The 262,782-nt window shown below is 38.9% G+C and overlaps 3 protein-coding genes across 10 annotated transcripts; 2 read left to right on the top strand and 1 right to left on the bottom strand.

Moving 5' to 3' along the window:
• The first annotated feature begins 8,911 nt into the window (after nt 1-8,911).
• ZYG11A (zyg-11 family member A, cell cycle regulator) lies at nt 8,912-72,714 on the top strand. The gene is made up of 14 exons (XM_082372115.1): nt 8,912-9,266; nt 22,624-22,789; nt 34,876-35,627; nt 49,572-49,712; nt 51,724-51,900; nt 54,141-54,205; nt 55,538-55,637; nt 55,736-55,789; nt 59,236-59,397; nt 59,731-59,775; nt 63,565-63,759; nt 66,250-66,311; nt 66,714-66,811; nt 70,495-72,714. Exons 1-14 carry the CDS (start codon nt 9,177-9,179, stop codon nt 70,656-70,658), a joined length of 2,271 nt encoding a protein of 756 aa, XP_082228241.1. The 5' UTR covers nt 8,912-9,176; the 3' UTR covers nt 70,659-72,714.
• A 98-nt stretch (nt 72,715-72,812) lies between these two features.
• ECHDC2 (enoyl-CoA hydratase domain containing 2) lies at nt 72,813-99,386 on the bottom strand. Of its 5 annotated transcripts, none has more exons than XM_082371597.1 (11): nt 98,890-99,386; nt 86,202-86,269; nt 86,044-86,131; nt 85,400-85,453; nt 83,470-83,556; nt 82,549-82,638; nt 81,057-81,116; nt 80,654-80,841; nt 75,777-75,827; nt 74,301-74,348; nt 72,813-73,450 (listed from the first exon to the last, which is right to left on the bottom strand). In XM_082371597.1, exons 1-11 carry the CDS (start codon nt 99,020-99,022, stop codon nt 73,373-73,375), a joined length of 945 nt encoding a protein of 314 aa, XP_082227723.1. In that variant the 5' UTR covers nt 99,023-99,386; the 3' UTR covers nt 72,813-73,372. The 5 variants fall into 5 exon arrangements, with proteins under 5 accessions (XP_082227723.1, XP_082227721.1, XP_082227722.1 ...); XM_082371595.1 differs by having other exon boundaries at nt 82,549-82,641; nt 98,890-99,355; XM_082371596.1 differs by having other exon boundaries at nt 81,057-81,113; nt 82,549-82,641; nt 98,890-99,341.
• Nucleotides 99,387-104,665: 5,279 nt separating this feature from the next.
• On the top strand, nt 104,666-253,337 carry SCP2 (sterol carrier protein 2). Of its 4 annotated transcripts, XM_082371266.1 has the most exons (17): nt 104,698-104,838; nt 105,153-105,272; nt 110,874-110,931; nt 113,436-113,507; nt 115,841-115,972; nt 117,249-117,313; nt 134,098-134,224; nt 152,285-152,348; nt 157,072-157,158; nt 158,326-158,476; nt 159,570-159,717; nt 174,125-174,232; nt 199,723-199,876; nt 218,837-218,939; nt 232,500-232,629; nt 248,603-248,682; nt 252,185-253,337. In XM_082371266.1, the coding sequence occupies exons 2-17, from the start codon at nt 105,219-105,221 to the stop codon at nt 252,278-252,280; spliced, it is 1,629 nt and encodes a 542-aa protein (XP_082227392.1). In that variant the 5' UTR covers nt 104,698-104,838; nt 105,153-105,218; the 3' UTR covers nt 252,281-253,337. The 4 variants fall into 4 exon arrangements, with proteins under 4 accessions (XP_082227394.1, XP_082227393.1, XP_082227391.1 ...); XM_082371267.1 differs by lacking the exons at nt 105,153-105,272; nt 252,185-253,337 and adding an exon at nt 250,418-252,178 and having other exon boundaries at nt 104,671-104,838; XM_082371265.1 differs by lacking the exon at nt 105,153-105,272 and having other exon boundaries at nt 104,672-104,838.
• Nucleotides 253,338-262,782: the final 9,445 nt, after the last annotated feature.

The raw sequence follows: 262,782 nt of genomic DNA, 5'->3' as shown, positions 1-262,782 counted from the left end.
ACAGTCATTCACACAACTATTGAGATAATTAACTGATATAATATATATTGTATAAGTGCATTTAGTGAGGGAGATTACCAAAAAGCAAAGTATAAGAACCCCATGACCAGGAAGAATTCTTAGTGACTTTAGTTTCAGAAACGTCATTTTATAGTTGAAGAAACTAAGTCTTAGGTAAAATGACCTTGCCCAAATCACACAGCAAGTCAGTAACAGACTCTGCATTACAATTCTTATTTCCAAATTTACAATCCAATGGGTCCCCTCTCCGCCTATTATTGCATAATCGCATGAGATTGCTTAGCTCTTAGGCAGTATGTGATTAAACATCAAATGAATGGTACAGAAAAGAATGTGCACCAGATGGTCAGAAGTGGAGGTTGACCATCCTTACAGATGGTGTAGGGCAGCATTAGTGTTTAGATGCTATAGAATTGTTAATGAATGGTCACTACAAATACTACTGCTTCACTAATACACAGACATGAGATTAGATGTGTTAGAGTGATAGGGTTTTTAATAGTTTTATTATAATTTTTATAATAATTATTAGCTTTTCTTAACCTTTTATTGTCTCCAATAATTCACTCAATACTAACATGGTATTACTATGGGCCATACATACTGAGGAAGATAAATACCTTTGGCCAATATTTAACCAAACAAGTTGTTGAGCTGTGTTGTCTATAGCCTATCTTCAAAAAGAAAAAATCAAACCTTCCTCCATTCTTCCCCTCCCCCACCCTTTCTCACAGTTTTTATTATGTAGATCAACCCAGTCTCTTGGCTAAATTTAAATTTCTTCCTTTCCTCCTGATTATCTTTCCACCTCCTATTCCCCATTCTTAATCTGCATCATAAGACTCCAGTGCACAGCTCTGAGTAACTGCATAACTCCTCAAACTGAGAGGAGTAGGTGAATGGCAGAAACCATGAGCACTCACATTAATCATTTTTGTCTTTTTATAATTTAAGATTCTAATGCAGTCTGAAAATTCAGCCTATAAAAGAGCAAGTCATAGGGTGGGCATATTGACACTGAGCTCTTGGCTTCCAGAAGCCAGACTTCACAGCAGGTTTGGGAAGATGACACCAGTGGCCAGATGTTGCAGATGAATGGCTTACTCCTGTGCATTCAGTATGACAGCTGTTTAAAATCATCTTGCAATGACTCAGTCAAGGACTGTCACTAAAGAGTGTCTCTCCTAGACTGTGATGAGGCAATAAGAGCTAAGAACAAAAAAACAAACAAAAAAAACCCCTCAGCTCTCCTGTTACTTTACATCAAAACACATTATAAAAGGAACAATTTTCAATGACATACCTAGAGTGTGATTGTCATATTTGAATGTGGAGATTAAGGAGTTACCAAACACATTTTCTACCTAATTCTTGGTCTCATCAATTCAGTCTTAAATAAAGCCCTTCGAAACTGGATATATTATGAGTAATGAGCCAAGTGCTGTATTTAACCCTCAAACATCTTGTAAGGGAAGATAATTATCCCCTATTTTACAAATGAGGGGAAGCCTAGTGAGGTCAAATGACTTGCCTCACATCACACAGATAGTAGAGGAATTTGTAGATTAAACCTAGATACTGTTTTAACACCAGCATCCCCACTCAGAAGAATCTTTGCTGCTTTGTACAATCTCAGTAGTGATGTCTTTGAATTAAAAGACAAATGTATAATCAAAAGCCCTCTGAAGCTGGTTCATGAAATAAACCACATTATTGTTTGTGAGTACTAGCAATGGATTTAGAGTCTTCTCTTCTAAAGACCTATAGGAACAGATCAACTATAGTTTAGGATTTGGGGTCAATTACCACTATGAGCCAAATTCTATTGTAAGGGGTCTATAATTTCAAATAGCATTAGTTATTCAGTACATTCCAATGCAGTCAGAAAATACATCGAGGCAAGCACTATGCTAAGCATTTTTTTTTTAATGTATATTTTTTCAACTAAGCCTTGCAACAGCCTTGTAAAGAAGATAATCATTACATTTTATGGATAAGGAAATTGTGAGGTATTAAATAACTTTGTCAAAGTCACAAGTTATTAGGTTTCAGAGTCACACATGAGACTTAGGTCTGTTAGACTCTGAAATCTGTGCTCTTAATCACTGTGCTATAAAGAGGAAAAACCAATTTTACCATTAAGGACAATCCCAAATCCAATTTAACCATTAAGGCCATTCCCATGCACACTTTTGGCCTGTCTCAAAGAATGGAGACCATTGACAGCTTTCCAAGTTTATGATTTTCAATCTCACTGGCCCTCAGTGTCATTATTGTAGTGGCTCCTAAAATAAAACATAAGATTTTACAAATTTGGGGAGAAGACTTCCTCCCCAAAATAATGGGGCTAACGAGACCAACAACCCATGAAACTGATATAGATAGAGATTACTTCAATGTGAAAACATCTGAACATGGCTTATCTAACTAGTATAGAGCTTTAGGAGAGTCAGCTGCCACAAACCCCATTTCTAGGGAGGTCTCCAATCAGAGAGGCACTGACCTTGGGCATCAGGACATTTCCAAATAATTGTTCAAACAACACTCATAACTTTCCATCCTTTGAAGCCCTAAACCAACTCCCCTGTCTTACTAAGCCAGTATGTAAACCTTTCCCCATAGCTGTTCGAGGAGTTACTTTCTATGTAGGATATTCCACTGTGTGTAATAAATTTTTCTCCGGTTTATCTGTTGTCCGTTAATTTACAGGTCTCCTTCCACTTCCAACAATCGGACCTAAGTTGGTAGAGGAGTTTTTCCTCCCAACAGGGTTCACAGTAAGTTCATTAAAAAAAAAAAAAAAAAAATCGTTAAAACCAATAAATAGGAAGACATAATGTCAGACTAAAGGACAGTACTTTAAATGGAGGCATGTAGTTTTATATGTATCACTTGTCCTTATTTTACTCATTTTTCTGCCCACCTGTGATAAAGACAACAAGAGTCTTTGGATCAGCCTTAGGGAACCATTTCCTAAATTAATCTGGCTCCCCAGGAGTGGTTTCTCTTTCTTCAAGTTCACTACTTCAGTGTGTTACCTTTTACTAATTAAGTTAGTAAAGAAGGAGACTAGTCAAGAGGGAGCTCTCTGAACTCTAGGCTGCCCCTCCCTAAATAGAGGCAACCTTTTCTTTAGGGCCATTGATTTGTACTCCTCTGTGGTTCCAGTTTCTTTATTTCCTAAGCAGTCTCTTTCTATGATAATACAGGTTTTACTGCTGATCACTACAGCAGGAGAAATAAACCAAAGCTACAGACACAGATAAGACAAAGACTTAGTAGCTAGTCTTTGTGTTTCTGATGCCCAGAAAGAGACAAAGACTTGCTCAAAGTCACAGAGCTTCAAATGACCCTTAGAAATCATCCTGTCTACTTGAGAACACAAAAATAACACATGGGGTGTTAGAAAATCTCTTAGTTTTTGAAATTCTGCAAGTTTGGTATTATTCTTTATTTACCTCACTTTCCAGAAGAGGAAACTGAGGCTCATAGGTTAAGTAACTACCCAAAGGTAAGGTGGAGATGGAATCTGAATTCAGGCTTTTTTGACATCAGAGCTCATGATCTTTCCCCTATACTTCATGCCAACAGAGCGAAAGAAATTTTACAAAGTTCTTAAAGAAATCCAACCATGATTTAAAGAAATCTTGACTATGGTTTTCTTTTTTTTTTTTTTTTTTTTAATTTACTTATTTATTTATTTATTTTTGGCTGTGTTGGGTCTTCTTTTCTGTGCGAGGGCTTTCTCTAGTTGTGGTGAGCGGGGGCCACTCTTCATCGCGGTGCGCGGGCCTCTCACTATCGCGGCCTCTCTTGTTGCGGAGCACAGGCTCCAGACGCGCAGGCTCAGCAGTTGTGGCTCACGGGCCCAGTTGCTCCGCGGCATGTGGGATCTTCCCAGACCAGGGCTCGAACCCGTGTCCGCTGCATTGGCAGGCAGATTCTCAACCACTGCACCACCAGGGAAGCCCATTGACTATGGTTTTCTAATTTCATTTCAGAAGTTTAATTTCTTGAAACTTCCCAATTTCTATGTTTCTGCACTATCCTTCCCCTACCTATTCTTCAGAGTTTTCAGGAAAAGGGTGGGGCATGTCAGTGAAGGCTCTCTAAAGGAAGTGACATCTCAGTGAGATCTGAAGGATTAATAGGAATTACTTATTAGGGGGAGGTGGCATGGACAACAATGAATGTGCAAAGGTACATTTCTAGAACTGAAACAATTTCAGTACCTACTTTTTTTTTTTAATTTATTTTTGGCTGCATTGGGTCTTTGTTGCTGTGTGCGGGCTTTCTTTAGTTGTAGCGAGTGGGGGCTACTCTTTGTTGTGGTGTGCGGGCTTCTCATTGCGGTGGCTTCTCTTTGGTGCAGAGCACAGGCTCTAGGCGCGTGGGCTCAGTAGTTGTGGCTCACGGGCTCTAGAGCGCAGGCTCAGTAGTTGTGGCGCATGGGCTTAGTTGCTCCATGGCATGTGGGATCTTCCCGGACCAGGGATTGAGCCCGTGTCCCCTGCAATGGCAGGCGGATTCTCAACCACTGCTCCACCAGGGAAGCCCAGTACATAATTTTTTTTAAAAATTATTTATTTATTTATTTTGGCTGCACCAGGTCTTAGTTGCGGCATGCGGAATCTTTAGTTGCGGCATGTGGACTTCTTAGTTGGGCATGCATGCAGGATCTAGTTCCCCAACCAGGGATCAAACCCAGGCCCCCTGCATTGGGAGTGAGGAGTCTTACCCACTGGACCACCAGGCAAGTTCCAGTACATAATGTTATAATGAGAATACTGCGGGTTTAAACTAGAGATGCAACCAGGAGCCAGATCATGAAGGACCATCTAAAACCATCCTAAGACGTTTGGATTTTATTCTGAGGAAAATGGGGATCCATGGAAGTGTTTCAAACTGGGGAGAAATGTGATCAGATTTGTGTTTTAGGTAGAATACTCATTTTAGGTGGGTAAAAGACTGGAAGGGATGAGTCTGGTAATGGGTCAATTAGGAGCATGAACTAAATCCTCAGAAACTGTTAAATTGAACTGGGAAACTGGAGAATAAGTAGCGGATGGGCATAGAGGAGTTAGGGGAAGAAGAGGTGGAGGCAAAGTTTGTCACAAAAATTTGCCCTTCTCTGAATAGCTGCAACCTTGCCTCTGATTTTGGAGACAAACTTCCTTTTACAACTACAATTCATTTTTTGCAGGTAGCCATTTCATGTATTTTTTTCAACAAATATTATTGACCACCTTCTATAAGGTAGGCACTGTTTTAGGCCTGGGGATAACAAAGTCCTTGCCCTCATGTAGCTTATATTTTTTTCCTAGTGGGAGGGAGCAGAAGATAAACAGAAACAAAATAAATGTATAGCATGACAACGTTAAATATAAAAGCAGAACAAAAGGGGCAAGAAGTATGGGGAGGGTGTGGTGATGGTGGTGAGGATTGCTGTTTAATGTAAGTCCTGAGCAAAAACTTGGCAACATTTGAGCAAAAACTTGAAGGAAGTAAGAGAGACATCCATGAGGGTAACAGGGAGTCCAATAGTGCTGGAGTAGAATAAACAAAGGAGAGAGTGGCAGAAGATGAGGTGAGAGAAGGGCGTGGAAAGAATAGATTATGTAGAACCTCGTAGAGCACCATCCTTACGAATTTTTAAATTCTGCCTGAGATGGGAAGCTATTGGAGATAGCTTTTGGGTAGAAGGGTGACATGATTGTTTAAAGTGATCACTCTAGCTGCTATGTTGAGAATAGATTTTAATGAAACAAGGCTGGAAGCTGGGAAACCAGAGAGGAGGATATCGTAAGAATCCAAGTGGGTTATGACAGGGGCTTGGACCAGGGTAGCAGTAGAAGAGATAAGACATAGAGAGTCTCTGGATATATTTTGAAGACACAGTCAATAGGATTTCCTAAGAGATAGGATATGGGATATAAGAATAAAAGAGGAGTTAAAAATTATTTCCAATGTTTTTGTCACGCGCAACTGAAAGGAAGGAGTTGCCATATACTGAAAAAGGAAAGACTGGAAGGAAAAGCAGGTTAGGGGGAGGACAACAGGAGTTTACTTTTGGACACATGAAGGCTATTTTGATAACCAGATGAATATGTTGAATAGACAGCTGGATGTATCAGTCTGAAGTTCAAAAGCAAGGTACAGGATAGACATATAAAATAGGGATATATCAGCATATAGATTTCTTTTAGTTATGAAACTAGATGAAATTACCACAAGTAAGAGAGAATGGATAGAGAAGAGGTATATAAGTACTGCGTCTTGGGGGTACACAAAGATTTAGAACTCTGGGTGATGAGAAATCAAGAGGATGAGAAGGAGCAGACAATGAGGTAGGAGGAGAAGAGAAAGAAAGAAGAAGAAAGAAGGCAAGGAGGAGGAGGAGGCGGAGAAGATGCATCCTGGAAGCCAAATGAAGGAAGTATTTTGGGGAAGAAGAAATGATCACTTGGGTCAAATGCTGCTGAACAAATAAGATGAGAGAGGAGTGACAACTGAATTTAGCAACTTTGAAGTTGACAAGAACGGTTAGTAGAGTGGCAGAGGTGAAAGAAAATGGTAAGAGAAAAACTGGAGAGAGCAAGTGCAGACCACATTTTGGATAAGTTTTGCTCTAAAGGATGGAAGAGATGTGAGGGCAATACCTGAATAGGGAAATTAGGTCAAAAGAAGTGTTTTTTGTTTTTTTTTAATTATGGGGAAAATATCAGCTGGTGGCAATGATCCAAGAAGGAGGGGGAAAAAATGATAATTCAGGAGAAAGAAAGGATGTTGCTGGATGATGTCTTTGACTAAGCAAGAGGAGATGAGATCTATTGCACAAGTCCAGAGTTGGCCTTAGATAAGGGTATAAATAGTTCATAGTAATAGGAGGGAATGCAAAGACAGAGAGTCTATACTGGTAGGTGGGTAGATGTGATGGTGGGAGCTTGGAATGTTCTTTTTGATTCTTTTCTTTTTTCAGTGAAAGAGGAAACTGACAGTATGGTTGGGGGGAGAGGTGTTGGAGAGTTGAGGATAGAAGTTAGGAAATAGTCCATTTAATGTACTCTAATATAAAATAAAAATTAAGTTTAAAAAAGTATACCTGAAACTAACACAACATTGTAAATCAACTATAGTCCAAACTAAAATAAAAATTAAATTAAAAAAAGAATATTGATTGGATTTGGATTTAGAAAACTCAATTTTGATTCCCAGGTTTTCCACTCATCAGGTAGGTAAAATTTAACTTGTCTGTTCAATCCCTCAGGTTTCTCTGTGGGTAAAATGGAGATACCGAAGGCCTGGGATTTCTGTTTGTATGAGGATTAAATAAAAGAATAAATGTGAAAGGAAAGCATTTTGCAGTTATTTGAACTTGAAAAATAACTTTAACATTTGAATCCACTTATCAAGGACTTGTTCCATTACTCATTTTCATGTGTTTTACATAATCTTTTTTTTTCTATTTTTATTTTTTTTTGCCATGCAGCTGAGGGATCTCAGTTCCCCTACCAGGGATTGAACCTGGACCATGGCAGTGAAAGCGTGGAATCCTAACCACTAGACCACCAGGGAACTCCCTACATACATTATCTTATTTAATCCTTATATTAACCCTGTGAGATAAGGCATTCTCATCCCATTTTACCAATGGGTAAGTTGAGCTTCAGAGAAATTAAAAACCTTGTCCAAGGTTCACAAGTTAGTAGGTGGCTGAGCAGGCATTCCAAAGCAGGATTCCAATCCAAGCCTCCTACTCTTAATAACCATCCTTTTCCAAGACATATTTTCTCTTAAATTAGCTAAAGTGTACTAATTCACTGCTCTCTCTCAGGGTTTCTTTCTTGGAGCAGGTTAGAAGGGTCTTCTCCATACTTTTTAGGTCACAAGAAAGCTGAGTAGTTCAGTTGTATACTTACTAGATCAGAAGTGGTTTTGACATTTGATTCATCCAATGTCAGTAGAAGTTGAAACAGAGGTCTGATATAAGAGAGGTGCTGTTGCCAGATTTGTAGGAGAAAGGACTTTAAAAAATATATTTCAAAATGTAGGGGCTTCCCTGGTGGTGCAGTGGTTAAGAATCTGCCTGCGCTGCCAATGCAGGGGACACAGGTTCCATTCCTGGACTGGGAGGATACCTCGTGCCGCGGAGCAACTAAGCCCGTGCGCCACAACTACTGAGACTGTGCTCTAGAGCCTGTGAGCCACAACTACTGAGCCCGTGTGCCACAACTACTGAAGCCCGTGCGCCTAGAGCCGGTGCTCCGCAACAAGAGAAGCCACCGCAGTGAGAAGCCCGCGCACTGCAACGAAGAGTAGCCCCCGCTCGCCGCAACTAGCGAAAGCCCGTGCCCAGCAACGAGGACCCAACGCAGCCGTAAATAAATAAATAATTTTAAAAAAAATGTATACAGTCATCCCTCCTTATCCACGGGCTCTCCATCCCTGGATTCAACCTCTATGGAAGATGTTCAGGAAAAAAATTCCATAAAATTTAAAAAAGCAAAAGTTGAATTTGCCAGTACCAGCAGCTATTTACACAGCATTTACATTGTATTAGTTAGTATAAGCACTCTAGAGGTGATTTGAAGTATAGGGGACAAGGTGCCTAGGTTATATGCAAATGCTACACCATTTTATATCAGGTACTTAAGTTTCAGAGGATTTGCGTATGGTGGATCCTGAAACCGATGTCCCTGGGGACACGGAGGGCCCACCATATTCGATTTCCCAACTCCACAGAGCTGGTCGGTGGCCGTGTCTTTGAACGGCGACAGGAATGTGGTACCTAGCCCTATGGTGTCGGTTGGAGGGAGACGGTCTCAGAGCGGTGTGTAGGAGTTGGGTGAGTGGTTCGGGAGGCCTAAGGTTGGTCTCTGGGGCGTCATGAAGGCGAAAGGAGGGCGGTTGGGCCCTCAAGGCATGGAATGGTGGTCGGCCCCCGTGTGGGTGGGGAAGGCCGTCCTGGGGGCGGGGTCTGCGGCGGGCGAGTGCGCGTCGCCACGCCGAGCGTTTCAAAAGCCCAAACCTTCCGCAGGGGCAGCTGAGGGGCGCTGTTCAGCTGCTTTCCGGTACCGGTCGAGACCACCTCTCGCGGGATCCGGGCCCCGCTCGACGGCCGCTCTCCTCTCGACGCGTAGCCGGCGGGGGTCGCCATGGTTCACTTCTTGCACCCAGGCCTCTCGCCCCGCACCATCGTCCCTCCGAATGCTCAGAAGGACGTCCTGGGCTGCGGCGTGGTGCAGGTGAGCACCGGGGAGGGGGAGGGGGGAACGCGAGCCTAGGCGGGACGCCAGGCCCCAGGCGAGCGCGGCGAGTCGTCGGGGACTGTGCTGAGGCACTTGTTGACTCGTTTGACCGACGCGGGGGTAAAGTCTGAAGAGGCTGAGCCCCTGCCAGGCTTCTGTCTTTTATGAGAAGTGCATGTCGGAGAGGAATTTTCCCCCCAGGGCGTCCCAGCCTTTGAGCCGAGCGAGCAGACCCTGCGCGGCTGAGAGGAGGAGCGGCGGGATGAGTCCCCCCTCCCGCGTGACCCTGGGCGAGTCCCCTGCTCAGGTCTCTGATGCTCACCTGTGCCTGCGAGGGCGGCAGCTATTTTGCAGGGTGGTGTAAATTTAGACGTAAGTGCTGGGCATGGCTTTAGGCTTTGCCCGTAGTAGACGGTGGCGCTTTTTGTCATGATGCACCCAAATGCCTCAAACTTCGACCGTTCCCCCACGTGTGTTGGGGACCTGTTGCTTCCCAGAGGCTGTGACCTGTCGGTCCCGGGGTCGTTAACAGGAAGACCTTCTGAGCCCGGCGGGGGGAACTGGAACCCCGAAGACTGAAATTCCTTAAATTCCACGTGTTTGTTTCCCCCTCTTTTCCCTCGGAATGCCTGTTAGACTAAATTGAGCAAAATGCAAACCAAAAGAGTTTGTATTTGGCGCCTACTGTGTGTCAGGTATTGCATTTCTAGAGTAATCTCGGATTTTTTGGTAGGCATTTTACTGGTGTATAGGGAAATTGAGAACCCTTCCTTGACTTGCTCATGATCTGGAACCTGACATCAGTTGTTCTGATGTCAGACTCCATGTTCTACAACATCCCAAGGGCTACCGCTCTTAAAACTCAAAATCTAATGAACGCTCAACCCACAATTAGTATGGGGGGGTAAGGAAATATCCTGATTGAGGTTGTACTTTACACGCTGACGCCGTGTTGGCTTTTGTGCCCTTCAAAGATCTAGCCTGTATTCCTGTAGACCCTTTTGGACTCACTTTTAAAAGCTACCTAAATAATTTGTAAATTTGTTTGTAGCTAATGGAAAAGCTGCGTTTTTAATGTATGTACTAGCACAGTGTGTCAAGCACATTTTTTGTTGGCGCTGACTGGAATTGAAAAACAAGGTTTTCTTTAGAAAAGTGATCAGACTAATCCATTTTCTGTCTGGTTCCATACTGTACTATGTACACTCGTTTTTTTGGTTAAGATTTTATTCTTAATTAATTTTAAAAGTTGTACAGTGCATGAATACTTTTCCTTTAGATATATTTCTCTATGCTGGTTTTAATTTTATTTAGCAGTGTTTTGTAGTTTTTGGTGGAAAGGTCTTTTACATATTTTGTTAAATTTATCCCTGTTTTTGATAGTACTGTAAATATTTTTTAAAAGTTTATAATTTGGGGGGGGTATATTGATCTTGTATCCTACAACTTTGCTAAAGCCACCTATTTTCTCCAGTTTTTTTAAGATTTCTTAAGATTTTCTTTACAATCTGTCATCTGCAAATAAAGACAGCTTTACTTATTCCCTTCCAGTCTGTTCTTTTTCTTTTCTTTTTTTTAAAATGCATTTTCTAGGACCTTTTGTAGAATGTAGAAGTGGTGAGAATAGACATCTTTGTATTGTTCTAGATCTTTCACCTCCTAGTATGATACTGGCTACAGGTTTTTCCGTTAGATGCCCTTTGTCAAATTAAGGAATTTTTCTTCTATTCCTAGTTTGCTGAGTTTTTTGTTTTTGTTTTTTTAAATCATGAATGTGTGTTGAATTTTGTTAAATGCTTTTTCAGCATTTAATAAGATGTTTTTGTTCTTTATTGTGTTAATGTGGTGAATTTTATTGATTGTGAATTTAACTTTACATTCTAGGAATAAACACCACCTGGTCATGATGTATTATTTTTATATATTGAAGAATTCTGTTGCTAATATTTTTGAAATATTATTTATGTCCATGTTTATGAGGGAAATTGCTCTTTAGAAATATTTTATCTGGGAATTCCCTGGTGGTCCAGTGGTTAGGACTCTGTGCTTTCACTGCTGTGGGCCCGGGTTTGATCCCTGGTCGAGGAACTAAGATCCCACAAGCCACGCGGCACGGGCAAAAAAAAAAAAAAATGTATCTGTTTAGTATCTAGATAATGTTGGCCTTAAAATATGAGTTGGGAAGTGTTCCCCATTCAGTTTTTTGAGTTTGTGGGATATTGGTATTATTTATTCCTTAGATGTTTAACAGAATTCACCAGTGAAGCCGTTGAGACTTTAATTTCTTTGGGGGATTTTTTTTTAAATTTTTATTTTATATTGGACTATAGTTGATTTACAATGTTGTGTTAGTTTCAGGTGTACAGCAAAGTGATTCAATTATACATATACATGTATCTATTCTTTTTCAAATTCTTTTCCCCTTTAGGTTATTACAGAATATATTGAGCAGAGTTTCCTGTGCTATACAGTAGGTCCTTGTTGGTTATCTATTTTAAATATAGTAGTGTGTTATGTCAATCCTAAACTCCCAATTTATCCCTCCCCCCTGAGGGAAGGTTTTAAACTATATCTACTTCATGGGGGAAATGCTCATAAATTTTGATATATTGTTAAAAATATTTTATAATTACTGTTAAGAGTCCTTCTTTGACCCATGGGATATTTAGAAGTGTACTGCCTAATTCCCAAATAGTTGGGGATATTCCACATATCTTTTTGTTTAATGCAAATACATTGTTGTCAGAAAACATGCTCTATGATTTCAGTCCATTTATATTTACTGAGATTTGTTTTATGGCTCAGATATGATCTATCTTGGTGTATGTTCATGTGCACTTAAAAGGAGTATGTGTTCTGTAGTTGGGTATAGTATTCTATGAATGTCAGGTCAAGTTGATTGAGAATGTTAATCTATATTCTTTTTTTTTTTTTTTTGGCCACGCAGTGTGTCATGCAGGATCTTAGTTCCCCTACCAGGGATCCAACCTGTGCCCCCTGCAGTGGAAGCGCAGAGTCCTAACCACTGGACTGCCAGGGATTTCCCAGTGTTAATCTATATTCTTATTCATTTTCCGTCTACTTGTTTTTATCAGTTGCTGAAGACAAGTGTTAATTTCCAACTATAATTGTCGATTTTTCTTTTTATTCTTTCAGTTTTTACTTTATGAATTTTGAAGTTGTTAGTAAGTGCATATACATTAGGAATTATGTCTTCTTGATGAAGTGATCCTTTTATCATTATGAAATGTCCATCTTGATTTCTGATAATATTCTTTTCCTGAAATTAACATAGTTACTCCAGTGTCCTTATGATTAGTGTTTGTTAAACAACCCTGTGTTGTTTAAAGCCCATCTCTTGTAAACAGCAGGCTTGCTTTTTTAATCCCGTTTGACAATCTGTGCCTTTTAAATTAGAGTAAATATAATTATCAAAATTGTTGTGTTTAAGTTGCTGTTTGTGTTCTATTTGTCCTATGTGTTTGTTGTTGTGTTTCTCCTTTGCCTGGCTTCTTTTCAATTGAGTATATACATATATTTTTTTTGGCCGTGCTGCGCAGCTTGCGGGACCTTAGTTCTGCGACCAGGGATTGAATTTGCACCCTCAGAAATGAAAGCACGGAGTCCTAACCACTGGACTGCCAGGGAATTCCCTCAGTTGAGTATTTTTAAAGTTTCATTTTATCTCTTCTGTTGACTTACTAGTTCTGTTCCTCTCCTTTCCCACCCCCCCACACTCTCTTTAATGGTCACTCAGATAGCAGTTTTTTAAATGTGGACTCAAGACTTCTGGGGTCTCTAAGACTGCATTCTCTTTCATTAAGCCACACATTAATGAAATTTGCAAAAATGTAAAACAGTGCTGCCGTTGTCACTAAACTTTTAAAAATTCTTTTTGAAAATATAGCTGTTTTAAAAAAATGTTCTTTCTTGGGAATTCCCTGGACGTCCAGTGGTTAGGACTTGGTTCTTTCACTGCTGAGGCCAGGGTTCAATCCCTGGTCTGGGAACTAAGATCCTGCAAGCCACGCGATGTGGCCAAAAAAAAAAAAATGTTCTTTGTGTCAACATTTGATTTTTTTTTAACTTTTATTATTTCTAAATGAATTAATACATATTTTAAAGATTTCTTAGTTTTAATGCAGTAAATGTTGATAGATGTAATACAATTTTTAAGAGTATAAAGGGGTCCTAAGTTTGAGAGTCACAGCTCCAGGTTTTAAAATATACACGTTTGACTTACCACAGTCTACTTTTAAATATATCGCTTCACCTTACAACAGTATTCTTTCATTTTCTCCCCTCTTTCCTGTACTTTGCACTTTTGAAATAATACATTTTACTTCTCCATGTTAGAAATTGCACAATATATTGTTTTTACTTTTTCTTTGATCAATCAGTTATTTCTTAAAAGAATTAGGAAATAAGAAAAAAAGTCTGAAAATATCTTTATTTTACCTTTATTTCTGAAAGATATTTTCATTGCGCTTAGTTTTTCTTTTTTTTTTGATATTTATTTATTTATTTGGCTACACTGGGTCTTAGTTGTGGTATGCAGGATCTTTGTTGTGGCGTGCGAGATCTTTAGTTGTGGCATTCGAACTCTTAGTTGCGGCACGTGGAATCTAGTTCCCTGACCAAGGATCAAACCTGGACCCCCTGCATTGGGAGCCTGGAGTCTTAACTGCTGGCCCACCAGGGAAGTCCCTAAAAATGTTATTTCATTGTCTTCTGGCTAGTATTGCTTCTGATGAAAATTCAGTGGTCATACTTCTTTTTTTTAAAAAACTGTGTCCACATTACCTCTGGTTCCACCCCTCCCCAAGTCTTAAGGTTTTTCTCTTTATTGTTGGTTTCTAGACATTTATTATATTGTGGTATCTTTTGTTTATTTCACTTTGGGTCCATTTTTGCTTCTGGGATCAGTGGGTTTATATTTTGTATCTAACGTCAATATTTTTTGACTTTTTAAAAAAGAAAGCTATTAAGTTTATTGTTCTTTGTACCTGGTGAATTAACTGTGTAATTCAATAAATATTAAACTGTAAAATAATTTCATAGATTCCAAGTGTAGGACATTGTCCTCCTTGACCATTATTTCTTAAAATATTTTTTCTTCCCCAGTAACTCCTCTCTTCTAGAGTTTCAATTATACATTTGTATTAAACTGCTTAAGATTGTCCCTTGGGGTTCTGTGCTTCTCCGCTTTTTTTCCCCCCAGACTTTTTCTGTTTCAGTTTAGATAGTTTCTATTGCACTACCTTCAACTTCACTTATCTTTAATTTTGTAGTATCTAATCTGTTGATAATATCATCTAATGTGTTGTTTACATTAAATAATGTATTTTTCAACTCTGGAAGTTCCATTTGGGTCTTTTTCAGATCTTGCACTTCTCTGTTGAGATTGCATATTTATTCCCTCATTATATTCATATTCTCCTCTATATCCATGAATTATAATATCTGTTTTAAAGTTTTTGTCTGCTAATTATGTTATTTCGGGTTTCCTTCCTCCTTCCCTCCCTTCCTGGCATTGCGCAGCTTGTGGGATCTCAGTTCCCTGACCAGGGATTGAACCCGCACCCTAGGCAGTGAAAGTGAAAGCATGGACTCCTAACCACTGGACCTCCAGGGAATTCCCTGGGTCTGTTTCTGTTGACTAATTTTATTTTCTCTCCTGATTCTTACCATATTTTATTGTAAGCTAAACTTTATGGATACTATCGTGTTTAGATTTTTGTTGTCTTCCTGAGTCAGGCCTATATGTGAGGTTTTTAAAACAGATTTTTTTTTTAGGGGGGACCATGCCTTGTGGCATGTGGGTCCTTAGTTCCCTGATCAGGGATTGTATTCATGCTCCCAGCAGTGGAAGTACATGCTCCTAATCACTGGACCACCAGGGAATTCCCTGAGGTTTTAATTTTTTAATTTTTGTTCATTTATTTTTTTAAAGATTTATTATTTATTTATTTTTGGCTGCATTGGGTCTTAGTTGCAGCACACACGATCTTCATTGAGTCATGCGGGATCTTTCATTGCGGTGCACGGGCTTCTTTCTAGTTGTGGCACGCAGGTTTTCTCTCTCTAGTTGTGGCACGAAGACTCCAGGGCATGTGGGCTCTGTAGTTTGGGGCACGCGGGCTCTCTTGTTGAGACGCTCGAGCTCAGTAGTTGTGGCATGCGGGCTTAGTTGCCCCTCGGCAGGTGGGATCCTAGTTCCCTGACCAGGGATCGAACCCTGGTCCCCTGCATTAGAAGGCAGATTCTTTACCACTGGATCGCCAGGGAAGTCCCCCCTGAGGTTTTTAAAGTGCTATTGTAGGGACTACCCTGGCAGTCCAGCAGTTAAGACCCTGCGCTCCCAAGCACAGGGGGCACGGGCTTGATCCGTGTTCGGGGAACTAAGATCTCGCATGCCACATGGTGTGGCCAAAAATCAAATCAAAACAAAACAAAAATGCTATTGTAAATTTTTTAAATTTAATTTTCCAATTAATTGTTGGTTGTATATAAAATGCAGCTTTTTGTTTGTTTTGTTTTTTTACCTTGTACCCATTAAAACATGTTCATTAGGAGAGTTATATAGTACTGTTTATATTTTAGAAATGATGAGTCTAAACTCTAGGTAGAGGTGGATTGGAAAAGGATTAAGAGTGAAAGTAGAGAAACTAATTTGGAGTTTTTTAGTATTCTAGGAAAGATATGGTAGTGACTTGGATTAGAAATTAGTAGTGGAGCTAGAAAGAAGGGGATGAACTAGAAATTTATTTGGGAGGTTTAACAGTCATACTCACAGCAGGAAATAGATGACACACTCAGAATAGGGGTAATTTAATGAGAGTTTAATTAAGGGACTACTTCCAAAGATAAGGGACAGGTATGGAAAACGACAATAATATAGTACTCAATGTCCAGTAACAGTAGCTATTGCCACCCCTAGGCCCAAAGGACCTCTCAGAAGGAATATCTTAGTTCATTTGGGCCGCTATAACTAAAATACTGTAGACTGGGTGACTTATAAACAACATAAATTTATTTCTCACTGTTCTGGAAGCTAGGAAGTCCAAGATCAAGGTGCTGGGGGATTTTGTGTCTGGTGAGAGCCCAATTCCTGGTTCGTATACATCTTTTTGCTGTGTTCTCACATGGCAGAAGGGACAAGGGAACTCTCTGGGGTCTCTCTTACAGGGGCACTAATTCCATTCAGTGAGGGCTTCACCCTTGTGACCTAATGACTTCCTGAGGTTCCTCCCTCCAAACATCATCAAATTAGAGGTTAGATTTCAACATAAGAATTTTGGGGGGACTTTCCTGATGGTGCAGTGGTTAAGACTCCACGCTCCCAATGCAGGAGGCCTGGGTTCAATTCCTGGTCAGGGAACTAGATCCCGCATGCTGCAACTAAGAGCCTGCATGCCGCAAGTGAAGATCCCACTGGCCTCAACTGAAGATCTCACATGCGGAACTAAAGATCCCGCATGCTGTAATGAAGATCTTGCAGGCGGCAATGAAGATCCTGCATGCCATAAGTAAGACCTGTTGCAGCCAAATAAATAAATAAATATTTAAAAAAAAGAACTTCAGAAGAATGCAAACCTTTAGTCAGTAGCAAGGAGAGAGGACTGATTTTAGAGGAGTGATGAGGGAGACATAGCCAGCCCAGGGTACTTTAAAAGAGGAAGAGCTGGGGAAATTATCTGTAGTGATTCCACACAAGTCACCTCAGTAGAGGTAGAGAAGATTAAGGACTGGGTCTGGGGGTGAGGTAGGTAGCAAATGGAAGATGTCTGGCACAAGTAGAACCAACAGGATTTGCTAACTTATTGGATGTCTGTCTTGTGTGGGATGTTGTTTAAGGATAAGGAAATGTCAGTAAAGATTAAGCAGCTGAATAGATGTGATGCTGTTTACTGAGTAGGGAAAGACCGGGGAAGTTCAGTTTCATACATGGTGAGTTTGAAGTATTTGTGGCACAGTTAAGTAGCTATGTCAAGGAGACAACTGGTTATCTAACACTGTGGCTTAAAGAGAGATCTGACCTGGAGGAAGTAATCTAGAATTCATTGGATTTATAGATAATATTTAGAATCATGTGATCAGTAGTTAGATATTATAGAGGCAGAGTCATTAGTCATTAGTGGTCTTGGTGGGAAATCGATCTCTAAAACATGCTACTGATTTATAAAACAAAAACAAGTAACAGAATACTGTAGTATAATTCTATTTATATAAAGTTCAAAAACATGCAGAGCTAAACAGTATTCAGGATAATGATTACCTCTGGGTGAAGGGATGAGAAGTAGCATCAGGGAAGGGTGTATAAGGAACTTCAAAACTTTGGTATATTCTATTTAAGCTATGTGGTGAATACAAGAATGTTTTAAAAATATTTATATATATATATTTTTTACTGTGTTCAAGTTCTTTTTATTTTTTATTATTTATTTATTTTTAACATCTTTATTGGAGTATAATTGCTTTACAATGGTGTGTTAGTTTCTGCTTTATAACAAAGTGGATCAGCTATACATATACATATATCCCCATATCTAAAAATATTTATATTGTTTTATATTTTATATTATTTAAATATTTTACATATGTTCTAAACATCTTTTATATGGATTTAATCTTTACTGTATTTAAAAAATATATTCATTTGGTTGTGCTGAGTCTTTAGTTGCAGCACATGGGCTCCTTAGTTGTGGCATGTGAACTCTTAGTTGCAGCATGCATGTGCGATCTAGTTCCCTGACAGGGATTGAACCCGGGCCCCCTGCATTGGGAGCATGGAGTCTTAACCACTGGGCCACCAGGGAAGTCCCCTTTACTGCATTTTAAAAATGAGGCTGCCATGTCCAATAATATGGCAAATAATGTCATAAAGTGTTAAAAGGAAATATTCTGGATAAAATGTAACAAACACTTTCCAATGCAAACTAAGGAAAATCCCCAACATCCCCACCCAATTCAAAGAAGCTGGAAATCACCACTGTAAGCAGGCCCTAAAATAACCAAAGATTAGAGACTAGACCTTTGCCAAAAGCTGGCGGGAAGTTTGAATGGAGACTGTGAACTGTAATATATACATATATATATATATGTGTATATGTAAACATGGGTTAACAAAGGCTGGTCATACTTCAGAGAAATGGTAGGTCTAAAAAAATCTGCTTATGGGAAAGGGAAACAGGGAAGCTTGTCAGTTTTGGCTTGGATTTTGAGTGAGAAAAATATGTCCTAAAAATTTGCTATCACAGGTCTGTCCTCATACAGACTAAGGGTTTTAACTGACATTTCTAGCTTGGTTCAAGAAATGTGTAGCTGAGAAATTATCAAAATGGCCCCTGGTGATGCCCCTAAGTAAGTAGCATTTAGCATAATCTCTCTGATGTGACGTATCTTCTACCCAGGCCTCACAGGAGTCTACAGTAAACTCTCACTAGAGATTAGCTCATGGACTTCCCTGGCAGTCCAGTGGTTAAGACTGTGCGCTCCCAATGCAGGGGGCATGGGTTCGATCCCTGGTTGGGGAACTAAGATCCTGTATGCCGTGATGCGTGGCCTAAAAAAAAAAAAAAAAAAAAATTAGCTCACAATCTTAAATTATAAAACATGAACCTCTATGATTGAGAATCAACAGAGGGACTTCCCTGGCGGTCCAGTGGTTAAGACTTAGCCTTCCAATGCAGGGGGTGCAGGTTCAATCCCTGGTCAGGGAGCTAAGATCCCACATGCCTCACAGCCAAAAAACCAAAGCGTAAAGCAGAAGCAATATTGTAACAAATTTAATAAAGACTTTAAAAATGGTCCACATTAAAAAAAAAAATCTTAAAAAAAAAAATCAACAGAATCAATAACTAACAGAATTAGATTCCCAGAGACTTCAGAAAATGGTATTATTGAAACAGTATAAAATAAGTGTATATAAAATTTATTAAAGAAATAAAAGATGAAATAAAAATGAAAGAAGAACAATATACAATTAGACAGTGAAGAACTAAATGCCACAGAATAAAGAAATAGTAACCTGGAAGATAGATCTACAGAAATTACCCACATGAAGCATAATTTTCATTTTCACATGGGCATATGAACCAATTCTGGGTATGAGACCCAAGTAAAAGTCTGCTGAGACTGTTTCAGGGAATTTTTTTGCTTCCTTGTCTCCTTTCTGACAAGAATTCTGACATGGCGAGGATTTGGAGCAGTTGAAACTCTCATATGTTCTTTTGGGAATGCAAAATAGTACAGCCACATTGTAAGAACGGGTTAGCACTTTCTTATGTAAAGTTAAATACATGGTTAACACGTAGGAAGTGTTGAATTCTAGGGACCCAGGAATCCCATTTTTAGGTAACTACCCAAGAAAAATGAAAACTATGTTCCCACAAAACTTTGTGAATAGTTATAGCAGCTTTATTCAAAATTGTCAAAAACTTCAAGTAATCCAAATGCCCTTCAGTTGGTGAATAAAGAAATTGTGGTATATTCATTGCAGTGGAATTCTTCTCAGCAATAAAAAGGAACAAATTACAAAAACATGCAGCAACACAGATGAATCTGTGTTAAATGCATTATGCAAAATGAAAGATGTCAGATTCAAAAGGCCCAATTACTTAATGATTCTATTTATATGACATTTTGGAGAAGGCAGAACACTGGGGACAGAATGAAGATAAGTGGTTGCTTGGGGTTGGTGGGAGGGATTGTCTGCAAAGGGACACTAGAGAATTTTTTGGGTCATGGAACTGTTCTATATCTTTATTATGGTACATGACTATATGCATCAGTCAAAACTCGTTGAACTAACTGTACACCAAAAAGTAATTTTTTTGCTATATGTAAGTTATACCGCAGTTAAAAGAAAAACAAAAATGAATAACAGGATAGTGATTACAGCGTGCAGAGTAAGCTTACTGAAGAAATGTGGTTGAAGAGGATGTGGGGGTCAACAGAAGGCTTTTGTTTTTAAGGCAAATAATAGAGCATAAATTGTATGTTAAGAGTGATCCAGAGGCTTCCCTGGTGGCACAGTGGTTAAGAATCCGCCTGCCAATGCCTGGGACACGGGTTCGAGCCCTGGTCTGGGAAGATCCCACATGCTGCAGAGAAACTAAGTCCGTGCGCCACAACTGCTGAGCCTGTGCTCTAGAACCCATGAGCCACAACTACTGAACCCACGTGCCACAACTGCTGAAGCCCGCGTGCCACAACTACTGAGGCCCGTGTGCCTAGAGCCTGTGCTCCGCAACAAGAGAAACCACCGCAATGAGAAGCCCGCACACCACAATGAAGAGAAACCCCCGCTCACCGCAACTAGAGAAAGCCCACCACAGCAATGAAGACCCAATGTAGCCAAAAATAAATAAATAAATAAATTTATTTTTAAAAAAAAAAAGGGTGATCCATTTGATGGGGATTTCCTGGTGGTCCAGAGGTTAGGACTTTGTGCTTTCACTGCCTGGGCTCAGGTTCAGTCCCTGCTCAGGGAACTAAGATCCCACAAGCTGTGTGGTCTGGCCAAAAAAGAAAAAGAATGATCCATTTGAGAAGGAGAGTTTGAAGATGTGCATGAATGAAGAAATAACAGGAGGGGCCAAGGCAGGAGGGATGAAATCCAGCCAGCACACGTGGAAGTGTTGGTCTTTGCAAGGAGGTACATGTTTTCCATATAAGAGGAGACCAAGGAAAAGATGCATGCAGTTCCAAACTAAATTTGATGGTGAGGTGTCTTCATTTTTCTCACTGAAGTGAGTCAGATTCTGTTACCAGCATGAAATGGGTTTGAGGAACAAGTAGAAGGCATGAAATAATTCTTGCCCCATGGTGAGAAAGTGCCCTGTCTAAAGAGACCTTGAAGGATTTCCAGCTACTGAGGGCTCATTTGAAGTTAATGTTTATGAATTTTCCATGACATACTATGTTGTGTGACTCTTCCCCTCTTCTTTTTTTAAAAAAATATTTATTTATTTATTTTTGGCTGTGTCGAGTCTTAGTTGCGGCACGCAGGGTCTTCATTGAGGCATGTGGGATCTTTCATTGTGGTGCACGGGCTTCTATCTAGTTGTGGCCCGCAGGCTCCAGGGTGCGTGGGCTCTGTAGTTTGGGGCACGTGAGCTCTGTAGTTTGGGATACGTGGGCTCTAGTTGAGGTGTGCGAGCTCAGTAGTTGTGGCGCGTGGGCTTAATTGCCCCGTGGCATGTGGGATCTTAGTTCCCTGACCAGGGATCGAACCCAGGTCTCCTGCATTGTAAGGTGGATTCTTTACCACTGGACCACCAGGGAAGTCCCCTCTTCCCCTCTTCATAGATGATGAGCTGCTGAGTGTTGCCATGAAAAAGGTGAATAGTAAAGTTCTTCCAGGAGAATGTCTTAGAGTGTGATGGAGGAGAGGGAACAAGGAGTTGAGGATATTTGTAAAGGAGTAATTTATACTTCGGACTGTGGAGGGAATTTAAGCAGTTAAAAGTGAGGTGGAGGTCAGTGAATGTATTGCATGTTGAAACCTTTGACAAAAATGCAATCTCTGGCTTATCACTCTCTCTTCGTGTCTGAGTGCCATACCTTTCAAATACATATTTTTAAAAGTTATTTATTTATTTATTTATTTGGCTGCACTGGGTCGTAGTTGCGGCATGTGGGATCTGTAGTTGCAACATGCGAACTCTTAGTTGAGGCATGTGGGATCTAGTTCCCTGACCAGGGATCGAACCCAGGGCCCCTGCATTGGGAGCATGGAGTCCTAGCCACTGGACCACCAGGAAGTCCCTCAAATATTTTTAGAATGAACAAATGCCCGTGTCTTAGAGAAGATGTCTTACATCTGTCATTTCTAATTCTTCTACAGCCTCCTGGGTATAGCAACCTTTTACAGTGTGAACACTTATGAGGGTGGGAATAGGCAGGCATTCTTATCCTCTGGCATGTAGTAATCATTCAATAAATTCTGTTGAATGAATGGCCATGTGATTTCTGCTTGATTAGTCCCTTATGTTGTATGAAATTGTCAGATTTATTGGATGTATTCCACACTAAACTGTTAGCTCCAAAAGGATTAGAACTATATCTTACTCATCCCTGTATTTTCAGTGGCTGGCACAGAACAGGAGATAAGTGAAGGGTTGAGAGAACTTAATTTTTTTTAAACATACAACAGAAGCTACAACAGATAAAAGTCTTCCATTCAGTTAATAGTTGGAATAAGGTAGTTTCATTACATATAAATCATTAGAGTGAGGAAAATGTATCTTAAGATATCCTCATTAAGTAGTTTGATGTATGGCATGACCACTCCTATGTTGTATTTTTATAGATGTGTTCTAACAAATTTGTTTGGGGGTTTGTTTTCTAGGAGGAGGCATCTCCCTACTCTTTGGTCAACATCTGCCTGAACGTCCTGGTTGCTAACCTGGAGAAATTGTGTTCTGAAAGATCTGATGGAACACTTTGTCTTCCGGAGCATTGGAGTTTCCCTCAGGAGTTAGCTGATCAATTCGTTGGGGTCATGACTTGGCAAGGTAATGATAAGGCTCCTTTATAGTGTACTTTTATAGCACTTTACTATTTGAAAAGCACTTTCACATATAATTCCTGTTTTGCTCCTCACAACAACCTGGTGAGAAATATAGAAGTTATTCCCATTTTATTTGTGTGGAGGTTGGTTCTCCAAATCTTTCTGGGATCCCTTGATGGAAATTGTCTTGCGTCTAGGCTTGCCCTGCTGTTGCTATAGTCTCATCTCCCATTCTTTTCTTTGTGAATATGAACCTTTAAATTTTTTTCCTTTACCTCCTGTTGTAGTGGGGCTTTCAAAGAGCTATGTTTAATTTGTGATGTTAGTTTTTTCTTAATGAAAATTTTTTGGGGGTAACACATTATTGAGATAAAATTCACACTGTATAATTCATCCATTTAAAGTATACAATTCAGTTATTTTTTTTAGTATATTCACAGATTCGTGCAGCCATCATCACAGTCAATTTTCATCACCTTAAAAAAAATCTCCTTATCCATCCCACCTTAATTTTAAGCAGTCATAATCTACTTTCTACCTGTATGGATTTGCCTTTTCTGAACATTTAATATAAATGGAATCATTCAACATGTGGCCTCTTGTGTCTGGCTTCTTTCACTCAACATAGTATTGTCAAGGTTCATCCATGTTGTAACATCAATCACTACTGAATTTTTATGGCTGCATAATATTCCACTGTATTGATATACCCCTTTTTGTTCATTTCTCAGTTGAACATTGGGTTGTTTTTACATTTTGGCTATTATAAATAATGCTACTATAAACATTAGTGTACACATTTGTGTGTGGGCATATGTTTTTATTTCTTTTGGGTGTATACCCAGGAGTGGAATTGCTGGATTAAATGGTAGCTCTGTGTTTAACTTTTTGAGAAACTTCCAAACTCTTTTCCAAAGTGGCTGCACCATTTTATGTTCCCACCAGCAGTGTTACAAGAGTTTAAATTTCTCCACATCCTCACCAAAACTTGTTATCTGACTTTCTGATAGCCATCCTGGTGGATGTGAAGTGGCATCTATTGTGATTTTGATTTGCATTTCCCTAGTGGCTAATCATATTGAGCATTTTTTCATGTCCTTGATGGCCATTTGTTTATTCTCTTTGGAGAAGGCTCTATTCAGATTTTTTGCCTATTTCTTATTAGGTTGTCTTTTATTATTGAGTTGTAAGATATGTCCCTCATCAAACATGGTTTTCAGTTATTTTCTCCCATTCTATAGATTGTCTTTTCACTTTGTTGATAGTGTCCTTTTACTCACAAAAGTTTTTAATTTTGATGAAGTCCAATTTATCTTTTGTTGCTTATGCTTTTGGTATCATATCTAAGAATCCATTGCCAAAGCCATTGCGAAGTCCTAAAGATTTTACACCTATATTTTCTTTTAAGAGTTTCATTGCTTTCACTCTTATGTTTAGTACTTTGGTCCATTTGGAAATAATTTTTGGCATGAGGTGTAAGGGTCCAGCTTCATTATTTTGCATGTGGCTATACAGTTGTCCCAGCACTATTTGTTAAAAAGACTGTTCTTTTTGTGTTCAATAGTCTTGGCATCCTTGTTGAAAATCAGTTGACCACAGATGTATGGGTTTATTTTTGTACTCTCAATTCTATTCCATTGATCGATGTGTCTATCCTTATGTCAGTACCAAGTAGCTTGATTACTGTTTGCTTTGTAGTGAGTTTTGAGATTGGTAAGTGTGAGTCTTCCAACTTTGTTCACCTTTTTCAGGATTGTTTTGGTTATTCTGGGTTTCTGATATTTCCATGTGAATTTGAGAATTGACTTGTCAATTTCTACAAACAGTTCAGCTGGGATTTGAATAGGAATTGCATCAAATATGTATAATCAATTTGGGGATTATTGCCATCCTAACAGCATTAAGTCTTTTGATCCATGAATATGATGTCTTTCTATTTATTTAGATTATCTTTAGTGATTTTCACCAATGTTTTACCATCTTAACAATCTGAAATCCTTAAAACATGAGCATGGGAGAGCTTTCTATTTATTTAAAATAGATCTTTAATTTATTTCAACAATGTTTTCTAATTTATGGGTATAAGTTTACATCTTTGTTAAATTTATTTCTAAGTATTTTATTCTTGATGCAGTTACACAATTGCTTTCTTAATTTCATTTTTGGATTGTTCATTTTTAGTGTACAGAAATACAATTGATTTTTTTAAATTATTTTAAAAATTTTTATTAGGCTGTGCTGTGCAGCATGTAGGATCTTAGTTCCCCAGCCAGGGATCAAACCCGTGCCCCCTGCATTGAAAGCATGGAGTCTTAACCTCTGGACCACCAGGGAAGTCCCTACAATTAATTTTTTATGTTAATCATATACCCTGGAAACTTGCTGAATTAATTTATGCGTTCTAATTGTTTAAAGAATTTCTTAGAATTTTCTGTATACAAGATCATGTCATCTGCAAATGGAAATAGTTTTACTTCTTCCTTTCCAATCTGGATGCCTTTTATTTGATTTTCTTGTCCAACTTCCCTAGCTAGAACCTCCAGTACAAAGTTGAAGTACTGAAACATTCACCCTTTTCTTTTCCTGATCTTAGGGGGAAAGCATCTAGTCTTTTACCATTAAGAATGATGTTAGCTTTGGGTTTTTTGTAATTGCCCTTAACAGGCTGAGGAGGTTCCCTTCTATTTTAGTTTGTTGAATGTATTCATCAGGAAGAGAGTGTTAGCTTTTTCTGCATTTGTTGAAATGTTCACGTGGGTTTTGTTTTTTATTCTTTTAATGTGGTATATTACATTAATTTGCTTTTGGATGTTAATCAATCCATGCTTTTCTGGGATAAATCCCACTTGGTCACATTGTATAAATCTTTTTGTATATTACTAGATTCAGTTTGCTGGTAATTTGATGAAGATTTTTGCATCCATAATTTTAAAGGATTTTGGTCTGTGATATTCTGTTCTTGTGATCTCTTTATATGGATTTTTGGCATCAGGATAAAACTGGCCTCAATGAATTGGGAGGTGTTCTCTCTTTTTTGTTAGAGGAGTTTGTGAAGAATTGGTATGTATTCTTCTTTAAATGTTTGGTAGAATTAAACAGTGAGGCCCTCTTGGCCTCTTTCTGTGGATAGGTTTTTGATGATGAATTCAATCTATTTACTTGTTATAGGTCTATTCATATTGTCTGTTTCTTCTTCAGTAGCTTTGGTAGTTTGTGTTATTCTGTGAACTTACCCATTTAATTTAAATTATCTGATTTATCAGCATACAGTCTGTTCATGATATTTTTTTACAATTCATTTTATTTTTGCAAGGTCAGTAGTTCTGTCCCTTTCAATTCTCATTCTAGAAATTTGACTTCTGTTTTTTTCTTGGTCAGTTGAGCTAACTTTTGTCAATTTTGTTGATCTTTTCAAAAGCCATCTTTTGATTTCATTGATTTTTTTATTTTACTTTATTTTCTTTTCTGTCCTCCATTTCATTAATTCTCATTATAATTTTTATTATTTTCTTCCTCCTGCTCATTTTCTGTTTGGTTTGCTTTTCTTTTTCCTGTGTCTTAAGGTAGAAATTTAGGTTATTGATTTGAGAGCTTCTTTTTTAAATATATGCAATTAGAGCTATAAATTTCCTTCAAGCACTGCTTTAGCTGCATCCTGTAAGTTTTTGTATGTTGTCTTTATTTTTCATTCATCTCAAATTATTTTCTAATTTTTCCCTTTTGATTTCTTCTTTGACCCACTGGGTTTTGAGGAATATATTGTTTAATTTCCAAATACTTCTGAATTTCAGATTTCTTTGTTATTGATTTTTAAATTCATTTAACTGTACTTTGAGAACATACTTTGTTTTACTTCAGTTTTAAAAAAATTATTGAGATTTGTTTTTTGGCCCAATATATGCTCTATTTTGGAGAATGTTCCAAGTGCATTTGAGAAGACTATATATTCTGCCATTATTGGGTGAGCTGTTCTGTGGATTTGTGTTAGATCTAGTTGGTTTATAATTGTTTTAATCTCCTATTTCATCATCAATCTTTTGTAGTTTTTCTGTATAGAAAATAGTTTTTTAATCCTTTTTGTTATTTATGCTAAATGGTATATACATGTACTTTTTTTTTTTTTTTTTTTTTAACATGTACTTTTAAAATACATTGTTGGGACTTCCCTGGTGGCATGGTGGTTAAGAATCTGCCTGCCAATGCAGGGGACACGGGTTCAAGCCCTGGTCTGGGAAGATCCCACATGCTGCGGAACAACTAAGCCCATGAGCCACAACTACTTAGCCCGCATGCCACAACTACTGAAGCCTGCATGCCTAGAGCCTGTGCTCCACAACAAGAGAAGCCACTGCAATGAGAAGCCTGCACACCGCAACGAAGAGCAGCCCCTGGTCGCTGCAACTAGAGAAAGCCCGTGTACAGCAACGAAGACCCAATGCAGCCCCCCCCACCCCAAGAAAAAATGCATTGTTGGATTTGATATGCTAATATTTTGTTGAGGTTTTTTTGTTGTTGTTGAGGATTTTTGCATCTGTGTTCATGAGAGATATTGGTCTATAGTTTTCTTTTGTTGAGGATTTTTGCATCTGTGTTCATGAGAGATATTGGTCTATAGTTTTCTTTCATAGTAGCTCTGTGGTTTGTTTTTTATTTTTTATTTATTTTTATTTATTTGGTTGCACCAGGTCTTAGTTGCGGCAGGCAGGCTCCTTAGTTGTGGGTTGCAAACTCTTAGTTGCGGCATGCATGTGGGATCTAGTCCCCTGACCAGGGATTGAACCTGGGCCCCCTGCATTGGGAGTGTGGAGTCTTATCCACTGCTCCACCAGGAAAGTCCCAGGTGCTCTGTGGTTCTGGTGTTAGGGTAATGCTGGCCTCAAAGAATGAGTTAGGAGGTATCCCCTGTGCTACTATGCTCTGAAAGAAATTGTAGAGAACTGGTACAATTTCTTCCTTAAATGTTTGGTAGAATTCACCAGTGAACCCATCCAGGTGCTTTTTGTTTTGGAAGGTTATTAATTATTGATTCAATTTCTTTAATAGATATAGACCCATTCACATTGTCTATTTCTTTTGTGTGAGTTTTGGTAGATTGTGCCTTTCAAGGATTTGGTCCATTTAATTTAGGTTATCAAACTTGTGGGCATAGAGCTGTTCATAGTATTCCTTTCATATCCTTTTTTTAAAAAATTTATTTATTTTTGGCTGCATTGGGTCTTCGTTGCAGTGCATGGGTTTCTCATTGTGGTGGCTTCTCTTGCTGTGGAGCATGGGCTCCAAGAGCACGGGCTTCAGTAGCTGTGGCATGCGGGCTCAGTAGTTGTGGCTCATGGGCTCTAGAGTGCAGGCTCAGTAGTTGTGGCACACGGGCTCAGTAGTTGAGGTACACGGGCCCTAGAGTGCAGGCTCAGTAGTTGTGGTGCACAGGCTTAGCTGCTCCGCGGCATGTGGGATCTTCCCAGACCAGGACTTGAACCCATGTCCCCTGCATTTGCAGGCGGCTTCTCAACCACTGCACCACCAGGGAAGCCCATCATATCCTTTTAATGTCCATGAGATCTGTAGTGATGTCCTCTCTCTCATTTCTGATATTAGTAATTTGTCTCTTTATTTTAGTCTGGCTAGAGTCTTACTGATTTTTTTAAAAATTAATTAATTAATTAATTAATTTATTTATGGCTGTGTTGGGTCTTCGTTTCTGTGCGAGGGCTTTCTCCAGTTGCGGCAAGTGGGGGCCACTCTTCATCGCGGTGCGCGGGCCTCTCACTATCGCAGCCTCTCCTGTTGCGGAGCACGGGCTCCAGACGCGCAGGCTCAGTAGCTGTGGCTCACAGGCCCAGCTACTCCGCGGCATGTGGGATCCTCCCAGACCAGGGCTCGAACCTGTGTCCCCTGCATTGGCAGGCAGATTCTCAACCACTGCGCCACCAGGGAAGCCCGAGTCTTACTGATTTTATTGGTCTTGTCAAAGAACCAGCTTATGGTTTTGTTGATTTTCCTTTATTGATCTGAGGTAACATTGGTTTATAACATTATCAGTTTCACATGTACAGAATATATTTCTACTTCTGTGTAGAAATACGGTGTACCCACCACTAAAAATTTAGTTTCCTCTGTCACCATACAGTTGATCCCCTTTACCTGTTTTGCCCTCTCCCCCCAACTTCTTCCTGTCTGATAAACACTACTCTGTTTTTTCTATCTACATGTTTCTTTCTGTTTGGTTTAGTCTTCATATTTTGTTTGTTTATATTCCACATAAGAGTGAAATCATACAGTATTTGTCTTTCTCTCTCTGACTTATTTCACTGAGCATAATACCGTCAAGGTCCATCCATGTTGTCAGAAATGCTAAGATTTCAGTTTTTTTAATGGCTGAGTAGTATTCCATTGTATATATTCCACATCTTCTTTATCCATTCATCTGTTGATGGGCACTTAGGTTGTTTCCATATCTTTGTTATTGTAAACAGTGCTGCAATGACCATAGGGGTACATGTATCTTTTTGAATTAATGTTTTTGTATTCTTTGGATAACTACCCAGAAGTGGGATAACTAGATTATATAGCAGTTCTATTTGTAATTTTGTGGGACTCTCCATACTGTTTTCCATAGTGACTGCACCAATCTACATTCCCACTAACAGTGTATGAGGGTTCCCACATCCTTGCCAGTACTTATTTCTTGCCATTTTGATAATAGGGTTTTTTTGGTCCATCATTCATCCTCTTTATTTATTTATTTTTTTAATTTTCAAATTTGTATACAAGTTTTAAAGGTTATAGTCCATTTACAGTTATTACAGAATATTGGCTATATTTACTGTGTTGTACAGTACATCTTGGTAGCCTTTTTTACACCAGTAGTTTGTACTTCCCAGTCCCTTACCTCTGTTATTGCCCACATACACACACTGGTAATCACTAGTTTGTTCTCTATATCTGTGTGTCTTTTTCTTTTCTGTTATATTCACTAGTTTGTTGTATTTTTTTTAGGTTCCACATATAAGTGATATCATACAGTATTTGTCTTTCTTTGTCTGACTGATTTCACTTAGCATCATGCTTTCTGAATCCATCCATGTTGCTGCAAATGGGCAAATTTTGTTCTCTTTTATGGCTGAGTAGTATTCCATTTTATATAAATATAAATATATAAAATATATAAATATAAAAATTATATATAAAAATGTAATATATAAATATAAATGTTATATATATATATATATATACACACACACACACACATACATATACACACCTTCTTTATCCATTCATCTTTACGTATGTTCCTGTTGCCATTTTCTTAATTATTTTGGGTTTGTTTTTGTAGGTCTTTTTTCTCTTGTGTTTCCCGCCTAGAGAAGTTCCTTTAACATTTGTTGTAAGGCTGGTATCCATTCATCTGTTGATGGACACTTCGGTTGCTTCCATATCTTTTTTTTTATTTTTAATTTTATTTATTTATTTTTGGCTGCATTGGGTGTTTGTTGCTGCGCACGGGCTTTCTCTGGTTGCGTAGAGCAGGAGCTACTCTTTGTTGCAGTGCACGGGCTTCCCACTGTGGTGGCTTCTCTTGTTGCGGAGCACAGGCTCTAGGCGTGTGGGCTTCAGTAGTTGTGGCTCGTGAGCTCTAGAGTGCAGGCTCAGTCGTTGTGGTGCACGGGCTTAGTTGCTCCACAGCATGTGAGATCTTCCCGGACCAGACCTCGAACCCCTGTCCCCTGCATTGGCAGGCGGATTCTTCACCACTGCGCCACCAGGGAAGCCCTGCTTCTGTGTCTTGATAGTTGTAAATAATGCTGCTGTGAACACTGGGATGTATGTATCTTTTCAGATTAGTGTTTTCATTTTTTCTTCGGATATATACCCGCGAGTGGAATTGCTGGTCATATGGTAGTTCAGTTTTTTTGAGAAACATCCATGATGTTTTCCACAGTAGCTGTACCAATTTACATTCCCACCCAACAGCGTATGAGGGTTCCCTTTTCTCCACATTCTCGCCAACATTTGTTATTTGTGTTCTTTTTGATGATAGCCATTCTGACAGGTATGAAGTGACATCTCATTGTGGTTTTGATTTGCATTTCCCTGGTGATTAGGGATGTTGAGCATCTTTTCATGTGCCTGTTGGGCATATGCATGTCTTTGGAGAAATGTCTTTTCAGGTCTTTGCCCATTTTTAAATTGAGTTGTTTGTTTTTTTGATATTGAGTTGTATGAGCTGTTTATATGTGCATTGTGGATGGATGTTTTATTGGTTGTAGATTGAAGGGGAGAGACCATGGTAGTGTTCCACTATGCCATGTTGCTGATGTTACTCCCTCTGCTCTAATTCTTATTTCTTTTCTTCTGCTTACTTTGAATTTAATTTGTTCTTCTTTTTCTAGTTTCCTAAAATGGGAACTTAGATTATTGATTTTAGATCTTTCTTTTCTAATATATGCATTCAGGGCTATAACTTTCCCTCTAAGCACTGCCTTTGCTGCATCCCATAGATTTTGATAAGTTGTGTTTTCATTTTCATTTAATTCAAAATATTTTTCAGTTTCTCTTCAGATTTTTTCTTTGACTCATGTTATTTAGAAGTGTGTTGTTTAATCTCCATGCGTTTTGGGATTTTCCAGTTATTTTCTTTTTTCTTAAAGAAACTGGTCATTTGTTTTGTAAAGTGTCCTACAATCTGGACTTTACCATTGTTTGACTGCAGTGATTTGACATGTTTCTCTGATCCTTGTAATTCCTATAAATTGGAAATTAGAGGTAGAGGCTTGATCAGATTCAGGTTTGATGTTTGGTAGTGCCCTATACTTCTTAAGGGTGTTAATAAAGTCTGATTGCCTGGTTAGTTTTCACTTTTGGTGGCCATAGATGATTGTTACCTTCCTAGATTTATTAAATCATCAGGGGTTCTTGTATGTATGACTTAATGTTTATTACTCTCAACTTTCCTGGTTTAGAGTACTTTGTTTTTCTGTTTTTTTATTTTATCCTTGATTACTATTCCACAATTTCATTTGTATGCCTCTGTTTCTCTGAATATACATTAAATGTTTTATGTTCCTCAAGTTTCTGTCTTGGGTACCCTTCTCACTTTGTACACTACCTGGGTAATTTTGTTTGGTTTAGCTACCACTTCTACTTGAATTTCCCAGAGTTTCCAGTGCAGGTCTTTATTCTAAGCTCCAGACCACATATCCAGGATGCCTCTTACATATCTTATAACTCTTCTCTGGGCTGCTGAATCATCATATTCTTTTAGTTTTCTTCTACCTCAGTGGCTGCTGCTTATCTGTCTGCTCGTCTAGTTTCCCTTGAAGGGTAGTACAGAAAGGGTAAGAGTTCTGGCTTTGGTGCCAGACTATTTGGGTTTGCCACCATTTCCATGGCCCAGTTACTTAAGTTCCTTATGCCTCGTCTCATCTGTAAAGTATGACTAATAATAATACATACTTCGTTGGGTTTTATGAGGATTCAGGGAGTTAGTATATCTAAAATGTTCAGAACATTCAAAAACTGTTAGTTATTATCATGGCTATTATTCCTCATTCTGCTATTTGATCTTAAATATAGATGCTTTTTGGTACTTGATCCTTGTTCCTTTTCTTCTTACATTCTCATGTCATCCATTCCCATGGTTTTAAATACTGTCTCTATGCTGATTAATTCCAAATGTTTATGCTTCAGTCTTTTAGATTTAAAATATGTAGAACTGAGAAGACATCAGCTGATCTTATGGGAAGTCCTGAAGGTGGAATAACTACTCAGATCTGTGTTGCATTAGGGCATGAGGGCTGGATCTTTATACCTCCCAACACAGTCTTGGGCTATGGGTTTCCATGGGAAAGTGGTATGACCATGGGTGAAGCAGTTCTTTTCAGCTGATGCAGTCCCCATAGATGAGGGCTGTCAGTTGGTGGCTTTCCCAGCAGTTCAGGTAGTAAGTCCTTTATCTCTAAATGTGATCTGGTGTCACATCACAGCATCTGCTACACTGCCATTTCCTCCCATCTCAAAATCTTCCTAGTTGTTCAGTGACTTAGGAGTCATTTTTCATTCCTCCTCCCTCTACCCTTGATTCTGTTGACACATTTTCTGTCTTCAAAATACATATATCAAACGTTCTTTTCCTCCTAGCCCCTGTCATTGACACCTTTCTCTTACTTCTCCCCTGGTCTCCCAAGTGGTTTCCTTACCTCCAATTCTGCCCCTCGCCAAGCTTTGCCACACAGCAGAGAGCAGTCCTCTCATACCTTAATCAGATCTGTCTACACCTTTGCCACTCTTTAAAGGCTTCTCCTTGTACTTAGGATAAAATGCCAATTATTTACCCTGGCCTGCAAGGTCTGACTCTTGCCTCTGTCTCTGACCTGTCAGATGCTGGTATCCCCTTCACCAGCTGTGCTTCAGCCACACTGGTTTTCTCTCATTTCACAGAAAAAGCCAAGCTGTTTCCCATATCCGGTCTTTAGCTCCTCGTGTCTGGAATGACAGCTGCCTTTGCTTTTCATATCCTTTTGGTCTCAGCTTAAATGTCGCCTCCTCATACCTCACCAAGAGACAGAAAATTCTTGTCCTCCTCCTCCTTTTCCCCACCCCTATATTATATTCTTGTTTGTTTCCTTTAGAACACTTAATACATTTTTAATGTTAGTAGTATTCTGCTTGTTTTATATTCTTTTGTATCTGTGTTCTCCTTCTAGGATGTACATAAACCCCAAGATGGCAGGAGCTATGTCTGTCTCATTCACCATTCTCAGCATGTAGCATAGCACTTTGCATACCTTGAGCACTTGATATTTGTTGAATAAATGTAATAAGTTCCTTCTCAAAGCCTTGAATATTGGGGTTTCCTTTTTCCTATCTTAGTAGCATAGCCCAACTCAAACTGGGAACTTGTGAATCATCTTATACACCTTTTTCCTCAGTTCTTTCCCCTAGTCCATTCAGCTACCATGTTCTGTCAGTTTAAACTTTCATTTCTCATCATTAAAATCATTAATAATCTCTTGCCCCATCTCACTCCCATCAAATACCATCCTAATTCTTTTACATTATCACATAATTGGTCTTTCTAAAAATATAATTATGACCATTCATTTTTTTTTTTGCTTAAAAATTTTGAGTTGTTCATTATTGTTTATAGGGTAAATGTCTGAGTTTCCTAGCTTTGTTTACAGGCCCCCTCTGCCTTTTACCTCCCTCTCCACTTTCATTTCCAGCCATGCTTCCCCTTGTACGCTATGGGCCAGTAGCACTGATCTACTTAGGGTCAGTCTGAAAAATCTGTTGTTCTGTGCCTCCATGTCTTTGGCATGTTTTTCCACCCTTCACCTTCACCCTGGGAAACTGATATTCCGTCTTAAAAACCTTCCCCGATGTTAATCTCATTTGTATTAATTCAATACGTGGTATGAATCACCATTGGATATAATACATTATTATAATAATTTATTTGCCTGACATGCTTCCTAGACTGAATTCTTTATGGTCACAGGTGTCTAATTACCTTGTGTGCCTATTACTTAACATGGGATCTCACACATAGAAGATGCTTAGTAAATCGTTTCTAAATGAAATCTAGTATAACCCACTCATTTTACAGTTGAGGAAAATGAGGCCTAGATAGGTAAGTGACTTACCAAAGGCCACGCACTAATTTGGTTAAAAGTAATCATTAGTGCTATTTTCATATTATATACCCTATACTTACCTACCTCTTTTATTTTGTTCTTTTTTTCTGTGCACAAGGTTGCTGTGGTTAAAACTGTGGGCTCTGGAGTCACACTGGTTTTGATTCTTGATTCTGCCACACATTTTGACCTTGAGCAAGTTACTTAACCTCTTTAAGCTTGAGTTTCCTCGGCTATAAGATGGTAATAATCATAGTTCCTTTATGGTGTTATTGTAAGAGTAAATGAGATAATTTGAGTGAAGGGTTTAGAACAGTGCTTGGCACAGAGTAAGCAGTGAATGTAGGTCATTATTGTTGTTATTATTAGCATCTGTCAAAGTTCTTTGGCCACAACACCTCCTGGAAAAGGCATGAGATTTAGTTGTTATTACAAGCTGGTTCTGGTTCTCTTATAGGCAAGCTGACTGATAGAACAGCAAGCATTTTCCGAGGCAACCAAATGAAACTGAAGCTGGTCAATATTCAAAAAGCTAAAATATCTACAGCTGCATTCATAAAAGCCTTCTGCCATCACAAACTCATTGAACTGGATGCTACTGCAGTACACACTGACCTCTCAATTCCAGACATCCTAAGTGGACTCTGCAGCAATAGCTGGATCCAGCAAAACCTCCGATGTCTCCTGTTGGACTCAACAAGCATCCCTCAAGATTCAAGACTGTTGTTCTTTGGTCAGCTCACTGGTCTTCGCATCTTAAGTGTTTTCAGTGTTTGTTTTCATAGTGAAGACCTGGCTAATGTTTCTCAGTTACCCAGACTGGAAAGCTTGGATATCTCTAATACTCTGGTCACTAACATCTCTGCACTCCTTACCTGTAAGGATCGACTCAGATCTCTCACAATGCACTATCTAAAATGCCTGACCATGACCAAACCACAGATTCTCGCAGTCATTAGAGAACTTAAATGTCTGCTTCACCTTGATATTTCTGATCACAGGCAATTCAAGTCAGATCTAGCTTTTCATTTGCTACAGCAGAAGGATATTCTGCCTAACATTGTGTCACTGGACATTTCTGGGGGCAGTTGCATCACTGATGAAGCTGTAGAACTGTTTATACAGCAGCGGCCTGCGATGCAATTTGTGGGACTGTTGGCTACGGATGCTGGTTATTCTGAATTCTTTTCTACAACGCAAGACTTGAGGGTTTGTTCTTTACTGAAATAAGTTTGTTTCATTTGTTCAAAACATTTTTAAGTTTTTGGTTGTATATCAGAATCTGTACTAGGCATTAGGGTTACAAAGACAGATTAAAAAATTCTTAAGGAGCTTAATTAAGAATTATTGCGTAGCTACTGTGTGGTAGGTTGTGAAAATATAACCTTAAACAAGATACAGTCCTAGCCTCCACGTCTTCTAGTCTGGTTTGATAATGATAAGCAGAGCCATTTATACATTACCTCTTATGTGCCAGATGTCATGCACATTGTTTTCTACTTTAACCCTCCCGTTTTACGGATGAGGAAATGGAAGCTCAGGGAGGTTAAACTACTTGTCCACAGTCATAGAAGTATTAAATGATAGAGCTGGGACTTGTATCCTGGTCTTTGTGACTCTAAAACTAGTGTTTTCACCTCTAGTAACAGCTAAATATAATGAATAAGGCAGGTGATCAATATGCCTAACACCATTTTTGGTGAAGGTATGACAAAAAGCAATTTTTAGAAGAGTCTTAAGAAAAAAGTATTGAATACTGCTGGAATATGTTTATAGCCTCTCATGGTGCTGTTTGTAAAGCAGCATATATTTAAATATTTATGTCCTAGAATATTTCTCTTTTAAAACAGTGGCTTTCTACCTCAGTTGTACATTGTAAACACTTTGGAAGCTTTAAAATACACTGATGCTTGTGTCCCATTCCCCAGAGATTCTGATTTAATTGGTCTGGGACTTGTTCTGGGCATCAAGATTTTGAAAGCTTGCACGTAATTCTAGTGTGCAGCCAAGGTTCAGAACCACCACTTTAAAAGAACCCTTTTAAAAAAATAATTATACCTTATGTAATTTTTCCTAGGGTGAGAGAGAAAAGTGATTCACAGTCATTAGCTTTCACAATTTTATTCTTTTGATTTGAAAATAGCAATTGTTGTATTTTAAAGTCCTTTTAATTTTCTGGCTTGTTAATGAAGGTGGAAGCCATCAGTTACATCATTAGGCTACAAAGAGAGAGATAATTTGAACTTTCAGATTAAATGTGTATAGTAGAGAATTGTTTACCATGAATGAACACTTAGGCCAGTTTCAGATTAATGGCATTTAGTGTCACAATGATCAAAAGACCACAGTGATTAAAAAAAAAAGATTTTAACACATCAACTCCTGATATATACAGTAATATTGGACAAGTGCTAGAATATTCTGTAGACAGATTATGCATGTAGTTAAGATACTGTCAAAGTGGGTACACCAAAAGAAAATGAGAGAAGTTTTCTTTCAGTAAACTTTATCTGGTATACATGTAAGTTTAGTTTATTTTGAAAATTTTAAATTATGCATTATATACAGTGTTGGATATTGTGGGGATGGAGAGGAGAGACCATAATCTTCCTAGTACTAAGAAACTCTAAAGATCTTAATCTAGACTTACGTGGAGTGTAAGGTATGGTAAGTTTAAAAGGTGTGTTTCAGAAAATCTTATATTTAAGAGAAATATGTATTGCTCGAATCAGATGCAAAACATACTAAGTATTTTTGTTGTTTGGGTTAATCAAAAGTTTGCTTAAATTAAAATGGATAAAATTAAGTGTTAGTGAAAACTAACAGAACAAGTATGTGTTATTTCCTGCACCCAATGTTAGAGTGGGCAACGTGTACTTAATTGCTTTAAAATGGGTGGAAAGGGCACCCGCCATTAGTATTAAAAGCCATGTAACATTTTCATTTGCTAAGAAATCCTTGTTGATCCACGGGTGGGGCGTAGCAAGAATCCCTTTTGAGGATTGTTGTTTTTGTTTTTTTTTTTTTTTTTAAGATTTCTTCTCTATTCTTTTTTTTTTATTTTAATTTTATTTATTTATTTATTTATGGCTGTGTTGGGTCTTCGTTTCTGTGCGAGGGTTTTCTCCAGTTGCGGCAAGCGGGGGCCACTCTTCATCGCGCTACGCGGGCCTCTCACTATCGCGACCTCTCTTGTTGCGGAGCACAGGCTCCAGATGCGCAGGCTCAGTAATTGTGGCTCACGGGCCTAGTTGCTCCGCGGCATGTGGGATCTTCCCAGACCAGGGCTCGAACCCGTGTCCCCTGCATTGGCAGGCAGATACTCAACCACTGCGCCACCAGGGAAGCCCTTGAGGATTGTTTTGTAATGACATCTATAAGAAGCCCTGGAGAGAGAGGGTGATGCAACAGCTATCTGGTCTTCTGCTTAGCCTTACTATGGCTTATCCTTTGTTTCTCTTTCAGTTCTTACATCTGGATGATCACAAAACTTTAAAAAATTTTAGAATATATCCAGTGTTTAGATTCTTAATAATGTATAGGTCGTTGAGCAGTTGATCTATGTATAGTACTTGCAAAATTATTTTGAAATAATTTTTAACTTTGCAGATCACTAACTTTAAACATTTTTCCAAATTTTTTTTTCATATTTTATCTCTACATGCACGTGTACACACATGTGCACACACACACACACAGTGTTTTTCTTGAGGGTAGGTTGCATACATCATGCCCCTCTGCCCCTTAACATACTTTAGTTTGTATATCCTAGAGTAAGGATAGTCTCTTGGTCTCTTCCGAGAGCAAGGATAGTCTCAAGGATGACCACAGTGCAGCTATCAAATTTCAGGAAATTTAGCATTGATGCAATACTTTTATATAGTCTACTATATATATTATCCCAGTAATGCCCTTTATAAAATATTTTTCCTTTTAGTCCAGGATTATTTTTGCATACAGTTGTCATATTTCTTTATAATTTAAACTAGAAGAGTTCCTTAGTCCTTCCTGTCCTTTGTTACATTGATATTTTTGAAGAATACAGACGAGCACTGATTTGTTGGCTTTTTTGAAGAATACTCCTCATTTTGGGTTAGTCTGATGCTTCCTCATAATTATATTCAGGTTCTTCCATCTCTGCCCGGAATGCCACATAAGGGATGTTGTGTCCTTCTCAAGTGTATTACAACGTGAAGCACACAGTGCCCCTCATTAGTGAAGTTACTTTTCATCACTTGGTCAAAGTATTGTTCAGGTACTAGGTAAAATATCCAGGTGCAGATAAAATATTATCTATATACTGTTGTATTGTTTCTACACTACATAGATAATACTATTCCTCTTGAAACTAATAAGCAATTTATAAGATATTAGAAGACTATGCCAATATCCTGGTCCTCATCAAACTTTCTGATCTAGATATAGCATCATTGATGTTTCTTACCTGAACCAATCTTCACTGCAGTGGTTGCAAAGTGGTGATTTTCCAACTCCAGCTCTCCTTTCTACATTTAGCAAGTCTAACGTATCCTCAGTGTGGACTCATTGATTCCTGATGTTTTCAATGATTTATAATTCATTACTCTTCTTAATTATTTTGATGCTCAATTTGTCACAGGTTGGCCAATGAGAGCTCCCGTGTCAGTTTTTACATGCCCCCATTTTTGTTGTTGTTATTATTTTGAGTACTTCTTTACTTTCTGGCAAACTAAGATGTTCTAGGCTTCTTATACTTCTGTGTTTTTGGCCTTGGAATTAGACATTTCTCCCAGAAGCCCTGGTTCCTTTTAGGAGGAAACCAATATCTGAGTACTAGATGTGTTTTTAAGCCCTTTCAGCAAACAGAGCCAAGAAATAGATGAAGTAAGTTTAAAAGTGATATTTCCAAATGACCATCCTCATACTGTTCTTTGTCCTTCCACATTCTGTATTTGTATCTCTCTTTTCCACAGTGAGAACTTTGGCTCTCAAAAGCGTCAGCACATTTGCTTAATCCTACAACACATATAAAATAGTTTCAGAGTTGCTACACCTATACTACTTGTTTTTTTCTTTTACATTATTTATTTATTTATTTGGTTGTGCCGGGTCTTAGTTGCAGCAGGAGGGCTCCTTAGTTGCGGGTCTTCAGCTCCTTAGTTGTGGCATGCGAACTCTTAGTTGTGGCATGCATGTGGGATCTAGTTCCCTGGCCAGGGATTGAACCCGGGCCCCCTGCATTGGAGCGCGGAGTCTTAAACACTGCACCACCAGGGAAGTCCCACACCTATACTACTTTGAAACACAAACCTACTAAAAAAAGTTGAAGATATGTTTGCAGTTCTTTCTTTTCCCTCTTGACTGAGAGTATAGTCAAAGTACTAAGCACATATATTTAGGTTTTTAAATTTCCTCTTCTTACACAATAGGTAGCATAGTATATGTACTCTGCACTTTGCTTTTTTTACTAAGCAGTATGTCTTGGAAATCACCCTGTGTCAGTTCATGTTCCCATTTTTTGGGAGGGGATGGTAAAATACATATAACAAAATTTATCATTTTAATCTTTTTTAAGTGTATAGTTCAGTGGTTTTACATACATTCATAATTTTGTTCAACCGTCACCACCATTCATCTTCATAGCTCTTTTCATCTTGTAAGGATGAAATTCTATACCCATTAAACACTAACTCCCATTACCCCTTCTCCCGGGACCCTGGCAACTCCCATTCTACTTTTTGTCTCTGTGATTTTGACTATTCTAACTACCTCACGTAAGTGGAATCATACAGTACTTGTCTTTTTGTGACTGGCTCGTTTCACTTTGCATAGTGTCCTCAGGGTTCATCCATGTTGTGGCATACTGCCTTTTTCAGGTTGAATAACATCCATTATGTGTATACCACATTTTGCTTGTCTGTTTATCATCGATGTACACTTGGGTTGCTTCCATGTTTTGGCTGTGTTGGTAATCGTGAATAATGTTGTTACAAGCATGGGTATACAAATATCTCTTCGAGACCCTGCCTTTCTTTTTTTTTGCCGTGCCACACAGCTTGAGGGATCTCAGTTCCAGGGATTGAACCTGGGCCACAGCAGTGAAAGCCCGGAATCCTAACCACTAGGCCACCAGGGAACTCCCAAGACCCTGCTTTTAATTCTTTTGGTATATACCCTGAAGTGGAATTGCTAGATCTTATGGTAATTCTATTAATTTTTTGAGGAACTGCCATACTGTTTTCTACAGCAGCTGTACAATTTTACATTGCCACTAACAGTGCACAAATGTTCCATTTTCTTCACATACTTACCAACATATTATTTTCTGTTTTTTAATTTTAAATTTTTTATTTTTTAAAGGTCAGCAGAGACATTAAAAAAATTTTTTTAAACATCTTTATTGGAGTATAATTGCTTTACAATGATGTGTTAGTTTCTGCTGTGTAACAAAGTGAATCAGCTATACGTATACATATATCCCCATATCCTCTTCCTCTTGCATCTCCCTCCCACCCTCCCTATCCCACCCCTCTAGGTGGACACAAAGTACCGAGCTGATCTCCCTGTGCTATGCGGCTGCTTCCCACTAGCTATCTATTTTACATTTGGTAGTATATATATGTCCATGCCACTCTCTCACTTCGTCCCAGCGTACCCTTCCCCCTCCCTGTGTCCTCAAGTCCATTCTCTACATCTGTGTCTTTATTCCTGTCCTGCCCCTAGGTTCTCCAGAACCTTTTTTTTTTTTTTTTTTAGATTCCATATATATGTGTTAGCATACAGTATTTGTTTTTCTCTTTCTGACTTACCTCACTCAGTATGACAGACTTTGGTCCATCCACCTCACTACAAATAACTCAATTTTGTTTCTTTTTATGGCTGAGTAATATTGCATTGTATATATGTGCCACATCTTTTTTATCCATTCATCTGTCGATGGACACTTAGATTGCTTCCATGTCCTGGCTATTGTAAGTAGCAGCAGAGACTTTAAAAAAATTTTTTTTTAATTTATTTTTGGCTGGGTTGGGTCTTTGTTGCTGCACACGGGCTTTCTCTCTATTTGTGGCAAGCGGGGGGCTACTGTTTGTTGCAGTGCACAGGCTTCTCATTGCGGTGGCTTCTCTTGTTGCGGAGCACGGGCTCTAGACGTGTGGGCTTCAGTATTTGCAGCACGCGGGCTCAGTAGTTGTGGCACGTGGTCCCTAGAGTGTGTGGGCTTCAGTAGTTGTGGCACAACTACTCAGTAGTGTGGGCTCTAGGGCACACAGGCTTCAGTAGTTGTGGCTCACGGGCTCTAGAGCGCAGGCTCAGTAGTTTTGGCGCACCGGCTTAGTTGCTCCATGGCTCGTGGGATCTTCTGAGACCAGGGATCAAACCCATGTCCCCTGCATTGGCAGGTGGATTCTTAACCACTGGGCCACCAGGGAAATCCCTGATTTAAAATTTTTTAGTAGTAGCCATACTAATGGATGTGAGGTCGTATCTCATTAAAGTTTTTTTTTTCTTTTTACAGGGATAACCCTTTTAATTTTTATTTTATTTATTTTTTTGGCTGTACTGTGCGGCATGTGGCATTTTAATTCCCTGACCAGGGATCGAACCGACACTCCTTGCATTGGAAGCACGGAGTCTTAACCACTGGGCCGCCAGAGAAATCCCTTGAAGTTTTGATTTGCATTTCCATACTGATCAGTGATATTGGGCATCTTTTATAAGGAGCTTATTGACCACTGGTATGTCTTTGAAGAAACGTCTGATGAAGTCCTTTGCCAACTTTTAAATCAGGTTGCTTGGGGTTTTTGTTGTTGTTGAGTTATAGGAGTTCTCTGTGTAGTCTGGATATTAATTCCTTATGATATATGATTTTCAAATATTTTCTCCCATTCTCTGGGTTGTTTTTTTTCATGAAGTTCAGTTTGTCTGCATTTCTTTTGTTGCTTGTTCCTTTGGTGTCATATCCAAGAAATCACTGCCAAGCCTAATATTGTGAAGATTTTGCCCCATGTTTCCTTGTAAGAGTTTTATAGTTTTAGGTCATAAATTTAAGTCTTTGATCCATTTTGAGTTGATTTTTTTTATTGTAAGATTTTTAAAAATTATAAATTTAAAAAAATTTTTTTGGCTGCATTGGGTCTTTGTTGCTGCATGTGGGCTTTCTCTAGTTGCGGCGAGCGGAGGCTACTCTTCATTGCGGTGCATGGGCTTCTCATTGAGGTGACTTCTCTTGTTGCGGAGCATGGGCTCTAGGTGTGCGGGCTTCAATAGTTGTGGCACGTGGGCTCAGTAGTTGTGGCTTGCGGGCTCTAGAGCACAGGCTCAGTAGTTGTGGTGCATGGGCTTAGTTGCTCCACGACACGTGGGATCTTCCTGGACCAGGGCTCGAACCCATGTCCCCTGCATTGGCAGGCAGATTTTTAACCACTGGGCCACCAGGGAAGTCCCTGAGTTAATTTTTTTAATATGGTGTTAAGTAAGGTTTCACAACTTCATTCTTTTACATGTGGATATTTAATTTTCTCAGCACAATTTCTTGAAAAGACTGTCCTTTCCCCCACTGAACTGTCTTAGCACCCTTGTGAAAAATCATCTGACCATGTATGCAAGGGATTACTTTAGGGCTTTCTACTTTATTCTTTTGGTCTCTATGTCTGTCTTTATGCCAGTGCCACACTGTTTTGATTATTGTAGCTTTGTAGTAAGTTTTGAAATCAGGATGTGTGACTCCCTTGGGATTCAATATAAATTTAGGAGGTGTTTTTGTATTTCTGCAAAAAAGATCGTTGGGAGTTTGGTAGGGATTACATGAATGTGTAGATCACTTTGGGTAGTACATCTTTTTTTTTTTAATATATAAATTTATTTTATTTTTGGCTGTGTTGGGTCTTCATTGCTGCGAGCAGGCTTTCTCTAGTTGTGGTGAGTGGGCTTCTCGTTGCAGTGGCTTCTCTTGTTGCGGAGCATGGGCTCTAGAGTGCAGGCTCAGTAATTGTGGCGCACGGGCTTAGTTGCTCGCGGCATGTGGGATCTTCCTGGACCATGGCTCAAACCCATGTCCCCTGCGTTGGCAGGTGGATTCTTAACCACTGTGCCACCAGGGAAACCCGGTAGTACATCTTAAGTCTTCTAATCCATGATCATGGGATGTGTTTCTATTATTTATGTCCTCTTTAATTTCTCTCAGCAGTGTTTTGTAGTTTTCAATTATACAAGTCTTTCATTTCCTTGGTAATTCCGAAGCACTTTATTGTATTATTGTAAATAGAATTGTTTTCATAATTTCCTTTTCAGATTGTTCATTACTATTGTATAGAAGTGCAACTGATTTTTGTGTGTATCCTGCAACTTTGCTGGATTCATTTATTAGCTCTAACAGGTAGGGTTTTTGTTTTTTGTTTTTTGTTGGAATCTTCAGGGTTTTCTACATATAAGATCATACAGTCTGCAAATAGGTTATTTTACTTCTTCCTTTTCAATTCGGATGCCTTTTATTTCTTTTTTTTTTTTTTTTTTTGCCTAATTGCTCTGCCTAGAACTTCCAGTACTATGTTCAGTAGAAGTTCTGTAAGTGGGCATCCTTATCTTGTTCCTGGTCTTAAAAGCTTTCAGTCTCTCACCATTGAGTATGATGTTCACTGTAGGTTTTTTTATATATGGCTTTTATTAAGTTGAGGTAACTTCCTTTTCTTCTATTCCCAGTTTGTTGAGTGTTTTTGCCATGAAAGGGTGTTGAATTTTGTCAAATGCTTTTTCTGCATTAAATAAGATGATCATGTGGTTTTTACCCCTTCATTCTGTTAATGTGGTATATTACATTGATTTTTAATATACCATGGTATGTTAAACCATCCTTGCATTCTGGGAATAAATCCCACTTGGTCATGATTTATAATTCTTTTATTATGCTGCTGAATTTAGTTTGGCTGTATTTTGCTGAGGATTTTTGAATCTCTGTTCATAACGAGTATTAATCTCTAGTTTCCTTTTCTTGTAGCATCTTTGGCTTTGATATCAGGGTAATGCTGGCCTCGTAGAATGAGTTAGGAAGTGTTCCCTCTCCAGTTGTTTGTTTGTTTAATACATATTTATTTACTTATTTTGGCTGTGTCGGGTCTTAGTTACAGCACGTGGGATCTTCTTTGTGGCATGTGTAGTTGCGGCATGCGGACTCTTAGTTGTGACGTGAGGACTTCTTAGTTGCGGCATGTGAACTCTTAGTTGCAGCATGCATGTGGGATCTAGTTCCCTGACCAGGGTCAAACCCGGGCCCCCTGCATTGGGAGCATGGAGCCTTACCCACTGGACCACCAGGGAAGTCCCTCCAGTTGTTAAACTTTGAAAAGGATTGGCATTATTCTTCCTTAGGTACTTGGTAGAATTTACTAGTGAACCCATCAGACTAGGGCTTTTCTTTGTTGGGAGATTTTTGATTATTGATCCAATTTCCTATTTAAGTTTTCTGTACTTCATGATTTAATCTTGTTAGGTCTTGTGTATCTAGAAATTTGCCCATTTCATCTAGATTATTCAGTTTATTGGGGTGTAATTGTTCATAATACTCTTCTTATAATTCTGTTTTTTTTTCTGTTGAATTGAATTGAATTTTTCTGTCTTCATTTTCATTTCAGGTTTAGTATTTTGAGTCCTTTCTTTTTTTCTTAGTCTCTGTTTTTTTCCTAGTCCATCCATTTGTCAATTTTGTTGATCTGTTCAAAGAACCAACTTTTGGTTTCATCAATTTTCTTACTATTTTTCTATTCTCTGTTTCGTTGCTCTCTGTTTTAATAATTATTATTTCCAGCCTTCTGCCAGCTTTGGGTTTAGTTTGTTTGATCCATTTACATTTGAAGTAATTACTGATTAGGAGTGACTTCGGTTATTTTGCTCTTTGGTTTCTATATGCTTTATAGCTTTTTTGTCCCTTATTTCCTACATACTGTTTTCTTTGTTCAACTGACTTTTTTTCGTTTTCTTTTTTTTTGGTGGTTTAAACATTTCTGACATTTCCTTTTTTGTATATTCCATAGCTGTTTTCTTTGTGGTTACCATGGGGGTTATAGTTAACATACTAAAGTTAAAACACTCTAATTTGAATTTATACCAGCTTAATTTCAATTAAATACAAGAACTCTGTTCCTTTACATCTGTCCCCACCCCTTTTAATTGATGATGTTCCCAAATTACATCATTATACATTGTCTGCCCCAAAGCACAAAATAATAATTCTTTTTAATGTAGTCATCTCTTATGTAGAAAACAAAATTTGGAGTTATAAACCAAAGTTATAATAACACTAGCTTTTAGATTAATAATTGTTTTTTAAAAGATGTATTGGGCTTCCCTGGTGGCGCAGTGGTTGAGAGCCTGCCTGCTAATGCAGGGGACACGGGTTCGAGCCGTGGTCTGGGAAGATCCCACATGCCGCGGAGTGGCTGGGCCCGTGAGCCACAATTACTGAGCCTGCGCGTCTGGAGCCTGTGCTCCGCAACGAGAGGCCGTGATAGTGAGAGGCCCGCGCACCGCGATGAAGAGTGGCCCCCGCTTGTCACAACTAGAGAAAGCCCTCGCACAGAAACGAAGACCCAACACAGCCATAAATAAATAAATAAATTAAAAAAAAAAAAGATGTATTAGTTTCTTAAATCATGTAGAAAACAAAAAAGTGTAGTTACAGACCATTTAAGAAATATCTCTAGCTTTTGTAATTGCCCATGTATTTACCTTTATTGAGATTTTATTTCTTCATATGGCTTCTTGTTACTGTCTGGTGTTCCTTCATTTCACCCTGCAGGACTTCCTTGAGCATTTTTCATTGGGCAAGTTTAGTGGTAATGAATTTCCTCAGCTTTTCTTTATATGGAAATGTCTTGGCTTCATCCTCACTTTTGAAGCACAGTTTTGCTGGGTATAGGATTCTTGGTTGACAATTTTTTTTCTTTTAACACCTTGAACATACCAGCCTACTGTCTTCTGGCTTCCAAAGTTTCTGATGAGAAATCTGCAGAAAATCTTACTGAGGATCCTTCGTATGTGATGATTTGCTTCTCTCTTGCTGCTTCTAAGATTCTTTGTCTTTGGCCTTTGAAAGTTTGATTATAATGTGTCTTACTGTGAGTCTTCTTGAGTTCATCTTGCTTGGAGTTCCTTGAGTTTCTTGGATGTTTATATTCATGTCTTTCATCAAATTTGGGAAGTTTGCAGCCATATTTTTCCAAATATTCTCTGCTACTTTAACTCTCTTCTTCTAAGACTCCTGCAGTGTGTATGTTGATCTGCTTAATGGTATCCCACAGGTTCTTTAGGCTCTGTTCCCTTGTTTTCAGTCTTTTTGCTTTCTGTTCCTCTAACACAATTTCCATTGTCCTGTCTGCAAGTTTGTTGATTCTTTCATCTGCCTTGACTCCCTCTAGGGAATTTTTATTTCAGTTATTGTACTTTTCAGCTCCAGAATTCTTCTGATTCCTTGTAGGTTTTTTACCTCTGCTGAGTTTTCTCTTTCGTTCTTTTTCTTGACTTTATCTACATTTTCCTTTAGTTCTTTGAATATCTTTAAGTTGGTTGTTTTGAAGTCTTGCTTGAGTAGCGCTGCTGTCAGTTCTTTTACAGGGACAGTGTCTTTTCTTTTTAATTAATTAAATTTTATTTTATTTTTGGCTGTGTTGGGTCTTTGTTGCTGTGCGCGGGCTTTCTCTAGTTGCGGCGAGTGGGGGCTATTCTTTGTTGCAGTGTGCGTGCTTCTCATTGTGGTGGCTTCTTGTTGTGGAGCACAGGCTCTAGGCTTGTGGGCTTCAGTAGTTGTGGCACATGGGCTTATTTGCTCCACGGCATGTGGGATCTTCCCGGACCAGGGATCGAACCCGTGTCCCCTGCATTGGCAGGTGGATTCTTAACCACTGCGCCACCAGGGAAGCCCCAGGGACTGTGTCTTTTGATTTTTCTTCTTTTTCCTTTTGAATGGACTATGCTTTCCTATTTTTTAATATGCTTTATGATTTGTTTTTGTTGTTGTTGAAAACTGGACATTTGAAACTAATAATATGGCAACTCTGGAAATCAGGTTTTTTTCCTTTCCTGGTGTTTGATGCTTTTGTTATTGCTTTTGTATTTTGGGTCTGTGTTGAGGATCAGTCTGAAGTATAAACTTTAAGGTCTTTTTAGGTCTTTTTTGAGCCTTTTCCTGGGCATGTGCAGTCACTTTGGAATTTTCTCTGTATATGCAGTTGTTTTGAATGTCATAGTCATTAACGTCTCCTAAAAGGAGAAAAAGAAAACAATGAAGGGGCAGCCCTTTAAATCCCCTGGAAGTCACTTTAGCTGGTGGGAGAGGGGCTTTGAACAATTGGTGGGGCGGGGGTGCAACAACAGTGGCTGCCCACCTCTTTGTACCTGTTATCAGAAGCAGCAAGCAGTGATCAGAGCACAGATCCCTGATATTTGGAGGGCAGGGTCCTTTTTCCCACATGGGCTCTCACAAGCTAAGTGCAGGGAGCTCTAGGAGCATGTGCTGGTGGCTGGGGGGTGGGTTGGGGCATGGACAGCTGTTATTGTGGTAAGAGCTGAAATTGATGGAATTGAACCACAATTTACTGTCCAGACTTCCTCTAGAAGTTGCAAGCATGGATATAAACTCTTTTGTTTACCTTTTTTTTTTCCTTATTTCTTGAAAATGCTTGTCCACTGTTACATTGCTTTGTGTGTTGCTTGTTAAGTCTGATGACAATCTAATTCTCTAATTTGTTTGATCTTTTTATGTGAAGGCCCTGAAGATTTTTTTCTTTATCTTTAAATTCAATCCTTATATTTTGCTATGTTTCAGACTTGATCTGGGTCAGTTTTCCCCGGTAGCTGGTGGATTATTTCAGTGTATTGATTTAGGTCTTTTTTTTATTTCTGGGAAGTTTTTCTTGGTAGTAGTTTTAAATATTAGTTCATTTCTTCCCCAGGAACTTCAAGTATATGTGTGTTGGATCTTCTTTATTTTTTTCTATATAAGCACTCAATCTTAGATTCCTTTTTACTTCTTCTTTCTTAAAATTTCTTTCTCTTGTTTATTTCTTGCATTTCTTCTCCTTACTAAATATTTATTCAACTCTACTCTTCCTTGGGTACTTTGTAACTTAATTTTTATGTTTGATATGATTTTGTCTTTTTCCTGAGTTGAATCATCCCTTGTTTCATCTTTCTGTTGAAGGTATTTTTTCACATCCTAACATGCTGATTAAGAAGATTTAACTCAGTTTAAAGTGCTGTGTTACAGTTTTCTTCTGATTTGTTGTTGGTTTATGGGAAGAATTTTTCTCAGCTGAAATGTGTAGATTTGCTTTTTTAAAAATTTCTTACAGTAGCTTTTTATGGAATTGGTTTGAATCTTTTTATTTATTGGCATTCAATTGACAGGGTTCCTAATTCAAAAGCACTCTGCTGTCAGTTTAATGATGTAATGTTTCTTCAATGGGTGATGCGACTACTGGTCATGGTGGAGTGGAGAAGAGGTTGTTTTTCTTTTCATTTTGTAGGATCCTGAATTTTACCCCTTTATTTTCTTCTTTTTCTTCACCACCCAGGAATGCTGAAAACTGCATAATATCTAGTTTTATCTACATTCTTTGTTGATTTGATGGTTTGGATATGGAGGATACCATTATCCTCCAGACCCAAAGTCTATATATAGACTTTCTGAAATTATTACTTCAGTGGTAGCAAGGAAGAATTATATTAATATTAATTAATTCTATAACCGGTCAACTCCTTTTTCATCTTAGTTATTTTACGTGGTCTTTTCCCTGTCTTTTATTGTCTAATTCATTCTATATGAGTACTTAGAAGACGTACATTCATGGTTATTTATTGGTTGTTTAAGAATTTACATGCTAGCTAGTATTCAGTTGCGGTCTCAACTGTAATGTAGTTGTAGGGAGATGGTATTTGAATCTGGCCCCACCACTTAACTGATTTGTTACATTTAACAATGTACTTCACCTCTCTGGACCCACCATGTAGAGGTGAGGTTGAGGAGAACTTCTACCTACTAGAATTATGATTGAATGAGATCAAGATTGTAAAGCTCTTAAAACATTTAAGTGAAAATCTGTTGTTTCAAACACTTGACACGCTCTAAAAGCCTGTGCTTGAAGGTGAATGGTGAAACCTATTGGTAACATCCTTGTTTTCCAGGTTGCCGGAGGAGCCAATATGAGTCAGATTTCAGAAGCACTGAGCCGATACAGGAATAGGTCATGTTTTATGAAGGAAGCCCTCTACAGGCTCTTCACAGAGACATTTTCAATGCAAGTAGCCATGCCTGCTATTTTAAAGGTAACTGCACCTCAGAAATGTAGTTTTTATTGCTACTTATTATTTGGTTCAATTAAAGTTGTTCATCAAACACAATGAATACGGTTAAGTTACATGCCTTATTCTATTGTGAGTCAAAGTGCCCTCACAGATAGAGGAGAATGGTGTTAGGCTTAAACTGCTAGAGCATCTCTTGTTTTGAGCATCTGAATCAATTTGAATCATTTAAATTTTTGAATTTGGTCTGAGCAGGGGATTCCAGAAGCATTGAACTATTTTGCCTAAAACAGGACTTAATCTTTAAACATGAATTCACTTTGCCTAAACATTGTTTTATTTGTTTACCCTTTAAAATCTAAGATACGGTTTTCTGAAAGAGAACAACAACAGTATCCCCAATAAGAACAGAACAAAATAACAATAATTGAAGGTAACCAAGTGTACCATTTAAAGTTATTTTGTGAATAAAGTAAAGTTACCAGTATCGATCAAGCCAACTTTGCTTTGGTTTACGGAAGAATGAATTTATTTTAAATGTAATTGGAAGTTTTAAGTGGTTTGGGAAGGAAAACTGCAACCATTTAAAATTAAATGTAACATAAAAATGAAGAGTCTTAAAGTCACCTTGTTTTTATCATTTGTAATTTTTTGTAGTTCCGTAAAACTAGGGCTATTTCTGTACCATGGGAGATGAGATTTATTCATAACTTAAAAATGGTACTGTATAAAGGAAAAAACTGTGGATCTTTGTTTCCCATCTGTAAGGAGGAGGTTGAATTAGATGTTCGAAAAGTGCTTTTTGTATCTAAGACTGTGTGATTTTTGTTTTTGAAAATCATGTTTGTTTTACTTCATACATGTTTATATTGCCAATGATGGCAATCCAGTGAAATCCTAAGAGCAGTTTAGCAATATAGAAAAAAGACATTTTCCATAGGAGAAGTGTATCCCAGGTCTGAGTTCATGTAGATGTCAAAGTAAGGGGCTCTGCTCTCTTAACAGTTCATAAAATCATGGTTCATGCGTGTATCAGCAAACTGGTCTCTGAGGTGGGTAAGGATGGTTATCCCTATTCGATAGACAAAGCAGACCATTGTCCCTGAATGTTAAGAGCAGGTGTGGTCTAAGCTTAGTAGAACACCTTCATTTTACCTTTGTTTCTAGGTCTTACGCAGTCTGTCTTCTAGTTGCCTTTCTAATGTTAAGGTGTTTTTGTTGTTTGTGGCTGCGTTGCGTGGCTTGTGGGATCCCAGATCCCCGACCAGGGATTGTGAACCCGGGTCACAGCAGTGAAAGTGCCAAATCCTAACCACTGGGCCACCAGGGAACTCCCTAATGTTAGGTTTTACCACTTTTCAGATTATTTCAAATTCAGATTTCTTCCCCTTCTCTTGGTGGATTCATCCCATCTTTTTGTCCGCTTTATGTTTTTCCTTATCACATTTCCCTTCCCTAGTAATTCCTCTCCATTCCACCCCTACCTCCATCTCCTATCCAGAGCCCATCTGAGACCCTGCCTAAATGCGTTTTCTGAATGAAGCTTTTGACTTCCATACCAGAAATGATCGTTCCCTGCATAACCACCTTAGGCAGCACTTTACACCTCTTTTTTGGTGCTTTTTTTCAGCTTCATGTTTTGAACTCCCTTACAATGTTATTTGTTTACATACCTTATTTCTTTCATAAGGCTTTATGCTCAGGAGTAGGGTATAAGTGATTGATGTTGTGTCCCCTGTAGTGCTTATCATAATGTCTTGGGTGGATTGAGGCTCAATAAATGACTGTGAAGTCACAGATGACGAAACAGAGGTCCAGAGAAAGGAAGTGAGTTACCTAAAGTCACACAGCTAGTTAATGGCTACATTTGGATTGAAAGGTATTGCTGGTGTCCTAAAAAATAAATGCCAAGGAAGGGGAAAATCTGTTACTTTTTGTCCCAATGAGCAAATATTTTTGACAACTAACACAAAAATAAGACTGTGTAAAGAATGCTAATGTTGTCACATGCCACTAAAAACAAGTTCATCTTCAGCTTGTGGCTATAGGAATGAGGAATCATCCATTGGATTTGCCAGTGCAGTTCACAGCCAGTGCTTGTACCCTCAACTTAACACGCCAGGACCTGGCCAGGGGGATGCCTGTTCGTCTGTTGTCAGAGGTTACCTGTCTACTTTTCAAGGCTCTGAAAAATTTCCCCCATTACCAGCAGGTAATTTGGTTTGAATATTTGACTGTGCTTCTTACTTGAGGACAAATATATGAAAAATATTTTTTATTTAGTTCTGATTTTTCATCCTGAGAGAGAGAGGAGGGAGTAAGGGAGGGAGAGAGAGAAATAGGTAAGGAATTCATGTTTGTTATAGAAAAAATAAGAAATATAAATAAGTAATAGGGTTTAAAATTTTTAAATTGATCAGAAACCAGTTACCCAGAAACATCTACTATTAACAGTTTAGCACATCCTATAGGCTTAACATCATGTATGAAATTAAACTGAATTGAATCATAGATCTAAATATAAAAGCTAAATTATAGGTCTAAATAATATAAAAGCTAAAACCATAAAACTTCTAGAAGAAAACGTGATGTCAGAGTAGGCAAAGTTTTCTTAGGATACAAAAAGCACACATCATAGAAGAAAAATAATAAATTGGAATTCATCAAAATTAGAAGCTTCTGCTCAAACACACACAGACATTAAAAAATGAAAAGGTAATCCAGGGCTGGGGAAAATGTTCATCTTATGTATATGACAGAGGACTTTTATCCAGAATGTGAAGAACTGTTTGTCTTGTAACACAAGACAAACAAACCAATTTTTTAAGAAGGCAAAAGATTTGAACAGATACTTCACCAAAGAAGATAGGCAGATGGTAAATGAGCACATGAAAAGATGCTCAGTATCTTTAGCCATCAGGGAAATGCAAATTAAAAGCACATTTGGATACCACTGCACACCTAGATACCACTACACACCCCCTAGATTGATTGAAATAAAAAAACTGACAATACCAAGTGTTGACAAGAGTGTAGAGAAACTGAAATTCTCATATATTGATGTTAAGAAGGTAAAATGATAAAACCACCAGTTCAACAGTCTGGTAATTTCTTTGAAAGTTAGACATGAAAGTCCTCTTTCACGCTACACAGTCATTTCACTCCTAGAGAAATGAAATCATATACCCATATAATGACTTATACACAAATGCTCATAATATCTTTATTCATAATCCCCCCCAAACTGAAAACTTAATGTCCAGCAGCAGGTGAGTAGATAAACATATTGTGATATATTCATATGAGGAAATACTACTTGGTGATACAAAGGAATGAAGGTACTGATACATATACAACATGGATGAATCTCAAAAACATTATATGCTGAGCAAAATAAGCCAGACGCAAAAGAGTAGATACCGTATGATTTTACTTATGTGAAATCTTAGTAAAAGCTAATCTGTAATGACAGTATAATTTTCTGGGGCTGGAATTTGCAGGGTTGGGATTGAGTGGAAGGGGGCACAGTGGAACTCTTTGGGGTGATGGAAATATTTTTTGTGTTGCTTGTGGTGGTGGTGGGTGGTATTAGTTACACATCTTTATAAATTTGTCAAATCTAATTGAAGTGTGTACTTAAAATGGGAATCGATTTATTAAAAATACAACAAGGAAGGTGGTCTTTCCTTGTTCAAAAAAAAATCTGTATTTCCACTTTCTCTTGAAAAGTTGGATGATCCTTCTCAATTCAGTCTTAATTCCAGCAGTCATCAGTTGGAGCTGAGTAACAACTGCCCCTATAGAAGGGTATGAATTCTCCAGTTTGCCATAATTCCTACCACTGCCCTATTGTTTCGTACTCTGCTTTCTTCACTTGTTTATGTTACTGCCTAGTTCCTGCTGGCATTTTAGGTTTGCTATCCCTGCCTCATACACTGCTGTCATGGCAGTGCATGTCACTGGCCTACTCATGACCTTTCAAAGAGATGTTATATTTTTCTATTCCTAAAGCTTTCCTAGAAGGCCCTTTCTCTTTCTTTCCTATCTTTAAAGGCATAGTTCAATCCCTACCAGTCATAGGTAGAAAGTAGAAGCTCTATCACAGAATTAGTTATGAGATCTGGTAAGGACATTTATCATTCAGTAGATGGGCCAGACTTCTGGTAATTGATTTGGACTGACACACAGGCAGGCAACTCTCCACATAGATCCTTCTAGGGTTCAGGGAGAAGGGAGACTGCCTCTTTGCCAAAAAAGGGATTGTTCTTTAGGCAAAGATGAATGTTACAGAGTTTAATAGTAAGATTAAATCAAGAACTTGGAGAGGACCAGGTACACAATGAGCTCTCAATAAGAAAAGCTTATTAGTAGCACCTTCCAAATGTTTAATTAGAACCTTTATTTAGAATGAGTATACATTTGCTCAGAATTACTTTTCTTTATTCCGTTAAGTTACAGAAGAATTGCCTTCTCTCCTTAACCAATTCCAGGATTCTTGTGGATGTTCCATTTGACAGGCAAGTATAAAATTGGATTATCTGATTTTGGGATGTTGACCAGTGTTACTCTGAGCACTGTTGGCTTTTGGTTATTAGCCTAGCAAGGGTCCGATTAAGGCTGGGATAAAGTGTTTGGGGAGAATGTTCTGTTGAGATTTTTCCACAGAGGTGTTCGGAAGTACTATACTTGCAAATGTTGTCTCCCAAAGTGTGATTCCAGTTTAGGGAAGTGGGTAGTAAGAACATGGGCGCCAGAGAGTAAAACATCGAATCAAGTTCTAGCCCTTTCATTATCTTTGTGTGTAAGTTTCCTCATTTGTAAAATAGTGACTCTTATGAGGATTAGATATATGATGTTTGTAAGGTACTTATCACAGTGCCTAGCATAAGAGTGCAGGCTGTTCTAAATATTAACCATTCTTTTTGTTATTATTTTATTGATAATGCTTTTTTTTAAAAAAAACAAACACAAAACATCATTGTAGACTCCAGAGGGGTTCCTCTTGAGGCCATTGTAATCTCTCAGTTTCATGAGTTCCAAAACATTAATAATAGTTGCTGCCAACAGGAAAATTAGCCACAGTCTGATATGAAGAAAGCCCATGATTTATGCATGCAAGGTTGTAGGCTAAGCCATTCTCAAATCTAATTAAAGTGTGTACTTAACATGAGAGTTGACTTTTAAAAGTACAGTAGGGAAGGTGGTTTTCCTCATTAAAAAAAAAAAATCTGTATTTTCACTTTCTTTTGACAAGTTGGAACCTCTTTTTCAACAGGTCTTCATTCCTATATAGCAATCATCTATTGGAGCTGAGTAAAAGCCGTGAATAAAGGGCCATGAATTCTGTCTAGCTAAGTGATTTGCTAAATGCTGTGGCATTTTAGCACTGTCTGCAAGTCAGATTATAAATTACTACCTCTTGGGGAATTTATTTCCTTTTTCAGACCCATCATAGTTGAAACTGAGTGCTAAAAATAAGTCTTTTTTAGGTCTGTCCATCTTTGAATCTTGTGCATTTTGCTCACGTTCTTCTTTTTTCGCCATGCCTCGTGGCTTGTGGGATCTTAGTTCCTGACAAGGGATCGAACCTGGGCCCTTGGCAGTGAAAATGCATAGTCCTAACCACTGGACTGCTGTGGAATTCCCACTCACATTCTTTTTTGCATGCTCTCCTTTTCCTCTTCTGATTTTCTCTTCTTTTTGCCAAATGCTCTTTGCTTTCATAGCTGAGGCTTTATAAGTCCAAGACTATTTTTGTTAAACAAGATTTGTTGGGGAGGCTAACTGATTTCTTCACTTCTCATGTACAGTTTCACAAACTTTATTGTGAGAAAAATACTGTTTTTTAGGTTCGATGCTGCCAAATTTGTTATGAGATGGCTCTGTAAGCATGAAAACCCCAAGATGCAAACAATGGCAGTGAGCATAACCTCTATTCTAGCCCTGCAGGTATGTGGTTGCTAGATGCAAAATTTCTCTCTCCCTAGTCTTGGTGGAGCTTTGATGGAGGTCTAACATTTCACTTTCGGCTTTTTGTTTGTTTATAGCTCTCACCTGAGCAAACTGCACAACTTAAAGAAGAGCTCTTCATGGCAGTTAAGGTAGGTTAATTGTCACTTGTATAACTTTTTTTTCAATAAAAGTAATTTGTGAACATAGTTTAAAAAATTAAATCATTTTAAAAAGCTTATAAAATGAACAATCTGTAAGACCTGCTACCCAGAAGAAACTATTCTGTACTTATATAGCTATTTCTTCTCCATATCTCTAAATAAAATGCTTATAATTGCGGTTTCAGTCTGTCATACAGAGCGAAGTAAGTCAGAAGGAGAAAAACAAATATCGTATATTAAAGCATATATGTGGAATCTAGAAAAATGGTACAGATGGACCTATTTCCAGGGCAGGAATAGAGACACAGACATAGAGAACAGATATGTGGACATGAGGGGACGGGGATGGTGGGGCGAATTGGGAGATTAGGATTGACATAAATACACTACCATGTGTAAAATAGATAGCTAGTGGGAACCTGCTGTGTAGCACAGGGAGCTGTCAGCTTGGTGCTCTGTGATGACCTAGATGGGTGGGATGGCGGGGGTGGGGGGTGGGAGGGAGGTCCAAGAGGGAGGGGATATATGTATACATATAGCTGATTCACTTCGTTGTACAGCAGAAACTAACACAAAATTGTAAAGCAACTATGCTGCAATTAAAAAAAAAGAGAAAAAAAGATTTATCAGTTTTAGATGTTATCTCGTGATTCTGCTGGTATGGTAAATAAGAATTTGGCTCTCCTACATATATCTCTACAAATTACCTCCTTTCCCAACCCTCAATAAATTTATATTACAAGTTTTAATAAATCAGTATCTACATTATGATTGTGCTAACATTGGTCATGAAAAAATGTACATCATTGTTTTATTTGCACTTCTCTTATTCTGAGGTGAGACTTGAGCCATCTTTTTTTTTGGAAGAGTCATTTATAATTTCTGTGAATTGTCTGTTCATGGCCTTTAGTTTTTCTTTAGGGTTGCTGGCTTTTTTCTAATTTATAGAATTCCTTTATGTTTATAAGATGCATGTAATTTTTCCCCAGTTGGCTGTTAGTCTGTTTTTACTTTATTTATGGCATGATTTGGTACACGATAATTTTTTTAAAATTTTTATATTGTTGAATTTATTCTTTTTTTTTAAAGGAGAAGTTTTTGTCATTGGGTTTTTAAAAAATATTTATTTATTTATGTATTTTGGCTACAAAGGGTCTTAGTTGCGGCATGCTGGATCTTTGTGTGGCACGTGGACTTCTTAGTTGCGACATGCACGCAGGATCTAGTTCCCTAACCAGGGATCGAACCTGGGCCCCCTGCATGGGGAGCGCGGAGTTTTAGCCACTGGACCACCAGGAAAGTCCCAGATGCTGGCTTTAGATTGGAGCAGAAAAGGAAGGCAGAGTACACTGATGCAAGGGCAAGCAGGTGGTTAGATTTTGTTAAGAAGAATAGCTATGGTTCCCAGTGAAAACTTAGATGAATTGATCAAATGAGAGGAACAAGAAGATGACAGTTAAAGTTCGGGGAGTGAGAATTATGAAATAGTAGTCTTTGGAGTGAATTCATTGAGAAATATAGTAGGATTGCCAGGTACAGTTAGTTGAATGCCCTTTTGAAATTTTGGGGCAGATATTAAGAGTAAGACTCGAGCACAGTCTTTTTCAATATTCAGATTTTGGAGGTGGGGCATGAAGTAGGGTTTAACTAAGGTAGGAGTTTTGCCAAGATGATGTGGTGGAAGAACACTGAAGTTACTGGGAATGCTAACAGTAATAGATAGAGGTAGAGAGAGATAGATATTGATATGGAGAGCAAGTACTTAAAGTAACACGGAGGGAAGTGTAGCCCTGTAGTTCTTGGAGAAACCATTTTAGGTAGTGGTACCAAAAGATCAGGCTTTAATGTAGATGGACCTAGAGACTGTCATACAGAGTGAAGTAAGTCAGGAAGAGAAAAACAAATATCGTATATTAACGCATATATGTGGAACCTAGAAAAATGGCACAGATGAACCGGTTTGCAGGGCAGAAATTGAGACACAGATGTAGAGAACAAACGTAAGGACACCAAGGGGGGAAAGCGGTGGGGGGGTGGTGGTGGGAGTGTGATGAATTGGGTGATTGGGATTGACATGTATACACTGATGTGTATAAAATGGATGACAATAAGAACCTGCTGTATAAAAAAATAAATAAAATAAAATTCAAAAATTCAAAAAAAAAAAAGTTCAGGCTTTAGATTAAAACAAACTAGGTTCAGCCACTAACTAGCCATAGCCCTTAGGTAATTTACTTATCTCCTCTGCGCCTCAGATTCTTTATCTGAAAAACTGGCATTGGACATGGGAGTAATATTTTGCAGTTATTTTGAGTATTATTAAGATAAAATATGTTAAGCATCTAACCATGGGCCTGACCACAGCTGTCATTACTTTCCAGGTCAGCCTCACTTTCTGCTCCCTCCCTTGCTGCCACTCACCCTATTGGCTGTCTAGGTGATTGCTACCAGTGTGGTGTGCACTCATATTCTTCTTTTGGCTCTAACAGCTTTATTTTTGTGAATTCTCTTGATATGTTCTCTCCTGGTTGGGTAAAATATTTGAGATGGTCTCATTCCTCCTGAAAACAGACATAATCTGGTTTGTTTAGCGTTGTTATATTTTATGTATCTTTTCACTAGCTGGTTAAGTGGAAATGGCTGTCTTTTTCCTTTCACATGACAGTCTAGTATGTTTGAAAGAAAGCATGAATACTAGCTTAACTTTTGTCTAGAAAAATTCTGATTTGAAATGGTATATTGGAATCTCTGTTAAATAAGTCAGTGGTTTCTTCAAGCTATTAGGACATATTATACTACAAACTAGTGTTATCCTGTAGCCATACTGACCTGCTCAGTGGTGTAGAACAGCAAACTTTTTTTTTTTGCCTGGAATATCTGCCCCCCTCCCCATTTTATGTCCTCATTCCTTGCTTAGCTGCCTTGTCCTTTTTTTCTTTTGGTCTCTTTTACGTATTACCTTTGTATGGAATCTTCCCTCTCCCACTTTTTATAAAGAAAATTCTTAGGCTTTTATGTGTTTCCTTCAGAGCATTTACCAAAGCTAAAAATTATTTTATTTAGTTGAGATATACTGTTTTTTTTAATCTGTCACTCTTATCTGAATATGTGCCTGACTTCCAAAAGGTGTTGACTAAACATTCTCAATATGTGAATAATGGAATAGCCGATATGTACTTGACTATGAGGTTTATTAACAAGCACCAAGAACTAGATTAAGTGCTTGATAAACTTTAGTATTTTTCCTCACAAAAACCCTAAAAAATAGTTGTAAGTCATTTTATAGAGAGAAAGTGGGTCACAAAGCTATTAAGTGGTAGAACTTGGGTTTAGAACCGAGGTTTGATTCTAAAGCTTTTCTTAACCATTGCTTTCCTTATACTGGAATTGAGTCAGTCACTAGGGCATCTTACTCCCTGTCTCTTGTTTTTTAGGAACTTCTAGCAATAGTAAAACAAAAGACTACTGAGAATTTAGATGATGTCACCTTCTTGTTTACTTTGAAAGCACTTTGGAATCTTACAGATGAATCTCCAGCTGCCTGCAAGCACTTTATTGAAAATCAAGGATTGGCGATCTTCATTCAAGTCTTGGAGGTGGGAAGACAGGATTGAGTTTATGTGTAAAGTCCTTTTTAAAAATATTTATTTATTTATTTAATTTATTTATTTTGGCTGCTCCTGGTCTTAGTTGTGGCATGCGGACTTCTTAGTTGCAGCATGCAGACTCTTAGTTGCGGCATGAGGGCTTCTTAGTTGTGGCATGCAGACTCTTAGTTGTGACATGCATGTGGGATCTAGTTCCCCGACCAGGGATTGAACCTGGGCCCTCTGCACTGGGAGTGCAGAGTCTCACCCACTGGAACACCAGGGAAGTCCCTGTAAAGTTCTTTTCTTCATGATAAAGTAACCTGTGTATTCTTTTCACAGACTTTTTCAGAGTCAACAATACAAAGGAAAGTACTTGGTCTTTTGGTAAGGTGAATTGTTTTGAGTTAATTCTAATTACTTAAAAAAATAAGAAAGCTCACACTCATGTAGTACCTACTATGTGCTAGGCACTTTTGTAAGCAGTTTACATGCATTAACTCGTTTAATCTTCACACTATCCCTATAAAGTAAATACCATTGTATATGAGTCATCTATTGCTGTAAACAAACTACAGCTTAAAACAGCATCCATTTTATTCACTTATGAATCTGTGGGTCAAGAGTTTGAACTCAGCTCAGCTGTACAGGTCTTCTGCTGGTCTCTGTGGAGTTACTCATGTCGCTGCAGTCATCTGGTGGCTCAGCTAGGCCTAGATGCTCTAGGATGGCCTGACTCTGAACTCTGACCATTGGTGCAGGTTGTTAGCTGGGCCTTGTGTCTCCATGAGCTTCTTCACTTGGCAGTTTCTGGGCAGCAATAGAAGGCAAGTGCACTGTACAAGTGCTTCTTAAACCTCTGCTTATATCAGATTTTCTAATGTCTCACAGGTCAAAGTAGGTTACGAGACCCGGGGTGTTTTCCAACAACCACTTTGCCACTTGTTTGACACCAACTGGGTGTCCTACAGTTCGATTCAGTTCAATTCTGCCACTAGCTATCCAGAGTTAGCATCAGATCCCACAAGTTAAAAAGCTCAGTCCCACAAGTCTGCCTCCACTTTAGTTGCCAACTGTTAAGCCCAGGCCACCCCTACTTCTGACTGACTGACTTTAAATTGGGGGTTTCCACGACCCCCTCCTCAGGTTGATAATTTGCTAGAATGGCTCACAGAACTGGGGAAGGCACTTTATTTGCTATTTTCAATTTATTGTAGGGTACAACTCAGAAACAGTCACATAGAAGAGATGTGTAGGGCAAGGAAGGAGAGAGGTGTGCAGAGCTTCCATGCCCTCTCTGGGTACACCACCTTCCCAGCACCTTGATGTGTTCACCAACCCAGAAATTCTCCAAACCCCAGTATTTAGGGGTATTTATGTGGGGGTGGGGGGTCTCATCACCCAGGCATGATTGATTATTAATTCAATCTTTAGCCTCTCTCCTCTCCCGCTGAGGTTGGGGGCATGGGGTTGAAAGTTCCAGGCTTCTAATCAAGGTTTCGTCTTTCTGGCATCCAGCCCCCATCCAGAAGCTATCTAGGTCCCTGCCAAGAGTCACCTCATTAGAACAAAGATGCTCCAATCACTCCAGAAATTCCAAGGGATTTGAGAGCTCTGAGTCAGGAACTAGGGACAAAGACCAGGTATTTCTTATGCCTATGGATAAGCCCAGATTAAAGGAGGTGGCCATCCCTTGATGGGAAGAGCAGCAGTCACATTGTTAAAGGGCATATACACAGGGATAGGGAAATTGCGTTATGTTCTGTACTCTCCCATACATCGTTGTCTACATTTTATAGATATTCAGTCTGAGGCACAGAAGTGCCATTTACCCTATGTTACCTAGATAGTAAGAGGCAGAGTCAGAACTCAAGCTCAGGCAGTCTGGCTCCAGACCCTCTGATATTAGCCACTTTACTATACTTCCTCTTTAACAATTGAATTAATTTTTTAGAAATATCTTTGTTTATACTTTTATACTACCTCCCAATCAGGATATTTGTTATTGAGAGATTTCTTTGTTTCCTAAAGATAAAGGTGAAGATTTACAAAAAGTAACGAAGACATACTACTGTATGCCCCTGCAGTTTGCTGTGCTGGTGCTTCGGAAGACACAGATACATGAAACATAGCAAGCTGGTAGTACTAATAATGTTGGGGGTTGGTGTCAGACACGTATGCAAATACCTCTCTAATTCATGATTGACTGTGGTTAAGTGCTGGAAAAGAGGCACAAAGTCCAGTGGGAGCCTTTGATTCTAGATCATGAACTCATTGAAAGCAGGGACTGTGTCTTTCCCTTTGTATCCCTAACACATACAGGACTTGGGACAGAGCAGATGTGAAAGGCTTCATAGAGAGGAATACATGATTAGTATTGGAAACCTGGAAGGTACAGAAAAGTAGAAGAAAGGAACAAAGGTCATTTTGGGCTAGGAAAGGATGAGAAAATGTAATCATTTGAGGGACACTGTAATATAGAGTATCTGGAATTTTGGGAGAAGGTGGGAAGAAGAAAAACAATGGGAAATCAGGCCAGAAGGGTGGATTGAAGCCTCATAGATCTATACAATGCAAAGTATCCTACTTTTTATCCTTTTGAGAGCCTCTCAGAATACTGAGGGTTAGGGAGGTTGTTCCTTTTCCTTCCTTTTTCTGTATGAGGAAGACCCACATTCTCCTGTAGCTTCCATTCAGTATTTTATTCCATAGACTCTTGGGAAGAAAAGGCTAATATAAAAGCCTCTGCCAAGATTACAAGAGGAACTTGGGACTCAACTGAGGTGTCCCTCTCAGTTTTGCTAAGGATCCTATCTATCATCTTGTCTCTTCTTGTTTGGGGCTGCCATCTGATAGACTCAATGCGGAAGTCATGCTGTTGACGAATTGTGTAGCTGGCCCAGGGAAGAAGGGCAGGGGGTCTAAAAACAGTGCAATTTCTGTTGAAATCATGCTGTTGACAAGAGGGGTATAGCTAGTCTTGGGAAAAGGGGGCAGGGTGGGTCTCAGAACAGTACAATTTTCTGCAGAGTGCCTTATGCCTTTTTCAACATACTAAGTCTATAAGGTATACTTTTCTGAAAGCTGCTTTAGAAGGAGCAGTGACTGCTGTGGTCGCTTTGACTGTGTGTTTATCCTCTAAACCTTTGTTTTTTCATTTGTGTAGTGGACAGACCCTAAGTGACCAACCGCCAGTGATTATAGTTTTTTTGGTGTTCATGTCTTTGTGTAACCCCCTTCCCTAGAGTCTGGGCAGGACCTGTGACTTGCTTCTAACTAATAGAATATGGCAAAGATAATAGGATATCACTCCTGTGATTATATTACAATATGTATAAAATCCTTCTTCCTAGCAGACACTCTAGAGAAGTGAGTGGTTGGAGAAGGGAGAAGCCCACATAGCAAAAAAAAACTATGGGCAGCTTCTGGGAGCTGAGGGTGGCCTCCAGCAAGAAACCCTCCTTCCTGCAGCCACAGGGGAATGAATTCTGCCAACGGTCTGAGTGAGCTTGGAAGTATTCTCCCCACCCACACCTCACCCATTGGAGCCTCCAGATGAGAATGCAGCCCAGCCAGCCCTTTGATTGCAGGCTTGTGAGACCCAGCTAAGCGAGGCCCACAGAAACTGGGAGAGGAAAAATGTATGTTGTTTTAAGCCACCAAGTTTGTGTTAATTTGTTACACACATAGAAAACTAACACAGTACATAAAATAACGAAAATACTGCCTGCCTTTCATTGTTACTGTTAAACTTAAAGCTAATGTAACGTATAGTGGGCCCCCAGGAATGTTAAGTTTTTTAGTCAGACCTGGATTTGTATTCTAGTCCAACCAGTTATTAGCAGCGTGAACCTGACAAATCAGTCTTGCTGAGTGTCGAATTTCTTTGTAGGACTATTAAAGATTAAATGAGATAAGGCAGATAAAAAGACATTTCAGTCTCTCTAGCTCAGTGCCTGGCACTTAGTAAGTGCTTACTCAGTGATTTGTTATTACTGATCATCCTCATCATCAAGGGGGTGGGATTGTAGGTGTTAGGCTAAATCTGAGGGAGGAGGATGGGGCTAAGTGTTCTTGTATGTATATGAGCTGAGCAGTCAGAGAGGGAGAGGAACCAATTCCTGATTCTCCCCTCCTTTCCTGTCCCTGATATTCTCTGCTCCATCTGACCCATAGAACAACATAGCTGAAGTCAGAGAACTCTCTTCCAAGCTGATGACTGAAGATGTGGTAAAGCATGTCAGCAGCTTGCTGCATAGTAAGGAATTGGAAGTCAGCTATTTAGCTGCAGGCATCATAGCCCACCTGACATCTGACAAACAGCCCTGGATATCCCATGACCTCCAGAGGAGAGCACTTCTGCAGGATCTGGTATGAGAACCATTGCTCTTTACAAAATCCAGAGTCATCTCTTCTTGCAGAAAACTTATTTTTCTAGGTCATAAGAATTTTTGAAATATGTGTTCATTGTAGAAAATGGGAAAGATAGAGAAAAATATAAAGAAAACATTATAAATCACCCACACCTTACCACCCGAAGCTAATAATCTCTATTAACGTTTTGTTGCATTCCTTCTGATAACTTTCCTTCTATAAAAGTTATACATGCAAACCGTTTATATGGCTTATTCTAATTCTCTTTCCCACTCTCAGCTCTTTTTAAAGCTATATCTTTTGGTGTTTACCTCCATATCTCTAACATATGTTGTTATTTCTTGACTCTGTAGTTTTAGACATTATCAATTTATTTTCCCACTTTGGAAAATGAAGATTCTTTTTCTCTTTGTCCCAATGCACACCCTTTCCTATACTCCAAGTATACATCTCCTTTCAATACATTCAAGCACATTCTGTCTACTTCAGCTTCTTGGAGACTACTTTCCCAAGCCTTCTGTTTTTTTTCCATCTGATTTGCTTTTTTGTATATCTGTTAGACCACTGTCATCCCAGGATATTCATTTACTGTCATTCTGGAGATTCTCTTTGCTCTCTTGTGTTGGATTCCCTGTTTCCTGGATTGTGTACCTTCCTATTTTTTGGTGTACTCCCTCATTCTCTTGGGTCATATCCTCCAGTAGCTTCCTAAGAGATGTATGAAAAAGAAAATCTGAAACCTTTTATGTTTGAAAAGGCCTTTATTTTACATTCACATTTAGTTGATCAAACGGCTAGGTATAAAAGTTAAGTTTTGAAATATTTTCACAATTTCTAAGTCATTGCTCCATTGTCTTTTATTTCTCTGTATCACTGTTGAGAAGTCCTGTGCCATTTTTCTTTGGAAGCTTTAAGACCTTTGTCTTCAGTGTTTGGAAATCACAGTGATGTGCCTTGATGTGGGTTCATTTTCATCTGTTCTGTTGACTACTTACTGCTCTGGAAGCTCATTTCCTTCAATTCTGGGAAATTTCTTTCTCTCCCTCTCGCCCCTCCATCCCTCCTTCTTCTTTCCTCTTTTTTCTCCCTGCTTCCTTCCCTTCCCTTTTTTTTTGGCTGCATTGGGTCTTTGTTGCTGCACATGGGCTTTCTCAAATTGCAGCGAGCCGGGGCTACTCTTTGTTGCAGTGCACGGATTTCTCATTGCAGTGGCTTCTCTTGTTGTGGAGCACGGGCTCTAGGCATGTGGGCTTCAGTAGTTGCAGCACACGGGCTCAGTAGTTGTGGCTCGCGGGCTCTAGAGCGCAGGCTCAGTAGTTGTGGTGCATGGGCTTAGTTGCTCTGCGGCATGTGGGATCTTCCCGGACCAGGGCTTAAACCCGTGTCCCCTGCATTGGCAGGCGGATTCTTAACCACTGCACCACCAGGGAAGTCCCGTCCCTCCCTTCCTTAATTTCTATTCTTCTGATTGAAGATTATAAGGTCGGCTTCCAACAGGCTAAACACCCACTAGAGGAAGAGAGTTGGGGGTAAAGAAGACTCAGCATTTAGTATTTAGATTTTTCACTTTAGCCCCCTGTTTTTAGCATGGTACTCCCAACCTCAGTTGTTCATGGGATTGCCCAGTCCAGAAATTTTTGTAAGGGGTGGTAGAGGAGATCTTGAAATCTTGATTCTTTGGTACTTTCAACCAATCCTCCTATTTTCAACCCAACCTCTAATCTCACTTCCTGAAGTAATACTTTTGCCAAATTTTTAAGTCTCTTGGGTGTTCTGTTCAAAATGGATTGTTTTTTTAACCTTACCCAGTGCTAGATCTATTAAATTAGTTACCATTTTTCTTCTGCTTTCTTCTGTGTGTATTTGTCTTCTTTTTTTTTTTTTTCCTAAAGAATGTCACTTTTTTTTTTATTATTAATTTATTTATTTTTGGCTGTGTTGGGTCTTCGTTTCTGTGCGAGGGCTTTCTCCAGTTGCGGCAAGCGGGGGCCACTCTTCATCTCGGTGCGCGGGCCTCTCACTATCGTGGCCTCTCTTGTTGCAGAGCACAGGCTCCAGACGCGCAGGCTCAGTAGTTGTGGCTCACGGGCTTAGTTGCTCCGTGGCATGTGGGATCTTCCCAGACCAGGGCTCGAACCCGTGTCCCCTGCATTAGCAGGCAGATTCTCAACCACTGCACCACCAGGGAAGCCCTATTTGTCTTCTTTTAAACCGTTTGTATCATTCTGTTCATAGGATTTAGGGGAGGAGTGGGTGCATCCTCAATCTTCCATCATTAAACAGGAGCCCCTTTTTATTGCATTGTTTTCCACGTGACTTTGTTTATATTCTACATATATAATGCTTTACCTAATTGATAGTTGGCAGGTTAGGTATCCTAAATTTGAGTAATCAACCCCATATTTTGAAAACTTATGTTGTTTCATATATATGTAGTTATAAATGACATGAAACAATACTAGAATCTTGATTTGTCTTTTTGTACAGTATACAACCATCCAGAATTGGCCAAGTTCAAGTTGTAAGATGACAGCATTGGTGACCTACAGGTAATTTCATGATGGTGTAGTGCCTTTCTTAAAGCTTGTCCTCAGTCTACTCACTATGTAGAGGCCATGGTACAGTGATAAAATATTAGAATAAAATAGCCTGTGTTCAAATCCTGTTTCTTTGTGATATTGGGAAAATCACTTTTAGAAAATCTCTGAGACTCAGTTTTCGTCCTCTGTAAAATGAGGCTGGCAGTGTGCAAGATTGAGGGTGGAATCAGATATTGAATGTATAATGTCTCACACAGAGTATAATTTCTTAAATGCTAGTTCTGATTATATGCTCAGCAGTACATCTGTCTTGGTGAGGAATTGACCCTGGGAGGAAGATGTTGAAAATTATTATTATATCCCTGATGTTAGCTTGAGTTCTGAAGAAACGTCTTCTTTGTACTTATTTAGATCCTTCAAGGCATTTTTCCCACTCCTTGGCAACGTCTCTCAACCAGAGGTTCAGCTCTGGGCGCTATGGGCCATGTATCATGTCTGCAGTAAAAACCGTATGTAATTAAAAAGAACAGTTTTCCAGCTATTATTCTGTATAAGGATTAAGTTCAAGATGGAATTTTGAAAAATTGTTCACCTATGTCCTGATTTTAACACTTTTAAAAAAGAAACTGAAAAGCATTTGTATTAGTATAAAAAATGCTACAGAATTATAATTGGGGGTGGTTGTCAGGCAATATAGAAGGTGAAAGTTTGCTCCCCCTCCTATTCCCCATAGGCAAGCACTGTCCATAAGTTGATAACTATAACTATACTTCCAGATACTTTTCTGTATACATGCTATAGTTAGTATATACTATATGTGAATAGGATAATGTTTTTAGACAAAATGGGCTCATTCTGTGCATACTATCCTATAGCTTGCTGTTTTTCACTCAGTAGTTTATCATGAATACTATTCTTCCTATAGTAATACATAGATTTGCCTCTTTGTAATGGTTTGAGGGGGGCTGGGGGGCCAGATGTCAGGAGTTGGTCCCAGGCAGATTAAATGTTTTTCCATGTTTTGCTGTTTTAAATTCCCCTTGGGAATTCTTGGCTTTTATTCTTTTTTTTTTTTTTTTAATATTTATTTATTTATTTGGTTGCACCAGGTCTTAGTTATGACTTGTGGGCTCCTTAGTTGCAGCACATGGGATCCTTAGTTGTGGCAGGTGGGCTCTTTAGTTGTGGCTCCAGGGCTCCTTAGTTGTGCCTCACCAGCTCCTTAGTTGTGGCATGCATGTGGGATCTAGTTCCCTGACCAGGGATCGAACCCAGGCCCCCTGCATTGGGAGCGTGGAGTCTTATCCACTGCACCACCAGGGAAGTCCCTTGGCTTTTATTCTTTGTTAAGCATTATTATTAAAACTTTTGCTTTTATTATAAAAGAAATATAGGCTATAATTTTATACTAAAAAACCTAAGATATAACTTTTAGAATTAATTAAAGGTTTAACTGTCAAAAGCATAAGCTATCTTAAAATGGCTTTAACAAGTATTGAGGCCTATATGCAAAAAATACTATAGGAAATAATTTAAAAGCCTGAAATAATTGTGAGACATACTATACTCAATTCTTTTCAATTCACGGATATAATACAATTCAAGTGAATGAGTAAGAGTTGAGGAATCTGAAAATTATTTTAAAGTTAAAGTGGCAGGATAAACAGGAAAGAACTGACTGAGAAAAATGGTTTTTAGGAGCTTGCCCTAATACTTCTCTTTATTTATTTATTTATTTTTGGCTGTGCCTGTGGCGTGCAGAATCTTAATTCCCAGACCAGGGATCAAACCCTGGCACCCCTTGCAGTGGAAGCGTGGGGTCCTAACCACTGGACCACCAGAGAAGTCTCTAACACTTCTCCTTAAATGGTACTGGCATATGAATAGATAGAGGCAGATCAATCAGTTTGAATGGCACTGAAATAGACTCTAGTATATTCAGTTACAACAGTAGTAACTGTAACATCAACTAGAATTTAGTTGAGTATTTATATTTACCATGTGCCAAGCAGTGTTGTAAGCTATTTTTGTGTAACTTATTTAATTTTCACAACAGATAGAAGGGGTAGCATTTTATTGTATATCTGTTACAGATGAGAAAACGAGGCATAGAGAAGTAAAGTAACTTGCCCAAAGTTAAAACAGCCTGCACCAGCAGAGATAGGCTTCTAACCTAGTGATCTGACTCCAGATCACCACTATTAATTAGATTGCTCTGTGTTTCTTTGCTATATGATGTAACAATTTATTTAACATTGTTTCCAGTCTTTTCTATTACAATACAAACACTGGTTCAATGAATAATGACATCCTCTCTCTCACTCTCACTCACACACATACTATATATTTAGGAAAGATGAACATGTGTGCTAATTAAGAAGACAGACCCCAGAATCAGACTATTTGTACTTTGCTCCCATTTACTAACTGTGGGAGCTTGAGCAAGTTACTGAACCCCTCTGTGCTCCAGTTTCCTCATCTGTAAAATGGGGATTAAAATACCTATTTCATAGGGCTGTTATGAGAATTAAATGAGGTAACATTTGCAAAGCATTTAAACATTGCTTGGCTCATAGTATGAGCATTTGTACATAGCACAGTATTAGTACAAGCGTAGTGCATACCATTTGTTAAAATAAAAGACATCACTTTGCAAGCATAATCTGCAGAATACTTTTAGAATTACTGAGTCAAAGTGTTATGAATGCTTGTTTTGGTAGGTATTGCTAAACTGTCATCCAGAGAATTGATTACCAGTTTGCATTCTCATCAGCAATATACGAGAGCTTCCAGTTTCCTTTTATTCTTGCAAAAAGGTTTAGTTGAATTTTTTGATCTTTGTCAATCTAAGGTGAAAGAGAGTCTCAGTTGACGTTTATTTTAAGTAAGGTGAACTGTCTTATATTTGAATTGTCTGTTGATTTCCATTGCTCACTTTTTGTTTACTGTTTTTTTTTTTTGTTTTGTTTACTGTTTTTTGGTCTTTTTAATTTGAAGGAACTCTTGCAAATATTCTGTCCCAGTTTATTGTCTTGATTTTATTCATTGTTTTTACAAGTCAGTATTTTGTTATATGGCCTCTGGGTTTCAGGTCATGATTATACCTTACAAAATTGATGAAAATTTTCAGCCATTTTGTTTTAAAATATTACCCTCCACCTATTCTCTCTATTCCTTTCTTGTAACATCTATCAGAAGTATCCTATACCTTCTCTCAATCTGTCCTACATATTTTGTAACCATTAAAAAAAAAAAGTTTCCATGTCTTTGTTTCTTTTTACTGCATTCTTGGTAATTGCCTTAGATGTGTTTTTGGATCATTGTTTCTGTGTCTAATAGACTCTTGGACTGATTAAGAGAATCCTTTCAGACTGAGTTGTGGACATGTCCCTTCAGTACAGCTTTGTATTTGCTTCTGTCAAGTGTTCTAGAGGTTTCCCTGGGATTGGACTAATTCTTATATTAATTTCTCAGCTCAAGGGTTCCCAGAACATTTAGGGTAATATATATTCAAACCCTAGACCAACTTGGGACTGGTTATAAATTCTCAGGAAAGACTTCTCCCCAGGAGCCCAGGCTAAGATGCAGATGTTTCATTGTCTTATCCGTTGTCTTGTCTAGCCCTTTGAGGGGCCAGCTTTCTGCATTGATTTTGCTTCTGACTTCCTAAGTTAAAATCTAAATTCCTAGATTACTGAAACTGACAGTCCCTTTCTGCCCCACGATAGTTACAGGTTAGGTTACACGAGGTTTAGGTGCTTTTTGCTCTTTGTGTCTGACTCCTGGACAATTCCTTTACTTTGTACACTCAACTATGAATTAAAAATTTTTTTGATTATAGTGTATCCAGCTCTGGGGTTTTTAGGTTGTCTAGCTCAACATATTGCCTGAACCTGAAATTTTTACTATTTTTGTAATAAAAGATGTTCTTATCCTTTTAGCTAGGATTAGAGACATTTGAAGCATAGAGTTGTCCAGAAGTAAACATAATAAAATAATCATCCATTATCTCATTACACAAACCAAGCATTAACTGGCATATTTCTTCTGAATTGACACAGTTTATCTGTTAATTCCTGTGTCAAAGGGCTTAAAACTTTGTACTGTTTCTTCAGAATGGTGAATGTGGTAATTTGGGAATATTTAAGATGCCAACTTGTCCATCAGGTTTCTTTGCTTGATTTTCTTTCAGCCAGCAAATACTGCAAAATGTTAGTCGAAGAAGGAGGACTGCAGCTTTTGTGGGACATCCAGAAGCACAGTGAGGCAGACCCCCAAGCACAGCACGTTGCAGCCTCCATTCTAGGTGACTTCAGAATGCATTTCATGAATTATCAGAGACTCCCTCTCTGTTGAATGCCCTTCTTATCCTCAGGGGCTTCAGAGGTGCTCTGTTGCTCAGTGTCAGGTCTTCTGCCCTGTCACCAATTGAATGTTGAATTGAATTGAAACAAGTTGTCATTGGAGTTTGTGAGTTGACTGCCTTCTTGGCCTTTTTTTTTTTTTTTGGTTGATTTTCTATAAGTTATAAGAAGGTTGGGTTTGTATGATAGCCATGATCCCAAATCAAGTTGGAATCATTCTGGGAATACCCTTTCAGCAGTTTTGAAAAATCAAGCCCTGGACTCTGTGTGAAGACCTGTGAGCTTGTGTTGGAACAGCTATGCCAGTTACTTTTCTCTAGCCCCGGCCAATTTCTTAACTCTGAGTGTTTGTCAGAGGAAAGGAAAAAGAAAGACCTACGGGGAAACTTTGATATTTATGTTAAATTTCATGTTTGAAAGAATCTCCTAAGTTGTTATTCCTGGTTATATGAAGCCACTGGAAAAGAAGTACATGAAAAAGTTCTAGGAAACATACGCGTATAAATGTATTGTTTGGAAGGCAGAACCTCTATTGGAGGGGAGGAAAAAAAATTTTTTTTAATAGATACCAGAGTACCTTCCACTTGTTGGATGGAGGGAAGAGAAATATATTTTTATGATTTTGGATAGTCTACCTTTGACCTTTCTTCCTCCAACTTTACACATTAGACTGAGTAAGCATAACATTGTGTGTAATTGGGTGTGCTGGTGGGGCATGGTCAAAGTTAGGACTGAGAATAGAGTGTTCAGATGAAAGATTATATGGGGATTATAAATCTCAATCCCTCAATCCCTCAATCCCTCAAATTTTTAATTCGAGTTAGGACTGTGACCAAGGCTGAGAGGAAAGGGAAGGGCTGTGCCAGAGATGTAAAGAGGTGCTCTTACCTAATATGGAGATGAGAAAAATAGTGCGCTTCTCTGAGAACCAGCCTCAACGACAGTATAAACTATCATAGAAGCTTTGGTTTGTGTCCTCTGCAAACCCGCTCTATGGAATAGAGTATGAAGTCCTTCCTCACCTTATTATTGACAACTAACAAAACATGTTTTACCATTCATCTGTTTAAATTTTTCAAAGAAATAAATTCCTTTCTGAATTAGTAGCTTATTTTAGGACTAGATTTTTGTGCTGTTAGCTGGCCAGACTCTTAACTGGAATGCTATATACCTTCGTTTGGAATCAGATGAGGCTTATTCTTATTCTAAACCATATTTCAAACTATTGCTCACTGGTGACTCGATCAGAGGAATTTGTAACCTGCTTCCTTCTATAGTCCTGCAACTACACAGTATTTTCTCTCATTCACTCTTTTGCATGGTTCAAAAGGCTGTCTTACTTTCCTGACCTGAGTTCCGTATGTTGGAACATGCTGTTACCAGATACTAGCTTAGGCTAATGTGAGGAGGGTGGGTGGGAAATAGTGCCTGTCGAGGTCCAGTTCTATACTGGGCACCTCTCCAAGTTTTGTCTCATTCACAACAATCCTCTGCGATAGTTGAGTTTTATCCTCCCCATTTAACAGATGAGAAAGAGGAAGTTCAGGTTACTTTCCTGGGTAGATAGATACTGCTCATGCGGTTGCGGCTGATTCTAAGACTTGGGCTCTTCTGTGTTACTCTCCCTTTCAGGAGATGAGCACAACTTTGGGGCACATTTGTATTTAGCAGCAAGTCAACAATGTTACTGGTATGTGTCCATGCCCATGGCTTAGTGACTTCTGAGTCTGGCCAGGCATAGGCTCAGAAAGCTCAGATCAGTTAAAGAATGACCACGTGGCTGTCTCTTCCCCTCTTCTACACAGAAGGAGGGCTCCTGAGACTAGTGTGCATATGTGCATATCAGCCACCCTTTATTTCTGAGTGTCGTCATCTTGCTCACTTTTGCTCGTGCTGTTCCCTCAGGCTTCCTCTTTCTTGCCTCAAATGCCTGTTGATCCTTCAGCTTTCAACTCCAGTGTTACCTGCCCATTTCCTGACCTTCCATGTTGTCCATCAGAGTTAATAGTTCCCTTCTCAGTACTCCTGAAAGCTATTTAATGCTCCATCAAAGATTTGCCTGCCACGCTACAGTTTACAAAAGGTTTTCACAGCCATGATTTCATCTGGTTCTTAAAAGAAAACTGTACATGAATAATAACTCACGTTTATTGAACATCAGGTGTTTTATTATTTTTTTAGTCCTCCCAACAGTTTCATTATAGATGAGGAGGCTGAGGCACACAGTGAGTAACCGGCAGAGAGCTGGGCCTATTCAACCACTACCAGGGTTTCCTTATTATCTCTGTTGTACAGAGGAAGAAACAGGGCAGTTGGGGGGTGGTTCTTACAACCTCCTGTCATCTCTGGTGAGCACCTAATAACTGAGATGCAGAGGTCAGGCTTGAGTGCCAGTGATATAAAGGCCCAGAGGGGTCTGTTTTGTCCTTAGTTGATCGTTCTACTAGGGAGAGACAGGTATTCTCCAAAGCCAACCCGACGCCAGTGATTGTCTAGCCTGGGTGAGGAATGACGAAGGTAGCAGTAGGTGGCATAGTCAGCACCTTAGTGCCAGGCACCGTGCCAGTCATTTTATATCGATCATTGTCCTTGTGAGGAAACTGAACCCTAGAGAGGTGAAATGATGAGGGCGGGCACGCTGCACATTTTCCTTCTGGATCCTGCCCTGTAAGGTGCGCATCTCCCATGCTTAAGGTTCAAAGGAAGTCACTCGCCAACAAATCTAGGGGGCCGCTTCTCCCTGAAGGCAGCCATGCCTTCCAGCCGATCCCGGGTCGGGATGTTCTGAAACAACATACAAGGTATTAGTCTGTGGGAGCAGGACCAGACACCAGTACTCGCTCAAGCTTGTTCAACGCATGACAAGGACAGAATCCAAGTCTTTCACTGCCTCTGGACTCCGGTGTTGGGCCACACAACAGTATGGGCCTCGATGGCTCCTTGGTCTCCTGGGGAAGGCAGGCTGCCTCTTCAGCACCCGAGGCCTGTCACACTAGCCTCTCTTTGCACACAGCTTGCATGCCTCCAGAGAGCTCACAGTGTCGTGCAGCAGTCTGAAATGAGGCTACTCAGTAGAGAAGATAGATTAGGCTTTGCGGTAAGAACTCTGGCTTTGAATCCTGATGTGTAGTTGGTTCACACTACGTCCTACAAGTCCCAGGACCCCCTGTTTAGGAGTATTTTCGTTATTTGTTAACCTGGAGATTAATATTTTTGACTCACCCAGGAGTGAGGGGCTAAATAGGTCAGCCCCAGGTTTATTGCCCCACCATCGAACACACACAGCCTACAGGTGAAAACCAAGGCTTTGATGTCCCACTCCAGCCTGGCCTCTACAGTAGCCACTGGTACAGAGATCGCGTAAGCTGCTATTCTTCTCTCTCAAGTTCCTCTGTGATTCTCTGGGCACCCAAGTAGAGCAGGATACACCACCATTAGATGGCTGAGGAAACAGTCCCAGAGAGGAGCAGTGTGGCTCCCCTGGGATCACCCCAGGCTAACTGAGGAAGGAATGGCACAAAGACTGACTCTCTGGGTTGGGAGGAACCTCCTGAATTGGTCATATAGTACTTAAGGGCCCCCACTCTGGCCCGGCCTCTGCTACAAGCATGCAGGACTGGTGGCAGACACATACCTGGGCATAGCATATCCCTTCAATGGCCATCCCTGATGCAATGTCCACCTGCAAGAAAGAAGTTGTGCCTGGATCAGCCTGACCTTGCCCATCTCCATCAGCACTGGGCGCCAGCTTGCCCCTACTTCCTACACCACTTCTTACTGATTATGGATTCTTCCAGCAAAGAATTATTGAGGCTTACTGTATGCCAGCCCATATGAAGAGAGATGAGATGATAAGGAATCCCCTACCTGGAGAGGGAATACCATTCATAACAGTGGTGACACAGTGCTGGGACGAATGCGGGCTGTGAGAACAGTGGAGAGGATTACACATAACCTGTAGAGCTGAGGAGGGTGTGCCTGAGCTGTGCTTGCACAGCCAGTGTTCCCTCCTTGCCATCTGGCTGCCTCCCCATGCCTCCTGTCACCCCTATTAGTGAACTTTGCTGGCTTCCCATTGCCCTGAGGACTAAGGCCTTTATGACTCGGCCCCTGGCAACTTCCCAGCCTGTACTGCCCAGTACTTGCTATTACTACCACTTACAAGCACTATTCTAAGAGAAGTACCTTTCACAACAGGCATTATTTTCCCTACTATACAGCTGAAAAATCTGAGGCATAGAAAGGTGGAATGTTTTGTCTAAGGGCACAACAGTATGTGGAAAAGCAGGTCTTTGAACCCAGATGGTCCAGCACCAGAGCCCATACCCCTAACCTCCATGCTATGTTGTCTCACTCATCCCTTCATCCTGTTCTGTCAAGTTGCTTATTTATACACCTCTGTGTTTTTCCTCACACTTTTCCCTATTTTTTGGAATTCTCATCCACCCTAAGCCCCAATTCTAGAAAACATTCTCCAACTCAGCACTGTCCAATACCGTAGCCAGTAGCCACATGGCCAGTGCAGCTCTAACCTCTCCAGGGTGTCTGCTTGGTACCCTTGACCTTTTATTAGTGATTTGTGTCTGTCCCCCTCCCCACCTTGAGGGCAGTGACCATATTCGACTCATTTCTGTGTCCCAGTTCAGGTCTAGGTTCAGTGTGTGATGAATGAATGAATAAGTTGATGTCTAGGACGGGTTAGCTGCAGCCAAGGCACCACACCTGAGCCCGGTCCACGAGGCCACGTTACTGACACCAACACAAACCCGAGAACGTGGACTGGGAGCCACGCAGACCTGGGCTCTTGCTTTACTCGCTTGTTCTGTGACCCTGGATAAGTCTTACCCTTTCTGAAGCTCAATTTCCTTCTCTCTCCAAGGGACAGAGATGAGGATAAAATGTCATTTGGAATATCACCTGGCCAAACTTCATTTTGTAGGTAGATAAAAGTAAGGCACAAAGAGAGAGGTCAGACTCTAAGTCTGTTAGAAGAGTCCAGCTCCCGAGTTCTTTCCAGCTGTGCTGTCCATCTGTTTGCCATGAAAGCACCACCTCCCAGCCACCCCACTGACTTTAGTGGGACCCAAGTTCCAACCCAAAACCCTCTCACCTCTGTTCCTCGGTCAATGGCTACTTTGCCCAGCTGCACAGCAATGGGGGCCTAGGGAAAAGAAAAAGCTTGGTTGAGGAGGGGATCAGTGCTCATAGTTGGGCACACAGCTCCACGGTGGGGGAAGAGGTCTGCATAGAGATCCAGCTGTTATACTGACAGTGTTAAGTTTCGTTAGTTTTAGTACCTGCTACTTCTCAGCTGATGTTCCTTTTCTGTAATGGAGGAAGCCTAACTGATCCCTGACCCTCCCATTCCTGACCATCTGGGGTTCTTGTCATTTAATCCATCCCTCCAACATGTACGACATTTTCCAAATACTTTCCCACCCACAGACTTCTCTAATGATCAAATGGTGCTATCCATCCTTCCAGGATGGTGCCATGTTTACTTGAGGCTCAGGGTGGTGAAGCACTTGGCCACGTTTGTCCAGTGAGTCAGTGGTGAAGCTTAGATCTGATTCCCAGTCACCTGTCCCACTGCTGCTCCCTTCCTCTACCCCTCTCATCTCAAGCCTCCACTGCAAGCAAGTTTTCCCCCAGTAAGGTGAAGAAAGGTCAAGATTAGGAACTTGGGCTTTGGAGTCTGACAGGCCTGGGTTGAAATCCTGAGGGGGCATTTTGCAAGAGCATCCAAGTGGCCGTCTTTGCCTCACTGGCCTTGCTTCCAGTTAGCTTGTGCCACAGCAGGCCTGGCACTCCATCCCCAGCCCCACTTCCAGGCAAGGAGTGCTTTTGCCTCCTGTATTATTCATATTATTTGAAGTTTTTGTAAGTAAGACTTTATCAGAAAAAGAATGATTTAAAAAGTCTGTTAGCATAGAAGCCATAAATAAAAAAGCTAGCTACATAAAAATGAAGAACTTCAGACTGTGAAAAATACCACAAATAAAAGACAAAAATCAAAAACTGGGAAAATATATTTGTGATACTGTGACAGAAGAATTTCCTTAACAAAAAGCTGGTATAATATTTTTTTAACATTCACAACAGTATGAAAAGTTAGTTCACAGAAAAGAAATACAGGCACAAGGTACGCTCAGCTTTACTTTTAAAGAAATGTAAATCAGAACCGTGAGGTGCTCCTTTTCACCTCAGACTAGGTAAATTGTAAAGTGTTGGTAATGCCCATTATAGCTGAGATTTAGGAAACAGGTATTTGCATACATAATTGATAGGAGAGTAAATTGGTACAATGCTTCGGGAAGGCAGTTTGACAAGAACTGGCAAATTAGATGCACATGCTCTTTCATGTTGTAACTCCATGTAGGCATCTACCCTGCAGGTGCACTTCCAGAAGTACACTAAGATGTACAAAGTTATTCACTCCAGCTATTTTTCAGGAGCATAAAGGTGTAAGCAGCATGATGTTCCTCATTAGAGTACTGGTTAAATGATGGCACATCCATACCATGAATGAAAAAGTGTGCAGCTGTTTAAAAGAATGGGGTTGATAAGTATGTGCTGAAATGGGAAACTCTCCAACGTAGTAGGTAAAAAAGAAAGGTGCATACTGGTGTGTATATTATTCCATTTGTGTAAAAGGTGTTGGTATGATGTGCCTTTGGGGAGAAGGATCAAGAGAATGGAGAACGTCACTTTTTTGTTTTATACTTTTCTATACTGCTTGAATTCTTTTCTATGCATATTTTAATTTCATGTTTTTAAAATGTCTGTTAGAATTGGATTAGCCTGTAAAGGTGTGTTCTTTGTCCCCTAAACCATCCTAAAAAGAATTTAGAGTCATTTAGATATGTGAGTATATGTGCATAATTTATATTGTACATACAATGAATATTTCTGGAAGAGTGTGCAAACTGTTAACAGTGGTCATCTCTGGGGACAGGGATTGGGGAATTGAGCGATGTTTTGGTGACCACCTGTCCCGGTTTGACAGTGACTGAAGGGTTATTAGGACTTGGGACTTTCACGTTGAACCTGGACAGCCCCAGGTAAACAGGGTCACCCTACTTTTGATTTTTACTTTATGTCCTTCTTATTCTTCTGTTCTATTTGATTTGCTTGTCATGAATATGTTATTTAACTACTGATTTCTCATCACAGAAAATTAAAAACTACATAGCTATGTTGTACTGTGTTGAAAACACACATTTATGTTTCTGAGTGTGTGTGTATGTATGTGTGTGTGTATGTGTATATACATATACATATATATAGGTAGTTGACCCTTGAACAGCCCAGAGGTTACGGGTACTGACCATCCATGCAGTGGAAAATCTGCGCATAACTTTACAGCCAGCCTTCCCTATAGAGTTCTGCATCCGCGAACTCAACCAACCTCGGATCGTATAGTACTGTAGTATGTATTTAGCTGAAAAAAATCCACGTATTAAGTGAACCTGCACAGTTCAAACCTGTGTTGTTCAAGGGTGCACTGGGTGTGTGTGTGTGTGTGTATGAATTACTAGAAATATGATCATTTCATATTATTTGGAAATGAGAACAGTCAGTCACACTGGCCACAGTATGTTCCATCCCTTTGTTGTTCAAGTGGAAAACGTAGCCAAATCCATATTCAAAGGATAAGATATGTTTATTATTTAAAGGGAAGATCTGAGTGTTAAGTTGTGGACCTTGTGTTTATTGACAGTTTTTTCTGGGCTCTAATCTCTGCAGCCACTTGACTCCCTAGTTTTAGTAGTTTGTCCGCTAGAGGGCAGCCATCTACCACACCACCCCCTTGTGCTCACCCCATCCAAGAACCCTTTCATCCTTGGCACCCAGTTACTCAGCTGGAAGTTACAGATTCGTTTTTCAGGTTGCATCAAAATGTCCTAGCATTTGCATTAGTGATTTTAGTACTAATTTTTGGTATGCTCGTGTTTTGGTATACAAAGCTGCTTTTAAATACTGAAATACTAGTAATTATATTAGTAGAATACCGTTATTTCAATATATTGAAAAATCTGAAGCCTGAATCATCTTGAGATCAAGCTCAAAGACCCAGTTATTTAGTTTATGCAAAAAGGTAAGCCCTGTAGTCTACAAGTCTTGCTGGATAGGCCCCCTCTGTGGAAGTGTAATTAGCTACTATCCTGAGTCATTCAGAGTTTTGTATTAGTTCAGAGACTTTCTGACCAGCTATAACAGAAACATGACAGCATTAAAATTAACAGCATCAGACTCTCCATTTGTATGTGATGAAACTATCAATAAAAAGAAGAAATGAAGACAAAACAAATGCTTTCTTTTAAACCAAATTCGCTATCAGTTTTTTATAGTCTCTGCCCTCAAAGAAGACCTCAAAGTTATAAAAAGAGGCAGGATTATTTAAGGAAGACAGTATTTTTTTTCCAAAATAAAATACCTCTTTTTTACTTTTCATGATTAATTCAAATACTTTTCTCTGTTAATAATATTAAAATGATAGAGTATGGTTAACATTTTTTTTTTTTTTAGAATTTCTTTTTTTTAATAGTAATCTTTTATTTATTTATTTATTATATTTATTTTTGGCTGTGTTGGGTCTTCGTTTCTGTGCGAGGGCTTCCTCTAGTTGCGGCAAGCGGGGGCCACTCTTCATCGCGGTGCGCGGGCCTCTTCACTATCTCGGCCTCTCTTGTTGCGGAGCACAGGCTCCAGACGCGCAGGCTCAGTAGTTGTGGCTCACGGGCCCAGTTGCTCCGTGGCATGTGGGATCTTCCCAGACCAGGGCTCGAACCCGTGTCCCCTGCATTAGCAGGCAGATTCTCAACCACTGCGCCACCAAGGAAGCCCCTGGTTAACATTTTTATAGTCTTATATTTTAACTTCGTTTTGTAACGTCTGTAATTTTTTGTATTTGAAATGCATTATTTGTTTTTTTAAAAAATCGTACATGTTCTGCACTCTTTAAAATAAAATACCAGTTTTTGTATTATATTCTGCATTATGCAAAATTAATGCCAAAATACCAGTTACTGTTTTTCTTTCTAGTATTGCAGTCACTTTCTTTGACCTTGATGAACAGTCACTTAACCTTTCTGGGTCTGTTATAGCATAGATACAATGGGGATAATCAGCTCAACTGGATTGTTGATTTTGGGACACTATTAAAGTACCTAGGATTGTGTCGGATGGATGAGATGCTCCGTATGGGCTAAGTCAGTATTCTAAATTAGCAAAACCTAGCTCCATTTCAGCTGCTTGCATATCTTTGCGGAAACTTGGGACCTCCCTCTGGGTCCTCTTAGAGGAGTGAGAAGCCAGCAGAGCCTCTCAGGTACTTGGAGATTACATGTAGGCAGGGCCTAAACCTACTCCCTGGGTCTCTAAACCTTTTGGGAGACTATGCTCATAGGCTATTTGAGGATTTTAAAAAATTAATGGATCTTAACACGTCCTACATCACGTATTTCAAGCACTTTTCCACCGTGTAGTATGGTCGGAAAGTTGAGCTTGTAGTTCTTTATCTGCTTTAGAATCTTGCTTTTTCAATTTTGGGACATTTTAATGCAGTACTGTACAATACAGTAGCCAATAGCCACATGTGGCTATTGGCATTTGAAATGTGGCAAGTGTAATTGAGAAACTAAAATTTTAATTTTAATTTAAATAATGTGGCTAGTGGCTGCCTTAGTGGACAGCACAGGTAGAGGATGTTTATATCATCTCAGGAAGTTCTGTTTTACAGTGCTATCCTGAGGATTTTCAAGCCTATTTTGATTCCAGTCCCTCAGAACTTAATTTTCATTTTAACTTAAAATCTGATTTAATTTACTGGATGGCTGAATGGATGCTAAAACTCCAAAGAGGGTTAATTTTATAAATGTGGGTAAATGGATCTTATGTGGCTGCACGAGACACCGTTGCCCCCTGGCCTCTCCACACGTGCATCCCCTATGGCACAGGCCTTCCTGTGCTGGGCAATCACCAAACCTGGGGCAGGATCTCCTGGGCCAGTGCTCGTGCCCGGTGGTAGGCGGCGTTGCCCTCCTCATTCTGGGCCACGGCATGGTTCACCAGCCCCAGAGCCTGGGCCTGTGCCCCGCTCAGTCGTCGGCCTGTGAAGATGAGCTCCTTCGCCAGGGCCACCCCCAGGCATCGAGGCAGCCTCTGAGTCCCTCCTGCCAGGATGGAGTAGGGGTGGTGAATCTGCATGGGAAGTGGGAGGCCAGAGAAGGCCCAGGCTGGGAGTCAGCCAAGACCTCAGAAGAGCAGACTGAGTTAGGCTGGCAGGGCAGAGGCCAGAACATAGGGCAAAAGAGGAAAGTAAGGAATTATGCTGGATAGAGTGGAGTTGAACAGGTAAAGAAGGATGGATGCTGTGGGTTGAAGTTACCTGCTCCTGGGAGGAGTCCTCGGGTGGTCTCAATCAGCCCCATGACAGCTGAGGAAGCTGCTTAAACAAAACAGAATGAAGCCCCCACCCTACCTTCCAGCGCCGATCCCCAAGGAGAAGAGATACAGCCTGTGGGCTCTGCTCACTCCTCCAGCCAGCCACTTCCCTCGTGGTGTGGCCACAGCCAGACTCCTCCAGATGCTGCCTTTGGAAGAGCCCTAGCCTGGAAGTCAGCAGGCCCAGGCACTCATCCTACCTCCCCTACTCACCAGGCAAGTCTCTTACCCTTTCTGAACCTCACGGGTGGGAAAAAGACGAATACCCCTCTTCTGCCTACTTCAGAGAGCTGCTAAGGATTAAGTGAGGTAATGGTGCTTAGAACAAGGAAAGGGTTCCTAGAAGGTGTGCAATACCTATTTGTAAGTTAATGGCTTCTCTGTCTCACGCATGCTTAGCTCAGGTTTGGCCTAGAGTGTCACTGACTCCTGCTTTCACCAGTTATTTTTCCCAGCTTTTTGTCAGCCTGAAATTTTCCTGTATTCCGGTCCACACCCTCTTTCCCCAGTTCTGCTTCCTCTGAGAAGCCCTCCTTGAGGTGTCCCACCACACAGGCTTCTCCTGAATTCCCTCAGCACAGGCCAGCTGAAGCATGCAGTACGGGAGGGAGGAGTTTACGGTCACCCTCCTATCCACCACACCCTGCAAGTTAGTTGCCCTAAACATAGGCAGGTGAGAAGCAGAGTCGGGGCTGTGACCTGACCTGGTATTTTGATGCCTTCTCTTCGATACGCATCTTGTAGATATAAACTCCCTCTATGCCTGGGGTTACACATTTTTAAAAAAATGTTCTTCCTGGGTGGTGGGAGAAAGCAATGAGGGGAAGAGAGTAGCACCGTGATGGCACTCAGACATTCTCTGATTGCCTCCAAGAAGGGCGCACCTAACCACCAAGACAGGAAGGTTAAAAAGTGATCGATTATCTTCATCCTCCCCTCCCTCCACTCTTCAAAGCTCAATTTCTCTGAACTAGTAACGCAAACCTTTTCAGGTGCCAATGAACCAGAGGGCAGTGTTCTTGCCCAGGCGTGTTTGTGATTAGCTGGGCAGGTGACAGACTGCCCCCACGGCTCATCTTTGCCCAAAACGAGATGGAAAAAGCTGGCTTGGACAGAACTGGAAGGTTGAACAGTTAGTCTTTGCCCCCAGCCTTCCCTCTCTATGTTCTTTTTGCTGCCACGTTAGCAGTTGCTCTGGGGTTGGTAGGAGCAGTCCTGAGCTGAGGGCAGCTGACTCTGAGAAGGATGGGTACTGCCGCAGTCGGGCTAGGCCAGGAGGGGAACCAGCTGCTGCCTGAACTCCCTGTCCCCCACCTTGCCTTTAGTTCTGTGGCTGCTTGGAAAGCCAAGAGCAGTGGCTGACTGCAGAATCCCCAGAATTAGCCTGTTTCACTCTTCCTTCCCCACCCTACCCCACCTCTCCCCGTGCCCAGTACCTGCCACTCGGAGGTCACAGGCCAGGGCCAGTTCCAGGCCTCCACCTAAGGCAAACCCATCCATAGCTGCAATGGTGGGCGCAGGGAAGGCTGCTGTGGAGATGAAGAAAGGCTCAGCCTGCGAGGCCCTGGCAGGACCAGGACAGTGTTTCAGGGAGGGGAGGAGCTAACTGGTTGGGACAGAGGGCTTCATTGGTCCCAGGTTTGGGGACCTTACCTGGTACCTCAGCCATGTTATCTTAGAAGTTGGTTTTCCCACTGGGGAGAGTTGTGCGATCAGCTGGCTATCGGGAGTGGGGAGATGGGCAGGGTAATCTCCTGCTGGCCTCCCTGGGACCAGCCTTTTTGCACTCCCTTCTCATTCTGTGTGCCAAGCCCCATACTGAGTGCTGGGAACACAACTGAATCAGACGTGGGGAAGGCAGACCTGTAAACAGGCAGTGATGACCCAGGTAATCAGTGCTCTGATAAAGGAAGCTTGGAGGATGGATCAGGGACAGCTTCCTGGAGGAGGAGGCACTGGTGGTCTTAAAGGATGAGTAGAAAGTTCAGATGGCCAAGGAGGGATATTCCAGGCAAAAGAACAGCCATTGTCAAAGCCTGAAAGCATGCGTGGTGAAACCTGACTCTGAAAAGGCCAGGTTGCACCCTGAGGGCACAGGGGTTGGGGGTCATAACCAGCAGGGCACAAAGGCTGAGAAGCCAGGGCTCCCTCTGGGAGAAATGCCCTCTGAACCCTCGTCACACCCTCCCCCTTGTAGAATTCCTTGTTCCCTGCCCCCAACCCCCCAGAATCATCCGTCTCTCCACAGAGCTCACAACAGAAACTGTTCTGTCTTTAGAGGAGAGTGGTGGGTGGGGTGAGGCTGGGATCAGCAGGACCCCAGAATGCCCTCCTCCTCTGCACTCCAGGACCCTCACCAATCTCATTCATCAGGCCTCGGAGCCGCTGGACGAAGACCCCCACCTCCGCCTCACTCATCTGCTCCCGCTCCTTCAGGTCTGCACCTGCGGATGCAAGGGTGACAGCCCTTGGAAAATGACCAGTTACTGCATCCCAGGCTGTCAAAGGATCCAGCAAAGGAAATCTGAAGAGAAGCAGCCAGAGAGGAAAGAGAAACACCGGGAAAACATGGTTAGGGAAGCCAGGGGAGGGGGGCGGTGGTGGTCAAAAAAAGGAGAGATGCAACAACAACAAAAAGACTGGATTTCATCAAAATTAAAAACTTTTGTGCATCAAAGGACACTATCAGGAGAGCAAAGACAACCCACGAATGGAAGAAAATATTGGCAAATCACATAACTGGTGAGGAATTGATATCTAGGATATATAAAGACTTCCTACAACTAAAAACAAAACCAAAAACAAAACCCACAAAGGACAAAGGACTTGAATAGATATTTCTCCAAAGACGATAAGTAAGTAAGCACAGGAAAAGATGCTCAACATCGTTAGTCATTAGGGAAATGCAAATAAAAACCACAATGAGATACCCCTTTACACCCATTAGGATGGTGATTATAAACAACAACAACAAAAACAAAGTGTTGGCATAGATGTGGAGAACCCTGATGCATTGCTAGTGGGAATGTAAAATGATGCAGCTGTTGTGAAAAATATTTTGGTGGCTCCTCAAAAAGTTAAACATAGGATTACTGTATGGTCCAGCCATTCTATTCCTAAGTGTATACCCCAAAGAATTGAAGGCAAGGACTCACACAGATATTTGCACACCAATGTTCATAGCAGTATTAATCACAATAGCCTAAAGGTATAAACAACCCAGGTCTATCAACAGATGGATAAACAAAATAAATGTGGAAAATAAATAAATAAATATATATATATATAAAATTTATATATATATAAAATGGAATATTCATTTTTTAAAAGGATAGAAATTCTGCAATATGCTACAACATGGATGAACATGAAGGACATTATGCTAAGTGAAATAAGCCAGACATGAAAGGACAAATATATGACTCCACTTGTATGAGGTACCTAGAATAGGCAAATTCGTAAAGATAGAAAGTAGAACAGAGGTTACCGGGGGTTGGGCGAATGGGGAGGAATTGCTTAATGGGTATAAAGTTTATTTGGGATGATGAAAATTTTCTGGAAATGGACAGTGGTAATTGTTGAATAACCTTGTGAATGTACTTAATGCCACTGAATGTTACACTTAAAAATGATTAAAATGTAAATTTTTGTGTAATATATATATTTATGACAATTCAAAAAATATGTTAAATAGTAATAAAATAAAAATTTGTGTTTTTTTCCAGTTTTATTGAGAAATAATTGACATACATCACTGTATAATTATTTTTTTTAACAGAAGGGGTTGGTGGGGTCCAAGGAGGCTGAGAGGTCAAGTTAAGGTGAGAACTGAGAAGTGAGTGCAGGGCTCAGTGGCATGGAGGTGCGCAGGGACCTTGGTGAGAGTAGTGACAATGGAGGCATCATCAAAGGCCAGATGGCAGGGGCCTGAGGCGGGAGTAAGGGGTGAATATAGTCTTCGCAAGTCTTAGATTATCCGAAAGTCAGTTGGGAGAGCCCTTGGAAGTCTTTGATTAGTTCCAGCCCCTCAGTGAGAGATGGGGAAACTGAGGCCCAGAGAGTGACAGGGACTAGCCCAGGATTCCAGAGCAAGTCAGGGGCAGATTCAGACCTCCTGCAGCCCCCCTACTTCCCTGTCCTTAGCTGGGATAGTGAGGAGTGAGGCTAACAGGGGCATGAAGTGACCATGATAGAAGAGGTCAGACAGAGGTGGAACCAGAGGAAGAGGCCAGGGAAGGAGGAGGGCCTCAGCCAGGGCAGCGGGGTCAGGCAGACTGGTCCGCATACTTATCCTGCCATGGCAGACCCCGAGCTGGTCACCGTGATCTGGACAGCTGAGACCTAGGGATTGAGCCAAATCTCCTTGAAAACTCCTAAGCATCACGCTCCTCCCACCCTAGCCTTCCACAGCCTCTTCCCGCCTCCCCAGTGCCCTCTCCACAGCCACCCCAGAGCCAGTTCTTAGCTCAGCTCAGCTCTCATTCATTTGCTTGTTGTGGGCCTGGGATGCGGCATTTCTCATCTTTGAAATGAAGTGCGTGGCGAGGACCAAGTGGTGCAGAGACATTGAAGAGTTTTGTTGATGGACTGAGATCTTGTAGGTGGGCAAAGGGGCACAGAGTCCCATCTTGGCCACAGACCTTGTGAACGTCTTTGGACTCAGCTTCCTCATTTCCTCAGTGAAGGGTCAGACAGTGCGTGGTGCAGCAGGAAGAACAAGGATTTGGGGGTCAGAGAGGCCAAGTTCAACCTGAATTCTTACTATCTGTGTAACCCTAGGCAAGGAATTTTACCGCTGAGTTCACATCTCTAAAATGGGAATAATGAGTCCTGTGCTGGAGCTGACCTAAGGACCCCACACCCCACAAATGCCCTGCAGGCCGGGGGGAGCCCTGCTGAGCCGCGGCGTAGGGGCTGGAAAGGAAACCCACCTGCACAGAATACACCCTTCACTCCACTTCTGAAAATCAGGACACGCACTTGCCGGTCCTCCCGCAGCTGGGCCAGAGCTTCCAGCAGCTGCAGAGGAGACACCATCAGATACCTCCCAACCCAGCCCCAGCCCACCCTCGTGCCCACCCTTTCTCACCTCACTAACGAAGACGTTCCCCAGGGCATTGCGGGCGCTTGGTCTGTTCATCAGAATCTCAGTGATTCCTGCAGGGGACAGGGCAGCCTTGGGTGAGCCAGCTGCCCTGCTCACTCCTGGGCTGGGGCCTGGGATCTGGGCAGCCTCTACTCTCGATGAGCAGTGTAACTTGGGGCAAGTCTCACACACCCAGGCCTCAGTTTTCCCAACCATAAAATGGGGAGAATAACTCTTGCCCTTTCTGCCTCACAGAAGAAGTAGAAGGGCTTGTGAACCTTGGAGCAACATGGGGAGAGGGACAAGAATGACTGCCACAGTGGTTCCTGCCTGCTTCTGCCATTGTGAGACACACACATACCACACACCCCTTCTTCAATTTCACGTATCTCTCCGTTATTCTTTTCTCCATAGCCGGACTTCTTCCTCTTGAGCTGAATGAGTTATAATAATATCACCACCCAGAAACCTCCTCGTGTGCTCTGACTCGTTCATTGTTCCCTCCTCCCCCCAAAAGTAACAACTCTCTTGACTTTTATGGTGATCACTTCCATGCATTTCTTTAGTTTTATCACACAAATGTGCATCTCTAGACTTCACAGTTTAGACTTGCTAATTTTCAAAAATATTGATGTGTCTTTTAAAAAGCTTGTTAAAATCCTCAGGTTCTGCCTCTAGTCCTGTCTTTCCCTCAAAAGTTGTTTGTTGGGACTTCCCTCGTGGTCCAGTGGTAAAGAATCCGCCTTCCAATTCAGGTGACATGGGTTCGATCCCTGGTCGGGGAACTAAGATCCCACATGCCACGGGGCAACTAAGCCAGCACGCCACAACTACTGAGCTTGCGAGCCTCAACCAGAGAGCCTGCGTGCCCCAAACTACAGAGCCCACACGCCCTGGAGCCTTCGCGCCACAACTAGAGAGAAAACCCTCACGCCACAACTAGAGAGAAGTCCGTGCACCACAACGAAGAGCCCGCGCCGCAATGAAGATCCCGGGTGCCACAGCTAAGACCTGATGCAGCCAAAAATAATAATAATAATAATAACAATAAGGAAAAACCCAGAAGTTATTTATTAAAGAACCTGGGGCATTTGACCTGTAAGGTGTCCTGCAGCATGGAATTCACTGATTGGACACTCATGGGGCAAGTGACCAGGTTCCTCTGTCACAGGGATTTAGCAACTAAATCCAGAGGCTTGAGCACACTCACATTCCGTCCTCTTTGGCAAGAGAATAACCTTTGCCCTACCCGTGTGATATTCTTTTACCCGCAACAGTCAAACTTCTTGAAAGGGTTTTCCGTACTCAGTTAATCACTTTCTTGCCTCCATTCACTTAAGCCTTCTCCAATCTAGTTCCCACCCCGTCACTCAGCAGAAACCATTCTCACCAAAGTGACCAATGTAACCACATCACTAACCAAGCGACATGTTTCCATCCTGGTCCCAGGCTCATCAACGGTTAACTCTGCTGACAATACACATGCTCTTCCTTGAACATTTTCTGCCTTGGCTTTTTTTTTTGTTTTTTTTTTAATAGATTTAGTTTTTTCAGAGCAGTTTAGGTTCACAGGAAAATGGAGTGGAAAATGCGGAGACTTCCCGTAAATCCCCTGCCCACTGCACATGCATGGTCTCCCCCACTATTAACATCCCCACCAGAGTGGGATATTTGTTACAAAAGATTAATCTACATGGATACATCATTATCACCCAACATCCATAGTTTACATTAGGGTTCACTCTTAGTGTTGTACATCCAGTGGGTTTTGACAGATGTGTAGTAACATATATCTGCCTTGTGGCCCCACGTTCTCCTGGTCTTCCTCCTACCTCTCAGATGATGCCTCTGCACTTTTCTAGGTTTTCTTCTACCCAATTTTAAAATTCTTAATTCATTTAGTCAACATATATCTATAATAAATAAGTCCTGGGAATGTAACGTACAGCATGGTGACTATAGTTAACAAGACTGTATTGTATATTTGAAAGTTGCTAAGAGAGTACATCTTAAAAGTTCCCATCACAGGACTTCCCTGGTGGCGCAGTGGTTAAGAATCTGCCTGCCAATGCAGGGGACACGGGTTCGAGCCCTGGTCCAGGAAGATCCCACATGCCGTGGAGCAACTAAGTCCGTGCGCCACAATTACTGAGCCTGCGCTCTAGAGCCCGCGAGCCACAACTACTGAGCCCATGTGCCACAACTACTGAAGCCCGCATGCCTAGAGCCCGTGCTTCACAACAAGAGAAGCCACCGCAATGAGAAGCCCGCGCACCGCAACGAAGAGTAGCCCCCGCTCACCGCAACTAGAGAGAAAGCCCGTGCACAGCAACGAAGACCCAATGCAGCCAAAAATAAAATAAATAAATAAATAAAATAAAGTAAAATTACTTAAAAAAAAACAGTTCCCATCACATACAAAAAAATGTAACTATGTGTGGTGATGGATCTTAACTAGACTTACTGTGGTGATTATTTCACAATGTATACAAATATCGAATTTTGTTGTACATCTGAAACTAATATGTTATATGTCAATTATACTTCAATTAAAAAGCCCCAACTCTTACAAAAAGGTAACTCCACAAAAGAAGACATACAAATGGCCAATAAGCACATGAAAAGATGTTTAATTTTATTAGTATCAAATAAATAAGAGTTTAAGAAAAGCATAGCACCCAGTACAACGACTAAAACTAAAAAGACTGAAAATAAAAACCAAGTATTGGCTATGAAAAAAAAACCCTTACGTATCTATTGAACAACTATGATATATAATAAATTGTGGGAGTTATAAGTTATGTAACAGCCCCTGTCTTCAAGGTGCTTACAGCCTAATACAAGTAAATGATAACATGAGGTCATAAGTAAAGTAAGCACATGAAGTACTATAGGATTACAGATGGCAGCTCATAGATGGAAGCATTTGAGCAAGGTGAGAATAGGTAAAAATTTTCATTTGAAGAGTGAGGTATGATGGGAAAAATACTACAGGTAAGAGACTACTTAATTTTTTAAAAAAATTATTGAAGTATAGTTGATTTACAATGTGTTAATTGCTACTGTACAGCAAAGTGATTCAGATATATATATATGTGTGTGGGTGTATATATATTCTTTTTCCTATTCTTTTCCATTATGTTTTATCACAGGATATTGAATATATTTCCCTGTGCTATACAGTAGGACCTTGTTTATCCATTCTATATATAATAGTTTGCATCTGCTTACCCCGAACTCCCAATCCATCCCTCCCCCACCCCCTCCTCCCCCTTGGCAACCACAAGTCTGTTCTCTGTGAGAGTACTCAATTTTTTAATGTTGAAGTTCCTGAAAGGTCAATCCAAGATCTCTTTATTCAGTCATTTGTACAATTACGAATTTAACACATGCTGGCCTCTGTACCAGACACTGATGTCAGAGGCCAGAGCAGACCCAGTCCTTCTCCTCTTAGATCTTACGGTCTAACAGAGGAGACAGACATTCAACCAGTAATTACTATTTGTGATGAGAACATGGGGGGAAAAAGGACAAGGAGGTGAGCGGTATAGAGTGGGCAGAGGAGGCCCCTAGTGTAGAAGGTGAGCAGTGACTTCCCAGAGGAAGAAGTGACCTTTCAGCTGAGAGCTGAGGAACGAATAGGAGTCAGCCAGGCAAAAGTGTGTGTGTGTGTGTGTGTGTGTGTTGGTGGGGAAAAGCCCATTTCAGACAGAGGAAGTGGTACAGATGAGGGCCCTGAGTATAGCAGAGCAGGGTACTATAGGGTTTGTAGAGCTGGGCCTCTTAATGTTTTTTGGCTGGGCCTGAGAATTAAACCAACATCAAACAGATTAAGAGGAGAAAAGCACACAAATTTGTGTAAGTTTTACGTAACATGAGAGCCCTCAGAAGGAAATGAAAACCCCCAGAAATGGTAGAACCTACATGCTTTTATAGTAGGCTGAAGAAAGAATGTCAGTTGTGGAAGAGTTAACTATGTGGGAGGCTAAAGGAAGATAAGGCCTGTTTGTACACAGTTGTCTGTTTGTACAGAATTCTCTTGGCTTCAACTCCCTGTTGAAGAATGTTTCTTTTCTCCAGGTTCAGGGAGGACATCTTTCACATGGGAGTTTTTATCTCCTGTTTTCAGTAAGCAAAGGGGAGATTAGAATGCCCTTCTTGCATCTGCTGTTTTTTTCAAGTGCCTTTAGCTCAAAAAAAAAAAAAAGCCCTATACCAATGTGGCATTTTTTTTTGGGCGGGGGGCACATTGTGCCACCTTTTAGTGTCTTCCAGAACTGGTGGAGTTCAGAGCAAAGGGAGAGCAGCGTGAGGCAAGGCAGAAGAGTCAGGAGGGCTGCACTTGCTTATCTGCCCCTTCTCCTTCACGCCTCCCATGTGCCTACCTCCTGTACACCCAGGACTGCCCTGAACACCCGTCCAGCTCTCCTCTGAGCTCCGAGCCTGAATATCCAGCTGCCCACTTGACATCTAGACCAACATGTCAAAAAATGATCACTCTTTCTCCTGCTCCTTTGGTGAGCGAATGACATATCAACTCAGAGTTCTGTCATGTTGCCTCCATCTTCCTCACCCTTGAAGTTTACTCAGTCTCCCAAGCGGCCAATTCAACCTCTTAGATCTCATACCTATCAGCTCACATCCCTCCCTGCAGCCACTAACCTGGTGGGCTCTTTCTTCTATTACATGGATCCCCCAACTGGCCCTCTGCCCTCAGTCTTGCCTCCCCTTTCCCCTCCACTTTCGTTCCCTCATCTGGGTCAGAGTCATCCTTCTTACCCAAATCTGACCATATTCTTCCCCTCCCTTTTCATCAAAATTAAGTCTAAATCCTTAATACCACCCCAAAGACCCCCTACAATCTGGCCCTTGCACCTCACTCTGGCCTCAACTCATCTGCCAAATCTGGGTCAGGTGTGGGGAAGAGAGACCAGCTCTGGGCAGGGGCTCAAATACTCTTATGCCTTCTTGGCCATCTCCCCTCCTGTAAAATGTCAGGATGGACTAGAGGAGTGTTTACCAATCCTTTGGGCTTCAAAGCCCCCTTATTATTTTCTCTCAGAGTGTTTAGCTTTGAAGAACAAGCAGGATTTATTAAGATGGCATTCTCAGTGTGAGTTGATCTGAGACACGGAGAAGGGCCAATGAAAGTTTCAGGGCTCTCAAGGGACAGGGTTTCCAGCCACAGTTAGAGAACTGTGGTCCAGGACAGAGAACTGTAACATGCAGGCTAGGTGGGCTTCTTTAGCCTCCCCAGAAACCTTCATAGAGTTCTTTGAGCCCAGCAGGCCTGGAGGTCCCACTGAGGAACTCAGATGTCCCAAAGATCCTCTCCAGATGAGAAAATGCTGCAACTTTGGGGAAGGGAAACTGTGGTGGATACAGAGAAACCACATCAGAAGGGCTGAGGAGAACAGTCTAGGTCCAAGGTCATTGTGGCAGACAGACCTTAGAGTGGCCCCCATGTTCACATCCTGCACAATCCCCTTCCCTTGAATGTGGACAGGACCTGTGAATTGCTTCTAACCAAGAAAATACAGGTAAGGTCATAAAATATCACTTGTAAGATTAGGTCTAATTATATGGCAAAGGTAATGAGATGTTACTTCTGTGATTAGGTTATGATGTATATAAGACTCTATATTACTAGCATACACTAGAGAAACTAGTGGACCTGTGGAGAGGGTTGTGTGGCAAGGTACTGTGGTCAGCCTCTAGGAGCTGAGAGTGGCCCCCTGGCCAACAGCGAGAAAACAGGACTTCAGTACTACAACCACAGGAGATGAATTCTGTCAACAGCGTGAGGAACTTGGAAGCAGATCTCTCCCCAGTTGAGCCTGTGATGAGACCACAGCCCCCACCAGCTCATGGATTGCAGCCTGCTAAAACCCTGAAACAGAGAACCCAGCTAAATTGTGCCTGGACTTCTGACCTACGGAAACTATGAGAAAATAAATGTGTGTTATTTTAAGCACAGAGTTTGTGGTAATTTGTTACATGGCAATAGAAAACTAATACAGTCATGACGTCTTGGGATTGACAGAAACTTTCCTCTCATCTCTTTGCTTTCCTGTTCTGTCTTTCCTTTTTCTCTGGCTGACTCTCTCCCATATTTCATCTCTATCTCCCTCTTTCAGAATGTAAATATGGTGCTTGGCTGAAGTCACAGCTCAGTCACATACCAGCTTCATGGCCTTGGGCAAATTACTTTACCCTTCTGACCTTCACTTTCCCAATCTGTAAATAGAAATACTAAAAAGGTTGTAATGAAGATTAAAAGAGATGATGCCCACAAGTGCTTAAACATAGTTTGTGGGTACCGTGGGCAGGGAAAATGCACAGAAGCTGGGGAAAGTCTAGGGCCCCATATGAGGTGAGAAATCTAAGCTGGGAGCCCTGAGGAGCCAGACAGGGCATCTTTGGCTTTAATTCATTCACCTGACAATGTGCAACTTGTACTACCACATGCCAGGCCCCAGAGAAATAGAGAGGACTCAGCCATGGTCCCTGACTTCTTAGCTGAGCCCCTATTCTAGGAACCTTGCCCTTGCTGGGCCCCAGTAGTGCACTGCACCCTCTCTACTCACCAGATCCCCCCATACCACTGGCTGATGATTTGATTTCCTTCGCAGATGACCTAGAGTCACATCTGACTGGATGGTCTGAATCACAAGGTGATGTGGGTGGGAGTCAATAGAAACTACTGGAAGGTAGTATAGAGACCAATTGGTTTAACAATCCCTTACTATATAGAAGGGGAAACTGAGGCCCAGAAAAGAAGAGAATTTGCCAAAGTTAATAGCTGGACCCGGCTAGCAATCCTCACTCTCAAAGAGCTAACAACCGATGAGGAGACAAGTCCAGACACAAGGGATGTAAAAGGACGATGGGGGGGTGTGTGTGTGTAATTCCAGAAGGATTTACAAAGGTAGAGAGGAAAGAAGAGGACCCAAGTCAGGGGCATAGTTAGAACAAAACACTGAGGTGGGACAGCTTGAAATGAACAAACACATGAGTAGAAGAGATAAGGTGACAATGTCAGGTTGTGGTGGAGAAACTTGAACATCCAGCTAAGGAGCTGGAGTAGAGCCATAAGGAAGAGTGAAGAATGGTTAACAAGCGTTAACCAAGAGTGGGTTAACAATCCCATTTTCAAGGACAACAGGCACAATGTGACTATGCTCTGGTGACATCATGCCAAGTGGAAGGCAGAACTGGTGGCTTCTAACGGGGGTGGTGGGGTGGTTCTCCTGTGTGTGGGTCCTCTCCTCGTGCCTCCTCCACTGCTTCTCCTCGATTTCCTTTTCTCATTCCTTCTATATGCCCTCTGGCAGGGGCAGAGGCTTAATCTCCTGATGCTTGTTATTTCTAGATAAAAAATTCCCCTTTTTTACAAGTGAGCCCTAAGGTCTATGACCCGTGGTAATTTTTTAACTAATGTACAAGTCTGTGTTTTGAGTCACTGAATTACCAGAAGAGGTAGTGATGACCTAATAGTTGAGAACACAGGTTTTGAAATCAGAGCTGGTTCAAATTGCTTAACCTTTCTGTTCCTCAGGTTCTTAATCTGTAAAGTTGGGAGAATAACTATAATTATTTCAAGGCAAGCGCCATTGCCAGTTTGGCAGTGAACTAAGCATGAGAGTAAGGGGTATTCTCTAACACCAGCAATCCCACGTGGCCAGAGAATTCTCACCAAGTGATGTAGTTGGACACTGGAAGCCCCTACATGTCCATCAAAAGTGGGGGATGCACACTAGGGAGCAGTATACAACAGCAGGGAGCAAGGAACAGATTTATATGGCAAAGCAGCTCTTCAAAACTTAGCATCAAGTGGGAAAAAGGAAGAAATATGAGATGTCTAGAACAGTGCCTTCTGTGTAAATTAAAACTCGGACACAAACAATGCTACATAAAATGCAGGGAAGGTTAGAGGGGTTGGACTGGGGATAAAGTAAAGACAAGAGAAGGACCTTGCCCTGATGGTAACGAGCAGCAGACTGCGGGGTGTGAGTAACACCACTGAATGCAAAGTTCAACCACCACCCCCCAGCACCACCCCCGCAAATAAAACTACCCCCAAACAGAAACAAAACAAAATAAAACCAACCAACCGAACAAACAAAACCCAACAATGCTCAATCAATATGCTCTTAAGTTTGCTAATCAATATGCTCTTAAGTTTGCTAATCAGAGAATGCCAATATGACAAGCAGTTCACAATTGCTTTCTTCTTGGTTTTCACTAGAAGTTAAGATTTTTTTTAAGGGTTAAAAATTATAATATGTAATCAAAGCTACTAAAGTGACAAGGGAAGCATTTCAGTGTGTAAAGCAAGTAGGATATTTGTTGTCAGCAAGAAAATATATAAAGACTGGAGATTTTTTTTTGTTAAAAAAATAAAAGAGGAAAATAATTTTGTCTTAGAGCTGATTGTTTATGGATGGGAAAAAATGGGACAAGTTAATATGGATCCAAAAGGTGATAAAAGGTTTGTGAAAAAGGAACTTTGAGAATAGAATTTTGTACGTTGTTAAGATTGATTAAGACTAGATTAAATTTAATTAGGTAAATAAATTTTGTGATTAACAGTAAGCTGGTACCAGACTGAAATTTGGTTCTCTCTCTCTGTTAAGAGAACAAAGTTTTGGGCTTCCCTGGTGGCGCAGTGGTTAAGAATCTGCCTGCCAATGCAGGGGATGTGAGTTCAAGCCCTGGTCCAGGAAGATCCTACATACCGCGGAGCAACTAAGCCTGTGTGCCACAACTACTGAGCCTGCGCTCTAGAGCCAGTGAGCCACAACTACTGAGCCCGCGTGCTGCAACTACTGAAGCCTGTGCACCTAGAGCCCGTGCTCTGTAACAAGAGAAGCCACCACAATGAGAAGCCTGTGCACTGCAATGAAGAGTAGCCCCCGCTCGCAGCAATGAAGACCCAACACAGCCAAAAATAAATAAATAAATAAATAAATAAATAAATAAATAAATAAATAAATAAAAGAGAACAAAGTTTTCTTGGAATGCTGCTTTTGATAATAGACTGTGTGAATTTCTTTGCATTTAAGTGATTTATATTTGTTTTTAAAATCTTTTGTTACTTTGTTAAAGTAAATAAATATTATTTCACAATGATCTGTGAAGATTATGGCACATGTAGATAAAGTTCATTCTGCTTCTACAAAGATTAACCCCTCATTGTCAGACTTTTGCCATCCTGATGTCCTTGTAGTATGGCAGTGGTCTACTCCTAAGTCAGAGAATTTAAAATGGATAAACAGGGGCTTCCATGGTGGTGCAGTGGTTAAGAATCTGGCTGCCAATGCGGGGGACACAGGTTCGAGCCCTGGTCCAGGAAGATCCCACATGCCGCAGAGCAACTAAGCCTGTGCGCCACAACTACTGAGCCTGTGCTCTAGAGCCTGCGAGCCGCAACTACTGAAGCCTGCGTGCCTAGAGCCTCTGCTCCACAACAAAGAGAAGCCACCACAATGAGAAGCCCGCGCTCAGCAACAAATAGTAGCCCCTGCTCGCTGCAACTAGAGAAAGCCTGCACCCAGCAACGAAGACCCAGCGCAGCCAAAAATAAAATAAATTTATTAAAAAAAAAATAAATAAAATGGATAAACAATGACTGTAAATTAAACAGGGCTATGGGAAATCCAAGACGGCCACTTGGCTTTTCCCGGCTCCCTGACAAACCTCATTTTTTAATATGATGGGTTAAAGCCTTCCCTGGCTGGAGGGTTAATGCCCTCACAATGAAAAAAATAAAAGATTAAAAATGTGTTTTCTGGGACTTCCCTGGTGGCACAGTGGTTAAGAATCCACCTGCCAATGCAAGGGACATGGGTTTGATCCCTGGTCTGGGAAGATCCCACATGCCGTGGATCAGCTAAGCCTGTGTACCACAACTACTGAAGCCCACACGCCCTAGAGTCCGCATGCCGCAACTACTGAGTTTGCGTGCTGCAACTGCTGAAGCCTGCACGCCTAGAGCCCATGCTCCGCAACAAGAGAAGCCACTGCAATGAGAAGCCCACACACTGCAATGAAGAGTAGCCCCTGCTCGCCACAACTAGAGAAAGCCCACGTGCAGCAACAAAGACCCAATGCAGCCAAAAAAAAAAAAAGAAGTGTTTTCCACTTGCGGTATACTTTCTACAATCTCCAGTGATCAAGACACCCACTTCACTGGATAAATCATACAAGCCTTAACAAAACATTCACAAACTTCTTAAAACTATCACTGTAACTATCATCCTCAATCATCAGGCAAGGTCAACAAAACTAATGGAAAAACTGGACTCAGAACAAAAATTAATTACATGGGATTAAATGAACTGCTAAATATGATTATAATTCTTTTATTACTTTTTGTCTGACATATTGCTAGCTTTTAATCTTTGTTTTTCAGATATAAAGAATCTCTTCTTCTCAAGCTACTTCTGGTTTACAACAATTTGGTAATTTACACCTGTGGGTAAAATTAAAACATTTTTCTTTTCTTTCTTCCTGGTCCCTCCAGAAACTGGAGACCGTTGGGTTCTGAGCAGCCTTATCAAAATTGTTATTTCGTACATTACCAAATATGTGACTGAGCCTCTGATAAAATGATAGTCCCATATAAGATTAATGATTGTAATGGTGTAACTCTAGGTATGGGAAAAAGCAACAAGAGGGAATATTTTCCTGGACCATAAGAGACTAGACTAGTCTCAGGTGGTCCAGAGACTTTTGGCTACTACTAACAAGGCCTAGTCCAGTAACAATGCATTGTGTGGCCTATCAGCGGAGGAAATAAACATTCCTAGCACTGTGGGACAAAATGGACATGAAATGCCCCCCAAACCATGGTCAAATTTATGGCCATGAAGGGGCCCTGCCGAGTGGAAACTGGCACTTGCCATCTGCCTCTACAAAGATTAAATCAGGAGCTGCTGCAGCTGCTGACCTTCAACACGCCCTGAAAGGAGCTCAGGGTGGAGATCAGGAATGAGGCACTCTGTGCTCCGGGAAAAACTGGCAGAACAGGCCTTCAGATAGTTAGATATTTTCAGGTAAGGGTTTTTATAAGCCCAAATTCTTGCATCTTCTCATACCTAGAGAAACACTAAAATTATTAATGGTGACAACTGCTTTGGTTTATATGTTAATACCACATCAAAAGTTAAAACCTACTGGCTACAAGTCTCCTCGAAGTGCCAGGTCTAGACTGGAATTCAGGCTTATTCTCCGGAAAAAAAAAATGAGATCTATTTTGTCTATTAATGTTCAGGTTGTCACTCTTCCAACTACTTCTGAGTCTGTTGCACCTACATCAATCACACTGGGCTAATAAAAGAGAACATCAAAAGATATATGACCATGCTAAATGGCTTCATTCCTTTGGACAGGGTAATCTAAGTGCTGACTATATCTGGACCACAGTTAAAGGAATGCTACCAAATGTATCCTGGATCTTATTCCAGCTTGGTCCTCTGGTTGCAGTAATTCCTTTACTGTGGCTCCTGCCTTTTTCATCTACTTGTTAAGTTTGTCTCTTCCAGATTACAATAGTTTCACATCAAGATGACGGTGACGCAGAGATTCCAGCCACTCCTCGGAACAGATCCTGCTGGAATAACAACAGAAGTTGCCCTGGGACCCCTTAGTGAGATAGGGCGAGAGCTCCGTGACCCCAACTAGGTAGGGTCTACAAGCCCCTTTGCAGCCTGCAGAAGCTACAGAAGACAGACCATTGCCCTTCATCCTCCCAATAAAGATTTCTTCGGGGTTCACGTCTCTCAGGGGGGATTTGAGGTAGGATATAGATAGGCCCCTGGGCCAGACAGCTAGTGTTTGTCAAGTGGACTAAAACTGAAGCTTTGTTCTCACCCAGACAATCCAAGGACAAAGCTAGTGGCAGAAGCTGAGCTCTGCTGGAATAAAGAGATAAGATGACCACTCCTGAGGTCAAGGAAAACTACCCTGTCTGCACATGGGCGGGAAGGCTCCGTGGGGGTCAAAAAGGGAGGAGGCGCCACCCCATAATAAGTGTGGACATACACCCACAGGCCTCTGGTGGGATCCATCTTAGCAAAAAGTTGCGCACGCGTGTTGGGGAGGGCCCTAGGGCAGGTCAGGTGTGGAAAAGAAACAAGATAATTGGCCAAATGTAAACAAAGACCTGGAAGGACCGTCCTATATAAGTAATTTAAATCAGCTCTTTACTGCGTTCCTCCTCATTAGAGAGGAAGGCCATACTCGTTCTCTCTGTGTATTTCTGCCTAGCTTCTGACTTAAATAAATAAACTGCTTCTCTGTGTGCGCTCCCATGTTGTGCTGTGTCTCTAATAATAAACTCTGTACATGTTTTTACAGTTTTTGCCTCCTTGAAACATTCTTGCTTTCAAATGGGGGAAAGAGCCAGGGCCACTTTGCTTCTAGCCTCTAACCGCTCGCTGGTGGTCTACTGGCTAGGATTCCTGGTTTTCATCCAGGTACCCAGGTCCAATTCCTGGGCAGGGAACTAAGATCTCTCTTCAGGACCGCTCACTGCTGTCTCCAGATCAGTTTCAGTCTGCTCCGGGTCAGTGGGTGCGCTGGTCATGGGTCCTGCCCCGGCAGCAGTGTCAGGCGCCGGGCCGGCCTCGGACAGCCGGCCAGAGCTCGCCCCAGCCGCCTCCCGGGCCCCCCAGGACAGAGCACTTACCTTGGTCTGGACCCGCCAGAGCGCACACTTGGATCTCGCGGTTTGCGGCCGCGGGATTGGCGGCGCAGCCACGGGCCTCACGGGGCCTCCAGGGGCTCGGAAGGCGCAGGGCGCTGGTCAGGGCACGCAGCATCCGGACCAGTCTGGGAAGGTGCCTCTCGGCCCCTCCACCACCCACTCCTCTCCGGCTGAAAGCTTGCCGCTCAGTCCCAGGCCTTCGTAAACCGCGCCGCCTATTGGCCGAGAGCCCGGCGCGGCTCTCTGAGGCTCTTGAAGACCGGAAGACCTGGGTAGGAGAAAGCCCAGCTCTGCTGTGTGATTTTGGACAAGGCTGCCAACCTCTCTAAGCGTCAATCTGTAAAGCGCGGCTAATAAAAGTGACTAGTGTCAAAGATAAAGAAAGTCGGGCACTAAGGTAGTGAGAACAGATTTTAATCGTTAATATACTATTGCAAAAGGGAAGTGTCCAGCGTGACACTGAACTCAACTTCTATTTGTACAGAGGTGACTGGGAGTTTTACCGGGAGAATGAAGGAATAGGGAGGTGGGTGAGCGGGGCCTATGTACAGTCGGGGAAGTAAAACTTACAAAATGCGCGGAGGGGGTTAGTCCACACGAAACCGTTCTAGGTTTGCTAACTGGCGCTTATGCAAGCTTAGGCTCCCACAGAGACTGGGAGACAGGAGCCCTACCTTCAGGTGTTGGCTGAAACAAACAGTAAATTCTTTCAGCAGCCTTGAGTTTTCTCAGGGAGGCACTTTAAGTGGGGCTAGAGTCATCCTAGGGATGTGGCCTTGAGCTGTTAGAAACTATGTTAGTGTTCCTTTAAGTCTTTATAGGGGAGGCAGAAGCCTAGTAGAGAAGAGGGCAGAGGACACTGGCTAGAGCTTGGTGATGGAGAGAATCTTTATCACTACCTTGTGGTGGTGTTATAATGATTGGATGGGATGTGTGAATCTTGCTTACACATATGCTCAATAAATGTTATCTCATTTTAAAAAATGTTATTTCACTTATTCATTCGGTCATAGTGTCTACATTCATGGACTTCACCACCTCACCTCCCATTTGCATCTCAATTCATCCCAATTTTATGCTCAATAACTGGACTGCAAAAATATTTGTGAATGAGAATCCCAAGCATCTGCCCCCACTGTCCACCCAAAATGCTTTTGCAGAGATCATTAGTGGCTTGTTTAGTTCATTCTGGGTGGATCAATAGTGTTCAGCAAACACTCTCCCTTCTTTCACTTTCCACTTGTTGAAGACCCCAAAGCCACTAACAATCCTGGCCTCCAACCAATGGCTGGACAGTTAGGCGATCTATAAATAAAACTCTCTCTTTTTAAAGTCACTGGTGCTTGCTGAGGTCAGCACTATGTCCATCAAGGTTTAAACAAAACTGGTAGCTAACCTCCTTCCTGGGTCCAGTGGGAAACTCTTAAGTTCCTCTCTGTGACCCTCAAGATTAATTGGGGTTTATGTCACTCCTGGTCATTTGTGACCTGTTCTTGCTTCCAATGAATTAATTCAGGTTATGGATCACCTGGCCATCCCTCCTTGTCCCTTTTCTACATATTACTGGACACAACTCCAATTCTGCCACTCTTTAAAGAATCACAGAGGGCTTCCCTGGTGGCGCAGTGGTTGAGAATCTGCCTGCTAATGCAGGGAACACGGGTTCGAGCCCTGGTCTGGGAGGATCCCACATGCCGCGGAGCGGCTGGGCCCGTGAGCCACAATTACTGAGCCTGCGTGTCTGGAGCCTGTGCTCCGCAACAAGAGAGGCCGCGATAGTGAGAGGCCCGCGCACAGCGATGAAGAGTGGCCCCCACTTGCCACAACTAGAGAAAGCCCTCGCACAGAAACGAAGACCCAACATAGCCATAAATTAAAAATAAATAAATAAATAAAAATTAAAAAAAACAAAACTCACAGACACGAGGCTGCATGAGAAAGATTTTTACAGAAGGTTGGGGAGCAATTGTGGGACTTCACATCTCATACTTAAGGAGGTTAATGCTAACTGTTATGGACTGAATTGTGTCTCCCGCCCAAATTTATGTGTTGAAGTCCTATCCCTCAGTACTTCACAATGTGACTGTATTTGGCAATAGGGTCTTTAAAGAGGTAATTAAGTTGAAATGAGGTCATTAGGGTTAGCCCTAATCCAACATGACTGATGTCCTTATAAGAAGAAATTTTTTAACACAGATGGGTATAGAGGAAGACAAAGTGAGAAAATGGCCATTTAGAAGCCAAGGAGAGGCCAAGGCCTCAGACAAAACCAACCCTGTCAATACCTTCATCCTGGACTTCTAGCCCCCCAGAACTGTGCAGAAATAAATTTCTGCTGTTTAAGCTACCCAATGTGTGGTACTTTGTTATGGCAACCCTCGCAAACTAATACACCAAGTAAAGGAACTTCTTTTCCTAAGAGGAAATCTGGTTCCTGGTTTTTAAAATAACAAGGTGCACCTCCTCCTCTCTACATTATGATTATTTCTGGGATTCCAAGGAAGCTTAGCAAAGGAGCAAGGGAGGTAGGATGAGAGTGGTAGTAATAATATGGCCATAGGTAGTAACATTTTTTTCTTTTAAATCCTGCTGGTTTTAAGCAAAAAATCCTTCAGTAATCCCTTCTGGACTATAATATGAATTTAACAAACTATTGTTTTAGTTATTAAAGGATATATGCAGAGCACTCTCACAATGATGATAGTAATGTCTTTAATTGAGGCCAACTGGCAATATATGTTCAGAAGTATAAATCATCTCTTTTTTTTTTACCATGAAATTCCAATTTTAGGAATTTAACCTACAGATATACCCACACAGGTGTGAAACGACATATGTACAAGGTTATTCATTGCAGCATTGCTTATAATAGCAAAAGACTGGAAACAGTGTTAATATCCAACAACAGGGGATTGGTTAAATAAATTATAGTACATCTATAAATTGAATACTATGCAGTTATGAAAAAACACAGGAAGCTCTGATATGGTCTTCAAAATCTATTTTTGTATGAAAAAAATCAAGATGTGGAATAGTGTGTAAAGAATGCTAAAATTTGTGTTATAAAGAGGGACAGCGTTACTTAGGTGGGTATATATACACTTGGTTGTAGTTAAATAAAATATTTCTAGGATAGGGGAGAGGAACTGGAAGCTGGCAATAGGGATAGGAGGGAGAATTTTTACAGTTTGACCTTTTGTACTTTTTGAATCTTGATTCATGCTTTAAGTATTATCTACTCAAAAATAAATAGTTAAAATGAAAACAAAACACGACAAAAATTAAAATAAATACATGACATAGTAAAGACAAAAATAAAAGTAACATACACACAAGATCAAAACATTCCAACAGTACAGATGGATATAAAATTAAAAGAAAAAACTTGCCTCTTCCATCTTGTATGCATTTAAAAGAAGTTTGTTGTATTTTATGCAGCATTTCTAGGTGTTTTGTGGCAGGAGAGTTTTTGAATTATCTAGTCTTCCACATTGGGAAGGGAAGTGTCCTTTCCCAATCTTTTCAGCATTAATAGCAATGTTTATTATTACTCCCTCTCCACCTCTATGGGCTCCTTTTTTGAAACCAATATCCATGGGACAGGCAGCATTTGTTACATAATAATTAAACTGGACTCTGTGACTTCTTGCTCTATTGGGTTGTCTTATCCACCAATCACAGTGCTGTCTTTATCAGCCAATCAGAGTTTCAAGAAACAACTCTACACTTAGTAAAAGCCTCTTCAGTGCCAGCCTTATGCTGGACTCTAGGGATAGGCAGGAAAAGGGGATATTCTTTGCCCCTTCTCTGATCACCTGAAGATTTTACTAAGTTGACCCATTCTCAGCCCAGGAGTTCTTTACCCAGCCTAATGGAGGCTCCTTAGAATCAACTGGGAGCAACTTTCTAAATATTGATGCCTAGGCTTTACTCCCAGAGGCTCTGATTCAGTAGAGAGTGGGCTCTGGATATGGATGTTTTGAACCTATGGTGATTTTTATTGGGGGTGGCATGGTGTATATACATAATGAAATTTCTATAAGGCCTTTTGAAATAATAAAAATCGCCTGTGTACTGAGGATCCACTTGGTTCAGTTTCCCTTCCAGGGGTAAGGCTGTCTTCTGCAATAACCCTGAGGCCAGTCAGCCTCAATTTGAACATGTCCCTTCCCCCAGAGACAGGTTACTCAGTCCCCATAGAGATAGCGTGATCAGTCTCAGAACACCTCTGCTTGCCCCAAGTTTTTCCCTGGCCTTTCCGTGTAGCTTCCTTGTTCCGCTTCCTGCCCAATGGCTCCTCAGCAGCCAAGTGGAGTTTCTTCTAAATGAACATCTGGCCTTAAATTCTACCAGTGCTAGGAACAAATATAGGAAGTTTTCCTGAGGGAGTGAACTTCCAGCATTTGATGCTTTATGCCATGGAGATCTATGAGGGGCTCTTATCACACACCCTTAGGACTGGAAGGGGCCTCAGAAGTTTTACACACACACACACACACACACACACACACACACACACACACACACAGAGTCGGTTCTCAGTTTTTGGTGGAATTTATGTTCTGAAAGTTGCTGTGAACACAAATTAGTGAATACTGAACAATTGCTCCTAGGGGAAATACAGGGTTAGGCTCCTGCCAAGGTTCTGCCCACAGCATTTTTTGTCAGCTGATCAATACATAACCTTCTTTTATGTGTGTTTCTGTTTAAAGACATCTTATTATTCACATATATATATTAACATTGAACTCAGAGCCAATAGCACATCTTTGAACTAAGTTCATGTATTTTCTTCATAGTGCACCTCACACCCGTCTTGTATCAGGTATACTAGATAGCATTTCAGGCACCATGCTTGGGGACCACTTTTAAACAGTGAAATCATCAACAAAAAACACAAAAATGCGAATAAGGTGGCACTAAATAGATGAGAAGCACCTTGGTTTACAGCATGAGCTGAAACAAACAGAGCATGGTTCTTGCTTAACCTCAGCTGCCAACAGGCAAGTGGGGCAACTCACATCTTCTGCCACCTCAAGGGTTCTTCTAGTATTGATTTGGGGGTTACAAACACATTTTTGTGAGCAGGAAAATCTGCAAATTCAAAATCAGCCAATAAAAAGCATCCACTGTATATATCCACAGTATACCTACATATATACATATTCCTTCTATTCAGTGTTAAAGGCTTTGTTTCTATCACCTCGTTTAATCCTCACAAAACAACACATGAGAATGAGTTTCAGAGAGGTTAAAAAAGGTCACAGAGCTAGTGACAGAACTTTGGTTTTCGTTTTAGACATTCATGTAATAAAATCCGCCCCCTCTCCCCCCAGGGTACAGTCCTATTTGTTTTACGCGTGCAGTGACTCTTCTAACTACTACGACCAATAGGATACAGAACAACTCCAACACTCCGAAATTCTTCCTGAGGCTACCCTTTTGTGAGTCCGGTTTCAGGCCAAGCCCTGCCCTCAGCCTCAGGCCTTGCTCCAGGCCACACTCCCTCTCAGCATAGAGAACCTAAACCTGAGGGGCTGGTACCAGGCTATAGAGCTTTTTTGCAAAGGCTGAGTGGGCCTGCGTCTCGAGCCCACCTGTGAACTCCAGCCTTGTCCCCAAAGGATTCCCTAACCCGCACCGCCCCGCCAGGACACCGTACAGCCACGCCGCAGGCGCCTCGGTGCACGCGCACACGCACGCGCGCGCTCCCACGCCTCCCGCCCCGCCCCCTGCCCGCCTCCCGCCCCGTCCCCGGTTCTAATTGCTCCGGCGCAGCAGAGGTTTCAATAGGCCTGTGGGCGCGTTAGGCCAGTCGTTCCTACGTTAGCTGCGGTTCCCGTGCCCAGAAGTGTCCGAGCCATGCATGTGGACATCTCACAGTCTCCGCTCCGGAACCGGGTGTTTGTGGTGGGCGTTGGGATGACCAAGGTAAACAGAGCCGTGGGTCCCCGGAGGCGGGCTCCCTGCTCTGCTCTGTCTGGGTGAGGCCTGGGGAGATTCGAGGTGACCGGGAACCGGGGGTGTGGGGGGGTGAGAATCAGATTTGGGGCTGTGCGTCGGTCTGTCCTTCCTACCCGGAGGGCGCCCGGGGCATCCCACCGCCCAGCTTGGCTTCTTGGCCCTGGGGGCATCAGAGTGGCGGGTGGGTTGTGATGTAGGGTCTGTTTGCGGGATCGTAATATCGCAGGGTTGTTCCAGCGGCCATATCTTCCTCCTTTTTTCCTTTTCTCCCTGGGGCGCAGTTTGTGAAGGACGCCCTAAGATGACCCAAAGTCCGCACCCCCTTTGAATCTGGGTGGAATCCTAAGATGTGTGGACCTCTGACGGAGGCAAGGTCCGCCTCACACCCGAAAGGAAAGCAGGTCGTGAATGTCGCCAGCTCTGCACTTCCAGGAATACTCCTTGTAGGATCCCTTCTCAGGGACAGTTCCAGTGTAGATGAGGAGGAGAATCATTAGTGATGTCAGCGTCTGGGCACAGGTGGCAGGTTTTCTGGATCCTCCGACCTTTGTTGTTCCTCAAGTGGTACTCTTCTTGGTACTCAGGAGGCCAGAGACTCCTGCAGTCTCACTTATTGACATCCTCACCACCTCTGTGCTCTAGTGATGCCAAACTGCTTTTAGTTTCACCCCAAGCATTTTTATGCCTCTGTTGCTTTGCTTTCTGTTTTCCCCACTACTTAAGACCGTTTGTCTTCACTGGTTAACTTATTTGCATTTTTATTTTTTTTTAATTAATTTATTTACTTTTGGCTGCGTTGGGTCTTCGTTGCTGCACGCGGGCTTTTCTCTAGTTGCGGCGAGCAGGGGCTACTCTTCGTTGTTGTGCGCGGGCTTCTCACGGCGGTGGCTTCTCGTTGCGGAGCACGGGCTCTAGCTGCACGGGCTTCAGTAGTTGTGGCACGTGGGCTCAGTAGTTGTGGCTTGCGGGCTCTAGAGCACAGGCTCAGTAGTTATGGTGCACGGGCTTAGTTGCTCCGTGGCATGTGGGGTCTTCCCGGACCAGGGCTCGAACCCATGTGCCCTGCACTGGCAGGCAGATTCTTAACCACTGCGCCACCAGGGAGGCCCTTATTTGCATTTTTAAAAGATCAATTCAGACCTTCTCCAAGAAGCCTCCTCTGATCCTCCTGACTTTCCCACATGTTAACTTAGTACTTACTATTTTGTCCTGAAATTGTTTTTATGTCTATATTCTTCTTTTGCACGTAAGCTCCTCCAAGGTGAGTACCATGTCTAATTCATTGCTGTACCTCTAGCACCTTGAAAATGCCTTGTGCCTGAAGACCTCAGTGAATGTTAGTTGACCAATATTAAATGGATATGCTTTATGAAAGAGAGTTCCTAGGGGAAGTTCTCTTTCTGAGAAAACAGCCTTAAACTTGTTTTATCTTACCCAGTGGGCTGAGAGTACACAAAGCAATCAAGACATGTAAGTAGAAAAGTCAGCTAATATGTTATGAAGCAGATACTTGGAGATCATCTGTTGTTTCATGGGAAAGGGGACTTCTGGTATAGGTGGACAGTAAAACCTTTTAAAGTGTGGTATAAATACAGTCAGATCCTCCACCACTGGCTGTTAAATGTCTGGTTATATTGGCTATATAGAAAAGCACTGAGCTTTGGGAAGTAGGAGATGTATTTATTTTTCCTCAAGTTGGGAGGTGGAGGTGTGGGAGGTGTTAGTTACAATCTTCAGGGAAGAGGTTGGGACTATGGAGAGCAGCTTTATTGATGTGCTTACTAGGCCAGTGCACTTCTCTCTGGGTTTGATCTTTTGGAACTTGGGGGAGGGTTTAATGAAGAGGGAGAAATTTAGCAGATAATACTTTAGGCTCTGTTGGTAGATCTCAACTGGTTGTGGTTCTTAATTTGAATAGCTGAATTCCTAGACAACTTGAAGTTCTCCTAGTGAGGTTTTATTATCAGTGTAGGAAGTTAATTCCTATGGTAAATTAGAATTCTCATGATGCATGTCAAGAGGTTTTAACACAACTAAATCACAACTACTACCTGGCTGACAGCAGGCCGAGTCCCTTTGCTTATGCTGCCTACCTCCTGATATGCCCTCTTTTCATCAATTTAAATTCTGGCTATCTTCAAGAACTGGTCTGTCTTAGTCTGTTAGGGCTGTATAACAGCAATGCCTTAGACTGGGTGGCTTAAACAAGAAATATTTATTTCTCACAGTTCTGGAGGCTGGGAAGTTCAAGATCAAGGCACAGGCAGATTTGGTGCATGGTGAGGCCCTGCTCTCTGGTTCATAGACAGCTGTCTGTGGCAGAAGGGGCAAGGGAACTCTCTGGGCTCTTTTTTATAGAGCACTAATCCCATTCCTGAGGGCTCCATCTGCATGACTTCCCAAAGGCCCCACTTCCAAAAATGAAGAATTAGATTTGTGAGTTAGATATCAATATATGAATTTTGAGAGGACACAGACATTCAGTCTATAGCAAGACTTCCAAAATGTACATCCTGGTTTACAATTAGCCTTGAGGGACACATCTTAAATTGATAAAGAAATAATAGTATAAGAATATTTAGAAACATGGGATTTTATAAAAGAAGAAATATCTAAAGGAATTGAAAATGGATGTTTTGGGAGCAAGTAAGACTAGCGGGTGGAGAGTAGTGGAACAAGATTGCTGTTTTTATTATAGGCCTTGAGGTAGGTTTTTATTTTTATTTTATATTTATTTTTTGCATTTCTTTGATTAAAAAAATAAAAACTAAAAAACAAATATAAACAGAACATTACCAGCACCTCAGAAATTACTCTCTGCCTTCTTCCAGTCACTGACTCCTTGCCTGCAAAGGGTTACCATTATCCTTCTGACTTCTGACCTTTAATATCATAGATAATTTTGGCTTTTTCAGTCAACATTATGTTTCTGGGATTCATCCTTAATTTTATGTGTAGTTATAGATTGTTCATTCTCATTGATGTAACATAGTCCATTGTGTGAACATTCCATAATATATCCAATTTATTGTCAATGGACATTTGGTAGTTTCCACCTAAACATGCTTTTCATTTTGAAGGAGTAATGTTGTATTTGTTTATTTGCTTGACTAATCTTTTAAAAACTGCCTTGATTTCAGTAAGAAATGAGAAAGTGCAGTCATTTCACTACCTGGATGATAATGTGGTTATTAATAGGTATTACTTGGTGGAGCCTAGTAGCACAGTACTCTCTCCTTATAGTAAGTGCTCTCTGTACTACATGCTCTGATTGTAATTAGTGAACTGAAGAGTAACTACAGGGGAAATAGGTAATTTGGGGCTGCTGAATTAGGGAATTATGAAGGATTCTCTAATTCAGAAGTTAATGAAGAATTGGGGTGGGTAAGAGATAGGAACAAATGTTAAACATTTTGTTTTGGTTCAGTTCAACAGATATATTTTGGCACTGTGCAATAAAGTGTGGCATTTAAGTCTAGTATCTATACAGTGTTTCAAACTGGGTTTTGTGATCCATTGCAGGGGTAGTGATGTCTGTTTAGAAGGTTGCCTCTAGCATTAAAAAAATTGAAATAGAATCGAAAATACTGTATCAATATAACAAGGATAAGTATTTCATGAAAATTTTGCTTCAATATGTGTCTACTGGGTCATGTTGTATGTTATTGTGGTTTGCAGTTAAAAAATTTTTGAAAGCCAATTCTCGTTAGCACAACCTCTGACTAGCAGACCACTCCATCTTATCTAATTGATCACTGTATTTGGTAGGTTTTACTTCACTTATGCTTCTCAGGTCTCTCTGCTTCTTTCCATTCTTTCTGCTGCTATCTTAGTTAACTCTCACTTGGGCTATTTCAGAATTATGCCACTTGGTCTTACTGCCTCCAGCCTTGCTCCGTTCATTCATTTCTCAACATTGCATTTAGAATGATCTAACGTGCACGTCTTCTCGGCCCAGTCTCTCTCTCTCTCTCTTTTTAAAGTAGGGCTTTATTTTTCAAAGCAGTTTTAGGTTCACAGCAAAATTGAGCAGAAAGTACAGAGGGTTCCTACATGCTCACTGCCCCCGACCCCGCCGGAAAGCCTTGCCCACTATCAATAATCAGCATTAGAGTGGCACATATGTTACAGTCAGTGAACCTGCATTGACACATAATTATCACTCAAAGTCCATAGTTTGCATTAGGGTTCACACTTGGTGTTGTATATTCTATGGATTTAGACACATATGTGGTGACACGTATACATTACATCATCATACAGAATACTTTCACTGCCCTGAAATCCTCTTGCTCTGCCTCTTCATCCCTCCCTCCCCTCAGTCCCTGACAACAACTAATTTTTTTTTTTACTGTCTCCATAGTTTTGCCTTTTCCAGAATGTCATGTAGTTGGAATCAGACAATATGTAGCCGTTTCAGATTGGCTTCTTCACTTAGTAATATACATTTAAAGTTCCTCCATGTCTTTCTGTGATTTGGTAGCTCATATCATTTTAGTGCTGAATAATATTCCATTGTCTGGTTTTACTACAGTTTATTTAACCTTTCACCTGCTAAAGACATCTTGGTTGCTTCCAAATTTGGCAATTATAAATAAAGCTACTCTAGGGCTTCCCTGGTGGTGCAGTGGTTAAGAATCCGCCTGCCAATGCAGGGGACATGGGTTCGAGCCCTGGTCTGGGAAGATTCCACATGCTGTGGAGCAACTAAGCCTGTGCGCCACAACTACTGAGCCTGAGCTCTAGAGCCCACGAGCCACAACTACTGAGCCTGCATGCCACAACTACTGAAGCCCGTGCGCCTAGAGGCTGTGCTGCACAACAAAGACACGCCACCGCAATGAGAAGCCCATGCACCGCAAGGAAGAGTAGCCCCTGCTCGCCGCAACTAGAGAAAGCCCACATGCAGCAATGAAGACCCAATGCAACCAAAAATAAATAAATAAATAAATTTAAAAAATAATAAATAAATAAAGCTACTATAAATATCCGTGTGCAGGTTTTTGTGTGAGCATAAGTTTTAAACTCATTTGGTAAATACCAAGGAGCGCAACTGCTGGATCTTATGTTAAGAGGATGTTTAGTTTTGTAAGAAACTGCCAAACTGTCTTCCACAGTGGCAATACCATTTTGCATTCCACCAGCAACGAATGAGAGTTCCTGCTGCTCCACATCCTGTCAGTGTTTGGTGTTGTAGTGTATCTCATTGTTTATTTCAGTCTTTGTTTTTTTTTTTTTTTTTTTTAAATCCACTGTCTTCAGGATAAAGCCCAGGTGTCATAGGAGGGCATATAAGGTCACTTGTGAATTGGCTCTAGAACCAGGTTGAAGTTTCAGCTCCACTAATTATTAGCTGTGTATCCTTGGGCAAGTGACTTAATCTCTGCCCTTGTTTTCTTATCTTAAAATGGTGATAAGAATAGTACCTACCTCTGAGGGTTGTTGTGAGGATTAAACAAGTTAATACATGTGAAGTGCTTAGTACAGTGAGTAACAACAGTAAGTGCCCAATAAATATTAGTAATTATCATCGTTTGGTCCTAAGTAATTTTTCTGTCCTTATCACTTGCCATTTCAAATCACGTGTTTCAGCCTCTGCAGTATAAAATTGTTTGCATGTAAAATTGTTATATTCTGTCATTTCCAGATCTTTGCTCTAGAATTTCCTTTTCTTTCACTTGGCTAACTCCTACTCATCCTTAAAGACTTAATTTAAACGTCAGTTCCTCTGGGAAGCCTTTGTAGTCCTCCAGAGCTGGGTAATTGTCTCTCCCAAATCATTCTGTACTTATGACACTGTGGTGTAATTGCCTGTTTTCCATTAGATGGTAAGCTCCCGGAGGGTACGAACTGTATATTATTTATTATCAGAGTCCAGAAACACGATAGGTGCTCAATATGTTTTTGTTTAAGTGAATAGACGAATGAATTTCTGCAGTTCTCTGTTGTGAAAAAATCTAACTATATTTGTTTCTATTTATTATCTCCTTCTATATTTCTAGTTCACAAAGCCCGGAGTTGAGAATTCAAGAGACTACCCTGACTTGGCAAAGGAAGCAGGTAATAAAGGACATTCAGATCTTTGAACATTGTAGTTTATTGTGTGGTCTGTCTTGATTGTGGAGCAGCCTTGCAACCTTAACAGGAAGCTGGGTCAAAGGAGATGTTTTAATTTCAGGGCCAAGCAGTCTAAGCTTAGGTATCAGCAGTTTTAAGGGAGTGCTGGGAAACACAGGCTTCCCACTCATGGAGACCTTGGGAGCTTGGTGGTCCCATGAAGTTGTTCAGGTACAGTCCTCCTCCTAGGAAGCCTTCCGCTTCCTCCTATTCTTGCCAGCTTGTTGCCAGCAACCCAAAAAGGGTTACTGTGGTTTTTAATTAGACACTGCTTGTCTCTACAAGTACCTAGTGCACTCAGTGTTCATAAATTAGGTTTCATTTGAACTCCATCATTCAACTCAGTATTTAGATATTACTATACAGGGAATCAGAAATCTCTGTCCCCCAAAAGGAAGGTTCATGAGATTTGATTAACTGATGCTGATTTTCCAGGTACACACTGTTCATTTAATGTTTTTTTTTAATTTTTATTATTTTTTTATTTTTATTTTTCTAAATTGGTTTTCTTTTTTTTTAATTTTTAAATTTTATTTTATTTATTTTTTTATACAGCAGGTTCTTATTAGTCATCAATTTTATACACATCAGTGTATACATGTCAATCCCAATCGCCCAATTCATCACACCACCATCACCACCCCCTGGCGGCTTTCCCCGCTTGCTGTCCATACGTTTGTTCTCTAAATCTGTGTCTCAATTTCTGCCCTGCAAACCGGTTCATCTGTACCATTTTTCTAGGTTCCACATATATGCATTAATATACGATATTTGTTTTTCTCTTTCTGACTTACTTCACTCTGTATGACAGTCTCTAGATCCATCCACGTCTCAACAAATGACCCAGTTTCGTTCCTTTTTATGGCTGAGTAATATTCCATTGTATATATGTACCACATCTTCTTTATCCATTCGTCTGTCGATGGGCATTTAGGTTGCTTCCATGACCTGGCTATTGTAAATAGTGCTGCAATGAACATTGGGGTGCATGTGTCTTTTTGAATTGTGGTTTTCTCTGGATATATGCCCAGTAGTGGGATTGCTGGATCATACGGTAATTCTATTTTTAGTTTTTTAAGGAGCCTCCATACTGTTCTCCATAGTGGCTAGATCAGTTTACATTCCCTTGGTGTATTCTATTTTAATGTTTTTTTTCTGTGGCTATCTGGGATCATATTCTATATGTAGTTTTGTATCCTGATTTTTAAAAACATTATTATAAACATTTCTCCACTTAAAACTGGAAAAAATTAGTTTTTGCATATTTCATTATATATTTATGCCATAATTTTTGTTGGATATTTGCTTCACAACTTTTTGATATTTTAGAAGAATTATAGTAAACATCTTGCTGAACACAGATATTTGTTCTGATCTCTAGTTATTGCTGAGGACAAAGCCTAGAAGTAGACTCACTGGAACAATGAACATAAACAGTTTTAAGACTCTTGTCAGATTATTTTTCAGACTGTTTATATTATTAGTTTCAGTAGCAGCATATGAGAATGCTCTTTTAAACATAATCTCATCAACATTATTATAAGTCAAACATTAATTTTTTTGCTCATACATTAAGCGGGAAAAGATAACTAGTCTGACTAAACCAATCCCATAATCAATCATATATCTTCTTCAGTTATAAAAAACTTCAAAGTAATACATTCATATGGTTAAAACACACACACACACACACACACATAGATGGCTTATACTTCCCAGGCCTCTTCCCCAGCAGGCAACTTCTTTTAACGGTTTTGGCTTTAGTTCTTCTGGTGATTATCTCCATGTCTCTAAATATTTGTTCCACCACACTTATTCCAGTTTTTGATTTATCAGTTTTAGACGTCTGTTTGCTTCTCACTATGATAGATGAGGATTTAGGTTACACCTTATCTCTAGCTTCCACTCTCCTCTTCCTAGTTTATTTTCATAGTTTTTCTCAGTTCCTCCATTGGTCATTTCTGTACCTTTGGATAGCATCCTTAAAGCTTCATTTCTTGTTCCATAGACAGGGTCATCTCTTGATCCTGGCTTTGTAAGATGACCATATGAGTGCCCCCACACTCCCGCTCCTCAACAATAACATTCTATCCTCTTTTGTCTTCTAGATGTATGATAGAGCCACAGAGATGAATAACACACCTTGACATTAAGGAGCTTTAAGACTATTGGGATTTAATATATTGATATTTATAGTTAGGTGTACAGTTAGAATAGGAAATATTAAATATCAAAAAGGCGGTATGAAAAAGTGTTACAATAGCTTAGAGGAAGAAATGATAACTTTTGAAAGGTAAGATAACTTCTGAAAGTCTGAGATGATTTGATGAAGGATTTGTCATTTGAATTGAACATAGACTAACTAGAGGTAGATTTAATCTGGGAAAACTCTAAACTTATTTTTACTCACTTAAAGTGCTATGTGATAATTTTTTTTGTTTTTATAGGCCAGAAGGCTTTAGCGGATGCACAGATCCCTTATTCTGCAGTAGAACAGGCATGTATTGGCTATGTTTATGGTACGTAGTAAACTATATATTCTAAAAATTACAGCAACTACATAAACAATGCAGAGGAATTTGTGAATTTAACCCTCAAAACTCAGAGTTCAGGGTCTTATTCTCATCATTCCTAGATTTCCCTTATGTGTCAGGCTAGTTTAGTATATATATATATATATATATATATATATATATATATTTTGCCATTATTGTACTGCCAAAACAGTACACTTTTTATTAAATTAAAACACTTTTTATCTTTTTGTTCTTTGTTGTCTTAAAATTTGTATTTATTGATTTTTTGTGTCTAATAAAATTTTTTCATTAAGATTTTTTTCTAATTAGAATAATGATGTATGTATACTATTGTAATTTAAAAAAGGGAACACAGAAAAGCACAAGAAAAAATAAGTCACCTGTAATCTCATTATCCAGAGATTATTACCATTACTTTTTTGGTGTAGGTCCTTCAGTGAGTATGAATGTGTGTGAATACGTATGTACACATAATTTTCTCTTCAATTTAGGTCCTAGTTACATACTTTTTGGTAACCTGCTTTTCTCATTTTATTGTATTCAATATTTCCCATGTTATTCAGTCTTCTTTCATTTCATCATTAATATTTTTCAATTTTTTTTTCTGGAATAGATTAAATATTTACATGGTACAAAAATACAAAAGGTAGATGTTTATGTAGTGGAAAGTCTCACTCTTATTCCTGTCTCCCTGTCTCATGATTCCTTTTCCTTAGACAACCAATTTTACTAGTTTCTTTTTTTTTATTGAAGTATATTTGATTTACAATATTGTGTTAGTTTCAGGTATACAGGAAAGTGATTCAGTTATATATATATATTTTTCAGATTATTTTCCATTATAGGTTATTACAAGACGTTGAATATTGTTCCCTGTGTTATACAGTAAATCCTTGTTGCTTATCTATTTTATGTATAGTAGTGCAATTTCACTAATTTCTAGTGTATCTTTTCATAGGTAATTTATCCATATAAAAATAAGTATATGTGGTTGTATAACTACCCCCTCCCCCTTTCTTTTGTTACACACATGGTAGGATAATATACACATTATTTTGTATTTTGCTTTTTTTAAAAAAAATATTTATTTATTTATTTGGCTGCACTGGGTCTTAGTTGCCGTGTGCAGGATCTTAGTTGTGGCATGCAGGATCTTAGTTGTGGCATGTGGGATCTTTTAGTTGCGGCATGCAGGATCTAGTTCCCTGACCAGGGATTGAACCCAGGCCCCCCTGCATTGGGAGCGTGGAGTCTTAACCACTGGACCACCAGGGAAGTCCCTATATTTTGCTCTTTTTAACTTAGTAGTTCTTGGTGACTATTCCAAATTGTTTCATAAGGAGCTTTCTTGGTCTCTTTTAATGATAGCATAGTGTTCCATTGAATAGATTTATCATGATTTATTTAATCTGTCCCCTTTTAATGGACATTTAGAATGTTCCCAGTCTTTTTACAGCATTTTAAATTATCTCATGATATTCTAGTCTTGGGGATTTACTACAGTTTATTTAGCAGTAGGAATGATACCCTATTCTTGGACATTTTAAATTATTTCTAATTTCTAGTTACTATAAAAGGCTATAGTAAGCATTACTGTAGATGAATCTTTATTTATATCTATGATTATTTCTTTGAGATTTCAAGATATCAAGAGAATTCTTGAAGGGAAATTTACTAGTTCAAAGAGATGCACAATGTATTTATGAAAGGGAGGTCCTGAACCTTACTGTTTTCCCTGAAGACTTCTGGAGAGTCTGTATCTTCAGGTGTTTCCATCACACTGCTCCAGCATGTCTGCCTTGGTGGACATGTTCCTTGGGAAAGGGAGTCAAATGTGTTTTTACTTGGATTACATTCCTCTGGAATACCCTGGCATGCAGAATCTTTTAACTTTTTGAAGTTATGAAATTTTACATGAAGAGAAAAATCATGGCCTTTTAATTAATTAGTTTAGTTTTAAAAGATTTATATCTGACAGTATACATGAAATATTGCTGCCTATCATGTAGCCCTAGCCAGATTGAATTGTTTGCTATTACTTGGTCATGTTTCTACTTTCCTACCTCTGTATTGTGTAAAGAAAGTGCATATATACTCTGTGTTTTGAGAATTTTTATATTTGCAGAGTAAATGATGCTTCATGCTAAAACTGTTTCTGAGTAAGATGTCAATAGTATATTTATTTTTCTGCCCATGTTGTATGTTAGACAAAGACATAGCACTGGAAAAACCATAATGTAGTATTATGTTGCTTTGCAGCTCCATAATTCTCATGCTGCATATATAAATTTTTTTTTTTTTTTTTTTATATATAGGTGACTCTACCTGTGGCCAGAGGGCTATCTATCACAGTTTGGGACTGACTGGAATTCCTATCATCAACGTAAACAATAACTGTTCTACTGGTTCAACTGCTTTGTTTATGGCCCGGCAACTGATTCAGGGTGGTGAGAAGTGCCTATTTGTCTAGTGAACTTAAATAGATGTGGGGTTATTGCCCTCCTTTTATTATTTCTCCATACGACCATCAGAGGGATTGCTTTATAATGTATTTCTTTTTAAACAAATAACAGTTATATTGAGAGGTACTTTATATAGCATAAAATTCACCCTTTTAAAGTTTACAATTCAGTGTTTTTTAGTATATTTACAGGTTTATGCAACTATCACCACTATCTAATCTTAGAACATTTTTATCACCCCAAAAAGAAAGTGGTGCCCATTAGCAGTCACTTCCCATTTCCATCTCCCAGCAGCCCCTGGCAACCACTAAGCTACTTTCTGTCTCTATGTATTTACCTATTCTGAACATTATATAAATGGAATCATATGATATATGGCCTTTTGTGGCTTCTTTCACTTAGCATAATATTTTCACAGTTCATCCATGTTGTAGCATGTATCAGTACTTCATTCTTTTTTGTGGCCAATTAATAATTCATTGTATGGATACACCACATTTTGTTTATCCATTTACATGTTGATGGACATTGAGTTGTTTCTACTTTTTGGCTGTTATGAATAATGTTGCTGTAAACACTTGTGTACAATTTTTTTTGTGGCCATATGTTTTCAGTTCTCTCGGATATATATCATAGTCTATATTTCCAAATATTCTAAGCTCTTTTATTAGGCCCTCTGTTCTTTCTTCTGATTGATTGTTGATTATTGCTCTACTCTTTGGTGTTTTAATTGTTGGAGCTTTATAATGTCTCACTATTGGATAATACTAGTATCCCTTGTGCCCCCTATGTTGTTATTTTTTTTTCTTTTTTTTTTAGGAAAAATTTTGGCAATTCTGCTTGTTTTGCTGTTTAGTTGAACTTTAATGTCATTTTTAGGTGCCCCCTCCCTCCAAAAATAATTCTGTTGAGATTTTGATCAAGATACTTTAAAATTTTTAAAAATTTTACTTAATGTTTAAAAATTGAAAATTAGCTATTTATATTTGTTCTTCACTGGAACATATTTCCACATTAATCAAAAGTCTTATTAACACTGAGAATCAAAGAAAGAATTATATACTTTATTAATTTTTCCTCTTATTTAGAAGCATATAAGAATTTTCTCTGTAATTTTTCACTTATTAAAAATTTTATAGGATTATACCATGTTTTTACATTTTGTATAAATTGGCATGCTTATTTAAATTGAAGTATTTAATGATATTTTGTTGGGTGTCTGGAAATTTAATTTTTCAAACTAATTACATTTTCTTTCAAGGTCTGGCAGATTGTGTCTTGGCTCTTGGGTTTGAGAAGATGGAAAAGGGACCCCTTGGATTAACAGTGAGTCTCATTTATTTTTATTTTGGAATTGTTGTAACACTATGAGAAAACTTTGCCCATCTGACTACCATAAATGGAGCTTGCAAAAGCTGAAAGGTGACATTGCATATATATGCAATAGATCCTGCTATTTTAGACAATAAAGAATCATAGACATAATTTTGTTCAACCCCTTTATTTTGTGAAACTGATGTTCAGACAGGTTAGATGATTGAATCTGAGGGTGACATGTCTGTTTAATTTGAAAGTCATTCATTCATTCAAAAATTATTTCCGTTCAACAAACTGAAGAGTGTTAATAAGGTTTGGGTCTTCTGTTTTTGGTAATGGCAAGCCAGGTTTTTGAATCATTTCTCCTACTAATGACAACTAAAATATTTGAATGGAATAAAAACAAGATATCCTAAAGACACTGAAGAGCTAAAGAGAGAGGAATTGCTGCTGAATGACGGAAAATTAAGATCAGCATTTGAAGCTGTTTTTGCCTTGAAGGCCTTCGCTGATCAGGAAGCTGTGAACTTCAATTTTGATGGCCCCCTACATGAAGAGGAAAGTAGTCACAGCTCAGGTTCCCCCAAGATCAGAAGTTTAATACCGACTCTCCACATTAAACTGGTTAGGGGTAAACATTTTTGGTAAGGGTGAACACAAAAGTAAAACTACCCCCCTCCCCTACGTCCTCTTTTCCCCACTTTCAGTAGATTACAGGGAGAGTTGCTTTGGCACTGAGCAGAGCAAGGGAGAAAAAAAAGAGAAGAAAAAAATAACCAGAAAACCTTTCACTGAGAATTAATAAACCACAGGGATTGCTGCAAAAATTCTCATTTACCTGGGTGGTCAAAGAAACGTCAGACCATGAATTGAGTCTTAAATTGGTTCCAGTTAACCTAGGCACTTAACAGAAGCAACTGCAAATTTTCTTTTGGAGGAAAGCATCTTCCTTCTAGAACGCTTTGAGAACTCTTCAAGTAAGCTTTCAAGGACATGCAATTAAAGATAATCAAGCATTAAAGAAACAAGGCACCATATTTGAGGACCAGGATAAAGAAGGAACTGTAAAAAGTGATCTCTGCAGACCTCAGAAACTAGATTTATTGGATGTAGTTTTAGGCATGCTTGCTATGTTTAAAAAAATAAAAGGCAAGCTTGGAAATACCTCAGGGGTTTAAGAAACTGCAAAAAGGGACATTACAGGCATTGAAAACAAAACCAAATAGGATTTATAGAAAAGAAAAATGAAATAATTAAAATTAAAAATTCAAAAGATAGGTTTGATAGCTGATTATGCATGACTAAAAGAGAATTAGTGAAACTGGACTAGAAGTGATTATTTAGAATACACTATAGAGAGAGAAAAGATTGAAAATTGGCAGGAAGTTATGTTATGTGGAGGATAGTGTGATAAGGTATAATAAATGTGTAATTGGAATTAATGAAGTGGTGAGAGAGAAAACAGGGTGTAGGCATTTTGTTCATCTTTTCAGAAAATCAGCTTTTAGTTTCATTGATCTTTTCTATAGTCTTTTTATCTCTATTTCATTTATTTCCTCTCTAATCTTTGCTATTTTCTTCCTTCTACTAATTTTAGGCTTAGGTTATTCTTCTTCTTCTAGTTCCTTGAGGTGTAAAGTAAGGTTGTTTATTTGAGATCTTTCTTGTTCTTAATGTAGGCATTTATTGTTATGAATTTCCATCTTAGAACTGCTTTTGTGGTATCCCGTAAGTTTTGGTATGCTGTATTTCCATTTTTGTTTGTCTCAAGATATTTTATGATTTTTCTTTTGATTTCTTCTTTGACGTATTGGTTGTTCAGTAGCGTGTTGTTTAATCTCCACATATTTGAATTTTCTAGTTTTCTTCCTGTAATTGTTTTCTAATTTTAAACCACAGTGGTTGGAAAAGATGCCTTCTATGATTTCAATCTTAAATTTATTGACTTGTTTGTGGCCTAACACATGATCTGTCCTAGAGAATATTCCACGTGTACTTGAGAAGAATGTGTATTCTGTTGCTTTTGGATGGAATGTTCTGCAAGTGTCTCTTAAGTCCATTTGGTCTGGTATCTTGTTTAAGGCTGTGTTTCCTTATTGATTTTCTGCCTGAATGATCTATCTATTGATGAAAGTGGAGTATTAAAATCCCCTACTATTATGGTATTGCCATCTATTTCTCTCTCTTTTTTTTTTTTGGCTGCGCTGTGCTGGGGCTTTCTCTCTATTTGCAGCGAGTGGGGGCTACTCTTTGTTGCGGTGTGCGGGCTTCTTATTGTGGTGGCTTCTTTTGTTGTGGAGCATGGGCTCTAGGCATGCGGGCTTCAGTAGTTGCAGCATGTGGGCTCAGTAGTTGCGGCACGCAGGCCCTAGAGCATGCGGGCTTCAGTAGTTGCTGCGTGTGGGCTCAGTAGTTGCTGTGCGCAGGCTCTAGGGTGCATGGGCTTCAGTAGCTGTGGCTCGCAGGCTATATAATAAATAAAGATAAAAATAAAGTAAGGATAATTAAAGATCGGGGAAGACAAGATCTTTCTGGGTGTTGGAGAAAAACATCATAAGCCAAGTCATGAATGTTGGAGTGAATATAGTATGTTCAGGGAACAGTTTGAAAAACTGGATTGGAGGGTGGCAACTGGAGAAGATGCAAAGTAAGATGATTAGGTGTTGCCTAACAGAAGTGCCTAACATTTATGACACATGAAAAATAGATGTTTTTCTTCCGTAGTTAATGGCAGGTACCTTGATAACTTTTATTTGAAAATTATTAAAAACTATAAAATAGTAAAATTCATCCATAGTCCCATAATTTTAAAAAGGATATATATTAAGAGTCCTTATTTGCCTGTTTAATCTTGTTCTTCAGAGGTAACCAGTGTATCTATATGTCCTTTCTTTTTTCCAAGTTTATACAGACATATCTAACTAAGCATTCATACACATATACATGCATATACATGTTCACAATGTTAAAAAACACTGATATGTTCATGAAGAAGATTAATGATTTTATACATGTTGCTTTTTCACGTGGCAAATGGACAGCTTTCCTGGCTAGAACATATTGATATACTTCCTTATTTTTAACAGCTGCCTAGTATCCCATTACATGGCTATAGGGTTTTCAATCAGTCCCTTCTGCTCTTCTGATTAGGTTGTTCAATTTTAGTTTTACATGTTCTTTTTTTTGCTATTATAGTGCTCCAGTCAACATTCTTGTACATATATCTTTACTTTCTCAAGCCATTCTTTCTTTTTTTTTTTCCCCCTCCCACCCTCCTCAAGCTATTATTTCTATAGGATAGATTCCTGGGGCAGGCAAGCAACTTAGACAATGTTTTAGCTAGAGATGGTCCTGAAGATATTTTATAGGTAAAGTGAGTCTGTGAAGCCCAGAGTGAAGTAATTACCCAGTGACATTGGACCCAGTTAGCAGTTAATGATTCAACTGAGACCAGGTCTTTTAATCCAAATAAACTTTTTGCTATACCTGGAGAACCTATCATTTTCTCCCTTCTCTTTCACTATGAGTTTCTTCTCCATTTCTCTTTTATACTTTGTCTTTTCCTCCTTTTTATTTCTATCCGACATGAAATACTTTTGTTGGCATTTCACTACCCCCCTACTTCCATATACATCTGCACTTCTCCTTTTTTTCTTGCTCTTTTTCTTCTTTTCTTCCCTTATTCATTTATTAATTATAGCAATTTGTAACTGAATTTATTAAGATTTTGTATTTAGAATCCTAAATTTAAAAATCAGGTGATTGAACAATCTATTTGAATGTAACAAAAATAACTTGCTGTTTCTGTTTATGGCCCCTAGGTGTCTCTCTATAGCAGAGGGCTTAACTTCTCACTCCTGCATTGCTGTTTTGGTTTCTATCTTTGTCCTATGTCTTTCCCTTCAGATCATGTGTCCTAACTTCCCTTTTTATGGGTATGCTGCAAACAAAGGTAATAATTTCTTATACAAGAGAGAATTATTACCTTGAACTAAAAAGGATACTTGTTTCACTGGGAATACTATTCACAACAAACAATATATGTGGCTACCTACCTGGATCAAATATTTCTGATAAAAATTTAGCATCCAAGTTGAGATGTGTTGGAACCATAGAATATACATGAATTTTAAAGATTTCATATGAAAAAAGAATGTAAACTGTCTCAACAATTTAAAAATATTTCTGTATATTTGTGCTAGCACAATACACATAATTGATACTGTTTAAATAAACTAAAACATTAAAAAAAATAATTTTGGGACTTCCCTAGTGGCACAGTGGTTAAGAATCCGCCTGCCAATGCAGGGGACATGGGTTCGATCCCTGATCTGGGAAGATCCCACATGCCACGGAGCAACTAGGCCCGTGTGCCACAACTACTGAGCTCATGTGCCACAAGTACTGAAGCCTGTGTACCTAGAGCCCGTACTCTTCAACAAGAGAAGCCACCGCAATGAGAAGCCTGTACACCGCAACAAAGAGTAGCCCCCGCTTGCTGCAACTAGAGAAAGCCCACACGCAGCAACGAAGACCCAATGCAGCCAAAAATAAATAAATAAATAAACAAAACCACTCTTACTTTAAAAAAATATATATATATTTTAAAAAAATCTTTCTTTGAAATTATAATATTTTGGATATATTGGGTTAAATTAATATATTTAAATAAATTCTACCTGTTTCTTTTTTTTTAATGTGGCTGCTTGAAAATTTATAATTACATATATGGCTTACACAGTATTTTTTTCTTTATTGACCTGAGTGTAGCCAAGAAACGGACTTAAGAGGCTGCTGCTCTTATGAGATGAAATGGATCTGTGGTTCCCGTTGTTGGCACTTCCTACCAGTTGATTTATTTTGGTTAGTTTTATAATTTCTTCAGAGCTGGAATGTTGCCATTCAATTTGGCCTCTGACCACTTATTTTTCGGTCCATCTAAGCATGTGATTTGATGTGATTTCGATCCTCAGGTCAGCAGCAGGCAAGGAGGGAGTGCTGAAGTCAGCTCTTGGTTGAACTTTAGGCATCAGGGAAAGCCTGGGATTGGCTGTTCATGGCACAGACAAACATAGGAGAAAATTAGGAGTTAAATTTACCAAAGAAGTAGAGGAACAGTGTATTCTTGTTCTTTATTTTTTGCCAAGACATCTCTTCATTATCTCTTTAAGCTGAGAACAAGGGCTGTTGCTCTGCTTTTAACTTCCTAGAGTGAACTAAACGTTTTTATCCCCTCAAAATTCAGATGTTAAAACTCTAATTCCCAAGGTGATGGTATTAGGAGGTGGGGCCTTTGGGAAGTAATTAGGTTGTGAGGGTGGGGGAATCCTCATGATGGGATTAGTGCCCTTATAAAGACATGAGAGAGTTTGTTTCCACTCTGCTGTCTGCCATGTGAGGATACATTGAGAAGACAGCCATCTGCAAACCAGGAAGTGGGCTTTCACCAGATGCCAGATGTGCTGACACCTTGATCTTGGATTTCCTAGCTCTCAGAATTGTGAGAATATGTTGGTTAATCCACCTGGTCTATGGTATTCTATTATAGAAGCCCAAACTGATTAAGACATGGGGCAAGGAGCAAAAGAGATATTTCATCCCCAGATATTTAGAATGACAGATGCCAAACTTTTATGAGTGTTTGTATATATGTTTGGAAGGATTTGCATAGTTACTTCTTACATTTTCATGGCCCACTCTTACAGGAGCTGCTTATTTTAAAATGTTTATTTTCCTGGAACTTCCTTGGTGGTCCAGTGGTTAAGACTCTGCACTCCCAATGCAGGGCACCTGGGTTCCATCCCTGGTCAGGGAACTAGATCCCGCATGCCCCGACGAAGATCCTGTGTGCTGTAACTAAGACCTGGCACAGCCAAATAAATATAAAAATAAAAAAAAATAAAAATTTTATTTTCCTTGTTGTAAAAGTCATAAAAAATGGAAGAATACAGAAAAAATAAAGAAGAAATAATCATCTGTAATGACAAACATCATTAGTGATTTGCTAATTTAGCAAAAAAAGTCGAGATTGTGCTGTATCTATAATTGGATTTACTTCATTTTCACTTAACGTTATTTTTTGAGTATGTCATGTTAAAAATTATTTATAAGCAAAAAATTTTTAATGTCTGCATTACAATTTATCACATGGCTGTGTTATAATTTACTTAGGATTGCTCCTATTATTGGACATTTAGATTTTTCTTTATTATTATTGTAAAGTATGCTGTGATGAACATAACTTCAGCAGTATTTTTCTGCACTTGATCCTTGTGACAGATCTCAAACTGATATTATTTAGTAAAAGCTATGAACTTTTTCTTTTAAAGACTAATGACTTTATTATTTTCAGAAAGGAATTCATGCTAATTATAAAGAAATTCAAACAATACAGTAAAATCCCAAGGGGAAAAAATGTTTTCCCAAATGCCAGTTTCATTAACACCTATTAGGGGTGAGAGAGTGAGAGAGACAGAGAGAGAGGGAGGGAGAACAAATTACCTTTTCCTTTTCTTCAGTCCTAAGGAGGAGGACCCCACCCTTATGACCTCATTTAATCTTTACCTCTGAAAAGCCCTTTTCCCCCCAAATACAGTAACATTGGGGGTTAAGGATTCAACATAACTGTTGGGATGGACAAAATTCAGTCCATAGCAATGAAGGTTCCAATTTTGCCACATCTGCCAAAATTTGTTATTGTCTGTCTTTTTTATTATAGCTATCCTAGTAGGTGTGAAGCAGTATCTCCTTGTGGTTTTGAGTTGCATTGCCATGATGGCTAATGATGTTGAATATCTTTTCATGTATGAAAGGCCATTTGTGTATCTTTGGAGAAATGTCTACTCAGATCCTTTGCCCATTTTAAAATTAGGCTGTCTCTATATTATGGAGTTGTGAGATATATTCTAGATACAAGTCCTTTATCAGATAGATGATTTGCAAATATTTTCTCCCATTCAGTGGCTTCTCTTTTCACTTTTTTAATGGTATCCTTTAAGACAGCGGTCCCCAACCTTTTTGGCACCAGGGACTGGTTTCGTGGAAGAGTTTTTCCACGGATGGGGTTGGGGTGGGGTGATGGTTCAGGTGGTAATATGAACAGTGGTTCAGGCGGTAATGCGAGCGATGGGGGGCATTAGATGAAGGTTCGCTTACTTGCCCACTGCTCACCTCCTGCTGTGTGGCCTGGTTCCTAACAGGCAGAGGACTGATACTGGTCCACAGCCCAAGGGCTGGGGACCCCTGCTTTGAGCCATAAAAGTTTAAATTTTGATGAAGTTCAATTGATCTATTTTTTGTTGTTGTTGCTTATGCTTTTGGTGTCGTATCTAAGAAACATTGCCAAATTCAAGGTCATGAAAATTTACTTTTATGTTTTCTTGAAAGAATTCTGTAGTTTTAGCTTTTGCAGTTAGGTCTTTGTTCCATTTTGAGGTTTTTTTTTAAAATATAGTGTGAGGTAGGGATCCAGCTTCATTCTTTTGCATGTGGATGTGCAGTTTTCCCAGCACCATTTACTGAAAAGACTATCCTTAACACCCATTTACTTGTCTTGGTACCTTTGTCAAAAATAAATTGATTTTGGGACTTCCCTGGTGGTCCATAGGTTAAGACTCCATGCTCCCAAAGCAGGGGGCCTGGGTTCGATCCCTGGTCAGGGAACTACATCCCACATGCATGCTGCAACTGAGAGTTCGCATGCCGCAACTAAGAGCCCGCATGCTGCAACTAAGACCCAGCGCAGCCAAATAAAGTAAATAAATAAATAAATATTTTTTTAAAAAACAGACCACACTGTCAAGGGTAAAGACTTAATAAAAATAATATTTTAAAAAATTGATTTTAATTGTGAGAGTTTATTTCTGTACTCTTAGTTCTATTCCACTGATCTATATAGTCTTATGCTAGTTAATACTACAATGTTTCGGTTGCTGTTTTTTTGTTTGTTTGTTTTTTGTTTTTTGTTTTTGACCACACTGTGTGGGAGGCGAGATTTTAGTTCCCCAACCAGGGATCAAACCCATGCCCCCTGCAGTGGAAGCACGGAGTCCTAACCCCTGGACCACCAGGGAATTCCCCGGTTACTGTTGTTTTTTAGTAAGTTTTGAAATCAGGAAGTAAGAGTCTTCTAAATTCTTCTTTTTCCAGATTGTTTTGGCTGTTCTGTGTCCATTGAATTTCCACATGAACTTTGGGATTGGCTTATCAATATTTGCAAAGAAACCAGATGAGATTCTGATAGGGATTGTGTTGACTGTATATCATTTTGAGGAGTACTACCATTTTAACCATCTGAAATCTTCCATTCATGAGCGTGGAATGTCTTTTCATTTATTTAAAAATAGATCTTTCATTTCTTTCAACAATGTTTATAGCTTTCTGAGTGTAAGTTTTACACTTTTTTTGTTAAATTTATTCCTAAGTGTTTTATTTTTAGTGATGCTTTTGTAAATGGAATTATTTTCTTTCTTTTTAATATTTATTTATTTGGCTGCGCTGGGTCTTAGTTGTGGCATGAGGGATCTTCGTTGCCACGTGCGGAATCTTCATTGCGGCATGCGGGATCTTTCAGTTGCAGCATGTGGGATCTTTTAGTTGTGGCATGTGGAATCTTTGGTTGTGGCATGCGGAATCTTTAGTTGCGGCATGCAAACTCTTAGTTGCAGCATGTGGGATCTAGTTCCCAGACCAGAGATCGAACCTGGGCCCCCTGCATTGGGAGCATGGAGTCCTAGCCACTGGACCACCAGGGAAGTCCCTATTTTCTTAATTTCATTTTGAGTTGTTCTTGGCAAGTGTATGGAAATATATTTAATTTTTATATATTGATCTTATATCCTGTAATCTTGATGAACTTGTTTATTCTAATAGACTTTAGTGGATTCCTTAGGATTTTCTATTTGCAAAATAATGTCATCTACAAATAGAGATAGTTTTTCTTTTTTTTTTTTTCAATCTGGTTGCTTTTTATTTATTTTCTTGCCTAATTCCCCTAGCTAGAACTTCTAGTACAATGTTGAATAGAAATGGTGAGAGCAGACATTTCATCTTGTTTCTGCTTTTATGAGGGAAGCATTCAGTCTTTCACCGTTAAGCATGTTATCTGTGGTAGATGCCTTTTATCAGGTTGAGGAAGTTCCCTTCTTTTCCACACTTTAAAAAAAATTTTTTTAAATTAATTAATTAATTAATTTTTGGCTGCATTGGGTCTTTGTTGCTGCGTGTGGGCTTTCTCTAGTTGTGGAGAGCGGGGGCTACTCTTCGTTGCGGGCTTCTCATTACAGTGGCTTCTCTTGTTGCAGAGCACAGGCTCTAGGGCGCACGGGCTTCAGTAGTTGTGGCACACGGGCTCAGTAGTTGTGGCATGCAGGCTCTAGAGCACAGGCTCAGTAGTTGTGGTGCACGGGCTTAGTTGCTCCGCAGCATGTGGGATCTTCCTGGACCAGGGATCGAACCCGTGTCCCCTGCATTGGCAGGCAGATTCTTAACCACTGTGCCACCAGGGAAGTCCCTCCATCTTTTTTTAAAAGTGTTTTTTTTTTATCAGGAATCTGTTTAGGATTTTGTCAAATGCTTTTTCTGTGTCTGTTGAGATGATTGTGTGGTGTTTGCCCTTTATTCTATTGATATGGTATATTACATTAATTGATTTTTAGACATTAAACCAACCTTGCATTCCTGGGATAAATCCCACTTTGTCATGGGGTTTTTTAATGTGTTGTTGATTCAGTTTGCTAGCATTTCATTGAAGATATTTTCATATACATTCTTAAGAGATATTGGTGTATAGTTTTCTTGTGGTCATCATTCTTTTTAATTTTCTTCGCACAGTGGGTGTACAGTGGTATCTTATTGTGGATTTAATTTGTATTTTCCTAATATTTAATGGTGTTGAGCATCATTTCATGTTTTTATTTGTCATTGGTATATCTTCTTTGATGAATTCAATGACTGTTCGAATATTTTGCCCAATTATTAGTTGGTTATTTTCTTATTACTGTGTTGTAAGAGTTCTTTATATATTCCAGATAGATACAAACTGTTTTCAATATGTTTTACAAATATTTTCTCCAGCTCTTTGGACTTGCCCTTTCCTTTTATAAATGGTATCTTTTGAAGAGCAAAAGTTTAAAATTTTGATGAAGTCTAGTTTGTCTGTTTTCTACTATTGTGCTTTTTGTATCCTATTTAAGAAAATTTTAAGTTTATTTTTGTAAGTGGTAGGAAGTAAAGATCAAAGTTTAAAATTTTTAAAAAAATGTGTATCCCATATTTCATACAGCCCCATTTGTTAAAAAGATTATGTTTTCCCCATTGAACTGCCTTGACATCTTTGCTGATAATCAGTTGACCATGTAGTGTGGATCATTTTTTGGATTCTTCCTTGACCAGTCTTTATGCCAATACTTTACTTTCTTGAATACTGTAACTTTATAATAAGCCTTGAAATCAAATTGGAATGCATATTCTCCAACTTTGTTTTTCTTTTACAAAATTGATTTGGCTATTCTAATCCTTTGCATTTCCATATACATTTTAAGAATTGGCTTGTCAATTTCTATAAAAATGCTTCCTGTAGTAGATTTATAGGTTAATACACAGGAATCTCCACATTTTTAACAATATTAAATGTTCCAGTCCATGAAAATGGTTTATCTCTCTTTATTTAGGTCTTTGATTTCTTTCAGTAATGTTTTTTAGTTTTCAATGTGTAACTCTTTTACATATTTTATTAAAAATTTCCCCAGGTATTTCAAGTTTTTTATGTTATTAAAAATAGCACGTATTTTAATACCTGTTTCCAAATGTACATTGTATTTTGTGATCTAGCTAATCTCTCTTCCTAGTCTAGTGGCTTTTTTAAGATTCTGTAGGATTGCCTGCATAAACAATCATATCATCTATGTACAAGACAGTTTTATTTCTTCCTTTTCAGTCTGTATGCCTTTTATTTATTTTTCTTGCCTTATGATTGCACTGGCTAGGGCTGTCACAACAAATTGAAATAGAGGTTGTGAGAGCATTTATCTTTTCCTCGTTTTTGATCATAGGGGAAAACATTCAGATTTCACTATTAAATATGTTAGCTGTAAGTTTTTCACAGATGTTCTTTATCAGGTTGAGAAAGTTACCTTCTATTCTTAGTTTGCTGAGGGTTTCTGTCCAGACTATATGTTGAATTTTCTCACATGCTTTTCCTGTACCTATGAGAGATCCTTATTTTGTTTGTTATTCTTAATTTAGTTGGTTAATATGGTGAATTATATTGATTGATATTTGAATATTAACCCATCCTGTATTCCTGGGGTAAATGCTTGGTTGTGATGTCTTATCTTTTATATGTTGTTGGATTTAATTTGTTAAAATTATGCAAAGGATTTTTGTGTATATGTTTGTGATGGTGTTGATTTGTTTTCTTTTTTGTTTTAATATTTATTTACTTTTGATATCAGGATAATGCTGGCCTCATAGAATGGTTGAGAATTGTTCACTTCTCTCCTTTTTTTTTTTTTTAGGAAGAGTTTGTTTATATAATTGGTATTTTTTTCCTTAAATGTTTGGTAGCATTCACCAGTGCACATCTAGGTCTGTAGTTTTCTTTATGGGAAGGTTTTAAAGTTCAGTTTCTTTAGTAAGTATATTACTATTCAGGTTATCTATTTCTTTTTTTTTTTTGAGTTGGCTTTGACAGTTTGTGCCCTTTAAGGAATTGTCCATTTCATCTAAATTGTTGAATTTATTGACAAAAACTTGTTCATATTATTCCCATAGTATCCCCTTAAGGTAGGATCTTTAGATATGTCCTTTCTCTTCTTCTGATATTGGTAACCTTTGTCTTCTCTATTTTTTCCATGATCAGTATAACAAAAGGTGTTTACCAGTCTTATTGATCTTGTCAGAGTACCAGCCCTTGTTTTCATTGATTTTCTCTATTTTTTTCTCTTTTCTATTTCATTCTACTAATTTCTATCCATTCTACTTCATTCTGCTCATTTTCTGTTTATATCTGCTGTGATCCTTAATATTTCATTCTTACATTGGGTTTAATTTACTCTGTTTTGTAGTTTATTAACCTGGAAGCTTAGGTCATTGAGTTTAAATCTTTTCAAACATGGGCATTTAATGTTACAGATTTCTTTTAAAACACTGCTTAAGCAGCATACCACAAATTTTTTATGTCATGATTTCATTTTCATTTAGGTCAAATTATTTAGCAGTTTCCATTGTGATTTCTTCTCTCACCCATACATTAGAAGTGTGTTGCTTAGCTTCCTAACATTTGGGCATTTTACAGATACCTTTTTGTTACTGATATTTGTTTCTATTTTAATTATCTGTGGTCAGAGAATATACTTTGTATGATGTGAATGCTTTTTCATTTATTGAGACTTGTTTTTTGGCTCAAGATGTGGTGTGTTTTGGTAAATATTCTTGTGCACTTGAGAAGAATGTGTACTCTACTGTTGTTGGGTGGGGTGTTCTATAAATTCTAGGTCAAGTTGGTTGATAATATTGGTTGCCTTCTATATCCTTACTGGTTTTTCTGTCTACTTGTTCTATCAGTTATTGAGAGGGAGGTATTGAAATCTGCTGCTAAATCTGTGGATTTGTCTTTTTTTTCAGTTTTATCAGTTTTTGCTTCATGTAGTTTGAGGCTCTCATATTAGGTGTATTAACATTTAAGATTGTTATGTCCTTGATAAATTGACCCCTTCATCATTGTGAGGTGATGTGAGGTGTATTATATCATGAAACTGAAAACACATTTGTGAAAGTTTTTATGGATCCCAGCCAGGTACTCCCTTTGTCAGACCCTGCCTTTTGAAGGATCTTAGGCTACTTATAAGAATTTATCTCTTGTAGTGTTCTTTGATGTTATATCTATTTTGTCTGATATTAACATAGCCATTTCAGCTTTCTTTTGGGTAGAATTAGAATTGTTTATCTTTTTCCATCCTTTTACCTATTTCTGTCTTTATGTTTGAATTATGATTTTTAGGCAGCATTTAGTTGGGTCTTGCTTTTTAACAATATAATAATCTTTGCCTTTTAATTGGGCTTTTTATATCCTTTCCATTTAATGTGGTTATTGATATAGCTGGGTTTAAATTAGAGGTTAGCTGAAACTGATGCCTACCGGCTTGTACCAGCTTGCAAGATCTGATTATGCATATCTCTTCTCATCTTTGCTTTCAGTGACATCATGCTAGTAGATTCAAATTGGCCATGGTGGGAGTATTTACAACACAAAAATAGACAAATGCTATCAATAAGACCTCCCTCACCCCCCATGAGCCTATTAAACATTTACTAGGACACCACTGATTTAAATCTACCATCTTTCTACTCGTTTTCTTTTTGTTCAATATCTTTATTCCTTTTTTCCTCTTTGTCTTCTTTTCTGTTCATTGAGAATTTTTTATAATTTTATTTTTCTGTTTTATGAGCATATTAACTATGCCTCAGGTGTTTTGCTTTTAGTGGTTGCTTTAGGGTTTACATTCATCTTTAACTTATTCACAAACCACCTTTAAGTAATGTTACGACTGTTCACTATAGTATTACATGTACCTTACAAAGTATTTTTTTTGTTTACCTCTTCCTAGAAGCACATTTTACTTCTATACATGTTATAAGCCCTACGTCAGCTATTGATTTTGCTTTAAATAGTCAATGATGTTTAAAAGAATTCTTAAAGTAGAAAAAAACCTTATATTTCTCCACACGTTTATCACTTTCAGTGATCTTTATTTCTATATTATTGATTCCAGTTTTCATCTAGGATTATATTCCTTCTGCCTGAAGATTCTCCTTTAACATTTCACATAGTGCTGGTCTGCTGGTGATGAATTTTCTCAGTTTTGTATGTTCTAATAAGTCTTTATTTACCTTATTTTTTTTTCATTTTTTTTACTGTATTTTTTTGAAAGATATATTTGGTGAGTACAGAATTCTAGTTTAGCTTCACTCTTTTTTTTTTTTGGCTTTCATTGTTTTTGATTTAAAGTCTGCTGTCATTCTTATTTCTTTTGTTCCTCTATACTTAATGTGTATTTTTCTTTGGTTACTTTTAAGATTTTTCTTTATCACTGGTTTTGAACAATTTTATTATGACATACCTTGGTGTAGTTTTTTTTTTTTTTTAATTTTATTTATTTATTTATTTATGGCTGTGCTGGGTCTTCGTTTCTGTGCGAGGGCTCTCTCCAGTTGCGGCAAGTGGGGGCCACTCTTCATCGCAGTGCGCAGACCTCTCACTATCGCAGCCTCTCTTGTCGCGGAGCACAGGCTCCAGACGCGCAGGCTCAGTAATTGTGGTTCACGGGTCCAGCTGCTCCGCGGCATGTGGGATCCTCCCAGACCAGGGCTCGAACCCGCGTCCCCTGCATTGGCAGGCAGACTCCCAACCACTGCGCCATCAGGGAAGCCCCCACCTTGGTGTAGTTTTATCATGTTTCTTGTGCTTGGGGTTTGTTGAGGTTCTTGGATATATGAGTTATAGTTTTCATCAGATTTGAAAAGTTTTCATCCATTATGCCTTAAAATATTTTTTTCTGACTTTTGTCTCTCTCCATTTTCTCTGTTTCTGGGACTCCAATTACATATCTACTAAGCTTCTTGATTGTTGTTCCATAATTCACTGATTTTGTTCATTTTTTTCTAGCTTTTTTCCTCCTCATATTTTAATTTGCTACTTCTCCAAGTTTACCAATCTATGCTGCATTGTCTAATCTGCTGTTAATTCCACTGAATTTACTTTTCATTTCAGACAATGTATATTTTATCTCTAAAAGTTTCATGTGGGTCATTTATTTTATATCTTCCCTATTTTTCTTTGTCATGTTCATGCTTTCTTCTACCTTCTTGAACAGATGGAGTATATTATAGTAACTGTTTTAATGTTCCCATCTAATTCTATCAGCTATATCATTTCTATTGATTGATTAATCCACTCTTTACAAGTTGTACTTTTCTGTTTCATTGCATGCCTTATAACTTGTGATTGAATGCTAGACATTTTAAATTTTACTTTGTTGGGTGTTGACTTTTTATGTTCTGTTAACTACTTAGGGGTTTGTTCTGGGGTAGGTGTTTTTTAGAAGTGGTTTTATACTTTTGAGATTTGCTTTTAAGCTTCGTTAGGTAGAATCAGAACAGCCTTTATTATTCTAAGACTAAACTGACCCTGCTACTCAAGCGGTAACCTCAGGATTCCATTGATGCCCCATATGTTAGGAGATATTTTCCATTGTGGTTTTGGGAATAAGAACTATTCCTGGCCCTGTGGGAACATTGGGAATTATTCTGCGTGCTCCTTTCCGGTGATTCTTTCCCTGGTCTCAGTAGTTTCCTCATGTTCCTGTGTTGATTAGACTCATTGAAAACTCAAGAGGAACTCTCTTCAGATCATCAGCTCTCTCTCTCTCTCTCTTCTCTCCATTACTCTTCTCTGTGAGTTCTTTCAGAGATCGCTATACTAAGCTTTATGTTGTCCATTGTCTGAAAACAGTTGCTTTGTATATTTTGTCCAGGTTTTTAGTTGCTTAAGATAGAAGGGTAAATCTGGTTTCTATAGTGCATCATGACTAGAAGCAGAAGTTGTATATCATTGTTTTCATTCACATTCCTTTTTAACTTAGGTATGAACATTTTCTGTATTTTTAAAATGTTTTTTTTAGATTTCTTTGGACAGAAAAAAATTTACATCTATGGAAATCCAAACACATAATTATATATACTTATTTTTAAGATTTCTGTGTTCACAGATTCCACAGATCCCATTTATCAGCTCATTTTGTCTTTCTCCTTTGGATTGTCAAGTTGCTTATCATATCTAACTAAATAATTTTCCTCTTGTAAGCCTATTTTTTCTTAATCTTGATTTTTTCATAGCATTCCCTTTAGAACCCCTTTGTGCACCAAAAAAAAATCTTCATTTATTTCATTCAACGATTATTTATGGAATGTTTACTATGTAACAGGCCATATGCTAGGCATTGGATACACATACAGAAGTATATGAAGCAGAGTTCCTGCCCTCGGGGTGTTCATAGTCTAGTAGGTAAACTGGTAAGAAACAGCTTTCCTTTTGTAGAACGTTTGCAGTGGGAACTGTGTTTTTCTATTCTAGAACCATGGAAACAGAGGTGATTGCACTCTGCGTATCACTTTATCCTAACCCTAATTCACTCTTTTTCTCAAATATCCAAGCCTGCTTCTGCCTTAGGGTCTTTATTCGTGCTGTTCCCTCTGCCTAGAATGCTCCTCTCCCAAAAGTGTCCAAATGACTTGCTCCTACTCCTTCACATCCCTGCTCAAATGTCATTTTATCAATGTGACCTCCCTTGACTATTTTCTATAAAGTAGCACTTCCCACTTTCAATCTTTATCCCTTTACTTGAATTTATTCATTATAGCATTACTATTTACATTTTAATTAATTTTCATCCCCATTACTTTCTGTCCCCTCCTCCCTCAAATGTAAATGCCAGATGAGCAGGGACTTTATCTGTTTTGTTCACTATTTTATCCCCAGCACCTTGAGTAGTTATTTGCACATATGGATTCTTTATACATGTTTCTTGAAAGAATTAATACCTCTTTGGTCACTTGATTATTTTTCCTTCCCATGTTTCCCTGCAAAGCGTTTTCTGACTGATTTTATTCACATTGTCCATTTTTGGCTTACTCTACACTTCAAATAAGCAAATGTCTTAGTAACGCTGTAATGGTTAAAAGAGACACCTATCGTGTCAAGTACTTATTAAATTTTGTTTTTTCCCCTCTCTTAGTTTTCAAATAGGACCAATCCAATTGATAAACATCTCGAAGTCCTGATCAACAAGTATGGATTGTCTTCCCACCCAGTTGCTTCTCAGATGTTTGGGTTTGCTGGAAAAGAGCACATGGAAAAATACGGTATGTTAAGAAACATTAAGTCTTATTGGTAGTTATATACATGTGTGAGAAACAATAGGTATTTATTAAGAAACTGTGGGGGATGCCAAGATGTATAAAATATGAAATGGTTTTTCAATTAAGTTGAAGAAATAGTCTGTATAGAATTCAGTTTTCTAAAAGTATTTATACCTAGGACATCATATGAGAAGTACCTAGAATGCTCCAAAACAAGACATTGAAATAGGAAAAATAACATAAATCTTGTCTCCTTTAATCATAGACTATAAATTGAGGCTCATTAGTTCTGAATATGGTAATGAGACTTAAAGCTAGCTCTTGGTAATAGATTTATGTAGCCAAGTTTTATTCTCAGTACTTGAATCCATCAGGAGTCCATTATCATCTGTCAATCCATAGTGTTTTATGAGATTTAAAATTTCATAGTTGATTTTTATTTTGTAGGTAAACATCCTAGCTTTTTGACTGATGATCAGTGATTGGCCTGCCTTAGCCAGTTAGGTAAAGCATGGCATAGTGCAGACAGAGTTTTTGATTTTGTTTTTGTTTTTATTGTATGACCCTGAACCAGTGCCTTGTTGTGTACTGTGAGATAAGAAAGAAAATAGTTGTTCTTGAAAGTTCAGCATTCCTATTCTTTGCAGGAAATATATCCCAGGTTTCATAGCCAAGATCAAGTAATCAGAAAGGAAAGAAATCTTCAAGGAAGAATGGTAGGATGGTATAGAGGAGCACTGCCAGTTTGGGGCCATGGAAATTTTCTTTCTTGTAGCTATTTCTTGCCATTTTAAACTCAGTCCATTCCAATCTGGCTTCCCTTCTTTCTCAAGGCTACCACTGATCACTACGTTGCCATATCAAGTAAATGCTTTTCAATCCTATTTTAATAGACCTCAGCACCATTAGTCCCTTTTGATCATTTCTTTCTTAAAACATTCTCTTCTCTTGGCCTCTGTGACATCTCTTTCTTCTGGTTTTCCTTACCTCTTTGGCTACTCCTTGTCCATTTCCTTTTTAATTTTTTAAAATGATTTTTTAAAAATTTATTTATTTATATTTTTTATTTTTGGCTGTGTTGGGTCTTCGTTGCTTCGCATGGGCTTTCTCTAGTTGCGGCAAGCAGGGGTTACTCTTCGTTGTGGTGTAGGGGCTTCTCATTGTGGTGGCTTCTCTTGTTGAGGAGCATGGGCTCTAGGTGCATGGGCTTCAGTAGTTGTGGCTCATGGGCTCTAGAGTGCAGGCTCAGTAGTTGTAGCGCACAGGCTTATTTGCTCCGCGGCATGTGGGATCTTCCCAGACCAGGGCTGGAACCTGTGTCTCCTGCATTGGCAGGTGGATTCTTAACCACTGCGCTACCAGGGAAGTCCCTCCATTTCCTTTTGAATTAAATAATTCATTTAAAATATTGAGCTATTATTATATTGCAGGCACTATTCTAGGCACTGGAATATAGCAGTATATCAGTTAGCTATTGCTGTGTAATAAACCACTCCAAAACTCAGCAATTTTAAACAATGATTATTTATTATTATAGCTTACAAGTTGGTGGATTGACTGGGAATCAGCTGATCGAAGTCATACTCAGCTCTTTTTGTCTGGGTTGATCATATGACTGTAGGTTGGTTGGAGGCTCTGTTTTAGTCCTGTTTGGCTGGGTCATATGTCCCTCATTTTCCTCTTGGGACCGGAGGGCCAGCTCTGGCATGTCCTTTTCATGGTCATGGCAGAAGCACAAGAGAGTAATCTGCAACATGCAAGGCCTTTTGAGACTTGACCAAAGCAAGTCACATGGCAAACTTGGAATCAAGGGATAGGGAAATATACTCTACTTCTTTTGTGGTAGGAAACTGCAAAGTCAGACCATAAAGGATATTCAGGAGGGAAAAAGAATTAGGGACATCAGTGTATTCATTCACAAGCAACAAATAAGCAAATGAAATGTGAGATTTTTGCTTAAATTTCTAGTCAGGGAGAGACAGTAGCATACGAAAAAACTACGATAATTTCAAACAATTATTAGTCCTGTGAAGAAAATAAAACAAGGTAAGGCACTTGTGGGGAGAGGGAGGCAAACTTAGGATAGTCAGTGATGGACTCTATACTTGTATATCCAGTTGGCATCTTTGCATCTCTGCTTGTGTATGTAACAGATGTCTCAAATCTCACATGTTCAGATACAAACTCTTCATTCTGTTCCCCCATATCTTAAATTTGCTCCTCCTCTACTTTTCCTCATCTCAGTAAGTGGCATTTCCATCCATTCAGATGTTCAAAGCAAAAACATGAGTCATCTTTGACACTTCTCCTCGCTCTTCCCCTACTCCAGTCCCTCACTATGTCCTATCAGTTCTACCTTCAAACTCCAAATTATGTTTCTTTTTCCCCCAGTTTCTTTTACTATCACAGCTCTTATCCCAGACCATAATTTTTCAAACTTTGATCTGTGACCTGCTAGGAAATTAAAGAATCAAAGTAGTGATTGAACCCAGCATTTTTAAAAAATATGATATTTGTTGTTGTTGTGTATTATAACTCAAGTCAGAGAAATGCACACAACATAAATATACAGCTTCGTGAATTCTCACAAAGCTCATAACTGTGACCTAAATTACCTCCCAGGTCAAAAATAGAATGCGAACACTTAAGAATCCTCTCTGTAGATAATTTTTATCTTAAGAACTTTGTGGGTCTCCTGTGAATCTTGTTTGGTCATGCCATTAGTCAACAAGCTACACCTGCAAATCTCTTTGGGCTAAGTGCCTTTCTACCTTGGGTCCTTTCTGATGTGGCTGAGGAGCAACATTCTTAAGCTTCCTAGCAGCCCTTTGATTGAGAGGATTTGTGAGGCACAGGTTTTTTCTCTTTAGAGGGCTTTTTTCTGTCTGACCAATATTCTGAGGCATCACCTTTGATCTTTCTGAGGTCTTAACAAAAGATTTGTCACAACATGGGCTTCAGTTTTGGACCATGTTTTCCTGGCAATGCCCTGGATTTGATCTTTGCTCAAAGACTATTTCCTTTTTTTTTTTTTTTTTTTTTAACATCTTTATTGGAGTATAATTGCTTTACAATGGTGTGTTAGTTTCTGCTTTATAACAAAGTGAATCAGCTATACATATACATATATCCCCATATCCCCTCCCTCTTGCGTCTCCCTCCCACCCTCCCTGTCCCACCCCTCTAGGTGGTCACAAAGCACCAAGCTGATCTCCCTGTGCTATGCGGCTGCTTCCCACTAACTATCTGTTTTACATTTGGTAGTGTATATATGTCCATGCCACTCTCTCACTTTGTCCCAGCTTACCCTTCCCCCTCCCTGTATCCTCAAGTCCATTCTCTAGTAGGTCTGCGTCTTTATTCCTGTCAGAGACTATTTCTTAATTTTAACATCTTTTACCACTTTGAAAGGCTGAGAATTTTCAAAACTATCAAGTCCTGAATCCTTTTTGTTTAATAGTCCTTTCTGCAATATAGCATTATAGAATTTTACTATAAGCAGCCAGAAGAAACCATGTGGCAGTTTCAATATTTTGCTTATTAACTAGTTTCTACATAACTGCAAGTAATAGTATTACTGTAGTCTCTGCTTCTATTTTAAGAGGGCTCTCCTTTCCTCCAGTTTTCAGTAAGATTTTGTCCTTTTGCAGACTCTCACCTGCAGCATCCTCAAAGGACTTCAAGGCTACTAATGGTTTCTTCAACGCACTTTACGCTTTTGCTAGCAATTGTTCCAAACTTTGGAACTAGAATGGTTCCAAAGCCATTCACATATCTTACATTTTTGTTCAGTGTAACTCCATTTCCACTATATTAGTTTGCTTGGGCTGACATAGCAAATACCATAGACTGGGTGGCTCAAAGAACAGAAAGTTATTTCTCATAGTTCTAGAGGCTGGGAAGTCTAAAATCAAGATGCACGATAGGTTTTATACTGAGGCCTTTTTTCTTGGGTTATAGGTGACTGCCATCTCATTGTGTATTCACATGATCTCTTCTTTTATGTGGGTGCAGAGAGAGAGGGAGAGAGAAACATCTTTGTCTTCCACTTTTTGTAAGGATTCTTATAAGGACACTAATCCTATCAGGAGGGACTCACCCTCATGACCTCATCTACCATAATTACCTCCCAAAAGACCCATCTCCAAAAACCATCACATTGAGTGTTAGGACTTCAATAAATGATTTTTTTTAATATAAATTTTTTAATTTATCTTTGGTTGAGTTGGGTCTTCGTTGCTGAGTGTGGGCTTTCTCTAGTTGCAGTGAGCGGGGGCTACTCTTCGTTGCGGTGCACAGACTTCTCATTGCTGTGGCTTCTCTTGTTGCGGAGCACGGGCTCTAGGCACACGGGCTTCAGTAGTTGTGGTACACGGGCTTAGTTGCTCCGCGGCATGTGGGATCTTCCCGGACCAGGGCTCAAACCCGTGTCCCCTGCATTGGCAGGCGGATTCTTAACCACTGCACCACCAGGGAAGTCCAACAAATGAATTTTGAGGGGACACAATTCAGTCCATGGCATTCAAGTACCAAAATATGTATCAGTATTTTCTATTACTTTGTTATGGTGAGACTCTCTTTTTAAACATCATTTCTTGTTTTAATTCCTGTTGTCTAGTCTTCCTATGTGTAAGCTCACTGGCCTTTCAGTGTGTTCGGTAAGCCAAACTTATTCCCTGCGCCCCAGTCTCCTATTTTCTTTGGCTACAGTGCTCTTTATTCTTTCAAGGTCAACTCTTTTCATGCTTTAGGTCTTAAAAAGTCTTATCTCATATCTCCAACACTTTACAAAAGTATTTCTGCTTGGATGTCTGACAGGCCTTTCAAATTTAACAGGTCTAAAACTGAAGTCCTAATTCTTTCCTTGAACTTCTACCTTCCCCATCTGTTCCTCCTGAAGTTTTTCCTATCCGGTAAATGATAACTCCATCTCTTTAGGACCTTTGGCCAAAAAGCTTAGAGCCATTCTTGATTTTTCTTATACTCAACGTTCAATATATCAGCAAACTTTTTTACACATTTCTTAAAATATCCAGAAATATGAGAAGGAGAAATGTTTCTCCACATTTTCCCCACTTCTACTGTAGTGAAAGCTATCATAATTTCTCACCTGGAGTATAGGAATCTCCTAAATGGTTTTACTGCTTCTGCTTGTGTACCTGTACAGTCAATTCTTCACTTTATGTCCAGAGCAACGCTTTTAAAATATAAGCGAGATCATTTCACTCCTCTGCTAAGAACTCTATTGTGTTCTTACCACACTCAGATTGAAACCTACAGGTCTTATTATGGCCTACAAGCTTCTATACGATCTGACCCTCCACCCTCATTAGCTCTCTGACCTCATCTTTTACCATTTTTTCTTTCACCACTCTGCTCCAGCCACACTATCCTTTTTTTTTTTTTTTAACTTTTAAGTTATTGAGACTAGATGTCTTGATTTTAGCTACTTTAGTTATTTATTTATTTATTTATTTTTGGCTGTGTAGGGTCTTTGGTTCGTGCGAAGGCTTTCTCTAGTTGCGGCAAGCGAGGGCCACTCTTCATCGCGGTGCGGGGACCGCTCTTCATCGCGGTGCGGGGACCGCTCTTCATCGCGGTGCGCGGGCCTTTCACTATCGCGGCCCCTCCCATTGCGGGGCACAGGCTCCAGACGCGCAGGCTCAGTAGTTGTGGCTCACGGGCCCAGCTGTTCTGTGGCATGTGGGATCTTCCCAGACCAGGGCTCGAACCCGTGTCCCCTGCATTAGCAGGCAGATTCTCAACCACTGCGCCACCAGGGAAGCCCCACACTATCCTTTTGGTTCCTCAAACACAATAAGCACATTCCTACCTCAAGCAGGGCCTAAGCCTTGCTATTTCAACTTCTGGAATACTTTACCCTAAGATATCATCAGTGCTAGCTTTCCTACTTCCATCAGGTCTTTGCTTAAATGTCATCTTCTGCTTTCTTTCATCACCCTCCTTCCCAGAACTCCCTATGCTCTGTCTCTTACTTTATCATTTTTTTTTTTTTTTAAATTTTTGGCTGCGTTGGGTCTTCGTTGCTGCACATGGGCTTTCTCTAGTTACCAGTAGTGGGGGCTGCTCTTCGTTGCGGTACATGGGCTTCTCATTGTGGTGGCTTCTCTTGTGGCGCATGGGCTCTATGTGCACGGGCTTCAGTAGTTGTGGTTCATGGGCTCTAGAGCGCAGGCTCAGTAGTTGTGGCGCATGGGCTTAGTTGCTTCACGGCATGTGGGATCTTCCTGGACCAAGGCTCGAACCCGTGCCCCCTGCATTAGCAGGCGGATTCTTAGCCATTGTGCCACCAAAGAAGCCCTTACTTTATCATTTTATAGAGCACTTATGAAAATCTGGCATATATATTTTTTCTTATTTATTGGCTGTCTCTTCCAACCAGAATCTAAGTCTACAAGGGCCTGATTTTTGTTTGTTTTAGTCCCTGCTCTTTGACTGTTACCTAGTAGAGTGCCTGGCACAAAGCAGGTATTCTGTAATTAATTAATCTTCAAAGAAAGACCCTCCTTGATCATTCAATTGAACTGAATCCCTCCTGTTATTCTTTTTCATAGATAGTTTCCTATTGCTTTCCTTCATAGCACTTAGCACTATTTATATTCATATATTTATTGTGTGTGGTTTTACTTGTTTAATTTTTGTCTTCCTTATTTGTCTTATAAACTCCGTGAAAGCAGGAACCATGTCTATTTTGTTTACCTTCAGTATATCCAGCCTAGCACGGTGGTTGGCATGTAATCTGGCCAGAAGAAAATTTTTTCCCCCTTCTCTTCTACAATCCCTAGCATATTTAAATACTCAATAAATATTTGTTGAATGAATGAATGAATTTCCATACCCATATTATCTCATTCAATTCTCACAACAGTCCATTATGGGAGGTGTTATATTAATAGTTATTAATATTACTTTTAAGTACAATTCTGGCTTCAAGATCTCATATATATTTATTTATATATACTTATTTATTCATTTATTATATATTTATTTATTTAATTGTGTTGAGAAAGTATTCAGCAATTTTTATTTTCTTGAGTTTCTTTTTCTTTCAGGAATGGGTATTGAATTTTGTCAAATGGTTTTCCAGCATCTGTGGATTTCATTATGTCCTCCACTTAGATCTAGTAATAGAATATTTTATTAATGGATTCCTGATATTGAATCATCGTTGCATGTCTGGAATGAATGCCACTTGGTTATGATGTATTGATTTATTTTAATGTGGAGTTAGACTCTGTCACTATTTTATTTAGTACTTTCAAATCAAAATTCATAAGTGATACTGGTTTTTAATTTTCTTTTTTTTAATGTCTTTATCAAGTTTAGGTGTTAATTTTATACTTACTTCATAAAAGGAAGTAGGAAGCGTTTCTTCATTTTTGATGCTTTGGAACGATTTATGGAGCATTTGGACTACTTGATCTTTGTAGGTTTGATATAATACCCTGTGAAATCATCTGGGCCTGTTTTTTTGGTGTGTATGGTTTGTTTGTTTGTTTGTTTTGGTAGTTGCTTGGTAATTATCTATTTCTTTATGTTTAAACATTCCATCTCCAGTGGGGTCAATTTTGGTAGTCTTTATTTCTCTGGGAAATTATCCATTTCATTTAGGGTTTCAAATCTATTTGTATAGAAGTCTGAAAAGTAGTCTTTTACATAAAATTTCTATTTCAATGGTATTTCTCTCTTGTTATTTCTTATTTTTGTGTATATATGCTTTCTGCTTTTTTTCCTATTAAATTACAGTAGCAGTTTGTCTCTTTTGTTAAATTTTTCAGAACAATAGGATTTTGATTGATTAATTTTATCTGTTCTTTCTAATTCTCTATTCCATTATTTTCTGCCTTTATCTTCCTTGTGCTTTTTATTGGTTTATCTTGTGGTTGTTTTTCTAGTTTTTTGAATTGGGAATTTAATTCATTTTTTATCCTTTTAGTGAATAACAGCTTTATTGAGATAAAATTGACATACCATAAAAATTCATTCTTTTAAAGTGTACAATTCAGTGTTTTTTAGTATATTCACAGAGTTGTGCAATCATCACCACTATCTAATTTCAGAACATTTTCATCATCCTCAAAGGAAACCCCATACCCATTAGCAATCCTTTCCTCTGAGGCACCTGGCAACCACTAATCTAATTTCTGTTTTTATGTGTTTGCTTATTATGAACACTTCATTTAAATGGACCATACAGTATGTGACCTTTTGTGACTGGCTTCTTTCACTCAGCATAGAAAACATTCACAGTTTATTCAGGTAGTAGCATGGATCAGGACTTCATTCTTTTTAATTGATCAATATGTTCCATTTTAGTCATTCTTAGTGTTTAGTGCTATGTCCTTGTTACAGCTTTAAACATATCACATTGGTTCTGATATGTAGTGTTTTAGTTTTCAGTATCATTTTTTTCAGAAGCTTTGCAATCATTTTTGTTTCCTCTTTTTGCCCAAGAGTTGTTTTATGGAAATAGTTAAAAAATTTCCAGGTAGACTTAATTCTTACATTTTATTAATAGTTACTAGTTTTATTACATTGTGATTTGAGAGCGTTCTTTTAAATTTGGAGTGATTCCTAATTCTCTGATGTCCGCTCATGTCAGTGTAGTAAAGTCTTATTTCTGTAGTGGATTTTTTGAAAGATGGACTGTGTGTCCTCTGATTTCTTGTTTCTTTTTTGTTTGTTTGTTTTGTCTTGTAGGACCCCAGAAATTTCCCTGTTTGCTTCTTTTATCTTTCACCATCCAGTTGCTAAAGGGACCTTCCCCTCCACATTTTTTTTTTTTTTTGCCCTCTTTTCTTCTCCTAGAAGCTATACCTTTCAAAGATTACTGCCTTGAGTCTCCTGTGCTTTTCTAACCCTTCCTTGTAGTCATGTTTTGATCTACACGAATATTTTTCCAATATTTTCACTCTTGTGGGGAGTCTTTTTCTTCCTGGTGGTAGTTTCAGAGCAATCGTAGGCCTGCCACTAGCTCCCCTCTTCTCTCCTGTGCAGTATTTTTCAGACTGCCCTTCTTCCCTAGGAGGCTTACTGTGGGAGTGTGAATGATTGCTGGCAGGGATTTGGTCACTTTTTCCCTTTCCCTTTTTTTTTTCACTTACAGATAATTTGAAGTTTTGTGTTTTCTTTTGTCTAGTTATGCTGAGGGTATTGTTTTGTGCAGTTTTATTTGTTTTTCTTGTTATTCTATATTTTTTTAGAGGATATGAAGAGAGATTTAGGCAGCTTCCATTGCCCTCAGCTAGCTGGAAATCTGCGTTTGGTGTGTTTTCAACCTTTTCTCAAGTTTTACATTACTCAGAGTAGTTGGACAGTTTTTTCTAGTCTAAAGTCTGAAGTGTAAATGTGCAGTATTTTAGTTGAAATATTATTCTTCATCCAACAGATTTCTAATGAATTGTAGAATTTCATAGAATTTTAAGTTGTTGTTTGAAATTGCTGTTTGTGAATGTGCTCTAGAAATGAATATGTAAGAATGTTTGTAGTAGCTTACATTCTGCTATAGAATCAGGAGATTTTTGTGGCTTCAAGGTTTGATTCAAAGAGATTGAGATCTTTTTATACTACTCATATTCTTAGAACAGCCAAAAATCTGAATTGGCAGTTCAGAATCAGTAGTCAACAAGCCCTTCATCAGTGTCCAGGATTAGTAAATACATGGTAAGTGATTGGCAGAATATTTTTCAAAGGGCTCCTATCTTCTGTAGATTAACTGGATCCCACAGCAAGGAAACAAGAAGAAAAGACATCAATACCTACTGAATGTCTCCTATGTCAGACACTATGCCAAGTGCTTTTATATAGTTTAGCTGCCCTTCTTCCTACAAATCCATTTGTGAATTGCTTGTAAATCTTCTAATAGATGACAATAAAGCATTTGTACTTCCTGTGACAAGAAACTTGCCACAGAGGCTACTCATTCCATTTTTTGGTGATTCCAGTTGTTACAGTGTTCTTTTTCATGTTGGACTCAAATCTCTCTCCCTGTAGTTTCTGTCTTCTGAGACTCATAGAACAAGCCTCTTTCACCTTACAGCCCTTCAAATATCTGAAGCCATCTCGACCTTGTTCCCTTTAACTGTTTCTTATTAGACTTGTTTCATGACCCATCATCCCCAGACTAATTACTGTACTGTGATTGCATGTAAGCTTTTCTGGTAATCACAACACACTGTTGAATCATATTGAGCTTATCATCGAACAGAACCTCAGAGCCTTTCTCATGATTGCTGCTCCTTTTCTTAGGTAGTTTTGGGTGGTCAAGAATAGAACTGGGCATTTAATTAATTACATTCTGATCCATCTCATTGATAAACCTCACTGAAGTCTATTTGGATCCAACATTATAGCAGTCTCTCTCAGCTTCAGGTTTGATGAGCATACCCTTTAATTTTCTTTATTTTGTTTTAAATAAATTTATTTATTTATTTATGGCTGCATTGGGTCTTTGTTGCTGCGTGCAGGCTTTCTCTAGTTGCAGTGAGCGGGGGCTACTCTTACCCTTTAATTTTCTAATCCAATTTTTGGTAGAAATATTAACCAGAGCATGGCTGAGGTTAGAGGTTAGCAGTAGAGACTTTGTTCTAGGTTAATACTTTGATCAGTGCCTGTCATTGATCAGTGCCTATGTGTTCTGTTGACTCTTAAGATGCTCCATGACATGGGTCAATTAAGTTGGAAAATGCTTCATACTTTAACTCTCTTTTGGACAATCATAATACACATGCAATAGTAAAGGAAAGTCTCTTAATGCTCTGCCATAAAGAAATTTGTTTAACTTTGTTTAAACCAGTGTTATGTAAACCTAACAGAAGAACCTTCATTTTTATAGTAACACCAAAGAAACCCTGAAAAACAAAAGGGAAAAAACGCCACACTACAGTATTTCCTTGTCTTGTCCCAAAAGGTGACCTTAAAAATTTTGTCTGTTGTCTTGCTGATACTAGATACTATGTTTCATTTGATCTACTAGCCAATACAGTAAAAAAAAGATAATTAATTTGGGTGGATTGGTTCAAGATGGCGGAGTAGAGGGACATGTGCTCACTCCCTCTTGCGAGAGTACTGGAATCACAGCTGACTGCTGAACAGTCATTGACAGGAAGACACTGGAACTCACCAAAAAAGATACCCCACATCCAAAGACAAAGGAGAAGCCGCAATGAGAGGGTAGGAGGGGCGCAATCACAATAAAATCAAATCCCATAACCGCTGGGTGGGTGACTCACAAACTGGAGAACAATTATACACAGAAGTCCACCCACCGGAGTGAAGGTTCTGAGCCCCACATCAGGCTTCCCAACCTGGGGGTCCGGCAATGGGAGGAGGAATTCCCAGAGAATCAGACTTTGAAGGCTAGCGGGATTTGATTGCAGGACTTCAACAGGACTGGGGGTAACAGAGACTCCACTCTTGGAGGGCACACCCAAAGTAGTGTGCATACCAGGACTGAAGGGGAAGGAGCAGTGACCCCATAAGAAACTGAACCAGACCCACCTGCTGGTGTTGGAGGGTCTCTTGCAGAGGCAGGGGATGGCTGTGGCTCATGGTAGGGACAGGGACACTGGGAGCAGAAGTTCTGGGAAGTACTCCTTGGTGTGAGCCCTCCCGGAGTCTGCCATTAGCCCTACCACAGAGCCTGTAGCCTCCACTGCTTGGTTTCCTCAGACCAAACAACCAACAGGGAGGGAACTCAAGCCCACCCATCAGCAGACAAGTGGATTAAAGTTTTACTGAGCTCTGCCCACCAGAGCAACACCCAGCTCTACCCACCACCAGTCCCTCCCATCAGGAAGCTCGCACAAGCCTCTTAGATAGTCTCATCCCCGAGAGGGCAGACAGCAGAAGCAAGAAGAACTACAGTCCTGCAGCCTGTGGAATGCAAACCACATTCACAGAAAGATAGACAAAATGAAAAGGGAGAGGACTATGTACCAGATAAAGGAACAAGACAAAACCCCAGAAAAACAATTAAATGAAGTGGAGATAGGCAAACTTCCAGAAAAAGAATTCAGAGTAATGATAGTGAAGATGATCCAGGACCTCAGAAAAAGAATGGAGGCAAAGATTGAGAAGATGCAAGAAATGTTTAACAAACACCTGGAAGAATTAAAGAACAAACACCTAGAAGAAATAAAGAACAAACAGAGTTGAACAATACAATAACTGAAATGAAAAATACACTAGAAGGAATCAATAGCAGAATACCTGAGGCAGAAGGAAGGGTAAGTGACTTGGAAGACAAAATGGTGGAATTCACTGCCACAGAACAGACTAAAGAAAAAAGAATGAAAAGAAATGAAGACAGCCTAAGAGACCTCTGGGACAACATTAAATGCACCAACATTCACATTATAGGGGTCCCAGAAGGAGAAGAGGGAGAGAAAGGACTCGAGAAAATATTTGAAGAGATTATAGTTGAAAACTTCCCTAACATGGGAAAGGAAATAGCCACCCCAGTCCAGGAAGCACAGAGAGTCCCAGGCAGGATAAACCCAAGGAGAAACAGGCTGAGACACATAGTAATCAAATTGACGAAAATTAAAGACGAAGAAAAATTATTGAAAGCAACAAGGGAAGAATGACAAATAACATACAAGGGAACTCCCATAAGGTTGACAGCTGATTTCTCAGCAGAAACTCTACAAGCCAGAAGGGAGTGCCATGATATATTTAAAGTGATGAAAGGGAAGAACCTACAACCAAGATTACTGTACCCACCAAGGATCTCATGCAGATTCGATGGAGAAATCAAAAGCTTTACAGACAAGCAAAAGCTAAGAGAATTCAGCACCACCAAACCAGGTCTACAACAAATGCTAAAGGAACTTCTCTAAGTGGGAAACAGAAGAGAAGAAAAGGACCTACAAAAACAAACCCAAAACAATTAAGAAAATGGTAATAGGAACTTACATAATGATAATTACTTTAATGTGAATGGATTAAATGCTCCAACCAAAAGACACAGGCTCACTGAATGGATACAAAAACAAGACCCATATATATGCTGTCTACAAGAGACCCACTTCGGACCTAGGGACACATACTGACTGAAAGTGAAGGGATGGAAAAAGATATTCCATGCAAATGGAAATCAAGAGAAAGCTGGAGTAGCAATACTCATATCAGAATAGACTTTAACATGAAGAATGTTACAAGAGACAAAGAAGGACACTACATAACGATCAAGGGATCAATCCAAGAAGAAGATATAACACTTATAAATATATATGCACCCAACATAGGAGCACCTCAATACATAAGGCAAATGCTAACAGCTATAAAAGAGGAAACTGACAGTAACACAGTAATAGTGGAGGACTTTAACACCTCACTTACGACAATGGACAGATCATCCAGACAGAAAATTAATAAGGAAACACAAGCTTTAAATGACACAATAGACCAGATAGATTTAATTGATATTTATAGGACATTCTATCCAAAAACATTGGATTACATTTTCTTCTCAAGTGCACACGAAACATTCCCCAGGATAGATCATATCTTGGGTCACAAATCAAGCCTTGGTAAATTTAAGAAAATTGAAATCATATCAAGCATCTTTTCCGACCACAGTGCTATGAGACTAGAAATAAATTACAGGGAAAAAAAATATAAGAAACACAAACACATGGAGGCTAAACAATACGTTACTAAATAACCAAGAGATGACTGAAGAAATCAAAGAGGAAATCAAAAAATACCTAGAGACAAATGACAATGAAAACACGACGATCCAAAACCTATGAGATGCAGCAAAAGCAGTTCTAGGAGGAAAGTTTATAGCAATACAATCCTACCTCAAGAAACAAGAAAAATCTCGAAGAAACAATCTAATCTTACACCTCAAGGAACTAGAGGAAGAAGAACAAACAAAACCCAAAGTTAGCAGAAGGAAAGAAATCATAAAGATCAGAGCAGAAATAAATGAAATGGAAACAAAGAAAACAATAGCAAAGATCAATAAAACTAAAACCTGGTTCCTTGAGAAGGTAAACAAAATTCATAAACCTTTAGCCAGACTCATCAAGAAAAAGAGGGAGAGGACTCAAATCAATAAAATTAGAAATGAAAAAGGAGAAGTTACAACTGACACTGCAGAAATACAAAGCATTATAAGAGACTACTACAAGCAACTCTATGCCAATAAAATGGACCACCTGGAAGAAATGGACAAATTCTTAGAAAGGTATAACCTTCCAAGACTGAACCAGGAAAAAACAGAAAATATGAACAGACCAAACAGAAGTAATGAATTTGAAACTGTGGTTAAAAACCTTTCAAGAAACAAAAGTCCAGGACCAGATGGCTTCACAGGTGAATTCTATCAAACATTTAGAGAAGAGCGAACACCCATCCTTCTCAAACTCTTCCAAAAAATTGCAGAGGAAGGAACACTCCTAAACTCATTCTATGAGGCTACCAATACCCTGATACCAAAACTAGACAAAGATACTACAAAAAAAGAAAATTACAGACCAATATCACTGATGAATATAGATCTAAAAATCCTCAACAAAATACTAGCAAACAGAATCCAACAACACATTAAAAGGATCCTACACCATGACCAAGTGGGATTTATCCCAGGGATCCAAGGATTCTTCAATATATGCAAATCAATCAGTGTGATACAACATATTAAAAAATTGAAGAATAAAAAGCATATGATCATCTCAATAGATGCAGAAAGCTTTTGACAAAATTCAACACCCATTTATGATAAAAACTCTCCAGAAAGGGGGCATAGAGGGAACCTTCCTCAACATAATAAGGGGCATATACAACAGACCCACAGCAAACATCATTCTCAATGGTGAAAAACTGAAAGCATTTCTTCTAAGATCAGGAACAAAACAAGGATGTCCACTCTTGCCACTACTATTCAACATAGTTTTGGAAGTCCTAGCCATGGCAATCAAAGAAGAAAAAGAAATAAAAGGTATACAAATTGGAAAAGAAGAAGTAAAACTGTCACTGTTTGCAGATGATATGATACTGCACATAGATAATCCTAAATATGCCACCAGAAAACTACTAGAGCTAATCAATGAATTTGGTAAAGTTGCAGGATACTATAATTAATGCACAGAAATCTCTTGCATTCCTATACACTAACAACGAAAGATCAGAAAGAGAAATTAAGGAAACAATCCCATTCACCATTGCAACAAAAAGAATAAAATACCTAGGAATAAACATACCTAAGGAGGTAAAAGACCTGTACTCAGGAAACTATAAGACACTGATGAAAGAAATTAAAGATGACACAAACAGATGGAGAAATATACCATGTTCTTGGATTGGAAGAATCAATATTGTGAAAATGACTATACTACCCAAAGCAATCTACAGATTCAATGCAATCCCTATCAAATTACCAATGGCATTTTTTACAGAACTGGAACAAAAAATCTTAAAATTTGTATGGAGACACAAAAGACCCCGAATAGCCAAAGCAAACTTGAGGGAAAAATACAGAGCTGGAAGAATCAGACTCCCTGACTTCAGACTATACTACAAAGCTACAGTGATCAAGACAATATGGTACTGGCACAAAAACAGAAATATAGATCAATGGAACAAGATAGAAAGCCCAGAGATAACCCACGCACCTATGGTCAACTGATCTATGACAAAGGAGGCAAGGATATACAATGGAGAAAAGACAGTCTCTTCAATAAGTGGTCCTGGGAAAACTGGAGCGCTACATGTAAAAGAATGTATTTAGAACACTCCCTAACACCATGCTCAAAATTAACTCAAAATGGATTAAAGGCCTAAATGTAAGACCGGACACTATAAAACTCTTAGAGGAAAACATAGGAAGAACACTCTTTTTTTTTTTTTTTTTTAGGAAGAACACTCTTTGACATAAATCACAGCATGATCTTTTTTGACCCACCTCATAGAGTAATGGAAATAAAGACAAAAATAAACAAATGGGACCTAATGAAACTTAAAAGCTTTTGCACAGCAAAGGAAACTATAAACAGGACAAAAAGACAACCCTCAGAATGGGAGAAAATATTTGCAAACGAATCAATGAACAAAGGATTAATCTCCAAAATATATAAACAGCTCATGCAGCTCAATATTTTAAAAAAAAACCCAATTGAAAAATGGGCAGAAGACCTAAATAGACATTTCTCCAGAGAAGACATACAGATGGCCAAGAGGCACATGAAAAGCTGCTCAGCATCACTAATTATTAGAGAAATGCAAATCAGTGCTACAATGAGGTATCACCTCACACGCATTAGAATGGACATCATCAGAAAATCTACAAGCAACAAATGCTGGAGAGGGTGTGGAGAACAGGGAACCCTCTTGCTCTGTTGGTGAGAATGTAAATTGATACAGCCACTATGGAGAACAGTATGGAGTTTCCTTAAAAAACTAACAATAGAATTACCATATGACCCAGCAATCCCACTACTGCCATATACCCAGAGAAAACCATAATTCAAAAAGACACATGCACCCCAATGCTCATTGCAGCATTATTTACAATCGCCAGGTCATGGAAGCAACCTAAATGCTCATCGACAGATGAATGGATAAAGAAGATGTGGTACATATATACCATGGAATATTACTCAGCCATAAAAAGGAACGAAAATGGGTCATTTGTAGAGACGTGGATGGACCTAGCGACTGTCATACAGAGTGAAGTAAGTCAGAGAAAAACAAATATCGTATATTAATGCATATATGTGAAATCTAGAAAAATGGTACAGATGAACCAGTTTTCAAGGCAGAAATAGAGACACAGATGTAAAGAACAAATGTATGGACACCATGCGGGGAAAGTGGGGGACGGGGGTGGTGCTGGGATGAATTGGGAGTTTGGGATTGACATGTATGCACCAATATGTATAAAATAGATAACTAATAAGAACCTACTGTATTAAAAAAATAAAATAAAATTGAAAAAAAAAGATAATAATTTGATGTGGCTTTTTCTTACTGGACCCGTACTGACTGCCTTTGGATCAGTCACTACTCTCATTGGTATGAGATTGCTAGTGTGGTTTCTACCTTTTTCCATTTTTATTAGAATTGAGAGAAGATTTGTTCAATTATATGTATGTCATTTCTGCTCTGAAGATCACCCTCCTTGACAGAAAAATAGAGATAAAACAGAAATGGGGACTCTCCACTTCATTGTGCTGTGTATTAACTTAATATTATCAGCTCTGATCAGTGCACTTTTTCATTCCTTGGTCTTTCTAGTTCCAAAGGAGGATTCAAAACCTATTTTATTCTGTTTCATCTTCTTAAAAATAGTAAACGAGGTTTTTGCAAATTTTACTTCATTAACGCGCTTGCTTTTATTTTCCGACACTACTCTTTAAACTTTCTGTTAAAGAATTTAAAAAGTATACACTTCTCTTTTGTTTTTTTAAATTAATAGCTACTCTATTTATTTATTTATTTATTTATTTTTAGCTGTGTTGGGTCTTCGTTTCGTGCGAGGGCTTTCTCTAGTTGCGGCAAGCGGGGGCCACTCTTCATCGTGGTGCGGGGGCCACTCTTCATCGCGGTGCGCGGGCCTCTTACATTTTTCTTGTTAGACTGTAACTCTTCTGAAGACCCTTCTGCCTTATCATAAGGAAAAAGAAGTTCAGGCCCTAGAAGGTGTGAATTGTAAAATTCACTTAATCCAGGGATGTTGGGATGTTTTGGCAGACTCCTTGAAGTATTGCTGGCAGTGCTTTCCTGCCTTATAACCACTGTGGTCCTAGGCTATATTTTCTGGGTTTTGAAAGTAGACCCTAGTTGTACTAGGTAGAATAGGCCAGTTTGAACTATTTTCATATCATACGCTTATTTGTTGATTCAATTCATTAAATGCACCCAAGTTTAATTATAAAGAAATGTTTATGTGAGGGATCAGTGTTGAAGTTTCCAGTGCTGGTATGTATGCATGGGAAAATGTGGAAATATTAGGAGGATACTGAGTACCATTGCAACATTTGTTAACAAGCAACAGGAAAGCATTAACCCACTAATAGAAGTTTGCTTTCTCTACAGGAACAAAACTTGAACACTTTGCAAAAATTGGATGGAAAAATCATAAACATTCAGTTAATAACCCGTAAGTATTTCAGAGATATGAAATAGTGAGAATCTGGGTTATCCTGCTATGTAATATGCAACTTTATACTTGAAAAGCAAATGTAAGACCTCAAAGATGTTAACTAGAATGGTTTTTTTCTTATGAAAGGCTTGTGCCCACGTAAACTTTTGATGACTACTTTTCAGTTTAGGTTTTGGTCTATTTATGTTTAAAATGCCATTTAAGCTTAGTTGCTCTTTTAAGAAAGAATGTGAATGGCTTGCGTTAAAAGATGTAATTGGTCATAGGTTCTAACTCTAGTAAATGAAATTTATTATAATAATTTTAATTGGAAATAACCAGGCCCCATTTTAAACCATTTTTTAAAACTTTTCTTAGTTTGTTTTGATCAATTAAAATGTTTGTAAAACACGTATTAGTGGTTGTTTTAATTATTTTATATGAAATTATTTGCATTTTAATTATGTTAGTGTCATTAACTCTTACTCTGATAGAATAATATGGTTATTTATATCCTACAAAATAGTCTGAAGTAAAATTACATCATGTGTATTACTGGTAATTAATCTTTGAATCCCTAGTGCCTAGTGCAATGCATGGCTCATAGCATGTACTTAATGGTTGCTGAATAAAATTGGTTCACTGGGAATTGAATTAGTGCCACACAACTAGAATCTCTGCAAAAGCAAACCACTAGGCAATAAAAGAATAGTAGCTAACTTTATTAAATGCCAACTCTGTGTCACTGTGCTAGGTACTTTTATGTACATTTTCATTTAATCCTCTCAAGGACCCTATAAGGTAGTTATTTTTATTCTTATTTTATAGATGATGAAAATGAGGCTTACAGAAATTAGGCAGCTTGCTCAGGATCATTCTAAATAGTGGTAAAATAATGTTTATATTTTTCCTTGTACTAGATTATAAACTCCTTGAGGACAAGAGCCATCTCTTATCTTTATGTTCTTAATGCTTAGCACAGAATCTGGAACATACTTGGTGCTCAGTAAATTGTTTCTGAACTATTAAACAAATTTTGCCATGTTTAATAAACATAAAAACATGATAAGGGACATTTTATACCACAAGTGGGTCATTACCACATATTTCTAATACTTCTTGCTACTACTTGTTCTCCTCATTCTTCTGATTCTGAATTGATGTTTGAATTCAGGATATACCTAATTAACAAATAATATCTACTCCCATGCCCTAAATTTAATGGTATTCTGTGAAAGATCTAAGGGTATTGTGGAAGCTTTGGTTAATTCCCTTGCTTATATAATAAAATAGAAATTCCTTCATATGAGATAACAAACCTGTTATAATTCGGCCTCACTCTACTTTGCTGGTCTTATTTCCTACCACTTCCCTGGTTATTCTCAATCTCATCTCTCACAAGATCACTTGGTATTTCTTAAGTGTATTATACTGTGCTTGTTTCTGTGTTTTTAGTTATGCTGTTAACTCTCCCTGGAATATCCTTCTGCCTTTCTTTTGTTTGGCAAGTATCTACTTACTCATCAAGTCCCAACGCAAATATCATTGCTTCTCTTAGTACCTTCTTAAATGGGCATAATTATTTTTTCTCATGAGCTTCATTGTACTGTCTGTATATGTCTGTTATAACATATCACACTGTATCATACTTATTTATAAATCTTTCTCCTCTGATGATGATGATCCTTGAGCAGAGATTATGTCTCATCTTTATATCTTCAGTACCTAGTAGGGTATTGGAACATAGTATATGCTCAATAAAACTTTGCTGTTACTGAATTGTAGTTAAGATAAGCAGTCTTAAGCCCATAAATATGGTCTAGAGCTGATTTCTTTGTCCTTAGAACTTGGAGAACCATTAAAAATCCTTGTGATTTCCTGAAACTAGTAAGGAACTGTACCAACATATTGCGGAGTTGACAGTAATGCAGTTTCCTGGCTTTGAGGCCCCAAAGAGCAGCTCTTGACCTTCCCCAGAGAAGCAAAGCTTCCAAGTCTTTCTTTTACTTAACTACCTGCCCAACCAGGTACTCATTTATCCACTCATTACAACATTCTTCTAAAGGATTTTCATTCACTCAGCTATTATATATTCAGTAACCTACTATGTGCAAGACGCTGGTAAAGCTGCTAGTGATATAGCAGTGAACAAGATGGATTAGTTCCTTGTCCTCATGGATCTTCTGCTATGTATTATAAGTTCTCAATTATGTTGAATAGGCAAATGTTATTTCTGAATGTCAGCTTCATCATTTAAAACTCACTGAAACAGCCAAGAATAGCCTTCTAGGTTTGGCTCAGAAATTTCAGATGCTAACTTCTTACACTAGGTTTTGCTTGACTAGTGAAGAAAGATAATTCTGTGTTTGCTGACCAGTCATTAGAGATAACCTGTTACATATTTCTAAGAAGGTTGAGTTAAGAACCTTCTCAAGTGCTTCCTCACAGATTATAAGAATACCTAAAGGTAGTGAGAATCTGTGATCGATAGTATAAGATTAGGGATAGCTTCTGCCACTTTAGCCTTCAGACCTGTGTCTATAACTCTCCCTCCTTACTATCTCTTGAATTCATTACTTCTTTCCATCTTTTTTTTTTTTTTAATTTTATTTTTTGGCTGTGCTGCACGGCATGTGGAATCTTAGTTCCCTGATCAGGGATCGAACCCGCACCCCCTGCATTGGAAGCACGGAGTCTTAACCACTGGACCTCCAGGGAAGTCCCGCTTCTCTCCATCTTTTACTTCCAGTTCCCTATTTTAGGCCCTTATCATTTCTTGCCTTAATTATTGCCCCAGTCTCTTAGTTGGTTTACTTGCTTTTGGTAATGCCTTTTTACTGTTCCTTTTCCACACCACAGCTTTCTTGCTGAAATACAAATCTGGTCATGTCACTCCCAGCTTAATATCCTTTAGTAGTTTCTCATTGTTTTCAGTATAATGTAAACACCATATACTGGCCTTTCATGATCTGATCCTTGTTCATGTCTCCTGCCCCCTCTTCTTCATCTTGCCTCCATATTCCTTCCCAAATGTCACGCTCTAACTTCAATAAACTATTTCACCTCAAGAGGTTTTGCATATGCTGACCCTTGTGCCAGGAATTCTCTATCTCCTATTTCCTCTTATTTGCCTAACCTCAGAGAGGAAGCCCCCTTTAGTATCTGGGTTTGATGTGTATCCTGTTGGTCCCATGGCACCCTGTATAACATTTCTGTCATGGCATTTATCATACTAGAATGGTGTATTTATTGCCATGGATTCAGACTGAGTTCCTTGAGGGTAGGGACTGTGTCCATGTCCCCACTGTCTAGTACAGGATCTGGCTTAAATAAAGCATTTTTTTAAAAGTTGGTGACGGTCAAAGTTAACCTTAGAAGCAAAGGTGCAGACGGTAGTATGCAGATCTAAGTTACATGGGCTTGATTTCTAAACACTGGAATTGCTTAATTTCCATACCAGTTGAAGTTTGCTTTTAGAAACTCCCTTATTGTATCTATTTGTGCTGCTGTCTTTCCAGAGCAATTTCTGAAACCATCTGATTATATTGTTAGAGGCACCAAAGGGGATGAAAATAAGTTTCTTCTTGGCAGTGATGAGAAAGGAAATGTTTTGAAGAGTGCAGATATTTTATTATAGGTTTTATAAAAACCTATAGGTATTATAGGTACATTTATTTAAGAACGCCATTAGCCTTCATTAAATGTAGTTGTATAATATTATCACCACAAAAGTTGGCTGAATTGCAAGTCATTTAATTTTGCTTTTAAGGAACTAATATTTTTGTAATTCTCCAGGAAAAAAAAAACTTATTTTATTTTAACCTCCAACTGGTTTGACACCAACTGGGTGTACTGCAATTTAATTCTGGTACCTGCCACCCAGAGTTAATGCAGACTCTATGAATTAAGACTTCACAAGACTGCCCTCACTTTAGATGCCAGTTGAAGTAGGATCCCCAGGCCACCTGCACTCTGACCAACTGACTATAAATTTAGGGGTTCCCATGATCCTCTCATGTTTGATAATTCACTAGAATGACTCACAGAACTCAGGAAACTACTGTACTTACTGAGGAACAACCAAATGAAGAGGCACGTAGGATAATGACTGGGAAGGTTCCTAGTGCAGAGCTTCCATGCCCTCTTCCCATGGAGTCAGGGCACATCACCCTCCTGGTATGTGAAGGTACTTGGCAACCAGGTGGCTTCACCAAGCTTCAGTTTCTAGAGTTCTTATTGGGGCTTCATTATGCAGGCATATTCAGTTAAATCATTGGCCACTCGATCTCTAGGCCCCCCTCTTCTCCCTAGGGGTCAAACTGGTTCAAAAGTCCCAATCTTGTATTTGCATGGTTGATCTTTCTGGTGACCAGACCCCTGGCTCATCCCTCCCTTATCCCCCAGCTAACAAGGGGACCACCACAAGTCACCTAATTAGCATAACAAAGACACTTCTATTATTCAGGAAATTCCAAGGGTTTTAGAATCTCCATGCCAGGAACCCAGGACAAAAATTAGACAAAAGTTTTTTTATACAACATGATATTTTGGAGTTAGGAATTTAAAAAATTCAATTCAAATGACTTATTTATGGTAGATTGAAATGGTTTATGAAAGCCTATCTTTTGTTTGTGGAAAGAGTATTTACATGTTATTCTCTCTTTAACTTCTGGACCAGAACATCTTCAACAAAAATTGTGATTGCTACCTCACATTCTGTAACTACTTATTTTATATTTAGGTATTCCCAGTTCCAAAAGGAGTACAGCTTAGATGAAGTGATGGCATCTCCAAAAATTTTTGATTTTTTGACTATCTTACAATGTTGGTAAGAAAAACACATTTTAATATTTAATAGAAGTACTGTGCCTTCTCCCCCACCCCCCCACCCCCTCTATCCCTTGGGTAGACTGTAGGCTCTGTATCTGGGTGTATCTGTATATGTATCTGCTTTTATAGAACTCCTACCAAGTATAGTCCTTACCCTGGAGTGAGCACCCTTGCTTCCTATTCCTGTCTAGACACAGATTGTCTTTTCTCTTGGAAAATTATATATTTTACTTCCTTTTCTCATGACTTCCACCTACCCTGTTTTAATAGTATTTATTCATTTAAATGTGGCTTGGGAGGCCAGTGGAGTCCAAAGGTTTTTCCCTTGACCATTTTGTTTTTTCTGCTGTATATTTCTACTGTAGGAAATTTTACTCAATCATAGTAACTATGAGTAAAGGTAAAACAAGAAAAAAAATCAAAGCTCTAATAATGATAGTAGCTCTGTCTTGAAAATTGCTTGACAATATCTGTCTCCTGGAAGACTGAGTTAGTATTGCATAGCTCCTACCTGTGCCTAACTCTCACCTGGATGTGTCCTGGAGTTACTGTCTGGGGTGCAAGCGAACAAGTGACGTCCATTTTTATCTGTTGCAGTATGAGCGTCTGCCCATTTTTAAAGTACAGCTCAACTCACAGAAGGCTTCTTGTGTCTGCTGCCTTCCTTCACAGCTGCTCTAAGGAAAAGGTCTATTTTGAGGAGATCTCAAGAGTCTTAACCAAACCATGGGCTTTCTGGTATCTCCTATTCCATCCTTTCCCAGTTTCCAAAAGGATTCCAAGACCGATTATTTGGGAGATAGCAAAGTTGGAGCTAGTTAGGCCTATACTAGAATCTTTATTAGCTCAGGAATACCCTTGTGGACTCCTCAGAAGTCACCAGAAGATACCTTATGTATCTGCAGAGGCAAATCTGGGATTCTTTGCAATAAGAACTTTTTGGGAGAGACCCTTAGAGATCAAGCAGTGACTGATAGCATTTAAATTCTTGATAGAAGTTCAGTCTTCAGGTGCGAAGCATGTATAATTTTTAACTGCAGATATTACAAAGACAGTCCGATGACCAGCAAGCATACCCTTCCTTTCCACACTGAAAGAACTCCTAGACCGAAATTCTAGGATCGAGGTGAACCAGGTGTAAATAACTATTTTCACCTCCTCTTAGTCCCACTTCAGATGGTGCTGCAGCGGCAATTTTGGCTAGTGAAGCATTTGTACAGAAGCACGGCCTGAAATCCAAAGCTGTGGAAATTTTGGCTCAAGAGATGGTGACTGATATGCCAAGCTCGTTTGAAGAAAAAAGTATTATTAAAATGGTGTGTCTGAGATTCTGTTTTATTAATCAGTCAAGGGATTTCTTTTTCAAAATTTCAAGGTGACATCATGTCATCAGCTCTGAACGTTATTTACTTGAAAAAAATTGGTCTAGAAAATTTAATATTATAACACATCCTTAAGAATCTGTTAAGGGAAAATAACTGATAAGAACATATGCATGCACTTTTAACTAACTAGTGTGCTATTTTAAAAAATTTTGAGTTGACTAGATATGCCCAGAACTTCAGTCTTACAGAGTTAAGGGAAAAACAAAGATATTTTCAGGAACTTTTTTGCACTTTAAAAATCACTGATTGAAGATTGAGTACAAAATGGAGGAAGTAAAAAAGATGAGAGTTCTGACCTAGAGTTAGTTGAATATTTGAAGATACATACATATATACACATATAAAAATGTGCGTTATGTACACACACATATATAAGTAAGCATATGGTTTACGTTAGAGTTTACAAAATGATTTTACAACAATGCTTTGAATTTTAAAATGTTTCTGTAACTTGCCCAAGATCACACAAGCTAGGGTGTGGCAGAGGTGAAACTTATACTCAGGTTTTCTGATTGTAGTACACTTTCCACCACATCACAATTTTATTCCTTGGAAAAGAGGTGAGTTTGCATGTTATTATCTGAGACCAAAGGGGTGTTAATAGCATGAATATTGGAAAAATGGTTTGAATCCTATATGATCTTAGAAATATTGCATGATTGCATATAGAAATTTACCCATATTTTTCAGTGTATCTGAATCATAATGATCTCTTGATAAATCTCTTCATCCTATCTACCACAACTATATATTGTGGTTTGATAGAGTTTTTGTAACTTAGCACAGGATATGGCATGAGGAATTGTACGTCCTTTTTATAGTACAAAATGTAATGTGTATGTTCATTCTCCCTCCTGGATATTCTTTTATTTGGACTTTCTGTGTAATACAGAATTAACTGAGATTTCAATATTTATGGTCAGTTTTCAACTGTTAAGGTTATACATATTAATCTCTTATAAGCCTTATATAAAAGTCCCAGTTTTGATGCCCTTAATTTATTTATATATGGTTTTGGTTTTAGGTTGGCTTTGATATGAGTAAAGAAGCTGCCAGAAAGTGCTATGAGAAATCTGGCTTCAGACCAAGTGATATTGATGTAATAGAACTTCATGATTGCTTTTCCACCAATGAACTTCTTACTTATGAGGCACTGGGACTCTGTCCAGAAGGTAATATCTTTGATGAGATGCAGATTAATTTACTACATGTCACTGAGAACGTTTCACTTTCATCATTAAACAAAACAATTCACTAATTGCCTTTCCCTCCATGTTGGCTCTGCCACACTGTGCAAAGTGAATGTAAGCTATCTTGATCTTGGACTTTTAGAACATGTAGTCTTGGACAGTACCAAATGAGATGACAGAGTATACAAATAATTTGTTTAATGTAAATCAGGGGTACTTGTAATGCACTGTTAAGTAAAAAAAAAAAAAAAAAGGGATTAAAAAAAATCACATATGTAATTCCAGCTATTTCAAACTGTGTTTGAATAAAGACCTGCAGAAAGGAAAATGGAAAAGCTAGTTGGTGGGATCTGGAGGATTTTTTTTTTCTTTTTGTTTTTAAAGTGGTTGTACCATTTTCCATTACTACTAGCAGTGTGTGAGATTTCAGTTGTTTCACATTCTCATCAACACTTGATGTGGTCAGTTTTTAAAATTTCAGCCATTCAAAAGAGTATATAGTGGTGTTTTATTTTAGTTTTAATTTGCATATCCCTCATGACTAGTGATGTTGAGCATCTTTTCTTGTGCTTATTGGTCATTCATATATCTTTTGTGAAGTGTCTGTTCAGATCTTTTGCCCTTTGATTATTGGGTTACTTGTCTTCTTTATTGTGTTGTAAAATTTATATAAATGTATATTCTGGATACAAGTAATTTGTCTGATATATATGGGCTGTGAATGTTTTCTCCCAGTCTGTGACCTTTTTGTTTTATTAATAGTGTCTTTTGAAGGATAAATTAAAAATTTTTTGATTATCAATTACATATTTTCTTATCAATTATTTTAATGGTTCAGGCTTTTTATATTCCAAGAAACTTGCCCACTGCAAGGTTGTAAAGATTTTCTTCTATTTTTATTCTAGGAGTTCTGTAGTTTTAGAATTTACATTTAAGTATATGATCTATTTTGAGTCAATTTTTATATTTGGTGTAAGGTAAAGGTTGATATTACTCTTTTTTTCCCCATACACATATTCAGCACCGTTTATTGGAAAGACTTTTCTCTCCCCATTGAATTGCCTTGGCACCGTGGTCAAAAATTACCCATGTATGTGAGGGTCCGTTTTTGGATTCTCTGTTCTATTCCAATGATCTACATGTCTACCTTTTCACCAATACCAAGTTAGTTTGGCTACTGTGTTTATTCTACTACACTCTACTATACTATATTATATCAGATAGGATAAGTTCTCCATTTTGTTCGTTTTAAAAATCATTTTGGTTATTTTAGGTCCTTTGCATCTCCATGTACATATTAGAATTAGTTTGTCAATTTCTACAAAATAAAAAGCTTGCTGGAATTTTCATTGGGATTTCATTGAGTCTGTAGATTGATTTAGAGAGAACTGTCATCTTAACAATGTTGAATCTTCCAATCCATTAGATGTGTATATGTTTCCATTTATTTAGCTCTCCTTTAACTTCTATTAGAATGTTTGTAGTTTTCAGTATAGCTCTTAGGTGTCTTTTGTTAGGTTTATTCCTTGGTATTTTATGGGTTTTGGCATAATTTTTTTTTTAACCTTCATTTTCCAATGTTTGCTGATAGTATATAAGAATACAATTGATTTAAAAAAACTTAGAAACTGTAACTTTGCTAAATTCATTTGTTCTAGTAGTTATTTTGCAGATTATGAGTGATGTTTCATATAAATAATCATGCCATTTGCCAATGACAGTTTTATGTCTTCCTTTCTGATCTTTTTTTTATAAATGTGATTCATTCTGGTATTTTCCATTCTATTTTTTTTTTAATTTTTACTTATTTATTTATTTATGGCTGTGCTGGGTCTTCGTTTCTGTGCGAGGGCTTTCTCTAGTTGCGGCAAGTGGGGGCCACTCTTAATCGCGGTGCGCGGGCCTCTCACTATCGCGGCCTCTCTTGTTGCGGAGGACAGGCTCCAGACGCACAGGCTCAGTAATTGTGGCTCACGGGCCTAGTTGCTCCGCGGCATGTGGGATCTTCCCAGACCAGGGCTCGAACCCGTGTCCCCTGCATTGGCAGGCAGATTCTCAACCACTGCGCCACCAGGGAAGCCCTCTGATCTTTTAATTTTTATTTTTTCTTACCTTATTGCAATGACTGTGAGCTCTAGTACCATATTGAATAGAAGAGGTGAAAGTGAGCATCGTTACCTTGCTCCTGACCTCAGGGGATGCACTTTAATCTTTTACTATTATGTATAATGTTAGCTATAGGCTTTTTGTTGATACTATTTATCATGTTGAGAAAGTTCCCTACTATTCTTAGCCTGCTGAGGTTTTTTTTTGTTGTTGTTGTTTTGTCATCAAGGGGTGTTGAATTTTCAAAAAATTCTTCTGCATCTATTAAAATGATCATATGGATTTTGTCCTTTATTCTTTTGACATGGTGAATTACATTAATTTTGAATGTTAAACTAACCTTATTATTCTGGGATTAATCCTACCTTTTAATATATTGTTAGAATCAATTTGCTAGCATTTTGGTAATGAAGTTTGTTTATATATTCAAGAAGGATATTTGTCTGTAGTTTTCTTTTTTTCCAAGTTGTTTTATTCCGGTCTCATAAAATAAATTGAGCAGTGGTCACTCATTCTCTATTTTCTGAAATAGTTTGTGTAATATTAGTGTTAGTTCTTCCTTGACTGTTTCATTACCAGTATAATCAAGTAGATTAAAGTTTTCTTTAGGGGAGATGGTTTCAATAAATTAAAATTTCTTGATAGATATAGGCCTGTTTGTAATTTTATTTATTTACTTATTTTTTAACATCTTTGTTGGAGTATAATTGCTTTACAATGGTGTGTTAATTTCTGCTTTATAAAAAAGTGATTCAGCTATACATATATGTATATCACCATATCTCCTCCCTCTTTCATCTCCCTCCCACCCTACCTATCCCACCCCTCTAGGTGGTCACAAAACATTGAGCTGATCTCCCTGTGCTATGTGGCTGCTTCCCACTAGCTATCTATTTTATATTTGGTAGTGTATATATGTCCATGCCACTCTCTCACTTCGTCCCAGCTTACACTTCCCCCTCCCCATGTCCTCAAGTCCATTGTCTACATCTGCATCTTTATTCCTTTCCTGCCCCTAGGTTCTTCAGAACATTTTTTTGTTTTAGATTCCATATATATGTGTTAACATACAGTATTTGTTTTTCTCCTTCTGACTTACTTCATTCTGTATGACAGACTCTGGGTCCATCCACCTCACTACAAATAACTCAATTTCATTTCTTTTTATGGCTGAGTAATATTCCATTGTATACATTTGCCACATCTTCTTTATCCATTCATCTGTCGATGGACACTTAGGTTGCTTCCATGTCCTGGCTATTGTAAATAGAGCTGCAGTGAACATTGTGGTACATGATTCTTTTTGAATTATGGTTTTCTTAGGGTATATGCCCAGTAGTGGTATTGATGGGTCATATGGTAGTTCTATTTTTATTTTTTAAGGAACGTCCATACTGTTCTCCACAGTGGCTGTATCAATTTACATTCCCACCAACAGTGCAAGAGGGTTCCCTTTTCTCCACACTCTCTCCAGCATTTATTGTTTGTAGATTCTTTGATGATGGCCATTCTGACTGGTGTGAGGTGATACCTCATTGTAGTTTTGATTTGCATTTCTCTAATGATTAGTGATGTTGAGTGTCCTTTCATGTGTTTGTTGGCAATCTGTATATCTTCTTTGGAGAAATGTCTATTTAGATCTTCTGCCCATTTTTGGATTGGGTTGTTTGTATTTTTGATATTGAGCTGCATGAGCTGTTTATATATTTTGGAGATTAATCCTTTGTCAGTTGCTTCATTTGCAAATATTTTCTCCCATTCTGAGGGTTGTCTTTTCGTCTTGTTTATGGTTTCCTTTGCTGTGCAAAAGCTTTTAAGCTTCATTAGGTCCTGTTTATTTTTGTTTTTATTTCCCTTTCTCTAGGAAGTGGTTCAAAAAGGATCTTGCTGTGATTTGTCATAGAGTGTTCTGCCTATGTTTTCCTCTAAGAGTTTGATAGTGTCTGGCCTTACATTTAGGTCTTTAATCCATTTTGAGTTTATTTTTGTGTATGGTGTTAGGGAGTGTTCTAATTTCATTCTTTTACATGTAGCTGTCCAGTTTTCCCAGCACCACTTATTAAGGAGGCTGTCTTTTCTCCATTGTATATTCTTGCCTCTTTTATCAAAAATAAGGTGGCCATATGTGCGTGGGTTTATCTCTGGGCTTTCTATCCTGTTCCATTGTTCTATATTTTCTGTTTATGTGCCAGTACCATACTGTCTTGATTACTGTGGCTTTGTAGTATAGTCTGTAGTCTAGGAGCCTGATTCCTGCAGCTCCGTTTTTCTTTCTCAAGATTGCTTTGGCTATTCAGGGTCTTTTGTGTTTCCATACAAATTGTGAAATTTTTTGTTGTAGTTCTGTGAAAAATGCCATTGGTAGTTTGATAGGGATTGCACTGAATCTGTAGATTGCTTAGGGTAATATAGTCATTTTCACAATGTTGATTCTTCCAATCCAAGAACATGATATATCTCTCCATCTGTTTGTATCATCTTTAATTTCTTTCATCAGTCTTACAGATTTCTGTATACAGGTCTTTTGTCTCCTTAGGTAGGTTTATTCCTAGGTATTTTATTCTTTTTGTTGCAGTGGTAAATGGGAGTGTTTCCTTAATTTCTCTTTCAGATTTTTCATCATTAGTGTATAGGAATGCAAGAGATTTCTGTGCATTAATTTTGTATCGTGCTACTTTACCAAATTCATTGATTAGCTCTAGTAGTTTTCTGGTAACATCTTTAGGATTCTCTATGTCATGTCATCTGCAAACAGTGACAGCTTTACTTCTTCTTTTCCGATTTGGATTCCTGTTATTTCTTTTTCTTCTCTGATTGCTGTGGCTAACACTTCCAAAACTATGTTGAATAATAGTGGTGAGAGTGCACAACCTTGTCCTGTTCCTGATCTTAGTGGAAATGGTTTCAGTTTTTCACCATTGAGAATGATGTTTGCTGTGGGTTTGTCATATATGGCCTTTGTTATGTTGAGGTAAGTTCCCTCTATGCCTACTTTCTGGAGGATTTTAATCATAAATTGGTGTTGAATTTTGCTGAAACCTTTTTCTGCATCTTTTGAGATGATCATGTGGTTTTTCGTTCAATTTGTTAATATGGTTTTTCACACTGATTGATATGCGTGTATTGAAGAATCCTTGCATTCCTGGGATAAACCCAACTTGATCATGGTGTATGATCCCTGTAATGTGCTGTTGGATTCTGTTTGCTAGTATTTTGTTTAGGATTTTTGCATCTATGTTCATCAGTGATATTGGCCTGTGGTTTTCTTTCTTTGTGACATCTAGTCTGGTTTTGGTATCAGGGTGATGGTGGCCTCGTAGAATGAATTTGGGAGTGTTCCTCCCTCTACTATATTTTGGAAGAATTTGAGAAGTATAGGTGTTAGCTCTTCTCTAAATGTTCAGTAGAATTTGCCTGTGAAGCCATCTGGTCCTGGGCTTTTGTTTGTTGGAAGATTTTTAATCACAGCCTCAATTTCAGTGCTTGTGATTGGTCTGCTTTTATTTTCTATTTGCTCCTGGTTCAGTGTTGGAAGGTTGTGCTTTACTAAGAATATGTCCGTTTCTTCATGGTTGTCCATTTTATTGGCATATAGTGGCTTGTAGTAATCTCTCATGATCCTTCGTATTTCTGCAGTGTCAGTTGTTACTTCTTCTTCATTTCTAATTTTATTGATTTGAGTCTTCTCCCTTTTTGTCTTGATGAGTCTGGCTAATGGCTTATCAATTTTGTTTATCTTCAAAGAACCAGCTTTTAGTTGTATTGATCTTTGCTACCATTTTCTTCATTTCTTTTTCATTTATTTCTGATCTCATCTTTATGGTTTCTTTCCTTCTGCTAACTTTGGAGGTTTTTTGTTCTTCTTTCTCTGATTGCTTTAGGTGTAAGGTTAGGTGGTTTATTTGAGATGTTTCTTGTTTCTTGAGGTAGGATTGTATTGCTGTAAACTTCCCGCTTAGAGCTGCTTTTGCTGCATCCCATAGGTTTTGGGTCGTTGTGTTTTCATTGTCATTTGTTTCTAGGTATTTTTAAAATTTATGTATTTATTTATTTTTATTTATTTATGGCTGTGTTGGGTCTTTGCGAGGGCTTTCTTTAGTTGCGGCGAGCGGGGGCCATTCTTCATTGCGGTGCGCGGGCCTCTCACTATCGCGGCCTCTCTTGTTGCGGAGCACAGGCTCCAGACGCGCAGGCTCAGTAGTTGTGGCTCACGGGCCTAGTTGCTCCGCCGCATGTGGGATCTTCCCAGACCAGGGCTCGAACCCGTGTCCCCTGTATTGGCAGGCAGATTCTCAACCACTGCGCCACCAGGGAAGCCCCTCTAGGTATTTTTTATTTCCTCTATTATTTCTCCAGTGATCTCTTCGTTATTTAGTAGTGTATTGTGTAGCCTCGATGTGTTTGTATTTTTTACATATTTTTCCCTCTAATTGATATCTAGTCTCATAGCATTGTGGTTGGAAAAGATACTTGATACGATTTCAGTTCTCTTAAATTTACCAAGGCTTGATTTGTTACCCAAGATATGATCTATCCTGGAGAATGTTCCATAAGCACTTGAGAAGAAAGTGTATTCTGTTGTTTTTGGATAGACTGTCCTATAAATATCAATTAAGTCCATCTTGTTTAATGTGTCATTTAAAACTTGTGTTTCCTTATTTATTTTCATTTTGGATGATCTGTCCATTGGTGAAAGTGGGGTGTTAAAGTCCCCTACTATGATTGTGTTACTGTCGATTTCCCCTTTTATGGCTGTTAGCATTTGCCTTATGTATTGAGGTGCTCCTATGTTGGGTGCATAAATATTTACAATTGTTATATCTTCTTCTTGGATTGATCCCTTGATCATTATGTAGTGTCCTTCTTTGTCTCTTGTAATAGTCTTTATTTTAAAGTCTATTTTATCTGATATGGGAATTGCTTCTCCAGCTTTCTTTTGATTTCCATTTGAATGGAATATCTTTTTCTGTCCCCTCACTTTCAGTCTGTATGTGTCCCTAGGTCTGAATTGGGTCTCTTGTAGACAACATATATATGGTTCTTGTTTTTGTATCCATTCAGCCAGTCTATGTCTTTTGGTTGGAGCATTTAATCCATTTACATTTAAGGTAATTATCGATATGTATGTTCCTATTACCATTTTCTTAATTGTTTTGGGTTTGTTATTGTAGGTCTTTCCTTCTCTTGTGTTTCCTGCCTAGAGAAGTTCCTTTGGCATTTGTTGTAGAGCTGGTTCGGTGGTGCTGAATTCTCTTAGCTTTTGCTTGTCTGTAAAGTTTTTAATTTCTCTGTCAAATCTGAATGAGATCCTTGCTGGGTAGAGTAATCTTGGTTGTAGGTTTTTCCCTTTCATCACTTTAAATATGTCCTGCCACTCCCTTCTGGCTTGCAGAGTTTCTGCCGAAAGATCAGCTGTTAACCTTATGGGGATTTCCTTGTATTATGTTATTTGTTGGTTTTCCCTTGCTGCTTTTAATATTTTTTCTTTGTATTTAATTTTTGATAGCTTGATTAATATGTGTCTTGGTGTATTTCTCCTTGGATTTTTCCTGTATGGGACTCTCTGCGTTTCCTGGACTTGATTATTTCCTTTCCCATATTAGGGAAGTTTTCAACTATAATCTCTTCAAATATTTTCTCAGTCCCTTTCTTTTTCTCTTCTTCTTCTGGGACCCGTACAATTCGAATGTTTGTGCGTTTAATGTTGTCCCAGAGATCTCTGAGACCGTCCTCAATTCTTTTCATACTTTTTTCTTTATTCTGCTCTGTGGTAGTTATTTCTTTCTTTTTTTTCTTCCAGGTCACTTATCTGTTCTTCTGCCTCCGTTATTCTGCTATTGATTCCTTCTAGAGAATTTTTAATTTCATTTATTGTGTTGTTCATCATTGTTTGTTTGCTCTTTAGTTATTCTAGCTTCTTGTTAAGCGTTTCTTATATTTTCTCCATTCTATTTCCAAGATTTTGGATCATCTTTACTGTCATTACTCTGCATTCTTTTTCAGGTAGACTGCCTATTTCCTCTTCATTTGTTTGGTCTGGTGGGTTTTTACCTTGCTCCTTCATTTGCTGTGTGTTTCTCTGTCTTCTCATTTTGCTTAACTTAGTGTGTTTGGGGTCTCCTTTTTGCAGGCTGCATGTTCGTAGTTCCCATTGTTTTTGTGTCTGCCCCCAGTGGGTAAGTTTGGTTCAGTGGGTTGTGTAGGCTTCCTGGTGGAGGGGACTGGTGCCTGTGTTCTGGTGGATGCGGATGGATCTTGTCTTTCTGTTGGGCAGGACTCCGTTCGGTGGTGTGTTTTGGGGTGTCTGTGACCTTATTAAGATTTTAGGCAGCCTCTCTGCTAATGAGTGGGGTTGTGTTCCTGTCTTGCTAGTTGTTTGCCATAGGGTGTCCAGCACTGTAGCTTGCTTGTCATTGAGTGGAGCTGGGTCTTAGTGTTGAGATGGTGATCTCTGGGAGAGCTTTCGCCGTTTGATATTACGTGGAGCCAGGAGGTCTCTGGTGGACCAATGTCCTGAACTCAGCTCTCCCACCTCAGAGGCACAGGCCTGACACCCGGCCAGAGCACCAAGACCCTGTCAGCCACACAGCTCAGAAGAAAAGTGAGAATAAAGAAAGAAAGAAAGAAAGAAAAAAATAAAATAAAATAAAGTTATTAAAATAAAAAATAAAAAAATTATTAAAAATTTAAAAATTAAAAAGTATTAAAAATAAAAGAGAGAAAGAAAGAAGAGAGGAACCAAACCAAAAAACAAATCCACCAATGATAAGAAACGCTAAAACCTATACTAAAAAAAAATAAACAAAAAAACCACACAAAAAACGGACAGACAGAACCCTAGGACAAATGGTAAAAGCAAAGCTATATAGACAAAATCACACAAAGAAGCATACACATACACCCTCACAAAAAGAGAAAGAGGAAAGAAATATATATGTATATATAAAAAAAAAAAGGGAAGAGAGCAACCAAATCAATAAAAAAACTACCAATGATAATAACCTCTAAATACTAAACTAAGATAAACATAAAACCAGAAACAAATTAAATGCAGAAAGCAAACCCCAAGTCTACTGTTGCTCACCGACTCAATTTTGGGATGATTCGTTGTCTATTCAGGTATTCCAGAGATGCAGGGTACATCAAGTTGATTGTGGAGATATAATCCGCTGCTCCTGAGGCTGCTGGGAGGGATTTCTCTTTCTCTTCTTTGTTCACACAGCTCCTGGAGTTCAGCTTTGGATTTGGCCCCTCCTCTGCATGTAGGTTGCCTGAGGATGTCTGTTCCCTGCCCAGACACGATGACGGGGTTGAAGTAGCAGCCCTTCAGGGGGCTCTGGCTCACTCAGGCTTGGGGGAGGGAAGGGTATGGAATGTGGGGCGAGCCTGCGGTGGCAGAGGCCGGCGTGATGTTGCAGCAGCCTGAGGCATGCCGTGTGTTCTCCCGGGGAAGTTGTCCCTGGATCCCGGGACCCTGGCGGTGGCGGGCTGCACAGGCTCCCAGGAGGGGAGGTGTGGATAGTGACCTGTGCTTGCACACAGGCTTCTTGGTGGCTGCAGCAGCAGCCTTAGCGTTTCATGCCAGTCTCTTTTGTCCATACTGATAGCCGTGGCTTGCGCCTGTCTCTGGAGCTCGTTTAGGTGGTGCTCTGAATCCCCTCTCCTCGTGCACCCTGAAACAATGGTCTCTTGCCTCTTACGCAGGTCCAGACTTTTTCCCGGACTCCCTCCTGGCTAGCTGTGACACACTAGCCCCCTTCAGGCTGTGTTCATGCAGCCAACCCCAGTCCTCTCCCTGGGATCTGAACTCCGAAGCCGGAGCCTCAGCTCCCAGCCCCCACCAGCCCCGTTGGGTAAGCAGACAAGCCTCTCGGGCTGGTGAGTGCTGGTCGGCAGCAATCCTCTGTGTGGGAATCTCTCCGCTTTGCCCTCTGCACCCCTGCTGCTGCACTCTCCTCCGTGGCTCCGAAGCTTCCCCCCCTGCCACCTCCCGTCTCCACCAGTGAAGGGGCTTCCTTTCCTAGTGTGTGGAAACTTTTCCTCCTTCACAGCTGGCTCCCAGAGGTGCAGGTCCCATCCCTATCTTTTGTCTCTGTTTTTTCTTTTTCTTCTTTTGCCCTACCGGGGTACGCGGGGAGTTTCTTGCCTTTTGGGAAGTCTGAGGTCTTCTGCCAGTGTTCAGTAGGTGTTCTGTAGGAGTTGTTCCTCATGTAGATGTATTTCTGATGTATTTGTGGGGAGGAAGGTGATCTCCACGTCTTACTCCTCCGCCATCTTGAAGATCTGATCTATAATTTTTGTTTCTTCCTGTACCTATTAATTTTGATAAGATATATTTTTCAAGAAAATTGTCCATTTCATTTAAGTAGCCAAATTTGTTCACTGAAGTTGTTCAAAGTATTCTCTTATTATCCTTTTAATGTCTATAGAATCTATGGTGATAACCTTTTTTTTAAATTCCTGATATTGATGGTTTTTGTTCTTTCTCCTTTTTTTCCTTCATCTGTCTAGCTAGAAATTTGTCAATTTTGTTGAGCTTTACAAAGATTCAGCTTTTGCCTTTGTTACTGTCTTTTTTTCCCCCTCCATTTCACTGATCTCTGCTCTTTATTATTTACTTACTTTAACTTACTTTGGGTTTACTTTTTTTCGTTTTGTTTTGTTTTTAAGTTTCTTATGATAGATCCTTAGATCATTTATTTTAGATATTTCTCCTTTTCTAGTGTAAGTATGTAAAGCTATATGTTTTCTTCTAAGCAGTATTTTAGCTGCATTCCACAGATTTTGATATATTCATTGTCATTTAGTTCAAAATATTTAAAATGTCCCTTTAATGTCTAATTTTGTCTTTGACCTGTAAATTATTTAGAAGTGTGCTGTTTAATATCCAGGTATTTGGAATTTTCCTAGGTATCTTGTTGTTATTGCTTTCTATTATAATTTTGCTGTAGTCAGAGATTACGCTTTGTTTGATTTTGATCCTTTTAAGTTAATTGAAATTTACTTTATGGCTCAGCATATGGTATATATTGGTGAACTTATGCGCTTGAAAAATAATGCAGATTCTGCGGTTGTTAGATGTAGTGTTCTATATATGTTAATTAAATCAAGATGATTGATAGAATTTTTAAGACCTTCTGTGTCTCTACTAATTTATTTGACTTGCTCTATCACTTGCTGAGAGAGGGACGTTAGACTCTCCTACTACAATTGTGGAAGTATCTCTTTCTTTAGTTCTATCAATTTTTGCTTCATTTATTTTGAGGCTCTCTTATTTATAATTGTTATGTCTTCCTGATGAGTTGTGTTTTTTTTCATTATGAAACATTCTGCTTTATCTCTGGTTATATTCTTTGTCTAGAAGTCTCTTTTATCTGACTAACATAGCATGCCAGCCTTCTTATGCTTACTCTTTACATGATATATGTTTTTCTATCCGTTTGCTCTCGACCTATTTGGATTATTTATTTATTTATTTACTTATTTATTTATTTGTCTATTTAAGGTGTGTCTCTTGTAGGCAGTAGTGTATTGTTTTTTATCGACTTTGTCAGTTTCTGCCTTTTAACGGAGTGTTTAACGGAGTGTCGTCTAATACAGTAGCTACTAGCTCTATATGGTTATTGAATCCTTAAAATGTGGCTGGTCCAAATTGAGATGTGCTGTAAGTATGAAGTACACATCAGATTTTGAAGACTTAATATGAAAAATAGAATATAAAGTATTTCATTAATAACTTTTTATATTGCTTACATTTTTTAAAAAATTTATTTATTTTTGCCTGTGTTAGGTCTTCTTTGCTGTGTGTGGGCTTTCTCTAGTTGCGGCGAGCGAGGGCTACTCTTTATTGCAGTGTGCGGGCTTCTCATTGCGGTGGCTTCTCTTGTTGTAGAGCATAGGCTCTAGGCACGTGGGCTTCAGTAGTTGTGGCACGTGGGCTCTAGAGCACAGGCTCTGTAGTTGTGGCACATGGGCTTAGTTGCTCCACAGCATGTGGGATCTTCCTGGACCAGGGATCAAACCTGTGTCCCCTGCATTGACAGGTGGATTCTTAACCACTGTGCCACCAGGGAAGTCCCTATATTGGTTACATTTTGAAATGAAAATATTTTGGATATATTGGGTTAAACATTATAAAATATATATTAAATAAAATATATACTAGAAAATTTTAAAGTACATATGTGATTTGCATTATATTTCTGTTGGGCAGTGTGATTTAAAGAGCATTAACATTTAATGTAATTACATATTTATATAGTAGGATTTAGGTTGACCATTTTATTATCTGTTTCCTCTATTTGTCCCTTTGTTTTTTGTTACTCTGTTTTCTGTCTCACCTGCTGCCTTTTGGAGTATCTGAATATTTTTAGTATGACATTTTAGTATGTATTGGCTTTTTGGCCATATCTGTTTATTCTTAGCTTAGTTTTTGTTTAGTTTTGTTTTGTTTTAGTGGTTGCAGGATTTCTCAACCTTAATACTGTTGACACTTGAGCTAGATCATTCTTTTTTGTGGGGCTTGGACATTGTAGGATGTTTAACAGCATTCCTGGCCCTCTACCCACTACATGCCAGTAGTACCTACCCCCACAGTTGTGATAATCAAAAATGTTTCCAGACATTGCCAAATGTCCCCTGGGGGACAAAATTTCTCTAGGCTGAGAACCACCGCTGTAGGGGGTCTCCTTAGCGTTAATATTGTACCACTTCACATAAAATGTAGAAACCTTGCAAACATATACGTCCATTAACCAATTTCTTTCTGCCTTACACCCACCTTTATGTTAAATTATCATATATATTACATCTATGTACATTAAAAAAACTCCCAAAGACAGTGTTATAATTTTTGTTTTCAATAGTTGCACATATTTTAAAGACCCTAAGAGGAAAAAAGTCCTTTATATTTACCCAGATATTTATTATTTCTGTTGTTCTTTCCTCTTTCTTGCTGATCCAGATTTTTCTAGAGAATTTACTTTAGCATTTCTTATAAAGCAGGTCTTCTGGAATGTTAATTCCCCAGTGGAATATTCTGATACTTCATAGGATTGTATGTATTATGGAAAATCATGCAGTAAATTATTCACTTCTTGGGGTTGGTTTGTGTTCAGTCTGCTATTACTCGATACAGTGACAATATTTAACAATATGAAAGCAGTAATAGCAGATAGTTTACTTGTTATGACTAGAGCCTTGTATCAGGTTCTATGTTAGAAACACATCAAAAAATAGAAGAATGTCTCAATGGATGGTTTTTAATCTACAACCTAGATTTAAAATCAAATTAAAAGTGTTAAGTCATCTAAAATTCTGTCATTAGTATGTTTCGTTTTGCCAGTAGAGAAACGCTCTTGTTTCTGAAGGCAATAAAATGTGTTGGCTAAGAACACAGGCTATGGAGCCACAGGCTGCCTGAGTATTCTAGGTCCCCTGCTTTGGCCTTAGACTGGTTACTTAATATCTATGTGTCTCTTTCCTCATCTGTAAAATGGGAATGATAGTACCTACTTCATAGGGTTGAGGATTAAATTAAATTATGTAAATATACATAAAATAATGAGAACAAGGCCTGACACAGAGTGAGTACGTAAAAGCTGTTAGCCACCTCTGATAACACCACCACCACCATTATCATTTGGAGATTCCACCTCTCATTACCAGAAATATCATCTGGAAGAATATTTTATACAGTACATGCATTTTTATTTACTTCTTAACCACCTGGAAGTATGACCAGGGAACTGATAGGAATGTTGAAGCTGCCAAGCATGTGATGTAATTTTTTTCTTTTAAGCTTACATTTATGCTCAACGGTATTTTTAGTCATTTTCCTTCATTTCATGAAAGCACTCTTTTTTTTTTCTGTCCCTCTCCAATAGAATGTAATAGTACAGTTGAAATGGAAATGAATACATTTTGGCAAAATTATGAATTTTTAAACCTAATATTATTTTACAGTATTGTATCCATTTCAGTGCTTTTCTTCTGGTTCTCTGAATCTAGATTATAATTGTAGCAATTTTGGAAGCAGAGAGTTCTTAGGAGCTAATAGGAGCTTTGTTTCATGCAGGAATTGTTCTGAAAATATAAGCCTTTATTACTCAGTGTTTATTACCTCACTTTTAGAAGTGCTTGTATCAACTTGAAGTTAGTTTGAGCCATCAAGAAATGTTTGCTCCAGGAAATTCTTGGCTATCTGTAAGTTTAAAAAAAACAAACATATCATTTGTTCCGATGTTATTTTTAACATTTATGAACATTATTTTTCCTTCTATAGGTCAAGGTGGGAAACTGGTTGATAGAGGAGATAATACTTATGGAGGAAAGTGGGTCATAAATCCTAGTGGTGGATTGATTTCAAAGGGACACCCACTTGGAGCTACAGGTAATAATACACACAGATTTTATAATTTTTCAGTCATTTTTGGCATAAGTGTGAATGATTTGGTCATGGATTTGAATGAATGATTGTATTCTCTGATTTTGGTAGCCAGTGTTTTAAATGATTATTTAGCCACGGTATCTTCGATTTTCGTTAAGTGTAGTATAGTTCAATAATCTTGATTAATTGATGAGAATTTGAATTAGTTGAAACTCTAAATGCAACAATAGGCATTTTAAAATGTTTGATTATTTTAAAATTTGTATACAATTTAACAAGATGTTTCTAGATCTGCTAGATAAGAATCATTTGAAATAAGCACGTTATGTATATATAGTTGCATATGTGGTTGGTGTTGCATAGAAATTTTTTTCTCTTGAGAGAACTGGACTAAAAGATATGAAATAAGAATTTTACTATGGCTCTACTGCTGACTGGCCATGTGACGCTTTTGATTAATTATCAATTAGTCAGATAGTCACTTTGAGTTTCCTTAATTGTAAAATGAAATTGTGCAAAGTGGTTTCTGAAATAACTTAGCACTAAAATTCTGAGATTTATTTTATGAAGACAGGTGAGTTTTGTATTTTTTCATAGTGTCTTATATATTAAGTAAAATTTTATAAATTATCACAAATTCCAAAATAGAGAAGTTAGAATTTATAGTGTATTTATTACAGCAATTAACTTTGGCTTGTTTCTGTTTATCACTCAAATTAGGTAAGTTTATAATCTAGTAGAGAAAATGGGTATACATAGATAGAGCATAAGAGAGAGATAGGTAGACAGGCACATACAGTTGCAGTATAATGTGCCACCTTGCTATTTGTTTTCTGTCCTGTCTGTTCTTTGGTTCTTTTCTGTCTTTCATAATATCTTTTATTAATGGGTATTTTTTAGTATTTTATTTTCTCTCTTCTATTGAATTATTTCGTTTTCTCTCTCTTTTTTTTTTTTTTAGTGTTTGCTCTAGGATTTACAACATCCGTCTTTAATTTACTGTAGTCTACCTTCAAATAATGTCATACGATTTCACTTATAATGTAAGGGATTTTTACAACAGCATATTTCCATGTACCCCCCTCCTATCCTTTGTGCTATTATTGTCATACACATACTTCTAAATATATTATTAACCCCATAATATACTATTATTATTGCTTTAAATAATTTAATGTCTTTAAAAGTAATCTTAAAATGAGGTGAACGAGAGTGATGTTACTGAGAGTGGCAGAATAACCACATCTGAAAATACTCTGTTATAAAATTACCAAGAACACTTGCAGAAATTGTCAAGATCAACTTTTTCAGAACTTTGGAAATTAACCAAAGGCTTACAACGATCTGGCGGAGCATTTATTAAAAACAAGTCAACAGCGTTATCCTGTAAGAACAGCAAGCTTTGTGGCATTTTTTACTTGCTCTGGTAACAGTCCTTTCTCCAGCTCCATGGTAGCCTTGAAAACCAACAGCCTGCAATCATGGTGAAAACTAGCATTTTACCCAGCACTGGAGGAGTCAAAATGGAGTTGGAGCTCTTTCAAAGCCCCATATTCAGAGACTTGTCCTTATTTGACCTGTCTGGAAGTTCCCTGGTAAACCAGTCTCAAAAAGCTTGTCTTTATGTAACCTGACAGAGAACTTGTCCAGTGTAAACAGTATTTTCCTCAGAGTCATTTGTCAAGAATAATCAGCAACAACTGTTTAACAGCATAGCTGCCTGAGATGCCGATAACAACTGGAGCAAACAACAAATTAACCAAAGAAAAAAGAAGCTTAAAAGAAGAAGCTGGTGAATGAAATGTCCATAGAAACTGAGGTAGCCCAAATATTGGATTTGCTAGACAAAGACTTTAAATCAGCTGTTTAAGTATGTTCAAAGAAGTAAAGGTATAAAAGTATACTTTCTTTTACTTCTTTATATATAGTAAAGAAGTAAAAGAAAGTATAATAATGTTTCACCAAACAGAGAGTATCAATTACTAGATAGAAATTATAGAAAAGAACCAAATAAATTCTGGCATTGAGAAGAAAAGTAACTGAAATGAAGAATTTACTAGAGTAGCTCAATACCAGATTTGAACAGGCAGAAGAAAAAAATTGGTGAACTTTAAGATAGGTCAATTGAGATTATTCAGTCTGCAAAACAGGAAAAAAAAAAAGAATGAAGAAAAATGAACAGAGCCTCAGAGACTTGTGGGACGTCAGCAAAGTGTAGCAACATATACATACTAATAGTCTCAGAAGGAGAGGAGAGGAAAAAAAGGGGCAACAAGAATATTTGAAGAAGTGAGGGCTGATAAACTCCTTAAACTTGAAGAAAAAACATGAATATACATATCCAAAAAACTTAACAAGTAGGAATACCTCAAAAAGACTCACACCTAGACACATAGTCAAACCATTGGAAGCAAAAGACAAAGAGAATATTGAAAGCAACAACAGAGAAGTGATTCATCATGTACAAAGGATCCCCAATAAGACTTCACCTCTGATTTATCTTCTGTAACCATTAAGGCAGTGTAATGAAAGAAGCTGCCAACCAAGAATTCTGTATTCAGTGAAACTACCTTTAAAAAATGAAGAAGTTAAGACATTCCTAGATTAAAAAAATTGAGAAAATTATCACAGACCTCCCCTATAAGAAATAATTTTAAAGAGAGTCATTCAGACTGAAATGAAAGAGCACTAGACAGTGAAATAGAGAGCACATGAAGAAAGAAAGAGCATTGGTAAATGTAACTACCTTGGTAAATATAAAAGACAATATAAGTGTATTTTTTTGTTTGTCACATTTCCCCCTCGCCTATCTGATCTAAAATACAACTATAAAGGGCAATAATCTGAGTTGCTTTATACAATGGATAGAGATATAATTTGTATGACAATAACACAAAGGAGGAAGGAGGGCAGAGAGTTATATAGGAGCAAATTTTTTGTGTATGCTATTGAAATTAAGTCAGTATTAATTTGAACTAGATTGCTATAAATTAAAATGTGAATTGTAATCCCTAGAGCAGCCACTAAGAGAATAACTAAAAAATACATAGTAAGAGAAATGACAAAGGAGTAAAATAGTACGTTAGAAAATACTATTTAACACAAAAGAAGGAAATAATGGAGAAATAGAGGGATTAAAAAAGACTAAAGTTCAAGAGAATGAGAAGGGAAGCCGCAGACTTAAAAGTAAACAATAAGAAAATGAGCAATCTGATTTAAAAATGGGCAAAAGATCCAAACAGACACCTGTCTAAAGAAGATACACAGGGGCTTCCCTGGTGGTGCACTGGCTAAGAATCTGCCTGCCAATGCAGGGGACATGGGTTCAAGCCCTGGTCCTGGAAGATCCCACATGCCGTGGAGCAACTAAGCCCGTGTGCCACAACTACTGAGCCTGTGCTCTAGAGCCTGCAAGCCACAACTACTGAGGCCCACGCGCCTAGAGCCTGTGCTCCGCAATGAGGGAAGCCACTGCAATGAGGAGCCCGTGCACCTCAAGGAAGAGTAGCCCCCGCTCGCTGCAACTAGAGAAAGCCCGTGCGCAGCAACAAAGACCCAACGCAGCCAAAGATAAATAAATAAAATAAAATATATAAAAAAAGAAGATATACAAATGGCAAATAAGCATATGAAAAGATCCTCAACATCATATGTCATTAAGGAATTGCAAATTAAAACAGCAATGAGATACTACTACATACCTATTCAAATCTCCAAAATCCAAAACAGCAACACCACCAAATGCTGGAAGATTCTTACAAAATGGAACATCCTCTTACCATAGGATCCAGCAGTTGTACTCCTTTGGCATTTACCCAAATGAGTTGAAAACTTATTTACACAAAAACCTACACGTGGATGTTTATAGCAGTTTTATTCATAATTGCCAAATCTCGGATGCAACCAAAATGTCTTTCGTTAGGTGAATGGATAAATAAACAGTGGTACATCCAGAAAATGGAATGCTATTCAGCCCTTCCCCAAAATTTAGTTATCAAGTGATGAAAAGGCATGGAGGAACCTTAAATGCATATTGCTAAGTGAAAAAGCCACTCTGAAAAGGTTACGTACTATATGATTCCAACTATATGATATCCTAGAAAAGGCAAAACTATGGAGACAATAAAAAGATCAGCAGTTGGAGAAGGGAGGGTTGACTAGGTAGAGCACAAAGGATTTTTAGGGCAGTGAAACTGTTCTTTATGATGCTTTAATAGTGACTGTGTCATTTTACATTTGTCAGATGTATACAACACCAAGAGCAAACCCTAATGTAAACTATGGACTTTGGGTGATAATTATATGTCAATGTAGGTTCTTCAGTTGTAACAAATGATCCACTCTGGGGCAGGATGTTGATAGTGAGGGAAGCTATGCACGTAGTGGGGACAGGGAGAATATGGGAAATCTCTGTACTTTCTGCTAAATCTTGTTATGAACCTCAAACTGCCCTAAAAAGGAAAGTGTAAAAAAAGTTAATCTCTGTTAACATACATTTATGTTAGATGATAGATAATGGAAGACAGGAAAACAAAAGCAGTTTGGTTAATATATACAAATATATTTATGTCAAAGCAAGGAAGATAGTCCTGTTAAATTGTTAAAGTCCTTTTTCTGCTACTTGTCACTATTAAAGTCCTTATGTCTGCAACTCGTAGGTGGTGATAGCTGGTATTTGTAATTTCCTTCTTTCACTACCCATTCTATGCTGCTTTTGCCCTTAGTAAGTACCTCATTTGTAGTTTCTCATCTGGTGCAGTAAACTAAACCTTCATTCCTGAATAGTCTGTGCTGTTAGCAGTCCTGCTTCTTTGGGTTATTGTAGTAAACTAACTTTTATTACAAGACATGACAGTATTAAGAGGCACCCCATAGTACTTTTGGGTTCCAAGCTAATCCTTTTTGTCCTCATTAGATAGTAGCAACCCAATATTCCCATGATAATCAAGTCAGTCACCCCAGTCAATAAATCCCCTTCTTTGCCTATTAGTTCGGTGTCATGAAGAACCCTAAGTGTCCAGGTGGCAGTCTCTGCTTCCAGTTCAGTGTAACCACTGTTTTGTCTAAGACTTCTAAACCAGCAGAGCCCAAAGTTTCAGGAATGGCAAATAAAATGTTGCTAGTGGATCATTCAGGATAATAGTGAGAGGAACTGCTCCCTTTTCTATCCTTTGATCCTTTTTGCATCCTGGCTATGGAGAAACAGCATCATTGATTCAGAGCATGTTCCACATTTTGGAGGATATTTCCCCAGCCCTGCAAAGTGTTGCTGGCACCATTATTGAGTCTTCAAAAGGCTTTTATATTATTCTATCAGACCAACTGCTTCAGGGTGATAGAATACATGGTAAGCCCAGTGCATGCTGTAAGCAGGAGTCCATTCCTGCATTTCATTTATTTAGGCTGTTAAATGAGCTTCTTAATCAGAGAAATATTATGTGGAATACCATGTTGGCAAATCCACCCAGCACAAAGGTCAAGTATAAAACCCTAAGGAGTATAAAAATTAGAGGTGTCGGTGGAGAAGAGACGTTTAAGAATGTTGAGAAGAAATGGTCAGTTATCCAAGGGAGGAGAATGTTTCAGAAGTTAGAGGTCAGGCCAGAAAAGTTAGATGGATGAAGAGTGAAGAGTGTCCTTTGGATTTGGCTATTATCAAGTCATTGGCAACCTTGGAGCAATTTTAGTGAAATGTTTTGCACGGAAGCACATGGGAATTTGGAAAGAATTAGAAGTGAGAAAGTAGCAACAGCAGTGCAGTTAAACTGTTAGGAGCAGTGGCTGTGACTGGAAAGGGATACATAGAGGGTGTACCTCAATTGCAGGTATATGTTCTATATGAATGAAGTCATGGCTTTGATCTTAACCTCTTCACTCTTTTCGGCCTAGTCATTTTATCTGTAAAATAGGAATAAAATATAGTATCTACCTAATAGGGTTGTGCTGTGGATCAAATGAGTAAATATGTGAGTCCCCAAAAGAGAGAAAAAAAACAGTAATTGCTAGTATTCTCTTCCCACCATTCCTACAAAAGAAAGCCAAAATGGATCCAGTTAACTGTTGCTAGTAATAAAGCACTTGTTTGTATCTCAGTATGAAAAATAATTTATAACCATTTCAGGAAAAGAACATTGTTAATTTGTAAAGAAAATAATTTTCCTTCTAGTATGACAGCCTCAAGGCACCAATTTCACTATGTAAATATTGTGCCCAATACTACACAGACATTATTTTAATACTATGCTCTGCCTTTGGTAAATAGACTAACCCTTTTCCTTTATCCCTCAAAAGAATGAGGTCATACTTCAGTGTTGATTTTGTTGCTAATGGTATGTACAGAAGTCAGGGTGATAATAAATATTTCTATGGTATGGCCATTGAAGCCTTAAAGAGTTACAGTTTGCATTTGAGACAGTGATTTAAATTCTCCTCTCAGACAGCTTCCTCACTCTCATATAGGAAACTTCTGTTTTCTTCAGGAGATGAATGTTAGTTGTTGTTATTGACACATAACTTTTTTCTCCTCTGAAAGAACATGTTTTTATTATAATTGACTTGTTGGCCATTCCGAGATATTTTTGTTCTGTCATCCACTAAAACACTCAGAAATAATGATTTGTTGTAACAATATGATTTTTCATATCCATATTCTTTCTCAAAATTGAGGTATAATTTTCATAAAATAAAATGCACAGTTCTAGCAAAAACAGTTGTTTATAGCAGCATTATTCATAGTAGCCAAAAGGTGGAAACAACCCAGATGTCTGTCATCAACTGATGAATGGATAAACAATATGTGGTATATTCATACAGTGGTATATTCTTTGGCCATAAAAGAAATGAAGTAATGATACATGCTACAACATAGATGGACCTTGAAAACATTTTGCTAAGTGAAAGAAGGCAGTCACAAAAGACCTCATATTACATGATTCATTTATATGAAATGTCCAAAATAGGCAAATCTGTAGAAACAGAAAGCAGATTAGTAGTGGCCTAGGATTGGGAGAGATAGCTAAAGAGTATGGAATTTCTTTTTGAGGTAATGAATATGTTCTGAAATTGATTGTGGTGATGGTTGCACTTATCTCTGAATATACTAAAAACCATTGAATTGTAATCTTTAAATGGATGATTGGTTTAGACAATTGTGTACATCCATGTAACTACCAGCCAAAACAAGACATTAGAACATTTCCATCACCCCAGAAAGTTCCATTGTATCTATTTCCAGTAAATCCCCGACTCCCCTCAATCACCTCTCTCTAACTCTCCAACCCTGCCCCCCAACCAAGCTAAGACTTACTGACTTCTATCGTGGTAGATTAGTTTTGCTGATCTTTGAACTTCATATAAAAGGTACAATATAGTATGTATATGTACTCTTTTGTGTCTGGATTCTTTAACTCAGTAGAATGTAAGATTTATCAAAAATTTTCTTGTATCAGGAGTTCATTCTTTTTTATTGCTAAATAGTATTCTATTGTTTAAATATATCAGTTTGTTTACCCATCCTTCTGTTGATGGGCATTTGGGTTCTTTTCTGTTTAGGAGTATTATGAATAAGGATGCTATAAATATTTTTGTACAAGACTATTTGTGGACATACCTTTTGTGTTTTTCTTGGGTTAGTAACTCAGAGTGAAGTTGCTGAGTCATAGGGCAGCATATGTTTAACTTTATAAGAAACTGCCAAATAGTGCTCCAAAGGGTTGTCATATGCTTTTTAATATTATAGCTGGATGACAAATTTTAACATTTTTTTTTTTTTTAGAAATTCACGTTCTTTTTTATTTATTTATTTATGACTGTGTTGGGTCTTCGTTTCTGTGCAAGGGCTTTCTCTAGTTGCGGCAAGCGGGGGCCTCTCACCATCGCGGCCTCTCTTGTTGGGAGCACAGGCTCCAGACGCGCAGGCTCAGTAATTGTGGCTCACGGGCCCAGTTGCTCCGTGGCATGTGGGATCTTCCCAGACCAGGGCTCGAACCCGTGTCCCCTCCATTGGCAGGCAGATTCTCAACCACTGCGCCACCAGGGAAAACCTAACATTTTTTAAATTAGTTTTTAGTGGAGTGTAGTTGACTTACAGTGTTGTGTTAGTTTCTGCTGTACAGCAAAGTGAGTCAGTTATACATATACATATATCCACTCTTTTTTAGATTCTTTTCCCACATAGGTCATCACAGAGTATTGAGTAGAGTTCCCTGTGCTGGACAAATTTTAACATCTAACAAGTATTTGTCTTTCTCCTTAGGTTTAGTTCTATTCCTCAGAGTCAACCCCTTTTAAAATTTCTTTTGTATTTTTCCAAAAATTGTTATGCTTATACAAATACATATGTATATGTGTATTTATAGTCTTTCTGAATGTATGTTTGTATATGTGTATATTTATCACATTATAGACTGCTTTTTTACTTACATCTTAAAATTTTTTCTATATTATCACTTATAGCTAGTCTTTATTCTTTTTAATGCCTGCATAGTATTCTGATTATAAGAAATTTACCTAGTGATTCACATATGGGTAGACATATAGGTTATGTCAAGTTTGTTATTACAAACAATGTTGCACTAGCCATCCTGTGTCTTTGTATACTTTTTCAAGTATACCCATAGGATAAATTCCAAACAGTGGACTTGTCAGAGGATAGTACGTATTTTAAAATGGATGGATATTGCCCCATTTTCTTCAAAAAGATTATACCAATGCACATTCCCAACAACAGTGTATGAGAGTACTTTTTTTTCTACAACCTTGTCAACGTTGGATTTTTAAAAATCAAATGTAAACAATTTTGCCAATCTTGACAGGTCATCCAGTTCTTTCCCCTGGGCACTAAAAAACTAACCTAAAACACCCAGGAAGGTAGAATTTGCCCAATTTTTAAATACTTCAAAGAAAGACTCGTACCTTCTGCAGTATTCTTTGAAAACTCTTTTCAGTATTTGAGTCTACACTGTTGGTAACATTTTCCTCTTATCAGTCTTTGAGGGATAGTGTTTAGTGGTGGTGTAGCATTTTGGGAGGAAAATTTATAAATCTTGATGACTTTATTGGTAGTCTGCATAAAATGAGGAATTACTGAAGAGTAAATGTTTACTTGCTACACACTGAGGATTTGGATATATTTCAAGTAAATTTGACACGTGGCCATTAGCTGTAGCCCAAGAAAGAATTCAGACTCCTGGAAAATATATCAGAATGACAGCTCAGAGTTGTTTAAATATTTTTGCCCTAGTTACTTGGATAACAAACTGCAATAGGATTCTAAGAAAATCAGAAAACAGTCAAGCAAGTGTTTCCAAAACATGTTAAGGTGGGGTGGGGAGGGTTTAAGGTTCTCTTCTACCAATGGTATTCTTTTAATTGTATGATATTGCTACTTTGGTGGGAACTCAGCATTGGAGAATTAGCTTTAAAATTAACTTTCCATGATACTGGTTTCTGATTTTAACTTGTTAAGGTCTGGGTTAGAAAAAGCTTCTAACTTCCATAATGGCACTTATAATAGAAGAAAAAGAGGTTTATGCATTTGAATTGAATGGTCTTTTGTTCATTGTCAGTTTAAAAACATGAATTCCTTTTGGATTTTCCAATTAGAAAAATCACAATAAACCTTAGGGTTATTTTTTTTTGGTTTACTTTGCAATTGTCATACGACAAAAAGCAAATTAGTGTCCAAATAATAGTATCATATCTTATTCCAGTTTTTAAAGTACTTTCACATATATTGTTCAACACATTGAACGTTTGTTTAAAATGAATAAGTAAAATTTGACTTTAGCTCATTTTTAGCCATCTCTGATTTATGAAAATGCATATTAGTGTCTGGGATCTACTGAAAGGGCATGAAAGTGCTTTTGAGATAAAACCCCTAATAAGGGATTGTTGCTTTGAAGCTGAAAGTTGGTTATTTAGTTTGGCCTTTTATATCAATTCAGCCTAGCATTTAGTGCCTTTCCAACGAGGCTTCAACCTCGTTTTCTGTCCTGATCTTCCATTTTTCAATCTGTGAAAGTTCAATAAATGCTTATTGTATGTCTACATTATCATTAGGTGCTGTAGGTAACTGGTATTCAAATATGGTGTCTACTGATGGACTGATTCAGAATCCCCTGTGGCTTTAAAAAATATGTATTCCTGCCCTTCCATTAGAAATTCTGATTCCTAAGCCTGGTTGATCCTAACAGCTTATGTGTTTATAAAGTTCCCCCAAGAGCTTTTCATACACAACCAGGTTTGGGAACTAGGGCTAGGGTACACAAGGTAACCACTGCCCTAAGGAAACATACAAGAGGCAGATAATGTAATACAAATGATTAGAATCCAAGGCAGAATATAGGTGCCTTAGGCAAAGCACAAACCAGAACTATGAAGAAAGGAAAAAGGGAAAGGAGAATGGGAGGGGTGATGATTTACTAAATACCCACCACATGTCAGATTCTTTGCTAGCATTTATATCTAGTTGGGTTTTGGGGGAGGAGATGTAGAAAGAGGAAGCATATTTAAACTAAACTGGACTGTTTGCTTTTTTCAGATGTGTTTAATTCCTTCTCACCTCTACAAACTCTGGCTTTGCTGTTTTCTCAATAATAGCAACAGCCAACACGTATACAGCGCTAATTTCTAGGCACTGTTCTAAGTATTCTTCATGTACAAATGCATTTAATTCTCACATCTATTTTTTTTATATTTTATAAAAGAGGAACGTAGAGGCACAGAGTAACTTGCCCAAAGTCACCAAGGTAGAAAGTAGCAAAACTAGGATTCAAACCCAGGCAGCGTATTTTAGGGTCCAGGCTCTTAACCACTACACGCTACTTCAGTGCCCTTTTCCTCAGTGGAAATGCCCATTTTCAAGGTCGATCTCAAGTGTTATCTATCTTATGAAGCTTTTCCTGATTTCTTGATCCTTTCCATAGATTAATCTTTCCCTTTTCTGAACTCTTGCTATACTTTCTCAGTACTTCTCTTTTGACATATATGCGTGTAGTGCATATTATAATTATTTATGGCCTTTTAAAAAATTTCCTTTGTTTGACTAAGAGCCTGTGAGTGCAGGATCCATATTTCATTTGTCTCTGTACCCTGAACAGTGCCCAATACAAGACGTTGCACATCTAAAGAGGGTTGAATAAATTATTTCTCCTTTAATATCTGAAGGGTGGTATGGGGCAGAGGGGATAAACTTGTTTAGTGTGAGAAGACTTAGGATCATTGGGAAGAATTCATGGGAAGGTAGATTTTGGGCTGTGGCAGGAAAGAAACTTTGTTAATTGTGGTAAAATACACATAACATAAAATTTACCATCTTAACCATTGTAAGTGTACAGGTCAGTGGTATTAAGTACATCTACATTGTTGTGTCACTGTAACCACCATCCATCCATAGAACTCTTTTCAGGTTGCAAAACTGAAGCTCTGTATCCATTAAACAAAAATTTCCCATTCTCTTCTCCCCTCACCCCTGGCAACCACCATCCTACCATCTGTCTACATGATTTTGACTACTCTAAGTACCTCACATAAGTAGAATCGTGCAATTTTTGTTCAGGAAAGAACTTTTTAACATGGCATTTCAAAAATGGAATAGATTGCCTCCTGAGAGCATATATTGCCTGTCACAGAGGCTGTGCATGAGAAATACAAGTTAACAACTTGATGGGAATGTTGTAAGGGGAATTGCCCATCTGTTAGGGCCTTAGATTTGACACACTGTTAGATCCTTCCTAATTCTAAGATGCTCTAATATCCCAAAGGGATGTAATTATGTCTCCTCCTGAATTCACATAGTTCTTAATATTTTTAATGGTACATGTATTATTCTATTGTGTGACTTTTTTTTTTTTTTTACATGTTTCAGTACCTTTAAAGGTATTATAAACTTGGGTTTTAAGGAGTTGGGTGAAAATGAAATGAGAGTAAATGGAATTTTAGCCAGAGGACCTAGCATACTCAAACCATGGCCTGGCTCTTCTTGTACTCTATAAGGGGTCACCAAAAGAAGTACATTCTAGGATGATGACTGATGAAACCTAAATCCAATACTGACTCTAAAAAGTCAGTAAGTCAGTAAGGCCTAAATAACGTTTTACCAAAGTATCTATTTCATCTCTCATCATATCCTAGAGGTCACCTGTCCTCATTCCCGTTGCCCAGAATTTTGCACATTTATCACTGTGTTGTGAGGGGAGGTAAGTTTTATCATTAGACTCTAATGAACACTATTCAGTGCCAGGAGAAACGGAGCCTAAGAGAGAATGTTTACTTTTGATACCTATTGCCAGGTAGAGATAGCTAGGAGCAGGCCCTGGCTTTTATTGCTCCTGACAAGAAAAAGGAAGACAGAGAAGGAATATCGTGCCTATATATCCCATATTTTATTTTCTTATTTTAACAGCTCTTTTGAGGTAAAATCAACATATAATCAGCTGCACATATTTATTTATTATCTTTTTAATAGATCTTTATTGGAGTACAGTTGCTTAACAATACTGTGTCAGTTTCTGCTGCACAAGAAAGTGAATCAGCCATATGCATACACATGTCCCCATATCCCCTTCCTCTTGAACCTCCCTCCCATCCTCCCTGTCCCACCCCTCTAGGTCATCGCAAAGCACCAAGCTGATCTCCCTGTACTATGCTGCTGCTTCCCACCAGCTATCTATTTTACGTTCGGTAGTGTATATATGTCGATGCTACTCTCACTTTGCCCCAGCTTCCCCCTGCCACCCCAAGTCCTCAAGTCCATTCACTATGTCTACCTCTTTATTCCTGCCCTGCAACTAGATTCATCAGTACCTTTTTTTTTTTTAGATTCCATATATATGCGTTAGCATTTGGTATTTGTTTATCTCTTTCTGACTTAACTTCACTCTGTATGACAGATTCTAGGTCCATCCACCTCACTGCAAATAATTCAATTTCATTTCTTTTTATGGCTGAGTAATATTCCATTGTATAGATGTGCCACATCTTCTTTATCCATTCTTCTGTCGCTGGACATTTAGGTTGGCTCCATGTCCTGGCTATTGTAAATAGTGCTGCAATGAACATTGTGGTACATGTCTCTTTTTGAATTGTGGTTTTCTCAGGGTATATGCCCAGTAGTGGGATTGCTGGGTCATATGGTAGTTCTATTTTTAGTTTTTTAAGGAACCTCCATACTGTTTTCCATAGTGGTTGTATCAATTTACATTCCCACCAACAGTGCAGGAGGGTTCCCTTTTCACCACACCCTTTCCAGCATTTATTATTTCTAGATTTTTTGATAATGGCCATTCTGACCGGCATGAGGTGATACCTCATCGTAGTTTTGATTTGAATTTCTCTAATAATTAGTGATGCTGAGTATCTTTTCATGTGCCTCTTGGACATCTGTATGTCTTCCTTGGTGAAATGTCTATTTAGGTCTTCTGCCCATTTTTTAACTGGATATTTGTTTTTTTTGATATTGAGCTGCATGAGCTGTTCATATATTTTGGAGATTAATCCTTTGTCAGTCGCTTCATTTGCAAATATTTTCTCCCATTCTGAGGGTTGTCTTTTTGTCTTGTTTATAGTTTCCTTTGCTGTGCAAAAGCTTTAAAGTTTAATTAAGTCCCATTTGTTTATTTTTGTCTTTATTTCCTTTACTCTAGGAGGTGGGTCAAAAAAGATCTTGCTGTGGTTTATGTCAAAGAGTGTTTTTCCTATGTTTTCCTCTAAGAGTTTATAGTGTCTGGTCTTACATTTAAGTCTTTAATCCATTTTGAGTTTATTTTTGTGTATGGTGTTAGGTAGTGTTCTAATTTCATTCTTTTACATGTAGCTCTCCAGTTTTCCCAGCACCACTTATTGAAGAGGCTGTCTTTTCTCTATTGTATGTACTTGCCTCCTTTGTCGTAAATTAGGTGCCCATATGTGCGTGGGTTTATCTCTGGGCATTCCATCCTGTACCATTGATCTATATTTCTGTTTTTGTGCTAGTACTATACTGTCTTGATTACTGTAGCTTTGTGGTATAGTTTGAAGTCGGGGAGCCTGATTCCTCCAACTCCGTTTTTCTTTCTCAAGATTTCTTTGGCTACCGGGGTCTTTTCTGTCTCCATACAAATTGTAAAATTTTTTGTTCTAATTCTGTGAAGAATGCCATTGGTAGTTTGATAGGGATTGCATTGAATCTGTAGATTGCCTTGGGTAGTATAGTCATTTTCACAATATTCATTCTTCTAATCCAAGAACATGGTATATTTCTCCATCTGTTTATGTCATCTTTGATTTCTTTCATCAGTGTTTTATAGTTTTCTGAGTACAAGTCTTTCACCTCCTTAGGCAGGTTCATTCCTAGGTATTTTATTCCTTTTGCTGTAATGGTAAATGGGAGGGTTTCCTTAATTTCTCTTTCTGATTTTTCATTGTTGGTGTATAGGAATGCCAGAGATTTCTGCACATTAATTTTGTATCCTGCAACCTTACCAAATTCATTGATTAGTTCTAGTAGTTTTCTGGTGGCATCTTTAGGATTCTTTACGTATAGTATCATGTCATCGGCAAACAGTGACAGTTTTACTTCTTCTTTTCCAATTTGTATTCCTTTTATTTCTTTTTCTTCTCTGATTGCTGTGGCTAGGATTTCCAAAACTATGTTGAACAAGAGTGGCGAGAGTGGACATCCTTGTCTTATTCCTGATCTTAGTGGAAAAGATCTCAGTTTTTCACCATTGAGTATGATGCTTGCTGTGGGTTTGTCATATATGACCTTTATTATGTTGAGGTAGGTTCCTTCTATGCCCACTTTCTGGAGAGTTTTTATCATAAATGGGTGTTGAATTTTGTCAAAAGCTTTTTCTGCATCTATTTAGATGGTCATATGGTTTTTATTCCTTTATTTGTTAATGTGGTGTATCACATTGATTGATTTGCGTATATTGAAGAATCCTTGCTTCCCTGGGATAAATCCCACTTGATCATGATGTATGATCCTTTGGAATGCTGTTGGATTCTGTTTGCTAGTATTTTGTTGAGGATTTTTGCATCTATGTTCATCAGTGATATTGGCCTGTAGTTTTCTTTCTTTGTGACATCTTTGTCTGGTTTTGGTATCAGGGTGATGGTGGCTTCGTAGAATGAATTTGGGAGTGTTTCTCCCTCTGCAATATTTTGGAAGAGTTTGAGAAGGATCGGTGTTAGCTCTTCTCTAAATGTTTGATAGAATTTACCTGTGAAACCATCTGGCCCTGGACTTTTGTTTGTTGGAAGATTTTTAATTACGGTTTCAATTTCATTACTTGTGATAGGTCTGTTTATATTTTCTAATTCTTGCTGGTTCAGTCTTGGAAAATTGTAGCTTTCCAAGAATTTGTCCATTTCTTCATGGTTGTCCATTTTATTGGCATATAGTTGTTTGTAGTAGTCTCTTACAATCCCTTGTATTTCTGCGGTGTCAGTTGTGATTTCTCCTTCATTTCTAATTTTATTGATTTGTCTCCTCTCCTTTTTTTTCTTGATGAGTCTGGCTAAGGTTTATCAATTTTGTTTATCTTCTCAAAGATAAACAGAAAAAGCACCAGCTTTTAGTTTTATTGATCTTTGCTAATGTTTTCTTCGTTTCTATTTCATTTATTTCTGCTCTGATCTTTATGATTTCTTTCCTTCTCCTGACTTTGGGTTTTCTTTCTTCTTCTTTCTCTAGTTGTTTTAAGTGTAGGGTTAGATTGTTTATTTGAGATTTTTCTTGTTTCCTGAGGTGAGATTGAATTGCTATAAACTTCCCTCTTAGAACTGCTTTTGCTGCGTCCCATAGGTTTTGGGTCATTGTGTTTTTGTTGTCATTTGTTTTTATGTATTTTTTATTTCTTCTTTGATTTCTTCAGTGATCTCTTGGTTATTTAGTAGTGCACTGTTTAGCCACCATGTATTTGTGTTTTTTACAGTTTTTTTTCCTGTAATTGATTTCCAATTTCATAGTGCTGTGGTCAGAAAAGATGCTTGATACAATTTCAATTACCTTAAATTTTCCGAGGATTGATTTGTGACCCAAGATGTGATTAATCTGGAGAATGTTCCATGTGCACTTTAGAAGAAAGTGTATTCTGCCACTTTTGGGTGGAATGTTCTATAAATATCAATTAAATCTGTCTGGTCTATTGTGTCATTTAAAGCTTGTGTTTCCTTATTTATTTTCATTTTGGATGATCTGTCCATTGGTGCAAGTGGGGTGTTAAAGACTCCTACTATGATTGTGTTACTATCGATTTCCCCTTTTATGGCTGTTAGCATTTGCCTTATGTATTGAGGTACTCCTATGTTGGGTGCATAAACGTTTATAATTGTTATATCTTCTTCTTGGATTGATCCTTTGATCATTATGTGGTGTCCCTACTTATCTCTTGTAACAGTCTTTATTTTAAAGTCTATTTCATCTGATAGGAGTATTGCTACTTCCACTTTCTTTTGATTTCCATTTGCGTAGAATATGTTTTTCCATCCCTTCACTTTCAGTCTGTATGTGTCCCTAGGTCTGAAGTGGGTCTCTTGTAGACAGCATATATATGGGTCTTGTTTTTGTATGCATACAGCCAGTCTGTGTCTTTTGGTTGGGGCATTTAATCCATTTACATTCAAGGTTATTATCTATATGTATGTTCCTATTACCATTTTCTTAATTGTTTTGGGTTTGTTTTTGTGGGTCTTTTTCTTCTCTTGTATTTCCAGCCTAGAGAAGTTCCTTTAGCATTTGTTGTAAAGCTGGTTTGGTGGTGCTGAATTCTCTTAGCATTTGCTTGTCTGAAAAGCTTTTGACTTCTCCATCGAATCTGAATGAGATCCTTGCTGGGTAGAGTAATCTTGGTTGTAGGTTTTTCTCTTTTATCACTTTAGGTATATCCTGCCACTCCCTTCTGGCCTGCAGAGTTTCCGCTGAAAAATCAGCTGTTATTAACCTTATGGGGATTCCTTTGTATGTTATTTTTTTGTTTTTCCCTTGCTGCTTTTAATATTTTTTCTTTGAATGTAATTTTTGTTAGTTTGATTAATAGGTGTCTTGGTGTATTTTTCCTAGGGTTTATCCTGTATGGGACTCTCTGTGCTTCCTGGACTTGGGTGACTGTTTCCTCTCCCATGTTAGGGAAGTTTTCGACTATAATCTCTTCAAATATTTTCTCTTTCTTTTTCTCTTCTTCTTCTGGGACCCCTATAATTCGAATGTTGGTGCATTTAATGTTGTCCCAGAGGTCTCTGAGACTGTCCTCAGTTCTTTTCATTCTTTTTTTCTTTATTCTGCTCCTCAGCAGTTACTTCCAGCATTTTGTCTTCCAGCTCACTTACCCTTTCTTCTGCCTCAGTTATTCTGTTATTGATTCCTTCTAGTATTTTTCATTTCAGTTATTGTGTTGTTCATCTCTGTTTGTTTGTTCTTTAGTTCTTCTAGATCTTTGTTAAACATCTCTTGTATTTTCTCAGTCTGTGCCTCCATTCTGTTTCCAAGATTCTGGATCATCTTTACTATCATTACTCTGAGTTCTTTTTCAGGTAGGTTGCCTATTTCCTCTTCATTTATTTGGTCTTGTAGGTTTTTACCTTGCTCATTCATCTGTGCCATATTTTTTTGCCATCTCATTTTTTTTTTTTTTTTTTAATGAGTGGGATTGTGTTCCTGTCTTAATGGTTGTTTTGCTTGAGGCGTCCGACACTGGAGTTTGTAGGCTGTTGGGTAGAGCTGGGTCTTGGTGCTGAGATGAGGAACTCCATGAGACCTCACTCTGATGAATATTCCCTGGGGTCTGAGGTTCTCTGTTAGTCCAGTGGTTCGGATTCAGAGCTCCCACCGGAAGAGCTTCGGCCCGACCCCTGGCTTGTGAACCAAGATCCTGCAAGCCACGTGGGGTGGCAAAAAAAAAAAGAACAATAACAGAGTAAAAAATAAAATTAGATTAGGAAGCTAACAAGTATGTTAGAAAGAATATAAAAATAAAAAATATAGATGAATCAACAACCGGAAGGTATATCAGTACCCAATAGTAAAAAAGAGGAGGAGGGAAAAGAAAAGAATAAAAAGGGGGGAAAGGCATTGGCTGTGGAGGGCGGGGCCTAAGCAAGGGTGAGGTTTGGGCAGTGGGCAGGACCTATGCTTAGGACCCAGAGGGCTGGAAAGGCCCTGGGGAATGTGGGGGGTGGGGCTTAGGCTCAAGGAACAGAAGGGGTCCAGGCGTGTCCCCCACCCCTGGTCTCAGAGGGTAGGGGACCTCAGCTGGGAGCCCAACAGGCTTCCTGGGTTCGAGTGGGTGGGGCGTTTGCCCCTTGGGTCTGGGAAGGGCCCTCCCGCCTGCCTCTCCTTATCTCCCTGGCCTCCTTCCTATGCTCCCAAGGACCCACACAGCCTGGAGGGGGCTTTGGAGGGCAGGGGACCAGCCTGGGAGCTCAGCAGGCTCCCCGGGCCCCAGTGGGCAGGGCAATCATCCTCTGCTCCTCTCCCCATTCTCCCGGATGACTCCTCCCACCTGCCTCTCCTGATCTTCCCAGCCTCAGGGTCACTGATCCTGTCTGGCCTCCAGTTCTCCCCACTCAGTCCGCCTACATCCTACCAGTTCACTTTGGGGTTCCTCCCGTCTCCTTGGGCGTCAGAGTCCCCCACCAGCAGCTGGCAGGTGCCCTAGTTGTGGGGAGACACTAACTCCGCGTCTTCCCACACTGCCATCTTCAACTGCACATATTTAAAATGTACAATTTAATAAGTTTGACATATATATCCACCTGTTAAACCATCACCATAGTCAAGATAGTGAACATGTCCATCAACCCCAAAAGTTTTGTCATATATACATCTTTGTAATCCCTCCCTCCAACTATTTCCCACCCCGCATCCCAAAGCAGTGTTTTCTGTCACTATAGATTAATTTGCATTTTCTAGAGTTTTGTATAAATGGAATTCTACAGTATGTTATTTTTCTTTTTGTCTGCCTGAGATTTGTCCATATTTTTGCATGTATCGATAGTTCATTCCTTTTTATTGCTGAGTAGTATTCCACTGTATGGATATATCATGTTTATTGTTGATGGACATTTGGGTTGTTTCTAGTTTTTGGCTATTACAAATAAAGCTACTGTGAACATTCATGTGTAAATCTTTGTATAAACACAGATTATATTTTCTCTTGTGTAAATACTTAGGAGTGGAATGACTGGATCATATGCCAGGTGTAGGTTTAACTTCTAAGAAACTGTCAAACTGAGGACTTCCCTGGTGGTCCAGTGGGTAAGACTCCATGCTATCAATGCAGGGGGCCCGGGTTCGATCCCTGGTCGGAGAACTAGATCCTGCATGCATGCCCCAACTAAGAAGTCCACATGCTGCAACTAAAGGATCCCGCATGCTGCAACTAAGACCCGGCACAGCCAAAATAAGTAAATTAATTTAAAAAGACAACAAAATAAGAAACTGTCAAACTGATTTCCAAAGTGGTCATACTGTTTCACCTTCCCACCAGCAGTGTATGAGAGTTCTAGTTCTTCCACATCCTCGTCAGCACTTGGTATGGTCAGCTTTTTAAATTTTAGCCATTCTAATCAGTATGTAGTGGCATCTTCTTGTGGTTTTAATTTGCATTTTCCTACTGGCTAATGATGTTAAACAGTTTTTTATGTGCTTATTTGTCATCTGTATATCTTTTTCGATGAGTTTTGAGAGTTCTTTATATATCCTGTATACAAGTTCTTTACCAAATATATGCTTTGCAAAGATTTTCTCCCAGTCTGTGACTTTCCTTTTCATTCTCTTACTAGTGTCTTTTAAAGAGCAGAAGTTTTTAATTATGGTTAAGTCCTGTCTAAGACATCTTTGTCTAACCCTGGGTCACAAAGATCTTTTCCTATGTTTTCTCCTAGATGTTTTATACTTTAATAAGCCTTACATTTAGATCTGTGACCCATTTTGAATTAATTTTTATGTATGGCACAAAGTATGGATCCAAGTCCATTTTTTACATATGGATTTCCTGTTGTTGGAGTGCCACTTATTTATCTATGCTTTGTCCACTGCACTGCCTTTATCAAAAATCAGTTGTTCATAAATATGTGGGCATTATTTGTGGTCTGTCTTTTCTGTCCAGTTAATCTATGTGTCTGTCTTTACATGAGTACCATACTGTTTTGATTACTTTACCTTTATAATTGTTCTTGATATTAGGTAGCCTTAGCCCTCCAACTTAATTCTTCTTTTTTAGAGTTGTTTGGCTATTCTAGCTCCTTTGTATTTTTATAGAAATTTTAGAATCAGCTTGTTGATTTCTACAAAAAATTCTCCTGGGATTTTTATTAGGATTATGTTGAATGTATAGATTTATCTGGGGGAGAATTGAGATTCAAACAATAGTGAATCTTCTGACTCATAAACAAAATATATGTCTCCATTTATTTACTTAAAAAAGTCTTTAACTTTTTTCAGAAATATATTATAGTTTTCACTGTACAGGTCTTGCACATATTTGTCAGATTATGGGGTAAATACTTAGGGGTAAATATGTGTCAGATTTACCCCTAAGTATTTCATATTTTTGATGCTATTGTGAATGGTATTTTTTCAGTTTCAAGTTTTCATTGCTAGTATGTAGAAATACAGTCAATTTTTGTTTAGTCATCTTATAGCCTTGCTAAAACTCACTTATTAATGCTAGTAGTTGTTTAAAAACTGCATGAGGTTTTCTATATAGACAATCATACTGTCTGTGAATAAAGACAGTTTTATGTTTTCCCCTTTATCTTCATGAAATGGCCTTCTTTGCTCTGGCAAGTCTTTGCTCTGAAATCTACTTTGGCTGATTTAATATGGCCACTCCAGCTTTCAAATTTTAACTAGTGCTAACATGGCAAATCTTTTTCTATCTTTTTAGTTTTAACCTATTTGTGATTTTATATTTAAAGTGCATTGGCAGCATTTAGTTGGGTCTTGTTTTTTTTCTCCACACTGACCATCTCTGTCTTTGATTGGGGTGTTTAGGCTATTTATATTTGATGTGATTATTAGTATGGCTATTTGTGTTCTCTTTGTCCCAGCTGTTATTTATTCCCATTTCTCTCTTTTTATCATCCTACTTTTGGATTATTTTTTATTTCTCCATTTTACCTTTACTATCATAGCCTATCTTCAAGTGTTATTATACGAGTTCACTAATAGTAAAAGAACCTTACAACAGTATACTTCCATTTCTCCTGTCCAGGCCTTATAATACTGTAGTTGTAAATTTTTCTTTTACATATGTTTTAAACCCCACAAGAAATTATTTTTGTTTAAATAATCAGTTATCTCCTAAAGAGATTAAACAATAAGAAAACCTTATCTATTTAAGGTTAATGTAGTTACCACTTCATTCCTTTGTGTAAATTCATATTTCCATCTGCTATCATTTTCTTACTGCCTAAAGGATTTCCTTTAACATTTATAGTGTGGGTGTTACAGTATGGTGATGAATTCTTTCAGCTTATTTTGTCTGAAAATATCCTTGTTACTTTTGTTCTTGAAATATATTGTACATTTGATAGCATACTAGGTTGATAATTTTGTAACTTTTGGAGGGAAAAACTGATCTTAATAAATGTGCATTTTTCAGTGTATGCTGAGTCCGTTAACGCTTTTTGCTCTTTAAAGCTCAACAAATCTTTGCTTTCTCAAAAAGCCAGGCTCCAACAATAGAAAAACTGGCTTTTTAATCTGTTTATGCTAAGGTCTTTAGATGTCTAATTTGAAACTAAAGCTAAATTATGACTTTTTTGTACTTGACTGCTTAATGGTGTAGGGAGAGTTATGGGTTCAAGGAAGCAAGAGGAAGAAAAGACCTCGGGTAATATCTCAAGATATTATTCTCTGTAGTTTTTCCATTCTGTGGCTTTCCATAGCACTTAGTACTTATCTTTATTAGCACTTCATATTACACTGTGAATTCTTTGTATCTTCAATACTTAATGGAGTGCTTGATACATGTTTGAATAGTTTATTTTCAGTAGCAACCAGACTATATAACTATGTAGCTGAGTCCTAGGCTAATTATTTTTATATAAAAAGATTGACCAACATCTTGTTAGGAAATTTTTGCAGCAAGATGGTAGTAAAATGAAGTAACAAGGTTAAACATTTTTTTTTCCCTTCATAAGAGACTTTAAGAAGGACATTACTGTTTGAATATACTACTTTGACAGGATGCCCATTCCTATGTCCCTCCACAGTTTATAAGTATGTCATGTTCATGTTTGATAGTTTATTTTTTTTCCAAGGAGAGGAAAAATACGGTCTTTAATTCAGTGCCAGAAGTTATCCAAGGAAGGAAAAATTTTAAAAAGTGTTGCCCATATAGTTTATGCTTTCATAACTATCTTCTGCGTCTTCTTGGCAGGTAGATTTCTGAGGCCAAATTTGACTTCCACCTTCACAAATCTAGATTCTAGAAATGCAAGAAATGCCAGGTTATTCTGAAAGCAGATAACCAGAAAGCTCATATAATCAATATGTTTTCTCACTGTCGTCTTTTGTTAAAAGTGAATAAATAAGTTAACATGGATCTTTATTCCCTCCCTCCCTTCTTCCTTTTTTTGCCACATGTGAGTTAAGCAAATCATGAGTAGAGATTTAACACAGTGTACCACATCTTCTACAGTATCAGTGGTGTGGTGTGACTGAGATTATTGCAAAATCTGGTGCTTCCAGTACATTCATGTTCTCTCTCTCTCCCTCCTTCTCTCCCCCTCACTCTCTCCCTTTCTGCCTGCCTCCCTCCCCCAACTCCCTCTCTCCCTCTTCACCCCCTTCTCTCTCACTCTCACTGGCTGTCTTGAGCACTCTCTAGCCTTATTCACTTAACTTTCTATTCCTTAAGCAGGCTGTGTACCTTTATATGCCTATCTTATTTATTAGATCTTCTGAGCCTTGAGCAGTGTCAGCACATATTAGGCATTCAGTAAATATTTGTTGGATGGATGGGTAGATGAATATCTAAAGGGTTCCTTGCATTTTTACTAAGATTATGTCATAAACATTTTCCTAAATTATTAAAATTTTTGTATACATCATTTTAAATAGGAACATAGTACTTTGTCATCTGGATAGATCATAATTTATATAACTGTTCCCCAGTTATTTCACTTGTAGATTATCTAGTTTTTCACTGTTCTAAGAATGTGATAAACAGATAGCTTTGTGTGTAAGACTTTTCCTATGCTTGATTATTTCCATAGAATGGTTTTCAAGGCATTTTAAATGCTCTTAATAATTTTGTACATTGCTTTCCAAAAAGGTTGTACCAGTTTGAACTTTTACCCTTACTGTTTGAAGGTGGCTGTCATGCCATGGTCTCCCCAGCATTGATTAGTTCCATGTTTAAACATCCTGACCAATGTGATTGGTTAAAACAGTATCTTTCTATTTGATCAAGGTAAAGTTGAGTATTTTTCTCAAATATTTGTAAACTATGTATATTTACTCTTTGGGGAAGAGAACTAGCCTTATTTCCCCACCCACGTATACATAAGACCAGTCTGAATACTTTTTTTGGTCTTATGTATTCATAAATGTTTAAGCTTTTTGTATGGCAGATTTCAAGTAAAGCTGATTGCCCCAAAGTTTGGATATATTAGTAGAATTATTCACTTTGACCTTAATATTCAAAATGTTGACAATTCAAAAAATCATTACAAGATGTAGAATTACCTATTTTAAAACAGTGTTTAAAATATATATTCTGTAAAAATATGAAGACATTGCTTAGAAAGGAGAAATGGCAGTTAAATTTCTTGAGAAGGTTGGTGTTATACAGAAAACTGTCATAGGTATTCGGGAATCAGATGTTGTGATTGGGGGTGTGGGTGGAAGAACAGACATTATAGGTAGACTGGTTTGCTCTGCCTCCAGGACAATGAAACCAGTCTATCCTACATTCTTAACTAAGCTATCCTTGAATAGCTGGTGTGGGAGAAAAACAAATGTAAATCAGGAGACTTGGCTTCTAATCTCAACTCTGGAATTAGCCTGCTTTGTGACCATTCACAAATTACTTAATCTTACAGTTTCTCATTGCTACCTTTGTATCTAAGCAAGGGCTCCTGTGCCCTTGGCTTGGAGCAGAAAGCAAACTCTGATAGTGGGTGTTTGCAGCAAAGTAAGGGTTTATTTGCAGGGCGCCAAGAAAGGGAGTGGGAGACAAGTCTCAGATCCACTCCATCTTGGTCTTTGAGTTAGGGATGTTTTAAAGGGGAAGAACAAGGAAACTGGAATTAATCATCGTCTCAAGACATTTCTGTGACATTTCTTTTTTTTTTTTTTCATTATTGAACACGTGTATTTTTTTTATTAATTAATTTTTATTGGAGTATAGTTGATTTACAATGTTGTATTAGTTTCTGCTGTACAGCAGAGTGAATCAGTTATACATATACATATATCCACTCTTTTTTAGATTCTTTTCCCATATAGGTCATTACAGAGTATTGAGTAGAGTGCTATACAGTAGGTTCTTATTAGTTATCTATTTTATATATAGTAGTAGTGTATATATGTGTGACATTTCTTAATCATGGTTTTGGGAGTCAAAATGTGTCTGGTTTATGATTCTCTGGCCAGGTGGTCCATGGCTCTGGGGGTTGTGAGCTCATCTTGCCTGGAAAAACAACTTGAGTTTGTATGATGGTATCTACAACAGCAATTTTAATACTGCAATTAAACAGTATTAAACTGTTGGATATTAAGTGGATATAACAGCAATTTTAATGATGTTATTAACAGCAGCAATCTTAGTCAACTGACTCTGATTAATTAGTGTTCAGTTAGCACAGGATTGAGGGGACAAGAAAGGGATTGAGGTCAGAGGAGACAAGTAAGGGAATAAAGTTTTGGATAGAGAGATTAATCATAAACTCGGTAAGGGAACTCAGTTTTAGGGGGGGCTTGGTTTCAACATTATTTAGTTCTCTCCAGCTCTAAAAATCTCTGATTTTATTATCCAGAGGACAAAATGCTATTTTTGTGAATCCAGTGCTATTTTTGGAATAGCTGTGAATAGGTCTAGAAAACATTCTTTCTAGGAACTTTTTGAGGAGAATAATAGGAAAATTTCCCATACCAGCTAAATATTTTAGGGAAAGTCAACTCCCAAGTCCTAGATTATATTCTTTTGATACATTAAAAATGGTAAAATTAAATTATTTTTATGCTGTTTTGCCTCAGCCACAGAACGGTATATTCAGTGTTTTCTCTTTCAACATTGCCAAAAAATGGCAGGTTGGATAAATTTAAAGAGCACAAGGAATTTCTGAAGCCTGAATATTGTCTAAATACAGAGATTACTTAGGGAGAAAAAATAGCTAGCTGCAAAAACCCTCCAGGCTTTTAAGAGAAGTTCTTACTTAGGCAGACGTCGTCTTGGCTGAATAAAATGGTTTAGTTAAAAGTCACAATTAAACGTTAGCCCTTGTCTACCTTTAGCTTTCTAAACCAACGGAATCTGACTGTTCTGCGTTCGATTTGTTAGGTCTGGCTCAGTGCGCTGAACTCTGCTGGCAGCTGAGAGGGGAAGCCGGAAAAAGGCAAGTTCCTGGTGCAAAGGTTGCTCTGCAGCATAATTTAGGCCTCGGAGGAGCAGTAGTTGTCACGCTGTACAAGATGGGTTTTCCTGAAGCTGCCAGGTAAGTGACATTATGGGTTTTGTCTGGCAATGAACCCTTCTGACTTTTCACAACTGATGATGTTGTACAAGTAAAAAAGTCCCAATTTTATTGTCTTAGTACTCAAAGAACAAATATTTTATTACCTTGCTTTAATAGCATGGTTTTAAAACTTTAAAACTGGCAATTAACTTTTAAACTTAACTAGCCTTAGTAAAGTTTTGTTTAAAAAGAAGGCAGCATAGTCAAAAGAGAGTGCTGAACTAGAAGCCAGAGCTGGCTGGGCACTTGTCTCAGCCCTGCCAACCTGAGTAATTTTAATTCAGGCAAGTCATTTTTTGGTTTCCTTTCCCACAATTTGCTTTCTCCCCCTAGCGTCCCGGGCTTCTGAGGTTATTGGGAGAAAGTCATCAAATATGCCGATTGTATCTCTGCAGATTTCTGTTTCTGAATCCAGCTAAGCCCTCACTGCTGCTAGAATCCTGTTTGTCTCCTGCTGATTTTCTTCCTGCCCTTGTCAAATGCCTGTGCTCCTCAGATCTCCAAGCACTTTCTTTTCCAAGCCTTTTCAGGATCCCTCAACTTCCTTGCTCTTCTCTCAGAGAAGTGCTCATCCTTTTTTCCCAGAGGAAAAAAGTCCCTTTTCCTTTCCAAGGCCCATCTTTCCTCTTTGCATGCTTTTGTTTCCAACCACTTCTGTAACTTTGTTCCAGATATTAAGTATACCTTCTTTCTTTTGAATCTTTCCATTTTTACCTTTCTGTTGACTCCTTTCGCTCTGTCAGCAAACATGTTCAGGTCTCCCATATTCTAAAACTCTCTTTTTCTCCTTACCTTAATTATTCTTTCATGATGAGCCTTTTATATTGAGCCACTTTTGTTTTTCTACTCTGAAATGTCTTAAGTTTAGTTTCTGATCTCACCACTGAGGTCAGGTAAGGCCACCAATGATCTGATTATGATATGTTCTTGATATTTTCTATCTTTATTCTCTTAACCCTGCTGTAGCTTTCAACACTAATTGGCTCCCTTTTCCCTCCTGAAGTTCTTGGTAATTATGTATTCATTTTTTCACACTTTTCGTTCCACAATGGATATGTGAACACGTTTTTACAGAGTCCATTATATTCTCATGTTTTGTAAACTCTTGAATCTTTTCTCTCTGTCCTTTCTTCTTTCATGCCTGGAATATTAGTTCTGTGTGAAAATTCTGTCTTCCAATTAAGGCCAGTCTTAGGTACCATCTCCCTTGAATATCCACAGCACTTTGTAACTCTTGGGTCCCTATCCAATTTTTGTTTAGTTGTAGAGTATCTACCTTGTTTTGTATCGTGTTTGTTATGTGAAATCCTTGAGATCTAAGACTGATTCTCCTCACCCCTCTGAGGATCTCTCTTATAGTGAGTAAATGTTTATTGAATTGGATCAAATAAAAAGATGTTAAGATGTTGAATTTTAAGTTTCCTCCTAAATCTGATTCATTGGTTCTGTATCGTCCTCTCGAATTCCATCTAGTTCATATTTAGAGTTGAAAACCCTCAGTAAAAGCCAAACTATAAAGAGCTACCAGAGTCATCATATAGTATAGCTATCTCATTTGCTCAGAATAGAAGATTATGCATTTAGGGCAATAAATTCTATTTTAAACATGGAATTCTCATAGTTTTTTTTTTTTAACATCTTTATTGGAGTATAGTTGCTTTACAATGGTGTGTTAGTTTCTGCTGTACAGCAAAGTGAATCAGCTATATGTATACATATATCCCCATATCCCCTCCCTCTTGCGTCTCCCTCCCGCCCTCCCTATCCCACCCCTCTGGGGGGACACAAAGCACCGAGCTGATCTCCCTGTGCTATGCAGCTGCTTCCCACTAGCTATCTATTTTACATTTGGTAGTGTATATATGTCAATGCTACTCTCTCACTTCATCCCACTTTATACTTCCCTCTCCCCATGTCCTCAAGTCCATTCTCTACATCTGCATCTTTATTCCTGTCCTGCCCCTAGGTTCTTCAGAACCATTTTTGTTGTCTTTTCTTTAGATTCCATATATATGTGTTAGCATATGTTATTTGTTTTTCTGTTTCTCACTTACTTCACTCTGTATGACAGTCTCTAGGTCCACCCACCTCACTGCAAATAACTCAATTTCGTTTCTTTTTATGGCTGAGTAATATTCCATTGTATATATGTACCACATCTTCTTTATCCATTCATCTGTTGATGGGCACTTAGGTTGCTTCCACGTCCTGGCTATTGTAAATAGTGCTGCAATGAACATTGTGGTACATGACTCTTTGTGAAGTATGGTTTTCTCAGGGTATATGCCCAGTAGTGGGATTGCTGGGTCATATGGTAGTTCTATCTTTAGTTTTTTAAAGGAACCTCCATACTGTTCTCCACAGTGGCTGTATCAGTTTACATTCCCACCAACAGTGCAAGAGCGTTCCCTTTTCTCCACACCCTCTCCAGCATTTACTGTTTGTAGATTTTTTGATGATGGCCATTCTGACCAGCATGAAGTGATATCTAATTGTAGTTTTGATTTGCATTTCTCTAATGATTAGTGATGTTGAGCATCCTTTCATGTGTTTGTTGGCAATCTGTATATCTTCTTTGGAGAAATGTCTATTTAGGTCTTCTGCCCATTTTTGGATTGGGTTGTTTGTTTTTTTGATATTGAGTTGCATGAACTGCTTGTATATTTTGGAGATTAATCCTTTGTCAGTTGCTTCGTTTGCAAATATTTTCTCCCATTCTGAGGGTTGTCTTTTTGTCCTGTTTATAGTTTCCTTTGCTGTGCAAAAGCTTTTAAGTTTCATTAGGTCCCATTTGTTTATTTTTGTTTTTCTTTCCATTTCTCTAGGAGCTGGGTCAAAAAGGCTCTTGCTGTGATTTATGTCATAGAGTGTTCTGCCTATGTTTTCCTCTAAGAGTTTGATAGTGTCTGGCCTTACATTTAGGTCTTTAATTCATTTTGCATTTATTTTTGTGTATGGTGTTAGGGAGTGTTCTAATTTCAGTCTTTTACATGTAGCTGTCCAGTTTTCCCAGCACCACTTATTGAAGAGACTGACTTTTCTCCACTGTATATCCTTGCCTCCTTTGTCATAGATTAGTTGACCATAGGTGAATGGGTTTATCTCTGGGCTTTCTATCCTGTTCCATTGATCTGTATTTCTGTTTTTGTGCCAGTACAATATTGTCTTGATTACTGTAGCTTTGTAGTATAGTCTGAAGTCAGGGAATCTGCTTCCTCCAGCTCCGTTTTTTTCCCACAAGACTGCTTTGGCTATTCGGGGTCTTTAGTGTCTCCATACAAATTTTAAGATTTTTTGTTCTAGTTCTGTAAAAAATGCCATTGATAATTTGATAGGGATTGCATTGAATCTGTAGATTGCTTTGGGTAGTGTAGTCATTTTCACAATATTGATTCTTGTAATCCAAGAACATGGTATATCACTCCATCTATTTGTATCATCTTTAATTTCTTTCATCAGTGTCTTATAATTTTCTGCATACAGATCTTTTGTCTCCTTTGGTAGGTTTATTCCTAGATATTTTATTCTTTTTGTTGCAATGGTAAATGGGAGTGTTTTCTTAATTTCACTTTCAGATTTTTCATCATTACTGTACAGGAATGCAAGAGATTTCTGTGCATTAATTTTGTATCCTGCTACTTTACCAAATTCATTGATTAGCTCTAGTAGTTTTCTGGTAGCATCTTTAGGATTCTCTATGTGTAGTATCATGTCATCTGCAAACAGTGACAGTTTTACTTCTTCTTACCAATTAGGATTCCTTTTATTTCTTTTTCTTCTCTGATTGTTGTGGCTAAAACTTCCAAAACTATGTTGAGTAATAGCGGTGAGAGTGGGCAACCTTGTCTTGTTCCTGATCTTAGAGGTAATGGTTTCAGTTTTTCACCATTGAGAACAATGCTGGCTATGGGTTTGTCATATATGGCCTTTATTATGTTGAGGTAAATTCCCTCTGTGCCTACATTCTGGAGGGTTTTTATCATAAATGGGTGTTGAATTTTGTCAAAAGCTTTTTCTGCATCTATTGAGATGATCATACGGTTTTTATCCTTCACTGTGTTAATATGATGTATCACATTGATTGATTTGTGTATATTGAAGAATCTTTGCATTCCTGGGATAAACCCCACTTGATCATGGTGTGTGATCCCTTTAATGTGCTGTTGGATTCTGTTTGCTAGTATTTTGTTGTTGTTGTTCAGGATTGCATCTATGTTCATCAGTGATATTGGTCTGTAGTTTTCTTTTTTTTGTGACATCTTTGTCTGGTTTTGGTATCAGACTGATGGTGGCCTTGTAGAATGAGTTTGGGAGTGTTCTTCCCTCTGCTATATTTTGGAAGAGTTTGAGGATAGGTGTTAGCTCTTTTCTAAATGTTTGGTAGAATTGGCCTGTGAAGCCGTCTGGTCCTGGACTTTTGTTTGTTGGAAGATTTTTAATCACAGTTTCAATTTTAGTGCTCATGATTGGTCTGTTTTTATTTTCTATTTCTTCCTTGTTCAGTCTCAGAAGTTGTGCTTTTCTAAGAATTTGTCCATTTCTTTCAGGTTGTCTATTTTATTGGCATATAGTTGCTTGTAGTAATCTCTTATGATCCTTTGTATTTCTGCAGTGTCAGTTGTTACTTCTCCTTCTTCATTTCTAATTTTATTGATTTGAGTCTTCTCCCTTTTTTTCTTGATGAGTCTGGCTGATGGTTTGTCAATTTTGTTTATCGTCTCAAAGAACCAGCGTTTAGTTTTATTGATCTTTGCTATCGTTTCCTTCATTTCTTTTTCATTTATTTCTGATCTGATCTTTATGATTTCTTTCCTTCTGCTAACTTTGGCGGTTTTTTGTTCCTCTTTCTCTGATTGCTTTAGGTGTAAGGTTAGGTTGTTTGTTTGAGATGTTTCTTGCTTCATGAGGTAGGATTGTATTGCTATAAAATTCCGTTTTAGAACTGCTTTTGCTGCATCCCGTAGGTTTTGAGTCATCGTGTTTTCGTTGTCATTTGTTTCTCGGTATTTTCTGATTTCTTCTTTGATTTCTTCAGTGATCTCTTGGTTATTTAGTAGTGTATTGTTTAGCCTCCATGTGTTTGTATTTGTTACAGATTTTTTTGTGTAATTGATATCTAGTCTCATAACGTTGTAGCTGGTAAAGATACTTGATAGGATTTCAATTTTCTTAAATTTACTGAGGCTTGATTTGTGACCCAAGATATGATCTATCCTGGAGAATGTTCCATGAGCACTTGAGAAGAAAATGTATTCTCTTGTTTTTGGATGGAATGTCCTATAAATAGCAATTAAATCTATCTGGTCTGTTGCATCATTTAAAGCTTGTGTTTCCTTATTTATTTTCATTTTAGATGATCTGTCCATTGGTGAAAGTGGGGTGTTAAAGTCCCCTACTATGATTGTGTTACTGTCGATTTCCCCTTTTATGGCTGTTAGCATTTGCCTTATATATTGAAGTGCTCCTATGTTGGGTGCATAAATATTTACAATTGTTAATATCTTCTTGGATTGATCTCTTGATCATTATGTAGTGTCCTTCTTTGTCTCTTGTAATACTCTTTATTTTAAAGTCTATTCTGTCTGATATGAGAATTGCTACACCAGCTTTCTTTTGATTTCCATTTGCATGGAATATCTTTTTCCACCCCCTCACTTTCAGTCTGTATGTGCCCCTAGGTCTGAAGTGGGTCTCTTGTAGACAGCATATATACAGGTCTTGTTTTTGTATCCATTCAGCCAGTCTATGTCTTTTGGTTGGAGCATTTAATCCATTTACATTCAAGGTTATTATCTATATGTATGTTCCTATTACCATTTTCTTAATTGTTTTGGGTTTGTTATTGTAGGTCTTTTCCTTCTCTTGTGTTTCCTGCCTAGAGAAGTTCCTTTAGCATTTGTTGTAAAGCTGGTTTGGTGGTGCTGAATTCTCTTAGCTTTTGCTTGTCTGTAAAGTTTTTAATTTCTCCGTTGAATCTGAATGAGATCCTTGCTGGGTAGAGTAATCTTGGTTGTAGGTTTTTCCCTTTCATCACTTACTTAAATATGTCCTGCCACTCCCTTCTGGCTTGCAGAGTTTCTGCTGAAAGATCAGCTGTTAACCTTATGGGGATTCCCTTGTATGTTATTTGTTGGTTTTCCCTTGCTGCTTTTAATATTTTTCCTTTGTATTTAATTTTTGACAGTCTGATTAATATGTGTCTTGGCGTGTTTCTTCTTGGATTTATCCTGTATGGTACACTCTGTGCTTCCTGCACTTGATTGACTATTTCCTTTCCCATATTATGGAAGTTTTCAACTGTAATCTCTTTAAATATTTTTTCAGTCCTTTTTTTTCTCTTCTTCTTCTGGGACCCCTATAATTCGAATGTTGGTGCATTTAATGTTGTCCCAGAGGTCTCTGAGACCGTCCTCAATTCTTCTCATTCTTTTTTCTTTATTCTACTCTGTGGTAGTTATTTCCACTATTTTATCTTCCAGGTCACTTATCTGTTCTTCTGCCTCAGTTATTCTGCTATTGATTTCTTCTAGAGAATTTTTAATTTCATTTATTGTGTTGTTCATCATTGTTTGTTTGCTCTTTAGTTCTTCTAGGTCCTTGTTAAACAGTTCTTGTATTTTCTCCATTCTATTTCCAAGATTTTGGATCATCTTTACTATCATTACTCTGAATTCTTTTTCAGGTAGGCTGCTTATTTCCTCCTCATTTGTTTGGTCTGGTGGGTTTTTACCTTGCTCCTTCATCTGCTGTGTGTTTCTCTGTCTTCTCATTTTGCTTAACTTACTGTGTTTGGGGTCTCCTGTTTGCAGGCTGCAGGTTTGTAGTTCTCATTGTTTTTGTTGTCTGCCCCCAGTGGCTAAGGTTGGTTCAGTGGGTTGTGTAGGCTTCCTGGTGGAGGGGACTGGTGTCTGTGTTCTGGTGGATGAAACTGGATCTTGTCTTTCTGGTGAGCGGGACCACGTCCGGTGGTGTGTTTTGGGGTGTCTGTGAACTTATTATGATTTTAGGCAGCCTGTGTGCTCATGGGTGGGGTTGTGTTCCTGTCTTGCTAGTTGTTTGCCATAGGGTGTGCAGCACTGTAGGTTGCTGGTTGTTGAGTGGAGCTGGGTCTTAGAGTCGAGATGGAATCTCTGTGAGAGCTTTCACCATTTGACATTACATGGGGCCAGGATGTCTCTGGTGGACCAATTTCCTGAACTTGGCTCTCCCACCTCAGAGGCTCAGGCCTGACACCTGGCCAGAGCACCAAGACCGTGTCAGCCACTCACCTCAGAAGAAAAGGGGGAAAAAAAAGGAAAGAAAGAAAGAAAAAAATAAATAAATAAAATAAAGTTTTTAAAAAAAAACTCTTAAAAGTAAAAAAGTTATTAAAAATAAGAAAGAAAAAAGCGAACAACCAAACCAAAAAACAAATCCACCAACGTTAACAAGTGCTAAAAACTATACAAAAACAAAAATAAAAACAAAAAGTGGACAAACAGAACCCTAGGACAAATGGTAAAACCAAAGCTATACAGACAAAATCACACAAAGAAGCATACACATATACACTCACAAGAAGGGAAAAAGGAAAAAATATATATATTAAAAAAAAAAAAAGGAAGAGGGCAACCAAATCAATAAACAAATCTACCAATGATAATAAGCTCTAAATACTAAACTAAAATAAACATAAAACCAGAAACAAATTAGATGCAGAAAGCAAACCCTGAGTCTACAGTTGCTCCCCAAGTCCGCTGCCTCAATTTTGGGATGATTCGTTGTCTATTCAGGTATTCTACAGATACAGGGTACATCAAGTTGACTGTGGAGATTTAATCCGCTGCTCCTGAGGCTGCTGGGAGAGATTTCCCTTCCTCTTCTTTGTTCGCACCGCTCGTGGGGTTCAGCTTTGGATTTGGCCCCACCTTTGCGTGTAGGTCGCCTAAGGGCGCCTGTTCTTTGTTCAGACAGGACGGGGTTAAAGGAACAGCTGCTTCGGGGGCTCTGGCTCACTCAGGCCGGGGGGAGGGAGGGGTACAGAATGCAGGGCGAGCCTGTGGCGGTAGAGGCCAGCACGACGTTGCAACAGCCTGAGGTGCGCCGTGTGTCCTCCCAGGGAATTTGTCCCTGGATCACGGGACCCTGGCAGTGGCGGGCTGCGCAGGCTCCTGGGAGGGGAGGTGTGGATAGTGACCTGTGCTTGCACACAGGCTTCTTGGTGGCTGCAGCAGTAGTCTTAGCATTTCATGCCTGTCTCTGGTGTCCACGCCGATAGCCGTGGCTCGTGCCCATCTCTGGAGCTCGTTTAGGCGGTGCTCTGAATTCCCTCTCTTCGCGCACCCTGAAACAATGGTCTCTTGCCTCTTAGGCAGTTCCAGACTTTTTCCCGGACTCCCTCCTGGCTAGCTGTGGCGCACTAGCCCCCTTCAGGCTGTGTTCACACAGCCAACCCCAGTCCTCTCCCTGGGATCTGACCTCCGAAGCCCCAGCTTCAGCTCCCAGCCCCCGCCCGTCCCGGCGGGTGAGCAGACAAGCCTCTCAGGCTGGTGAGTGCTGGTCGGCAGTGATCCTTTGTGCGGCAATATCTCCGCTTTGCCCTCTGTACCCCTGGTGTTGCGCTTTCCTCCATGGTTCTGAAGCTTCCCCCCGCCACCCCCCATCTCCGCCAGTGAAGGGGCTTCCTAGTGTGTGGAAACTCTTCCTCCTTCACAGCTCCCTCCCACTGGTGCAGGTCCTGTCCCTATTCTTTTGTGTCTGTTTTTCCTTTTTTTTTTGGCCCTACCCAGGTACGTGGGGAGTTTCTTGCCTTTTGGGAAGTCTGAGGTCTTGTGCCAGCATTCAGTAGGTGTTCTGTAGGAGTTGTTCCACATGTAGATGTATTTTTGATGTATTTGTGGGGAGGAAGGTTATCTCCACGTCTTAGTCCTCCGCCATCTTGAAGGTCCCTCCTCATAGTTCTTTTATTTTCAGGAGACTAAATAATTGGGAGATAGAATTGTTCATGATAACTATAGTTGATATTTCTGGGAAGCCAGAAGAATGAAAAAATCCAGATGATATATTAATGACTGAAAGAAATTGGCTTCAACTATTGAAGATATTTTTGATAGTTTTAGTGATAGAACATATCCCACTTCAAAGGCCAAAGCTGGGAAAATAATTCTAACTCTGCTGGTGCAGGTATCGTTTTAAAATGAGGATTTGTTTTAAACTAAGTGATTTTAAGGTACTCGTTGCACATGATCTGATTTCCTTAGTTTCTCGTTTAGCTAACTTTGATGGAGCAGCTGCTACATGCTTAGGCCCCTAAGTATGGTCCTCTGAGTAGATGGGGAAGGCAGACATACCTTTTTCAAAATGCTATAGAAGCCCGGAGGAAAAAATTAGTATGAAGGACCTAAATTTGAACTGGGATGACTAGGATTGCCCAGCAAAAGGGTAGAGGAAGGGCATCCCAGGCCTGTACATAGGTACAGCGATTTGAAAATATAAGAGTGGTTGTCCTGTGTGGGTAGAGGGTAGATTATTTTGTTGTGCCTGGGTAGAGGGGCAGAGTCAGTAATACATAGGTGACAGGAAATGCAGCTGTAACAGTAGATTGGATCAAGGTTTTGAAATGCTTCCAATGTTATGCTCAGGAGTTTGAAATTTATCCTACAGAATATGAGTTTTAGCAAAAGATTATGTGATTATATTGCACTTTACTTTAGGTAGATCAGTCTGGTATTACTTTGAGTTGAGTGGTGGAGGGACCAGAGGCCAGGAATCCTTAGGAAGCAGTTGCAGTAGTGTGGATAAGAAATGTTTAGTGCTGCAACAGGGACCATGAAAATGAAGAGGAGAGGTCTTATTTAAGAACTGTGACCAATTGCATTTAATTTACAGTTAAACTTTCCTTTAGACCACTTTTGAATATAAGTATTGACTCTGTATTATAACATCCTATTCATTTTATGTAAGACACAGACTGAGGATAGATTTGCATTCTGTATTCTGTTAAGTGAAACCTGTTTTTAAAACCCAACTTTGTTTTGTTTTTTCTATTTTTAATTAAGGTATAAAAATTTACATACAGAGAAAGTCCCCCTGTTTAGTGCATAGTTGTATAAGTTTTGACAAACATATACGGTCAAGTAACTACCACCATAATCAAGATACAGGACAATTGCATCACCCACCAGAATTCCTTGTTCGCCTTTGTAGTCAGCCCTTCCCCCTATCTTCCATTCCTTGGCAACCACTGATCTATTTTCTGCCCCTTTCCAGAATATCATGTGAATAGAATCAAAAAGCCTTTGAGTCTGGCTCCTTTCACTTAGCATAATGCATTTGAGATTCATTCATGTTATTGTGTGTATGAGTAATCTGTTCCTTTTTATTGCTTAGTGGTATTCATTTGTATGGATGTACCACAGTTTATCCATTCCCTGGTTGAGGTATATTTGGATTACTCCAGTTTTTCTTTTTTTAATGGAAAATTGTCTAAGTTAGCTTGAAAGTTTAACTCAACAGGTGAAAACCCTAAGTGATGTAAGAAGTTAAAAGTTAGAAGTAAAAATTGTACCCATGTATGTGTGCTCATAAACAAGGACTAGAGGAAGCAATGTGGAAAAAATGAATATAGGAAACTTGTTGGTAGTAGTGAGATTGTAGGTGATTAGCCTTTTCATTTTCTTAATTTTCTATTTTAATTAGAAACCTTGATTTTGACATAATTTCAAACATACATGGAAAAATTACAGGAACAGTACAAGGAACTCCCATATACCTTGTACTCAGATTCACTGATTGTTTATATTTTGCCTCATTTGCTTCATCATTTTTCTACATGCATATATATATGCATATATACATATATATGCATGTTTTTTCTGAAATGTTTGAAAGTTGGAGACATTACGTTCTTTTACCCTTAAATATTTTAGTATGCATTTCTAAAGACTAGGACATTCTATTACTCAACCACAGTATAGCTATCAAAATCAGGAAATTTAACACTGGTAAAACGCTATTACCTACAGGGGCCCCAGGTTCCAGTCTCTGGTCGGGGAACTAGACCCCACATGCATGCCACGGCTAAGAGTCTGTGTGCTATAACTAAGAAGTCCGCATGCCGCAACTAAGAAGTCCACATGCTGCAACTAAGAGCCTGCATGCGGCAACTAAAGATCCCACATGCCACAACTAAGCCCCGGTGCAGCCTAAATAAATAAATATTAAAAAATAAGTAAATTTTAAAAAATGCTATTACCTAATCCAAAGAACGTATTCACAGTTCGACAATTATCCCAATAATATCTCTTTAAAAGATATTATAAGCTTTAGTTTTTCTCCTTGTCCAGGATCCAATTTAGGATCCTGAGTTCATTTAGCTGTCATGTCTCTTTAGTTTCCTTTAATCTGAAACTATCCCTCAGCCTTTCTTATTTCTTGACTTTGACTTTTTTGGAGAGTATTAGTAGATTCTTTAAGAATGGAATGTCCCTCAATTTGCATTTGTCACATGTTTCCTCATAATTAGGTTCAGGTTACACATTTTTTGCAGGAATACCACTGAAGTGATGATGTGTCCTTCTTAATGCATCATGTCTGGAAGCACATGATGTGGATTATCCTATACTGGTGATGTTTAGCTTTGATTTCTTCACTAAGGTGGTGTCTACCATGTTTTCCTCTGAAAAAGTTACTGTTTTTTCCTTTGTAGATAATAGGTAACTTGTGGTGAGATGTTTTGAGATTATGTAAATATCCTGCTCCTCATCCAGCTTTTACCCATTACTCATTCATCTTAGCATCCACTGATGATATTGTCCTAACTTCATCGTACCTTATATTTGTTAAGTGGCATTCTTCTGTAAGGGAGATTCTCTTCTCCCCCATTTAAAAATTTATTCATATCCATCTATATCGATAAATATATCAGTATGAACTCATGAATTCATATTTTATTCAGTGGGTTATAATTCATTAGTATCATTTATTTTGATACTCAAAATGTCCCTGCTTTAGCCAGCAGGAGCCCCTTCTAGCTGACTTGTAATGTCTTGTGATTCTATTGAATACTTCCTTGCTTTCTAGCTCAAGAAGGTATTCCAGGCTCATCCTGTATTTTCCCTGCCCCAGCCCTAGGATAAACCGTTTCTTCAAAGAGCCCTGGTTCCTTTTAGTGGAGAATGGTATTTAGAAACCACAGTGTGGCTGCTGGCTGAGTGCTTGTTGTTATTACCTCCGGGACTTCTCAGGGGACACAGTGGACACACACACAACACCACACACACACACACACACACACACACACACAATTTTAGTTTCATTTATTTTTTAAAAATTTTATTTATTTATTTTTGGCTGCGTTGGGTCTTTGTTGCAGTGTACAGGCTTCTCATTGCAATGCCTTCTCTTGTTGCGGAGCACAGGCTCTAGGTGCGTGGGCTTCGGTAGTTGTGGCACGCGGGCTCAGTAGTTGTGGCTCGCGGACTCTAGAGTGCAGGCTCAGTAGTTGTGGCGCACGGGCTTAGTTGCTCCGTGGCATGTGGGATATTCCTGGACCAGGGATCAAACCCATGTCCCCTGCGTTGGCAGGTGGATTCCTAACCACTGTGCCACCAGGGAAGTCCCTTAGTTTCATTTAAAAAGAGATATTTAAGAACACATGCAAAAATTTTATCTGATTTTTATCTTTCTCCATACTAATGTAACCACCAATTAATTAGCAGTTAGAATGAAGAAATTATAAAACTACTGAAATGTCACCTGTATGTGACATCTTTTTAAATTTTTTTATAGGCTGGAATTATCAGAGAGGCAGTGTTGATCAGTGGAAAGAGCACCCCATCAACTTTTCCGTCACACTGCTTGCTTTGGACATGTCCACCTTTCCCTCAATTAGAAAAGAGTGAAAATATCTACTTCAGGGATTAGAAAACTAACAAAAAGTACCTGCCTCTCATTGAGTTGCTCAATAAACTGTTGATTTCTGATTTATCTAGGCATTTTCCTTTTTTCTTTCCTATTTCTGTAGTTCACGTCACCGGTTAAATTGTTGAAAATGGTTTTATATATTAAATTATAAATGTCACCTAGAAGTTTGGAAAAGATGAACTTTAATTTTTAGCTCAGAGTGGGGGACATATCCAACCTGTTGAAGTCCACAGTTTGGCTTTCTGGGCTGAATTTCTGTCTGTGATGGGGCCATGTGCCTGTTCAGAGGTCACGGGGAGTCGCTGATTGCAAATGAACCCTATTCTTGAGTCCTGTGTGTGTTGCACAACCATTTCTAATTTGAACAGACTAATTACTGGTAAAATGTTAGATTTAGGGATGGAGATTTGATTAAAATGTAGGATCCTGTATTCTTCCTAAACACTACAAACAGCAGCAGCCACTTCAAAAATGATTTTTAACAGCTTTTTTGGGGATATAATTTACATGCCACAAATTCACCATTTTAAGTGTACATTCAGTGGTTTTTTAGTATATCACAGAGTTGTGCAGTCATCACCACAATCGATTTTAGAACATTTTCAACACCCCTAAAAGAAACCATGTACCCATTAGCAGTCATTCCCCAGTCCCACTTCTTGCAGGTTCTGACAACCACTAATCTACTTTCTGTCTCTAAGGATTTGCCTATTCTGGACATTTCATATAAATGAAATAATACAATATGTGGCCTTTTGTGACTGCTGCTTTCATTTAGCATAATGTTTTCAAGGTTCATCCATGTTATAAAAATGAATGTAGTACTTCATTCCTTTTTATGGCTGAATAAAATTCCATTATAAGGGTTCTGATTTCTTCACATCCTCATTAACACTTGTTATTGTCTTTTTTTTTTTATTTTAGCTATCCTAGTGGGTGTGAAGTGGCATCTCATTGTGGTTTTGATTTGCATTCCCCTGATGGGTAATGATGTTGAGCATCTTTTCATGTGCTTATTGGCCATTTGTATATCTTAGGAGAAATACCTATTCAGATATTTTGGCCATTTTAAAATTGGGTTGTCTTTTTATTATTGAGTTGTAATAGTTCTTTAACAACCACTTTTTGAGGGCCTAGTATGAGCACCAAGACCATGCTAGGTGCTTCGTCTGCACTTCTTTGTTTAATCCTCATAAAAGCCCACATGGTAAGTTTTGTACCTTGTTTATAGATGAGGAGATTGATGATCAGAGTTAAAACAATATATCTAAAGAGAGTCTTAAGTGGTAGTGGTCAAGACTGTAACCTTCATCTATCTGAGTTCAAATTTCCTGTTTTGTTGGCTATTCTGTGCTTCTGATCTTTGACATTGTTGAAACAGTGCCTGTGTTCTAGGCCTTAGAATGAAAATTTCAGGAAGCACAGAGGGAATTCATACACTAAATAGTTAATCTTCAGAGTCCCTTCCAACATTTTATATACTAGATTTATTCCAGAAAACTTATGTATAAACCAAGGTAAAAAAAAATAAAAATAATCAGACTTTAGTTTCTGCTAAAAGAACTTTGAATATAAAGAAATCATGAGGTGCATCCTTTTGTAATATGAGTAAGTTATTTTCTGAGTTTACGTAAGTTATATTTAGCTTCCCTAGAGCAGGGCACATATCAAATAAATTGTAAGATATGAGGGATTTTCAGAAAATATTGATATAACTTTATATATTAATTATTTTTACCTAATCTGGATGAAAAGTTGGTTAATCATTAACTGAGTGAAATTTTCAACAGAAGCAAAGTAAATATCTGTGACCTGTCAGAACTTGTCTGAACGCTGCCCCATAAAGTATCAAGATACTTTGTACGTACGCTGAAAAGTGTCAGTTATTATTTTATCACATACAGTTAGGAAGTGGCAAGCTTGGAGAGGGCACAGTGATGCTTATGATTAAAGGCTGAAAAGTTGGACTATTAATGAAATGAAACTGGCTTGTGGAGGACTAGTTGTAGCCACTTGATTTTAGGTCACTCATTCAGACTTTTGACTGAGAAAATGGTGTACCATAGATAATTCTGCTCTAAATGGAACAGGAAAAAATTCGAATTTAGCTAAGAGAGAATTCATTGTAATTCAGTTCTATTTAGTCACTATTTACTGAATACCTATTGTGTGCCAGGAACTGGGGATATAAATAAAGATTATTTTTTTTAAAAGCTGTGGTATCTGCTCTTGAGAAGCTGACACTTAGTAGGGTTTCACAGAAAGAGAGTTTCCTGGCCTGGATCTTGAAGGGTAAAATGGAATTTGCTAAGACAGAGGTGTTCCAGACACAGGGAGCAGCAAGGGCAAAGGCATGGAAGTATGAAGTAGCATGCCATGCTCTGAGAATTGCATGTATTTCAGCATGGTGGCAGCTTACTTCCATTCCTTGTTGTGATATTAATATGATTTCTCTAGTAGGTTCACTTTTCAACCTCTTAGACTTTCCATACCCTCCTTTCACCCTCATTTTCAGCTGATTACTTTGCCTTGTATGTTGTTGAAAAAACAGAAGCCGTTAGACCCAAACTCCCTCATCTTCCATCCCAAGACTTATAGACCTGTCTAGCATTTTACCCATCTGATCCTCTTCTTCCCTTGAGTCTCCTCCTCTTCCTTCATAGGTCACTAGATCTCATCCCCCTTCACCTTCTCAAGATTTCTCTCCTATCTCTTTTCCCCTGGTTCATTACCATCATCAGGCAAACATGCTCTAATATGTTAATCTTAAAACAAAAACAAACTTTCCTTAATACCACCCTCCCCTCCAGAGACCACTCCATTTCACTGTTCCCCTGAAAGTAATGTCTCAAAAGAGACACACTGTTTCTACTTCCCTCTCCTATTCACTCTTTAATTTACTGTAACCTTTACTGACTTCTGCCTTCCAGCACTTGCTTAATATTGCTTTTGTCCAGGTCACCTGAACTCTTCATGTTGCCAATTCAGTGGGTATTTGACCTTTGGCAGCATTTGACATAGTTTCCTCCCCTCCTCCCTCCCTCCCTCCCAGATTCTGTCTCCCCTCTTGGCTTCTATGACATTATGTTCTTCTAGTTTTCCTCTTGCATCACTGGCTACTGCTTCCTCTTCCCTCCCAGACGTCTAAATAATTAAGATCCACAGGGTATTGTCCTAGGCTTACTTCTTTCTCTAGAATTCCCTCAAGGTGAGCTTGTCTGTTCCTATTGATTTAAATACTTTAATTATGCTAATGATTATCCGACTTTATCTCCAGCCTAGACTGCTTCTGAGCTCCAGACTCTCATATCCAACTGCCTTCTTGTCTCACAAAGGTTGCATACTGACTGTGCCTGAGATGGGACTTTGATCCCCTTTACTCCCACTGCATTCTTCCTTTTGTCAATAAATGGCACTATCATCCCTTCAGTTATGCAGGCCAAACACCTAAATCATCCTTGCTCTTTCCCCTCCCCCTTGGATCTCTCTCGTGCCCAGCAGCAAGGCTTATGGATTCTATGTTTAAAATATGTTTTGAATCCACTTCCTTCCCTCCATCTCCACTGGCAGACTGCCTCCACTTCCTATCTGAACCACTCCAGCAGCCTCATAACCCTCTCCCCACCTAAATTCTTGCATCCCAACCCCAACAATTCATTGTCTGCACAGTTGTAAGAATAATCACAAATCAAACTATTTCACTTCCGTGTTTAATCATTTCAGTGGTTTCCCAAATTCCCTACTTTGGCCTGGATGGTCTGGTCCCTGCCCAGTTCTCCAATTTCATTTCGTGTCATTCTCCCTCCACTTACTGTACTCTAGTGACTGGTCCTCTTTTATTTCTCTCTCAGGATCTTTGCAAGTTTCCTCTTTGAATGTCTAGCTCCTTTTCTTCCTTTAATTGGGTCTTAGCTTAAATTCACATGCTCAGAGACATCATTCCTTGACTGTCTTAACCTAAAGTAGGTTCCTCTTTTTGTCGGCTTCCTAATGCTTGTAATTATTTTGTCTGTTTACATCTTTTTTTCCTGGAAAAATATAGACTCAGTGAGGACTGGGACTGGGTCTGACTTGTTCACCATTGTACTCCCAGTACCTCGAACAATGCTTGGCCTGTAGCAAGCAGTCATTAAATATTTATGAAATGATAGAAAGAAGGAAAGGGAAGGGAAGGGAAAGGAGAAATGGGTGGGGTGGGTGGGGAGAAAGAGAGAAGGAAGGAGAGGAGGTAGAGAAGGAAGGAAAGAAATGCTTTGCTTACTGAGCAGCTGCTACGCTCTTGACTCCTTCAAGTATATCCTTCCCATGTTTGTTGTTCCAGTCCTGGCCTCAGCCACCGCCAGGATGCTTGTGGTATGTCAGAGGAATTACTTAAAATCCTAAGGCGCCCTCATCTTCTTCAGACCTCTCAGTTTCTCTCAGCATCTAACGCTTGAGGCTCTGCAGCCTGTAATAGTCGTGGCTGTCATTTTTTACCATGGGCCAGGGTCTCTGCTAGGTACCTTCCACACGGGATTCCACTTAATTCTGCAAAGTCACTGGCACCCTCCACCTTCTTCCCTGCCTCCCCACCAGAGGTTGCACAGAGATGAAGAAGCTTGCTCAGAATCGCATAGCTAGTGAGTGGAGGAAGCCTTGGGATTCTAACCCAGGCTTTTGTAGCTATAGGGACTATGTTCTTTCTGCCACATCAGGCCATTTATCTATGGTTGTTCCCCAAGTATCAAGCAACCAATAGACGGATGTTGGTAAATTCATATCTTGTATCATAGCTAAAAAATAAATCTCGAGTCCAACCTCTGCTTACTCCCCACTTCATTACACTGTTTAATCACCATTGTCTCTTGCCTGGACTACTGCAGTAGCCTCTTAATTGGTCTCCCTGCCTCCTCACTTGCCCTCTTATAGTCCATTTTCCAGCTAGCAGCCAGATTTATTTTTTAAAACATGTAAATTGGATTGTGCTACTCTCCACCTTATACCCTGCAGTTCTCAAGGTACTTAAAATAAAACCCAAACTCTTAACTGTGACCTATAAAGCCCCTTGTTATCTTGCCCTGCATGTTTCTGTGACCTTAGGTCCTTCTCCTCTGCTCTACTCCAGCCATACTGGCCGTCTTATAGTTCCTTTAACTGCGAAGCTAGTTTCTACATCTAGTTCTTTATACTGGAAGTATAGAGCTGACTTCTCCACCTAAATCTTTACATGGCTGGCTCATTTACATAATTTAAGACCTAATTTAAATATCACCTCCTCAGAGAGGCCTATCTGACTAGGCTGTCTAAAATAGACCACCCAGGGACTTCCCTGGTGGTCCAGAGGTAAAGAATCCGCCTTACAGTGCAGGGGACACCAGTTCGATCCCTGGTCAGGGAACTAAGATCCCACATGCCTGCAGGGCGACTAAGCCTCCGCCACAACTACTGAGCTCGCGTGCCTCAACTAGAGAGCCCGCGTGCCGCAAACTGCAGAGCCCACGTGCTCTGGAACCCACACGCCATAACTACAGAGCCTGTGTGCCACAACTAGAGAGAGAACCCACATGCTGCAATGAAAGAGCCCGCACGCCTCAAAGAAGACCCTGCGTGCTGCAATGAAGACCTGACGCAGACAAAAATAAATTAAATAAATAAATAAATAATAAAATAAATCTTTAAAAAATAAAAAATGAAATAGACCAACACACATAAATATACTTTTCTTTACATCCCCTTTATCTGCCTTATTTTCTTCATAGTAACTATATTCTTTATTTTTTGCATGTTCATTGTCTCCCCCAGTGGCATAGAAGCTTCATGAGGGTAGGTTCGTTGGTTTAATATATTTTCAAGGACAAGGCCTACCACCTAGTGAGCACTCAATATTTGTTGTAAAATGGGAAGAAAAGCTTAATTGTTTTATTGGCTTAATAACAGTTTCCTTTGGGTAAAAGGCACAGCATCTCTGTTAGGGTTTTTGAAAATTACTACTGTATAAACGTTGAAAAACCTAGTACCTATATGACTCCATGGATTGAAGTCGATTCTTTTACCCAGTTCTTTTAGAACTCATCAAATTGAGGCTGCTCCAACCAGCTCTGCAGTTGATGGATTTAAGGCAAATCTTGTCTTTAAGGAGATTGAGAAGAAGCTTGAAGAGGTAAGATTTATGTAAAATATTGGGATATTTCTTACGGGAAAACCCAAACGAACTTTTTGGTCAACCCAATACTACCAGGAGGACCCTGGGGCTAGAGGAAGCAGATATAGATTTCAGGTGTTGCCATGAGTGGTACCAGTTGAAAATTTATATCGTACTGTCAAGTATTGAGTGTATTTTATACTTCTTAGTGTCTACTATGGCTTCCTTGTAATTCTGGTAAGAGTGCATTTCAGAGATGAATAAATCTCCAGATTTGAGTTATGTAAAGGGATTCTAATTTATTTTGGTGTAATTTCCTTCTGAATTAAAAAGATCTTACTTAGAACCATTCGAAAGAATAATATTTAAAGGAGCCTTAAAGGTACCTAATATTGGGCTTCCCTGGTGGCGCAGTGGTTGAGAATCTGCCTGCTAATGCAAGGGACACGGGTTCGAGCCCTGGTCTGGGAAGATCCCACATGCCGCAGAGCAATTAGGCCCGTGAGCCACAGCTGCTGAGCCTGCGCATCTGGAGCCTGTGCTCCGCAACAAGAGAGGCCACGATAGTGAGAGGCCCGCGCACCGCAATGAAGAGTGGCCCCCGCTTGCCGCAACTAGAGAAAGCCCTAGCACAGAAACGAAGACCCAACATAGCAATCAATCAGTCAATCAATAAATCATTAAAAAAAAAAAAAAAGGTACCTAATATCAAAACTCCTTTTAAAAAGAAATCTTTTGTGCTTGAGTTTTTCACAGTTTTAAAATTTGTTTTTCTTGTTGTAAAAATGAGCTAATTAAAAGGATTATACAGAAACATATAAAGAAGAAAAATTTAAAATCTCCTGAAATGCCATTACTAAGAGTTCACTAAACTGTTCACAGTGGTTGACATTCTTTCAGACATCTCTCTGTGTGTATTAACAACATACAGTTTTACATAACTAGGATCATATAATACATGTTGAGTTTTTAAATTTATATATGCAACTATGTTTATGTACAGTACTTAGTTCTTAAAAAAAATTTTTTTTTATACAGCAGGTTCTTATTAGTTATCCATTTTATGCATATTAGTGTATAGATGTCAATTGCAATCTCCCAATTCATCCCACCGCCACCACACCCTGTCCCTGCTTTCCCCCCTTGGTGTCCATACGTTTATTCTCTACATCTGTGTCTCTATTTCTGCCTTGCAAACTGGTTCATCTGTACCATTTTTCTAGAATCCACATATATGCGTTAATATACGATATTTGTTTTTCTCTTTCTGACTTACTGCACTCTGTATGACAGTCTCTAGGTCCATCCACGTCTCTACAAATGACCCAATTTCATTCCTTTTTATGGCTGAGTAATATTCCATTGTATATATGTACCACATCTTCTTTATCCATTTGTCTGTCGATGGGCATTTAGGTTGCTTCCGTGACCTGGCTATTGTAAATAGTGCTGCAATGAACATTGGGGTGCATGTGTCTTTTTGAATTATGGTTTTCTCTGGATATATGCCCAGTACTGGGATTGCTGGGTCATATGGTAATTCTATTTTTAGTTTTTTTTTTTCTTTTAACATCTTTATTGGACTAAAATTGCTTTACAATGGTGTGTTAGTTTCTGCTTTAATACAAAGTGAATCAGCTATACATATACATATATCCCCATACCTCGTCCCTCTTACGTCTCCCTCCAACCCTCCCTATCCCATCCCTCTAGGTGATCACAAAGCACCCAGCTGATCTCCCTGTGCTATGTGGCTGCTTCCCATTAGCTATCTATTTTACATTTGGTAGTGTATATATGTCCATGCCACTCTCTCACTCCGTCCCAGCTTACCCTTCCCCCACCCTGTGTCCTCAAGTCCATTCTCTACATCTGCGTCTTTATTCCTGTCCTGCCCCTAGGTTCTTCAGAACCTTTTTTTTGTTTGTTTTAGGTTCCATGTATATGTGTCAGCATACGGTATTTGTTTTTCTCTTTCTGACTTACTTCACTCTGTATGACAGACTCTAGGTCCATCCACCTCACTACAAATAACTCCATTTCATTTCTTTTTATGGCTGAGTAATATTCCATTGTATATATGTGCCACATCTTCTTTATCCATTCATCTGTCCATGGACACTTAGGTTGCTTCCATGTCCTGTCTATTGTAAATAGAGGTGCAGTGAACATTGTGGTACATGACTCTTTTTGAGTTATGGTTTTCTCAGGGTATATGCCCAGTAGTGGGATTGCTGGGTCGTATGGTAGTTCTATTTTTAGTTTTTTAAGGAACCTCCATACTGTTCTCCATAGTGGCTAGGTCAATTTACATTGCCAACAACAGTGCAAGAGGGTTCCCTTTTCTCCATACCCTCTCCAGCGTTTGTTGTTGTAGATTTTCTGATGATGCCCACTCTGACGGGTGTGAGGTGATACCTCACTGTAGTTTTGATTTGCATTTCTCTAATAATTAGTGATGTTGTGCATCTTTTCATGTGCCTCTTGGCCATCTGTATGCCTTCTTTGGAAAAATGTCTATTTAGGTCTTCTGCCCATTTTTGGATTGGGTTGTTTGTTTTTTTAACATTGAGCTGCATGAGCTGTTTATATATTTTGGAGATTAATCCTTTGTCCATTGATTCGTTTGCAAATATTTTCTCCCATTCTGAGAGTTTGTCTTTTTGTCTTGTTTATAGTTTCCTTTGCTGTGCAAAAGCTTTTAAATTTCATTAGGTCCCATTTGTTTATTTTTTTATTTCCATTACTCTAAGAGGTGGGTCAAAAAAGATCTTCCTGTGATTTATGTCAAAGAGTGTTCTTCCTATGTTTTCCTCTAAGAGTTTTATAGTGTCCGGTCTTACATTTAGGTCTTTAATCCATTTTGAGTTTGTTTTTGTGTATGGTGTTAGGGAGTATTCTAATTTTATTCATTTACATGTAGCTGTCCAGTTTTCCCAGCACCACTTATTGAAGAGGCTGTCTTTTCTCCATTGTATATCCTTGCCTCCTTTGTCATAGATTAGTTCACCATAGGTGTGTAGATTTATCTCTGGGCTTTCTATCCTGTTCCATTGATCTATATTTCTGTTTTTGTGCCAGTACCATATTGTCTTGATTACAGTAGCTTTGTAGTATAGTCTGAAATCAGGGAGTCTGATTCCTCCAGCTCCGTTTTTTTCCCTCAAGATTGCTTTGGCTGTTCGGTGTCTTTTGTGTCTCCATACAAATTTTAAGACTTTTTGTTCTAGTTCTGTAAAAAATGCCCTTGGTAATTAGATAGGGATTGTACTGAATCTGTAGATTGCTTTGGGGAGTATAGTCATTTTCACAATATTGATTCTTCCAATCCAAGAACATGATGTATCTCTCCATCTGTTTGTGTCATCTTTGATTTCTTTCATCAGAGGCTTATAGTTTTCTGAGTACAGGTCTTTTACCTCCTTAGGGAGGTTTATTCCTAGGTATTTTATTCTTTTTGTTGCAATGGTGAATGGAATTGTTTCCTTAATTTCTCCTTTTGATCTTTTGTTGTTAGTGTATAGAATTGCAAGAGATTTCTGTGCATTAATTTTGTATCCTGCAACTTTACCAAATTCATTGAGTAGTTCTAGTAGTTTTCTGGTAGCATCTTTAGGATTATCTATGTGTAGTATCATGTCATCTGCAAACAGGGACAGTTTTACTTCTTCTTTTCCAATTTCTATACCTTTTATTTCTTTTTCTTCTCTGATTGCTTTGACTAGGACTTCCAAAACTATGTTGAATAATAGCAGTGAGAGTGGACATCCTCGTCTTGTTCCTGATATTAGAGGAAATGCTTTCAGTTTTTCACCATTGAGAATGTTGTTTGCTGTGGGTTTGTTGTATATGGCCTTTATTATGTTGAGGTTGGTTCCCTCTGTGCCTACTATCTGGAGAGTTTTTATCATAAATGGGTGTTGAATTTTGTCCAAAGGTTTTTCTGCATCTATTGAGATAATCATATAGTTTTTATTCTTCAATTTGTTAATATGGTGTATCACACTGATTGATTTGCATATATTGAAGAATCCTTGCATCCCTGGGATAAACCCCACTTGATCATGGTGTATGATCCTTTTAATGTGTTGTTGGATTCTGTTTGCTAGTATTTTGTTGAGGATTTTTGCATCTATATTCATAAGTGGTATTGGTCTGTAATGTTTTTTATAGTATCTTTGTTTTGTTTGGTATAAGGGTGATGGTGGCCTCATAGAATGAGTTTGGGAGTGTTTCTTCCTCTGCAATTTTTTGGAAGAGTTTGAGAAGGATGGGTGTTAGCGCCTCTCTGCATGTTTGATAGAATTCACCTGTGAAGCCATCTGGTCCTGGACTTTTGTTTCTTGAAAGGTTTTTAACCACAGTTTCAAATTCATTACTTGTGATTGGTCTGTTCATATTTTCTATTTCTTGCTGGTTCAGTCTTGCAAGGTTATACCTTTCTAAGAATTTGTTCATTCCTTCCAGGTGGTCCATTTTATTGGCATAGAGTTGCTTGTAGTAGTCTCTTATGATGCTTTGTATTTCTGTGGTGTCCATTGTAACTTCTCCTTTTTCATTTCTAATTTTATTGATTTGAGTCCTCGTCTTCTTTTTCTTGATGAGTCTGGCTAAAGGTTTATCAATTTTGTTTATCTTCTCAAAGAACCAGCTTTTAGTTTTATTGATCTTTGCTGTTGTTTTCTTTGTTTCGATTTCATTTATTTCTGCCCTGATCTTTATGATTTCTTTCCTTCTACTAAGTTTGGGTTTTGTTTGTTCTTCTTTCTCTGGTTCCTTTAGATGTAAGTTTAGATTGTTTCTTCGAGATTTTTCTTGTTTCTTGAGGTAGGATTGTTTTGCTATAAACTTCCCTCTTAGAACTGCTTTTGCTGCATCCCATAGGTTTTGGATCATCGTGTTTTCATTGTTATTTGTCTCTAGGTATTTTTTGATTTCCTCTTTGATGTCTTCATTGATCTCTTGGTTATTTAGTAATGTATTGTTTAGCCTCCATGTGTTTGTGTTTTTTACATTTTTTCCCCCTGTAGTTTATTTCTAACCTCATAGCATTGTGGTCGGAAAAGATGCTTGATATGATTTCAGTTTTCTTAAATTTACCAAGGCTTGATTTGTGACCCAAGATGTGATGTATCCTGGAGAATGTTCCGTGTGTACTTGAGAAGAAAGTGTATACTGCTGTGTTTTGATAGAATGTCCTATAAATATCAATTAAATCTATCTGGTCTATTGTGTCATTTAAAGCTTGTGTTTCCTTATTTATTTTCATTTTGGATGATCTGTCCATTGGTGTAAGTGAGGTGTTAAAGTCCCCCACTATTATTGTGTTACTGTCAATTTCCTCTTTTATAGCTGTTAGCATTTGCCTTATGTGTTGAGGTGCTCCTGTGTTGGGTGCATATATATTTATAAGTGTTGGATTGATCCCTTGATCATTATGTAGTGTCCTTCCTTGTCTCTTGTAACTTTCTTTATTTTAAAGTCTATTTTATCTGATACGAGTATTGCTACTCCAGCTTTCTTTTGATTTCCATTTGCATGGAATATCTTTTTCCATACCTTCACTTTCAGTCTGTATGTTTCTCTAGGTCTGAAGTGGGTTTCTTGTAGACAGCATGTATATGGGTCTTGTTTTTGTATCCATTCAGCGAGCCTGTGTCTTTTGGTTGGAGCATTTAATCCATTCACATTTAAGGTAATTATCAGTATGTATGTTCCTATTACCATTTTCCTAATTGTTTTGGGTTTGTTTTTGTAGGTCCTTTTCTTCTCTTGTGTTTCCCACTTAGAGAAGTTCCTTTAACATTTGTTGTAGAGCTGGTTTGGTGGTGCTGAATTCTCTTTGCTTGTCTGTAAAGATTTTGATTTCTCTGTCGAATCTGAATGAGATCCTTGGTGGGTAGAGTAATCTTGGTTGTAGGTTCTTCCCTTTCATCACTTTAAATATATCTTGCCACTTCCTTCTGGCTTGTAGAGTTTCTGCTGAGAAATCAGCTGTTAACCTTATGGGAGTTCCCTTGTATGTTGTCATTTTTCCCTTGTTGCTTTTAATAATTTTTCTTTGTCTGTAATTTTTGTCTATTTGATTAGTATATGTCTTGGCGTGTTTCTCCTTGGGTTTATCCTGCCTGGGACTCTCTGTGCTTCTTGGACTTGGGTGGCTATTTTTTTCCCATGTTAGGGAAGTTTTCTACTATAATCTCTTCAAATATTTTCTCTGATCCTTTCTCTCTCTCTTCTCCTTCTCGGACCCCTATAATGTGAATGTTGGTGCATTTAATGTTGTCCCAGAGGTCTTTTAGGCTGTCTTCATTTCTTTTCATTCTTTTTTCTTTATTCTGTTTCCACGGCAGTGAATTCCACCATTCTGTCTTCCAGGTCACTTATCCATTCTTCTACCTCAGGTATTCTGCTAATGATTCCTTCTAGTATTTTTCATTTTAGTTATTGTATTGTTCAACTCTGTTTGTTTGTTCTTTAATTCTTCTAGGTCTTTGTTAAACATTTCTTGCATTTTCTCGATCTTTGCCTCCATTCTTTTTCTGAGGTCCTGGATCATCTTCACTATCATTATTCTGAATTCTTTTTCTGGAAGGTTGCCTATCTGCACTTCATTTAGTTGTTTTTCTGGGGTTTTATCTTGTTCCTTTATCTGGTCCATAGTCCTCTGCCTTTTCATTTTGTCTATCTGTCTGTGAATGTGGTTTTTGTTCCACAGGCTGCAGGATTATAGATCTTCTTGCTTCTGCTGTCTGCCCTCTGGTGGATCAGTAATTAGTTCTTGATAGATAATAATCATACTAAAGCAATCTAACAGTAACTCTCCAGAATAGAGAGTTATGCTCTTCAGGCAAAATTAGGTATTTACTTCATTGTTTCAAACTTAAAGATATCTTGGAATTTCATAATTGATTTTAATTATGACCAACAAGGCACAGTTACAGCCACAGTCACATAATTCCAATTTCACTTCTATTAAGGTGACCAGTGGGCTGAAATAAAGGATTCAAAACATTTAAGGTGTGCATTTCACTCATGTTAGAGCCACAGTGTGAAGGCAAGCATTGTGCATATCTTGTAACTCCCTTATTATAGCACAAAGGATTTCTTAACACCTTAAGGTGATTGTGCTGTGGATGGGAAAACAGCTAAAGTGACTGACGTGTCTTGACAAAGTACCCTGCATTTCTAGAATTCTCATAATGATCAACAATCTTCTGAGGTAGAGGGGGCCAGGGCTGACAGTTCCTAGCAGGCAGGCAGTGTCCCAGTAGCTTGGAGACCTATCTTGCCACCATCTTGAGGGATACACCCTCATTAGTCTACCTGTTTTTTTTTTTTTTTAAATATTCATTTATTTATTTATGTGGCTGCTCCAGGTCTTAGTTGCGGTATGTGGGATCTTTAGTTGCTGCATGTGTGATCTAGTTCCCTGACCAGGGATTGAACGTGGGCCCCCTGTGTTGGGAGTGTGGAGTCTTAGCCACTGGACTGTCAGGGAAGTCCCTACCTGTTATTTTATAATCTGCTTTCTTCTCTTGATAGTATGTTCCCTGCCCATAAATATAAATCCTTACCATCAGTTTTAATGACCCCATAGTACACGTTTGAATATAGGTATCATAATCTATGTAACTAGCCTCCTGTGATGAACATTGCGTTGTATTTAAGTCTTGCAAGTAAAAAAAAAAGGTATAATAAATTTCCTTTTGCCCTCATTTTTAAATACTTAATGCCATGATTACCTTAGCACAAATGGTTAGAAGGGGAAATTGTTGGGTTGTTGGATATGTATGTTTAGCTTTTTGATACATGTTGCCAAACTATCCACCAAAAAGAGGGTACTAATTTACAAACTTAATGACAGTTCATGAGAGTGACGGTTTTTTCTTCACACTGTCTCCAGTGCTTTGTTGGCTGGTTTTAAAAAAATCTTTGCCAATAGTAGGAAAATATATCTCATTATTGTTTTTTAAATTTCTTTTATTACAAGTGTCCACTAAAGTGAAGCTGGACTCTCTAAGGGCTCAGCTTGAAACTAATTTTTTTCATGCCACCAGTATTTGCCTGCAGAGTAATCCATAGGATAGTTGCTTCTGCCAGGTTGTCCCTTTTTTTTTTTTTTTTCAACTTTATTCTGTCAAAAAAAAAAATAGTTTAGAGAGTATCTGGTATGGCTATATGTCAACCATTGCATATTTCATTACTGGGATTAACAAAACAGTGCTGTTTTTATTTCACAGTTTTCTTTTAACTTTGCAAATGTATGCCTCTTGCTCCCATTTTAATTCTTTTCTTCTCCTTCTGTAACCTCACTTGCATGGACCTTGTCCCCTTGTTTCTTTCCTCCTTCCCACGATTGTCAGTTTCCTAAATGTTTGCAGTTCTAGAAAGTGAAAGTCTTGGAATCTTTTGTCAATTCATGCATTTTCTGCATTGCAAAGGAAGCCTGGCAAGAGATTTTATTTCCACTTTTGTTTTCGTTAGCAATACCCCATTGCCCTTCTTTGAATTCTGTCTTAATTTTTTGTTCCTCTTAAGTTTACAACAGGACCTACTCCTTGACCCTTTGCCTACTCAGAAAGAGGTACTTTTCTTCAAGCAAGGAGGCACTTAGAACTTTCTTAGTATTAGTGATCTCTAGTGTTGCAACAGATGTGTATTTTCTTTACCCTTTTAACTCTCTCCCCGTCCATTTCCTTGCCATCTCTCACTCCTTCTTCAATTGAAAATGTTTTATTGACCAAAGGATTTGATTTTATAAGAGGATCAGTTGGTTGTCAAAAGTAACAGCAAGTGCAAAATTAATCCACATCTGTCTTAAGGAAGTGGGAGGAATTTCCAGGTATTCAGGTAGAATTCCTAAACGTTTGCTGGTGATTTCCTGCTCTAACTTGTTGGTGTCTACCATAACTATTCCTGAGGCATTGTGCCAGCAGATGACGCATAGATGCAGCTGGAAGTAGCTGTTCATGGGCTGTTGGCCCCAAAGGAAGCCTGGCTCCTTGGGTGGCCCAGCACACCAGCATTACTACGTACTCTTCTAGATTATCTCCACAGAACCTTGAAGGATAAAGGATTTTAAGGAATGTGGAAAAGACTTGAACTTTCTTTTAATTGATTTATGGTGACAGAAACTACTTTTATAGGCTAAAGTTTGGAAGTATTGATATAACCTACTTTGCCATATGGTATGAGCAAATGGAAAGAGCATTGAATTTGAAGTTAAACCAACCTGAGATTGAATTCTGGTTGTATTGCTTACTTGTCATACGTCCTTGCCCCTCAGGGAACATTGAGTTTAGTGGGAAAATAGACATGGAAAATTTTTCCCGGAAAAAAAAAAAAAACTGCTTTAGCAAGAAACTTGCAGGTGGGTGTATGTGCAGAGGGCTATCAAAGTGTCCAGTAGAGGCAGAAACGCCTTTCCAGAAGGGTTAGCATGTGAGCTGAGACTTGAATTGATGAAGTTAGGTGGGAATGGAGAGTAGGAGGAGGTGAGTGAACTGGGACAGGGCATGCGCAAGGGCATAGAGGCATGTATGTTCATGGCATTCAAAGCGGTCAGAACAAAAAAACCTGGGGAGGATGAAAAAGGGGCTGAAGATAAGAACATATAAATATCCTTCAGATTATGAAGAATTTTGAATGATATATAAAGCCAGACTTTATCCTGTAGGCTGTGGGGAGCCATTTAAATTCAAACCTGAAAGTGGTATTTATGTTAACGTTAGGTGGGTTATATTAGATGGATTAGTTGGCAGTAGGATAGAGAATAGTCTAAAGGGTTCTTAACCTTTTAGAGCCTCAGCAATTTTTTCTGCTTAGTGAGCTAATATTAACACCTGTGCAACTACTTAACAGGGTTTTATGAAAATTAAAGAAATAATGTATATAAAAGCACTTGAAAACTTTATAGCCCCCAAAAGATTATTGTTGTTGTTAATAGTTTTTCCGAAAGTTAACTTAATTTGAGTGAGGTGTTTTAAGGGAAGCCAAAATAAGAGAATTTCTCTCCTTAGCTATAAAAATTTGACAATCATTTTGATTTCTTGATTTAATTAGAAAATGTTGGTAGTTGATTTCAGGACAGTCACATGTAAGAATTGCTTCCATGTCTGTTGAGATAAGTAGGCCTAGACTAAATATTTTTAGAATAGCTTCTTTGGAGTCCTAAGACCCATGGTTCATTCTAGATAGGTTCAGGTGTGTTATCTACGTACAAGAAAAAGATTGACACACCCATTAGGATAACTAAAATAAAGAAGACAGACAAAAGTGTTGGTAAGGATGTAGAGAAATTGGAACCTTCATTTGTTGCTGGTAGGAGTGTAACATGGTGCAGCCACTTTAGAAAACAGCTTGATAGTTCCTCAAAAGGTTAAACATTACCTTATGACCCAAATTTTTACTTCTAAATATAAGAGGAATTAGAGCCTATGTCCACATAAAAACTTGTGCACAAATGTCCATAGCAGTATCATTGATAGCTGAAAAGGGGAAACAGCCATCAACTGATGAATGGCTAAACAAAATGTGCTACATCCATACAATGGAATATTATTTGGCCATAAAAAGGAATTAATTACTGGTAACGTGCTTCAATGTGGATAAACCTTAAAAGCATTATACTAAGTGAATGAAGCCAGTCACAAAAGACCATATACTGTATGATTCCATTTGTGTGAAATGTCCAGAATAAGCAAATCCATCAAGACAGAAAGTAGGTTAGTAGTTGCCAGGGGCTAGCAGGAGGGGAGAATGGTGGGGGTGGGGGGTGACTGCTAATGGGTATGGTTTCCTTTTTGGGGTGATGAGAATGTTTTAACATTAGATAGTGGTGTTGGTTGCACAACTTTGAATATACTAAAATACCATTGGATTATATACTTTAAAAGGATAAATTTTTGATATATAAATATCTCAATGAATTTGTTATAAAACAAACAAAACACAACAGAAAGAAAGAACTTAGGCCAGACTCTCTGCATACACAGAGGTTAGTACCTGATAATAATTATTTGAGTATTTCAGGTATTTAGCACAGTGCCTGAACATAGTAAACACGAAAGTCTTTGTTAAAAGAAGAAATATGATGATACCAAAAGGAAGAATCTTGGATATAAATTATTGCAGGGATGTAAGGCTGAAAAAAAAAGGTGGTAAATAAAAACTCTATTAGAAATTATAAGAAAACTCAAAAGGTAGCCAATTCCAGAATAAATATGTAAAGATGAATATATTTTCTATATATTTGCAATTACCTAGTCATGAAATATAATGAAAAATATATTATTAACAAGAGTAATGTAAAATATAAAAAAACTAAGAATAAACTTGGCAAGAAATGTACAAAAGCCTATATGGGGGAAAATGACAAAATATTGCCAAGGGACATCAAGGAAAACTTAAAGATACACCATATTCATGGATGGGAGGACTTAATATTCTAAAGATATTACTTTTCCTCCAAACAGATCCATATATTGTATGTAGCCCCATTTATTTATTTGTTTGTTTGTTTGTTTATTTATTTTGGCTGCTTTGGGTCTTTGTTGCTGCATGCGGGCTTTCTCTAGTTGTGGGCGAGTGGGGGCTACTCTTTGTTGCTGTGTGTGGGCTTCTCATCGCGGTGGCTTCTCTTGTTGTGGAGTATGGGCTCTAGGCGTGCGGGCTTCAGTAGTTGCAGCACGCAGGCTCAGTAGTTGTGGCACATGGGCTTTAGGGCGTGCAGGCTTCAGTAGTTGTGGAGTGCCAGCTCAGTAGTTGTGACTCGCGGGCTCTAGAGCACAGGCTCAGTAGTTGTGGTGCACGGGCTTAGTTGCTCCGTGGCATGTGGGATCTTCCCCGACCAGGGATTGAACCCGTGTCCCCTGCATTGGCAGGTGGATTCTAAACCACTGCACCACGAGGGAAGTTCTTCCCCATTTTCGGGGGAAGAACTAACTAAATGATTATAATGTACATCTAGAGGAAAAAATGTCCAGAACAAATCCAAGAATAGTCAAGAATCTTTCTAAGAGAGGAATTATGGTATTTACTGTACCAAAGAGTAAAGTACATTTATAAAGCTATAGTACTGGCACAGGAATAGCAGACAGATCATAGAGTAAAATAATGGGAAAAAATGCCAGCGTTTATTGAGCAGTTACTCTGTGCTTTGTGGGTATTTAAATACCATACAACTCTATGAGGGTAGCTATATTATTATCTCCATTTCACAGATAAGAAAACTGAGATTCAGAGAGATTTAGTAACTTGCTCAAGGTTATATAAGTAGTGGCAGAGCAGGAATTCAAACCTATGCTGATTGCAAATTCATTGTTATTAATTAGTAAAATTTAATTCTTGGAGATTAACCTTAAGTAAATGAGGTTATGTAAAAATACTTACATATAAGAACGTTATGTACAGCATTGTTATAAGAGCCAGAAGTTAGGACTAACCTTAAACATCAAGCAGCAGAGTATTGGTTAAATAAAGTATAGTACACATCTACAATTAAAGACTATGTATGGTCATTTAAAATTATATGAACGAATACTTAATGACACAGTAATAAGGATAGCTATATTAAACCAAAAAGTGGATTACAAAACAGTATATACACTCATTTAAAAAATATATATGCAGAGAAAAAAGATAGAGGAGATTTATATCAAAATGTTATTTTCTGTGAGTGGTGAAATTATGAATGATTTGTTTTCTTTTTGCTTCTCAATATTTTCTATTTTTTCCACAGTACAGTATGTTTTTTTCTCTAAAGAAAAATAATTGCAATAAAATTATTGTGTGTGGTTTTTTTTTTAAGGTGTGTGAGTTATTCACCCTGCCAGCCGGGTTAGCGGGTCCTCTGTGCTCCTGTATGCCCCTGTGTTCCCCTTTTTCATAGTGATCATAGTGTATTATCATTTACCCTTCTAACTCCGTAGCGTCTGGAATAATGTCTGGTGCCAGTCATTGTTTCAGTCAATCAATATTTCAGTAAGGAAAGATGAAACAGAGTGGGAATGAAGGGGAGAGGGAGGGAGAAAGGACACCAACCTACGGAGATGTTGATCTGAGGTTATTTTTCTAGCTTCATTCCTCAAGATCCAAAAGTAGGTGGTGGATGGTATATTACTTGTATAATTCTTTATACTAATCCAGGAAATGAGTTGAACCACTTATCTTTAAATTCTGATTGTGGAACACCAAAAATATATGTGAAGGATTTTACCTATAAAGAAAAAGAGGAGTTAGGCTTCTTACATTTAGAGAGGCCAGAGTGAATCTTTCAGAAATTATTGAGACAAATGAAGGCTGTTTCAGTAGAAAATGCTGCTGTGCCACCCACTGTCCCATTCTCCCTGTCCTTCCACCAGTTGTATCCAGAAAGCCATTTTCAACAAAAGATTTGGCAGATGACGGAGTTGTTGCCTGGTTGCCTTTCAGACTTTTCTGGGTAAAAGATCCTAAGGGAGCTTGGGGACTGTCTGCTGGCCCAGCTGCTCACGTCATTTATCTATTTAAACATTTAATTTGGGGAAAAGCCAGAGGAATGAACTTCATATAACTCTGTGTTATTTTTCTTTCCAGGAAGGGGAGCAGTTTGTGAAGAAAATCGGTGGTATTTTTGCCTTCAAGGTGAAGGATGGCCCTGGAGGTAAAGAAGCCACCTGGGTGGTGGACGTGAAGAATGGCAAAGGATCAGTGCTCCCTAACTCAGGTCAGTGCAGTGATGACTTCATTTACAGGAGCACTGACAAGTTCACAAAGAAAAATGGGGGCCTGCTTTGGTGTTCTCCAAAAGGGCTGGCTTTAGAGTTACAGGACCTTGTTAAAGAACTGGGGAATCCTTGGGAACAGGAACAGGTCACAGCTGCTTCCTCCCAAAGACTGGGAGGCTCCATCACTGTCACCAGCCATAGGCTTTGGAATTAGACAGACTTGGATTTGGAGTCCTGGTCCTGCCACTCACAGATTCTGGCCTTGAACAAATTATTTCACTTCTTTGAGCTTTGTTTTTTTCATTTGTAAATGGGAATAATAAATGGTACCTATTTCATAACGTCACGTGAGGATTAAGAGCATTATCTCCTAATAGCCTGTGAAGCACATGGTTCAGTGTATGGTTATGTGTCCTCAGAAGACCTGTCTGTACTCCCTACCTCCACTTCTCTCACCCAGTCTTTCTCTCACCCGTTCCAGTCAGCTTTGGTCCTCATTATTATCCCAAAACTGTTCTTGTCAAGGTCAAGTAACCACCATGTTGGTAAATTTAGTGGTTAATTCCCAGCCCTCATAATTATATTATTCTTCCAGGCTTTCTTCTTACCTACTGGCTGTTCCTTCTTGGCTTCTCTCCCTGTTTTTTTCTGCATCTCTAAAAGTCTAAATGTTGCAGTGCTCTAAGGCTCAGTTCTATCTACATTTAGTCCCTGGGACTCTCATCTAGTTTCATACTTTTAAAACCGTCTCTACACTGATGACTCCCAGGTATCTTCAGCGTGAACTCAGATACTGAACTCCAAGGTGTACATCCAGCTGCATAATTGACAAGTTTACTTGGATCCTTAGTAGGTAGCTCAAAGCTAACATGTATGAAACTGAACTGCCGATCTTCCTCCCACTCCCCTTTAATTATGTTCTCCTCGAACTGTCTTCTGCATCTTGCTAAATTGCTCCTCTGTCTTACCAGTTCCTCAGTCTAAAACCCTTGAAGTCATGCTTGGCTCTTTTTTTTTTTAATTGAAGTATAGTTGATTTACAATGGTGTGCCAATCTCTGCTGTACAGCAAAGTGACTCAGTTATACACATATACACATGCTTTTTTTAATATTCTTTTTCATTATGGTTTATCCCAGGAGATTGGATATAGTTCCCTGTGCTATACAGTAGGAGCTGTTGTTTATCCATTCTAAATGTAATAGTTTGCATCTACCTTGGCTCTTCTTTTTCTCACACTCTACAGTCTAATCTGCCAGCAAATTCCATCCTATACTACTACCACCTTGGTCCTCCATCATTTGTTGCCTGGTCTCCCTGTTTCTAACCTTCCACCCTATTTCTCCACACACCAGCTGGAGTGATCATTTTAAAACTCAAGTCAGATGTGACCCTTCTTGGCTCAAAACCATCCAGTGGCTTTGAGCTCACAGGGTAAAAACCAGGGTTCTTACAACCACATGATCTGGCCCTAGTCTTCTCTGTCTTATTATACTCTCCCTCACTTGGCTCCAGTCACACTGGCCTCCTTGCTATTGCTTGAACGTGGGGCGTTTGCAGTTCAGGGGCTTTCTACTGCCTGGAATCGTCATCCCTCACATATGTTCATGGCTTGTTCTCCCATTTCCTTTGGGTTCTTGCCCAAATGTCACCTTCTCAGTGAGCCTTTCCCCAACCACACTTCTAAATCACACCCCCTTTACCATTCCCTATTGTCCTTTTCTGCCTTATTTTTCTTTATAGCGCTTACCGCCATCTGATATACCATATCTTATTTCTTTGCTTATTGTCCATCCCCCCCACTGGAGTTGTAAGCTGCATGAAGGCAGAGCTTTTTGCCTCTTAGGTTCACTGCTGCATTCACAGTGCCTAGAATAGTACCTGATACATGGTAGGCCTTCAGTAAAATAAATAAATAAAAAATGAACAGCAGAATGAATCAATGATGCTCAGTAAGTGGTAGCTATATTGTATGTTATGTTTCTCTCGGAGAGAGCCTGGTGCGATTAAGAGATGCGATGGATAGGAACTAGCTTTTTAGAGGGCTATACTATTAACTTTGAAAACGATTTGATATATAATCAATCCCTTAAATCTTTTTGAGTAGAAAAGTAAAAGTCAGAGCTGTGTTTTAGAGGATGAAGCTGGTGTATTCGACCTGATGAATTAGAAATGAAGAAATCAGAAGCAGAGAGAGCAATTAGGAGGATGGATGGTACCACCATCTAAGTAAACAAAAAGGACAGCCGAGTGTTGGCAGTGAGAAAAAAGAATGTTGTTACGTGGTAGTTGCTAGGGGTTTGGGGTGAAGTTGATGGTACTTGGAAGCTGTGAAGGAGAAGGAGATCTATCAAAGATGGTAGAGTTCATTATTGCTACATTACTGAAGAAGGTCCTGGAGGAGAGAATGACATCAGAAGCACAGGTGGAAGGAGGGTTAGCCTTAGCAAGGAGGGATGGATACTTCTTCCTCTAAGAGGGGGTAGATAAATATTCAGGGGCATTTTGAGGTACAGAGGGGTTTGGCAGAGATCCTGGAATAGGGTTTAGAGCTTGGAGAAAGGAGAAGATGTTAAGAGCAGTGTTATATGTACTGTTGAATAGGGAATCAACTAGAGATTAATGAAGGAAAAGCTGAGTGGTAGTAAGGGCGTCTGGTGTGGGCAGCATTTTTTTTTCTCAAAATGAGTGGGCAGAAAAATGACTATGTTTGCATTCTTTGAGCTGCCATCTAACATGATGTATGAAGAAAAACTAAATGCTTCATCTAGATTCTAGCTTTTAGAAATAAAAAGAACTTTGGGGAAATAATGCCAATTTTTAAAAATGACTGAATGTTAATGCTTACTTCAGGATTTTATATACTGACATGTCTAGACAGATGTCAAGGTGATTTTTTTTTAAGTTTTTATTTTTCTTTAATTTTTATTTTTATTGGAGTATAATTGCTTTACAATGTTGTGTTAGTTTCTGCTGTACAATGAAGTGAATCACCTATATGTATAAATATATCCCCTCCCTCTTGGACATCCCACCCACCTAGGTCATCACAGAGCATCAAGCTGAGCTCCCTGTGCTATACAGCAGGTTCCCACTAGCTATCACTTTTATACATGGTAGTGTATTTATGTCAAACCTAATCTGCCAATTCATCCCACCCTCCCTTTACCCTCTTGTGTCCACATGTCTGTTCTCTATGTCTGCGTCTCTATTCCTGTCCTGCAAATACGTTCATCTGTACCATTTTTCTAGATTCCACATATATGTGTTAGTATATGATATTTGTTTTTCTCTTTCTGACTTCACCCTGTATGACTGACTCTAGGTCCATCCACATCTCTACAAATGACCCAATTTTGTTCCTTTTTATGGTTGAGTTATATTCCATTATATATATGTACCACATCTTCTTTATCCATTTATCTGTTGATGGACATTTAGGTTGCTTCCATGTCCTGGCTATTGTAAATAGTGCTGCAATGAACATTGGGGTACATGTGACTTTTGTTTTTGTTTTTAATGTAACTTTTTTTTTTAACTTATTTTATTTTCTTGGCAGCGTTGGGTCTTTGTTGCTGCACGCAGGCTTTTTCTCTAGTTGTGGTGAGCGGTGGCTACTCTTCATTGCGGTCCACGGGCTTCTCTTTGTGGTGGCTTCTCATTGCGGAGCACGGGCTCTAGGTGCGTGGGCTTCAGTATTTGTGGCATACGGGCTCAGTAGTTGTGGCTCACAGGCTCTAGACCTCAGGCTCAGTAATTGTAGTGCACGGGCTTAGTTGCTCCGCAGCATGTGGGATCTTCCTGGACTAAGGCTCAAACCCGTGACCCCTGCATCATTGGCAGGTGGATTCTTAACCACCGCACCACTGGCAAAGCCCACATGTGACTTTTTGAATTATGGTTTTCTAAGGGTATATGCCCAGTGGTGGGATTGCTGGGTCATATGGTAGTTCTATTTTTAGTTTTTTAAGGAACCTCCATACTGTTCTCCAGAGTGGCTGTATCAATTTACATTCCCATCAACAGTGCAAGAGGGTTCCCTTTTCTCCACACCCTCTCCAGCATTTATTGTTTGTAGATTTTTTGATGATGGCCATTCTGACCGGTGTGAGGTGATATCTCATTGCAGTTTTGATTTGAATTTCTCTAATAATTAGTGATGTTGAGTATCTTTTCATGTGCCTCTTGGTCATCTGTATGTCTTCTTTGGAAAAATGTCTGTTTAGGTCTTCCGCCCATTTTTTGATTGGCTTGTTTGTTTTCTTGATATTGAGCTGCATGAGTTGTTTGTATATTTTGGAGGTTAATCCTTTGTCCGTTACATCATTTGCAAATATTTTCTCCCATTCTCAGGGCTGTCTTTTCGTCTTATGCTTTCCTTTGCTGCACAAAGGCTTTTAAGTTTAATTTAGGTTCCATTCGCTTATTTTTGTTTTTATTTTCGTTATTGTAGGAGGTGGGTCAAAAAAGATCTTGCTGTGATTTATGTCAAAGAGTGTTTTTCCTATGTTTTCGTCTAAGAGTTTTGTAGTGTCCAGTCTTACATTTAGGTCTTTAATCCATTTTGAGTTTATTTTTGGGTATGGTGTTAGGGAGTGTTCTAATTTCATTCTTTTACATGTAGCCGTCCAGTTTTCCCAGCACCACTTATTGAAGAGACTGTCTTTTCTCCATTGTATACTCTTGCCTCCTTTGTCATATATTAGGTGACCATAGGTGCGTGGGTTTATCTCTGGGCTTTCTATCCAGTACCATTGATCTATATTTCTGTTTTTTGTGCCAGTACCATACTGTCTTGATTACTGTAGCTTTGTAGTATAGTCTGAAGTCGGGGAGCCTGATTCCTACAGCTCTGTTTTTCTTTCTCAAGATTGCTTTGGCTATTTGGGGTCTTTTGTGTTTCCATACAAATTGTAAAATTTTTTATTCTAGTTCTGTGAAAAATGCCATTGGCAATTTGATAGGGATTGCATTGCATCTGTAGATTGCTTTGGGGAGTATAGTCATTTTCACAATATTGATTCTTCTAATCCAAGAACATGGTATATTTCTCCGTCTGTTTGTGTCATCTTTGATTTCTTTCATCAGTGTTTTATAGTTTTCTGAGTACAGGTTTTTTGTCTCCTTAGGTAGACTTATTCCTAGGTATTTTATTCTTTTTGTTGCGATGGTAAATGGGGTTGTTTCCTTAATTTCTCTTTCTGCTCTTTCGTTGTTAGTGTATAGGAATGCAAGAGATTTCTGTGCATTACTTTTGTATCCTGCAACTTTACCACATTCATTGATTAGTTCTAGTAGTTGTCTGGTGGCATCTTTAGGATTTTCTATGTGTAGTATTATGTCATCTGCAAACAGTGACAATTTTACTTCTTCTCTTCCAATTTGTATTCCTTTTATTTCTTTTTCTTCTCTGATTGCTATGGTAGGACTTCCAATACTGTGTTGAATAAGAGTGGTGAGAGTGGACATCCTTGTTGTGTTTCTGATCTTAGAGGAAATGCTTTCAGTTTTTCACCATTGAGAATGATGTTTGCTGTGGGTTTGTCATATATGGCCTTTATTACATTGAGGTGGTTTCCCTCTATGCCCACTTTCTGGAGAGTTTTTATCATAAATGGGTGTTGAATTTTGTCAAAAGCTTTTTCTGCATCTATTGAGATGATCATATGGTTTTTATTCTTCAGTTTGTTAATGTGGTGTATCACATTGATTGATTTGTGTATATTGAAGAATCCTTGCATCCCTGGGATAAATCCCACTTGATCATGGTGTATGATCCTTTTAATGTGTTGTTGCATTCTGTTTGCTAGTATTTGTTGAGGATTTTTGCATCTATATTCATCAGTGATCTTGGTCTTTAATTTTCTTTTTTTGTAGTATCTTTGTCTGGTTTTGGTTTCAGGGTGATGGTGGCCTCATAGAATGAGTTTGGGAGCTTTCCTTACTGTGCAGTTTTCTGGAAGAGTTTGGGAAAGATAGGTGTTAGCTCTTCTCTAAATGTTTGATAGAATTCACCTTTGAAGCCATCTGGTCCTGGACTTTTGTTTGTTGGAAGATCTTTAGTTATACTTTCAATTTCACTACTTGTGATTGGTCTGTTTATATTTTCTAATTCCTTCTGGTTCAGTCTTGGAAAGTTTTATCTTTCCAAGAATTTGTCCATTTCTTCCAGGTTGTCCATTTTAATGTCATATAGTAGTCATTGTAGTAGTCTCTTATGATCCTTTGTATTTCTGTGGTGTCAGTTGTAATTTCTCCTTTTTCATTTCTAATATTATTGATTTGAGTCTGCTCCCTTTTTTACTGAGTCTGGCTAAAGGTTTATCAATTTTTTTTTTATATTCTCAAAGAACCAACTTTTAGTTTTATTGATCTTTGCTATTGTTTTCTTTGTTTCTATTTCATTTATTTCTGCTTTGATCTTTATGATTTCTTTCCTTCTACTGACTTCGGGTTTTCTTTGTTCTTCTTTCTCTAGTTGTTTTAAGTGTAGGGTTAGATTGTTTATTTGAAATTTTTCTTGTTTCTTGAGGTGAGATTGAATTGCTATAAACTTCCCTCTTAGAATTGCTTTAGCTGCATCCCATAGGTGTTGGGTTGTCGTGTTTTCATTGTCATTTGTTTCTATGTATTTTTTAATTTCCTCTTTGATTTCTTCAGTGATCTCTTGGTTATTTAGCAGTGCAGTGTTTAGCCTCCATGTGTTTGTGTTTTTTACAGTTTTTTTTTCCTGTAATTGAGTTCTAATCTCATAGTGTTGTGGTCATAAAAGATGTTTGATATGATTTCAGTTTTCTTAAATTTTCCAAGGCTTGATTTGTGACCCAAGTTGTGATCACGGAGAATGTTCCGTGTGCACTTGAGAAGAACGTGTATTCTGCCACTTTCGGGTGGAATGTCCTATAAATAGCAATTAAATCTATCTGGTCTGTTGCATCATTTAAAGCTTGTGTTTCCTTATTTATTTTCATTTTGGATGATCTGTCCATTGTTGTAATTGGGGTGTTAAGGTCCCCCACTATTATTGTGTTACTCTTGATTTCCCCTTTTATGGCTGTTAACATTTGCCTTATGTATAGAGGTGCTCCTGTGTTGGGTGCATAAACATTTATAATTGTTATACTTTCTTCTTGGATTGATCCCTTGATCATTATGTAGGGTCCTTCCTTATCTCTTTAACAGTCTTTATTTTAAAGTCTATTTTATCTGATATGAGTATTGCTCCTCCAGCGTTCTTTTGATTTCCATTTGCATGGAATATCTTTTTCCATCCCCTCACTTTCAGTCTGTATGTGTCCCTAGGTCTGAAATGGTTTCTTGTAGACAGCGTATATATGGGTCTTGTTTTTGTATCCATTCAACGAGCCTGTGTCTTTTGGTTGGAGCATTTAATCCATTTACATTTAAGGTAAGTATTGATATGTATGTTCTTATTACCATTTTCTTAATTGTTTTGGGTTTGTTTTTGTAGGTCTTTTTCTTCTCTTGTGTTTCCCACCTAGAGAAGTTCCTTTAGCATTTGTTGTAAAGCTGGTTTGGTTGCACTGAATTGTCTTAGCTTTTGCTTGTGTGTAAAGCTTTTGATTTCTCCATCAAATCTGAATGAGATCCTTGCTGGGTAGAGTAATCTTGGTTGTAGGTTTTTCCCTTTCATCACTTTAAATATATCTTGCCATTCCCTTCTGGCCTGCAGAGTTTCTGCTGAAAAATCAACTGATACCCTTATGGGGATTCCCTTGTATGTTATTTTTTGCTTTTCCCTTGCTGCTTTTAATTTTTTTTTGTTTTTTGAATTTAATTTTTGTTAGTTTGATTAATATGTGTCTTGGTGTGTTTCTCCTAGGATTTATCCTATATAGGACTTTCTGCGCTTCCTGGACTTGGGTGGCTATTTCCTTTCCCATGTTAGGGAAGTTTTCAACTATAATCTCTTCAATTGTTTTCTCAGACCCTTTCTCTTTCTGTTATTCTTCTGGGACCCCTATAATTCGAATGTTGGTGCGTTTAATGTTGTCCCAGAGGTCTCTGGGACTGTCCTCAATTCTTTTCATTCTTTTTTCTTTATTCTGCTCCTCGGCAGTTATTTCCATCATTCTGTCTTCCAGCTCACTTTTTTGTTCTTCTGCCTCAGTTTTTCTGCTATTGATTCCTTCTAGTGTATTTTTCATTTCAGTTATTGTGTTGTTCATCACTGTTTGTTTGTTCTTAATTCTTCTAGGTCTTTGTTAACATTTCTTGTATTTTCTGGATCCGTGCCTCCATCCTATTTCTGAGATTTTGGATCATCTTTTTTTTTTAATTAATTAATTTATTTTTGGCTGCATTGCATCTTCACTGCTATGCACAGGCTTTCTCTAATTGCAGTGAGCGGGGGCCACTTTTCGTTGTGGTGCGCAGGCTTCTCATTGCGGTGGCTTCTCTTGTTGCAGAGCACGGGCTCTAGGCACATGAGCTTCAGTAGTTGTGGCACACGGGCTCAGTAGTTGTAGGTCATGGGCTCCAGAGCGCAGGCTCATTTGTTGTGGCACACGGGCTTAGTTGCTCCAGGGCACATGAACCTGTGTCCCCTGCATTGGCAGGCAGATTCCTAACCACTGCAGGGAAGCCCCTGGATCATCTTTACTATCATTACTCTGAATTCTTTTTTCAGGTAGTTGCCTATTTCCTCTTCATTTATTTGGTCTTGTAGGTTTTTACCTTGCTTTTTCATCTGTAATATATTTTTTTGTCATCTCATTTTTTTGATGGGTGGGGCTCTGTTCCTGTCTTACTGGTTGTTTGGCCTGAGGCGTCCAGTGCTGGAGTTTTTGCAGTTGGATAGATCTGGGTCTTGGTGCCGAGATGAGGACCTCCGGGAGATCTCACTCCTATTAATATTCCCTGAGGTCTGAGGTTCTCTGTTAGTCCAGTGGTTTGGACTCAGCGCTCCCACCACAGGAGCTCGGGGCTGACCTCTTGCTTGGGAACCAAGATCCCTTAAGCTGCACGGCGCAGCAAAAGAAAAAAAAAAAAAGGAGCAGTAGAATAACAAAGAATAAAAAATAAAATAAAATTAGAAAAATTTTAAAAAGTTAGAAAAAATAAATATATAAGTGAAACAACAACAACAAGGTAAAACAGAACCACAACAGCAAAAAAAAAAGGAGAGGGGAACAAACCAAAAGGAGCAGAACAATAATAAAGAATAAAAAGTAAAATAAAATTAGAAAAGTAAGAAATTTATTAGAAAAAATATATATAAATGAAACAACAAGGTAAAACACAACCACAAACCCCCCTGCCCCCCTGAAAAAAAAAGAAGAAAGGGCCGGAAAAGGCCTTGGCTTTGAGGGGCAGAGCTTAGGTGGGGGTGGGGCCTATGCTCAGGATCCACGAGGGAGGAAAAGGCAGCATGGCTGGAGGGGGCCTCGGACAGCGGAGTTCAGAGGTTAAGGCCCTGGGTGGGAGTACAGGGGCGGGGTTTAGGCCCAGTGCAGCTAGAGGGGGCCTCGGAGGGTGGAGGATCTGGCCTGGGACCTCAGTAGGCTCCCAGGGGCCCAAGTGTGTGGGGGAAACACTGGCCTAGTTCCCTTCCCATCCTCCCGGTCCCCACTCACAGTGGGCCCCTCCCGAGCCGCCCTTCAGCACACTGGTCCCGTCTGGCCTCTACTCCCCACCCACGCCCTCAGAACCCGGGCGGCCGGAGGGGGTCTGGGAGGGCAGAGGATCATGCCCAGGACCTCAGTAGGCTCCCCAGGGCCCAAGTGGGTGGGGGAAACGCTGGCTGCCTTCCCTTGCGATCCTCTGATCTCTCAAGGGTCTCTCCCCATCCCCGTTGCTCCCCTCACCGTGGATGGTCTCCTTCAGGTGTGAGAACCCCTCCCCTCCCCCAGCCGTCTCTCAGGAGTGCCGGTCCCATCCCGCCTCCACTTCTCCTCCCCGCTCCCTACCCCCCACGTCCCACCTGGTCATTCGGGGTTCCTCCTGTCCCCTTAGGTGTCTGTGGTTCCCCACCAGTACCTGGTAGGTGCCCTAGTTGTGAGGAGACGCGAACTCTGTGTCCTCCTACTCCTCCATCTTGATTCTGCCCCCAAGGAGATTTTTGAAGAAAAATTTTCCTGTTTTGTTATTATTGTTTGTTTTGAAAGATCATATGCTTACGGAAACATATGGCAAATTTTCAGAAAAACCTTGCTCTCTGCATATGGACTCTGGCAGTGAGCTCTCCCCACATTAGGTGCCCCATCCCATACCTGAAGGGATTTTACCCTGAATTTCTGCTGAAACTGATACTTGTTGGCAGCCAGGAGTGGCGTTGAAATATGGACTTACCAGTAAAAGCTACCATGGGAAATTGCCAGCTCCTTTTACATCAGCCAACAAATGACCATTTGTTAGAGATCAGCTATGTTAAAGCATTAATAACCTGTCCTAGTTTGAACTGGCATCTTAAAGAGAATTGCTAGATCTTTTGACATGTACATACTATTGAGAGGTTTACTTTCTGTTAACAAAGTAAGATTAACTTAAATGTATTTCATTTGCTTATATTCTAAGAGTTTGGTAGTGATACAGATGGTTATATCAAGGACTTTTAGGCTTTGTGCATTTTTCCATAATCTTTTCTTGCTGCCTGGTGTTCCTCCATGAATTCGGCCCCTCCCTCCTCTCCTTTGAAATGACTCACATATCTCCAGGAAGCCAACTTTAATTAATTTAACACGATATATTATTCTTTCATTCGTATATTCTTCCCTCTCAGCACCTGTTTGAGTTCTCAACCTTGCCCCTTAATGGGCAACATGATACAGAAAGCCTCAGAGTCTCTCATCCCCAAGGTACAGGGGAAAGAGAATAGCCTTTGCAGATACCGAAACCTGGGTTCAGACCTTGGCTCTGTCACTTACTAGGTATAAACCTTCCCTGAGTCCAGTTGTCTCATCTAGAAAATGGTGAGAATAATGTCTATCCATGGAGCTGTTGTGGGGATTAAATGAGATATAAGGTATGTAAAGCCCCTAGCGTGGTAAGTGCTCAGTAAATCATTGCTTCCTCCCCAACCCATATATTAAACATTAATTTTGTGTAAACACATTGGAATTGTCTGTGACTCCTCAAAAGGACTAGGGGAGCTGAGAAAGCATCTGGGGTACATCAGATGCAGATGAATTGGTGAAGGCTCAATTAAAACTGAGCTGTTGAATGTTTGTATTCTTCCTGTAACAGGGGGAAGCCATAGAGCTTAGGAGTTGGGAGTGTGGGCTTTGGCAGCAGGAATCTGCTTTCATACCTAGCTCAGCCACTTAGTAGCTGTGTGACCTTGGGCAAGTTGTTTGACCTCTCTGACCCTCATAGGGTTATTGTAAAGATTAAATGAGTCCAGGTATATGAAGTAATCGGCATAGTGAGAGCTCAGTAAATGCTGATATAGTAACAGCAGCAGCAGCAGCATTTATTTCCTAAAGTCACCTTTTTATTGACTATGAGTCCTTTTTTGGCATATTAGAATCTAATCCAACTATGAATCAAGTCCAGTTATCTCAGTTCGCTAGCTTTTTTCCCCCTGCTCTTTGATGTTATATATCTGCAAGAGAACTGGATTTTCTAGGTTGTAAATACCTTAATTTTTAGGACTTCAGACCTTTTTTCAAGTAATAAGAGAAAATTTTGTTACAGGCAAAGATGGAGTGGCTATTGAATCACAGTCTTTTTATGGGCTATCCCTGCATTCTAAGACATATAATAAAAACTTTTATTTTCAATCTTGTTTTCGTTATTTAATAATATAGGCATGCTGTACTTTCATAGTTTACCCCCATCTTAGGCCGTTTGGGCTGCTATATCGAACATACCACAGCCTGGGTAGCTTATAAACAACAGAAATTTACTTCTCACAGCTCTGGTGGCTGGAAGCCCTAGATAAAGGCATCAGTATGGTCCCGTTTGGTGAGGGCCCTCTTCCTGGTTCATAGCCAGTGCCTTCTTGCTGTGGGCTTATATCACGGAAGGAGCTAGGGGTCGCTCTGGAGCCTCTTTATAAGGCATTAATCCCATTCATAAGGGCTCTACTCTCACGACCTTCCAAAGGCCCTCCCTACCAATACCATCACATCAGGCATTAGGATTTCAAAATACGAGTTTTGCGGGGGATACAAACCTTCAGACCATAGCAACTCCTATCTTTTTTTATTAAGGCACAGATTATCTAACTATTGGACCATAATTTGATATTATTACTATTAGTGGTAGTAGTACTATTAGAGTACTATTGTTATATTGATTGCCTGAAACACTGACTACTGAAAATTTTGATTTCTTGGTGAATTTTTCCTTTTGCACTTGTCCAAGGTAGACATTGCTGATTTAGCAATAAGATATTAGAGTCTTTGTGGTATGGCCTTTTTTACATTATACTTTGGTTATACTACTAAAATTAATATTTTAAACGTATTTGCAGGGCAGGAATAGAGACATAGACGAAGAGAACGGACATGCGGACACCGGGGAGATGGGGAGGGTGGGAGATTAGGATTGACATATATACACTACCATGTGTAAAATAGATAGCTAGCTCGGTGCTTTGTGATGACCTAGATGGGTGGGATGGGGGGTGTGGGAAAGAGGTCCAAGAGGGAGGGGATATATGCATACATATGGCTGATTCACTTTGTTGTACAGCAGAAACTAACACAACATTATAAAGCAACTATACGCCAATAAAAAAATTAATATTTTTAAAACTTTGTTTTTATATAGTAATACATACTTAAGTGCAAAAAAATTGGGAAAGATAGAGAAACAAAATGAAAAAATTACTCTCCTATAATCCTACCATCTATATCAGGGGTTGACAAATTATGAACTGTGGGCCAAATTCATCCCGCCACCTGTTTTTTTGTTTGTTTTTTTTTGTGTAAAAGTTTTCTGAAGTCTAGCCTGTAAGGAAGGGCATGAATCTGTAGTGTACAGCCTGATAAATGTTAACAAATGAATACATCTCCCAGATCAAGATGCATAATGTTGCCAGCACTGTAGAAACCTCCCTGACACCACCTCCCATCACTATCCACTCCCAAAAGGAACCACTATTCCAAATTCTGTCACCATAGGTTGATATTATTTATTTTGGAAATTCATATAGGTGGAACCATACAATATTTACTCTTCTAGGTGTGGCTTCTTTCACTCAGCATTGTAAGGTTTATTATATTGTTGCATGTAGCAGTAGTTCATTTTTACTATGTGAATACACCAGAATTTATTTATTCAGTTCATGGTTGCTGTATCTTCGCAGTTTTCCATTTTGTGGCCTTATGAATAAAGGTGTTATGAACATTCTCATATGTGTCTTTTAGTGGACACATGTACTTATTTCCATTTGGCATATAACCAGGAGTAAAAATACTAAGTCATGAGCTACCATATAGCCAGTTTTTTGATATGGATGTACTATTTTACAGTCTCTTCCATATTATATGAGAGTTTCATTTGCTCCACATTTTTGACAGTACTTGGTAATGTCAGTTTTTTTTTTTTTTTAAGTCAGGTTCATTGAGGTATAATTTACATACAATAAAATCTACCTTTTTTAGATGTACAATTCTATGAATTTAGACAAATGCATACAGTTGTATAGCCACTACCAAAACTCAAGATATAGAATATTTCCAAAAAATGTCCTCATGTCCTTTTGTAGTCAACCCCCTTCTCTCACCCTCAGGCCCTGGCAACCCCTGATCTGATTTCTGTCCCTGTAGTTTCACTTTTTCCAGAATGTCATAAACTGCAAATGGAGTCATACAGTATGCAGCTTTTTGAGCCTGTTTCTTTCATATATTATCAGTAGTTTGTTCCTTTTTGTTGCTGAGTAGTTTATCCATTCACCAGCTGGAGTATATTTAGTTTTTTTTCAGCTTTTGGCAATTTGAATAAAGCCACTATGAGCATCCACATACAGGTTTTTGTGTGGATTTATGTTTTCATTTCTCTTCGGTAAACACCTAAGAATGGGATTGGTAGGTCATATGGCATGTGTATGTTTAGCTTTCTAAGAAATGTCCAGACTGTTGTCTAAAGTGGCTGTACCATTTTACAGTCCCTCCAGCGTTGTTCTGACCTTTTAGTTGTTCCTCATCCTCACCAGCACTGGGTATTATTATTATTTTTTAAGCCATTCATTCTAGTAGGTATGTTGTAGTATCTCAACTGTACTTTTTTTTTTTTTTAAAGTTTTTTCCCTTTTTTTCAATTATTTATTTATTTATTTATTTATTTATGGCTGTGTTGGGTCTTCGTTTCTGTGCGAGGGCTTTCTCTAGTTGTGGCAAGTGGGGGCCACTCTTCATCGCGGTGCGCGGGCCTCTCACTATCGCGGCCTCTCTTGCTGCGGAGCACAGGCTCCAGACGCGCAGGCCCAGTAATTGTGGCTCACGGGCCCAGCTGCTCCGGGGTATGTGGGATCTTCCCAGACCAGGGCTCGAACCCATGTCCCCTGCATTGGCAGGCAGATTCTCAACCACTGCGCCACCAGGGAAGCCCCCTCAACTGTACTTTTAATTTGCATTTTCCTGCTGACTAATGGAATTGAACACTGTTTCATGTGCTTTTTTTGACCATTTGGAGATCTTTTGTATGTGCCTGTTTATGTTATTTGCCCACTTTTGTATTGAACTATCTAACCTTTTCTAATTGAGTGATAGGAGTTTTTTATATTTTCTGGATACAAATTCTTTGTTAGATCTGTGAGTTGCAAATATCTTATCCCTCTTGGTCTGCTACCTGTTTTGAAAATAGTTTTATTGGAATACAGCTACATTCATTTGTTTATGTATTCTCTATGGCTGCTATTGTGCTACAGGTGCAGAGTTGAGTAGTTGCAGTAGAGACCTAGTGGCCTGCAAATCCTAAAATATTTAGTGTCTGATCCTTTACAGAAAAAGTTTGTTAACCCCTGATCTAGATAACTATTCATCTTCTAACAATTTACCACAAACTTAGTGGTTTAAAAAAACACACACATTTATTTATTACCTCACAGCTTCCATGGGTAAGTTGGCTGAGGACAGCTTAGCTGGGTCCTCTGCATAGGGTGTCGCAGGCCGCAGTCAGGGTGTTGGCCAGGGCTGAGTTCTCATCTAGAGACTTGACTGGGGAAGTGGTTCGTGTCCAAGTTCACTGATATTGCTGGCAGAATTAATTTCCTTGTAGCTGTGAGAATGATAGCTTTACTTTTTTACTGGTTATTGGTCAGAGTCTGCCCTCAGCTCCTAAAGGTCAGTACCCTGCCATGTAGCCCTCTGCATATGCAGTATGCAGTTCACAGTATAGCAGCTAGCTTATTCAAGGCCAGCAGGAGAGTGAGAGAGAGCCAGCAAGACAGAGTCTTATACAGTGTAACAGAACACAGGAATGACAGCCCATCACCTTTGCCACATTGTGCAGGCTAGAAGCAAGTCACAGGTCCTGCCCACACTCGAGAGTAGGGGATTATACAAAGGCATGAATACCAGAAGGCAGGGATCACAGGGGTCACCTTAGAGTCTGTGTGCCACAGTAGCTATTATTAATTTATTGGTCTCCGAGTTTACAGATGTTCTTCCTATACATACATAATTGAATATCTGTTTTTAAGCAAAACTTGGGTCCATTCTTACAGTTTGTTTTGTAACTGGCTTATATAACAGTATCATGAAGAGTATAACATAAATATCTTTTCAGGTCAATAAAATGTAGATCTACATCATCTAATGACTGCATTGTATCCCATTATATGAATATACCATGATTTATTTAATAAATTCCCTCTTGTTAAATATTGAGGTTGCTTGTGATTTATGTCACATTTCACCAGGCTGCCATAGAGTGTATGTGAGTGCCCATTTGCCCACACTAATTCTGGATGTGATTCTGTTGCAGTCAGTGGCTTTTGACTAAAATGTATACATGAAACTGAACACTCTCCTTTTCTCCTTCCTTCTGCACGTCTCTGTTTTAGATAAGAAGGCCGACTGCACAATTACAATGGCTGACTCGGACTTACTGGCTTTGATGACTGGTAAAATGAATCCTCAGTCGGTAAGTATGATGGCGCTTATATCCTTTTCTTAGGTGGGTTTTAGCCCGTTTCACTTCATCACCTACCTCAACCTCATCCCATAAAGTGCAAAGTGGTCAAACCCACAAAACTCAGTGTTCCCCAAATGTTCACTTAACAAATGACAGACAGCTGTGAAGCTAATGATGTGCCAGACGATGCCCTGTGTGCTGGAAATGTCCAGATGTAGAAGAAATAGTTCCCATGCTCAGGGCGCCCACAATTTGGTACGAGACAGGTCTGCAAAAGAGTAAGTGCAGGGCTTCCCTGGTGGTGCAGTCATTAAGAATCTGCCTGCCAATGCAGGGGACGCGGGTTTGAGCCCTGGTCCAGGAAGATCCCACATGCTGTGGAGCAACTAAGCCCGTGCGCCACAACTACTGAGCCTGTGCTCTAGAGCCCGCGAGCCACAACTACTGAGCCCGTGCACCACAACTACTGAAGCCCGCGTGGCTAAAGCCCATGCTCTGCAACAAGAGAAGACACCGCAATGAGAAGCTCGCACAGCGCGACGAAGATTAACCCCTGCTCATCGCAGCTAGAGAAAGCCTGCACACAACAACAAAGACCCAGGCTTCCCTGGTGGCGCAGTGGTTGAGAGTCTGCCTGCCAATGCAGGGGACACGGGTTCGAGCCCTGGTCTGGGAAGATCCCACATGCCGCGGAGCAACTGGGCCCGTGAGCCACACCTACTGAGCCTGCACGTCTGGCGCCTGTGCTCCGCAGCAAGAGAGGCCACGATAGTGAGAGGCCCGCGCACCGCAATGAAGAGTGGCCCCCGCTTGCCGCAACTAGAGAAAGCCCTCGCACAGAAACGAAGACCCAACACAGCCAAAAATAAATAAATACATTTTAAAAAAAATAAATAAAAAAATAAAAGTAACTACATAATAAATATAAAAGATTATTAAAAAAAAACAACAAAGACCCAATGCAGCCAAAAATAAATAAATTAAATAAATAAATTTTTTTAAAAAACTTAAAAAAAAAAAAAGTAAGTGCAGCCAAATATCCAAGGTGCCCTGCCTTACTTGTGGTCGGGGAGGATGGAGGAAGGAGAAGCCACATCTTCCTGGGCCATCAGAGAAGGCTTCACAGAGGAAACAATGCTTGGCTGAGTCCTGGGAGTGATTAGGAGTTAGCAGTGCACAGATGGAGAGTAGGAGCCATCAGATAGAAGGAGGGACTGGTGTGAACAAAGGCATGATCTTTTACATTTCGTATCTTTGCCCGTGCTCTTTTTTTTGCCTGAGCTGTCCTTCCTTGACAAACTCCTTGCCTTTCAAAATGAACTTAGATGTTATGTCCAAAGACCTCCTACCACATTGTTGGGGAGCTACAGTCAGTCCCTCTTCTGGGCCACTTACTGGACTGCTAGCCTGGCACTTGTCTCATTATACTAGTCATAATGTGCCTATCTCTTCCCTATTAGATTGTGTGTATCTCAAGGGAACAAAGCACATCTTGTTCATCTTTGTGTCTCCAGAACTTAGCATGATGCCTTGCGTTTTTGGGTTTTCACAATTAATTTGCATTTGTCTAAAATGTATTTATGCCTTGTGTAGATTTTCCAGGCCCCCAGATTGTCAAGGGTCTTCTTATACTCTTTAGTTGTACAGTGTTGAACAGACTTGATATACATTATCCATAGATAACACAAAGGAAGCTAAAATGCTGCTTTCCACTGTAACCTTATTTTTTTTTTTGTTGCCTCAGCCTGATTTGTTTTAGGTCTTGTTCCTGTGGTACCCTAGTAATTTGAAAGATTGGATAAAACAACTAAATCTGACTCCTACTCGTATTCCTTTTAAAAATGCTTTTTCTAAGCAACTAAGCATATTTCAGCTGATGCGTGGACAAGTGAGAGATTTGCATCTGTGATGTTTCAACTGAATACACACCATTGACACTGACATTTCCACCCACTGCGCCCTCTCCAAAAATCTGGACAGAACAGAGGCCACCAATCTCGGAGCTGGCCGACATCCTCCTTCCCACCCACCGCTGCTTATTCCACGGAGCACACCATGCACTTCCTTGGCAGTGTGGTCAGGCTTCGCACTCAGCTGCCCTCGTTCTCTCAGTTTATCTGTTTACCACCCATTTTGGGGAGTGAAGTGTCAGCTTACTTTTCCTGAACACCTGTTAGCACCCAAAGGAATTAAAGATAAAAATAGGAGACGTTTCTGTTAATGTGCTGATGGCCTTCCCTTATGCTCAGTAGAAGATTTGACTGGAAACCATTAAATGCAGTGGAAATTATAATTTCAGTGTTTGGCTACAGTTGAAACAAAGCAATGTGCTCTCCAGCAGAAAGCACATGAAGAACACCTTAGGGGCCAGATTTAAATGATTCTTATGTTCGGATTCTCTAAAAAGTGAAGACTCATTTATTAAATGAAAAGTCATTTCCTCTTTTAATTAAGAAAAGGGAAATATGGTGAGTTTCTCTTCTAGATACTACTGGTCCATATTTTTAAAGGACATATGTTAAATATATTGTGTTCTGAGACACCTGACCTTAAAGTCATCAGACAGAAGGCTGTGTGCCATATAGAAAGAAATATTTAGTTTGTCCAGACAGAGGAGAGAAAAAAAAGGAATTAGTCACCCTCACCAGAAGGTGTAGAGAAAGCAGAGCTCTGAGATTTCCTATGGATGAGGCAGAAGAGCCCCTCACTTCTTAATGAATATACTTGTTAGGAAGCTAAGACTACCAGAACTTTTCCTGTAGCTTTTCCTTATTTTAAGAATTGAGTTAAAAGACTGAGATCGTAGCAGGGAAATCATGCTATGTTCCCAATTTTGCTATTTCTTTAAAGTTTTCCTGGGATTTTGTTACATGATAAATTTAGCAAACATCATGTGATCTAATCCCAGGCAGTTGTTAAATGGAACAAACTGTGGCTCTGCACTTGGGATTGGTTTGATTCTTCTTATTGAGCCAAAGATTAACACAGGCACCTCAGTCTCAGCAGTCTGCCTGGCCTCCCTCTGTAGGGAATAAATCTTTATCATGTAGACCAAAAAAGGGAGAAAAATGGTGACATTTCATCTGCATTGTATTGAATCCCAAGAGTTCATAAGTGTGTTATGCATGTGCTTTTTCTCCCTGCTAGCAGACCCACTGAACAAATGTGTAATGTTTTTAAACAAAATCGGTCTAGTATGAATCCACTCTGCCTAATATTTGGAAAATGTACCACCCTTGAGGAAGGCAGGTAAAGGCAGGCTCAATTTTTAAGAGAACACATTTGGGAAAGATATGCCTTTTGACGGCTCTATAAAAAGCATGACTTTTACAAATTCGTCCTTTTGAAGACTCTGGTTCTAAATCTATTCCTGAAAGCCAAGTTTCATATTTTGAAGAAAGTTTAAGAGACCTGGATAAATAAATCATCTCAAGGCTGGATAGTCTAGAGATATCAGCGGTCTCAAAACAAAAAACACCAAATGATAAATTTTCTTTCTTCTTCCTCGCAGGCCTTCTTTCAAGGTAAATTGAAAATCACTGGCAACATGGGTCTGGCTATGAAGTTACAAAATCTTCAGCTTCAGCCAGGCAAAGCTAAACTGTGAAGAACTCTCTTTGCCTACCTTTGAAAATCAAGATGAGATATATAGATATATATCCATATATTTCATTGTCAGAACTTAGATTGAAACTACACATTGGCAAATAGCGTATTTGTTTTTAAATGGGTGTGACCAATCCTGTTTTTCCTAAGCTCTGGGTGAATAGAACCTGATGGTGTACTACTGCTTTGCTGAATTGCATACAACTGTGCATTACAAAGTTAATATGGTAATTATGGTTTGGGGTAAAATTGAGTTTTAGAATAAAATTAGGAATAGCAAAATCCAAAAACTATGTAAACAAAAGCTCTCATTTTGCTTATAAAGTATATTTGAGGATTATTCTGCTGAAGATTCAATTTAAGTTTTCCTTGGGAGAACTAGGGAAGAAACAGAATACCAGTAGCTGGCCAGTAATTAGTGTTGTGCACTTAATGACCTTAATCTGTTTTCCATTGATAATTTTAAAAATTCTGTACTGGGATGTGTTTTTTAAAAAATCTTTACAGTTTTGCATTTCATGCCATCAAAACAGTATTTTCTTCCCAAATCAAAGAAATATGATCAAGGCTTGGGAGAAAAAATATATAGCTGAACACAGGCCTATTTTTTAAAACAAAAATATTTTTCAGTGAGTTTCCTTCTTGGAAAAAAATCAATGTATTAGAATCATAAAACACTGTTGTTAAAAATAATTGAACAAATAAAGTTTGCTTTGAGATGCACAGTTTTCAAATTATAATCTCATATTAATTTAATTAAATTTGTAAAACTCTCCTTCCTTTGTTATAATTTTCCCTTTTCATATGTTTAGTTTAACAAGCCACATTTAATTTACCTTCCTAGTTTTTTTTAATTCAATTTAAAGGAATATTGCTTTTTATTCCTTTTTTTTTAAAGGTAAATTTCATATCAGACTTTGGCATGTGATGTGTTTTCCCTACTTTTACCTTCCTAGATTTTCTAATGCTAATGTTATTTCTATTAACTCGGTAAGATATAGGGTAAAATAATGTTTTTGGAAGAATGTTTAATAGAAAATTAAAATAGCTCTTCCTCATCTCCTTTGTTTTTATTGTGTATGTTCTTTTTGTTCAGGGTTTTCTAAATGATGGAGAGTAAGAGAAACATTGGGGATTTACAATCTGTGTTATCTAGACTACTATCTACTGGTTACTTTGGCATAATCAATCACTAGCTCTTGATTAGGGAGGTGCTGTGTTGTGGTGGAAAGAGCACTTGACTAGGAGCCAGGAGTCTTGTTTCTCTTAGGCAAATAAGTAACTGTCTGCTAGCTTGTTTGCTGTTTGCTAGCCTGTTTGCTAACCTGTTAAAAGAGGGCATTTAAGATGGTCTTTAAGGTCCCTTCTGTTCTGATAATGCTGTGAGTCTACTCAGAGCCCAGTAGAACTGTTTGGGAGTTATCCAGGTCCCACCTTTCTGCTGTTAACACGTTTACTTCACCCAAAGGTGGTCAGAGGTAAAAAGCCAGGTGGTTTCATTTTGCTTGTTTAGATGTTTGGAGCCTCTACTAATCAAATCAGGACTGTGGATCCGATCCCCTAGGCCATTTAGCTTTGCATGTTCTGTGACCAGCAGAACAGCATTTGGGGATGGGACAAGATGGTAAATTAAGGCAGTATAAGTTTATCTCAAGTCCCATAAAATCAGTTCAGAACACAGACTTCCTAATCATAGAGGCTTTTTACTCTGAGAAGAAAAAAGACTTCAAGGAAAAAGTTCCTACAAAATGTCTGATTTATTTGTAGTTTGGATTTGCTGCATTTTTCTGCCTTCACTTGTCCCAGATAGCAGGAGATGTTTGTTTTAGGCTTTAGGATGAACCTGAAAAAAAACAAAAACAAACAACAAAAGAAAAACAAAAACTTGTTCTTGGGGTAGAGATGTATCCATATATAAATACAATTTATATGTATAATAGAAAAGTACTTAATGATAAAAATATAGTAGCAGTTTAATTTCTAGGGAAGCATCATGGTTTGGAGGAAAGAGGTTAACAGGTCTGGGTTAAAACTGATACTGTTACTGGTTTTGCTACTTGTGCAGGTTGAGCCTCAGTCAGTTGCCTGATCTGGAAAGTGGAGATATTAATATTGACCTCCTAGGATTATTGAGAATCTAGAGAGGTAACATATGTAAAGTACCTAAATTAGTGTTAGGTGTACATCGTAGTCATTCTTAGTTCCCTTACTGGAAATGTGAGTTCCCTTCCTCTCCCCACCTTTTGCCTCTGTGATATGTGATGTCTGTAGTGTGTTTGTTTGTTTTTTTTTATGTCCCACTTTTTGAGTCTTTTCTCATTTGTTCATTCACTGAACAAATATTTCTTAAGTGCCTATCATATATTGGGTACCATATTGAGGGTAATGCTAAGCACTGGAGACAGCAGTGAGCTCCTCAGTCAAATCAAAAAGATGAATAATTATTACAGACTGATGTGCCGTGCAGGAGATGGTCAGAGTGCTGTCATGGAGAGTCATAGTGACTGACTCACTGTGATACAGTGGTTAAGGGCGACATCTCTGAGGAGGCAATATGTAAGCTGAGATCCACAGGTTGAGGAATGAGCCGTGCAAAGAACCATGCAGGAAAGGGGGAAAGACACCTGGCTTGTTCTAGAAATTGCAAGAGGGCCAGTGTGAGTGGAATATAATGACCCAGAAGGACAGGCCCAAGATGAGGCTGGATAGATACACAGGAGCCGGTTATATTGGAATCTGTTCGTTACAGTAAGGCATTTGTATTTCATTCTTAGTGCAGTTGGGAGCTGTTGAAGGTGTAGCTTTACATGTGTTTCTTTCTCACTCATGCTGCATATCCACTTCACCTTCATATCCTAAGTCTAGAACCCAGGCTAATGGAGCACTTCTGTCTGGAGCACTGCTCCCATTTCATTGTCGGAAGAAAGTCACATGCCTCACCTAACTTCACAATCTTACCATGTATCAGAAGAAGAGAATGGAGTTGGATTATTTCTGAAGGAACTGATGACCATCACAGAAGGGCTCTAGGCAGGGGAATGAAATAATTTAAACTGTCACTGTAGCTGCTGTGTGGAGAATGTACTGGGAGTACAGGGCTGGAGAATGGAAGGTGCAAGAAGATGGTGTCCTGGACTAGGGTGTCAGTGGTGGACTTAGATGTGGAAATTAGGCAGAGGTAGAGCTGACAGAACTTGGTGACTGGATATCGGGGCAAGAATGGCTTCCAGTGACTGGCCAGGTGAATGGTGGGTCATGACTGGAATGAGGAGGGGACAGCAGGTTTTAGGGAGAGTGGTTGAAATAATAAGCTCCACTTTTGAACTTGTTAACTTTGAGATGCCTGAAAAGATTTCCAGGTGGAGATATCAAGGAGGCAGCTGCATTTACAAGACTGGAGCTCAGAGGTGGGGTCAGCTTGCAGATGCACTTTTGGAAGTCATGAGCATATGGGTGGTATTTAAAGCCACAGGAATGGATGGTGTCACCTGGGGAGGGAAGAAGGGGGATTAGAGTACGCCTTGAGGAACCCCAGCTGTTAGAGATCAGGTAGAGGAGGAGGATCTGGCAAGGGGTATGAGGACAAAGGACTAAAGAGGTGGAGGAAAATTTCCTGGGAAAAGATACAGCCTAAAAGTGGCAGTGGTCAACTGTGTCCTATGCTGCTTGTGAGGTCAGTTAGGATGATGTCTGAAAAGTGTCTACTGGATTAAATTTGGCAACATGGAAGTCATGGGTGATTACTACAAAATCACTTTCAGTGCTGGATTGGAATTGGTTTCATAAAGAGCTACGAAAAACAAGAACAGAAAAGTTCCATTTGGTAGTGATATGTTCAGTTTCCAAGTGATTAGTACAGAGCAAGCACATTAGCTAATACTTTCAGTTCTAGATTAGGTCATCTTGCACATGCTGTTCTCTGTGCCCACCCTCACCATTCTCTTCCTGCTGCCTGCCACTTTATCCACTTGGCAAATTCCTTTTCATCCTTTTCATGCCTTAGCTTTCAGGAAGTTGTCCCTCTTTGCCACACACACACACACACACACACACACAAACAAAACAAAAAAACAAACACTACGTAATCGTTCCTTTGTAGTAATATGTTTCTGTCTCCCACTGAACAGAGAGCTCCTTAAGGGCAGGGACTGCATTTCATGCGTCCATTTTGATACCCCCAGTGCAAAGTCTTGGCTTACTGTCATACAGTGAATGAATGAGATAAGCTGAATAACAATCTCATATTCACAGGGGGCTTTTCTGAAGATAGTAGCCTCATCATAGCAATGCATTATCTATGACAATGACCTTCTGTTGCCCCGATGTTGAAAGAGAACATTAAAAATTCCTCTTTAGCCGGACTTATCTTGCTATTTCTTTTTTTTTGGAAAGAATCAATTTTATTTATTTATTTTTGGTTGCGTTGGGTCTTCGTTGCTGCATGCAGGCTTTCTCTAGTTGTGGTGAGCGGGGGCTACTCTTCGTTGCAGTGCACGGGCTTCTCATTGCAGTGGCTTCTCTTGTTGCAGAGCACGGGCTCTAGGTGCGTGGGCTTCAGTAGTTGTGGCCCGTGGGCTCAGTAGTTGTGGCCCAAGGGCTCTAGAGGACAGCCTCAGTAGTTGTGGTGCACAGGCTTAGTTGCTCCGCGGCATGTGGGACCTTCCTGGACCAGGGCTCGAACCCGTGTCTCCTGCATTAGCAGGCGGATTCTTAACCACTGCACCACCAGGGAAGTGCTATCTTGCTATTTCTTTGAAAATATTTGCAGCTTCTCAGAATAGTCTTTCAACTTAAGATTGAAGCAGCCTGAAGTAATCAGAAAAGTCAGTTTATTTGTAGTTTTATTACATGTTTGTAAAAAACAAAGTGGCAGGATTTCCCTGGTGGCGCAGTGGTTGAGAATCTGCCTGCCAATGCAGGGGACACGGGTTCGAGCCCTGGTCTGGGAAGATCCCACATGCCGCGGAGCAACTAGGCCTGTGTGCCATAATTACTGAGCCTGCGCGTCTGGAGCCTGTGCTTCGCAACAAGAGAGGCCGCAATAATGAGAGGCCCGCGCACCGCGATGAAGAGTGGCCCCCGCTTGCCGCAACTAGAGAAAGCCCTCACACAGAAACGAAGACCCAACACAGCCATAAATAAATAAATAAATAAATAAATAAATAAACCCAAAGTTAAAAAAAAAAAAAAGTAACACTCAAGATTTCAGCTTTAAAAGGAAAAACAACAACAACAACAACAAAGTGGCCTAGTTGGTTCTGGGTACATTAAAATCATTAGTCTTGCTGTACTTGTCCAGATGAATTAAAAATCTCAGGTTTCTGTAATCCTTGTTGCATATATAGAAGAACAGTAATGGAGCACATGATTAGGAAGTTGAGTGTGGAGGTGATGGAGGAGTCACTGAGGTAGGATCAGAAGAATCTCAGATCAGGTCCTGTCTGCCTCCTGGAAGCTAAGTTAGGACAAGGCTTTAAGCTTCGTCAGACTTTAGTTTCTTCCTCTGCACAAGGGGGGCACTGTTCATATTTTTAAAAATAGTCTCATTAGACTGTGAACACCTTGAGGGCAGAAATTGTTATTCACCTCTGTCTCTAGTATTAATACCATGTCTACCAAAGTAAGCATCAGCAAAGGTTTCTCAGACAAATGAGGAGTAGACAACAATCCATTAAAGTTCTTTGCGATTGTAATATACCTTGTAAAAGGTTCAGTTACATATAAACATAAACTCCTTCTGTTTTCTTCATCTGTGTCACCCTAGAAAAAAGAAACATGAAGTTAAATCCTGTAAGTAACCGCTTTATCTTCTGAAACTTTAGCAATTTGAGAAAATAATACATTTAGAGCAGCCTGGTATAGTGGGAAAACTTGGGGCCTATCAGATGAGGGTTTTGGTCCTAGCTCTGGCACTTAAACATTGGGACCTTCCTTGAGCTGATAATGACTCTGAGCCTGTTTCTCACTCTGTAAAAAGAGAATAATAATGCCTACCTTGCTGGTTGTGAGGATTAGCAACTGTAGCTGTAAAATGTCACGTACTCAATAGATGGTGCCTAATGTTATTTGAGAAATTTTTTTAACATGAAGGAGTTTATTCATTGGAACATTTTGTGATAATCCTTTGAGTTCAGATAATCAGCTAACTTCAGGATTGGGGACAATTTGCATTCCTCGTTGACTGTCATCTTACATTTTTCTCAAGATTCATTAAAATTTAATAGTCTCTGTAACTGAGTGAATATAGGATTATGTAGACTTTCAGAAGGTTTGCATTTCATCCAAAGATTACAGTTCTAGCTGTCCATGGCATGGTTGCTTTTTGAACACAAAGAAGTTGCTTGATTTTATTGACTGGGGGAAAAAAGGGTAATTAGCCAGATTGTACCTCTGGGTAACTTGCTCTGTGGGATTGAGTTTGTTTAGAGACTTACTCTGGGATTGAGTTTGTTTAGAGACCACACTGATGTGAATTAGGAACTTTGGGTATACTACTAAACAGCTAATGAGGGCCCTGAAAGATTTATGTGCTATCAGGAACCACAGCCATGTCTGGCCAAATTTTAGAGTTTTTCTCAATAGAGAGTTACAAAATCTACTGGAAAGGTCCAGTATTAATATCTATCTGGAGACTGCTGCAAACAAACAGCTCTTTAGTTCTTGGTAAGAACAGAGACTATTGGGCCAGATTTCTGGCCCTTAAGAAATGTGGTGTCTGATTCCATTTGGCAGGAAGTTTAATCTGGTACGGAAACTTTAGCCAGACTTCTTGGAGAAATATTTTTTTAATGTAACATATCCAAAACTTATTGCAAAAAGCAATGTCCACTTAGTCTATCTATTCTATTAATAATCATTTAAATACTTTGTAAATAAATATTCACAGTGCTGTTTTCAGCAACATCTAGTAAATGCTTGACCTTTTAATTCCTGAATTTGTGGCCATAAACTTTTATGTAAAATTGGGGGAAATTCATTGTAGTCCGCTGTTTATTTAAGCTGCAGGCAGAGAAGCAGTAAGTGCTACAGTTTTCTAATCAACTACCAATCAGTGGTAGGTTTTCTTTTTCTTTGTAAGTTATTGTATAATTCACTTTTTAGAATATGGCACCTTCTATAGTGTACAGAACACTCGGTTCAAGATTAAACACCTCATTTAGAACTGGAATATATGGACACGAATTTTGGACAGGAAGGCAGAGCAGTATAAGAGAACGGCTGACTTAGGCAGGCTGAAAGGAGCCTTCCCCTTGGCAAAATGATACCCAAGGGCAGGGTGTGATAACAGTTCACAAATACTTGAGAGGTGCAAAGACCAAAGGGGGAGGGGATTATTTTGCTTAGTTATTAGAAGTAATGAGAAGTATAGAAAGGAAAATTTCAGACTGAAAATCAGTTGAATTTCCTGACAGTAATAATTGGTCATGAGAGGACTGAACGCACCAACCACAGAGAAGATCCTAAACGAATCTGGCAAAGCAGGGCATTTCATTGCGGAAGATGTACCTCAACAGTGGCCGAAGGAGCATCTGAATGGGAGGAAATATTTTATTGACAGCCACTCTTGAGGATTTCTCTTTATCCCATTTATCATAATCCTTTTTCTTCTATGTGTCAGAAAGAAGACTTTGATATCTTTTTATATTTACTTGTTTATACCCTGACGGGTTCCCTGACTTACTAGATACCTTCGGAAGAAACAGAAGGAAATGAGTATTCAGAAGCTTTTAAGTTTTCACGATGTAAAAGCAGCCTGAATTTTTGTTTGTTTGTTCTTTTTTTTTTTTAGTCTTTTTTATTTAGCTTAAGGTAGGAGAATCTGAAAGCCACGAAATGGTAGCTGCAGTGTAGGAGACACCTCTCACTGGAGTTGGAAGCAGAAGGCCTGAGTTTGAATTCTGACTCAAGTACATACTCATTAGCTGGTCACCTGAGCAAGTTACGTATCCTCCCTGAGCATCGATTTCCTAAAATAAGGGGGCAATAATCCCATCATGCTTGGGAAGATAAAGTGAAACGATGTGTAGGAGAATGCTGCTGTACAATGAACCAGTTCTAGTTGTGTTTGTGTTAGTTTTTTTTATTGCTACTGTGTCAAATTACCACAAACTTTGTGGCTTAACTTCTTATCTAGAGGTTCTGGGAGAGAATCTGCTTCCATGCTCGTTCAGGATGTTGGCAGAATTCAGTTGCACGCGGCTGTGGGACTGAAGTCCCCGTATCCTTTTTGGCAGCCAGGGGTAGTTCTCAGCTTCTAGAGGCTGCCTGTGTTTCCTGCATCTTTAAAGCTAGTCAAGTCCTCACATTTCAGATCTCTCTGATCTCTCCTTCTGCCTCATCTCCTACCTCCAGCCAGAGAAAGTTCTCTGTTTTTAAGAGCTCATGTGATTAGGTTAGAACCACCTGGTTAATCCGGGATGATCTCCCTATTTTAAGGTCCATAACCTTTATTACATCTGCAAAATTTCTTTTGTCATATAATGTAACTATTCACAGGCTCTAGGGATTAGGGTTTGGACATCTTTGGGGGTTCATTCTGCCTACTACAATGATGGTATTTTAGGGCTAGAAAGGGACCTTACAGAACATGAGATGGGGTTCTTGCCCTGGAGGGTTTATAATCCAGGGGGAAAGAGATGAGAAATATAATATTCAGCAAGAAAAGTCCAATAATAAAGAGTTTGTATGGGATGTTATAGGAGCCCAGAAGACTTTTTCTGTACCTGACTAAGCCTGTGGTTTTTTCATCATGCCTTGCTTGTTCTTTGATCTCATTTATCAAGATCCTTCAGATAGAATCCATATACACAGAACACCACCATGCAATTTGATTTCTAAATGTCCAGAAAATTAAGCTGCTGCCATAGCTCAGTATTTGGGACTCTGCTACTTAATAAGGAAAGGTCTTGAGCCCTTGAGGTCTTGAGTAAGAGGAGTTATTTTCTTCTCTGATGATGAAGTATAACACCACCTTATCTCCCCTTATCTTGTCCCTTATCCCCGATTTTTCCTCATCAGACCCCCCTTTGAGAGCCTTCCTGTCCCTCACTCCTAGTTCTTTCCGTCCATGTATATGTCTTTACTCCTACCCTCTTTTGAGTTTTCTTGCTTCGTATTGTTTTGAAATAGAAGGCACTTACCCGGGGCAATGCAAAGGTTTATGTTTAATTCTTGTCACTTGTCATTTCTGCTTTAATAATGTTCCGTGAATGTTCAGTCAGATCTCGGTGATAGTTTTGTAGTAATAGCAGCTGCCATTTATTGAGCACTGACCATGTGCCAGGTGCTGTGCAGAGTCCTGTACTTCCACCTTCTCATTTAATTTAGACATTCTGTGAGGTGTAGGTAATATTTATCTACATTTGAACCGGGCTGGGATTTGAACCCAAATCTAAGTCCAAAGCCTGTACTTGACACCATGCACTACAGTAATATTAGACAGGAGCTGAAACTGAGGGGCAGTATGAAGGCACCAAAGCAGCACAAGCAGATTCAGGAAATCTAAATTTCAAACTCTACTCTGTCTTGACAGCCCATGTGAAAGTTAGAGGATCTGCTTCGAGAGCACCAGGATTGTCTCCATTTCCCACCAGAGACACTCAAAGTGATTTCTGCATATAAGACTTCAGCCAGGTGAATTTAGCTTGTGCCTACAGCACTGGGCAGCCACAGAGCATGTGTGGGCCCTGGCCTGGCATTCCACAGAAGAGCCTATTTCTCTGAGGGGAGGGGGTGGGGCAGGCAGGGGGAAGTGGTGTGCCCTGTGGCTGGAGAATACCTTCCCCACAGGGTTGGGATGATTAAGATCTTCAAGGATTTAACATAGTAGGCACTTAGTAGGCACTCAGTATGTGCTGGTTCTCATTGTCCTTCTAGAAGGTTGTCTTTAGTTCATGGGTATTCAAACCAGTAGAATCGTGCTCTTCTAGCTCCACTTGAATCTAGGCTCAAGGAGAATTGAGGAGAAGACATGAGATGCATCTCTGTGTTGGCTCCTGTCCAATCCTGTGAATCATACCAACTCTCATAAATTTAAGCTGGAATCTGAGGCCAAAGAAGGCAAAATATTTCCCTTTCCCCTTCTTGAGTTCTTGAGTTACTGATGTAATGGAAACAGACAGTCCAGGGTTCAAATCCAGGCTCGGCACTTGGCTGCTCAAGTTACGTGCCTGTCTCCATCATGGAAAGAACTTGGACTGTGGGGAAGGGTACACTTGGTCATTTTACCCAGTCACTTATCCTTTCTAAGGCTGTCTCCTTACCTGTGAACGGAGGCAACAGTAGTTCTTCTCTTACAGGGTTGTGAAGATTAGAGAGTAATGCATGTGGTACAATCAGGATCCAGTAGCAGAAGCAGTGAAAGGTCTGGAGCCTTTACACCAGCTGTTCATTCATTCAGGGCCCTGGCAATTTAAGTTGAGCGAGTAGTCCCAAGTTTCAGTCCCTTATCCTTTTCCCTCTCCAGCAGGAGGGCAGCCACGTAAGGTAGCTGGGGGTGCTCTG

Source organism: Balaenoptera borealis (genome assembly GCF_965194805.1).
Source record: "Balaenoptera borealis genome assembly, chromosome: 1".
Classification (NCBI taxonomy): Eukaryota; Metazoa; Chordata; class Mammalia; order Artiodactyla; family Balaenopteridae; genus Balaenoptera; species Balaenoptera borealis.
Note: the sequence above shows the minus strand (reverse complement) of the source record. Positions and strands in the feature narration are given on the sequence as shown.

Coding starts and splice junctions, on each gene's coding strand:
- ZYG11A (XM_082372115.1), top strand. CDS start 9,177: ATGGTTCACTTCTTGCACCCAGGCCTCTCGCCCCGCACCATCGTCCCT. Junction 35,628..49,571: donor CTACAACGCAAGACTTGAGG/GTTTGTTCTTTA, acceptor CTTGTTTTCCAG/GTTGCCGGAGGAGCCAATAT. Junction 55,638..55,735: donor CCTCTATTCTAGCCCTGCAG/GTATGTGGTTGC, acceptor GTTTGTTTATAG/CTCTCACCTGAGCAAACTGC.
- ECHDC2 (XM_082371595.1), bottom strand. CDS start 99,022: ATGCTGCGTGCCCTGACCAGCGCCCTGCGCCTTCCGAGCCCCTGGAGG. Junction 83,557..85,399: donor GGTCTGCCATGGCAGGATAA/GTATGCGGACCA, acceptor TTGCATCCGCAG/GTGCAGACCTGAAGGAGCGG. Junction 80,842..81,056: donor AGGACTCCTCCCAGGAGCAG/GTAACTTCAACC, acceptor CCATCCTGGCAG/GAGGGACTCAGAGGCTGCCT.
- SCP2 (XM_082371265.1), top strand. CDS start 104,770: ATGCATGTGGACATCTCACAGTCTCCGCTCCGGAACCGGGTGTTTGTG. Junction 117,314..134,097: donor AGGGACCCCTTGGATTAACA/GTGAGTCTCATT, acceptor CCCCTCTCTTAG/TTTTCAAATAGGACCAATCC. Junction 158,477..159,569: donor AAAAAAGTATTATTAAAATG/GTGTGTCTGAGA, acceptor TTTTGGTTTTAG/GTTGGCTTTGATATGAGTAA.